This window comes from Cydia fagiglandana, chromosome 1 (genome assembly GCF_963556715.1).
Source record: "Cydia fagiglandana chromosome 1, ilCydFagi1.1, whole genome shotgun sequence".
Taxonomy (NCBI): Eukaryota; Metazoa; Arthropoda; class Insecta; order Lepidoptera; family Tortricidae; genus Cydia; species Cydia fagiglandana.
Genome location: NC_085932.1, coordinates 2220157 through 2433819, shown reverse-complemented (window position 1 = coordinate 2433819; position 213663 = coordinate 2220157). Strand labels below are relative to the sequence as shown.

The window sequence follows — 213663 nt, the reverse complement described above, 5'->3', positions numbered from 1 at the left end:
GAATGGTGCCAATGTGATACCAAAAATGAATTCAACACCCCCGATTTATACGAAAATGATACCAAACACGGCCTAGCAGCTTCACTAATGTAGATATCAAGATAAAATTGAAAGCTCTAAATAAACTTTCAAGAGCGGATATCTCAAAAACTATTCAAGATATCGAAAAACTTGACTGAATAAAACTTGTAACAAATTTTATCAGCTTTTGGTTTGTCTCAGTAGTCATGTCGCTAAGACGCAAATTTTCCAAGATATTAGAGAAAAACCGAAAAATGAGACCTTCTTTCCCCCCTCTCCCCCCCAGCACCGGGGCTACGGCCGGGGACTTTTGATATGTTCACCTCCTAACTAGTCCAAACAAAGTTACGGAGTCAAAAATTGTGTTCCTAGCATTTCCCTCTATAACTTCTTATTTCTTGGCCTAAGTATAGTATACATAATTCCAAAACTTTTTTTAGCCACTGTGTATAGGTACTTATAAAAGTTTTTGTTGATAAAAATAGTGTGTAAACATTTTCTATTTGCTACGTAACGACACGACGAGAGCGTAACTTCGATTATATGGGAGCGGCTTTTTGGCGGAGAGTCCGTAAGACTTAACATAACAAAAATATTTAAAAAAAATTCCACCTAGTCCAGACCTTGCATTAAAATTAAAAGCTCCAAGATCGGAGGCACTCCGTATAAGGCTTTTGCTTACGCTTGTGTTCGTAAATACTTGAAACAACAGGTTTGAGCCACGAGGGTAAAAAATAAATACATGAATAAACAACCAACTGCATTTTCCTTGATAATTATCGTCAGTATCGGCTTGCAACCAGTTTTGCATAATTGGTTGGGCCAAGGGTTTCTTTAGTTTTCTGTTTCCAAAAATAGTTATTTATGATAAGTGCGGAAATGAGGAAATTACCTATTCGCACGTGTATCGTACAACGGTTTACAGTACATTGGCCCTTTAAACTTTTTACATATGCACGAAAAGTGCTTAAATAACTATTTTATAACAAGGTACCTGAAAAGGTAGTTTTTATCAAACTATTAGAAGATTTATTTATTTATTTAAAACTAAGGTAGGTACGTTGATGATTTTCACTGATAAAATATTGAATAGCGTTAATTTGGATTTGATTACGTTTTACAGTACTAAATGTTCCTCCCGTTGGGATGGTAAAATATTGCAATTTGTTTAACCCACGTGCCTTGCAACCCTCGCAACCCTCAAGATTCCACTTTTCGAACCGCTCGTGGTTCAATTTTGTAATCATTCGCTTGCTCGGGTATCCTTGTAAAATAAATACCTAAATTACCTAATCCTATTAGTAATTTAAAACATGATTAGGTAAACATAATACATTTTCGATCTAAGTAATAACTTTAACACAAAGTTCCGAAAATAATCATTGCATTTTCTTTCTGATCACATCTGATGAATCATCGTGCACATATGCACATATAAATTTTTGTTACAAAAAAATGCCCGTGGTCGTTTCTCAAAAAGTTGGCACCGCCACCTGTAAATAGGTTTATGTTAGAACTTTTTTTTCATTATGTATTTTTTTTATATATAAAATTTTAACACATATTTAGAGAGACTTTTTACACAGAGGCCTAATACTTTGAAAAAGATTTAATAAATATTGATTACAAAAAAAAATATTGTAACTACGTTTATCCGTTAACCTGCCGTGTCCCAACGCGAGGTACTGATGTTCCGAGCTATGAAAACCACACAAATGATTAACTTAATTTAACGTTATTACCGTATTTTATTAACATATATCCTTAACTTTTAAAGTATTATTATAGCATAACAATATTATACATATATTTTAAGTTATTCGGCTTCAAAGTTTGTCCAAGGCAATTCTTAACAGTCACCTGGCGCGTCACGTTCACGACGATTGTATAACCCCCACCGCACCTATCCCGTCTCACTCCGCACGAGCCGAAGCCGTCACTCATCAGCTATCACCTGGTAGGACGAAGACGTGGTTATTGTGCTTCGCAAATAAAACACAAACGATAAAGTATCGGAAATTGGAGTTTGTAATGGGTAAGTACTCTTTATCCTGGCGTCGATATCTTGCTAATTATGTAACCTATAGCATTACTATCAAGATATGTAACGTAAACAATAGTTTAGTTTTATATGCCTAAATATGGAGTTCATCAAGCTAATACATTTTGTGTATTCGCGATATAACTGCCATTTTCCCCATCACCTGCATATCGTCCACCTGGCTAAAACTGCCAGGTGGATGAGATTTTGCGGCAGGTTAATGTCACTGATACCACAACTAATACTCGTAACTATATAATTATATAGCGGTTATATCGCTTTTGTGTGTTAATTTAGGAATAAAAACTATCCTGTCCGTTAAAGCTGCATATTATTGAAATTTGTGCACTTTTGTCTTAAGTCTCGTTAACCTGTCCAAAAAAGTCAGGTGAACGATGCAATGGCAGGTGAATGAAGCGTCATTCACCTGCCATATGACAGGTGATCGATAACTATTTAAAATCCACGTTACATATACTCAAACTAGATTTGTGACGTCCCACGGGAAAAGGTACCTTATGAGGGTTTTTAGTTTTAGACATATATTAAAATGTTTTGTAAAAAGGTGAAAACATGCTCATTTTGTTTATTGTGTGATGAGATGACGGGCGAGAGAGAGAGGTATGGATGAAAAGAAAAAGACATGCTGCGTCGACCCCAAATGGATGGGGCAAGGGCAAGCGAATGATGATGATAATCTGAAAACTTAATGCTTAACTTTTGTTTACCTGACCGATTTAGAAATTTTTTTTTCATTGTATGTATATGCATACAGATTGGTCCCGTTTTTGTCAAAACCCAGTTCTGATGATGGGATCCATGAAGAATCGAGGGAACTCCTCAAATCTTAAAGGCATATATATAGTGATTTTTGTGTTTTTATTTACAAATCAAGCTTATACATTCACAAAAGTGACATTTGATGAAGTGGAACTGCTGATAAAGATCAGAACGGAACTCTTCAACGACGCATAGTTCACGTTTGGCGATTTGTCCTCTTCGTTATGTTTGTTAAGCAAGTTAAGTTTTTAAGCCACATTTTTGTCAATCTCGAGTTCTGATGATGGGATCCATGAGGAATCGAGGGAACTCCTCAAATCTTAAAGGCATGCGTATAGTGACTTTTGGATTTTCATCAGAAAATCAAGCATTTTCATTAAAAACTGTCGCATTTGATGAAGTGGAACTGCTGATGATAATCAGAACAGAACTCTTCAACAACGCATAGTACACGTTTGGCGATTAAGATTTCGACTTGGATTGGGACTGGGGCTGTTTTGGTCATCCAACACGTCTTGATGAGCACTTGGAAAAGTGGTACCCATGATAGAGCTGATGCTGAACCCTCGCAGTACCTAGTGGAACTCAGGTTTGGTGCAACATAGACACACGCTGTTTTGGTCATTCGATACGTCTTGATGAGCACTTGGGAGAGCAGTACCCAAGATAGATCTGATGATGAACCCTCGCAGTACCTACTGGAACTCAGGTTTGATGCAACATAGAGACATGCTGTTTTGGTCATTCGACACGTCTTGATGAGCACTTGGAAGAGCAGTACCCAAGATAGAGCTGATGCTGAACCCTCGCAGTACCTAGTGGAACTCAGGTTTGGTGCAACATAGACACACGCTGTTTTGGTCATTCGATACGTCTTGATGAGCACTTGGGAGAGCAGTACCCAAGATAGATCTGATGATGAACCCACGCAGTACCTACTGGAACTCAGGTTTGATGCAACATAGAGACATGCTGTTTCGGTCATTCGACACGTCTTGATGAGGACTTGGGAGACCAGTACCCAAGATAGAGCTGATGATGAACCCTCGCAGTACTTACTGGAACTCAGGTTTGATGCAACATAGACACATGCTGTTTTGGTCATTCGACACATCTTGATGAGCACTTGGGAGAGCAGTACCCAAGATAGAGCTGATGCTGAACCCTCGCAGCACCTAGTGGAACTCAGGTTTGGTGCAACATAGACACTGGGGCATGTTGCACCAAACCTGAGTTCCACTAGGTACTGCGAGGGTTCAGCATCAGCTCTATCTTGGGTACCACTTTTCCAAGTGCTCATCAAGACGTGTGGGATGACTAAAACAGCGTGTGTCTATGTTGCACCAAACCTGAGTTCCACTAGGTGCTGCGAGGGTTCAGCATCAGCTCTATCTTGGGTACTGCCCTCCCAAGTCCTCATCAAGACGTGTCGATTGACCAAAACAGCGTGTGTCTATGTTGCATCAAACCTGAGTTCCAGTAGGTACTGCGAGGGTTCAGCATCAGCTCTATCTTTGGTACTGCACTTCCAAGTGCTCATCAAGACGTGTTGGATGACCAAAACAGCGTGTGTCTATGTTGCACCAAACCTGAGTTCTACTAGGTACTGCCAGGGTGAATATACAGCAAGATTGAATGTTTACTTGTTCACAGAAACTTGTTGTTAAATTAGGAATCGAATCGAAGGTGAAGTGGGTAAGAATTCAAAATTTTAATCATCGTGGTGGACAATAAGGTCCCTTTTTATCGAAGATGACACATTTTTCGATTATTTTTAGAAGGCATTGAAAATGATGTGGTGGACAGGTGGATGACACTTATTACAGGTGAAAGATAACAAGAAACCAGGTTAACGGCAACGGACACAGGTTAATGACGCCTCTTGATAACCTGTCAATATTTTCATTGGAATTTGTACTTATTTCTCGATAACCTGCTTCTACTATCGATAACCTGGAGACAAAATATCTTTCACCTGTCCTTGATATCATTCACCTGAATTTCAAACGCCTATATCTTCTAAACTAATTGAAGGAATTGCTTCCCTTCCACATTTTCTAATAGTTTAAGTTGCCTTTTAAGGATCCCAATAAAATAAAATGCAAAAATGCAAAATTTTTGAAAAACGTAAACGTTAACCTGGCGGTGCCAACTTTTTGAGAAACGACCCCGTGCTAAAAAATGCCCTTGCAAGGACAAACTTTGAACTTGTTTTTATTTTGTGACTAAACCTTATTTTATTCGTAAAAGCTATGTGTATGCCAAGTTAATTGCATTCTGCCGGATGGGACCATCCATCCATATTAAATCGAGCTAAGGATCCGCACTACCTATTTAATAACTTGAAGTTTTTATTTTTTATGTATTTGTTTTTCCATTACTATGTGTTTATGTTTTCCTATTGAAGAGTTCCTTTTGTTATCTTCCGAGTACATCATCAGATCAGCTCCATGTTAGCATAATATTGCAATATCATCAGATATACGGAGGTATGCTAAATTAATATGTATACTTACCTATGTACAAATATACGCGGTGAAGCCAAAATAAAACCCCCTTATTCATAAACGTCTAACTAACGTTGACAAGCCGATGATAATCGTTTTTCCCTTTTCGACGTATTGGTAAGACGGAATGGGACAAACGATTATTATCGGCTGGTCAACTTTAGTAGACGTTTATGAATAAGGGGTTAAAGTGTATAAAAACTGCTTCCAATCAAAATTCAATTTATTCAGCCGTCAAAACCTCATCAACTTTCACATCACTGATATCAACAGGTATCTCAGGGTATATCTGCTGGTCAAACCCCACGGCTAGCACGTAGAGGTCGCGGTCTGCGTGTCGCTCGCGCAGCGCGGTGAGGTACCGGTCGTAGTAACCGCCGCCGTGCCCGCAGCGCCAGCCGTCGCGCGTGAATGCGGCCCCGGGGGCTATTACTAGGTCTAATCCTGAAAGGGGAAATAGTTATTTGTTTTATAAGGGGGCAAAGTTGGCAAGGCAAAGGGGGCAAGGGGACAACTTTTGCCACCGAGTGAGCCATGCCCATACCATCGCCCATGGACACTTTATAACACACAAATTTCTTGGTTTGCTATTTAATTTCTGTAGGAGTGGTCTGTAAAAATAATCTGTATTACATGTTATAAATAACATCGGCAACACAACTTCTCGTGATACCGTCAATCGAACTGTCATTTTTAGGGTTCCGTACCCAAAGGGTAAAACGGGACCCTATTACTAAGACTTCGCTGTCCGTCTGTCTGTCACCAGGCTGTATCTCACGAACCGTGATAGCTAGACAGTTGAAATTTTCACAGATGACGGCAACAGAAATACTGTTGCCGCTATAACAACAAATACTAAAAACAGAATAAAATAAAGATTTAAGTGGGGCTCCCCATACAGCAAACGTGATTTTTGACCAAAGTTAATCAACGTCGGGCGTGGTCAGTACTTAGATGGGTGACCGTTTTCTTTTTGCATTTTTTTCCGTTTTTTATCTTTATGGTACGGAACCCTTCGTGCGCGAGTCCGACTCGCACTTGCCCGGTTTTTTTGTACTTATACAAGAAAAACCGAGCTTAAGAGTCACGCGAACTTGTCAAGCCTATCTCCTACACTACACAACCATACCTATCTCCTCCGTCTCCATTTTCAAGCAGTAGGTAGGTACACATAAACTAGAGAGGGAGTAGAATTTTTGTATATAAAATTAGGCGGCGGTATGAACCTTCGCGTGACTCTTAATAAGCATATATAGTAGTGGACCCTGTAATGGACGTGGAACCAGTAATGGGACAAAAAACCACAATTCCTCTAAAATAAGTATCTAAAAGTAGTTTATAAACACTGGACATATTTTTATCATAAATAAGAGTCCTAGAGCTGTTTATGTTTCAATTTTTATTAAATTCGGTTATTTTTTAAGAAATGTGCGTCAACCCAAAAGTTGCCGTGTCACTGAAAAAAAATACGACTACGAATTCTTAACAACTTCGCTAAGAGAGGTGAGTTAATTTATTAAATTTTAATTAATTAATACTTGATGAAAACTAGAATGTGTTTTCTTAATTGCATTTACCATGAGATAAGGTATACAACACACTATGTTGTGACTCCACAGATGTAAAAAAAATAGTGGTATTTGGCCCAATCCCATTATAGGAGCTGTAAAACTGCATACCTCCTATGATGGGACAATTTACATGATGATGCTTGCCATGCCATAATTTCATGTTTAAACAATACAGAAGTAAAATGTAGTTACAAAATATGTCAATCAGGAGGTATTCTCGGACTTCATATAAATTAATATCGTTTTCCAAACTTTTATTTAACTTGCCCTGTTAGTTAGTGTGGGTCAAATCTTGGTAGCTGAATTTTAGCCACTTTTCGATTTCCGATTCAGTTAAAATTTTGTGTAAGTACGTAATTAAGTATGCAAATCGGATAATAATGCAACGACTTGGCGGGGGCACTGCCGTGCCCCCCGATATTATGATAACATGGACCTGATCTGATGATGGAGACAGGAGGTGGCCATGTGAACTTTATCGCAATAAACCCTAACTAATTGTGTTTGGGTATATTAGAATTGTCTCGATCGATCTAATACAATAATAATTGGCTGTGGAAAGAAAAATACATTCAGCGATAAAAGCTTATACCAAAAATTGATTTTTTTGCCATAACTTATTCCCCATTTCAATATTTTATACTGATAGAGCAATGTCCATTATAGGGGGCCCATTACTGGATCCACGTCCATTACCGGGGGCCCATTACTGGAGCTTTGGTGTCCATGACTGGAGAAAAAAGACATAGTTTTAATTTGTTAAGTATGTGGAAACTCATTGCAGTATCTTTGATACAACACGCCTAAAACATGAAAGACGGATAGGACTTTCATCTTTTAACACGATAAGCGGTAGACCATTTACATTTATCAGGGAAATATCATAAATACTCCAAATTTCCTCTTAAATGTCCCATGACTGGTGCTGTTACTATACATACATATTATTATATCTTACCATTCTCCGCCTGCCAAGCGTGGCGATTATAGCATTCACCCCCCAAAAAATGGGGAGGCCTATGTTCAGCAGTGGACGTTTTATGGCTGAGATGATGATGATGATGATTCTCCATAGCATCTTCCCTATTCGCATTATTCCTATGCTGCTTAATCTTCCAACACTTCCAAGTCTTCCAACTAGTCAACCATGAGCTCCAAATCCCCTGGCAGAACTGTCAACGTCATCTGTCCCCAATAATACTGCAGTACTAAAGCTAAGTCATATTTAAGTCTAATAAAGTATATTTTACCGTTCTCCATAGCATCCTCTCTATCCGCATCCTTCCTATGCTGCTTAATCTTCCAACTAGTCTCAACCATGAGCTCCAAATCCCCTGGCAGAACCCTCAACATTCTCATCTGTCCCCGTGAGTACTGCGGCACAAATGCTGCATCTCCTCGCGCCAGAATGTCGTTGAGGATCGGTTCGGTTGGGACTTCGGTCGGCAGACTCAGGAATAGGGATATTCTTTTTGCTGATTTGTATTTTGGGTGTGCGAATATCTGAAATTAATAGAAGTGGACGAAGTTATAGGTATGTACTTTGAGAATTAATGAAAGCTGGCAGACTAACATATTTATTATTTAACGGATATTTTCAGAGAATATACCTACATGCAGAAATACTTAAATAAATATGAAATAAAGTCTGTCTTAAACATGTTGGTATCTAATAATGACGGTTATTTAAAGTAATAATTACAATAGAATCCTATAATGATTGATGAACTATGCCTTAACTATAAGTTCTAAGGCTGTAAGTAGGGTTGCCAGATGGTCGGGATTTGGCGGGATTCTCCCGATTTTCAGCATGTGTTCCCGATTCCCGACAAAGTGTAAACTGTCCCGAAAAACAGCTTCACGTTATAAAACAATAATTTCAAGTTCCAAACTGTCGTCGAGCGAGCGAGCTGACGTAGTGCCAATAATGTAAAAGATCGTTGTTTTTAATACAATTATTTTAATTTGAATGTTTTTTTTTCCGACTTAAGTCCCAAAATCCCGAAAAATTGATATTGTTTCCCGATAATAGTGCCTTTCGATCTGGCAACCCTAGCTGTAAGGGAATGGTATGCCATTCAATTTTCCATGATCCATGCCTGTTCCAAGCAATAATTATTTACCTCTAGCTCTAAGGTAGGTTTGTTAGGAATATTTACTATTATACCTATGTTAATACGTTTTGTGATCATTAATTCTCATTCAGACACGTTAGGTACTTAATAACACATTCACTAATAAACTATGCAACAAAAACAGATATCAAATCACTCACTCACTTTGCTCAAAATGATTTCCGACTGCCGATCCCGGTCCTCATCCGTCATCGCCGCGAGTCGCGCATCCACATCCAGGCGGAGTTCGGCTTTCAACAGGTTCGGTTTTACTTTTTTATCACTCATTGTTCAATATTTTGTTTCTTGATCACTAAAAGTAAAGAAAACGAAAGCCTCGCTTGCGCTTTCTACAGCCAAAATAATCATGTATCAAGTAATGAAAAGTTGCAAAATGTGTAAGATATGGTGTCAAAACGAAAATGTTTAACGTTAATTCTATTTGTATAATTCAATTTAGACGTCCGAACAGTTCCAGTATACGCGTTTTATGAATAAAACTAATTTGTTATTAGATAACTTTAATAAAAGTAAAATCAAGTAAATCACACTTAAGACTTAACAACTACTTACTTGTTGATGCAATATGTAAGTAGGTACTTACATTTTGAACGATAAAGCAAAGCGGGGTTATCTAAGACCGTGTTAAGATCAAATGTCCTACTTATCGTACTGTTAAAGACTAGACTACATAAATCAGTTAAAATAGCTAATTGGCCGACAAATGTCAGTTTCATCTCATTGCTCGTCGAAAATCACAGGCGTTAAATTACTTTAAAAAAAAACTTAATACTCCGTTGGTTCAGCGACCCAAAAGAGACTTGGCATCCGACACAAGACAGCGCCACTTTTCTTGGTCCTGTGCTACCTTTCGCCAGTTGTTGACTGGAAGTTCGCGCAGATCCGCCCGCCTCCACCATGACGCCCCAGTGATACCTGGGGCGTCCGACAGGACGTCCACTTGCTGGGCGGCCCAGGTACGCTCATTTCACATTGGGAACTTTATCCAATCTCTCAAGAAAAAAAATCGACAAGACTTTTCGGGATTAATACCTAACTAGACCATTGTCTCGCTGGCTAGAATAATATCTTATCCCAGTAAGTAGGTAATACCTAACCGCTTATGAACTCATTTACAAATATGTCGCTGATTAAGGAAATTAACGTCATTTTTATAAGAATGTAAACTATTAAATGAAATATGAATCGATTAAGTATAGGTATAGTGCTGTATTGTGCCTGTCGAACATAGAGACGTTTATCCTCACGAGGATGGAAACATATAGCGTAAGTCTATAGCTAATTGTCATAGAATTAGCACAGTGTAAACATGGGATTATCGAAGGTACTGTATGTTAACGATGTCGCCAAGAAGAGAGCTTTCAGACATTTCAGATTATAAATCATTTACTTAAGTAACTTACAATACAATACAATACTCTTTATTGCACACCTCACATACACGTAGTAACTTAAATGTGGTTCTAGGTGTAAACGTCTTTTAAACCTAGATACCAAATGGTAGAGACATCAAATTGTACGGAGATGCCAAGTCATTGTTCCCCAGCTACCAAACGAGCGGTAAGTAATTGTCACACAGACAACCGATAAATGAGTGAATTGCAAAAAAAACGTAATTAAGCGTAGTTAAGAAGCTAAATGCCGATGACAGGGTCGAGTGGAGAAAACGAGGGGAGGCCTTTGCCCAGCAGTGGGACACCAAAGTAGGCTAGAGAAAAAAAAAGAAGAAGCTGAAGTAGTATTAGTATTAAGTTAATTAATTCAATTGTGTTACGAACATTAACTATGTAAAAGTTATTTTATTGTAGGTACCTAATTATTTATTTCATACACATAAAAGTAGGTATATAGCATACGCTAACACACTTTCATGCATATAACTTAAAAAGAAATGGCTTAGCTAGCTGTCGTAACACGGTGGAATTAATTAACTTTTCCCTAATTGCAGGCAATTTTTTTGCAATTCACTCAAAATGCGCGGAAAATATCTTAGTGTGAGTAGTGTGAAAGGGTTTTAAAACAATAAGTAGATAAGATTTTATCACCCAGCCGAGTATATAATTGTTCCTGCAAGATAATGATAACAGCAGATTACATCCATCCATGCATCAGTTCCAAAGTATCGTACACACCTATAGTTCGTTTTTTTAGCATTAGAAAGAAGGTAAGCGATTTTGACATGTCTTTTAATAGAAAAACGCTTTTTAAAAATCAGTAACTGATGTTACTTATGTTATGAAAGCAGAAGAATATAAATGATCATATTAGATTCATACATAATTAGGACTTATTTTTAGAACGTGCATTTCAATTAAAAGACATCAAGATTGTTTACCTTTTTTCTAATGCTATAAAAAAACGAACTACAGTAATTTTAATTGTTTCTGCGGTAAACCTCTAGATATGGTTCTGATTGGTGGAAAATAGGTTATTGTTGCTCTCGAGTGTAAACTTGTTTATTGTTTGTGTGTATAGTCCAATTACAGTAGTAGTTAAGTCAAGTAAGTACTTAAGATAACATTTTTAATTGAAAAGTGCATCCAATCGTAATACAAGCATAAAAAGCAAATGACTGGATTTTTTTTATAATTATTACTTTTTAACAAAAAATAATACTTAGGTAGGTACATATTTTTAAAACAATGTTTTAAAATAATTGTCCCAGTTTCTGTCTGTGTCATTATTCATCAGGTTTATGGACCTCTTACGTTTGATTTCATTGACAAAAGTTGTCTTCGGCACCGCGCACTACTCCCAAATGGCCCAGATATAGAAATATAAATATAAGTTTCCAGACGAGTGAAATATTTTTAATTATTTACAGTAACTTACCCGAGGCCGAACGGTGACAAACGGGATCCCATTTCTAAGGCCTCGCTGTCCGTCCGTCTGTAAGTAGCCTCTATCTCACGAAACGTAATCCTTAAAAAAACTATATTCAAATTTGACTAACTGAGAACGGTACGATATTTTTTTTTTTAAGTATCATACTAAGTGTAAATCACGTAATCTTTTTCAGCCTATTTACCAAGAGCCTTGATACGGCAATAAAAATGCATTGGAGGTCAATATGTTGCCCAGTATGTACTCCGTCGGCTCCAGCCTCGAAAAGAACATCGCAGTAAGTAATTCCATAATACACCCAAGAAATTAGAAAGGAATCAAAAAATATATACCGCACCGCGTATATATTATTAAAACTTGCGACGGAAGATTTAAAGATTGCGCGGGTTTTTAGGGTTCCGTACCCAAAGGGTAAAACGGGACCCTATTACTAAAGTAGCTAACACACTATCGCACCGCACCAAGGTCATTGAGGGAAGCACCCATAAGTAAGAGGAAGAAAGCGATATCTCTTTCTCCCTCTTACTTATGGGTACGTCCCTAAATGACCTTGGTGCGGTGCGATAGTGTGTTAGCTACTTTAGACTTCGCTGTCCGTCTTAGACGATATAACCAACGGAGACGCCATGTCTAAAATTTTCGGTACAAAATAATCTGCCGTTTTTTGCGGGGGAGGGGCACATCAAATGTATAGGTACGTCATGTCAGATAAACGTCAGTCCATACATATGGTTGACATGTGGTTGACCATTGGCCGCCTATTTTCGACAGAGGGGAACGCCTGTTAATGGCGGCTCCATTGTTAATTACTCCGAGCTGTCCGTCCGTACCCCGATGTAACCGTTTTTTTTTCGAAATTTTTATTACATATTTATATTTTATATCTAATGTCCAAGCCAAATTGAAATTTTAATTCTAGCACTAAAGATCACCTAGTAATACCGTGGACGGACAGACAGACAGACATGGCGAAACTATAAGGGTCCCTAGTAGACCACGGAACCCTAAAAATAGCCCATCATGTCTAAAGGCCACTTTATTATCGATTCCCAACCGTCAAACCACGCGCATGTCATTTACGCGCCTCGCGACAGCCACAACAAAAATAATACACAGCTGATCAGTTTGGCACCAAACCAAAAACCTATAAAAGCATAAATAACTATTTTTAACTCCGTCACTCCTTAGTTGAATCGGGTCAGTGTCAATTTCAGGGTGGTGGAAATGGCGGTGGTGAAAACGCAGTACGGAGTGCTGCAAGGCTGCGTGTGTGATGGCACGGAAGGGGGCTATGTTGCGTTCAAGGGCATCCCATACGCTAAGCCGCCAGTTGGAGATCTCAGATTCAAGGTGAAGTTACATTACAACGCTATAAACATACTACATTATACGTTTTTAACAAAATTGTACCGGTCATGTGAGTTTGTTCCATTTTTACGTTTTTTTTAGGTTAAGTTACCTAGTTACATACTAAAGTCCATTATAGTTGTTCTTGTATGACTGCTCTGCTTAGACATGTTGTGTGATGCAATGAATGTGTGATGTTTCAACAACTTTATATAAATAGCTTGACTAAAGTTTGAGTCATTATTTGTGTAGGTTTCGATCTATTTTGAAAACCTGGATTTATTGTACATACAGGGTGTCCCAGAATTCGACGTCAAGCCGTAAACGGATGATAGACCAAAGTCATAACAGTTATCATAAAAATACAAAAAAAAATCCAACTCATGTTCTTTAAAAATTATGGCCACTTTAAAAATTCACTAAAAAATCCACACCCTGTAATTATTCAAGATTACACAATAATAAAAAAATTAGAATAAATTATGGAATTTGTAGTAACAAGAGTTAAAGAACCATTACAGGGTGTGGATTATTAGTGAATTTTTAAAGTGACCATAATTTTTAAAAAACATGAGTTGGATTTTTTTTTTGTATTTTTATGATAACTGTTATGACTTGGTCTATCATCCGTTTACGGCTTGACGTCGAATTCTGGGACACCCTGTATATATTGGTCTTTAAATGGCATACCAAGGATGTATGTGCAGGTACTACCTACATATGGCTTAAAAATGCTTATAGGTACTTACCTGATATTACGCTTACCAAAATGCATGTCGATAGCTACTGAGGATTATTTTAGTTTACATGACCTTACTGCATGGCTAAGCACGACCATAATCCTAATTGGCATTGCTAGAGGGACGAATGCTTTATGTCAGATATATAGGTACAGCGATCATGCTACCGCTCTAATACCTACCTATCTACCTTATACAACCTGTCGGCGAAAAGGTTCCAAAATTATCAAGCTTTCTACAAAGAAAGAAATCAGAAAATTCTAACAAAACTTCTTTCAGTAACATTTTTCATCTTTTTGGAAACTTTCTGCAGCTTGCACCTTGAAAGATAGTAAATCTAATAGAAACTCTTCCAGGCTCCCGAACCACCGGAGCCGTGGGAGGGTATCCGCGACGCAACACAACACGGCCCCGTCTGCCCGCAATACAACGAGCGCCTGGACCGCATCGACCTCGGCAGCGAGGACTGCCTCTACCTCAACGTCTACTCCAGGACCCTCACGCCCCCCCACCCCATCCCCGTCATGGTCTGGATCCACGGCGGCGGCTTCTACACCGGATCGGGAAACTCCGACTTCTACGGGCCCGACTTCTTCATGGCACAAGATGTTATACTCGTCACTTTTAACTACAGACTAGAGGTTCTAGGGTTTCTATGCTTGGAAAGTGAAGAGGTCCCTGGCAATGCTGGTCTTAAAGACCAGGTAGCAGCTTTAAAATGGGTGAAGCAAAATATTGCCGCTTTCGGCGGTGATCCGAACAACGTAACGATATTCGGATGCAGCGCGGGAGCGGCCTCTACATCCTTACATTTAGTATCTAAAATGAGTCAAGGGTTATTCAATAAAGCTATTTGCCAAAGCGGCGTGTGCTTGAACGAATGGGGCTACACTTTATACGGCCGGAAAAGGGCGTTCCAGTTAGGAAAGCGACTAGGCCTAGAAACAGATAACCCGCAAGAATTATTAGAATTTTTAAGAACTGTACCTGCTTCGTCTTTAATTAGTATACAATTGCCGTTTATAGAATCAGGATTAAGTGACATCGCTGATGGTATTCTGTTCGGTCCCGTGATTGAAAAGTCTGAACTCAACGTAGAAAAGTTTATAACAGATCTCCCTCCGGACTTGGTAAAATACGGGAAAATAGCTAATGTCCCAGTCATAGTTGGTTACACATCTGGAGAAGGTATAGAAATAGCTAGAAAATTACCGACTTTGATGCCGTTTTTACCCGTGCCTGGAGCAGTTGTCCCACGAGAATTGAAACTAAAATGGGAGACTGATAAAATACATGCAGCAGATAAGAGAATTAGGAAAATATACTTCGATGGGAATGAAATAACACCAGAAATGTTGCAGGAGGTAGCTAATCTCGAAACGGATAGAATGTTTTCGTACAACATACGTAGATATGCTCGGTATCACTGCTTGTATAACACAGAGCCGGTGTATTTGTACAAGTTCACACCAGAGACTGAAAGGAACTATACGAAGAAGCTTTATAAGATGGAGAGCGTGAAAGGCGTGTGCCATTCAGAGGACCTGCACTATTTATTCCATGTGACATGTTTGGACATACCGTTGACGGACGAGTCGAGGGGGGTTATACGACAAGTAGTAAAACTATGGACGAACTTTGCTAAAACGGGGTAAGCGTCTCCGACAGCTCCAGTTTAAAATACAACGGTCAATATAGTCGCCATCAGATAAATCGTAGCGGTCAAGGCGCTCACAAATATCTGAACACGCCTCTATTGTCAAGGCGCTAGAGTGCGTTAGTAGTTATTAGTATCTTGCTTGCGTATGTAGCCTATGTAGGTTAGGTTAAGCGCTTCACACACCTAACATAATTTAGTAAAATTGATGTTTCTACCGTGTCTTACGTCCTTGTACTCAGTTACTAAATTAAGTAAAATGTATGAAGCGCTTCCGGTTAGTATTTTAAATTTTTTATGCAGTTCGTTTATGTACCGTTTATTTTTCAGGAAACCCACAACGGATAATTTCGCAGAATGGAAACCATTCTTCGAAACGGAACGCAATTGCTGTATTATCGCTCCCAAACTCAGCTGTGTCCAAGATGTAGACGGGGAGCATATGAAATTCTGGGACGACATCTATGGAGAAGCCGAGATAAAAAGACTGTAACTTAATATCACACAAAATCTGTCACTCAGACGCCATGTCACCAAAGTGTAAAAACTGAAGTTGAACTTTATGCATATGCACGTAGGTCTATGTTGCTCTGTGGTCTGTGACGGATTAATCAGTCTTCGGCCTTGGACCTACGGTGCGGATATATTCGTCATTGGCGTCAAAAATTTTAAACGCATAAAGGAATAGGAAATTCAAAAAATAAAAATTAAGGAATGAATACTTATACTTATTATTAAATGTCACAATTTCTTACACAAGTATAAACTATCTTAGTTAGACTGCAACACCGCACTGTGACAGAGAAGACTTAATAAAATAAAAGATAAAATAAGGTAAGATTATTATTCTTTGTGCAATATTGCAGTATGCACATCAGTTAACCACTGCTTCGAAGACTCTTGCAATATCATTCATTAGCTTCGTTATTTTGCTTGACGTTGTACTCAACTCATCTATAGATATTTGGAAAAAAACACATTGTCTGCCTTGAGACTTCGTGGCTTATTTGCCACGGCTCACTTGGGCAACTTAATCTCAACAAGCAATAGTTTTTTTTTTTACGAAAGCAACTGCCAATCTGACCTTCCAATTCAGAAAGGAAACTAGGCCCTATTGGGATGGGTCCTGTTTCTTCATGATTTTTTTTCACCGAATAGCGAGTACATTAAATTCCAAGAAAGTTACTGGTACAAGTCAGGGCTCTGTGGGCATCTCAACACCAAACAAAGTAATCAAACTATTGATACCTGATTTTCACAATACCAAAGACACTTCACCCAATGAACTAAAAAATTCTTCAAATTATGGTTTTAGGAATTCGAGGCCACCAGTGCCCTGTTTATCAAAAGCTTGTAACTTGTAATACACGTGGAAGTCCCTTTCTAACAAAAGCTGTCAAAAAGGGACTTCCCCTTGTATTACAAGTTACAAGCTTTTGATAAATAGGGCACAGATATTATTCAAATTGAATTTTTTATTTGACAGAATTATTAAACACATTTTCCGCATCTACCTAAACCTGGATCCTTTGACTGCCCCTTGCACTCGGTGGAATGGTATCGGTATGCCACGTTTTCACGACGGTAAATGGTAGGAAAGATAAGACAAAGTGTTAAAGGAATGTTTCTTTTATAACGCCTTCCGCTCTGCATTTAGATATTTCCACAGACAAAACATCCTCCAGACTTAGCATAGTCGCGCTACCCCCTCTGCCACACATACGGTAATTTTACTCCATGTTCGAGTCGAAAGATCTTTGTGTGACGTTCGTGTCTTTCAACGGACCAATCACGGCACGGGACTTCGCTCACCTCGTCCCGCGCACCCCCGCATTTTTCGCATCATCGGTTGCATGAAATAATTGCTCTAAACTCGGTCTAGAGGATTCCTAGTCTATGGATATTTCTTATCTCACCGAACGCTGAAAAATACCGACATTACCTTTTGTCTCACTTTCATCGGGGTCGCGGGGTCGTTTTTATCAACCAATTTCTCAATGACACGTTTCGCAGCCAATTAAAAAAGTATCCGACAGAAGATACTTTCACAGTTACTCGGTCACAAACACTCGCACTAAATCGGGTCGACAGGTGATGGCAACTTAACACGGGTGATGTCTCAGTTCGTTGAGCTGCGGGCGGGGTGGGGGTGGGGGTGGTGGTGTCTCCGGGTGGCCGGGGCGGCGGTGGAGGCGGTGGAGGCGGAGGGGTCAGTAGCGGCCGGCGCGGGAGTTGCGCGGCGCGTCGCGGCGGGCGGCGCCGGCGCCGCGCTCGCGGCTGCGGGAGCGGCGCGGCCGGCGCTCGCGCGGCGAGCGGCTGCGCGACCGCCGCCCGCCCTTGCGGCGCGAGTATAGGTATCTGGAAAAAAGACAAGTCGATTGTAATGATGTGATAAACTTTCGGGACTCATTTGTAAGAAAATGAGACGTCTATCCCCCTTAGTCATAAACACGCTACAAACCTCAATTAGCTAATAATCGTTTGACTTTATGTGTCTGTCATTTTGACTTATGTGTTTGTAAGAAAGGGATACAACATAATTTAAATAAGCCTGTTAAATTTTATGAATATGTATATGTATAGGTTTAGGGTATATGTATAGTGCCAGATACAGCCTGTGTGTACTTATCAGAGCTCGGATAGGGTGAGATGTCAGCATATTTCGCTTTTGCACACGCAAGGCTCCAGTACGGTGTGATTCTGTGGGGGGCCAGCACTGATGCCAATCAACTATTCCTGATGCAGAAGAAATGTATTCGCATACTTACCAACACGCACATACCAGACAGTTGTCGACCGCACTTCGCTGCATTAAACATTCTCACGCTGCCCTCTATATATATTATGGAAGCGGCACTCTTTGTTAGGAACAATTCCCATCTTTTCACTAAAAAAGTTGTTAACTCGCAAAGAAGGCAAAATTCTAAAATTGAAATACAACTACCCCCAACAAAATTAGAAATGTTTAAAAAAGGCCCTTACTATCGATGCATACTTGTAGCAAACAAACTACCCGAAAAAATTATAAACGAAATTGAAGACAACGTTTTCAAAAGGGAACTAAAAAAATTGCTTCTAAAAAAATGCTATTATTCCATAGACGAGTACCTGAATGATGAATCTTTGCCTAAATAAAATAATAATAATTTAAATTAAATATACCTACCTATAATATTGTATAATGAATAAATGATAAATTGATGAAATAAATATATTTAATGCTAATTTATTAATAAATGATGAATTGAATTAAATGTCCTTGATACTAATTTATTAATGATACTATGGGAGTGTATTTAAAAACAAATTAATAATAATAAATCAATGGTACCTATCAAAAATAAATAATGTATAAGTGTAATAACATAAGTACAGTACCGGTCAAAAGTTTAAGTTCACTCTGCGAAATAAGGTTATCATATGTAATTATGCTCAAATATAGAATATGTTTTGAATTTCAAACGTTTAATTGTTTCCACGACTACCAAATAACAATAAAAATACCTCTTGGAGGAATCGTTTTATGTTATTCGGAAAATTTGATCCATTTAATATTTTTGTTCCGTATTTCCTATGAGATTTCGTGAAGTTAGAAATCATTTAAAATGGGTCGCAAAGCCGATTTTAGTGTCGAAACTCGTGCTGTTATTGTAACTCTGTCAAATGAGGGCTACACGACGCGGAAAATCGCTGAAAAAATGAAGGTTTCTCAAACCGCTGTCGTGAGTACTTTGAAACGAAAACAAAAAACCGGTCTTAATTGCAGTCGATCTCGATCAGGTAGGCCAAAAGTCACGTCTAAAAGCGAAGACCAATTTATTTGCGTGCAGAGCAAACGCCAACGTACTCTAACTGCTCCAGAAATTTGCGAAGAACTCAACGCCACCCGAGAACAGCGAGTATCGGTTTCGACAGTGCAACGGCGTCTGCGAAACTATGGTCTAAAAGGTCGTATTGCTGCCAAAAAACCCTTGTTACGTAGTCAGAATAAAGTTAAGAGGTTGAAATGGGCCCAGAAACACAAAAACTGGACGTCTGAACAGTGGTCTAAAGTTTTATTTTCTGACGAATCGAAGTTTGAAATTTTTGGAGGGAGACGTCGTCAATATGTTCGACGACAAGTAGGCGAACGAATGATAAAGCAATGCGTGATGCCAACAGTGAAGCACGGTGGAGGATCAGTTATGGTCTGGGGATGCTTTGCGGGTGATAAAGTTGGTGATCTCGTGAGAGTCAATGGCATAATGGATAAGAAAATGTATCATAACATTTTGCAACGTCACGCTTTTCCATCTGGAAAACGGATTGTAGGCAGAGGTTTTGTTTTCCAACAAGACAACGATCCCAAGCATACGTCGAAGTTGTGCAAAAACTACATTTCATCCAAAGAGAACCAAAAAGAATTAAAATATATGGATTGGCCTCCTCAATCGCCCGACCTCAATCCGATTGAGTTGTTATGGGATGAATTGGACAGGAGTGTGAGAAAAATGCGGCCAACTAATAAAGAACAGCTTTGGGAATACCTATACATTTGTTGGAATAAAATTTCGACATCAACACTGCAAAAACTAATTACGCGAATGCCGAAAGTGTGTATGGCAGCATTGAAAGCAAAAGGCGGATATTTTGAAGAGTCTAAAGTTGGCAAAAACTGATCTTTTTTATTTAATTGTGGTTTTAAATTAGAGAATTACCTTTAATTTATTATGTAATAAAAGATTATTAAATACTTTTATTAGTACATTGTGTTATAGCTTCATTTAACCGAATTTACAGAGTGAACTTAAACTTTTGACCGGTACTGTATAAAATAATAAATATTAGCTTTTAATCTTATGTTGAACATAAGCATCAAAATGCGTTTAAATATTTTAATTTTAATTATGTACACATGTGCCTGCACTGTACGTCCTAGTTCTAGTTTAGTTTTAAGAAACATTTGCTGTGCCCTAACAGGGTTCATGTGTGAACTTACCCTAATGTAATATCTGTCTTGTACCACATGATTATTATGCAATAAATTATGAATTATGAATTATGAGCTATTTGCCTTATAATTTGACATGTCTTATGTCATATATAAGGCAAATAGCTCACCCTATCCGAGCTCTGGTACTTATAAACGATTTTTTCAAGTGACGTAGTTGCACGTTATATTTTCCTACTATACTCTGCCTTTATGCCTTTTTAAAGCGACCGCGTGTTTGCCTCGCGGAAGTATAATATATTAACTAGAGGCCCCTCGACTCACCTCCTGAGTTCCCTAGAGATAGGCTTAAGATGCATAAAGTTGCAGAAGCCGGAGCGGGTGCACTCGCCCATCTCGTACTGGCGACAGCAAGCCTCGCGGAAGTCCGTGACGGGGGACAGCTCCGCGTAGACGGGCCGGCCGCCGAACCAGCGGTTGTTGAGGTCGTTCACGGCCTTCTCCGCGTCTTCTTCGCGACGAAACTGCAAAATCATATAAATTATTGTAAGCGACAAAGCACTGCCAGCCAGCCTCACACTACAGATGACTGTACAAAAGTACAGTCAACTATAAAATATGGGTTTAGACAACTTACTCGAAAATATGTCACATAGTTGTTAATTCACTGACATGAGTTATGGGACATATTTTTGAGATGATTTGTACACCCATATTTTTACATAGTCAGTAGTCATTGAGGTTATACTTGGGAATGGTTGAACAAGCTCTTAATTCTTAATTAGGCATATTTTAAACAATGTCATTTGCCATTTTTGTGATAAAATCATTAAAAATGAGAAATCCCTTCTTCTTTTTTTCAGATTCTAATTATATATTTGCATTACATTCACAGGCAAATTCAGTAATACAGGGTATATACAATTAATGTTTACATCGTGACATTCAATGAATTTCAATGTCTGTTGTCAAAGAGTCTCCATGCCAGTAAAATAAATTAGTATAAGGCCAAATAAAATGTTGTCAGTGTATATTTAATACTCACTTTAATATAAACATTCCCGACTAGGTGATCTCCCAGATTGTCACAAACATTCATTTCCTCAATCTCTCCATATTTGTCTTCGCACTCTACAAACACATCTTCAAAGAAATTGTCGTAGTGCTCCTGCATCTCCTCATCGGACACATTTGCTACAACCACTGTAACAGAACAAGAAAAATATATCATATTGTTTTGAATTGGATAGGATAGGACATACTATTTGAAAAGGATATAAATAATGTGACTATCGCTTTAGTTTGGAAACCGTGTACACAAGGTAGGTTCGAGCTGGAGCGAGGCCAGAAGGGTTTAGAGCCTAAGATAGGAAGGCTTGGAGCATGTTTATGAAAGTGGGACTTTTTGCTTCGTAACAACACACATGTTTTCCTTCAGGAAGATATTAGTAGCAAAAAGCAAGTAATACTCTATTCTCACTAGTTCTAAGAAACTGCAACAAGCAGGGGATGGAGCCCAAACCTTTTGTATGAAAGTTGCTTGAGTAAACCACTCCATTATTGAAATGTGGTATAGGCAGTTATAACACTGGATTGAATCACATGTTGCTCTGATATGCAAGCTGGATGTCACTATAATATGCGCATAGTGTTGTCTCGCTCAAAGATCGGAGCTCAATACGCTCATGTTAAACAAATGCAAAATCAAACATGAGCAGCATTAGAGCATGTTGCTTATTACCTTGGAAGCTCAATAATATGCTGCAAGCCCTGTTGGACATGCTTAAGTTTAAACAATATTACTTACAATGGCTGCCATCGGCAGACTTAGCAGAGTTTTGAGGATTTACATAAAGGTTTTGCAGCAACACTGTTTGTGAGAATGTTGGCTTGTTATGAATCCGAGAGCACCTGTCTCCATGACGACACGCTCCAATTTTGAAATAAAAGGAGCAGTTGACCCTGTAACATAAAGATTTATGGTTATTTTATGATAGCAACCAAAGCCAAATGAGGTAAAAACTACAAACAAACAGTCCAAACATTTAGTTTTAAAAAAAGAAACTGTATAGTTATATCCTGAAAATTAACTGGAAACCGTACTTATAAAGTATAAGCGTACTTATAAGTACCCAACTAATCAAACAATTATACATGTAAAATTAGAAAGTTCTAGTTGATAGGTTTTTTATTTTCTATGAATCTTGGAATGTTTTATAGAACTGAGAAAATGATGATATTTATGCTTTGTTTGGCTATGTGTTATCATGAACTATCCGCATTATAGATCATACTGTTACAAAAGATCCTGTTTGACGATAACTGAAGATTCAACGTAGGCTTTCAGGTGTTCATGATGAAAATTAAGTTAGATCATAACCTCTACGCATCGTAATAATAAAAATTACTTAGAGGCAGTAGACATTTAGATTACAAACACAAAAACTTACTTGTCTTTTTCTGTGCCAAAGATAGCAGCTAGATACTCGGCCATGGTATTAAAACGCCGTTGATGACGAGTGTAATGCTTTGGCTCAGCTTGCTCTGCTTGTCAAGAACGATGCACAACAAAATTACCATGAAACGGTATAATAGTTATAGTTCTTCTTATATCACTTTGCTTATATTGACCTGCTGAACAAACCGCCGTACCTTATCGTGCTGAAAAGACAAAACTAATAATGTTTCGCTCAACAAAAAAGAACATTAGCGGTAATCGTGCCGCTGTCCGCCATTGTGGCATTTCACAGATAAGAAATAAAAAGCTGTCGGTGAATGGTCGGTGATGGAGCATAGATAATATAGATTTGCAAGAATTTTGCAGGAAATTTCATGATTGCCAACATTAGAACTCTAATGGGCTCTACAGACTTCACCAATTATCGATACATTGCCGACTACTCAGTTGCAACGAATTCAAATGATCGATTAAATGCCGCAATGTATCAGTAATCGCGGTGACAAAATGTGAAAACAATAAATTCATTTAAATTTTTATTAATGTTTTATTTGCAGCTAATTATATATAAATAAATACAATGATTTGGTTAACTTGTATAAAATCAAAATTTGTTTATTCTATACCCATATGAGTATTGCAACATTTACAAACCCTATTTCCGATTTTTTTCCTCTTGCTTGCTCTTCCTTGACTTCCTTCTGTCACGCTGCGTGAGTCGTGTTGTCTCGTCGCCGTCGCGCTGTGCGGTTTTCGTGGGCGCTACACAATGTTGTAATCGACCATACAACACCTTCAACATTCTTTAAATTTTAGAACAGAAATATATACATCACCCGCTAACGTGTTGTGCAGCTAATAGTTGATAAATAACGGTCGCCGTTTTGGCAGTTATCACATGTGTTGAGTGTAAAAAAAGTTAAACATCCAGTGCGAGAGTAATTTTCTGATAAGTTTTATATGAACGGCCGTTAGATTTCTCGTTGCAAATCTATGGGAGATAACTGGTTCTACGCTCACGTAATAAGTGACAATGTCTCTCGAGTCTCCGCTTGACAGATTTTGCGGCTCCAAGTTTTGGGTAAGTCCTTATTTATTTTGGTAATCGCGTTTGTTCGAAATATTTTTAATGTATACTTTCAACTACCGACAGTAAGTTAATGGAAACATTGGCATGAATTTTAACTTTCATAAAAAAAATATTACAAGATGTTTATAATGTTTCTGCATAACGATTCTGAGCGAAATAATACAACTGTGAACTAGTTACATATTTGTATTTGTTCTGATTAAGAGCGTTAAAATAGTCTTATGAAGGTGGTAAATAATTTAGTAGATAGGTAGGTAGGTACTTATCTTGAATGTACTACCTATTGTGCAAAACTTGACTTCAATTGGTGCAAAACATACCTACATCATAACATACCAAGGATCCATCCCTTTTAGTAACAGAGAAGCTGAAAACACAATCATCCCATGGAAAATTGTGTTGCTTAATTTCAAATTCAAATCCATTCATCCTAAGAGGGTTCTTAGGAGATATCTACTCTATTTCCTGTACATGATATCAAAATCGCTAAATCTGACAGTTGACTTTGAAGTTAAGCGACCCAATTGTGTATGCTTTAGGGCCACTTGCACCGGTCACAAACCCGGGGTTAACTGGTAAATCCTGTATTTGCCATGGTTAGTGGAACCAACCCCGGGTTAGTGGAATAGTGCAAGTGATGCTTAGAATGTTTAACTTTTCATCTAATGTGTGTATAGAGCACAAAAAATTGTTCAGACCCAACATTTGATCAGGATCCTTATCCTACATGGACAAGAGGTTAATGATGAATGTAATGCATAATTGTTTCCATCATATTTTGTCGGAAAACTTCGTATTTGTCATGCTACTTCAATCAACCGCAGTACTTTTTGTATATTCCACCACCACCAGTACCAAATTCATATTTTTCCGTGAAAATACAAAGGAAAATACCTAATTATGGACTAGATCTGTTGTCACTTACTTCAGTTGTATGTGGGTAAGTTTTTTTTTAACCAAAAATGTGTGAGAAAGGTATTATTGTCCAAAGTCATGCTTAAAAAAATAATTTACTCAAATATGAATACAATTGGAAATCAAGAAGTTTTGATTATATAATTTAATGACAAGTTTAAGATAAGTTGGAATAGGTACTAGTAATACATAAAAATTAAAATTGACATGTATATTTTATTGCCCTATTGTAAATGAGCCATTAAGGATAGCATTCATTGGCTCACTTCATTTTTCGTATGCAATGTGTTAAGTGTAGATCTTAATTAGAAATAAGATTATGAATTGTGTTACCTTTAGTTTGTGATTTGTACAGCTTCCTCTTGTTGTCCAATAAAGAGTATTGGAGTATTGATTCCTGGTACAAAGAAAGAGTGACCAGGGAATGCCTGGGTCCAATTGATTTACCAGTACTTGCACACCCTAAGAATGACTTGTAATTATTTAAACTAGATGAAGAACTACCATGATTCATGATGATGTTATTAAGCAAAAATCAGCCTTATTTACAACCAGTATCTTCTTAATTAGTTTTACTATTAATAAATTGGTACATTATGTCTTGATATTAACCCATATGTAAACAATATTAAAATTCAATAAATAAATAATAAGGTCACGTAACATTTAAGTGATATACATTACTTTGATGAAATGATAAATAAATTAATGGCAGTAAAAAAATCAGTATACCTGACGTCGGTTTTAATTAAATACATTCAATAGACATCACTTCTTGAAAGGATGTGAGAGCCCACCTCGAAATCGAAATTTCGTTACCTGCCTGTCTATTTCTCGATTTCGAATATGCACGAATGATAGAGAGGCAGATAACGAAAACTGTACAGGTATAGGTATTCACGGTAGGCCGTCTGTATACTGTATAGGCGCAGTACTCGCATATGAAAGTCTTCTTCCTCGCGTCGTCCCGGCATTTTGCCACGGCTCATAGTAGCCTGGGGTCCGCTTGGCAACTAATCCCAAAAATTGGCGTAGGCACTAGTTTTTAAGAAAGCGACATGCCATATGACCTTAAAACCCAGATCGTAAACTAGACCTTATTGGGATTAGTCCGGTTTCCTCGCGATGTTTTTCTTCACTGAAAAGCAACTGGTAAATATCAAATGATATTTCGTACATAGGTAAGTTCTGAAAAACTCATTGGTACGAGGGGTTTGAACCCGTGACCTCCAGATTGAAAGTCGCACGCTCTTACCGCTAGGCCACCAGCGGTCTACTCACAATATGAAAGTGTTTTTCTTAATGTCAAAGTAAATTAAGTCAATGACACATGTTGGCATAGTCATTACCTAATACATAATATACACGGTGTAACATGACGAAACCGAATAATTTCAACAGCGTATTCCTGATCATATTTAGAGACAAAAATGTCCTATAAACTTTTTTGAAATTCGCCTATAGTCCGTTTTTTTTAGCATTAAAAAGAACTTCGGAGAAGTTCGCTTGTGGTTCTAAATCTGGCACTTTTAGCGGTAACAATTTGAAGTAAATTATATGTATTGACCATGCTACATTATATAATTCAATAATTATTAACAATTAACGAGCCTGATAAAAACTGTACGCTTCCTTCTGCCGAGTTCTTTCTAATGCTAAAAGAAACAAACTATAGTTTCAGAGATAACTTTAAAAAAAGCAAGTTTTTATTGTTACATAGTGTAAAAGGCCTTTTTGATGGCGATGTTGGTGCTATGGGACGTAGTCTAAATATCCTTATTGATAGATGTCAAAAAGTGACAAGTAACACTTTGCAAAAAGTAGGTTTTACGAAAAAAAAATTAAAAAACAATTTTAAGTGACAAGTTTACCAATAACATTTATTTTTTATGTACACACAAAAAAATGGAAAAACAAAACAAAATTATTTTTTTAGCGAAATTGACCTAAACTCATATTACATTATTTCCTTCTTTTGACCTCAGAAATGCGTGGTTAAAATTATTCGGTTTCCTCATGTTACATCCTGTATATGGAGCTGTAGGTACATTATGCCGTAAGTAGGTTATTGAACTTACTCGTATTGACCGCTAACCAACCGCCAAAGTTCGAGAATTAGTTGCCACAAAACGTAAGGTAACAAAAGGTACCTTGCCTTCTATAGGTACTCATATTAATACTTTAGAGGAGAACTATATATTATGATGAACAAAAACATAATTTTCCAAATCGGTTTACACACGAAGTCCTGAGGGAACAAATAAGTATACAATAATTTTTAAGAAAAAAAAAACCGACTTCTATGGGGGCCGGTGAAAGATTATTGTAGGTAGATGGTACACTATGTAGAAAAGGAGGTAAAACCACCCACTTTTCTACTAGCATTTCGCTTCTGTAAGGGTCGTAGTTCTAGCCTAACCTAACCCACTTCTCTGATAGCAGTTCGGTTCTGTGAGGATCGCAGTTCAAACCTAACCTAACCCACTTAACGGCGCATGCGGTGCGGTGTACGGGGGTTTAAACGGGAGGGGCTAGTAAGATTGGCATCATCATACTTATATACTTACACATTTTATGGTAGGTAATCATAGTGGTTTATTTAGTTAAGGTATCATAGTGGTTTTCCGGGTCAAGGTCCGGGTCCGAGTCCGGGTCTGAGTCCGAGTCCGAGTCCGGGTCCGAGCCCGGGTTCGAGTCCAGGTCCGGGTCCGGGTCCAAACCGGATCCGGGTATGAGTCCGGTTCTGGGTCCGAGTCCGGGACCCAGTCCAAGTCAAAATCGAAATTCGTAATCACCAAATGTGTACTATGCGTTGTTGAAGAGTTCTATTCTGGTCATCATCAGCAGTTCCATTTCATCAAATGCGACAGTTTTTAATGTAAATGCTTGATTTTATGATGAAAATACAAAAAAATCTATGCGTATGCCTTTAATATTTGAGGAGTTCCCTCGATTCCTTATGGATCCCATCATCAGAACTCGAGCTTGACAAAAATGTGGCTTAAAAACTTAACTTGCTTAACAAACATAACGAAGAGGAAAAATCGCCAAACGTGAACTATGCGTCGTTGAAGAGTTCTGTTCTGATCATCATCAGCAGTTCCACTTCATCAAATGCGACAGTTTTTAATGAAAATGCTTAATTTTCTGATGTAAATACAAAAATCTCTATACGCATGCCTTTAATATTTGAGGAGTTCCCTCGATTCCTTATGGATCCCATCATCAGAACTCGAGCTTGACAAAAATGTGCATTAAAAACTTAACTTGCTTAACAAACATAACGAAGAGGAAAAATCTCGAAACGTGAACTATGCGTCGTTGAAGAGTTCTGTTCTGATCATCATCAGCAGTTCCACTGCATCAAATGCGACAGTTTTTAATGAAAATGCTTAATTTTCTGATGTAAATACAAAAATCTCTATACGCATGCCTTTAATATTTGAGGAGTTCCCTCGATTCCTTATGGATCCCATCATCAGAACTCGAGCTTGACAAAAATGTGCATTAAAAACTTAACTTGCTTAACAAACATAACGAAGAGGAAAAATCTCGAAACGTGAACTATGCGTTGTTGAAGAGTTCTGTTCTGATCATCATCAGCAGTTCCACTGCATCAAATGCGACAGTTTTTAATGAAAATGCTTAAAAATTTTCTGATGTAAATACAAAAATCTCTATACGCATGCCTTTAATATTTGAGGAGTTCTCTCGATTCCTCATGGATCCCATCATCAGAACTCGAGCTTGACAAATATGTGCATTAAAAACTGAACTTGCTTAACAAACATAACGAAGAGGACAAATCGCCAACCGTGAACTATGCGTCGTTGAGGAGTTCCGTTCTGATCATCATCAGCAGTTCCACTTCATCAAATGTCACTCTTTTGGATGTATATGCTTGATTTGATGATAAAAACCCAAAAATCACTATATGTATGCCTTTAAGATTTGAGGAGTTCCCTCGATTCCTCATGGAACCCATCATCAGAATTGGGTTTTGACAGAAACGGGACCAATCTGTATGCATATACATTCAATCAAAAAAATAATTTTTAAAATCGGTCCAGTAATGACGGAGATATGGAGTAACAAACATAAAAAATAAAAAAAATAAAAATAAAAAACATACAACCGAATTGATAACCTCCTCCTTTGGGATTTGGAAGTCGGTTAAAAAGAAAGCAACAGTCAAATATTACACACAATCTATGCCCCTCCCTTTCGCTAGGGCCGCAGAATAAATAATAGTACTAGGTACAGAAGACTCACTCTCTAACAAAACGCGTCTGTTACGATCAGCACAGATATGGCCGCTAGGTGGCGACAGCGCCACGCGCGGCTTATGGTAAACCCCAAAATTGGGGCCGAACAGATGTACTTTTAGCTACCTGTAGCAAAGCGACGAAATCGCGAAGTGAGCCACGCCTGCTAGGGCATGCCGACGCTCTTGCCTATGGTAATTTACGCGTCTTCGTAATTTCTTGTATATATGTACCATAAATAACAATAGGATTACATAATTATACATAACATTATCAACCAATTTCTGACCGGAGTCCCCTTGACCTTTCGTTCTGATGTCATCACGACCATGAATAGGCAAAACCTGTTACTGTGGTATTTTTAATAGTATAGTGGCAACTGGAGTCGAGTTTGATGTTTTAGGAGAGATAAAAACAATATTATAAGTACTAGTCTTTACTTGAAAATTCATCCACGTATAAGTCTTCAAACTGCACTTAATATACTCGCACTAAATAGATAAAATAGACCACCCCCTTAGGGGTCAGATCTTATAAAATTTCAGAATTTCCAATACACTGGAATTGTGCTACTTTTCGCCTTAAGTTTTCGAGACTGCGCTTGAAAGGCAGGCTGGCCTTAGTCTACCGGGATTCCGAATCCCTTTTCTAGTAAGCGGATCCATGATAGTAGCAATAAAGCTTGACTCAAAAGGCCTACATACATACAGATTTTTATCGACGATTCCGATTTTTTTTAACCCTGTAAGGGCACTGCATATTACAATTCATAGTAACTTATTATCTAACTCATAAAGTTTACTGTGACCCATAATTGTTAAAAATATCCGGGTCAGAATATACTAACTAAGAGAAAATATTTTCTCAATAGATAGCAGATCAGGATCTGAACTTGCTTGCATACTTGAATTTACATTTTAACTTCAGTATTGACCTGGCTTTAGGAATAATAAACAAATAAAAATGATCAAATTAGGGATAAAATACCTACATAATGGCTATTGGTACAGTAGACCTCATCTCGTTGCAATAATATTTATTTACGAATTGTAAATTAATTGCGCTAAGGATTATTTAGTATTGACACCGTGGTACATTCAATATATTTCCATCAAGGCTCGGAGAAACGCTCATCATTTTAAAAACATAACCATAATTTAGGACCCATTTACGCGTCGAAAAATGTTCGTTCGGTCTACGGACGTCATTAGGGCATATTTAATCGTTGACATTGGTATAAGGAAAATCCTGTTGTTCGGAACTGGATTATATTTTCAAAATGACGGACGTTGCTTACAATCGTCCACCATTATTTTCCAATTAGGAGTGTTGCTGTTACCACCGACTAATCGCCCCTTCTTTTCCAGGATAGCAACCTAACATGGAATACAGACAACCCAGAGCTCACAGAATGCTTCGAGAAGACCGTCCTCATCTGGGTCCCCTGCATATACCTCTGGCTGGCCGCCTTCCTCGACACATACTACATCATCAACAGCAAGGAACGGAACATCCCATGGAACCCACTCAATATCAGCAAGCTGATAATCACGAGTTTGTTAATAGTGTTGACATTTGTGGACTTGGGGACGACTGTGCATCGGTTCTCGAGGCAGGAAGAGGATGTGTTTAACGTGGATTATTATACGCCTATAGTTAAGATATTGACGTTTGTGAGTATTTTTCTATATTTTTTTATTACTTTAAGGATTTAGAGACCTCCCCCATACTATTTTGAGCGCCGGCGTTCTAGTCAGCGCTATGGAAAATGGTATTCGGAGATGCGCCAGCGTTTGAGTCGAATGGCTCCTATACACGATGGGCCAACGCCGGCCACTCGTAGGGACGCATTTATGCGTTAGAGGGAGCAAGTGATATTGCTATCTCATTCTACCGCATGGCTGCGTCCTTTGGAGTGGCCGGCGTTGGCACATCGTGTAGAGGAGCCAGAACCTGTCGAACAGCAGCCATAGAGTTGCCTATACGCGGACGCATTCTCCGTTTATACATATACATACATATCATATACTCTATATCTATGTCTGTAGGCCTAGTGCCTAGCACATGATTGGCGCGACAGTATCTCGCGGCAAGATAGACTCCGTCCTTTTTTAACTATGCTAGAGGGACGGGCAGTCTATCTCGCCGCGAGATACTGTCGCCCCAATCATGTGCTAGCCCGGCTGATACTCGTTTTCGTTGCTAGAAATGGTAAAGAAATAAGAGCAACCGACCGAAACCGAAGATTTGGTTTTGCTCTAGTTTCAACCGAAACGTGATTAGTATTTGTATACCAAAACAAAACCTGCCGAAACCGAAACCTCGGTCGCACACCACCACACAAATTTCGGCAGTTTTTGGCCGAAACTGAAACTTCCAACGAAACATGTTTATTATGCCGAAACCGAATTGCAACTGTGCATGACGCTGCGTTTTCGGTGCACTGCCCCTTTGGGTGTTATCTAGACTTGAAGCGTGACTTGACGTTACTAGGTAATTGAGCGAACGACCTGAATCTGACCAAGGCTGTTTATTGCTCATTTCTCACTACATACGCCGATTACGCCGTCAGATATATCGGAGCGGCCAAGGTGTTCATAAATATCTGAACATAGCCTATATTATTAAGTCTTTAATGACGATAATAATAGACATGCGTGTTCAGATTGCTACGGTACAGACAGCAACACTCTTAACTGCCCATCAATGGACCTTATGCCTTTCGTTATAAGGTCTACTGAAGGGCAGTTAACATTGTGGGCGATACACGCACTGTATGTGAGCGGCTTTTTGGCGGCGGGTTCGTGAGACTCTTAGGCCCACTTGCACCATTCCACTAACCCGGGGCTAACCGGTTAAACCTGGAGTTATCATGGTTACCAGTACAATTTGACACTAAGTTATCGGTTTAACCGCTTAACCCCGGGTTAGTGGGATGGTGCAAGTGAGCCTTAAAGAATAATCGCTTTGTCATTCTTAATAGATGACAAATACCTAATAGTGTCATCATCTTTCTCAAATGATATTTCGTACATAGTTCAAAAAAACTCATTGGTACGAGCCGGGGTTTGAACCCGCGACCTGCGGATTGAAAGCCGCACGATCTTTCCGCTAGGCCAACAGCGCTTCTGACATGACTAATAATCAGTGTATTTGAACTATATTGTCTCATCTAACTAAAACGCGTGCAAACAAGTTATTATACGTTCGAATCGTTGTTACCGACTTGATACGAACTATTTGCCTAGTTACCTAGTTAGGATATGTCAATGTTGTTAACATCTTCGAATGCTTGTTCTAAACAGAATGACAAGATGACGAAATAGAGATGAAACAATTAAGTACATGTGATGAGTAATGGTGATTTTACAGTATTCACTAGCCAGCAGTTAGGTACTAAAGAAGACTGACAACCCCTATACAACGCCCTGAGAATCGTCAATGTTTTAGATTTAATATTTAATTCATCATCCTTCTTAGGCTGGAGTTTTTATTATGTATATAAAATTTAATATGTATATAAAATAAAATATAAAAACACCTACAACTCATATATAAACTAATCATATAAAACCTAACCTAGGGTGCCCTCAGCAGCGGGGCAGGGCCCAAGCTGCCGGTGGTCAGGGTTGCAGAGAGAGGAACCGACGTACTATACGCGCCGTGTCCAAAATTACCAGCTTCTGCATCTGACCCTTGATCCAACCAGCCAGCGAGAGTTTCTCTAGGTGTTGGTCGAAACTTTCAATATAATTTTTACGCGTTTTACCTATTTGCGTATGAAAACTGCCACCCTACTACTATTTACAATTATACTCACAAAAATAGATTAAAAGCATAATAAATCATTTTGAATCCCTAAGGATCAAAAAAGGAATTTCTAAAAAAGGTTTTAATATGTTAAAATTAGATGGTGCGCTGGATGGTGCCATATTAGAATAAAATGCTTTAATTGTACTTTTATGCATATGACAGCGGCGAGGAAAGTCGGATTTCGAAGTCCTAAATTAGCACATTTTAGAACGTTAGCAGTAGGTGTCAGATTTTATACGTATAAAGCTATAAAATGGAAAGTTATAAAAAAGGCACGCGATATCGAGATTGTCCGTCTTAAATATTTACAAGTCTCTCTCTCAAGCGTTCATAATTTACTCACCAAATGTTGTGCAATATTTTATGAAGTATAGTATTTGTAGGTACTTGATGACTGATGAGATATTCAACCGTGTTGTATTCTGCTACGTGATAGATAACAAACACCTTTTAACTTGTAGATTACAGTTTAAAAACCATCAAACGTTGTCAAACGTCAACTTTTGGTAATCAGAGTTACCGCTAAATGTATCAAGCTCTACAGCGCCCTCTGTATCTTTCGGTATTTAAATTAAAGTAAACAAGATCTACCCTCAAATGGTTCGTTAAGCCAGTTGAGGGTAGATAAAAACATTACATGATCAAATAATGTAGGTAGGTTAAAGGCAGGTCGTTCCGTGACTGATCCAGGTGGTTATGTATTCGGTTGGTTAACCGATAAATGTTATAACTACCCGAAAATTTACAAATTGTTTACTTTTATTTAATTACCTAAAGATACAGATTTTACACATCTTACTCAATCAATGTATCTTTGCTAGAGGTATAATAATATACAAGATAACGGTGTTTAAACATAAACTAAGGGGAAAACAAAATGAAGCCGCGTCCTATTGTTATGTGAGTGGCAATTACCCATGTCGGCCATATTCATAACGCCTAATTAAAGTCGCGGGAGATAAACAACTCTTGAACTTGGCCCGTATTAACGTTCAATACCAATACAGGGTGATTTCTGGGTCGTGATCCAGAACCACTTTTTCTAACTCTGTAAATGATCCACATTATCATATTCATATGGTAGTATTTGATTAAAAGATAATTACTTTAATTATTCTTATTTTTCAAGTAAAATTAATGTTATACTTAAAAAGCGTATGTCAAAAGTCATAGGGTGACCATAATTACTATTATGGTCACCCTATGACTTTTAACAACATCATTAGGCTCATCTTTGGATTCTGTATGATGTCTGGCTCTCTTGCTCCACGATTCGGGGTCGTGACCCTGTATAATGTAATATTTATTATAAAATGAAAAACCGGGCAAGTGCGAGTCGGACTCGCGCACGAAGGGTTCCGTACCATAATGCAAAAAAAAAAAACAAAAAAAAGCAAAAAGAAAACGGTCACCCATCCAAGTACTGACCCCTCCCGACGTTGCTTAACTTTGGTCAAAAATCACGTTTGTTGTATGGGAGCCCCATTTAAATCTTTATTTTATTCTGTTTTTAGTATTTGTTGTTATAGCGGCAACAGAAATACATCATCTGTGAAAATTTCAACTGTCTAGCTATCACGGTTCGTGAGATACAGCCTGGTGACAGACGGACGGACGGACGGACGGACAGCGAACTCTTAGTAATAGGGTCCCGTTTTACCCTTTGGGTACGGAACCCTAAAAACCGACAGTTTATGATTTCAAGGCTAAACTATCAAAACGGTTTTAAAGCTTAAGTTCTATGCTATAGAGATTTGAGAAATAAGTAAGCTTAGAGGACTCCATACCATACACCGTATAAAACATAATCCTCCGACGCGTCTGTCTGTTTGTGTGTATGTATGTTCGCGATAATCCTAAAAACTACGACAACGGATTTTCATGCTGTTTTCATTTATCAATATAGTGATTTTTGAGGAAGGTTAAGGTTTAAGTGTATAATTTGTTAACCCGTGCGAAGCCGGGGCGGGTCTCTAGTAGTTAAAAAAGCGAGCTTTGTGGAAATTTATTCATGATAATATTTGAACTTATCAAGTTGTAACTTAATAATTTATTGTTTATTTATAATAGCAAGTTCATAATTTATTTACTTATAATAAGTTTTACCATACCTCCCATACAACTTAAGGAAGCTATGTCGAAGCCTTCTTATTTCTCCATAGTTCTACTGCTACGGATGGCAGAGGTCAGTTGCTACTTCAGTTTTGGTGATCCGACCCTTGAAAAAGAGAGACCAGAACCAATTGTACCAAACGCAACTCCGCTAGCTAGCTAAATATAAAACACCTAGAAGTGGCGGAGCGTCAAATATCAGTTGGACTAGCTGAAGCCCACATGACTTCCTTTTTAAGGTTTCGTAAGTCCTTATTCAACAATAATATGTAAAGGCTCCTCTTCACGTTGGGCCAACGGCAACGCCAACGAGGGACGCAGCCATGCGGTAGAATGAGATAGCAATATCACTTGCTCCCTCTAACGCACAAATGCGTCCCTCGTTGGCGTTGGTGTTGGCCCAACGTGAAGAGGAGCCTTAAGCGTTTTATGGTCACTTCGCCAAAGCGCACACGATCAATATCGAATCAAAATAAGGCATCTTGTTCCAGTTGTTCCCTAGCTAAACGCGGCACGTCTACGATCTTTATTGAATGTAACACAACGATTATCGACCGTTGTATTTTTTTTAATAGCCTATATTGTGTCCCACTGCTGGGCAAAGGCCTCCCCTGTCTTTCGCCACTCGTCACGGCTTTGTGCATGCTCCCGCCAGTCGCCACAAAATGAGTCCAGATCGTTTCGCCATCTAATTTTTGGTCTGCCTCTGCCTCGGGTGATCTGTGGTGCCCATTACCGACGATTACTCGACCGTTGTATTACACTCTTTAATAGTACTGTATAATGACACCTTTGACTGACCAACGGTGGACCTTATCTCGTTGCAACAAAAGCCACAAACAGTGAAAAAAACCTAAGTGGCACGAGTATGTACTCTACAACGTAGGGCCGGGGCTACAAATTCAAAGTACGCATTCCTAACATTCCTTAGATCACAATTATTAGGCGTATAACGCTTATTGCCTATTTTATTATTAACTACACCGTGAAGCTGAGATGCCTAGTGGAGTGTGCTCAGGCCATAAAAAGGTCAACTACGGCGTTCACTGAATAAGAGATTTCCTTTGGCAGAATCAGTCTTTGTGTTCCTAAAATGATTTTAAGAAGTGGAGCCACCCAGATTTTTGATGCAGGTGGGGGGGTGGGGGGGTTTTAACGGTCGGTGACGTCTGAGGTTAATATTTTTTTAAGTATAGGTTCTATGTCAAGTTTAGTATCATTTTCAACTAAATCAAAGATGTTAGCGTTCCCATCAGACGGCTCGTTTGCTGACAATTACATAAAAAAAAAGATGTAGACATAGATTTCATCTAAATTGGTTCAGCCGTTATTGAATCTCCATACAATCTTACACCTTCATTTTCACTTATGAGAGATTTTTTTTGAATAAAACTATCCTATATGTTCTTCCCCGGAACTCAAAATCTAAATCGGTTCAGCGGTTATTGGATCCCCATACAAATTTCCACCTCCCTTTTCACACCCTTAAGGGATGATTTTTGAGATTAAAAGTATGCTATGTTATTCCCTGGGATGGGACTCAAACTATCTCTGTACCAAATTTTAACTAAATTGGTTATTGGTTGGTATTGGTTGGTTGGCAGTTTAGGCGTGAAGTAGAAAAAAAAAAGTATATTTTCATATTTTATGTGTTTTTACTTCGGAACGGTATCATTATGATATCATAAATGAATTCGGCATCCCTGATTTATATGAAAACGATACCAAACTTGACTTAGTAGCTTAAATGACATAGATATCAAGATCAAGTTGAGACCCCCCCCCCTAAAATTTCCATCAAAAATCTCGGTGGCTCCACTTCTTAAATCCATCCTTGGGTCCTAAGGACCGGATCTGCCAAAGGAAATCTCTTGTTCACGCAACGCCGTATTGTAGGCCCAGCACCTCCCGCTATAGGGTGCCTACTCAACAAATGGGCCTATTTTTATTCTGTTGTAAAAAAAATCCGATTGGTTCCGCGCGGTCATCAAAAACCGATTGACTCGTTTCGCATCAGTTGCCAAGCCACCACAACGGTACTTATTGTGACACAGATCTTAATACAAGAGATGTGTCACCGCAGTTTAAGACAAAAGGGAACGACCGCCTCGAAACCGATTTTCCATACAAACGTGTTCCCCATTTTCTTCTCTGGATAATAACATTATTGAAAATATTTTTTACACAATTTGATGTATTTTTAGTGTTCCGTACAAAACTTTGTTTACGGAACACTTATGGGATCACTTCGGTCTTGCAAATCAGTTAAATACGCTTTTCTCAGAGACCGTTTGACAAAGATACCTAAAATTTGGAACAGTTATAGCAATTACCACCACTCATATTGTGAATAAGTCAAAACTGCTCATTTCTTATTAAAGGGGGAAATTTAGGGGGTTGAGAGGGGTAGGCTGAAACTTTTTTCATTTGTAAGAATCGTGTGGGGTACCATTAGAAAGCTTGCAGAAAATTGAGTCGATGGACTGATTTTGACTTCATTTTAGACTGCAATAGTTTCGTCAAAAAATGCATTTAAAGTTGTAAGTTTTCATACAAAAATTTTCACCTCTGTCCTGGCGATTTTCGCGAAAACTATAGCTAACAGGCAGCTGACCAGTCAATACCCAACTTAAAGAAGCATGGAGACGGCGGGAAAATTATCAGCTTAACTTTATCTTTATTAGTTTTTCAACTGCAGCTTGACCTTTGGTTGCTTAGGGCTAGCTAACTGATGCTTACACTGGTCAATTCATATTAGGCGAGAAACATCCTTAGTTAAAACTTTGGCATTGAAATTTATGACTTATGTCTTTGACATAAAGTTTAATTCTGCTTGCTTATTTTTGTTGGATATTTAATTTTATCTTAATAGCCTACTATAAGTATGAGAGAGATCTACAAAATACGACCTTATTATATTGCAAATAAGTTTCAATTTCGAACGGGCTTTCCAAGCAATGGACTAGCATCTCAAAAATCTGAAAAATTCAAATTAAGAATTCCGTTCTTGACTGTCGTTGTGTTTTTTTTTCCACAATAGGACACATAGAGTTAGTAAGGCGTATAGAGATAATAAAGTCATTTAATATTTATGAACAGCTTTGGCCTCATGTATAGATTTTATTGAGAGTATCTGATTCGTCGAAACAATATACACAATATTCCTTTTCATTAAGTACCATTACATTTCTGTATTAATTGTATAATTATAATATCTATTAATTATATTCAGTACTTATGTATATTTTTGAACGGATCGGTGAGCAACAAGATTCAGGGCTATAACCGCGAAAATAGAAGTTCGCAAATTGCGAGCATTTTTCTCTGTCACTCTAATTACGCCTTCATTGGAGTAAAAGAGAAAGATCCCCGCAAATTGCGAATTTCGGTTTACGCGGTAGCCCCTCAGTCCTGTTACGAGAAAATAATATTTAATTAAATAATTTTGGAAGACATTAATAAATAGTACCTATATGACAGTTAAATATCGCAGTTTTTTAGAAACAAAGGTAAAATTGACGAAATATTTAAAGTAAGCCGATCTTGTTTTTTAGCAGTTCTAAATAATATTAAAGTCTATATATATGGCATAGAACTAGAAACAAAATCAAATAAAAAATAATAATGAGTTCTAAATTCAAATTGAAGGAGTTATGTTACATTTTAAGGTATTATAGGCCAAGCGCGCACCACGATATAAATTTTTGCGACACGATTTTAGAATCGCGCTGTAATATATCGCAGAAAATTCACTGCGCGCACTGCGATGAAAATGAAAAAGTCGACCAGTCGCTTGTCATGCAACGTGTCTTTAATATGCGATTGCTGTATGACTGGTGATCCCCGTCTATTTCCATAATTAAATGGTCAACATCTAGCGTCTCATTTTGAGACTCCATTGGAGGTGCAGGTGCCGAGATGTTGGGGTTTGGAGAGCGAAATGCCGACTGAGGTCCGGCCGGGGTGCGATTTTATTATCATAGTGCGCGCGGGGCCATACAACTCCGCATGCTGCAATTCACTTTGCGACAATCGCGTCGCGAACAATTGCGGAAAAATGTGACAAATCACAATTTAAAAATCGCTGCGATTTTTTTGTCGCATATGCGCGCACTAACATATAAACACATACGTTGCATTTCTGCGACAAAATTATCGCAGGACAAAAAATCGTGGTGCGCGCTTGGCCTTACTCTAAATTATTATAATACATCAAGCATTCGCGAGATGCTCGACTTCGGTATTCAAACACAAATCAATAGTACAAGAATCTAACTAAATGCAAAGGCCGAAGGAGCGATTCGAAGATCCGAAGCGTCCGACAGACGCGCGCCTCCCGTAACTTTTCCAAGTATTTTTAAGTACAAGTGTCTAAGTCGCAAAATCCAAAGGCTGAAGTCGCATTGGGCCGAAAGTCCGAAGCATCCAGGAGGTCAGTTCTAAACACAGGTAATTAATACAAGTGTCTAAATGCGAAGGCCGGAGGCCGAGCTCCGCGTAGGGCCGAAGGCCCGACGCCTGCAAGATGTCAGTGGTTAAACACAGAACTGACAGCCTGGACGCTTCGGGCCTTCGGCCCTACGCGGAGCTCGGCCTTCGGCCTTCGCATTTAGATACTTATACTATTGTTCTGTAGGAAGAGGCTGGAGGCTTTCGAGATGTGGTGCTGGCGTCGAATGGCAAAGATCAGTTGCACTGAAAAGAAAACTAACGAAGAGGTTTTACGCATAGTAGGAGAGAGGAGGAGTTTGTTAAGAACTATAGACAATAGAAGAGGAAGGATGCTTGGGCACCTGATACGACACGACGAATTCATCAAAAATATCATAGAAGGGAAAGTTGAAGCAAACAGGAAGAGGGGAAGGCCAAGGAGAGCGTACATGGATCAAATAAAGGAAAAGATCAACGTCGTGTCGTATCGGGCTGTCAAAGAGAAGGCGGAGGACCGCCAAACATGGAAATTGCTCCACCGACAAGAGTGGCTCTTAAATATATGATGATGATGACTATTGTTCTGTGTTTAAGTACTAACATCCTGGACGCTTCGGGCCTTCGGCCCTACGCGGAGCTCGGCCTTCGGCTTTCGCATTTAGACACTTGTACTATTGTTCTGTGTTAAAGCACTGACATCCTGGACGCTTCGGGCCTTCGGGCTACGCGGAGGTCGGCCTTTGGCCTTCACATTTAGACACTTGTACTATTGCTCTGTGCTAAAGCGATGACATTTTGCTAAAGCTCGGCCTTCGGCCTTCGCACTTAGACACTTTGTACTATTGTTCTGTGTGTGTAGTTGAATACGGTACCCTAAAAACAGGCAAACAACCTCTGTAAAATGTAACGATGCGAGCGGTACGGCTACCATCAGTTTGGCATTGACATAAACGCTACCGTGGGCGTGAACGTAATTTACTTTCTATGCATCTCACTCGTACTGACATATTAGTGCGAAAGAGATATACCTATAGGAAGTAAATTACGTTCACGATATCGTTTATGTCAATGCCAAACTGATGGTAGCCGTACGGAACACTAAATGCCTCGAGCTATCTCGGACTTGGCCAAATTATTATCATAGCTATGGATCATAGCACGATATATGATATCATAGCACGGACATTGACATATTTTCCATAAAGTCAATATCCAGGTAAGAAAATGAGGACTGCATTTGAATGGAGAATCGATCGTCCCCATGACTCTTAACTTCCGAAATGCTGTCACTTGACATAGTGTAAGTAGTAAGTATAAGTATAGTCGCACCAAACAAAGTCTGTAGCGGATTTGATAGCCCACGCAGTGTAAGTGTTATGTATACGTCATAATTTCATAGAAGTTTGACGTTTAAAATGACACTTGCACTGCGTGGGCTATCAAAATCGCTGCAGACTTTTTACGGTCTGATTTATAGTAAAGGACTGATAGCCGTGCGGGTTGCAAACCCGGAGGTCATAGTTCGATACCCCACTCGGGCGATTGATTAAAATGACTACGGTACGATATCATTTGATAAGTATAAACACGCATCTATAAATCTCATCGTAACCGAAGGGTTAAAACCCTTCGGTTATAGGTAAGTACTGTACTTTTAAATTTCTAGCTAAACGCGTAGGCACATTTAATCGGTTGCAATATATTCGCTGCAAGCAACAAAATAGGTAACTATCAAAGTGAGTAAGTGAGTGATCTTATCACTTGGTCGCAATGAGACAATGTACGTACAAAAATATGAGAATTACCATGGCTGTGTTAAACCTCGCAAACGGTGAATCCAGTAGGTAGGTAATTACGTAAATTAAATGATCACGTTTAGAATGGCTGAAACAAGAAAAGATTTCATAATATTTTTTATTGTTATTCAGGACCTTTATAGGTACGTTCTACATATCGGGCAATATCGGCCCTATCAAGTCTGCTTCTTATGTTGCATAATATTTGATATGCTATATTCCCTTCATCGTATACTAAATTAGTGTCCACAATGAATTGGTCATCAGTGGCGAGGCGCACATAAAACTGTGGCAAAACAATTCAAGAAAAAGTTGATGTTTACTGAAATTGATTAGCAGTAGGTACACTTTTACTGCTTACATGGGTAAGCCATGTAAGGACATGGCATAATAATTGCGTTTAAATTCCATCAATCTGTTGCAGTTTCCATGCGCTGCTATTCTGTATTAAAATAGGTACTGTACTATTAACTTATTCTGTGGTTTGGCACAATGGCTACTGTTCGGTAACCCCGGCCTTTACCGAGGTTTCCAATTCAATAGGGCAGTGACTCGTCACGCCAGCGTATCGTACCGATCGCCGAACGAGCGAGTTTTATTCGCACAAACCAGTACCGTTAACATGACCTTTCATTGTTGCCAACTTAGCAATAAAGTGCTAAATTTAGCATTTTTTGAAGGTACTTAGGTCTCATCTCAATTGGCAACTTTTATATAAATTTTAGCACCCAACTTATTAAACACTAAGGCGACATCGAATATTGTAATGACGTTCATTCGATATATATATTAAACAAGCTTCAAATAGATTTCGAATGTTAGATTCGGTATTTTTCGATGATATCCAGAGTGCCTAGCCAAGATGCCAATCGTACGCGCTGTTGCGAACGATACGGTAATTTCTCTCTATCACTAACACGACCGAATGTATGAAACAGACAATTTTTTTTCGTGATTACGGCATCAAGTCCCACAACTCCCATATTAAAAGTTGTCCAGTATTGAGGTCTGTCATGGGCCCCTCTCCTCCAATTCGGGCCCGCTACCATTTTAAGTCCGTCCTCCCAACTTATTCTAGAGATATTAAAGAATAGTTAATTAAATCTAAATGAGAATCAAAAATTTTAAATAAACATATTGTTACATTTTTTACATCCATGACTCAGAAACGCCTAATCATGCTCATCACACAAATAAACTTTTGCCCCTCCACTATTATAATATAAGTAAACATTCAAGTAATTATATCGCCAGGTTGTTTATAAAATTATAAAAAAAACTACAAGTGACGTCACGCTCTCTGGTGCCTTGGTTAAAAACTTGTCAGTTTGACCGCAGGCGCAAGTAAGCGGATCTCTAACGGCCTTGACTTGACTACTAAAATAATTGCTATAAAGTATAAACAAATAATTTTCATTCTTTTAAATAGGGAGTATTACTGCAATGTTATGCCGCCAGAGTGCAGCACTAGTACACCTAGTAAACCATAGAGTAACTTATATGTTTTTGACAAGTTTTCACTATGACATTGATGCATCAAGGCGGTTTGTTTACAGATGCAACAAGCACAAACCAGAACTTGCATGTAATTTTCATTACATTATTATACCTATTTAGGTAAATTTCGGTATCTGATCAAACTTTTGCAGTTTACTTTATTAGTCGGCAATGTAACGTAAATTGCATGCTATTTCTTACTAGTCTACGCCTCGCTTAAAAATAGTTTTTTTTTATAACTGATAAAATTATTTGTTCCAGAGTTTATCAGCAACACTACTATACTACAACCGAAAATACGGCATGCGAGCATCAGGGGTCCTATTCTTCTTCTGGCTATTCCTAGTGATAGCCGGCATCCCCCAGCTGCGGTCTGAAATCATCCTTCACAACCAGAAGAGAGACGACGAGAACGTGCAATATGCGTTCGTCAGTTATTGCCTGTACTACATGTTGGCGGTAGTCATGTTTCTACTCAACTGCTTTGCCGACTTAGCGCCTAGAGATACGCCGTACAAATATGAAAAGGTAAATATTTAAATGCTACTAACATAATACTTCGTACCAGATAACATTAAACTCTAGAAGATGACAGATTCAGAGACTAAACGTTTTCTGTTAAGGTGTAAGGATTATTCCCACTAGTTACCATTACCACCAAGTTGTTATCTGTGGTAACTACTGGGAATCTTTTCCCCACCCTTTACCACTGGTAATTGTTCCATCTAAGGTTCTAAGCTAATTTGGTTGTCAATATTAAAGTCCGTGACTGTGGTGTATAGCGAACAACTTCAAATTCGATACAACGTAAACGTGTAGAAGCAAATTGTGGACAGTGAGAGTAATGACACCCGTCATCGAGCGTTGTTGGCCTCGGCCTCTTTAGGTGTTTTATACGGAAACTTTCTTTATGCATATATTGTTGGCTTGCAATTAGAATATACACTTCCGTCACTTTATATTATATTTTTTAATAAGAATATTGTATTGTTTATATACTTAAGTCGCTGAAATGGGTGGAAATATTTTCTTCTTCGTTATTTTATTTAGAACTAGATTTGGAGTTGATAATCGAAAAATGTTAGGTACTTATTGAATGTCATCCTATAAATTGCACTTTAAATAACCATTTTTAATTCTGACTTATTTAATCTACTGAATAGAGAATACAGTATAAAATACTTCCACCGTAACAACCATTGGAAAACTTATTTTCATCACACTTGCTCGAAAAAGATCTTATTTAATACTAAAGAACAAAGGCCTATATTTTTCTTTTGGATGGAATTGACACTGTATAATTATACAGACATGTTCACAAGAGATTCAATGTCGCTGATGAAATGAATGTCACCTTAACATTGTCACCTTTTCATTAAATTTTGTAAACAACTGTACTTTATCGTCTGACAAAACAAACTGCATAATCCTTTGTTTTACACTACCCCAACACTACAATCTGTTAAAAAATAACTGACAAAGCGAGGGCCGATATAGGTCGAGGAGAAAATGTGCATTTATGCTCGAGTTATACTTTGCTTTTCACTTCGATTGCGAGAATAATATACAGATTTTTTATTTATTTAGTCTGAAACTACGAGTAGTAACAGTCATATATTCTCATTTATTCTATTCTCAATAAACTATGGGTATTTAACAACAACCACTGTACTATACTTTTTTCAATAAATTATTTGTATTTGTATATAAACATATTCAATATGCCATAAGAAGCAACAACGGAAAATCAACAAAAATGCCTGGAATTTCATAATACTGAATTATACTGAAGTAGGTAAGTACTAAGTAGTTAATAAAAATACTAGTCAAACTAATGTAAAACCCTGAATATTGAGGAATACGACGCAAGGAGGAGGAATATAAATATAATTATTAAACACGCATATATCGATGACAAGGAAAATCCTAGACTGCGATCGCTTTACTAATAAGTTTTGAGTCAAAAGTTTTGAGTCAAGTAACTGTGGCAACGAAATATTCAACGTGTTCGATATTTATAAACTTGTATTCAGTTAGACCAAGATAAGTCTGCAACGATTTTGATAGCACACGCAGTACAATAGTTATTTTAAACGTCAAACTTCTATGAAATTATACCGTATAAAAAACACTTCCTGCTCCCCGTGTGCTATCAAAATCGTTGCAGACTTATCTTAGTCTAACACTAACTTTAACGGCTTCTACATCAGCATTTTACACTTAAATTTGTTCGCCCAGAACCAATGCCCCGAGAGCGCATCAGGGTTCCCCAGCCGACTGACCTTCAGCTGGTTCGACCCGCTGGCCCTCACCGGGTTCCGCAGGAGCCTGACCGAGAGCGACCTCTGGGCGCTCAACCCGTCGGACTCCTCCAAGGAGGTCGTGCCCAAGTTTGACAAGTTCTGGGAAAGGTCGCTCAGGAAACAGGAGGTGTAAGTATATTGGGATCATTTTGTAGTCTGGCCGCTTTTTTTTTCAGGGTCATTATGTCGATGAGCTTTTTTAGGGTTCCGTACCCAAATGGTAAAAACGGGACGCTATTACGAAGACTCCAGTGTCCGTCTCTCTGTCTGTCACCAGGCTGTATCTCATGAACCGCGAGACAGTTGAAATTTTCATAGGTGATGAATTTCTGTTGCCGCTATAACAACAAATAGTAAAAACAGAATAGAATAAATAATTAAGTTATTAAATAAAACAAACTTGTTTTTTTTTGCCGTTATGTACAAACACCTGCAATAATATGTTACTCTTTGAAGGCCGCAAAAATATATAACACGCTTTTATGGCACTACAAATAAGATCGTGTCAGATATTTTTGCGATCTTCGTAGTGCGACATATTATTGCAGGTGACTACATTCAAACTGTCGCCAGCTCTAGAGCTCACGTTACAACATTGCTTACAGTTCCAGCGAAACGCGAGCGACGTACAGCAAAACATCGGCCAGTGTCAACTTCAAGCCAGAAAGTGAAAGAAAACCCGCGTCCATATTACCTGCCATCTGTCTCGCCTTTGGTCCGCAATTCTTGTTCGGAACAACGCTGAAATTAGCCAATGATCTGTTGATGTTCGTGTCCCCACAGTTGCTCAAGTAAGTATTTTATTTAAAGTATTGTAAAATGAAAAGAAGCTCCACGTTAATTGTTGGCATAGTCTCTGGTTACCAGAGATATGAGATATTATACAGGGCGTTTGGTACATCGTTTGCCAAATTAAAACGGCAGATAGGTTGAGTCATTTGCTATCTTCTCAGGCCTAGACATTTTTAATTTGGTGCACAATTTTTTTTTTCACTTCTATGCCAGTTTTTCGTAAATTTCAAATTTTTACTTTCGTAGTACTTAGTAAAAAAAACCGTGGCCAATTTTGTTTTTCTAGGCCTGAGAAGATAGCAAATGACTCAACCTATCTGCCGTTTTAATTTGGCAAACGATGTGCAAACACCCTGTGTAAGAGTCCGGTAACGGCGGTAACAACACTGCTTCCAAAGTAAACGCTTTGGCGGGGTCGCCATGTAAGGTCGACTTTATAGGCCTTAATGAAAGCTGTTGAGTTAAGTTTATTGATTAAACACGTGTTAATTGTGTCATTTTTTTAATTTAATTTTGAATAGTTAATAAATGCTAAACACTAACTTAGTAATACGCAATTAAATTTGATCTCTTTCCGAAAAACATATAATACGTCGAATAGGGGCGTTTGCCCCTATTGATGATCGTTTGATCATCAACGGCTTGTAAGATTTACTCTTTCCAAAGAAAGTACCTACAAACAGTACAAATATATATATATCTATAATTTCACACGTAAGAAAAGTATTATTAAACTGTTTTTGTTTGTTTTCAGATACCTAATAGCCTTCATAGGAGATAAAGACACACCAGTATGGAAAGGCTACCTCTACGCGGTCGCCCTGCTCTTATGCGCCTCCATACAAACCATGCTCCTCGCGCACTACTTCACGAGAATGTACCTTGTGGGCATGAGAATAAGGACTGCCCTCACTAGCGCCATCTATAGGAAGTCGCTGAGGATGTCCAATGCGGCCAGAAAGGAGTCAACCGTGGGAGAGATTGTCAATTTGATGTCGGTGGACGCGCAAAGGTAAGATATAACATTATTTCACGTACTATAATTATCCGCATAAGGCCCAAGGTCCTAAGTTTTTCTTCAGTTAGTTTAAACTTAATCCATATGCCTATTGTATAGGGAATATTACGCGAAACTCTGCGTAGGCGGCGCCGCTACCACTATCTGTCACAATCTGGGGGTCTACCGCGAAACCTAACTCTAACCTCTCCATCACTCTTGCATATTCGAGCGATAAAGAGGCAGATAACATAAATTTCGATTTTCGCGTTTCCCGGTAGGCCCTTGTTAACAAACCGCCTTGATGCATCAATGTCATATTTTATTGTCTGTGAAAACTTGCCAAAACAGCAGTTTAAAGGCACAGTATGTATAAGTTAGTCTATGAGTTTACTAGAGGCGGTAGTGCTGCACTCTGGCGGCAGAACATTGCAGTAATATCCCCTATTGGATTGGAACAGAGTTGCATTTCTTTTGAATCGTAAAATTTCCAAACAAATAAAAATCCACTGTATTCCCTGCGCTATAGGTTCAAATTACAGTGGCAAATTTTGGATTTTTCATTTGTGTGACTGGGCCTTAAGTAGGAAGTTAGAGGCTTACAATAAAACGGTTTAACTCACATATTTTTAGTTATTAAAGTTGCGCGACATGTTTCACCCTTTTGCCTATATTCACACTTGCATGGACGTTGCAAGAGTAAAAGAGATAGTCGGTCACTTTGATTAGTAGATATGGTGTGATAGTAAAAAGATAACTTGATGAAAATAGTTCAAGGCCGTCCACATTGACAATTTGGTTTCTATGGAAGCGCGGGGAAGATAAGATAATCTCGATATCTATTAAAATTAGACCGAGATAAGTCTGCAACGATTTTAATAGCATACGCAGTGCAAGTGTTATTTATACGTTATAATAGATGTTTGACGTTTAAAATAACAAACTGCGTATATGCTTCTTAGTTCAACACTACTACTCTACCTCGAATACGAGTATTCGACACTGACTCATATTACTTTCAAAACTTTCCTAAACACTCAGACTACAGTATTTTTTGTATAGAACCTTATTAACTCTCATGAACCCTCCGCCATAAAGCCGCTCTCATACAATCGAAGTTACGCTCTTATTTTCAAAAATTCTAATACAAATAAAAAGGATGGGCAAAACTTTTGTATGTATAACGTTCGGAGGGTACATTTTTTATCGAGATTTATGGGTTGGTCCCATAGTAAAAATTGCTCAGTATAATCCCAAAACCTCCCTGGCAACGGGAATGCATATTGGCCACACTGTATATCTATCGATATATTTATTCAGGTATCTTAGACAACAATAATATTTAATTAAGAGTGTTTCCTTACTATCGGAATTCAAACAAAAACTGTAAAACAAGTATAAGTAAAGATAATATGAGTATTACTCAAACTAAACAAGCAGTTCCGTGAACCGACGTCCTTGTAATAATTATCCGAACGCAACGTAAACGCAGACATGTATCCAAACATACGATGATCACTTACGTGAAAGATAAATGAGTCGCTTAACTTCAAACTCGGGTAAATCCATCTGTCAGATTATGCGATTTTGGTATTAATAAAACGTAATGGGTAGATATTTGCTGAGAGGGTCCAATGGATTTACCCGAGTTTGAAGTTAAGCGACACAAATGCCGCTAATAACAGAGGGGCTACCGCGAAAACCGAAATTCACAAATTGCGGGGATCTTTCTCTTTTACTCCAATGAAGGCGTAATTAGAGTGACAGAGAAAAATGCCCGCAATTTGCGAACTTCGATTTTCGCGGTTATAGCTGTTACCTGTCTTTCAGCCGTATTCAAATAATGAGATACGTCAAATAAGTACTAGACATTGAAACGATATGGATTGGATATGTCAATGTCAAACAAGTGTCAAAATTAACGTTTTTGTTTGAAGAAAAGTGAAAGTCGAATACTAAGTCGGCTGTATGTGTCTAAATGAAAATAAAGAGTTAATACACTATTTTTTATGTTTGTACGTTTATAGGCTTCCGTACCCAAAGGGTAAAAACGGAACCCTATTATATATAAGACTTCACTGTTCGTCTGTTTATCACCAGGCCGTATCTCATGAACCGTAATAGCAGATGAAATTTTCACAGATGATGTATTTCTGTTATCGCTATAACAACAAATGCTAAAAACAGAATGAAATAAATATTTAAGTGGGGCTCGCATACGACAAACGTGATTATTTGCCGTTTTTTTGCGTAATGGTACGGACGGAACCCTTCGTGTGCGACTCCGACTCGCACTTGGCCGGTTTTCATATCCTTTTCTGTATGTTGTGGCTTTAAATAAATGTATCGTGTTTCCTACTTTTTAATAAATAGTGAATTTTTATGGTTCCGTACCCAAAGGGTAAAACGGGACCCTATTACTAAGACTTCGCTGTCCGTCCGTCCGTCTGTCACCAGGCTGTATCTCACGAACCGTGATAGCTAGACAGTTGAAATTTTCACAGATGATGTATTTCTGTTGCCGCTATAACAACAAATACTAAAAACAGAATAAAATAAAGATTTAAATGGGGCTCCCATACAACAAACGTGATTTTTGACCAAAGTTAAGCAACGTCGGGAGTGGTCAGTACTTGGATGGGTGACCGTTTTTTTTTTGCTTTTTTGTTTTTTGTTTTTTTTGCATTATGGTACGGAACCCTTCGTGCGCGAGTCCGACTCGCACTTGCCCGGTTTTTTTGAGTATACAAAACACAAACTACCCAGGTTTTCCACGCCCCGTGCGGTGTCATCGTTTTAGGTTCCCTAACCAAACACTCCGCCCATATCTAATCAAGTCACATCTACCTCGATTATGTGAGTGTAGGTGATTTTGTAAATACCTGTTTTCGCGTTTTCCGGGTTGGCCTTATAGTAATAATGATTCACTATGTTCACCATTCAATGTATTGTCAGACGTAACAAAATTATCCTGTTATGTGTTTACCAAAAATGTGTTGAATAAAACTGGTAAATTTATAAAAAATACATAGACTACTGTCAGCAGCCTCTGTTTTGTGAGTTTAAAAGCGCGCGAGTGATCGCAACGCATGGTGCTTTTTATAGTAGTTTATGTGACTGTACATAATGAAGGGCATTAAACACGAGTGTGGGTTTAAGAAACGAACGAAGTGAGTGCGTGTCAAATGTGACACTGACACAACTGATGTTCAAACAAAAACGTCACGTTTGACACTGACACAACTAATCGATATCGTTTCTAGATCTATTTATTGACGTATCTTAAAGTTCGAATCGGGCAGATACCACGATAAAAGCATGACCATTGTATTCCTACAGATCGTAAACATACACTCAACTTAAGCGGTTGCGCTCTTTCAAAAGAATTATGGGAGCGCCAATCTGTGATGACCGTGAGTCGTACATGCTCCATCTAATAGCTAGTGATCTGTATACTTCACCATAACTGTTTGTGTGTTATTACTTGGTCGCTGTGGCAACTCGTTTTAGAATTTCACACACATTATGAATATTGTAGGCCGTCACCTAGTCATTGGACGATTAAGTGACATAATGACCGGAACATGACGATATGTGTAAAGTCCCTTTCATAAATAGAACTCGTTTTGTTGTGCAATAGCACTTTTTGGTTATTAATAATAATAACGAAAGGTTAGCTTGTCAATGTGTCACCACTAGAACTTAAAATTTAAATCGTCGATGAACTTTGGTCGCAGATTTTGACCATACCTCGTAACGTACTTACCAATGATTTACTTGGAACTTATTGGGTACTAGACTAGAGTTAGACCAAGAATAGTCTGCAACGATTTTCATAGCAGACGCAGTGCAAGTGTTATTTTAAACGTCAAAATTCTATGAAATTGTGACGTATAAATAACACTTGCACTACGTGTGCTATAAAATCGCTGCAGACTTTTCATGGTCTGACTCTACCAATGTTCTACTTGGAATTTATCGGGTATAGAATGAATATGGAGGGATGTAAGAGGAAACCCAAGGCAAAGGTGGATGAATTGTGTGGGAGATGACATAAAAAGAAAGGTGAATAACGAGATGATGAATGACTGAGAGGTATGGAGGAAAAAAACATGCTGCCCCGACCCCAAATGAAAGGGGAAAAGGGAAGCGAATGTGTTATTCCATAATTAATCATTCGGTCCATTCGCCTCTTCATTTTGATCAATTTAGCCCAGTCACGTTATGCATTTGATAAGTTCGCTTATCAGACTATTGTGATAAGAAAATTACTCGTACATAAATGACAGTGATTGATAAGCGGCGAATCGCGTAATGTCAATAAATAGCTGAAGTAACTATAGTAGTTAGCAAATAATGAAATACTCAAAACAACAAACTAACTGTTCTACACCACACATCTGACAACTACAGTTCGCATACAGTGAACAATTAAATCGGATTGCTATACTTTCCTTAGTTCAAGATAAATAATAATACTACGTCACAGAATAAATAATAGTACTAGGTACAGAAGATTCACTCTCTAATGCTCTAGTTTCCTAGGATAGCGGTGCCGTCATATAGCGGCCGTCTCCATACAAATACTATGACATCCATATTTAACCGTATTATTGAGTATGGAGACGGCCACTATATGGCGGCACCGCTATCCTAGGAAAACCGATCTTAACAAAACGCGTCTGTTACGATTAGAACAGATACGCCCGCTAGGTGGCGACAGCGCCAAAATCGGTGTGGGACGGATGTACATACTTGTAGCTTGTACCTGTGCAAAGCGACGAAATCGCGGAGTGAGCCACGCATGACTATGTATAGAATTTTCTCTGTCTAACGTAACTGATGTTTGACAACGAATTGTCACGAATCTTATTACCCCTCTCTAAGTTTTTCTGCCAACAAACTGTTCTGCAGTTTGGCAGATAAGTGCAATAATTACACTGTATTTTTTGTTTGGATTAAATAAATTAAAAAAAAAAGTAATTGATATAATCTGGCGTTGCTTTCCTGTTCCGCCAAATAAAAACGTCCTAGTCAATCCAATGAGTGCTAATTCGTTATACTTCGTGCGTATTGCATGCAATCAATTTTAACACCCTCCCGCTGGAAAAATATATACGCCACCAGAAGCATCATTTCGAGGTATACCTCCACACTCTAAATTCAAACTCACCAAACTCGAATTGCTACTCAGTCTCGGTTACGTCCGAGAATCTCGGGATATTTTGGCTGAGACTTGAGACTCGATGTTTGCCCGAGACCGAGATTCAGATCTCTGAACTTATTTATATGCGATATGGGCGTGCCTAATGCCTCTACCAAATTTCACTATCTTTTATCATGAACGTGTCAATTTCCTTCCATTACAGATTCCTAGAACTGACAGCATACCTTAACATGATCTGGTCAGCGCCGCTCCAGATCGCCCTGGCGCTCTACTTTCTATGGGGCATCCTCGGGCCGTCGGTGCTCGCCGGGCTGGCGGTGATGATCGTGCTGATCCCCGTCAACGGCGTCATCGCCAACAGAGTCAAGAGTCTGCAGATCAAGCAGATGAAATATAAAGACGAGAGGGTCAAGCTCATGAACGAGGTGCTCAACGGGATCAAGGTAAGTAAGGAGTAGATTAGTTCTTTTCTATTATTTATAAGGTCTTACTTACAGTCCGCCATCTTTTGTTTACGTCATAGCAAGGTAAGTTGGGCAGTCAATGAAAAAGTCAAGTTTTTAGGAGTGATTTATTAACTTTATTAATTTACTTTTTTTTTCTTTTCAGGTTTTAAAAATGTACGCGTGGGAGCTCAGCTTTCAGGACCAAATCCTTAAAATAAGAAACAAGGAGATGCACGTGCTCAAACAAACGGCGTACTTGAATTCGGCGACGTCCTTCATATGGTCTTGCGCTCCTTTCCTGGTGAGTCATTATATATATGTATTAATAAGCCTTTAATATTTCCCACCTGATTTTGAACATTATTTGAAAGTGATAGAGTTCAATTCTGCATAATTTCTGGAACTGGAGTAATGCTTCACACAACCTGGAGTAATGCTTCATAAAGGGTTTAGAATACTTTAGAAGTGTTTGGGCGACCACTAGCTGGCGCGGTTGCATTTCGGAGATCTCTCCATTTAGAATGTTTCGTCGTGAGGTGAAGCCTTGAATGCGAAGCTACTAGTCTGGGTTCGAATCTCGGTAAGAACAAATCTTCAGATGATTTACAAGAATGTCGGGTTCAGAATGTTGTAAGTAAGTATTTATTGTATGGGACGTGGGTAGACATGTGTAGTTTCCACCATTATTTAAACAATTTAGTTTCAATAAGACAGAGCGATTCGAGATGATCGAACGAATTCAAATCATTTACATTATCGAAATTCTCGTATGTTAAGTAATTAAAATCATGAATGAGCCGCATTGACAATGAATTTTTTTAATTTTCCAATAATTCATTTGAAAATATTGCCCTATAATTCTTGGCATATTAAAATATCTTGTCTTGTCTATATTACCCATTGCAATAACACTTATTATTGTGTCATCGTTATCAACGTATTATGTCAATAAAAAATCTGTATTGGTTTTTAATAATACTGATAAATATTATCTCTTGCCGATTTACACATGTTTATCGGTCATTACAATAGGATTATACATTTTCACTGATTTATAATTTATTGTGACATCATGTTTGATAGTAATCTTCGAGTTATTCAATTTTTCAAGCATCTTATTTTCTTTTATTTATTTAGTTAGTCATTTTTATTACGAGTTAACTAGAATTACGTGAATTTTACCGATACTTTTTTTTTTGCTAGGATAATCTGTTTTTTTTTTTCAGGTATCGTAACTTGTTTCGAAAATACCGGTATTCCAAATAAACCGGTAATATCTATTGATTCGTCTGTTAACATCAAATAAGAATACCGGTATTTTTGGACCAGTTACTAAAATCAAATTCACACAGAAATATATTATTATTATTTACTAGGTACCTATCAAGACCAAATTGACCAGAAATGACACTGACTTAACCGATACCGAAAATTTTTACTCTTCAATAAGTACTAGTACCCATACTGTTTCAAAGGTTTATGTAATTTATCATTATTTTAAATGCCAAATTAAATAAAAAAGAAATAAACATACACTGCCAACTACAAACTGTATATGTTAGTTATCATGTAATCTAGCGGTCGGCAACAAGCGGCTCGCGTGCCTCCCTGGCTATTTTGAATGTATAAATGTTGTCAAACAACGATGTCTGATAAAGTCACACATATTAACAAATGTGCGGGTGCGGCCCGCGTCAACTTCCTTAACTACGATGTGGCCCTTGGCTGCTAAAAGGTTGCCGACCGCTGATGTAATCTATCTACACAGAGTGACACATAAACAAATGTTTCTGTTCAAGGTGACCTTCCTCACTTTCTTTACGTATGTGATTAGCGACCCCACACACAACCTGACGGCAGAAAAGATATTCGTCTCGATGTCCCTATTTTTCATGATCCACCTGCCGTTAGGGCTGCTGCCCCTCATCGTGGTCTCAGTCATCGAGGTGACCTTGAAACCTGTACCACTAGCAGCACGTGACCGGCGGCTATGGTTCTTGTATACATAAACTAACAATCCATGCAATGCCATTGTAATCGGATGGTGAGAGTGGCTGGCTCTTTCTGTAATACTTCTTGAATGGCCGGGCATAGACAAATTAATGCTAAGCTGTGTAAATGAAAGATATTGTATCTGCTATGAGGTGAAGCTGTATGACCTTGAACATTATGCGTTAACTAGGTTTTAAAGCGCTTACGTTTGGCAAGCCAGTAGTATTTTTACTACCCGTCTTTTTCTCACAGTATTAATTAGAGAGTGCGGGTAATACATTATATACTGTCGCGCCGCTCCTGTGCTAGTCCTAAAGTTTCTTTAAACGTTGTTCATCGCCATGTACTTTAATTGTCAAATTGGTGGATACAATATTTTGGTTTACTATAATGCGTCATAGTGTGCATTTGTCTATAGATGGAAACAGCTCTACAAATCGTGGTTAAAAAAAAGTAAGCTCGCGGTCGGCTTACAGTCCAGTTATGTAACTTATGTAGGTCCTAAAGTATGAAGCGACGGATTTTTTATACTTCCCATAATAGATAGTGATGGCCAAATCGACCAAATATATCGTAACACATCTTTGTTTCTATGGTAATAAGTAATAATTCCGTACACGACGGGGAGTAGTTGATAACTCGAGATATTTCGGTAAAAAAGCCAATTTTACGGCATATGAATTTTAATTTCCCGATAAGTACTGAATAAAACATAATTAATTAATAATTATGTATCGCAACTTAGGTAATTAAAAAAGACCAAACTAAAATAATACGTATTTTTCGAAATATAGAGAAGTCTGTTTAAGAAAATCCGTAACCTCATACTTTATGACCTTATTCCTAACCGGTTTCGTAAAATGGTGTCGTAGGTGTCCCTGATGTCGTTCGGGTGCTATGTACTGGTAAATGACACCGAGGTGCTGGACTCTAAGAAGGCTTTCGTAGCGCTGTCTCTTTTCAACATCCTACGTTTCCCACTATCTATGCTGCCTAACGTTATATCCAATATCGTACAAGTAAGTTATATATTATTACATTTATGTGTTGTCTTACAAATTAGGATCGGCAAGGCTCGGATACCGGTCAAATTTTATGACCTTTATTTTAACTTCGGTTTCGTTCCAAACCCATTGTTTGTCAAGCGGTTCTGGAAGAGTTTTATATAGTGTTTTTTATAAACCGGTTTTGAACGATTAAAAGTGGGTATAAACTATGAAAGCCATTTGAAAAGGGCTGCAAAGATTTTATTTTACCCCACCCACTCCCCCCTACTTTTCAAACAAACCGGTTAATTTTGGTGCGGATATTATCCTCTAGTATTCCACGGTTCTAATACTAGTACAAACTACTCGTACTTCCAATAAAATTTGAACCATTATTAAATGGAACAGCGTCGCTTTTCTTTTGTTTCGGTTTATTACAAAACGAAACAATTGAAGTCTATTTTCTAATACAGTTGGTTCAAATTTGACTGCCAAATTTTATTGTATGGTGGGCTAGGTAGAGGATAAAGTTCTTAAACGTTCGCATTCTTATGAAAAGTTCGGGGTGAAACCGAAATAAACCGGTATATTTAAAACCGGTTCCGAGCCTTGGTAATTGATCTTATCGTCATATTCATATTATATGGTTGAATTTGAAATTATAATAGGTAAATAAAACTCTTAGGTATTTTCTATATTTATTTATATAAGACGATACGATCAAGGGTGTTTTTAGTGTGAATGATCCAAAAGAGCATGTAGTTAGATTATTTAAATAAATTAATTAGAAATGAATTAGTAGGTACAGTTTAAGAAGGAGGATTCTACTGAAGATAGTAAGTGTCATAGTTTAGTTTGTCTGAATAATATGACCATCAATGATTTAATTATTTCGTATTTATTTATTTTTGTTAGAACAAAGAAAAAAATGTTAGTTTGGTTTTTTGACAACACTTACCCCACTGCAATGCTTTACCAAGGCATCTTTCTTGCTGTTGCTACAGTGAAAAGTGCTTCTAGTTTAGTGGAAATATTTGCCATTTTCAAAATTACCCCGCTTTCGAAGTTACCACAATGCACCTTAAATGCGGTTGTGGTACACATCAAGAATCACACGGCTACCGCACTCATCATCTTCAGAAATCATCCTTCTTCAGCTGTACCCAGAACATGTCACTACAATAATACCATATTTTTCGTGACTAACACGGCTTTTGGCTTTTAGCTTTGGCTACTACACTTTTAGTACAAACATGGATTTTAACCTTAAAAAACTATTAAGTACTTACTAGGTACAGTCGCCATCGGAGAAAGGTAGTCACAAATATCTAAACAAAGCCTGTACTCTCAAGATTAATGTGCGTGTTCAGATATTTTTGGGCACCTTGGCCGCTCCAATATATCTGATAGCGACTGTACCTATATGTATTTGTGTAGGTACCTTAAGTACTAACCCCAACCTTAACCAATCTGAATTTTCCTATTGCTATTCTTGCGCCATTTTTTAAAAGTAAAATTTGAAAAATGTATATCCATGTTTGTCTTTAAACAATGGTTTTATGTAAACAACTTACGTTAAAACTAAACTAAAGTGTTAAAGTAATCTTGTTCTCTAAAACTAGTTTAATGCTTTTTGCATGAGCTTGTAATGTGTGAAATTAATAGAACTTCCTAAGCAATGAATATTAATTATACATTAATGTTTTAGACTTCAGTGGGTATAAAGCGATTGAACAAATTCATGAACTGTGACGAGTTAGACATGAATTCCGTTGAACACGATCCCAAAGAACGTAAGTTGCATTCTATTATCTTTAAATTTTTTATTTTTAAATTTTAGACGTTAAAGCTAGAACGTAAATGTAAAGGCATTTATGATCCAACTTTAGATTGAACATAGTTAAAATATAGAGTACCTGTACTTGGTCAAGCAAATCTTGTCAGTAGAAAAAGGCGCGCAATTCAAATTTTCTATGGGACCATAACCCTTCGCGCCTACATTTTTTAATTTTGCCGCCTTTTTCTACTAATAAGATTTGCTTGACCAACTATATTTATGATTTTATGATAAATAATAGAGGCTGGCTTAATTTGATGTCCGCGTTGCAATCACATTTTTTATACATGTACAGTCACCACACGGGATTGTTATGCCATTTATGGTTCTTGCTAAATTGGAAATTCTATAGCGTAAGTATTGAACAACCAATTTAGCCAGGACCCTAAATGGCGCAACAATCGCTGAGCGTGATAGTACAAACTAATAAATCCTATGGAGCAAGCAATAGGGTAGGTTAGGGCATTTGCATTTAACTTGCACTTTAAAGCGCGGCTTAAGTCGTGTTCCAGTAACCGTTACATTCCTGACAAAATGTATGGGATTTGATATTGGCCGTCAGTTTTGTAACGATTGCTAACGGGCCGTTAAAGGTGCACAGATAGTGAAAATGCCCGCCCGGTACACTTTTGATGATGAGATTTTTGCCAGTGATTAAGCGTTAGAAACTTTGTATCCCTATTATTATTTGACCATAGTTATGCAGAAAACGACCAACTCAATTTTTTTATCAATGCAGAAAGCGACCAACGCTACTGAGTTAGGGTCACTTTGACAAAATTAAAAAGTTGGTCGCTTTCTACAGAACTACGGTCATTTATGAACTCATTTTTGGAGCAACAACATGAATATATTTACAATTTCAGCGAACCCCTTGGTAATGGAAAACGGAAACTTCTCCTGGGGTGACAAGGACGCAGAACTCACCCTAAAGAACATCAACCTGACAGTACCGAAGGGTCACTTAGTGGCCGTGGTTGGAGCTGTGGGGTCAGGCAAGAGCTCCCTGCTGTCGGCGTTCTTGGGAGAGATGAATAAGATCTCTGGACGGGTTAACACTAATGGTATGTGATACTACTCCTAGAACATCACTCATTGAATATATAGCACCCCTGCATACAAATACGTGTAACTAATAATCACGTTACATCCTACAGGTAGCATAGCATACGTGCCGCAACAAGCCTGGATCCAAAACGCAACGCTCCAAGACAACATTCTATTCGGCAAGCCACTAGCGCAGCAAAAGTACAGCGACGTCATAGGCATGTGCGCGCTCAAGCCGGACTTCGACATGCTGCCCGGCGGCGACCAGACCGAGATCGGCGAGAAGGGTGAGTGTTAGCTACCCGACGCAAAAAGAGGGATATTAAAGGTAGATAAGAGATCTTTATTTGCATACCATAGTACAGATGTTATATACATGGACCCTGGAAAGGGTGTAGCAAAAATTGGTGGTTAAAAATTTCATAGTATTGGTTATTATTACTACTGACTTATGCTTAGGTTTACTTAGGTTAGATACCTACTAGCAAGAGTTGCGTTCTCGCGCGCAACTCCATACATCTAGCGCGACTTCAAGTATGCAACGCAACTCATGCTAGACTGCCAGGTGTATCTATTCTGTGTGTCCATATGTGGCATCATTGGCTGCAAACAGATGAATCATTGAAGTATTTTTTAATCGAAAGTTGTGTTATCAAGATGTTTCTTTTCTATGTTTGGTGTAAATATGTCTGGAATTTTTAGTCTTTAATTTATAGTCAAACCTTCAAACTGTTGATAGCCTTCTGATAATCTAGCGACTTATTTTCAGGTATAAACTTATCCGGCGGCCAAAAGCAGCGCGTGTCACTCGCGCGAGCCGTATATTACGACGCGGACACGTACTTCCTGGACGACCCCCTCAGCGCTGTCGACTCCCACGTCGGGAAACACATCTTCGACAAGGTACCATCGCCCACACTGTCATAAATCAAATTACACAGACAGGGGTCCGCTGTTGGAGAGAAGATTAAAACTCGAAAAAGAAATGACAGTTAGATTGGCCAGTCATCCTGCTATTGTACCTACCAATTTTGTACTAACAGATTGATCGGATAAATTGAGCCATTCGAACAATCACTTTATTACATCTCGTTTGGCCTGCTATGTTACGAATGAATAGGGAATATTACGTAAAACTCTGCCTACAGGGCATCACAATCATATGGCCTACCGTGAAACACGACAATCGAAAGTTCGGTTTCTGCCACTCTATCTCACTTGCCTATTCGATCGATAGAGGCAGATAACGAAATTTCCATTTTCGCGTTTCGATCGATAAACTACTAAATTACTACTATACTAAATGTATAAGTTACTCTACGGTTTAGTATGTGCACTAGTGCTGCACTCTGGTGGCAGAACTTCTTCTTTTACCTAGCGTCATCCCGGCCTTTGCCAGGGTCCGTTCTCCAGGGCAGAACATTGCAGTAATACTTCCCATTAGAAGAAAACATCAACAACTATGTCAATAAAGTACAACCATGACAAATATTATATTATTCTTTTAAGCTCAAGTTTTTCTGGAAACTGTTCTAAAAATGTATTCTTTTTTCAGGTTCTCGGCCCTAACGGTTTACTAAAAAACAAAACCCGCCTATGGGTCACCCACAACGTGTCGTACTTGGCTCAAACCGACCTGGTGGTGGTCCTGAAGGAGGGAGAGATCTCGGAGGTGGGCAGCTACCAGCAGCTCCTGGAGAAGAAGGGGGCCTTCGCGGAGTTCCTGATCCATCATCTCAGCGACACGGAGAGGACGTCGCCTGAAGGTATTGCATACTATTTATGTTATCACTTGGCTCAAACCGACCTGGTGGAGGTCCTGAAGGAGGGAGAGATCTCGGAGGTGGGCAGCTACCAGCAGCTCCTGGAGAAGAAGGGGGCCTTGACGGAGTTCCTGAAACATCATCTCAGCGACACAGAGAGGAGGTCGCCTGAAGGTATTTCATACTATATTATGTTATCACTTGGCTCAAACCGACCTGGTGGAGGTCCTGAAGGAGGGAGAGATCTCGGAGGTGGGCAGCTACCAGCAGCTCCTGGAGAAGAAGGGGGCCTTCGCGGAGTTCCTGATCCATCATCTTAGCGACACAGAGAGGACGTCGCCTGAAGGTATGTTACCACTTGGCTCAAACCGACCTGGTGGTGGTCCTGAAGGAGGGAGAGATCTCGGAGGTGGGCAGCTACCAGCAGCTCCTGGAGAAGAAGGGGGCCTTCGCGGAGTTCCTGATCCATCATCTTAGCGACACAGAGAGGACGTCGCCTGAAGGTATGTTACCACTTGGCTCAAACCGACCTGGTGGTGGTCCTGAAGGAGGGAGAGATCTCGGAGGTGGGCAGCTACCAGCAGCTCCTGGAGAAGAAGGGGGCCTTCGCGGAGTTCCTGATCCATCATCTTAGCGACACAGAGAGGACGTCGCCTGAAGGTATGTTACCACTTGGCTCAAACCGACCTGTTGGTGGTCCTGAAGGAGGGAGAGATCTCGGAGGTGGGCAGCTACCAGCAGCTCCTGGAGAAGAAGGGGGCCTTCGCGGAGTTCCTGATCCATCATCTTAGCGACACAGAGAGGACGTCGCCTGAAGGTATGTTACCACTTGGCTCAAACCGACCTGGTGGTGGTCCTGAAGGAGGGAGAGATCTCGGAGGTGGGCAGCTACCAGCAGCTCCTGGAGAAGAAGGGGGCCTTCGCGGAGTTCCTGATCCATCATCTTAGCGACACAGAGAGGACGTCGCCTGAAGGTATGTTACCACTTGGCTCAAACCGACCTGGTGGTGGTCCTGAAGGAGGGAGAGATCTCGGAGGTGGGCAGCTACCAGCAGCTCCTGGAGAAGAAGGGGGCCTTCGCGGAGTTCCTGATCCATCATTTTAGCGACACAGAGAGGACGTCGCCTGAAGGTATGTTACCACTTGGCTCAAACCGACCTGGTGGTGGTCCTGAAGGAGGGAGAGATCTCGGAGGTGGGCAGCTACCAGCAGCTCCTGGAGAAGAAGGGGGCCTTCGCGGAGTTCCTGATCCATCATCTTAGCGACACAGAGAGGACGTCGCCTGAAGGTATGTTACCACTTGGCTCAAACCGACCTGGTGGTGGTCCTGAAGGAGGGAGAGATCTCGGAGGTGGGCAGCTACCAGCAGCTCCTGGAGAAGAAGGGGGCCTTCGCGGAGTTCCTGATCCATCATCTTAGCGACACGGAGAGGACGTCGCCTGAAGGTATTGTTATTAGAATTTTATGTTATTAATTTATTATGAACGCATTGCGCAGACCGTTAGGAACTAAAACTAACGTCAATTAAATCTTATTTATTAATACCCATTGATTAAGATCATCATCATCTTCCTCGCGCTATCTCGGCATTTTTGCCACGGGTCATGGAAGTCTCGGGTCCGCTTGACAACTAATCCCAAGAATTGGCGTAGGCATCAGTTTTTACGAAAGCGACAGCCATCTCACCTTCCAACCTTAAGGGTAAACTAGGCCTTATCGGGATTAGTCCGGTTTCCTCACGATGTTTTCCTATACCGAAAAGCAACTGTTAAATATCAAATGATATTTCGAACATAACATTCGAAAAACTCATTACTTCTAATATATATGTAGAAACTACGATACTACAGCGTTCTAACAGTGTCCTTTATTTTCAGAACTGGACGAGATCAAAGACGTGCTTCAGAACAAACTTGGCACTGAATTCAAGGACAAACTGCAGAGAGCCCGTTCTCTCTCAGAAAGCGCATCGGAATCTGAACAGGCTACAGGCATGTACCATTTATTGTCCCATTGACACTGTGCGTTAGGGTCGTATTCCACCTGTCCAATTTCTTTATCCAATGTGTATTTTGTACCACATTTTGCTTTAATGAGAGATTGAGGCGCACTCATCATAGAGAATACATGGTAAAAAGTTAGTAAGCTTGAAATCAAGGCCGTTTTGCGTTTGATCGAGCGCAATGTATGAACGGCTTTTATGTGCCGCTCGCCGTGCCACGCCGCTTGCGTTCAGTCCGCGGCCTTATATTAGGCGCTATATGGGCGTCACCACTCACAAGGTTACTCAGTGGCGGATTTGCCTTAATTGACATTAGAGGCGGCAGTAAGGTAGCAGTTCTATATGATAGGTGCTGAGAAAGGGGCCGCTAGTAGTACTACAGAGCCCGGGGTCAGGACGGCCAACACTGCAATTCCGCCACTGAGGTTACTACAATACTGAACTACATCTCTTATACATATATTAACTTATTTTCTAGGAGACCGCGCGGGCAGCGTGAAGAGAAAAACACCGGAAGCGACACCTGCGGAATTGAAGGAAAAGAACAAACTCATCGAATCGGAGAAAACGGAAACTGGCAGTGTAAATACCTACTCTATACAGATTTAGTGCATAATTATTGGTATAGTAATATGTAAATGACACTATAATTCAGTGCATAGTTACTCAGATTTATTATTGGAGGAAAAAAGTTTCCACTACTTGATGTTATACTACTTATCTGTCAAAACGGACTGATAAGCTTTTTTTTACATTAGGTACTTGTAGTCCAATGTATACATACGCTAAGTCGAACTGGCCGCGTAGCCAAGATGCCAATCGCTCACGCTCCGTAGCGACCGAACCGCAACTGTCACTGTCGCACTAATATGGAAGAGTGATAGAGACATAAAACTTTTCGTTGTCGAAGCGATAGCGATTGTAACCTTGGCTAGGCCGGCAGAGCAGATTATTTAATCTTCTGACTGTGTGTGTTGCCAGGTAAAATGGAGCGTATACAAGCACTACCTGATGAACGTGGGCGTGCTGGCGTCCGTGGTGACCGTGCTCATGAACCTGATCCTGCAGGTGTTCCAGGTGGGCTCCAACTACTGGCTCGCCGTCTGGTCCGACGACCGCGACATGGTCAGTACTACCTCATACTGTACTACAGTTGTTGCCAGGTAACATGGAGCGTGTACAAGCACTACCTGATGACCGTGGGCGTGTTGATATCCGTGGTAGCCGTGCTGAATCCGCCGCGAAAGTTCACGACAAAATAGGTCAAAATGCGCACCTGAAACCGAAATGTAGGTATAGTTCCGCCGGCCGAATAATCTGCGGACGGATACCGAAAATTCGGCCCATAGTCAAGCCAAACATTCGGTATCCGGCCAAAGAACCCGTTGCATCTCTAATGAGTATGTATACGTGCCTTTGCAAAATAAATGAAATGAAATAATTGTCGATATAAGGCACCTATCTAATATAATTATTTCGTTCAGATCGTGAACGGCACGGTGGACAAAGAGAAGCGCGACCTGTACCTCGGCGTGTATGGCGGGCTCGGCGTCGGGCAAGGTAAGCTATACTATAATAAGCAATAACTATACATACACCAAACTAACCTCATCATAGGCCGCAACTAACAATCACCATGTTTCTACTAAAGTAAGGACGCCGACCACGAAGTATTCCGTACATTCACCGGCCTGTTTCTATCTATAGCACGAGCGTAATTGTGCCATTTTCAACCAATGGGGTGCTTATTGTCGGTTGTCAATATGGCGATATTTCCATATAACTTCAATTTGAAATCAACCTTATCGACAATCGACAATGTGGTTCTGCCGGCCTAGCCAAGGTTACAATCGCTATCGCTTCGACAACGAAACGCTTTGTGTCTCTCTGTCACTCTTCCATATTAGTCCGACAGTGACAGTTGCGTTTCGATCGCTACGGAGCGTAAGCGATTGGCATTTTGGCTACGCGGCCTGAAAACGTCACAATTATATCGTCAGGTGACAAGCAAAACTCACTAATTACTACCACAAGTTAATAGCCATAGTGAACCATATTAATACCTGAATAAGGTTGATTTTTGTTTAATATTTTTATAGTAATTAGTGAGTTTTGCTTATCTGACGATATTGCTGCCCCGTGCATCATGTCGGCGGTCAATGACACTGTGCGAGCAGGACAGCAAGATAATTAAGCGATTGCGATAGAGATATTAACAGGCGGATCAATGTACGGAATTCGTCGTGCTTAGGGTCCTTAATTTACATCAGGGTCAAACCATGAAAAGGTAACGCGAGCCACGATTTCATTCTGTTTTCTACAAGCTTTTATTTAACTTGCAATGTTTGTATGTATGTTCAACCTACACCCACGTCTTATTCGATTGAGCTGAAACTTCACACTTATATGTAAGTTGGGTGACAATCCAATATAATAGTCTCGATGAATGTTAGTGGTCTGTTGAAAGAAAAGTACAGTCAGCGATAAAAGCTTGTGGCAAAAACGAACTTTTCTTAAACAAAACTTAATGACACAAGTGTAATTATGTTTAGGGAATAAAAAAAGTCATTTATCTGAATAAGTTACCGCTTAAATTTGAATAAAAGGAACATTCAATGAAATAGTGACTTGCGACTTGTCGCGGAATGACCCCTCAAGGTTCTGGAATGGTTTCATTAAATGATATAAACACGCTAAGCAGAACGCAGATGGCGCTTTTGCGTTATGTTTCCAGTTCAGTATGTTATACTGCCGGCGTATTAGGGATGGCTTTATCCATCTTTATCCACGTGATAAAATGACTGTCACTTTTGAACACCGTAGGATAGAAAGTGACGGACACCGTTTTATTACGCTGTCACGTAGACAAGAACGACTATCATATCCGTACTGGTTTACATACTACAAGAGGGGTATTTAACCATTTTTTAGGCTGAACTGTATAAAAATGTGACTTATGTAGTCTAGTCGTGTAACGGAAAACCTATAACTTGCACAGCGACTCTTAGTTTTAATCAACAAGAATGGAATATCTATAATATTTACGTGGTAAATTTTTAGGGTAATTATTTTTAGATAAACGAATAAAAAAGAAATAAATACGAGTTTATATAATAGTTTTAGCCTTTATTTTTAAGGGGTTTTTATATTTCAGGGTGGGACACTACTTTTCTTTCTTTGATAAGACATGCTGATGAAACTTACAATTCAAAACTTATTATTTATTTTATGCTGCAGAACTCATTTTTATTTTATATTTTACTGATAAAAACAAAGAAAGAAATAAACAAACATAATAAAACTTAAAACTCTATAGATAAAAAATTTGCCCCAGATCGCCGTCAAAATAGTGGCCAGCCCTCTATTTATTGTATTTTTTTTTGTTGAACAGATGGGTTAGAATAGAAAGCTAGCTTGTCATATACGTGGTTGTAATATTTGATGTTTAACACTACATTTTTAATACAAAGCTTTTTACTAATTTTTAATCAAAATAAATAATTATTTCTCATAAAAGCAAATGACAAATTGACTAACTTACTTTTACTATACTATATACTATACACGAAAATATCATTATCTATAAACTTAATCAGTAACCTAGTTTCTAGTTTACTAACATATTAGGTATCATTACTTCTAATACTTCTTTCTAACTATCAACTTCATGTTTTGTAAATAATGAGCTATTTAACTACCGATCTAAATTTTCTTACATTCATTGGGACAATATTGGCGTCATATACTTATATGTAACTAAATTCTTCTCATTTTATGATGTAATAATATGTACTAAATTTATTAATTCAAAATAATGAATACATTCTTTACCTCGCATCTTCGTGATATAATAACGTCTTCTAGAAAAACATTTTCTATTCTACCATTTTATTTTTATGGGCTTATTTAACTCCCATGTGTAGGTACTTAGGTAATGAGACAATGCATGATAAAATTCATTCACTGATCTGCGGTCACATCATATACCTCAATGTGCATGCAAACACAAAAAAGGTTGAATAGTAAGGTCTACCTCTTTAGTATCTTTTCTTTTTTCTTTATTACAAGCCTTTTCAATGTCTACTTTTATATGAACTGCATGATAATATCTTCTATAGCGAATATTTCTACCAACTGCTTTCTAAATTTACTCTCTTCCATTTTTTTTTATAATTATTATAGTTATTTATATTATGATTACTAGTAAAATTATGTGAAGGAAAATTCAAACCAGTAGAACAATGTAGTGTATATTTAATAAAAAATAGGATCCTAGTTAATTACATAGAAAATAACATACAAAAATTATTGGGTCGAGCAGAACTTAATTAATTTTTAGTTAAATGCACATTTACAGTAAATATGTAACATATTCTTAAGACTGTAAGTATTTCTTTCTTGGAGTCAACTAGATTTTGAGAACCAACTGGAGATATCCCAAGAAGATTCTGCTCAACTTTTTAGGGCCCGCTTTGTGTAACTGTGTAAAAAAACATACACAATACACATGTATCTACAATTCTACAAATTTTAAATCTACAAAACACAAACACAAAATTAAAATTGTTCTAGTTTTATACACGTATTTTTTGAGCCACGAGTATATTGAAAAAACTATTCAATTACATCATTCGTCATTTATTGTGCTAACATTTGTAAAAGATGACATACGTATAACATTTTGTGCTTTTACGAAATTTGAAACTTTATTATAATAAGATTTTTAGAACATTTGTGAGAGCAAATCAAAAGTTAATAGGCTGGTGTTGAATTACCTAGTGATCTTTATCTACAGAATTTACCCTTTTTCTTACCATCAAAGGTGTCGTTAACTTTCATAGTTTCGTATAGAAAAAAAAAATCACTTAACTAATAACCAAGGTCGAGATTTTATACGCTAACTTAAGTCGGGCCGGATCAGTTCCGGTCGCCAGCTGCAACTTAATGTTAATTATATTCTTCTCGAAATGTGTATAAATTGATTGCTGGGAATTAGTTAATAGAGTGTCACAGGTTAAACACAGACTAGCTCCAACGTACGCAACTTTAGACTCTAATAAACTGATAAGTGCCCCGTATAGAGGTTGCTCCCGGGCCTGTAAGGTACCTAATAAGTCGACAAGCGGCCCGTATCGTAACTGGGGGCCTCTAGAACGCTGGTTGTTGGGCAGTGATGTCGGTGTCGGTGTCCTCGCTGGCGCTGTACCTGGGCACGCTGGCGGCGGCGCGCGCGCTGCACTGCGGGCTCCTCGCCGGCGTGCTGCGCGCGCCCACCATCGGCTTCTTCGACTGCACGCCCACAGGCCGCGTGCTCAACCGGTTCAGCAAGGACGTGGACGTGCTCGACAACGTGCTGCCCATGACGCTGCGAGGGTGGACATCATGCTTCTTTGCGGTACTGCCGTCTGACGGTTATGTCGCGAACCCGCGCGATAGGGATGATGATGCTGTTCTTACTTTATGATAAAGAAAAGTTAATTTTAAGGTGTACTATTTAGGTACACCACCTTTTTAGGTGGCTTTTAAATAATCTACTGTAACCTGTTAAACAAGCGGGGCCTCTGCATTTATTACAACTTACAGGCGTATTATTAAACGGCTTCAACTTTTCTCTTCCGGCGAATGTTGATACCGATACTAGTGTCTAAATGTGACATTCGTAAGCGGTAAGTGCGACGCAGTCTTGGTAGCAGTCGATCCTGATGATGGACACAAATTGCACTAGAAACTACGCACATACAAACATTATTAATTCGTGAATTTAACTATAACTGTAAAATAATAACAAAAGACATAAAACAAAGCGTAAATTTTTCACTTTTTACAATAACAATGTCTTGATTACAGAGACAAATCATAAATAAAAGTTAAACCACGTTTAAGAAAGTGATAGATTTTTCTACACAATCCTTGAAAAACGATTTGTTTATAGCATTTTATATTAAAGTACTTCTGGACTCATCATCCCTATTGTGGTCTGCGATGACAAATAGTCCTTGGACGGAAACCAGAATAATTGAAGTTGTAGTACTAAAATATTATCATTTATCACTCAATATGCGTAAATACTGGTTAAAATCGTGGAATTATATTGGGATCAGTTTATACAATGTATACAAAATAGGACTTCAATTTTCTTTAAACGCGTTTTTATTTAGGTGCGTATCCTTTTTCCAACGCTCTTTCCTTTAAAACCGTAGTGCCGCCTTATTAGCCTTGGCTTCAGTGGTAGACGTAGAGCATGCAGTAATGCATATAGATGTCACGCCTCCCCTTGCACTCCATACGCTCACCCGAAGTAAATAATGTATTCATTATCGTTAGGCCGTGTAGGGAAAGGTTTAAGCGTGAATGATTGTTACAGCCTTCACCTCGTTTTTCACGGATTTGATACCGTCGTTGGCGTGCCTGAAGGCGGCCATGTTCGTGCACGGGAGCTTGTTGGACAATGTGCTAAAGGCCCCGTTGCAATTCTTCGAGGTGACCCCGCTGGGCAGGATCCTCGCGCGGTTCTCGAAAGATGTCGACGTGGTGGACCAGTCGCTACCGATGGAGACCACCGACGTTTTGTATTGCATGTTTGAGGTAAACTTTACATTTACCTCCGCTTTTGGGTGTAGACATACCGTGTACGGTGATGATATTATTTTATTTTATTGATTAAAAACATGCGTAACGTTTATTCAATTATTTATAATGTTATATTATAAACTACAAAATGTATAAGTAGCTTCGTGACCGCACTCATTGTCTTTCCGTGCTATGATAATAATGTATACAATTAGTGAAATGGTACGGAAAGGCAAAGGGTCGGGCGCGTTACTTGTATGTAACAAATAAATATATAAAAAATAAAAAAATCTTGCTCGTGGATATAATAGTCACGTTTAAATTAATATAAGGGATTTAACCACCGGTGGACGGGCAGCAGCGTCCCTCAAATTCGGTGTAAGTACTCGACTGCGATCGCCAACCCGCCTGCCAAGCGTGGCGATTATGGCATTCACCCCCCAAAAAAGGGGGAGGCCTATGTTCAGCAGTGGACGTCTTATGGCTGAGATGATGATGATGAAGGGATTTAATTAACAACTTTGCTCGTTTGTAAAATAGATTGTTACCGTCAGTACTTTTTTAGCGCTGGTCATTTTTTTGTTTGAATAATTATATATTTGTTTAATAATACCATTATATTGTTTTGAAGCATAGTCAGTTTTGAGATAAACTCATTATGTCAATGTAAAACAGTTCGAATGATAGACAAAGTATCTAAGAAAATGTTATTTATTAATATGTCTTTATTGTTATCTCGGAAAACCGCAGATTATATGCGTATAATACATACATATATCTCAGGGATATGTTTATTCTTATACAAATGGTGGATGGATGGACGATGTTTGTTATGTTCGCTTCTTGTTATTTTATTTATGTTTGTTTATGGGAACTTGTGCTAAAATACCCCACAGCACAATGTGTCAATGCCAAGCAATTTTAACCCGTTGAACGTCACACTTATCGTCTACGGCGCGTCGACTTGAACCCTATCGGAATGCACGAATGTTGATATTGGATTGTATCGCACGCGTCAGTAAAAGGGTTAGGGGAGTGAGGGGGGGGGGGCGTCTAGATTGCACGACCACGACACGAAGCCCGCTGTCGCCTTTCACTAATGTTGCTAATATATTCAAAGCTTTAAGTTAATATGGGGACATTTTATAAACTGATCCCAATTTCCTCACTAACTATGAAGTATAATTGTTTATATATAGATTGATGCTATAAATAATACTTACTAGTATCAACGCACTGACATTTCATCATACCAAAAATATATTTTGGTTTCTTTCTTCATGGATAACCGCAAACCAATATTGTCAATGGGTTTGCGAGATAACTGGTGATAGATATATCACAGAAAACTAACTGTTAAGAGGATACACTTCTGCCGCTTCTCCATACAAACGTAGTCCCCATTATCCTCTCTAGATGTTGACATTATGGAAAATGTTTTAACACATTTTGATGTATATTCACCCTTGCTATGCACAGTGCTATGCAGATACCTAAGGCATTTGAACATTCCCAACTCTCCCAATTTTACTTAAAACGACCCTACTGTTAATGGTAACCACCTAAAGTTAGAAACTCCTCCAAATCAGTCAGCTTCCAAAATCAGGTTCAGTTAAGCTTACCAACCAGCGGCTAGAAATGTTCTTTTAGATTTAGATGTTAATAATAGATATGCATAATTTAGTCGCTGATTAGGGACTAGTCGGCCTAACCAAAATGACATTCGCTTGCGCTTCGTCATCGAATCGCTTTGTGTGACTTCCATATTGTGACCGTGACAGTTACGTTTCATTCGATGCGGAGCGTTAGCGATTGGCATGTTGTCTACGAAGCCTGGTCTTCCAGTTTACACTATCGGTTACTTTTTCTAAGTGACACTTAAAACAACCGCTAATCATACTTTTAAACCAGGTCCTTGGAACGTTATTCGTCATCAGCGTATCCACGCCCATCTTCTTGGTCGTTATCATTCCCGTGGGCGTCCTGTACTACGTCATTCAGAGGTTCTACGTGGCTACGTCGCGGCAGCTGAAGCGACTAGAATCCGTGTCGCGGTCGCCGATATACTCGCACTTCGGTGAGAGCATTACGGGCGCGACCACTATACGCGCTTATGGAGTCACGCAGAGGTAAGGAACTTATCGTTGGTTTAAATTTGTCGACGAGATCCAAAGCCTACGCGACGGCGCAACGGCGACGTGATGCAAAGGCTACGCGACGGCGTGATGGCTGAAGCGACTTGAAACCGTGTCGCGGTCACCTATATCGCACTTCAGTGAGAGTATTACGTGCGCGACCACTATACGCGCTTATGGAGTCACGCAGAGGTGAGAAACTTAATCATTCGCCCTTGCTTTTGAGTACATACAAATGATACAAAGGTTCTACTTGTCAGCGACCATACCTGATTCCGTGTCTCGCACTTTGGAGAGAGTATTGCGGGGGCGATCACTAGGCGCTCATGGAATCACGCAAAGGTAAGGATTTATTTCCACATGGTAGAAAACAACAAACAAGTTTTTGGTGGCTTTTGTCGCTGACTGTATTTTTCCGCCACCGGGAGCGATCTCTAGCACACTGCAGTCACCGACTCGCAGTGTACTTACCACAAGTTTATATTTAATCCTAACTTGCGTCTTGTTTTCATTTAGATTCGAGGAGGAGTCGGAACGCGGCGTCGACCACAACCAGTCCTGCTACTACCCGAGCTGCATCGCCAACCGCTGGCTTGCGGTGCGGCTCGAGATGATCGGCAACCTCATCATCTTCTGCGCCGCGCTGTTCGCCGTGCTCGGCAGGGAGGACGTCGACCCTGGCGTCGTCGGCCTCTCCGTCAGCTACGCTCTGCAGGTACCACAGGAGCTGGCTCGAGATGATCGGCAACCTTATCATCTTCTGCGCCCTGCTGTTTTTACAACAGCAACAGGCAAAATATGCAGATGCCCATAGCTTGATAACCTTGATATGGTCTGATGGCACGACATGAAAGTACTAAAAACTCACAACGGGTCAGCTGTAACTGACCTGATCAATGATCATCTGTGATGCACCAATCTCATTAGACGTGTGCGCCGCATCGGCGCGCCGCCGCAGCCGAGCCTCTTTGCCACGCCGCCGCCGACAAATAATCTTCAATGTTATTTACTACTCAAACTTGGTATTTGGATATTTTTGTATCAATATTTGTGTTGAACTTTTTTCAAATATACATAAATGTTTACTAAATTATACATTTGTATAAACTCATTGACACACCTGTTACACTACTCGGTATACTCGGTAGTCAGTATAAATGATGTTAAATGTTTTATTCACAGATCACTCAAACTCTTAACTGGTTGGTGAGGATGACATCTGAAGTGGAAACGAATATCGTCGCAGTAGAAAGGATAAAGGAATACGCTGAAACGCAGCAGGTTTGACTCTTTTTTGTCTCTTCGAGATTATTTCGTTTTGAACTTTTGACTTTTAGTTATTGAAACCCAATTACTTTAATTTATATAATTATTCTTTATAGTTTACCTATGTAACAATTGATTTGCTTTCTAAGACTTTGCCATTATCATTCATTTCTCAACAAGTGTTATTCTGCGAATCAAAGGGTTAGGGATAAACATCTACGAGATGAATTAGGAGATTTGGTGAACGAAAGAAAAGATGCCTCTGCGAAAAGTTATTTATATGCGCGGTTGCATGAAGTAATACGGAGTGCAGCGTGCTTGCGTTGCGCAAGACATCGTACGACCTGAGTGGCGAGATTGTAGCGGGCCATCGGTGGAGCTTTTTGATTGATAGATGTGGGTTGCGCTCTGGCCGCTCACATACCACATACGTTCGTGTTTGCTTAATATACACGCCGTATACCCGCCCTCCCCGTTGCACGCCTCGCTCGAATGTATAATCGCTTCATACACTCATTATATGATATTTCGGCGGTTCCGTGGAAAACTGCCGAATCTTACACCAGAGCAGGTGACGCCGCAATAGAAAACTGCGTCCCGAAAATATTTTTTTAGTATTTAAGATTTTTATTATTGTATATATGTTAGTGTGTAAGGCATGTATTTGTGGGCCTTAGTTGCCTGAAAATAAATGCTTCGATTGATTACGTGTGTCGTAACAGGAAGCGGTGTGGACGGTGGAGAAGGGGCCGGGCTCGACGTGGCCGGAGACGGGCGCGCTGCAGCTGGAGGGGCTCACGCTCGGCTACCGCGCCGGCGAGCCCGCGCTGCGCGGCGTCACCTGCGCCGTCGCGCCGAGGGACAAGCTGGGCATCGTGGGGAGAACAGGCGCCGGCAAGTCCACGCTCACGCTCGGCCTCTTCAGGTACTTACCCGCTCGTCTCAGGAAATATACAGACTGTTACTGACCATCGGGCTTTAAATCCAGGGCCCGATTCTACTCTCTAAATTGAGCTACTTTTATTATGGCACCGACCCCGAAATCCCGAAATTTTTTTTTACTTTTTCATACATTTTGGCTGATCAGATGTTGACGTTTTCTATGGAAAAGCCAAAAACTTTCCCCGATTTTAGGGTTGGTCCCATAGTAGAAGTAGCTCAGTTTAACGAGTAAAATCAAGCCCTGGAATTAAAGCCACATACTGTATCGGAGTCCCCTACGAGAGAACTGAGATCGGATAGGAATCAAAGGTCAAAGTGTATTAAAAGCAAACCTCGCGACCGTAGGCCCGACGGTACAAACAACATCTAAGATAATTTCGTGCTTCGAATTTGACAGGTAAACGAGATAGCGCTGTACAGCTCCATAAATATTGCGGTAACAATCCAGTGACCGCTAAACATATGACGCAGTACAACGCCATCTGTTTTAGATGGCAAACTAAGGGGCGCGTTTTTTTCTTAGACTTTACCTCTCTATTACAATCAATTCTCTTTGACAATATAAATGTTTGTTTGAAAGAAAGACAAAACAGTGAACTAATAGCTTTATAAAACACCATCCTGTACGATAGAAACTTGCAACCATGTAAATACAAAACACTTTCGATTTCACAAGAACTATGGTGTTGTCAGGTATAATATTTCCAACTTATCTGATTCCAATTCTTTCTCAGAATGTAAACTTAAATTCTTGGTCGGTCCTCACAAATAAATAGTCGCTTAACTTCATACTTGGGTAAATCTATCTGTCAGAAAAAGCGAATTTGGTATTAAGAAAAGGTAATAGGGTAGATATTTGCTGAGAGGGTTGAATGTATTTACCTAATAACCTACCTATCCTGTTCTATGAGGTACCTAATTGTATCATCTATACCACATGTTTTTGCACCGCCTACATCTGCTTTGCCCAAAGGTTGACTGGTAGAGAATGCCTTATGCCATTAAGTTCGCCTTTTGTACAGTGTGTTTTCTTATGTGCAATAAAGATTAAATAAATAAATAAATAAATGGATTTACCCGAGTTTGAAATTAAGCGACACAAACAAAAGTGCATTTATCCGTACAGAATCGTAGAGGCCATAAGCGGGCGCATCCTAATCGACGGCATCGACATCTCGACGATCGGGCTGCACCAGCTGCGCTCGCGCATCACCATCATCCCGCAGGACCCCGTGCTGTTCTCGGGCACGCTGCGCATGAACCTGGACCCCTTCGACGCCTACTCCGACGACGACATCTGGCGGTCGCTAGAGCACGCTCACCTCAAGAACTTCGTCCAAGGTTTGTATTTGAACACGATGACAATGGTCTGGAATACAGCAATCACAGTATTAGGTAAGTATCAGTGGCGGCACGTCCATAAAAGCCGATTCCCACCGGCTTGCCTGTTTTTGGACGTTTGAGCAGAGTTGTAAAGGAAATATGTAAGCCAAATTAGCCCCGGCTTGCCTATGGATATGTTTTACGCGCCGCCACTGGTAAGTATCGTACTAAAATACTAACATAAGACAGAATATCGTCTTCTAAGCATTACATGGCGACCCTGCCTGTACTAGACCAAAGAACGGTACTAACTGCAGTACGCGCGTCTCAAGAACTTCGTCCAAGGTAGTTAGTAATAGGTTGTAGATTACTGTAACAGCATGTGAAGATAAGAAGTCGCAGCAACTCGACCGTATTTGGGACATGATACTTCCTTTTAGGCATCACTCGACCATGACTACACCTCTTTTTATCAAAATACTGCAATTCGCTTTCTTGTCATAGATTATATACTTAATACACAACTAAAGAATTCGCTTGTCTTGTTTGTGGAGCGTAGGCCGAGAAAATTATACTGGGCATACTTTCCCTTATACCCTTCTTGGCCTTAGTATTACAACTCCAAAAATGGGCATAGTATAGTTTTTTTTTGTAAATGAATTGGTTTGGCAGACTATAAATGACTGTTTTTGCCTGTAGGTCTATCAGCAGGCCTCCGCCACGAGATATCCGAGGGCGGTGAGAACCTTTCCGTGGGCCAGCGGCAGCTCGTCTGCCTGGCGCGGGCCTTGCTGCGCAAGACGCCGCTCCTGGTCCTGGACGAGGCCACCGCGGCCGTGGACCTGGAGACCGACGAGCTCATACAGGTGAGGTAGAGGTAGAGGTGGTATAGGTGAGCTACTCCCCGTGGCCCAGCGGCAGCTCGTCTGCCTGGCGCGGGCCTTGCTGCGAAAGCGACTGCCATCTGACCTTCCAACCCATAGGGGAAACTGGGCCTTATTCTTGTAATGAATATTTCCCTATATAGGTTAAAACAGAACATAATTTGCATGCCTCGATTATTGGCGAAATGTGCTGAACTCGCAAAATTGCATGTTAACACCAAATTTCTGTACCTACCACATTTCTAGCAAATAAATTTCTATTTCTATTTGTAATGTTTGTTCAGAAAACGATCCGTTCGGAGTTCGCGTCGTGCACGGTGCTGACGATCGCGCACCGGCTCAACACGATCATGGACTCGACGCGCGTGATGGTGCTGGACAAGGGGCAGCTGGTGGAGTACGCGCCGCCCGACCAGCTGCTGCAGGACAGGAACTCCGTCTTCTACGGCATGGCCAAGGACGCCGGCCTCGTCAGTTAGGCCACACTTTACTAACTATTCAAACTATATCAAATATCCATCATCTTATGGTCCTTCTAACATTAACATATATTTAAGAACGGGCCTTACGAGCAATAAGAATGGGGCCAGCACAGAGGTGTCGCGAACAGGAATTCGTCCCAATCATGCAGTCTAACGCCACAACGCGATTGGTTGACGAGTTCACATCACGCGCGCGATTGGTCGCAAGTAGTTGCGTTAGACTGCACGATGGGCTCGACTTCGTGAGTGACACCGCTGAACTAGCACCATGCTTAGTGCCCGTCCTTAGATAGGTATATGTCAATGCTTTCTACAGTTTTACTTCACCAGAAATCGCTTGCCGAGAGTATATATATGTTGAAGGTATGTTCAAAAATAGACTGTTATGCAGTACACTTCAACATATAGCAGCACCATAGGATAGATATGTTGAAATCGATCTCCCATGATCCTCCATTTAAGTTTGTGATCTGTAGGGCCTTTGGGCCAAAGCGCTCATAACATACACTTGTACATATCTAGTGCATAATTATTTTCCATCGTATTTTCACGGAAACGTACGAACGTGTCTTGCTATTTCAAAAAATACTGAGGTTGACTGAAATAGCATGAAAAATACGATCGTTTCCGAGAAAATACGATGGAAAACAATTATTATGCACTACATCTGTATGTACAGTTTATCCTTGGGTGTAAGGTTAATCCTATCATAGTATTATCATCACAAGAAATGCAATGTAAAGATCGACGTAGATCTCAATGCCCCGGCAAAGCAATACACGATGCTATTTGTCGCTCGTCTACGGTACAGATGTAGTGCATAATTGTTTACATCGTATTTTCTCGGAAACGTTCGTATTTGTCATGTTACTTCAGTCAGCCTCAGTACTTTTTGTACCGAGACCGACTGAAATAGCAAGACGCGTTCGTGCGTTTCCATGAAAATACGATCGAAAATAATTACGCACTATAGTTCGTTTTTTTTAGCATTAGAAAGAACTCCACAGAAGTAAGCATACAGTTTTTATCAGGCTCTTTAATTGTTAATAATTATTGAATTATCTAATGTAGCATGGTCAAATACATATAATTTATTTCAAATTATTACCGCTAAAAGTGCCGGATATGGAACCACAAGCTTACTTCTACGAAGTTCTTTCTAATGCTAAAAAAAACGAACTATACGTCTGTATTTAATTTTATTAGTGGTACCTGCGTTACAGTATCTTGTCAGATACGATCCCTAGCGCCCAGTCGGAGTGCAACTTAGTGCTAGTGCTGGATATGTATATCATATGTGTGTGATGGTCAAAAATCTATTGTGTTGGATAGAGCAGAATAAATGGTTGTCGAAAAAAATGCAGCTAATTATGACTAAAAATTCGGTCATAATCGTTATACACAGGCAGGAATTTATTGGTTACGTCGCGGTAAAGATCCAGTGAACAATAATACATAGTTTAAAAATCAATGTTAATATTTTTTTCCAGTGACATTAATAACTTTGGACAACAACAAACTTAAACGATGTTTGTAACATCTGTAGTTACAATTCGAATGTCGTAGCCATGAAGCATTCATAATGATAAACTTCGTTATGTTAACAGTATAAATAATAGTAGGTATACAGTTCCCTCCAACGATACTAAATTGCACGACGATTTGGTGTTAAAATGTGACGTTCCGCGTATAAACGTGCCTTATGGCGGCCGGCGCTTACGTCCGTAACAGCGCATTATCATTGGAGCGTCGTTAATAACGGCGTTTGGTACCTTTATCCGTGTAACGTCACAAATGATTAAAATAGTATAATTAAATTATAATAATAATTTACTCTGGTGCAAAGGGTTACTAAACGAATCTATAACTGCGATGTATTTTTACGTCACCCTTTTCGCCAGGGAAGGGCAATTTCAGTTCGCTTATGAATTTTATTATGCATAAGAAGCCTTAAACTGAAATTGTAAATATGTATAATAAGTACTTAAATTACATAAGTACTTAACAATTAATTTCATTTTTATTTGTGACATGTTAAAACATATACGTTTTACAGTAATTTTATATTCAATTTTATGAACATGAGGTTTTGAAGTTATTACATTTTAAAACTCCTTGGATATCACGGGCCTATAATCCCGGTTTTTTGATAGGCTTGCGTGGGGACACAGATCCAACACGTAGAGGCCCCTTATTACATTTTAAAACTTATTAAGTATCTGTGTTGTTATATTTTCCCCCCACACTGCCTTCTAAATTGAGAATGTTAGGATTTTTATGAAAGTGTCTCGAATTTATTATTTCCTAGTTAATATATACATAAAACAAAAAAGATCTATTAAAATAATTTTCATTGTTGTATGGTAGCTATATAATTTCTTTATTATCTGAAAGACATTTAAGTTTTAATATTTTTAATATTGCAATAATTAGTGAGGCAATATTTCAAATTGTGATTTTGGATACTTAACATAAATATTCTTAATTTTATACCGTCACAATATATGTGTTAAAGTGTACTTACATTGTTTTAAAAGCACAGTGCTTTGAACAAATTATTATTAGTTATAACAATATAAATACAGAGACACTGTACAATTAGGCATTTATTATATACCCAATTTCATTTTAACTTTATATTGAAACTTGTTCGCAGATATACGTATTGTAAAATTTGTATAAAAATGTAGTAAATAACTTGTTGTTATATGTTAAAGGTCCATGTATGGACTCCATTGTAATATGCAGAAGGTTCAAGATAATATAGGCCATGGGAAGCAATACCTCAGAGAGAATACTATACGATAATAGTGCTAAGCAGAGATTTGCAACCAGTGAATGAATATTTTATGTATCTAGTAGAGCCTCCAGGTGTATATATGTAATATTCTGAGTGTACGGCCAAGGAATTTAATTTCAGGACCATTTCGTATCTTGTCACAATGACAATAGTATGAGGTATAGCGACTTTCATATTGATTGTCAATGTGACAAGGTACGAAATGGTACTGATATTAAATTCTTTGACTGTACTTACAGTCGGAAACATAGTTATACCACAGACAACTAAACTAGACAAGACAAGTGAGAATTAGTGGCGATGTATGAGAATTGTTACTTGACGAGTAAAAATATCGCACACCACAAAAAATAGGAAAAATAGATAACCGGTATTAAGGGGGTAGCCGACGTAGAATTTGTAATGACAAAGTGTGGTCATGTCATCAATAATGTAAAATTTCTGTGAAAATATGTGACGTTCCACGGGTTCCAAAGATACCTTATGGCGGTTGTACACCGCATTAGTACTGAAGCGTCATTAATAATAGCGTAAGCACCAATCTCCATAAGATATCTTTATCCGTGGAACGTCTCATATTGACGTTTATAATGACACTCTTACTTTGTTCTGTCTATGTCGGTGCAAAGTTAGCTTTGACAGAATCTAGAGCCGCGATTCGATACCGTATATATTATTATGAGTAATTTCATTGTTATTCCTTCTAAATGTACAGTTACATACTGTAGTAGGTACTTAGAAGTAGCAAATATATATAATCGCCTGCGCTCGCGGTGTTCCTGAAGAAAAAAATGCCTTAACCCTTGCAACCGGGCGGCTACCTGGCTACCTGCAAGGCGTTCAAACGAGTATCGCCCTAAGCGAGCGCAGGCGATTGTACTTTGACGTATTGAATTCTCGTCTCAGTCTAGTTGTCTGTGGTTAAGGCCAGAGCATACCGGCTGCGTGTGCGTAGATGTACTGTGCGCGTGTCGTCTCTCATAAGAATCTGTTTATTAGAACACGCACGTGCACCTGTGCGCACATGCAGCCGATCTGCACAGGTCTTTATCCTCGACCATCATAGTTCCGCGTGCGTGGAACAGAAATACAACAGTATTGTATAGGATAGTTTGTAAGGAGATGTATGTTGCACGGCATTTTAATTAAACAGAATACAGTGATTTCATTATTAGTGGTATACCTATGTGTACTTGGCCTTTCTAATTCATAAGTAGGTACTTAAATTGCATTCGAGAAAGATATTTTTATAAAATAAGTAGATATCTTCTTGCTAAATAATATTCTACAATATTAAGTTGCCACTTTTAAATAAGTACTAACCTATTTGTATTGTCTTTTGTTTGAAGGCATTTTATGAACTATTGCTAAACTGCCAAGTTTTAGTTCATGGTATATCAGGGGTTCCCAAACTGCGCCGCGGCGCCCACCATACTCCAAAGGGTGGAATAGCCTAGCCTAGTTAGGGCGCCGAGATAAAATTAAAACTTGCAAGTACGCCGCAGGCCCAATGAGATTGGGAACCCCTGGTATATAATAATGCCTTGTATTATTGCAAAAACGACTTTAAATTATAGTTTAAAAAATATTACGATCAGATCCAAAACAGCTTAAGACGCAACCTAAAATGATACAGGTGCATAGATTTACTCAATCAACTTGCCTTCTTAATTTTAAGTGTGTTTTTCACGTTTTAATTTGAAGTATTTTGCGTCAGTTTGGTGCCAGAGGACTCCTTTCTTGAACGTTTTGTAGATTTAGTTCCATAATTATTGTAAGTTTGGTTTTCATGTTGAATGCACAGAAAAGTAGGTACACAAATATAAAAATGTTTTTTATTAAGTGACGTGGCATTTTTATAAAACTGAGTTTATAATTATTGTTGTAATTATTAATTTCTGTCGAATTACAATGGTTCCCTTTATAATAAAATTATTTGTAATAAATTCTGTGTTTTGTTAACTAAGTACCTACCTAGTTATCGCCCAATACCAATAACCCTCAATTTACGATTATGCGCAGTTATCCCACAAGTCCTCTTGCTCGGACTGACTGAAAGACAAATAAGTCTTCCGAGACAAAAATGCTAATAAAATTGTTTGCACTACAACCCACCCGCGCATGTAGGTTCTCCCTCTAGTCTTGCTGCAGATTGCCAGCATGAAGCATACGACGTCCTCAACCAGCTCGCCCGGCTCATACAACTAATATGGCTCCTCTACACGATGGGCCAACGCCGGCCACTCCAAGGGACGCAGCCATGCGGTAGAATGAGATAGCAATATCACTTGCTCCCTCTAACGCATAAATGCGTCCCTTGGAGTGGCCGCCGTTGGCCCATCGTGTAGAGATGGCGATAGTAATATGATCAGCTCTCCCTCTAACGGATTACTGCGACCTTTAGAATAGAAAAAGTGGCCTGCGTTGCGCTGACCCAACATGTATAGGTTAACCTTTTAGCACAATTATGTATGATCTGTTCGTCTAAGGGCGCAGCACGGTTCCATTTTTATCGACTATCACTAGACTATGCGCGTGAATCGCGGGCGAAGCCGCGAACGCGAGTGTGGAGTCGATTTCGCTGTCTGCGAAAATCGACGCCACACTCACGTTCGCGGCTTCGCGCCGCGATTCGCGCACGAGTGTGGAGGAGGCTTTAGAACGTGACAGGCATGGTGACAAGCGATAAAAAGGTTACCGTGCTATGCCGCCTGGTCTAAATGAATTTATATTATATTTTTGTGCTAATAAATATTTATTATTCTTAAGACAGTGTACGTGCTGCGTGAAATAATGTCAAGCCCCCTCCAGACTATGCGCGTGAATCGCGGGCGAAGCCGCGAACGCGAGTATGGAGTCGATTTCGCTGTCTGCGAAAATCGACGCCACACTCGCGTTCGCGGCTTCGCGCCGCGATTCGCGCACGAGTGTGGAGGAGGCTTCAGAATGAAGCCTACCGTTCAAATCATACTACTATTGAAGGGGTGAAAATTGTACATAACAAGATTTGGTGCGCTTTTAAAACGGTCTCAAATAACATTATTTGTAGGAAACAGTTGGCTTTATTCTAGTTCTGTCAGTCGTCATGTTGTTTTTAGGTTACATTTTGTTTTATCAGTCCAGCCAGTGTTTATTCAACATTATTATTTAAAATTGCAAGCAATTCATCGGAGTAAAACTATGGAATCCTTGTTTGCTACAGAGCCTTTGGATGACTTTAAATCGGTACGTATTCACTTCAGACGCGAAATGTTTACTTGTTTAGTGCCCGTAAAGTTTTTGTTTACGAGTGATTTAATTTTCCTACGACATAAATAGGGAGTACGCTGAAATTATTTTTAATTTCATTCAGGTGTCACGAGAAATATTCAATCACTTATGTGGGAATAACGAAAACTTAACAACTATCAACAATACCATTACAGCAGCTACACAAGAATTTAAACAATTAATCATGGAATGTAATTTTGATCTGGACGAAGTTGCAGCAGTGATTAAAATGAAATGCTGGGACCAAGAGAAAATCGAACATTTCTTAACCTTGTTACAAGGAAGAAGAATAGATTTGTTGTATACATTACTCACACACAATAACAGCCGTCATGGTGAATCTTTAACAAACTTCAACTGGGTTTTGAAGTTAGTGCTTGGCAGCAGTGAACTAAAGTCAATGAAGTATCCACTTGTGCAGTTGATGCTACACACAGAAACTCCTCAAGGCAACAAGGGGCAGAGAATGTATGAGTTAAATAAAGAAACACTGTCCAAGTTTATCAATGTTTTAGAGAATGTGGAATAAAATTAATAAGTATAATATCATGTGTTTGTAGATTACCTTGCTCACTGTGCAGCACGCTGCAAAATTGCAAAGGCACATTATGATTAATTGAATCATAAAGTGGTCATGTATTTTTGCAGCTGGGTGTACAAAAGGGTCGAGTTCCCATGCATGCATGTAGGGTTGCCATACGTCAGGATTTTTGACCCTTTATCCAGATTGTGGCCGGACTTGGCAAGTGTCCGCATTTTTAGGAATGATCTTATAAAAAAAATGTTTACGTGATATACTGCGTAACGAATGTGATGCGGCGCGAACAAGGGTCGTGCGCGCGCGGGGAGGGGGCTACAGGGTCGGGCGGAGGGAAAGGTAGATCCACGATACAGTACACCACAGAGAGCAGCGCGCCGCCGGGGTTACGTTCAAGCTACGCCAAATCTCTGTTACAAGAAATGTCCAGATTTTTAGGGTGATGTCAGGACATTTAATTTTTCCATATGGCAACCCTATATGCATGGGAAGTGGGAACTTTACACAACCTTTGTATTTTATTCCCATAAGTATTCCAGTTTCCTCACAATGTTTTCTGTTGGAACCAAAAAACCAAAAAACTTATAGTAGGCAAATCATTCTTTGGGGTGTATTCCCATTTGTCCCCGCCTCGTGTATGGTAACGGTCCAGTGGTGGTGATTTATTCTTCTTCAGTCAGTCCCTCAATACATCATGTTATTCTGTTGAAAGACCACATTCCTCGCCTGATGATTTATATGCAGCGCCTATTTCCATCTCTGCCCGGCGGAGACATGGGAATTCACCTTGTTTAAAGAATAATCCTTAAACCACGTCCAAGACCACCGGTGGACGGGCAGCAGCGTCCCTCAAATTCGGTGTACTCGACTGCGATCGCCAACCCGCCTGCCAAGCGTGGCGATTATGGCATTCACCCCCCATCATGAAGGGGGAGGCCTTTGTTCAGCAGTGGACGTCTTATGGCTGAGATGATGATGATGAAAGAAAAATAACCCAGTCTACGTTCATGTAGGTACTTTTGAGATTATTGAATATTATAGTATTTTATACAATCGTGATATAATAGAGAGCTTTTCAGTCGAGTACCGTGTTTAGGCAACGAAGCTTGCTGAGTTGCCTAAGTCAGGTACGAGATTGAAAAGCTTGATTATATCACTATTGTATACAATACTTTTTCTACGAGCCAACAAAAATAATACTTTAAACTAGTAGAATCATACAAACAAACCAAACCAAAAGTGTACACAGCTAAGATACGCAAGCAGCCGCGATACCTTCATCCTGGTACGCGCCCCCGCCGCCGCGCCCGGCGCGTTGGTCAACGACACCTTCTCGTAACTCATGAGGCCCTGGTACTTGCTCCGCGCTAAATTAAATTTTTAAACAGTTGTTTTCTCGATTTTGGCCACCGTAGCCTATGGAGACTAACAAGCAACACTAAGTGGTTTTCGTAGTCTATGGATGTTGCTATTTTAAGGGTATCACATGCGCGTTTCTGACTTATGAACCAATTGTTTCTACTATACAACCTAAAATAAATAATTAATTTGAGCTATGGTTTTGTTTCGTCCTGTTGATCGCGGAGAGCTGTGATTGGTCAATTTCATTATAGTTGACTAAACTGTATCTAAGTTTGGTATAAGAAATCTTTTATGGAAACAACTGAGAATCAATATTCCCACTAGTTACCACCAAAGTGAGAGTTGGTTTAACTAGTGGGAATAAACCTAAAAACCTATGCCAAAACTCGCCCATTCCTTGAGAGACCACACTCCAAAACTACAGAGCTTGTAGTACCATACTGTGATGGATGTACATATTTACTTACTTTGCCGATTTAATTGTTAGGTCATGAAATGAAACATGTATTGATAGTATTAGCTATTACTCTGAACTTAATAAAATTTTAATTGATGTAAAGATCTGTTTTTAACCTTAATAGTATATCAATTCAATAACTATGTATTTATCTCAAATGCTTTGTCTGACATAATATAAATGCTGTATCTTACAGTAAATGGGTGGATCAACTTTTTCTTGCCATATAGTTGTCTTTTGGGTCACTTGTTTTAAGAATATGAACAAAAGAAGAAGGAAATATGCAACAGGATTATAGGTTTATAGCGTACAACAAACAATATATTTTCTGGTTTTATTATTTATTGATTAGAGACATTCACACATCAACATTTAAGTTTAATAAAAATTGGAATATCATAATTATCATACAAGTCGCACATTGCCATTATGAGCAAACAATATTTGAGTTTATAATGATATATTATTAAAATGTAAATATTTCAATAGCTGACACAATTTGACTTGCAATATCAATTCATTAGCATATAAGTTGAAGGAACAAGTTGTTACAGCTCAAAACTAGCGATCGTCTCGCACGTTCCTATAATAACATTATACAAGCATCAATATAAATTATAAAGAAAAAATATATTATGAATGTATAATATATAAACAATTCCATTAGAGTAAACGCCACGAAGGATGAGGGACGGACGCCGCAAGCTGCTAGTAACTACACAATACGTACGGGAGGCCGCAGCGGGCAGCGGTTGGATATGGAATGTCTCACACATTTACTGCTAATATCCAGAGTCTCCTCATCGTGCAATCGTCACTTTCAATTTCGTAAAAAATGTACAAAATTACAAAAATGATTATGAAACCATATGACAAATGGACGCCGTTGCTATTGATAAATCCAATAGTATATTAATTCTATATAGGTATGAGGTGGAAACCGATACACTAGAAGCAGCACTAAGTATTGCACTGCTTTCACTAACTTACATTAATCGACTTCTATTACACGTACTAATCTAAATATTACAGTAATATAATCGTGTATGTCTGTATATGCATAAAAATTGTATAGTTTAATCAAAACTTTGGCCACTGAATATCAAGATTAAAATTTTCAAAAATTTGGCAGCCAATAGGCCGTTTGTGTTAGAAGTCTGGGTGACCGTTAATTTAGCTCCAGGTAGTCGACTACTGATAACGACGCGCCTCGCTCCTCACTAACCTAACTTATCCTTCCCCACTTCATTACAGAGAGCTCACCATCAAACTAAATTTATACACGAGTTTACTAGTTACCAAAATTACCACACTAATGATATAATAAATCAAATTAATTTCGACTTCATTATTTAACAATGTACATTGAATTTATACTCTCGACACGCAATTAACAGTTTTAAAAATAAGTTTAATGAAAAATCGTTTATTCGTATATACATAATAGTAAACCTTTCGAGCTTGCGTAAAATTATAGATGATACTTGTATCATTTTATAGGTATAAAATGTTAAGTGATTCGTTAGAGGAACACCCTTGTTAAACTCGGATGAGTGTTAAGTTTTCGAACTAAATAGCCACAATAGCTGAGATCCGACATCGCGCGCTAGCGAGACGTCACCTGCGTGCTGTCGCTGCGCCTGCGCTGGCTGCGGTACGAGCATGTGTCTCTTGATATGATAGTTCAGAGCATGGTCGCGTTTTTATCGCCTGTTCTATCAAGTATGTAAGTGCGAAAGTGATACATGACACTACAGGCGATAAAAACGCGACCATGGTACCGACGCTGGGGTTGACAAACTTAAGAGGTAACCGTAGCAGTGCCAGTTTCTTAATCACAAATTAATATAGTAGATTAGGTCGGTTATTACAACTTTTTGGGACACCCAAAGAGCCGCCGTTCGCCGACCCCTGCTAATCCGCTAATAGCTGCTACACCATTCCACGATTGGATGTTAATTTCGATGTTAAAGCTTGAAGAGACATATTTGTAGTTTTAGTTCACCCGGTTAGTAAAATTGAGCAATTGGAATGTAGCAATAGTGCAGCACGTTAGTCAGAGTGGCACGTTAACTACTGTACTTTAATTTACCGCCATTATTTTTGCTTTAAATTAGACTAAAATATAAATAAGCCGCAGACCGGAAAAGTGAAAATTGCCAGTATTCATTAAACGGCGGTACACATTAGCTTAACGGCTTTTAGTTATCAATGATCTAACAAGTTTCAGATCCAATTTTAAACTAAATTAAAGTACCTATAGAAGGTCGGTTACACGTTTCGCCCCGTCCACCTTCAGAGGTGGGACGGGCGGTGGGTACTCGCACCTTCAACACGGAGCAACAACTCTAAGACAACACCGCCTCTATATTCCGCACCGGCCGTGGCCGTCGCTCCCTCGTGAGTGCGCCGCGAGAGCCGCGACACATAACTAATACCCCTGTAATAATGGCACCAACTTATCGCACCGTATACTGCCTACATAACTTTGTTACCGTATATAATTATAAAACTCGATCCTAGCGAATAAAATGTATATTTTTTTAATTCAGAAGCAAAGCACGCTAAACTTATACTATAATATTCTATATGAAAGGTCACATTTAAAACCGAACGTGAAACGAGCGAACTTAGTTCGACACTCTTTACCACGAAATGGGAATAAATTAAAGGCTTGTTTCTGGGCACGTCCCGCTCGCCTCGCCGCTCTAGTCCGCCACCGCCACCGCGCTCTCCTGCAACAACACCACAGCCTTATATAGTGACGCCGACACACTACCACAACACGAGGGAGTTCAACCATCAAGCCTCGAATCCACTATCGAGGCTCAACTCACGATACAAACGTCGTGCAAATATCAAACATGTATCAATCACCGACTAGACTCATCATTGCAATTATCAGCTGACTCTCGTACGTACGTCAACATTCTTTAAGGCTGGCCTTGATATATTCCCAATTTCCTACTTTGTCTCCGCCCCTTAAGCTCGAACCCAGGAAAAATTAAGAAAAACAATCCCATTTATCTCTGCTGAGAACAAAATGGTATATCTCTATATATATCATCTCATCCTATATACTAGTAACACTTTAAATTTAAACCCTCGCGTTTTGTGCGCATTTTTAGTAATTCGAACGGGTCTAATGCGATACAATTTTTTTTTCTATCTTGTCGACATTTTAGCTCGTCTTACCACGAAAAACGAAAATAGACATTTCTGTATTGCCTCCATAAGCAAGAGCGATAGAGGGGCAGATAGCGAAATTTCCATTTTCGTCTTTTGCGGTAGGCCCTTTGAAACGGCGTGTCGGATAAGTTATAACATGGAATGATATCGCGCCAGACCCGTTCTAATCACTAAATAAATAGTTTTATCGTCCCCTAATTCCCGTCTCGAGCGAACGAACACTATCATTGCAATGAGAATTCACCAATTAGCAATGAGAGATTATTTACCGTTTCGGTCTTCAGTTCTGGGATGGTCGGGATCTCTGGTATCAAGTCTGCGATCTTGTCCGCGATGGGCAGGGGCTCCTACAATCACACCGATACTATTCATTATAATTCTTGGGATTTTATTCAACCACTAGCTGGTTTAGTTACCAGTGTCGCTGAACAACCTCAAAAAATACTACTTCAAATATAATTATGTATTTAGTGGAGAGCTAGATATATTTATTTTCTAGGCTTTTCAACACTAGCTGAGCATGAAATTATCAGAATTGCATATTTACTATAATAGTTCTAGCGATGCACTCAGACGGTTGAAGATAGTTCGATTACGGCATAGTTAAAGGATTGGATGCGTACATTTTTACTTAACCGTTTGATCACGAAAGGCATCAACTGACGCGTGCGACTTCAGTTAATTTTCAACCTTCGTGCATTCCGATAAGGTTCACGATAACGCGCCAGTCAAAGGGAACAAGATAATCCGAAACTAAGCTACCTTACCAACCGTCTGAGTTGAGCGGTATTAAGAATATATATTTATTTATGCACGCCATGCCATTTCACACTCTACCTATTTAAATTTAACAGTGTCATGTCATGGCCTCACTTTGCTACTATTTTAACCGTTCAGCATTAATAAAACTTTATGATTACAGCATTCTCGATAAACTAAATACTAAATATTTACAAGTTATTTTAAGTACATAATATTATTATGGAAACATACACAAAAAGTTAACACAAGTGGTAAGAGCCCGATCATCAGGATGAGGTAGAGGATCAGCAGGGGTCGGGCCCGAGCCGAGACAAACGTACTCATGAACAAGATCGGAGTTTCCATACCATAGTAAGACAGCGAGTAGAAGATCATGATAAATAAGCCTAGAACTATACTGAATACTCATCATTCAAAGGAATTTATAATTTTCCATTTTCCAATGGTGTACTACTGAAGTTTCGGATTCGGCATAAAACTCAGGTTTCGGCTGAAGGTTCGGTTCCGACCGAAACTAGAGCAAAACTGAACCTTCAATTTAATTCAATAATTCATTAATAAAATCGCAATTTAACACATTTTCGGTTTAAGTTTTTAGCAAAAACTCTGGTTCTGGTCGAACACTTTTCCAATGACATCTCTAGTAAGAACGTTTAAAACTTACGTGTCAAAATGATCTAATGGGGCATTCCACGAGACTGTCGCTTACATAACGCTTTTGCCTTGTATGGCAGCTACCTCAACAAAATACGTGAATCTCGAAAATATACTGCCAATTTGTTAGCCAAGTCATGAAATATTACCTGACCCAATATCGCTTACTCAGCATTTCCAGAAGTATTAGAAGAATTGCGTTATGTAAGCGACAGTCTCGTGGAATGCCCCTAAATAAGTAAATAAAATGTGACGAATTATATGATAACATAATCGTAATGTCAACCTGTACTCGTACATTTCGATAACGCCTTACGGTGAAAACTCCGATCTCTACTGATGAACATGGTTTTAATCGATTAGCCATTCCACACTAAATACTTCCAAACGTTATTTCAGAAGCGACATAAGAGTGAGCTACAAATGTGGCATGCCGAAGTATTAGGTGTTAATGTCGGGAGTCAATCGCAAGCGGGGGGCGGGAAGTGGGGGGACGGCGGCTTCGGGCGGGGCGAGTCGAGCGCGATCCGAGTCTTCCTGTTATTGACGGTCGACGCATGCTGGCGGATATGCACATGAAACTAAAAACTGTTAACGGGGCGCCAAACGGTCCTTAGGAAAACTAGTCCACTACAAGATCAAGGTCCGACGGTATTCACCTGGTCTGTGGCGGCGGCCGGCTCGGCGGGCGGCGGCGGCAGCGCCTCGGAGCCCGACGTCGGCGACGGCGAGCGCGCCGCCGGCTCCGACGGGAGCGACTCCGGGTCGGCGTTCCCGTTGCACTCGATCTTGTCAACTATGTTCCCGAGCGCGTCTACTTTTTTGTTCTTTAATTTTTTCAGTCCGGTCTCGTCGGCGATGTCGTTGGCCTCCGCGTCGAGCGCGTGGTTGTTTGTGACGTTGTCCTCTGGGAGGGCGTCCGTGTCGGGGGCGGGTTTGATGTCGTCGCTCCGGAGAGAGAAGTCGTCCTCGGGCGGCGGCGGGGGGAGCTCCTCGCTGGAGTCGGGGACGTCGGAGGGAGCCTCCGAGTGCTGGTTGTCGGTGTCCGAGCACGGGTCGACGGGCGCCACGTTGTCGCCGTTCACATCCTCCGCTCCCGGGCTTTGCGTGTCTATTGAGTCGTTTCCGTTCATGATCGGTACTGGGGCATCTTCGACACTCGGTGGGTCTACAATTTTATTCTCCAGTTCGGGCTCCGCTTTGGGGATTTCGACAATTTCAACTGTTTCTACGTGCGTTTTAATATTTTCCTCGACTTTCTGTTCGCTCGTTAACGTCTCCTCCGTTTTGATTACCTCGGGTTCGTGTTTAACTATTTCGGGAGTGTGATCAACAATTTCGCTACCGGGGTGAGCCTCACCGTTTTCCGCTTCGCTCGTGGTCACCGGGGCCGGGGCGATTTCGCCGGTTTCCTTCAAGGGAGGGGAAATTTGAGTTACATCTAAATTAGTGATATCAGTGTGTCGCGTTTCAGAACTAGTTTCGTCTACTCTGTCAGCTGCGGCGGCGGGGGTGGCGGGCGGAGTCGAGATTGCGTTTCGAGCGGTGTTAGCGAGCGAAGCTTCGATCAATTCGGGGGCCATGGTGGTGGCGGCGAAGGACGCCACCGACGAGGGGGGAGGGTTTGCGGGGAGTGGTGGAGGCGTGGGCTCTATCAAAAGCACTCGTGCGGCACAAACCTCTGTTTTGACAGGAATTTCAGGGGCCGGGGCGGGCTCCGGCGCCGGCGCGGGCGCCGCGGGTGCGCTCTCCTCCACGACGGGCGCCTCGGGCGCCTCCGGCTCGGGCTCGTCTAGCGAGAGGCCGTTCACCGGCAGCTGCTCGGGCGTCGTGTCGACGGCGGCCGGCGCGGGGGGGGGCGGGCTCGGCGGGCGCGGCGGTGGCAGGCGCGGCGGGCGGGTCGGCCGCGAGCTCGGCCGCGGGGGAGGAGGGGGTGCTGCTGCCGTTGGTCATGGGCTCGGTGACGGGCGTCTCGGGGGTCTTCTCCTCCTTCGCTTCGGCGTTGGTCGGCGCGACTTCCGCGGTTTTGTTCTCGACGGATTCGGGGGTAGCTTCGGCCGCCTAGAAAAGAAACGCCCTCCCTTTAGTCACGATTAAACACTTGTAAGACGACATCTAGACGAAAAGCCTAGCGAAATGATAAAAAATTAATTGATATACAGAACACTTGCACATATTTGTTGAATTTAAAAGATGAATTATCATTTAAGGCGTTTCGTAACATCTCTTTTCCTGCATATTTGTGTACATAGGCTGGTTTTGCACAACAATCACACTACGCCGGGTACCTTATCATCGGCCATGCTGCTAGGTACTGTGTCGATCTGATCCCGGAGAAATCCCTGCTACGACTGAAGGGAGCCCATAGTGCGCATTACAATTTATACTGCTATTTTTTGTAACGGTAGATTGGCGCTCATTTTTAGATAAGTAGTTACCCTTCAATGCTCTCGATCGAAGACATATTACGTTTCATGTAGGGCTGCCACTAGCAGCGCAGGAATTGTTTTACGCCAAGACCATACCAAAATGCAATAGTCTGACAAATAACGACATTAAACCTTACTTGAAATCCACTGTTGCTATACAGTTTAGAAATACGAATAACATAAATCCTACTAACTGCAACACTGTTTGTTACCTCTTCACGCTTAAACCGCTCAACATATTTAGATAAAATTTGGCATGGAGTTAGTTTGAGACCCGGGTAAGGGCATAGGATTGTTTATTTTTACTAATCATCATCATCAACTCCACGGAGACCGAAGTCGCGTGCAGAAGATATTAACGTATACATGAGTACAAAAGTTTTGTTGTTCCTTTTTAATTTCAACGTAAACGATGACGTACCGAGATGTCTTGGGGTTTTAGTGTGACTAACAGCGCTATATGATGGAGTTGTACATATTTTTTATACTAATTAGGGCTGCATGAATCACGAGTTATCACAACATTGCATGCGCTAAAAAGGGTAATTAAAACGGATTAGTTTCCGTACGCAATATATTTTTAACCCGGGATGTAAACAATAACCGGCCAATATAAACGAACACGTATTGAAGAGTTCGCGGAATTAATAATATTATTGCCGATAATTAGCGGTAAAACAATGTGCAATGCGATAAAATCGTAATAAATCGTATAGCTTTTCCTCCAATAAAATTTTAAATATTTTTCCACTTTCTACAGTTGGAACGATGATAAAGGTATAATTGATAATCGCTGTCGTCAGTCAGTCAATGAAGTTGACGTAGACTTTAGGGGAAAATTACAGTTGCATGCACATAACATGTGACAATTTCTATTTCAAAAGCGATATCTTGAAGAAGCAAATAAAGTAATGCATTTTAAAGTGTGTTGAGTGCAACCGCAGTGGTTGCGGCGAATATAAAACGATACCGGTCGACAAGGTCGTCTTTGTTTACTGAAGTAGAAAGACACGCCTCGTATACCGCACAATAGATGTATCTATCCTAGCCGCTAATCTCTGTTCGACACTAGATGAAGTTTGTCCCCAGAGGGGAGAAATGGGACAAAACATTCCCATCTGTTATCACTAGGCAGGAATGGGACGAAAGGAACATTTACCAAATACTGAAAAGTCGGCCACATTACATTTATGAAATAATAGACATCATCTTATGTTGATATTTATAAAAACGGCTATTGTCTCCTAAACCAATGGTCAAGCTGAGGACAAATGAAATTAATTTATCTCTTCTCTACCGAGTGTGATTTCTTCCTCGTTGTGTGCTCGAATACTTCGTTTTTTTTTAGCATTAGAAATTAGGTAAACAATCTTGAAGTGTCTTAAATTGAAAAACACATTTTAAAAATAAGTTACGGCAAATATGTAACAATTATGAATCTAATACGATCATTTATATTCTTCTGCTTTCATAATTAATAGTTATTGATTTTTAAAAAGCGTTTTTCAATTAAAAGACATGCCTAGATCGCTTACCTTCTTTCAAGTTCTTTCTAATGCTAAAAAACACGAACTACTTATAGTAAGAAATGGGAATTACTTCATTCCATTCGTTCTTCCCAGATACTCAAGGGTAGACAAAAATTTAGTGGTGTCTTCACCCTACTACTTTATAAGCACTAGCTCATTAAATAGTATAAATCAAGACGTATATTTTTACGACGTGGAATCTAGTGGGAGACGATCAAAGATCCCTGGTCCATCTACCTTGACGTTGAGACGTTTGGCAGTTCGTCCTATTGCCATAAATAAACGATGATTGCGTAGGAAACGATTATTGAGATTAATACCCGTCAAAACTACTCACGCATGTTTAATTGAGGCTTCGTTTTACTTGGCGCTGTTATTGATACCTACTGACATTGATACTGACAGCAGCAGAAGCAGTAACGCGGGCTAGGCGGTCAAAATGATCTATACAAGAATTTACTCCCTATACACACCAAGGTAATTTGTGTTTAAAAAGTTTATAATGCCGCGCCTGCTTAGAAACTTCTGTTGTTGACTGTACCCACGGGTTGATGTTTTTTTTCCTGCAAACTTTGGACTTTATATGTCATTTATACTAATGAGTCAATAGTCCTAATGCGGTTTTTCTTGAACAGTAAACATTTCAGATTTGTTGTTAAATAAACCATGCCCAAATGGATAAACAAATCATTACAATATTAATGAGATGTAATTATGCGATCGATAACGACGAGTGATTACATTAAAAGAACATGTGAAATTAAAAAAACTATGAATGCTAAAAACACATTACACCCTTTTTTTACAGTCGTATACAAAAAGAGAAAGTGGTTTGTGGCCTTTATCTGCCTATTCCTTGTTTTTCCAAGATACTAATTGACAGTTAGAGATATGTATTTTAGTACAATTGGTATGAAATTAAGATGGTATCGTTTTGGGTCGTCCCATTCGTTTTTCGTCAAGTTCTTAAATTAGTCCTATTCTGCTTTCGTCACTCATTCTACATTGAAAGTCACCGACGTTTGTGACGAATGTAGTATGAGTGACGAAAGCAGAATAGGACTAATTTAAGAACATGACGAAAAACGAATGGGACGACCCAAGACGATACCATTAAGATACATGCGTCTTCTTCTTCCTCGCGTTATCCCGGCATTCTGCCACGGCTCATGGGAGCCTGGGGTCCGCTTGACAACTAATCCCATGATTTGACGTAGGCACCAGTTTTACGAAAGCGACTGCCATCTGACCTTCCAACCCAGAGGGTAAACTAGGCCTTAAGGACTGTATCGTTTATTATAAATACAACTTTACTTAGCCGTTTTTTCTGGTATTATGTTTTTATTAAAAAATTACACATATAGTTTAATTAGTGCTTTAATAATAAGTAACATTTCGTCCTGGGAGATCACGTAAAGCATATGGTTTGGACAATATTTACCCAATCCTCCCGAGTAACTACAACGATTTCGGACAAATACTACAAGAAAATTTACGGTTTGCGAACAAGATAAGTATTACACAAAAAAAATCGTACTATGTAAACAGCAATTACATATGATTCGTAAAGCGAAACATCTGGGCATAGTCTAATCATTTCTTTTAGTTGGAAAAAAAGTTTTGGATCTGTGCTTGGTGGCCTTTTTGAAAATATGGCATGTTACTTACGACAACCCCGACTTTGGTATACAATATAACCATCATGGAGCGTTTCTATCGACCTGTTCTAGCCATGGTTCAACGCCATGAATGTCCGTTAGGCTTTGGATTTCGGTAGATTCTTTTAGCTGTTTCCGTCATTTCCCTGGCGTCAGAAATTGACGGGAATCCAAAATGTTGCATAAAAAGTCGTTTTCATGTAAAGATAAAATACACCACATTTATTCTGTGGATGTTCAATTGAGCAATCATGAAAAGGACACTTCGATGGCATATTTTGGCAGCATATTAACCTTTTGTGTCTTTAAATCGTACTAAGGAATCGGTGAAATAGTCTCAAATTAAGCTCGATAGGCTTGTCCGAATTACATTTGCTAGAAGGTATTAAAATCATCATAAAGTCCCTAAAATAAAATAAATGTAAAACATTCTTATATCAGATATGTCTTAAAAATACCCCCAGATTATACCTTAAGAACATAGTAATACAAAATAATACACACGTCAACAGTTAGACCAGGTTTTATCTGTATTTATAATAAACGATACAGTCCTTATTGGGATTAGTCCGGTTTCCTCACGATGTTTTCCTTCACCGAAAAGCGTCTGGTAAATATCAAATGATATTTCGTACATAAGTTCCGAAAAACTCATTGGTACGAGCCGGGGTTTGAACCCGCGACCTCCAGATTGCAAGTCGCACGCTCTTACCGCTAGGCCACCAGCGCTTCCATGCGTAATAGGTAAAATTAGCCAATCGAACTGTTCATTTTAGTATAAACGCACAGCATATCGAGTTTTGTTAACATTGTACTCAAGGAAAAAAATAAATGGAAATTGTTTATTTAGAATGATTGTAAATAGAGTGGAGGCCGATATGTGACAGGAGGGAAAACGCCGGAGCATTAATTAAATGACACGGTTATCATAACGCTGGCAATAAAGCAGATAGCAACAATTAATACGTAGCAATAGAGGCCGAGGAGCAACGACCGGAGGGTACAGGGCCGCAGTCACCGCGGACTGAGCGGTCACCGCAGCGCCAAGTGCTAACCTGTATATTGTGAGCTCCAAATCCGTAAAACGATAATGTACCTCGTATTTTTTAGAATTATAAAGAACTTCAAGTAAGCTATAGGTCAGGAACTGAATACTCATCACTGATGAGTCATCAGCTTTCGGTTTGTCTAAGTAGTCATGTCACTAAGACGCAAAGGTTCCAAGATGTAAGTGAAGAACCGAAAAATGAGACCTTCTTACACCCTGCTACCCCGCAGCACCGGGCTACGGCTGGGGACTTTTGATATGTTCACCTCCTAACTAGTTCAAACAAAGTTACGGAGTCAAAAATTGTGTTCCTAGCATTTCCCTCAATACCTTCTTATTGCTTGGCCTACTAGCTCTACACCCACGTGGCAAATGGCAGAGCAAGGAAGTCTCCATAAACGTCAAACCTTTGAAAATATGACTTTTCAAGTACCCATTACCTGTATGCCATAATACTCGTTATTACCTAGCTCTTTCTCAGAGCAGGATCACGAGTAGGTTCATCAGCTCTGCGTGAGATCTCGCTTATTCTGGCTCACTCTAGTCGACACGTTTGCAAGCGATGGGAGTGACGGCGATAGATCAAAGCGAGACAACGCAGAATCGGCGTCCGAAACGAGCGGAACCATGAGCCGGTGCTTTCCATCCATATTTTAGGTAGGTAGGTATAACTTATACCAGAAGTACCTAATTTGCAATACAAGGTTCAAGGGGACTAATCAGTAAATTTTCTAGCAACATTTTTCATGAAGCCTTTTAAGACCCGGAAGTTTATTTCGTTCAACTGTGCAAAACTATCAGTATCAACGAAAGTGTGGCCCCACGAATGGAAGGGCGGAAGCGTACACGTACCGCTCGCGAAACACTTTTTACCGCGGCTTAATTCTAGCCTAACGGGACGGCCGCCGGTGACTCACCGCGCCATACAACGTGGATCATGGTGTTTGACTATGGTAATGATTTTCCGCTCCAAAACCCAAGAGCTGTTGATGGTGTTACATAGAAATGTACGAGGGTTTGCTGGTTCTGTCGGATTTTAATAATTTATGTCTGTATATTGAGGTAAGAAACTACTAGATAATCGATATAAATTAACACGCAACACTATTCAAGGAAGATTATACTATTACAATGATAAAAATTGCACGAATGGAAGTGATCGGGAATATCCGGATAGTGATAAAACGCCAACGAAAAATATTGTTTTCTAGTTATTTATTTTTATGCGTAGAGGTGATGATATACTATATAGAGTTATCGAGAGACGAGATACTTAAGACCCTCCGCCAACTATAAGATGACTAATTAAAAAGTCACCTCTTCAAGCAAATTCCACCAAGTGTAGAGGGTGACGATGAATCAAGAGTAAGTTTCCATAATAAACAGAGATGCAAAACCCAGTGGTCTTAAATGTACAGAAATGAAGAACTCATAAATTAAGACAAAATAAGTAACTTATTACGCTTCTAACGGTTGTTTTTAAGGAAACTTCGATTTCGGTAGCATTGATTTACGTTTGCTCTTATCAAGTTTTGAAGAAATGGTAATGAATGGTAAAAGCCAAATTTATCATTTATATTAGTTATTTCCAAGTATATAGTACTCTTATTCTATAAAAATTGGTAAGAAATCATTTCAAGTGGCATCATTGTAAGAGTTGGTTTGTCATTTCGTCTGTAAGGGGATATGACATTAGTGACAAACATATGAATATTAATAGTTTACAAAAATACATTGCGATTTGCGAACGGTGGTCGGGTGGCAAGTATAATTTGCATCAGCAATAAATAACGGCAGATAGCATCGGCCGAGACTGTCATACTGGTACCTCCGCTATCGGCGGTTGAACGCCCCGTCTTGCCACTTGGCACCGATTACTGACTCCGCATATCCAATAATAACACAACTTAGGAGCATAGGGGAGCGACTACCTACTGCAAAAACTGATCCCTTCGGTTTGGTTTTGGCCCTTTGGTTTTATGATGGATTGAAGGACGTGCCCAGCGGCATTATGTTCGCAGTCAGACAGAAACACAACACCGAATACATTCGAAATGATATGATTTTAAAGCAACTTTACCGTTTTAACGGTCTTCTAGCCCAGTCGGTTCGGTAATGACCTTACCTACTAAGCGCCACTTGCACCATTCCACTAACCCGGAGTTAACCGGTTAAACCGTTAACCCGGTGTCAACTTGTACTGGTAACCATGGTAAATGCAGGTTTAACCGGTTAACCCCGTGTTAGTGGGATGGTGCAAGTGGCCCTAAGCTAACTTATAGCCAAGCCCTACAGGAGAACAGCTGGTCTGACCTACAAAAACATTTTTGTCCAAACAAACGCATTCGGTCGTTCAAAAATACATTGAAATTTGTGATTTCCTAAGATGCCTAGTGTTTGTTCTGAGTTGGAAGAACCGTAAGTAGGTTAGGATCAGTTTAAGGAACAAAGCCACAAGCTCCGGTCGTTTATTAATTGCTCACACAGCACTCGTTCGTAAATTGTTTGTCTAATTGGTTTTAATAAAGTTCTTTGTTTCCTTTGGAACAATGCGACGGGCTATGTCTGGGTTCGCTGACTTCGCTGCCTAATACCCCGGCTGGGCGGTAGACCGTTGCTAACATTTATTCAATACAACTAAATGTAGGTAACTTTTTTCACTTTCACGGTCGTGGAATATTCAAAATGCTTCAAGTGTATTTTATTAAAAGGCACAATGAGACATATTTAGACGTAACGAGACTGGCAGATATTGTTAGAATATGCACCGATGACAAAGACAACACCTTTTTTCGCCCTGTGTCGCAGTTATTATATTATAAAATCATAATGATCAGTGAGCCCCAATTGAATGTACGAGGTAATCTATTATCTGTAATCTTATCTGTATATTTGGTGTTTTATATTTGGTGTTTTATATATTTCTAAATTAAATTTATATCGATAGATCTAACTACATTGCGCTATTTTATTTTAGGAAGGATAATAATAATAGGAAGAATAATTTTACATAAACTTTGCCTTAGATAATACTTACTAATAACTATGTCTCATACTCCTGATTCGCTATTGTGTAAATTAGTAAGCTTTAATTGTAAATCTTTAAAACGTTCGATTGAGGGCGTAAGATCTCTGTGTTCAGAGGCGGATATAGTAGCATTGCAGGAGACCTGGTTGCTACAACACGACCTCCCACTACTTGGTTCTGTACACAGTGACTTTGCGTTCACGGGAACCTCTGGCGTAGACACCGAGGCAGAACTACTAACGGGACGACCGCATGGGGGTGTCGCTATCCTATGGAGAAAGAGTGTGTTCTCGGACGTCACCGTTCTCAAATGTGATAATGTACGGCTGTCGGCCATCAAAATAGTATTGAATAATAAATCTATATTAATATTTTGTGTCTATATGCCTGTCAATTTAATTGAGAACTTAGCAATATTTACGGAATGCTTAGGGGAAATAAATGCCATTATGGAAGAGAATGCAGATACGGAAAGTGTTTATGTGCTTGGTGACTTTAACGCGCATCCGAAAGAACTATTTTATAATGAGTTAATTCAATTTTGTGCTGATCAAAACTGGTACTGTATTGACGTAGAAAGGCTGGGCGTGTCGTCAGGTACATACACTTTCGTGAGTGAAGCGCATGGTTGTAGTAGGTGGTTGGATCATTCCCAACTAGCAAAATCACGCTAACAACAGTCTCTAGACTACAATTTTGTCGCTCTTATATTGATTTTATATCATCGTATAAGCCCGGGTTTGGGCACAAAGCATAAGCGTATTTATTTTAATATCGTTCTAATATCAGTCTAATTGAATGTTGTTTGCATTCACAGTAATCTTTTTCAAAACTATATTAAGCTGCTTTAGGCTAATATCGCTTTTACGTAAGTATCTTGTAAGCCTACATAGGCTTATATTGGTCGAACGTAAGTATCTTGTAAGCCTACATAGGCTTATATTGGTCGAACGTAAGTATCTTGTAAGCCTACATAGGCTTATATTGGTCGAACGTTAGAATCTTGTAAGCCTAAATAAGCTTATTTTGGTTTGAAACATTCTATTTGTGAAGTATAAATATACGGGTGAAATTAACTGCAACGTGACAAAAACAATATTAGTGTAAGTGTTTATCAAACTTTTTATGAATTATGTTTAAATATAATAACGTGCTGTTTATCATCGTTTGTTTATGTTTCAGGGTAAGTATTCACATGGGAAAATATTATTTATTGTAAAGTAGACCCTGTTTTACACTTCAAACTTTATGCGCCTACTCAAATATGGTATTTGAATATTTTTATAATTATTTTATTTCTTTATTTTGTATTGATAGTCAGCCATTGATGTAGGTGCATTTTTCAAGCGCACTATTAGAGTATTTTAAGCATTCTGAATACAAATGATGTGGCCATGTTGAATTACTTATACTAACAATAGTGTTCCCAAAAACGATTTAAGATCAAACCATCTGATATTGATCTTCTCTATTGTTATATAAGTGTCTTGATCTTATATCACTCTAATATCTTACTAAAGTGCTGCTGTTGATCTTATTATAGCTTTAGTAAGATCAGAAAAGTACGTACTTACAGTGTTCTTATGCTATGTTAATATTAGTCTTACATTCTTACAATAGCATTTAGAAATCTAATATAAAATCAAATGAACTAAGAGAATGAGGATATAAGACCAGGTACTCTCAAGTTCAATGAGACTTCGTAAATGTTGTTGTAAGAGCAAGAGGCTTATAACAGTATTATGCTATGTTGATATTAGTCTTACATTCTTATAATAGCATTTAGAAAGTCTAATATAAGATCAAATGAACTAAGAGAATGTGGATATAAGACCAGGTACTCTCAAGTTCAATGAGACTTCGTAAATGTTGTTGTAAAAGCAAGAGGCTTATAATAGTATTATGCTATGTTGATATTAGTCTTACATTCTTATAATAGCATTTATAAAGTCTAATATAAGATCAAATGAACTTAGAGAATGTGGATATAAGACCACGTACTCTCAAGTTCAATGAGACTTCGTAAATGTTGTTGTAAGAGCAAGAGGCTTATAATAGTATTATGCTATGTTGATATTAGCCTTACATTCTTATAATAGCATTTAGAAAGTCTAATATAAGATCAAATGAACTTAGAGAATGTGGATATAAGACCAAGTACTCTCAAGTTCAATGAGACTTAGTAAATGTTATTGTAAGAGCGAGAGGCTCATAATAGTATTATGCCATGTTGATATTAGTCTTACATTCTTATAATAGCATTTAGAAAGTCTATTATAAGATCAAATGAACTTAGAAAATGTGGATATAAGACCAGGTACTCTCAAGTTCAATGAGACTTAGTAAATGTTATTGTAAAAGCGAGAGGCTTATAATGGTATTATAAAATGCTCTTATATACATATATAAGACTAGGTAATAAGACTAAACTTACTAAAGTGCGTATTAGCTTGTCTAAGACGAATATAAGAGCGATGACAAGTTCAAAACAAAAATAAGAGCGCTATAAGCTCACTACTCTTATAAAGTGCGCAATCTGAGACTTTTTTGCTAGTTGGGATTGCATCGTCACGGGATCTGCTCGGGACACCGTATTAAATGTATGGGTAAAGCAGGACGTGTACTGGTCCGACCACCTGCCGCTAGTCATTGAGTGTGATGTGGGTCATGTGCATATTAAAAATAATATAACGCAAGAGCCACTACATAGCGGTGTAATCTGGGGGGAGAGGCAAGATGCTCAGGTTGAAATGTACCATAAACTTTGTCATGAAAAACTAAAGGGGTTGCATTTCCCCCCTGAGTTGGCGTTATGCGCGAACAGGGCGTGTCGTACATTAGAACATAGATTAGTTTTGGACAAAATGTATAATGAAATAATTGATATATTAATAAAAGCAGCCGAACAGTCGAGTAAGAAAAAGAAATGTAAGAAAAAGAGAGGATATATTGCAGGGTGGAGTAGACACGTATCTTGTGCTCACAGGGAGGCTCGGCAAACGTTTTTAAGGTGGGTTGAGGCTGGGAGGCCGTCCTCAGGACCTGTCTACGAAGGCATGTGTCGGAGTAGGCGGGTCTTTAAGTCCAAGCTTAAATGGTGTCAGGACAGGCAAGAGCAGGTAAAAAGGGACATTCTCGCTATGAACCATGCTGCGAAGGACTTTAAAGGCTTCTGGAAGAATACCAAGAAACTCAACGTAGTGCCCGGAGTCCCTGTGAGCATCGGAGGCGTAGTCGATTCCAGGGACATAGCCAACAACTTCAGGGAGGTGTTCACTGTAAAGTCACCTCTTGCAAATGGCCAGGAGGCGGGGATTTTCGATGGTGAGACCATTGTGGGAGACAGTACCATTAAATTCTCTGCCAAAGATGTGGCAGGAGCCATAAAGGCCATGCAGCGCGGTAAGTCTCCGGGGCACGATGGTCTCAGCATTGAACACCTCAAATATGCTGGAGTTCATCTTCCTCGAGTGTTGGCTATGTTCTTTACGTTATGTCTGCAACATGCGTATCTGCCGGATCGTCTAATGAGAACGGTGGTTGTGCCCATTATCAAGAACAGAACGGGCGACGTGTCCGACATCACAAACTATAGGCCTATATCTTTAGCTACTGTAACCTCAAAGGTACTCGATAGCCTGCTTAATGAACAGCTTAAAAAACACGTCAAGCTGCATGACGCACAATTTGGTTTTCGAGCTGGATTATCCACGGAAACGGCAATTGTGTGTCTTAAGCGGACTATCGGATACTATAAGGACAGAAAAACACCGGTCTACGCCTGCTTCTTGGACTTGTCCAAGGCTTTTGACCTGGTTGCTTACCACCTACTGTGGGAAAAGCTAAGCCGTACTACCGTGCCAGTAGAATGTATTACCCTTTTAAAATATTGGTATGGCAACCAGGTCAACCAGGTGAGATGGGTGAACACCATGTCCGATGAGTATAGGCTTGGGTGTGGTGTCAGACAGGGGGGGTTGTCGTCGCCGATTCTGTTCAACCTTTATGTAAACCAGTTGATCGAGGAGCTCAGCAGCACGCATGTAGGATGTCATATTGACGGTGTCAGCATCAATAACATTAGCTATGCTGATGACATGGTGCTGCTGGGGCCCTCAATCAATGCAATTAGGCAACTGGTTAATAAATGTGAGAACTATGCCGAACAACATGGCCTGAGATACAACTCAAAAAAGAGTGAAGTTATGATATTCAAATCGAATAAATATAACCCTACAGTTGTACCTCCGGTAGTGTTGGGTGGCGTTCCACTAAAAGTAGCGGACCAGTTTAAATATCTGGGGCACATGGTCACGCCGGACTTGCGAGATGATGCGGATATAGAGAGGGAGAGGAGGGCCTTGTCTGTGCGAGGTAACATGATTGCTCGCAGGTTCGCTCAGTGTACGAAGGAAGTAAAAATAACATTATTTAGGGCTTATTGCCAAACCTTCTACACTGGCAGCCTGTGGGTGAGTCATACACAACGCACATACAATGCGCTCAGGGTACAGTACAATAACATATTCAGGATGCTGATGAAGCTGCCGCGACGCTGTAGTGCGTCAGGTATGTTCGCAGAGGCGCGCACTGATGGCTTCCACGCCGTCAGAAGGAAGAGAGTAGCGTCTCTGCTGAACAGAGTGCGCGGCAGCTCCAACACCATCCTGAGCATGTTCGCTGAGCGCTTGGACTGCCCCATGACAAAGCACTGGGTAGAAATCATCACTGGCCAGACAAAGTGATGATTTTTACCCAGTGTCGCTAATAATGTGTAATTTGTATTGTATGTTGTTTGTTATTTGTAAATGTTTGTAGCGTACTTAGTTTGTAAATGTATTTAATTTAATTATATTTAATTATTTTTTGTGAATGTAATATGGGTCCTGGTAACCTGAAATAAATGATTTTTATTTATTTTATTTATTTATAATTGTTAACATGACTTGAAAGATATATCTTGTGAGTTTTCGTCTGATTGTAATCCGATATGATGTAGATATGTATAACTTAGAAGAGATTAATTTGTGACGCCTATTCGCGTCACAAACTCAGTCGTGCATGACGAAAAAGCAGTCACGGGCCTCGAATGGGTTAAACTACGTTTAAGTTTTTAGTTAGGCATGACAATGTTGAATAAGTGAAGAACAGAGTAATAAAATATGTACAAGTAAAAGACCACCAATTTACCTACTCAGCAGTTCGTTGTCTACAATATCGTCTCTAACGGAATCCTCGCTATGCAAAACAGGATTCAATAGTGGTATTATGAAAATATGCGCGACAGATGATCCGCGCCACGACGTGCTTAATACCAACATTCTTAAACATCGATGGACCTTATTGTCTTTACGATAAGGTTTACATAAAGTCAGTTACGACGATGGTAAGATTTAGTAAACATGCAACCGGAGAGCGGTCGCGTTTCTTCGCCGGTAGTCTTTTGTTCGTTCGCTAACGCCCATAACGCTTACACGCATAACATCAACAAGCTTGGCCAGTGTTTTAATCGGACATTGTATGCAGCCTGCTAATGGGTTTGAGTAGCTAACGAATATACCGTAGTTTCCTTGAGGATAGTGGATTTCTTCATGCAATCTCCCCGTGGATGTCATCACCCATGTGGAAAATACATCATTTCGTACAACTTCACACAATAATTTATATTTTAGATTTTAATTACAAAAACGTTAAGCGTCTTAAAGAGCCAGCTATACTTTTTACATAGTGTATGAGTGATGGCGTAATATGCCAGAATTAAAGTACCTACTTTACATCGTACAGATGTAGTGCATAATCTTTTGTCATCGTATCTTCTCGGAAACGTTCGCATTTGTCATGCTACTTCAGTCAACCTCAGTATTTTTTGTACTCCGTGAAAATACGACGACAAAAGCTTAATACAATACATCTGTATCAGTAACGGTACGTCAAAAATATTTGTAGTATGTATTTTCTTCGTGAGCTGGAGTAAAAGTAACGGGCTAAAAAATAAGCAAGCTGGCGAAATATTGGTGCCTCGTCGTTTGTTTCGTCGATCATCAATATAGGTACATACATAGAAATAAAGTGCAATATAAGGATTCTAAAGGCAAAAATGTCATCCTGGATCACTTATGTAGGTACATGTAATATATTCGCAGTGGTTTGTCGACCCTCTAAGATTCCTCGGCCGAGCCAGCCGCAGCCGCCCACACGGTGCTGATTTTATGTTGCACTTTGAAAACACGTTTTCTAGTCCGGCGGCCCGGTGATACCGGATTTTTGAGATTTCGTATATGCATAGTGTGCAATGCGTACTGATGTCTTTAAGGGATCTTCGACATTCAATTGACATAATAAAATCGATCAGGAAGTACACATTTTAACTACGTATAAACTTTAATAGACGTCATACACGAAGGAAAGGCCTCCAGTCCGGTAAATAAAAGCAAATTAAAATATTGAGTAAAACTATAAAATTTACTCCTTTTCAGTGTGTATGTTTTATTTAAAAGTTTAATGATAACATTTTGAAACATCGATAAATTAAAGAAAATAAAAGCTACTACAAAAAGAAGTATGGCAAAAACAAATTCAATAAATTTTATTTGCAGTTTTACGCAAGTGATAGGGAAATATATAAAACACGTTTTAAGTTTGTCACTAATGAAACATAAGCATTTACATATATCTCAGGACTGGCCTTACGGGCAATAAGAATGGGGCATAAATGGGGCCAGTTCAGAGGTTTGACACCGCGCGATTGGTTAACGAGTTCGCATCACGCGCACAATTAGTCGCAACTAGTTGCGTTAGACTTCATGATTGGCTCGAATTCGTGAGTGACACCGCTGAACTAGTACCATTTCTAGTACCCGAAAGGCCCGTGCTGAAATATACATCATTGCATTGAGCATAAGCCAATAAAAAACGCGTGTTTTAATTTTCTACAACCATTCTGAATCGTGTTGTACGAATTCTAACTATGTTGATCATCAATCAAGATTACAACAGTAAGCATCGTAAAAGTATAACGTAGTATTTCTATTTCGGTAAAAACGGTACAGTTTAATTTGGCAAAGCGTTGCGGGAGAGTCTAATGACCGCACACCATTTATGATTCGCGAATGCGAGTAAATGCGCCAAACGCGGTATTTTACTATCGGCTTGCGTTGGCGTCGACACGTGATAATGTTTTTGTTTACATATGTATGTTAAAAAACTAGAACACGTTTTATGTACACATTAAACGTTCACAAATTTCACTGTTAGATATCTACGACGATTTTTAATCTCTACTAGTATACTAAAGGGGCCCACTGATTAACAGTCCGCCGGACGATATCGGCCTGTTAGTTAGAACAAAATTTTGACAGTTCCGAACAACTGACAGGCCGATACCGTCCGGCGGACTGTTAATCAGTGGACCCCTTTATACGCGAAAGTAACTGACTGTCTGTACCAATTTAGATGTAATTTGGTATGGATAGTTTAGGTTTAGAAATTATTATTCTGCACAGCGTAGTCGCGGGGGAAGTTACTATATATTAAGTTAAATAACCAAGGATACATTTTGATTACTTAACGGTGTATCACTTTTAAATACTAACGGATCACTTTAAACATTCCTATGTAGGTACTTGTACATGTACAGTCATCTGTAATGTAATAATATGTTACTCTTCCAAGGCCGCAAAAATATGTGACACGCTCTTATGGCTCTACAAGTAAGATCGTGTCAGATATTTTCGCGGTCTTCGTTGGTTAATATATTATTGCAGGTGACTGTACTGTACTGACTTCCCCATCCCCTATCCTATTATATGATTAATTGATTTTAAATGATGAATAAAGCAATTTATCACTTATACGAGTATAATCATTTAATGGTTCAATAGCCAATATTCAGGCATTCTAATGCGGCTCAATTATTGATTAAAACGATTAAGCTATTATATTCCAATCGAAAAAATCGACCCCTATTGGGTCATAACCCATCAAAACCCGTACAAAATTCTTATTAAAAGTTTAGGACACTACAGGTTCACCTCCTGTATTTATGATGTTTATGATAAAGGACCCTGACCGAATTTTGAGTCGTCATTTTGCAGTTTTTTTCTGCTCTATAGAGTAATCCTCAGTCATCGGTTATAATCCAAATATCTTCTCCGCTCCGCATGCTATTGGTTTATTCCCGCACGTTTCCTCTTATCTCAGCCTCAGTGGAAAGGCAGCCTTGTAGGCTATGTCAATCCCACTATCCAAATTTCACCAAAATCGTAGTTCATCCCGGAAAAGGAAACAGACAAACACATCCGATTTTATAATGTATCCATTAACAAATTAAAATGGCTTAGCCTCCACCATGGTTATTGGTTATTTAAATGGTCTTTATGACGCTTAGAATAATGGTTATTCAGTCCATTATAAGACAGTGTACAGTTTGACGTCGACACTATCGCATGTAGTTAGTCCTCAATGAACTAAGAGTTGATATATTCCTCACGCATTAAACTGAAACCAGTACAAATATAACCCCGGTCCTGGTACAGAATTGTAAATTATTTAATTATTGTCACCAAAAGGAGCATTCCACGGGCTGTCCCGTACAAACACATTTTATTTCCTGTGTTGCGATTTTTTTTTCGGCATTTAAAGCAGGCGATGATTTTTCTGTGCCTATTTTGACCATTTGTTATAGAAAAGGAAACTCTTATATCTGCAAATCTTCAGAAAATTCGCGTTTGTACGGGACAAACGGTTTTTTGCAAAATTTGAATCCGAACAACTGACAGGCTGACATCGTCCGACGAACTGGTAATCTGTGGGCCCCTCACCAGTGGCGATGGAGGCGGATGGTATGTATGCGTTTGCGACTGCGCCGGTAATTGCGCCGCGCGATGTCGTTGACAATGCCTCACGTTTGGCCGCGCGGATATGGGTAGCACCTCTTTGAATTATAATGCGCGCTGAGCGCCGATTCGAGTGCAATGCACTACGACGCAATACCAGTGAAATCGGCTCACTTTGCTGGGGAATTTGGTGTGTAGCGACCAGTTTTTATTGTTGTTGAGTGTATGTCATAGAAACCGGTGGTTTCTAGGCGGCGAGGCAAGGTCGGAAGGAAGCAGTTTGATTGATTATCTCCCGTATAAACGATATTACTATTAAATACCTAGTTAATTTGAAGATAAGCTTTTCCAAAATTAATAACCCTAGTTAGGAAATTGCTTAATTTGACAGAATTAACGAAAACGGAAGTCATATCCTGTACCGGCTGTAATATAACTAAAAAATTTAACCATCGCTGGTGGAAAGATAAGTCGGGCCCTGGAGGGAACTACCTTAAATCCTTAAGCTGGCTCATTTTACTTAAAGGAGACATTCCTTTATTTTTTAAAAGAAACAAAACTGCATTCAAATTATTTTTCTTTTTTTCTTCAATTTGGCTTGTCTAAAAAAATCATAAGTACTAAATATTAGATTTTATGGATATTTTGTACGACAGACGAGTGTAAGACCTAATGTTTCTTGGAGAAATGTTATCATTAACATTAAAGGCTTGGCCACACACAGAGCGCGACGCAGCGCCGCGTCCGCGCCGCGTCCACGCCGCGCGACCGCGGCACATGCTAACAGGTTACCGACGTCAAACAGACTGCGTCCCGCCGGTATCACGCCCCGCTTCTGTCGCGCCCCGCGCCGCGCGGCCCCTTGCGTCCGCGCGGCGCGTGCGCAGCGCTGCGCCGAGCGAACGCGGCGGCCCGCCGCGTCCCGCAAGGTCACATCAGTAGGATCGGACGTTAGGCAGCGAGCGGTGCGCCGCGTTCCCGCGCGGCCGCGCCGCGTTCACGCGCGCCTTGAGGGCGTGTTGAGAGCGTGAGGCCGGCGCGATCGGCGCGCGCCCTGTTTGACCAGGCATCGCGTCGGCATCACGCGGCGCGGACGCGGCGCTGCGTCGCGCTCTGTGTGTGGCCAAGCCTTAACTGTATCGACTTGTAAAATAAAATTGCGAGTTTTTATTTTTTGGAATTTTTAGTCGGTTCGAGTCCCGGGCGAAGCAAGAGAGTTTTGGAAAATCTTTGAATGCAGTTGTTTCTTTTTAAAAATAAAGGAATATCTCCTTTAAGTAAAATGAGCCAGCTTAAGGATTTAAGGTAGTTTCCCTCCAGGGCCCGACTTATCTTTCCACCCTGTATAATAGATAGAGGGGCGCTCCACGGGAATGCCGCTTACGAAATGCGTTTTGCTTTGTATGGCAGTTACCTCCATCAAATGCGTAAAGCTCAAGAAAATGTGCCAATTTGTAAGTCAAGTCATGAAATATATTACCAGACCAAATATCGCAACTTCAGAAGTATTAGAAGAATGGCATTTTGTAAGCGACATTCTCATGGAAGCTCCTGTATCACAAATCCTTTACCCACATCCCAACTAAATCGATCAATCCATAATGGATATTAAAATGAAAATATTATATTATGCATATACCGTCTCAGTTTCATCGCGAATCAAGAATCAAAGATGGAGGCTTTACGCTTCATCAGCTATATTAAGTAAGCTATTTATTTAATTATTCTTCATATCCTGTACTACAGCGCATTTCCGTTACTATTAGTCTATTAATTAGTGATAATTAATTTATGATATGATTGAATTAATTATTTCTCACCGCGTCTAGGTTACTGTCGTTGTAGGTAAGGTAACTGTCATAAGTATAGATCCGTACACGGCGGGAAGAAGTTGATAACTCGAGATATTCTACTGAAGAAGTTTGAACTTAAAATAAACTTACATAAGGTTCAAATTTCTTCAATTTTTACCCGCCAGATATAACTTCTTCCCGCCGTGTACGGAGATAATCTGATGATGTAGTATTGTTGAATTGTCTCGGAGTATTAGTTGCACGTGGAAAGTAAAGTACAGTCAGCGATAAAAGCTTGGTATCAAAAATTAAATTTTTGCCAAAACTTACATGTATCTGCGATGTAAAACATAAGTTGCAAGGCGGATTAGAAACAGCTTAAATCGCGCCTCATTGTCTGCCGGCATCTTATTGTATCCACTAATGAGACCTTGAGTTAAACAGCGAAACTTGGCAAAACCGATCAATTTTGTAATGATGATGTTGCTAAATAGATAAACGAATCCAAACGTCGTTTTCCTAGTTTTTACTGAACGGCAAACAATCATGACCCTATTGTCAAATTTGGGTTTTTTACTCAACTAACAAGGGGGTAATATTCTTGGAATGTTGTTTCTCTGGCTCTATATAGGTACTTAGGGGACTCGCAATTTGAGAATAAGCAAATGAAAACCAAAGATAAATGAATACAATATTATAACAACGGGTGACATCGGCTGCATTTTGACTAGTATCTGACCGAAACCGGATTTTTTACCGAAACGGAAACTAGAGCGAAACCTATCGAAACCGTAACTTGGGTCGCATGCTACCGAAAATATAATTTCGGCGCGGACGAAAGGTACGGCAGTTTTTTTTTATTTGTAAAACCTCGCATTAAGTGTTTCGAGCGTTTTATGTGGCAACTTACCCACTAAACTATAAACCGGCCCAGTGCACAGCGGTATCAACACTATCAACATTCAATAGATAAAAAATGACTTATCAAATGCAACTTTCTCTCGTGTATTGTGTTAGATGAGGGATCAAAGAGGTCTCGGCGGTGATCCGTCGGGGCACAGTTAGTCTCGGGGCCGAGCTCCGCCCTCCTACACTCACGGACTTCAATTATTAAGCTTTGGTTTATATATCGCTTTACATTGGATATATCATAGCGTATTACAACCAAATTAGCTTGAACCCTAAATGACTTACCCCCCCCCTTATTAATACAACTTAGCAACGTCTAACAAACCTCTGTTGAATTTTGTCTCATTTTAACAAACACAAATGTCAAAATGTCGGATAGGAACAAACGATTATCAACGGTTTGTTAGATTTGAATTTAACAAACGTCTATGACTAACACCATTATCAATTTAAGTCCGTGACCGTACCATCGCGAACATTGAATTCCAAGGTCGTCTATTCATCCTTATCGCTCTTGCATTGTGCGAGGGAGTGAGACAAATAGATCTTCGAATTTGGATAGCCCCCGACGAGTATATTGTGCACATGTGATGGTTTCACATAGCGCGCGAATTTCACATGCGGGTCACTGGCCTGGTGCGATCTAAAATATAGATCCTAATGTGTATTGTTACGCGTACACGTGTGTACTTATTACGGTGGCCCCGTTTTCGTATGGCGCGTTGTTCCAATTGGTCAAAGAGACTGACGAACAGACGAGCATGAACCTAAGTTAGCTAAGCATTTCACTATTCTATCCAGTACAAAGGCTTTCTTAAAGAAATCGTAACTCCTACATTTTTTATATCATTCCTAGTCCTAATACTCCTAATTACGAGTTCTAGAAATATCCTATAGAGCAAAATACGTCGCATTTTGTCACAAACTGACACCTAGACGTGTCATACTAAAGTCGCGCTTTAAAGTAGTTTCATATTAAATACATATATTTAAAATGAAAACGCCTAATAGGAACAACATACATAGTCCGACAAGAAAATGTAGAAATAAAAAAGTGGAATATTGTCGCTAGTGTCGTCCCGTTTTCTTAGATTAATTTGAAAGGGATGACACTACAGTATTGCCATTTTTTTTATTTCTACACTTTCTTGTCGGTACCTAAGTACCAACTGGTTCGCGTATGTTGGACTCTGCGCTCAACAAATAGAATAATACATCATGAAAGTAGGCTAAGTAATGCCAGTGATATATCTGCCAGTCGCCCATAATGAAGGCGAGAAATTTTACGGCTCAGAAGACTAGAATCGTCTGCTGAATACTAATAATAACTGATATAGTGAGACATATTGCATTAGAAAGTGGTTACGGTAACAGCATCATTAAAGAGATGGAGTTTACATTTGTCGAAAACGCATGATTGGCACGCACGATCTATGAAGGTCACACATCTCTATTTTTTTTGTATTGTAATTTTATATTTCATTGTAGAAGTGCGCATCTTGAAGATTAAGTACATTAATGTATTGTAAGTAGGTAGATAAACTATCATTACCTACTGAGTTATGTACTTTCAAAACGTTTACTTTAAGTGACCTTTTCGTCGTCATAAGAATAAAAAGGCCTCTTATTTTTATTTAGATATGGCCTGTAAGAAATACTGCTTGGCTTAGTGATATTGTTCTCAATATAATCTTAAGCCGTATTTCTACTTGTTTTTAAACAGTTTTCGACAACTGCTCTAATGATATCGATGCCCTTGACACTCTTGACAATATTATAGGGGCTAGAGAAGATAATAAAATGAAAGTTTACTTTGCAACGTTTTCAAACTAAATTCGCCCTAATCTACACCAACACACACACAGCGTGTGTCATTCCAAATCTGGAGCAGAGCCCAACTGGGTACTGGGTGAGTACCTTACAGAAAACAGCAGCCAAATAACACTAGACCCTACTCATAGTGTTGTGTTCCTGCCGGTGAGTAAGGTTGCCAGAACTCAATGAGAGTGCGAAGTGGGGTCGGCAATGCGCATTTATACCTCTGGAGTTAGCGTCTATAGGCTCCGGAGACTGCTTACCATCAGGCAGGCCGTATGCTTGTTTGCCACCGACGTAGCATAAAAAAACCAAACAAGGCACATTTTGCCTAAAACACTTATTGTTAGAAACCGACAGTAAAACAAGGGGGACTTACCTCTTCCGGCACTTTCTCTGGCTCGCCATTCGTTTTGGGCTCCTCTTCCTTGGATTTCTTCTCCTGCTTTGGCTTATCTTTTCTGCTAAAACTGATGGACCTCAGTGACCATTTTTTCTTGACCTGCCAGAAAAAACAACGTTCGATTATAGCAAGTAGTAAAATATATTTGGCAAACTATTGTCAATTATGTACGACATGTAAATGATGCATTCATGATTATTGCTGGCATCATCAATAGAGTATTTGACTTAAGTCAAATCTGTTTCTTTTTTTAAACTGTCAAAACGATTTGTTACTATGGAATTTATATGATACTATGTAGCATGTGACGTCACGATCAAATTACCTGCTCTTTAGTTTTATACGGGTTTAAAATAGAAATTGTTTCTAAAAATAACTGTTGTCTTTGTCTACGTTTCTCTATTAATCTTTTGGTGCTTTATTTCTTGCATGGTGTGGTGTAAAATAATTTATTTTAAATACAGTCAAATACCCTATCGGATGGACTTCCTAAATTCATATCCTAATTAATATTACATGTGAAAGTTTGGGTATTTCTTAGTGAATGACGCAAAAACAACGGATTCGGTCAAAATCTAGCATAGATACATATTCAAGCGATAGAGGCAGATAACAAACTTTCGGTCATCGATTTTCACGTAAACCCTAAGTACAAACACCGAAAGTTGTAGTCTGGCAAACATAATTTGTCAGTCGTTGAGAACCAAGAATATAGTACTCATCCCTTATGTTTGTGTAACACAAGCCAATATGACTCTCTCTGTTTGAAATGAGACAGTCCTGTGTGCAAGGCGTCTCCAAACTTTTGGGGGGTGTCTGGCTGCTGCTGTTAGGGCTAAACCCGTGGAGCCTAGCTCCCGCGGGCCACTAGCTTTGGGTGTCGGCGGGCCGGATTGGGACGCGTCGCGGCCGGGGTTTGGAAACCCCTGGTATACTGTATGCAACCTTACCTTTTCTTTCTTAGGTTTCTTGCCGTCCTCGGGCGTGGGCACGGATTCCCCGTCCTCCTTGGGCTCGCTGTCTCCGTTCGTCACGGGTGTGGGTTCCTTCTCTCCGTTCTGTTCCTCCTTGCCTTCCTTCTCTGTTGTTGCGTCCTTTTCGTTCTCAGGGGTCCCGCTGTCGAGCTGTTTCTCTTTGTCCTAAAATGGAACAGCAATGTTTTTATGAATTGTCTTTGTCTATATAGTTTCTTATTTCAGGGGACAACGGAATAGAAATGTGTTCAAGATGAAATGTGTGCATGATCGGTTTTTTTAATAGGACTGCGTTATGGAATAACGAACTAAGTAGTTCGTTATTCCATAACGCAGTCCAATAAATGCTAATTGAAGCAAAACCATTTTTTTAAATAATTTATTTAACGGATCATTCATGAGAATCCACTGGCAACGCAACATGGTAACAAAGCATTTGGCGTAGAAAAAACATGATCAACGTCGGTGAACCTATCCGGCTCAGTCGTCTGCGAGCTATGATCCCACAGATAGACAAATACACACGGTAAAATAATTATACCATACCTCTTTTTGCGTGGGGAGGAGGGATAGTCATTAACAACTAAGTTATATTAATAATAACGACCATGTATGGCTATAAATAGTAGACTAGACGGTCCTTTAGTACTATGTTCGCATCGACATACGGCGGGTTAAGTGTTGATGTTGCGCGCCGTAGTTAACTAATCGACCGAGCTAACCAGACAACTGGGTGGAGGCCGTACAAAAAAGGACTGTGCCCTGTTCGCAGGCCGCCGCCTATCAATATCATGACCTTTATAGTCTTACAGCTCTTAGTTATTTTAGGTTTTAATAAATAAATCTTTTACGGCAAATTACGTAAAACCTAAAAATATAAATAGGCCAAATGACGGATTTGGCCGCATTAGCGTGACGAGATTTTTAAGGCAATGTAAAGTATACAAAAACATTTCGGATTCGTCTGACATTCCTTTACAAGCTTGCAAACATTCTCACAAAATGGTTAATATGCTTCAGATGTAAACGATCCGATTGATCCGCAATCATTGTTTTCTAAATACGAGTACAAGTTTAAAATTGTTTCTTTCGTCTAATTTAATCAATATGACATGCAGGTTCTTTGTTAACCTAATATCTACTGCTAAAAACGCACTAAACGCAGCACTTTATAACTGACCGCGACGATATATTTGCAATAATATTGTTTCCGAACTGTCAGTTACCAGTGTGAAAGATGGTAATAAACTCCAACGGGTCAGGAACAAAATATATTTGACCACGAACACGATAGCATAAGAATGCATCTTTCATATCATCAGATAAGGCCAGGGTCCGAGCCGAGCACGCGGCTTATCTACACGGGAAGCGTGGGCGATGTCTGCGAGTTAGGACAGATAGCATTTCTTTTGCATGACACTGCCTTTTAGAATGGTGTTTATATGGTCTATGGTCTTATGATTATGACGCGTATGGTATGTTAATGTAGCACGTGACGTTACTCTTATTAGTGCGGTTAAATGTAATATTATTAAAATCATGTGTTGCATACATAATTAACTACTTTAATATAACTAGAATTACTATAAGCATGATTGTAGTTTGAAGCAGCGGGGTCCTTAATCTAAAAATACTAATTGTGGCTTTCCATCAGAGAAGGGTCCATGTGTTTCATGTGTAATAAGTAATAAGAACCTTTCTATTAGAATTACGGTTCGAATTTCAGATAAAAAGGACCTTATTACACTTGAAGCATAAGGACCCTTTTGTGATTGGAAGCCACAATTAACATAGGTATTTTCGACAGACCTAACCACATACAGATTTATGGCGTATGTGGTTAGGTTAGTCGATTTGTGATAGAAAGGGACCAGATTTAACACATTTTTTCGGTTCGACCTAGACAAGGCAACGTACGGGAAGGGTAATTGAAAATACTTTTTGAAATATTTTACCACCATGTTGTTCTGATTAGAGATTCAATGCCATATTTCAGTTTTATATTAAGTACTTCTGATCTTAGAGCTAAGGCGAAGGTATAAAAGGTTCCCTGTTAATGACGGGCCCCTAAAGATGACGTAAACATGTTAACTCTATGTTATTGTTGTAGCCGCGAGGGGTGCGTGTCCATCACCGGGCGCATCGGAGCGTGTATCCGAACGCCACTTATTCCGAGCGGTGGCCATTACCCAAATCTCTCCACACGCACGGCTCGCACCGAAATGGTAACGATTATTCAGCTTATTTACACATTGATAGAGCTAACGCGCTATCTGCAGTCAATTTCAAGGCCGACGCCTTCCGTGCAGCGTATAATCCTTACAAAATATTGATGCCAATGACCTGGTGTGTGATTGAAACAGACAATGCTATGCCATCTCGCTTCTTATAGGGACGTTTACACCGGTTTGACATTGTTGACATTGCCACACCTTGTTGCAAATGCCATGCAGAGTATATTGGTCCGACTCTAATCCCCTTATTCATAAAATTTAGCATGTTAGCAACCTCTGTTAAATTTTGTCTATTTCTAACAAACATAAATGTCAAAATGACGGAGAGACAAATAACTATCAACGGTTTCTTAGATTTGCCAAACGTTTATGAACGAATAAAGCCATAAGTCTCTATGGGGTGGCAGCAGCCACCACTATAAGTATTTAAAGTCAGTTCTGCAGTCCGCTCTTTATCTGTGGTTACTGCATTGATATAAAGCAAATGTTTGTACTAGCAGTCGTCACTAATTGTGTGAATAAGTCGAGTGACAATAAAAGGAAATGATAGTTAACGAGGGTCGGTGGGTATTGCCTACTAGAAAATGATGTCACTTTCAACACAACATCATTGCTAATTCCTAGAACCATAAGTGAATCATAATCATAAGACTGTCAAAGAGCAAAAAGACTTCTAGCTTATAATTCTTATCTCTGCACACATGCACTTGCACAGTCGGAGATAGTTGACCCGCCTGGATACGAAGTTTGTATGTTTGTTGGTATAAGTGCGGACTGTATGTGTTTGTCTGACGACTTGACCGAGAATTCGCTGTGTAACCTCAGCCTGGCTGGCAGGCAGCTGCCGTCATAAATAGAGCACATCCCAGTGAAGTCAGTGAAGGCATTAAGTCCGCCATTTGTACCTTCATGTATTGTGCACTAAAGATTCATCATCATCATCATCATCTCAGCCATAAGACGTCCACTGCTGAACATAGGCCTCCCCCACAATAAAGATATAATAAAGAAAATAAAGATTAAAATAAATAAATAAATCTGTCCTTTATCTTTCCAGGAACAATACATTGCATACCTACAGCATGTGTAAGTAGTATTATTGACGAACTATAAGTTATTTGTCTAAGCGATTAAGGTTCGTGCCCAACCGGCAGCGATCGTCGAGTACCTAGGATGAGCAACATTTTCATCGCATCGATTCTTTAAGAATAAGTCCTTACCAACAGCTTGAACTGTCAGCGATCAAAGTTTAATATATGTATCTTCTATGCACGGGATCTAACATGTACACGTCCGTGTATTGGGTAAGATAATGTTCTCTTTTTCGTCTGCCTCACTAAACTTTTCTGAAATCCACATTACCCTTGACTGGTACTTTGCTGCGTATATCCACCGCCCGCTTTCTTGCTCGCTCTCCAGATGGTGTGCAGTGCAGTACTCACTGAAATCTCCAGCAGGGGCTGTATGTGAGCTTCGCCGTAGAGCTGCGTCTTAATGTCAGCGTCGGCGAGCGGCTACATGCCTCCGCCGCCGCCACTTCGCCGACGTTCTCTGCTTCCTAGTGTCCGCCGACCCCTATCATCACAGGTTGGCGTGCAATACTCACCGAGATCTCGAGCGGGGGCTGTATGTGCGCGTCGCCGTTGAGCTGCGGTTTGATGTCGGCGTCGGCGTCGGCGAGCTGCTCGACGCGGCCCTCGCCGCCGGCGCCCGCCGCCGCCACCTCACCGGCGTTCTCGGCTTCCTTGCCGCTTATGTCCACCGACCGCTTACTCTGCTTTGCTCCCATGTTGACTTCTGTCCTGTTGGGATAATTATACACTGAGTAACGAGACATTTTACAAAGATCTAAGCATGAACCATCATAGTCTTAGCCCTGTTGTAATTTCTCAACAGGTGCAACAAGGGTCAATAGCTGGTCAGTTTATTATAAATAAGAAATTGAAAACAACATAGGTACCTACTTTAGGCATAAAAAAAATGATTTGCAGTTACATAATATTTCACTTATTTTCTTAAGCTTGACAAAGCATGGCATGAAACTGAGTAGTGATTTTACATAAGCTATCTAAGTTAATTTCGTCACCGACAATCAAAACAAACAGAAGTACCTAGCTAATTATATTATTATTGCATTAAAAGTGCACAAAGCACTTTATCAGCGTGAGAAATTGTCACGTCTTTTATAATGTGAAAATAACTTTCACAATAAACGCAGTTTCTGGTAGCAAGCAAAATGCCAGGCACGAAGTGATTTAAGAAGCATTTCACAGGTAACGCGTGTGTTTATTTCACTTGTAATACACGATGGAGATATGTCGATCTCATTGTAATCCGTTACTAAATACAGTAAATACAGGAATTAAGGAATGCTCTAAACTAAAGGCTTTCTACAGACTTCGCAACAAATCGCATGTGATTTAAGATAATTTATGACTTATTTATAATTTATTAGGTGTAAGGAATGAGGTTGGCAACTGTCCAAGGTTTATATAGATGGCGCCAGCATAAAGTTTTACCTGTCTCTAGTTTTGGTCTGTGAGATTTGGCTTAAAGAGCATCCAGGCCATAAAAAATACATGAATTTGATACTATTCATAGGATTGACAGGTAAAACAGGACCATTTAATTTATCGATCAAATGCCGCAATGTAACGCAAATCGCATGTGATTATATTATCGGTGAGATTTTTACTTTTTTAGGGTTCCGTACCCAAAGGGTAAAAACGGGACCCTATTACTAAGACTCCACTGTCCGTCTGTCACCAGGCTATATCTCATGAACCGTGATAGCTAGACGGTTGAAATTTTCACAAATGATGTATTTCTGTTGCTGCTATAACAACAAATACTAAAACCAAAATAAAATAAATATTTAAGTGGGGCTCCCATACAACAAAAGTGAATTTTTTTTTGCCGTTGTTTGCGTAACGGTACGGAACCCTTCGTGCGCGAGTCCGACTCGCACTTGTCCGGTTTTTTTAGGCCTTAAGCTGCTAACAATGCGTGCGTGGTTTCCCATTGACATTTGGAGTTTTCTATAAATAGGGTAGCCAGGTACGAGACGTTTTGGAATAAACAGGCAGTGGGTCACGGTGTTGGGCCGCGCTGCGAACGGAAATAGTCAATGCAGTTAACATTGCTTCAGTTATTTCGGGTGCATTCACAATAGCTCTATTGAGTTAAATTTGTGTCGTGTTAAACAAAATTAATGTATCAAATACATGGGAATAAAAGTTTTTTTCTTATTTTAGCGTTTTCAACAGTTCTTGAATTAGAAGCAGCCTAATTAATGTATGTATGTTTTTTACCCGCTGAAGTAGTGAACTTTTAATTAGGCACATATATTTATAAAAGACAACAAATTTGAATGTTGGAGGTTTCGCTGTCGGTGTCGTATAAGCTATATTTTTTAATATTTTTTTAACATAATTTTATTTCTTTTATACTTTTTACAAAAGTAATAGAACACTCGACTTCTTACAAAACTTTTTTTTAATGGGGTTGATTTACTACATTATAAAAAATTAACTATAACTGACACAATAACTTTTAAATTACATATAGACATATAAAAAATACAAAAAGAAAATAGGCACGTCAAATAATACCTTATATCGCGATGACTCACAACTAGAATACCGTATACACGCACTGATCAGTCACTCACACACGGACACTATATCAAAACACGCGGTCGATTCGACTAAGCCGGCGTCTGGCTCGACGTTAAAATTGATACTAAGAGTAGCGAAGGGAGTACACTGTTCTCAGTTCAGTTATCGTATACATTGTTCATTACGGTCCGAATTCCTGACGCATCGTGTGTGTTTATCATTCATTAGTTTACTCGAAACAGAAATAGCCCCCTCATTAGTCACGCAGGGCTCTGCCCTTATCGCTGCGAAATAAGTACATAATGCATTCTGTAAACAAACAATGAGGCTTTTTCTTGATTTACAATTTTACCCTGTCTTTGTTAGTGGTGTAGTCGTCTAGTATTCTGTTTCTTACATCCCTGAAAACTATCATCATCATCATCATTTCAGCCTATATACGTCCCACTGCTGAGCACAGGCCTCCTCCCATGCGCGAGAGGGCTTGGGCTATAGTCCCCACGCTAGCCCAATGCGGATTGGGGACTTCACAAACTGTACATGAACTGAAAACTACATTTGTAAAAAATAACTTAAATTTGTACGGAACCCTCGATGGGAGGACTCGTACTTGTCCGGTTTTTTGCAAATGTTGAGACTTATGCAGAATTGAGCATTACTTATTTAAATTTGATATTGGACATAATTAATAAGGTTTAAAAATCTAAGTACCTATAGTCCTAAAAGATGGCTACTGCAAAGATCTTCGTTTATCAGCACTACATACGTATTTAAACAAACCATTTGTACACGGTTTGATCTGATTGCCCATTTCGCCACTTTCCAACGGCCGTGTAAAATCAAGCAAGTACTACCTACATAGGTCTCCCGTTATTAGGCTTTTATTAAAGGAAAATAAAAGAACTACAATCAAATAGGTACAAACACATATCCCTGCCCAAAGTTATTTGAAAGACACATAAAAAACATCTAAACGCACGACCAACAGCCAACAGCGTGCACAAGTACTCAAAGTATCTAAGACTATAATTATTATGATTATAATAGCGTACTCATAACAATCCGACGTTACTGGCACGTCTACGTTCGAGCCAAGTTCGAAATTCGAAATTGGTCCACGCATCGAGGTGATTGACCCGATTTGTGCCCCACTACTACTACGTTAGTTTTTTCGAAGCAGTCAACCTGAACTTATTGTCGTTGGTGGTACAATGGGAGGCACTTAGCCGGGCCCGATTTAAATAAGATCCGCCGTGGCGACTGCGGTGACCTTGACTCCCGCTGGTGTTCAAGGTTAACCGGTGAGGAGGAACGTGCTGTATAAATTTAAGAGACACCGTGTATGTACTTGTTTGTCGGGCGAAAATGAGCATAGGTATGTATAATGTAGGTTCTACTAACATACCTATTCAGAATGACATAGAATTAACTCGTAACTCGTAAGTATTTTTTCTGTGAAGCAGTCACTCTATCGTAAAATTTTATAACGAAGGAGTAGAAGCAATACAATAAAGGTAAATTGAATTTATCAGATGCATACCTAATATACCTACGGACCTACCTAGGTACCTCGAGATACCTAATCTCTATTTCAAAATCACACACGTCAGTTTACTTTATATTACAGTAGAGTTCATAAATATGTATACATTTCTTCACCTCAATTCATTGCAAGAAGGAGAAAAAATGTATATATATTTATGAACTCGATTGTACTTCTGAATATTATTGTACCATCACGCCCCGCGATTGTTGCGCCATTTAGGGTCCTAGCTAAATTGGATGTCCGATTTAGCAAGAACCCTACTCGTAAATGGCATAAAAATCCCGTGTGGCGAATGTACCTACCCAGTGCCGGATTTAGACATTTGCTGCCCGTAGGCTATGTCGATTTTACCGCCCCTATCCGCCTCGCTTATAGGTTTTCTAGCTCGTATCTGATATTGAGAGCACTCTATCCTGAGTTTCGGCATGGGGTCGGAACAATTTAGTGAGATTCAATACCACAAAGACACAAGGATCGCACGAACCATGCCAAACTTACAATGTAGTCAGAATAGTCAGATGGGTCACAAAAAATGTAGGTACGTAAACGGAAACGCGAGCGCAGCGAGCGCGAAATTTTTTCGAGAAAATAGTAGGTACAGTCAAGGAATTTAAATTCCGACCCATTTCGTACTTTGTCACAGTGACAACCGTATGAGGTCTCTAGCGGCTTTCATATTGATTGTCACTGTGACAAAGTACGAAATGGGTCGGAATTTAAATTCCTTGACTGTACCTACATTTTTAGGGTTCCGTACTTCAAAACGAAAAAAACGGAACCCATGTAGGATCACTTTGTTGTCTGTCCGGCCATCTGTCTGTCTCAATATAAAGGGTTTTGACATGACAGAGGGCGGCAAAATCGACAAATAATGCTTGTTTGTAAGAATGCTTTACAAATAAATAGGGGAGCGGCAAAATCGTGGTCGACCCTATCTGAACAGCAAATAAAATATTTTTTTTACCCAAATTTGCCGCCCCCTAAAATCTGCCGCCCTAGGCTTCAGCCTACCCAGCCTAGTGGTAAATCCGGCACTGTACCTACCAAATTTAGTCGGGTAAAAGTGAGTTACGAGGTTGTACAAGGATCTAATCCAGTTCATTCTAATAAAAGCTTAGTTAGATGAGGTAGGCGGGGTAACTAGTAGCTAGTGTCGCTATGAATAGGAACTTTAAGCACTATACTCGTTTTCATGAGAACGTGGTTCGCGGTAGGCCCCCGGAGGACTCTAGACTTACCACTATAGGTACCTACACTCTACAGGTTTGCTTGATTAGCCAGCTAAGCTTACGCCTAGGTACAGTACAGATACAGACTACAGTTGAACATGCCAGTGGTAATGTAAGTGGAAAATCGATAGTGTCCAGTTGCGGAATGAAACCGCAAGTAACACTGCACCCGGCATGGGGAAACGACACATCAGTTTGAACACGTATAGTAACTAACTACCGCAGTAGCACTAAAGTTGGGTATATAAATTACATAGTACCTATTGTACTTTTTTTGGCATTGGGTTAGTACTGTCTGCTATAAAATATATCATTCATTAATTTTATCATTGCTTTGTGTGTAAAAAAGTATCTTATGATTATTATATTATTTCAACACATCCCTGTAAGGGCACTGCAATAGATATAGAGGTCCGACTATAGAAATTGGTATTGTTATTTCTGTAAGATGAACATGACATGCTTCAGATTCAGATTGGTCAAGTAAGTTTAGGTACAGTCAGCAGCAGTTGCTATGCGGGCGAGGTGTTCAAAATTATCTTGACACGCTCTTATTCATTTATCAATAAAGTCGCGTCAAGATCATTTTCAACACCTGGCCCGCTTAGCAACTTCTGTTGCAGACTTCTGTGGAGACTTGTTAATAATCCCTTCCTCGGAGACCTAGATAGATAGATTAGGTACTCATATCTCGCTTAATCAAACAATTCAATCAGTATTTGCGTTACTAATGAGTGGACAAGCCGGGATTGCGATTACATACTGTCCAGAATTTACATAAATTTCGATAAACTTGTTGTCAAGATACTTAAGGTGACAGTCCATTTCCAACGACAGCTGCATTACTGTTCATTTTACTATGGAAATTGACAATGACAGCGACGCGTTCAGTACCGGTAGTGCAGCTGCGGTTAGAAATGGAATGTTACCATTACGAGAGCGTTAGTTACCTATCGCAGATATAATACTCGTGTCCGTCCGAAATTTCGGTTTCTGCATAAAAATGTCTCGGCTGAAGGTCCAGCTTCGGCCGAAACTAGCGCAAAACAGAACCTGGGTTTCGGCAAACAATCCGGTTTCGGTCGGACACTTATAGCCAGTTCCATCCGGTGAAGGAAGACGTCGAAGGAAACCAGACTATGTACCTATTGTAGTCCTAATTCCTAAAAGGTCTAGTTACATCTAGTGGTTGGATTGGAAGGTGTGGAGGTGAGGAGTTGAGGATTGAGGAGCAGGAGTAAGTATAGTAGATATTTTAGCAGCTAACAGTGTCTACATTATAACCTATACCTAATATGCAGCTACTTCGCAATAGGTATGGACAGGATCACTAGCTTAATTTCCAAGGAGATATTATAAGACATGATATCTGTTAAGTTTACTTTACAGTAAGAAAGTGTAAGTTTTCTTTCTGTCACCCTTCATTACAGTAACCTTACGTCGTACGGGCAGGCAGCAATAAAATCTTTATTGGATCACAATGGGTGATTCAATAGCTCTTTTGATAAATCAAGCTACAAGGTATTGCGGTATTAGTCATACACTTCTACGAACAGTTAGTGCAAGAGTACTACATATTTATAATACACAATTGGCTTCCACCTACATGGGGACAGAGGGCCTGCAGCGAAAATCGAAATTTCGTTATCTGCCTCTTTATCACTTTTACATAGGTACTCGAGCGGAAGAGAGGCAAATAGACGAAAGAACGCAAGAAATATTTTGGGAGAATCCTACACAGATCGACCTGACCTTGTCCCAAACTATGCAAACCTTGCACTAAGGAGTACTACTAGTACTAGGCGAAAAAATAGTTCGCGGTAGGCCCTCTGATCAGAAAAAAACGATCGTCCAGTTACTGTTTTGATTTTAAAAAACTTGCCAATTGCGAGTCGGACTCACGCTCGAAGGGTTCCGTACCACCTACGCGAAAAACGGCAGAAAAATCATGTTTGTTGTATGGGAGCCCCACTTTAACATTTATTATATTCTGTTTTTAGTATTTGTTGTTATAGCTGCAACAGTAATACATCATCTGTGAAAATTTCAACTGTCTAGCTATCACGGTTCCTGAGATACAGCGGTGACAGACGAACAGCGGAGTATTAGTAATAAGGTCCCGTTTATACCCTTTGGGTACGGAATCCTAAAAAAAAACACTCTTAGTTCTTGCATAAGTAAATTTCGAGGGTAAAGTAGGTACTTAGTTAATACTATTTTTGAGTTTTCTACGGCATGTGCTCGAAAGTAAAATAAATCCTGTCGTACATCCTAATTAGGGAATGCAATCTCGATCTCGCAATTTCGAGATCTCGCGAGATCTCGCACCAATCTTCGAGATTCAATCTCGCTGACCGTTAATTTCGATTTTTGTAATCTTATCTTGGTCGAGATCTCGATTAATATTTTCGAGATCTTGAACGAGATTGAAAGATTAATTCGTGTGAATTACTTTGTTTAAAGTAATCTTTTTGACGTAAGATTCATGTTGTTACGGCAGTGTTATTGTGTGCGAGCGGCTTTAGCTGACGATAAAAGCGCTGTGGCAACTTCTGTGCGGAATGTCAAATTAGAGCTATATTTATTTCATGTTTTATTAAAATAAAAGTTTTTTTTAATTTAATGCTGATTTAATTTGTTCTTTTTATTTTGAAAATATAACATGACGTACCCTAAACAAGTAGAATCCTTAGAGATTTTTGATCAAAATAACACATTTTTAGTTATTTTGTCAAATTTCAATCTCGAAAGTCAGACGGTCGAGATCTCGAAACACCCAATCTCGATTCAGAATTTACGTGCGAGATCTCTAATCGCCAATCTTGGTGCGAGATTGCATTCCCTAATCCTAATCCCTGCCCCTATAGCATGTTAACGGCGCCGCTACGGCACCACATGTTCAAACTTTATTTGTAATTAAATGATGTAGGTAATATGTGCGCAAATAAAGATACCTCCCTACCCTGAATATGTACGGTGTACGTCTACATAACACATAACGTATAATCTGAGAAACTTGATTATAAACAATCGTTCTAATCTAGCTTTCCTAGTATTGTTAGCCTTATCAGCAGAAAGTACTAAATCGTTTTGGAACGTACTTTCATTAGTAAATTTAGAAAAACACCTACAGGGCTACATTAGGACATTGCTTTCTATTGGAATACTTACATTCTCCGCGAGAACGAAGCCTTGGAAATGTTTCAAGTTAGTTATAAGTATACAAATCCCCTTTTCTAAAATGACTATTTATGTTATTAGTTCGGGCTTATTGCGTATTTTAAGACAAATAAGCTATGGAACGCAAATAAGGATTACTCATGACATGAATGCATACGATACAACACCCTTGTTTCACTAACTTGCATGTCGCCCTAAACAACTGGCAGGCTGGCAGGGTGATTCATCGTGCGACAAAGAACGGATTTCCCAGAAACCAACATAATTCAAGATATTACTAACAACTACAATAATGATTTAGAAACAAATAGTTCAACAATATTACTTTACCTTAGTGCTGTTTAGTGAGCAGTTTTTAATCGACGGTTAAATCTGCCGTCACCACAGTTCTCATTTCTTTTGTCCTCGATTTGAATTATTAGTCGAGGTGATAACAGTGTGTTTAAAAGTTATTTCATTTAATGAAAACCTCATATTTTAGGATCAATACAGATCGCGTGACAAAATGTAGTTTAGGGGACAGGATGAAACAGAAAATTCAAATGTACTTTTACCGAACTCAAAATTAATTTACACAGCCGGCATTTTGCAGAAACGTTAGAATATTTTAACACTATAACTAAAACCATGACAAAGACTAGAATTCAAATTGAACTTACCACCTGGACTTTCAATCTTTATTTTATTAACAAGGAATTTACACCACAATTTCAGAAATTTGTTAACATAAAGCACTCACAGACAGCCCGACACAATATGGCGGCAGGACGAAATCCCCACCTCCAGCAAATTCAAAATTGAAACTAATTTTTGATTGGTTGCTTTCACCAAGACGCTTCAAGGCTACCAACCCGCAGGTTTTTTTACCTATAGACAATTGAACAAGCTCTACATTAATTAACCCTCTATATTCTCTCTGGATATGGCGCCAAGTATTTGAAATTACTATACTTGGTCAAGCAAATCTTGTCAGTAGAAAAAGGCGGCAAATTTAAAAAAGTAGGCGCGTAGGATTATCGTCTCATAGAAAATATGAATTTCGCGCCTTTTTCTACTGACAAGATTTGCTTGACCAAGTATAATACTGTACTCTAGAGTTAGGCCAAGCGCGCACCACGATTTTAATTTTTGTGACGCGATTTTAGAATCGCGCTGTAATTTATAGCAGAAAATTCACTGCGCGCACTGCGATGAAAAGTCGACGATTTGTTCATTCTCGACATGGATTTCGGTGTCGGAAGCCGGTGTTGCTCGAAGCGTACCAGTCACTTGTCGTGAAACAATATGCAATCGCTGTATGACTTTGAGTATTTATACCACAAAGGTGATCTCCTTCTATTTCTATAATTAAACGGTCAACATCTGTGGCCTATTTTATAAAGCTACAAGTTACAATTTACAAGCGGAAGTCTCTTTCTAACCCTATGTGTTAGAACGAGACTTTCGCTTGTAAATTGTAACTTGTAGCTTTATAAAATAGGCCACTGGCGTCTCATCTTGTCACTCCATAGCAGGTTCCGATATGTTGACGCTTGGAGAGCGAAATGCCGACTGAGGTCCGGGGTGCGATTTTATTATCGCAGTGCGCGCGGGGCCATACAACTCCGTATGCTGCAATTCACTTTGCGACAATCGCGTTGCGAGCAGTCGCGGAAAAATGTGACAAATCACAATTTTAAAATCGCTGCGATTTTTTTGTCGCATATGCGCGCATTGCCATATAAACACATACGTTACATTTCTGCGACTAAATTATCGCGCGACAAAAAGTCGTGGTGCGCGCTTGGCCTTAGACCAAGATAAGTCTGCAATCTGCAACGATATTCATAATGATAGCACACGCGCTGCAAGTCAAAGAGTATATAATATATAGCTGGTCAAGCAAATCTTGTCAGTAAAAAAAGGCGCGAAATTCAAATTTTCTATGTGACGATATCCCTTCTCGCCTACATTTTTCAAATTTGCCGCCTTATACTAACAAGATTTGCTTGACCAGCTATAGTAAGTATATTGTGCAAATGCTGTTTTAAATGTCAAACTTCTATTAAATAACACTGGCAGCACTGCGTATGCTATTATTAAAATCGTTGCAGACTTTTTTGGTCTAACTCTAGATTTCTGTATTTGAAGTAAATTTTAAAAATTTAAAGAAGCTAACTAAGGTTGAAAAAATCTTTATTATTTCAAAAAGAAAATTTTACTTCTCATTTGCAAGATGTAAACCATGCTCTTAGGCCAAGCGAGCACCACGACTTTTTGTCGCAGAAATGTAACGTATGTGTTTATATGGCAGTGCGTTCATATGCGACAAAAAAAACGCAGCGATTTTAAAATTGTGATTTGTCACATTTTTCCGCGATTGCTCGCGACGCGATTGTCGCAAAGTGAATTGCAGCATACGGAGTTGTATGGCCCCACGCGCACTGCGATAATAAAATCGCACACCGGACCTCAGTCGGCATTTCGCTCTCCAAGCGTCAACATATCGGAACCTGCTTCTCCAATGGAGTCACAAGATGAGACGCTAGATGTTGACCGTTTAATTATAGAAATAGAAGAGATCACCTTTGTGGTATAAGGCCAAGCGCGCACCACGACTTTTTGTCGCGCGATAATTTAGTCGCAGATATGTAACATGTGTTTATATTGCAGTGCGCGCATGTGCGACAAAAAAATCGCAGCGATTTTAAAATTGTGATTTGTCACATTTTTCCGCGATTGTCGCAAAGTGAATTGCAGCATACGGAGTTGTATGGCCCCGCGCGCACTGCGATAATAAAATCGCACCCCGGACCTCAGTCGGCATTTCGCTCTCGAAGCGTCAACATATCGGAACCTGCTTCTCCAATGGAGTCACAAGATGAGACGCTAGATGTTGACCGTTTAATTATAGAAATAGAAGGAAATCACCTTTGTGGTATAAATACTCAAAGTCATACAGCGATTGCATATTGTTTCACGACAAGCGACTGGTACGAAATCCATGTCGAGAATGAACAAATAGTCGACTTCTCATCGCAGTGCGCGCAGTGAATTTTCTGCGATAAATTACAGCGCGATTCTAAAATCGTGTCGCAAAAATTAAAATCGTGGTGCTCGCTTGGCCTTATTTTATTTTTTCACTCATCTTTATACGCAAATATTTAAGCTGGCAACATTATGCTAAAATTACAAATGGCGTGTGCATCGATGTCGCGTTGCCCTTGATTCTCCGATAATTACTGTTTTTAAAAAGTAGTTACTTGATACTTTCAAAAAACCGACTTATTTAGATCTGTTCTAGTGCCAGAAGTGCTGTAAACCGTGATTTGTGGAGTGTTTCAAATGGTGCCGTGAAATATTTGTGTAGCGTCACCTGACCAAGCTCATTGTCATTTCCCGCCATTGTGGACCCTCTGTAAAATTATTTCGACTTTCTTCTATTACCAAGTGCAGTGTTCATGAAGAATTCTTAAAACATTAATCTAGCGAACTAAAGTGATGTCATTACACGGTAATGATGTCTGCTTGCTAGAAGTAGAGGACTATAACTTGTACGAAGAGGAGGCATCGAATCACGCTTTTGCCAGGTATGGAAGCCCGGCGTGGTCGCCGAATTGTTGTTTAACTAAGCCTATAATGAGTTGTAAAGTGTACATTTTGCCATATTATACTTTGACTTGGCCCTAAAAAACATTTTCAAGTGTCGTATAGTATTATAGTGACCATATGACGCCTCCCGCCCGTGTCGTGCCGGTTGTAGTCAGCTGTTGGGCCGCCATGTTAGGTCGGTAAAATAGGCGTAGTATGTGCCCCTACCTAGCTACTGCACTAATAACGTACTATCGAACACATGTACGATTAAGCGTAAAGTCATTCATGTTTTTGTATGAAATGTAAAGATGCTCCAAAATTATTAAAAAAAAAATGTTATCAACATTCCAGTGGTGTTATTGTTGATAAACTGGCCAACATGAAATAATTTGAACATCATTTTTAGGTTGTAATCATGGCTTGGTGATAGTCAGTTTAAAATCTACTGCACTGTCCTTAATTCAAAAGTATGATAATATACATTGATAACTGTATATTACCTCAATTTTTTACTCAAATTATGAGATAAATTTGATGTTTCATAAGAAAGTGGTCCATATTTGTGAAGAATGTTGGACATAATTTGGATATACCTTTATGAACCTGTTAAAAGTTATCATCTGAATGTTTGCAAACAGGTGCTAATACATTGGTTATACATTACATGTTTTTACACAATACTCTACTTAATACATTAATTTTATTATTATCAGCATTGTGATACAGTGAGGAAATGCCGCCAGCATCCTTGGTACAATGCCTCAAGGGCCTATTTTAGATTTCAGCTAGTTATTAATTTCTTTTAGTAATACCACTGTATATATCTTATTATATATGATTTTCCTGACAAAATGTATATTGGTAAGCCCAAAATAATATTTTGACTGTAATTTAATGTAATAAGAAATGCAATGGGCCCCACAATTGGTAAAAACAGACAAAACAATTTTATAAAAAGTCAATTATGAAATGCAAGAAACTTCTAAAGTAGAAAAAAGTAAATACCTATAAACTCATCCTTATTATGTCGCCAGTATAGCAGCCAACCTATGATCAACACAGGTACTTATACAGGTAGACAGTATAACATTACTTACTATATATTTTACTCATACTTTTTGTGATAGAGAGGCAGATAACGAAACTTTAATTTTCGGATTTCACGGTAGGCCCTCTGCTTTGTGAGATACAGGCATTCTTTTCTTTCAGTTGATGTCACTGATAATAGATAGTTTTAGTCTACAGATATGTGCCAAATATGTTGACTATTAGTAATTATAAACTTAAATTTGATTACAGAAGTGAAAAGCATTCGGTGTCAGGTGGTAGGACAATGGAGGCGGAAAAACGCATCCGACGGGAGATTGCAAACAGCAATGAACGCAGACGCATGCAGAGTATCAACGCAGGCTTTCAGGCTCTGCGGACTCTCCTGCCCAGGCATGAAGGAGAGAAACTCAGCAAGGTATGGTTTGCACTTATGTATTTTATTAGAATTGTTAAGTAAAATCCAAAGTTGTGAGTGTACAAGTGTAAATCAATTTAAAAATAGACTGGACAAACTATCTAAATCTAAACAGTGAAACTGTGCTAAGTGAATTATGATTTAGACGTACCAGCAACGTACGCGACGTACGACCGACGATGTACCTGTCTAAAAAGAAATAACTAATAATAATAGATTTTTAAATGGTCTTTTTCTTTATGGATCATTAGGAGTGAAATGATTTTTGTATTTTTCAGGCCGCCATTTTACAACAAACTGCAGAGTATATCTACTCACTGGAACAGGAGAAGACCAGACTTCTGTCACAAAATTGCCAGCTGAAGCGGCTACTGAACCAACACGAGGGCGGCGAGATCCCTCTCAAGAAGAGAAAAAGCGAAATAATCTCCCACATGGCGCCCACCACGATCATCCCCGACTCCACCGACGACAGCGTCACCAACTCGCGGTCGCCCGAGCCCGTCGCCGTCATCAACATCGGCGGCGCCAAGAAGGACGCCGAGGGCGCCGAGCTGCGCGTGCAGCTGGAGCGCGAGCGGCGGCTGCGGCGCCTGCTGGAGGAGCGCCTGCACGCCGTGGAGGCGCGGCTCTACCCCGAGCCCGGCCCGGAGCCCGCGCCGGCCGAGGCCGACTGCAAGCTGGAGACGGAGGAGGCGGAGGCCGCGGTGCCGGTGCCGGCGCCGCCCGCCGAGGCGCCGCTGCTGGAGGCGGCCATCAAGGCGGAGCCGCGCGTGGAGGTGGAGGTGCTGCCCGACGCCGCGCCCGAGGCGGCGCGCCTCTACCACCTGGCCAGCACCTCGCGCCAGAACCTCGAGACCATCGTGGAGGCCATCCGCCACCTCGAGGGCGACCACCTGTTCGGCGACGCGGGCGACGCGCCGCTGGCGCTCACCAAGAAGCCGGCGGCGGCGGTGCCGGCGGCGCCGCCGCAGCGACCCGGCGTCATCGTGGTGAAGCACTCGTGATCGCGCTGAGCGCGGCCGAGGGCGAGTATTTTCGCTTTTGCTCTTTGAGCGTCCGTGACCCTCCTCGAATGTAGTTTTAAAGTATTAGTTGTTTAGTTGTCTTTTCCAAAGTGACGAATCGATAAGTCTGCGTCTTGTTTTTTTTACGCGTCGGAGTCGGGCCGCGAGCGTCGGGGCCGGGAGCGAACGTTGGCGCTGTGCTTAGTTTAGTCTCAAATGTAATTTAATGTTATTTCGTTACTCCGGCTTAATCTAATTGATGACAAAAGATCGAGGGATTGACTGATTCGGTTAAGGTATTGGAAGGATGACCGTCGCGACGGTCCTAGTGAGGTGAGATAGGTAACGGGTGGGTGATGTAACATAGGGTTTGTGATAATTTTATAATGATTACCTACAGAGTCTGGTTCGATAGGAAACTACCACCGCGAAAGCAATAACGCTGAGTAATCGATGATGGTGTTACTGAGAGGTTGTTCGAAATGATACAGCAATATTTTGCATTCTTAATATTTTACAAGCATTTTTAGCAATATAAGATAACCTACTATATAATGTATCACATTTGACTCTCTGTGTAGCTAAGAGTGGCGTCTTATTGCCGCATTTTGTACTAATATAGTATTATCAATATCAATTCATCATATAATATTCTAAGATATGTTTTATATAATACATGTTTCCTTAAATCTGATGTGACGTGATTATGATTGACTTCTAAATTATGAATATGTATTGTGTATAATTGATAATAGTAATCGACTTAGTCTTTACTGACTTAGCCAAAAATTGTATATCCAGTGTCTCATTTTCTATGCTTTTTACAATCTCCCAGTGCTCGGTTCACCCTCGAAATTATAGCCATTATTTACTAATGATGACAGTTGTCAAAAATAAAATACAGATAGTATAGATAGTATTGATAGTATCCGAAATTAGAGCATTCCATGTAGTTTCACACGTATCTAAGAATCAATCTACATGTAAAACATAGATTGGAGAATGAGTTATTATGTATTGTATTAAAATGAATAGCATAATTCGGTAAATACAATTAAAATAATCAATCATGGGCACCGTTGTAAAGTAAATGACCTGCTTCGTTGATGGCAGCCATGCGGCGTCTGCTGGCAAGTCCGCTAACGCTCGGAAAGTGGCATTTCAAGGAAACCAATTTAAACAAACGTCGTTTGTGCCGTTTCCTCCATTGCCATTGTTATGTTTTTAGCTGAATTATAGGTAGTCAATAAATTGAAGTTTAGACAAAAGGTCGATTTCTATAGTTAAATAGATAACTTAGCACAGAATACTGGGCTTAGAAATGTCGCTCGTTTTAAAAAATGTAACAGGAATTGGCGATAAGCAGGCACTCCAACAATTGATGATCTAATCATGTATTAAATAAATAACATTAGTATATATGTTCTGTTACTATTTGTACTCTTATTAAGCCGTAGAGTGCGGGCCCGGTGAGCTCGCGTTAGCTAATGATCATAGACTATTATCGTTTGCTTCAGTGTGCTGACATTTTGTTAAAGACGTAACGTACAGTGCTTTAGGTTAACGCTTTCCCTTGTAAGTTCTTAGAATGTATGTTATTTTAGTTCGACTCAGCAACAGAGTGGATCCGTGTCGACAGTGTCGAGATCCTCCAGGGTCGTATTTTTTTTAAGACTGATCACTTGTTCATTATTAAGTTCTGTAAATTGTGCCACCATATTGGTAGTGAGCCGTGTTAGTGTGAGTGTGTAACGAATGTGTCGCTCGCGAGTAACCCGGCGGCGTCGTAGATCTTGTACTTCAAATTTTTTGTGTAAGTGATAATTAGTTAAGTGAATACGCGCCGAAGTTTTGTAAACGCCTTGATTTTATAAGATCTTTACCCTGCTGGGTTCCAATGCGCGCGTGACATGAGCACGTAGTTGTTAAATTATGTCCGATATTGACATGAATCGTAACTACAGCTTGCGAAGAAGCGGTCTGTAATTTATAAGTATACAATAATGTGTATATTAAGATGTAACATTTTACTTTGCATGTTACTCATTTCTCTAAGCAGTTAGGAGCGGTAAATGATCTACCTGAATGCAATCTAACTGCAGCCGGCATGGAGGTTGCAAGAGGAGAGCCTCTGGTGTATGTTCTTGCTCTGTTTCTGAGTCCGTAGTTGTAAGATTTGTCTGCCTACCGCCTTTACATGTCAGTATAGGATAAAACGTAACTTGTAACATAACGGACTCGGTTATACTATTACTATTAGAGTAGTCAAAATAGTAGTAAGAGATTTTAAGTCAAAGAAAACAAGTTGAATTGTTTAAATGTGTTATTATTTATGTCTTAAAGTATTAAAATGGTTATTTCTTATTAATTAGTTGGTAAATGATATTTGTCTGTATATTCACTCATGCTTGTTTGTCACAGATCTGAAACCAATAAAACATGAGACACTTTCAGTAATATTTAAATAAAAGTTTTGTTTGTGGTGTCAAGTGATTGAAATTCATGTATATTAGTTTATGAGACAAGTGGTTAAGTGAAGACTGATAGTAATTTGATAATTAACAGAACCCTGTAATGTGGTGTTATGACGATGTGACATAAATATAAACCAGTAAAATTAGCCAATAACTGTTTACATAGCTGTAGTTCTGCTGAAAGTGACTGAAGCTTATTTGTATTTAAGATAAGTTTTGTCTAGTGTTGTGATGTTGTCAAAAACGTTGTCCATTTTATATGAGAAATATTCTCAGCTAGAAGTTGAATCCTTGTATACTAAAAGGTTGTTTACGCGCTTCGGCTGGAGTCGCGCGTCTATGAGCTGCGGTTTCCGCTTAAAATCAGGCGAACCGTAAGCTAGGTTGCCACAGCGGTGTAATAAAAAGAAAAGAGAATGTTCTTTAGAACGTCATAACACTAGTGAGGTTGTATTCTGCAAAACTACAGGCGCATTATCTGTGCATGACCCATATTTAGATACTTATATCTAGTCTAAGGTAGGTTCATAGGTTTAAGATCACATTCTCCAGTTAAGTGAAGTAATCAAGGTAGTGTTGACCACTTACACCGGTCACTGGTGATGGTGCCCTGTTTTATTGGTTTTACGACTTATTCGTTGTGAATATTTCCATTTTCTACACTCTATCGTATTCTAACTGATTATAATATGTACTAGTTTTATATGGAGGTTAGTAACTGTGTGTAGCTCTATTTACTGAAATATAGGCGTTCATAATCATAGGGTCGATGGAACACACAAACTAGTTTAGTTAAGGTTTGCCGGCGTAATTAAATTTTGTTCTCTGCCGCATAATACGCAGGAAGCTATACAAAATTAGCTTTGTACCATCAAAAATTGCATTTATTGATAGTAAGTTTATTTTGTTTCAATATCTAGGTTAGATTTGTTTTTCGTCTAGCTTAGATTCAAATTTTAGTCTACTGTTAGCGGAAGGGCATGATCGCAAATGATTCTCATTGATATTAATTATCGCTGCTATGTAATTTACTTTTAATTCCAATTGACGTCAAAAATATTACCTATAATAAATTGTTTTCTCATAAATAGATCTTATTTGGCAAGTTATGGGTGGTCGAATCAGTCTCCGGTTGACGCCGCCCTACGCTCCTTACAGCGTCACAAAAGTAAGACAACATTTCAGAACATGAGGATGTACGCAGCGTATGGCGTCAACCCGGAGATCAAGGCTTATTTTTTGTGAGTATCAACTGCGATGTACTGATCAAGTAGTAGTACAGTCAGCAGCAGAAGTTGCTAAGCGGGCCAGGTGTTCAAAATAATCTTGACGCGACTTTATTGTTAAGAGAATAAGAACGTGTCAAGGTCATTTTGAACACCTCGCCCGCGTAACAACTACTGCTGTTGACTGTACTAGGTCAGAAACAAACCCTCTCGCTAGCACGCTCATGTTCCTATAGTAGGCACATATTGCAACGTCTTTTATAATTCATTAATTAAGATGATGATAAAGTGTAGAAAATAATGCATGGGCGTTTCCTTTTTGATATGAAATCGATAAAGTATATTTCCTCTGATTTTAATTGTACCACATTTGACCTATATTTACGAATATTTATAAAACATTGATAAACATGTGTTTTATTTTAAATCCTGTATAGGGTTGAAATTATCTGAGATGAACCGAATTTATATAAACTTTCATTCTATTTTAAGTCTTAATGGTTAAATAATAAGGACGTGATTTGATCTGGTTCCGTTGTAAGGTTTGTTTCAGATAATTTCCACCAGAATAAAGGATACCTATCATTAAATTTGAAAATCCCCTACAAATAACACCGCCATCTGGTGAGTCGGAATTGTTGGTGTAAAACCAACCCTTTAATGAAAACCGCAGTCAAAATAGGTTCATTCTTTCATTAGTGGATAAAAATAAATTTCACCACACCAACCCAAAGCAAATATTAAATGTATAATATTAAACAAAATCAATCCAAATCAAATCTAAATGAATGTTATTAAATATTTATCATCCAAAATCATCATTTAAAAGTCAATTCTACCAGCAAACATAAGTAAACAACTCAAAATTTACATTTGATTGTTTTGCCTCACATGTGAATAAAATGCAACTTTGCTATCAGTTTTTGAAGTGCAAAGTAAGCCTTTCCGAGCTGGTGTGGTGAAAAATAAATTAACAATTGGAAATACTCCGGAGACTAGAGATGCAACGGATAGTTGTTTGGCCGGATACCGGATACCGGATATTCGGCCTGACCATCGGCCGGATATCCGGTATCCGGCCGCCGAATATTCGGCCAGAGGAACTATACCTACATTTCGGATTTTCAGGTGCGCATTCTGATGGTTTGACCTGTTTCCTAGTAAACGTTCGCGCGGACTCATTTCTAGGTTCGAAATGAATGCGCGTGCAAGTCAATGGAATTATTAAATTGTTTTAAAATAATAAACAAGTACGATTATGATCGTGTCTGTTTCATAAATCCAATTTGTTTACTCCGAAATCAAGCAATGTTACTATCCGGTATCCGGCCGGATAGTAGGTTACTATCCGGTATCCGGCCGGATAGTAAATTAATGGCCGGATACCGGATAGTAACCGGATATCCGGTGCATCTCTACCGGAGACATAAGTCAACCTACTCCATTTTTAGACTAAGAAATTTCCTGTGCCGTAGGAGTGCAAAGGTGTACAAGCTGCGTTTGACTTGCGTGTGTATCTATCGGCGGCCGATCGTAAGATCGGGCATATCGTGAAACGTAAAAATCTTTGACTCGTTTTCTGAGTCGACGGAGCCCCGCTACGCGGGGCTCCTATTTCTGGGCAGTTTGCCCTTCGGGCATCTGAAGCAACCTAACGAGCCTATCCTACCTATATATTGGTTTAATGTGACTATCGTCAAAACATTACGATCGGCCGCCGATATGTCGAACCAAACGCGCCTCGATATGTCGAGTTATTATATGTTTGTTAAAAGACCTCGCTAATGGGAAGAAAAGTACTTACGCTACGAGTCCAAAATTGTTAGCACCTCATGCCTCCTGAGTTTCTGGCTACGCTCAAGATTCTAAATTAGAATTTCACTTGCTCGGGATTCTAAATCGGCACTCGTAGCAAAATACCAAACTGCAATAATCTTGTTATACATTGTTGACGAAATACATGTATATAATAATTCGACATATGGTTACGTACATACAAGACTTCGAGAGGTTGGTGCAAAGCAAGTTATTTATATTTCGTCAACCACGCAAATTACGAATACTAAGTAGTTGGATTTTTAGGATTATAGAAAAAAACATTCGCGCTCGTTCAAAAAAAGTGCGTTAGTGGAAGGAAGTAGTAAATATAATTTATAGTATTTATACTCCAGTTGCCCCGCGTCTGCGGCTCGAAAGGTCGTGTTGTGTCGGAGCTGCATCATGAAATATGAAGTTTTAAATGTTTCGTGAACGTTGACGATTTTAACTTGCTTCGCTAAACAATACGCAGTTTTTTCTGTCGTTGATTTACTACATTTATTTGGATATTGGTGAGTTGATTAAAAATCTGAAGTCGATCTAATTGTACTGTACCTACATAAGCTTACATATTTTTATTCTCAATGCAAATAAAGTTCGTTACTTAATAAGTAGGTACTTACATTTATACAGTTTTGATCTGCAGACTAAGTATAAAAAGTTAACCGTTATTTTTTTTGCATATTATTACCAGCTGTAGGTAGGTAGGTAATTATGTACATAATTCAACTATGTTCTCGCAATAAAAAATATTGATTGATTGATTGATAGGTGTACAGTCAGCAGCAGAAGTCGCTATACACTCCAGGTGCTCAAAGAGAGGTAAACGTTTAAACTGTCAAAAAGTTGTTGGCTGTCATAGTAGTATTTACTTGTGAGCGCTTAACGTGTCACAAATATCTTAACAGTCGCTATTCATTAATTTCTACACTTACAACAAGTCATTGATACCTTAGCTGTCAAAAAACCAATGGTATCTAAGCGGTCAACGTGTCAAATATGTCTGAACAATATGGAAAAATAGACTTTAAAGCAAACAAGTATGGTCGAATATTGAATGAAAGATAGCCATGCTAATTTCAGGTAAAGCGTTTTGACAATCATCGAAAGCAGTACAGTCTTGTCATCACATACATCTATCTCACGTTTTATCCTTCAACCATTTGACAGGAGCCTCTCGGTCAACTTACTGCAAACTATTTCTTTTAACAGAATCGTCAAAAAAAAATAATAATAATAAATTGATTTTATTTCAGGCAAGCACCCATATAAAAAACACAAAAATTACCGATAAAATTTAAAATGTAAAATGACAAAAGTGTAAAAGAAAAAACAAGTTAAAAGTACAAAATCTGTTAAAACCAAAATTTAAAAATTACAATTTAAAATAAAATAAAATACAACTATTTCCGGTTCGCATCTTGATGCAGAGACAGCCAAAACCTACATATTGGACTGTTCAGATCCTCACTAATTATGGCAAGGATACAGTTCTCAGAGCTGCGCAGCCTACTCCAAAAGGACGCCACTCTGGACCGAATTACGGCAAAGAAATCGGGGACACGAGCCTCCGCAAACATACTCGACGCACTACACCACCTTGGCAACTTCATCAGGATTCTGAAGGCGTCGTTATATTGAACCCTTAAGGTGTTAATTGCTTTCCTGGTGAAGTTGGTCCAAAGTTGCCCCGTGTAAAAGCTTTGACAGTATGCTCTAAAGAGCGTCACTTTGACCTCGTCGGAGCATCCGCCAAACCTGCGCGCGAGCATGTTGCACCTCACTGATAAGGCTCTTCTCTCTCGCTCGATGTCTTTGTCGTCCTTCAGGTTTTCGGTTAGGATATGTCCGAGGTATTTAAACTGCTGCACCCTTCGAACAGGTACTCCGTTTAAAAATACGTCAAGTATCCTCTCCGGACCCTTTCCCGCCTTAAATACAAGGTATTCAGTTTTAGTACTGTTATACTTCATTCCGTGAGAAGTCGCATATTTCTCACAGTAATGAAGCAACCTCCTGAGGCCCTCAGCCGAGGGGCTGAGGAGCACCATGTCATCCGCATAGCTTAAACTATTAACGCAGACGCCACCTATGTGACATCCGACTCTGGTGCTCCTCAGCCCCACAATCAGGTCATTCACGTAAAGGTTGAAAAGGTCCGGAGAGGTTATTCCCCCCTGGCGAACACCGCATTCTAACCTATACTCGTTAGAAGTCGCTTCGCCCCATTTTACATAGTTCGTTTGGTTCTCGTACCAGTATCTCAACAGATTGGTGACCTCTGTAGGAACTGTAGTGTTCCTAAGCTTACTCCACAGTAAGTTATAATTGACCAAGTCAAAAGCCTTACTAAGGTCGAGAAAACATGCGTACACTGATGTTTCTCGTGTAGTGTAGTAGTTGACCGTGTGCTTTAGGCTCATGATGACTGAATCCGTTGAGAGACCAGGACGAAAACCAAACTGAGCGTCATCTATAATACACCCCTCCTGAATCAAAGGTTGCAGCAGCCGCTCAAGCACCTTACCGACCACAGTACCTAGAGATATTGGACGATAATTGCTGGCAAATCCCAGGTTGCCGGTTTTGTTTTTAACAATAGGCACTACAACCGTCCTCATAAGTGCATCCGGTAAGAAATTATACCGAATACACATATTAAACAGGTTGCATAGCCTAGTAGTAATCCACGGTCCTGCATGGAGAATGTGCTCAATACTTAGACCGTCGTATCCTGGTGACTTGCCCTTGGTCATCGCTTTTAAGACGCTAATAATGTATGTCAAAACGAATGACACACAGCGAAAGCTAACTGAAGCGGAATTTAGAGCCAATTGTCAAGGCACGTTGTGGTCTCAGTAACAGGCGTTTGCTTTTCAAAGCAGAGACCGCGGGTTCAAATCTCAGTCGTACGCACCTAGAGATTACAGCTTTTTATTTTTTTGGGTTTCATATCTATTATTAAGTTCATAATTTGTGTCTTTTGATTTTATGCTATATAATTTTTGAAGCTATGTCACTGTAGCGTATGTACGACTTTCTATCAGAACGTTGTACATAATAGGTTTGAACTCGCAGTGGGCGTTACTTAGATTACTCATGTGCGGAAAAAAGCGGCCAAGTGCGAGTCGGACTCGCCCATGAAGGGTTCCATAGCAGCAAGCAACAATAAAATTGCGGTTTACGATTTATGACGTATTAAAAAAAACTACTTACTAGATCTCGTTCAAACCAATTTTCGGTGGAAGTTTGCATAGTAATTTACATCATATATTTTTTTTAGTTTTATCATTCTCTTATTTTAGAAATTACAGGGAAGGACACACATTTTACCACTTTGGAAGTGTCTCTCGCGCAAACTATTCAGTTTAGAAAAAAAATATATTAGAAACCTCAATATCATTTTTGAAGACCTATCTATAGATACCCCACACGTCCTATACGTGATGATGAAAAAAAATTTTGAGTTTCAGTTGTAAGTATGGGGAACCCCCAAAATTTATTGTTTTTTTTTTCTATTTTTGTGTGAAACTCTTAAAGCGGTTCACAGAATACATCTACTTACCAAGTTTCAACAGTATAGTTCTTATAGTTTCGGAAAAAAGTGGCTGTGACATACGGACGGACAGATAGACAGGCAGACATGAGGGACATAAGGGTTCCGTTTTTTTGCTATTTGGCTACGGAACCCTAAAAATGGTGGTCTCTTCGAAAACTTACTAAATTAAATTAAAGGATATGAAAACAATGCATTTTATTAATTTCAGACATCTTATTTCAAAGTATTTTTTTTTTTATTATTATGAAGGGGCTTACTCATGGCCACAGACTAGCCGAGGCGTAGACGTGGCCTACGATGGACCTACAGAATCGATATTAAATAGAAATAGTCTTAGTTTTATTTTTCAAAACGTTCGGGGTTCGATTCCCGAGCTGAGTACACAATTTTAAATGTATGAATGCAGTTTTTCGTGTTACTAAAATCGATGACATGGTTCCTAACTAAGAAGAGATCGGTGTATATCTTATAGTGTCAGATTTTCCCATACTGGCCGATCTAAATGGGCCACCCTGTATAGTATATTTTAGTACAATAAGCGGGCTAAATAAATATATTAACATATATAATATGCTCTACGGTTTGGAAGAACAGCCGCATATGACAGTTAAAATAAAAAACCGATCATACTCGTAGAACCTACTTATTTATTGTCTAAGTTTGACACTTAACGATAAAATACTTCTTTAAGAAAGGAGGTGTCAATTCATAGCTGCGACAGTATTTATTTTAAAGTTAAACAGATAAAATGTTGATGCTTAGTTACCATTGAAATAACAACTGCTTAGCAACTGGTGGCACCCTGGCTGCTGACGTACGTGATTTGCAGTGCGTGTAGGTATTAATGACAGCAGCTTGAATTTGAGCGCTTAGTTACCACTGACATAATTCTAACCGTTATTGTCATTGTGATTAAATAAGGGTGTATGTGTTAAAGAAAAACTCAGAAGTTAAGGTATATGTGACGAACTGAAAGCCTAAGTGAAAATGACAACTAAGATGTCCTTATTTTTGTGACGATTGAAGTGTATATGTTTTCTTGGACAGCTTGCCCGCTCAGGTATATCTGCTGCTGACTGTACTTAGGTGTAAGACAAATTGTATGTCATAATTATCCAGATTCTAATACATAATTATCCAGAGGCTAATGGGGACTACGTTTGTATGGAGAAGCGCGAGCCGTCCTCCACTTTCCTCTTAATAAAATTAGCTTCGGACTAACGTACCTACTAGTTTACCACAAATTGGTAACGTTAGCAAAAAAGGCTTTCGTTAAAATATAATGTTTGCGTTATACAGTAACGTTAGCAAAAAAGGCTTTCGTTAAAAATATAATGTTTGCGTTATACAGGGTGGCTAAAAAATAATTGCATTCCCGTTGCCAGTGAGGGTTCGGAACTATACTGAGCAACTATGGGACCAACCCAGACATCGAGAAAATTTTTTTTGGCTGTTTCGTACATTTTGGTTGGTCCCTTTACTAAGGGAGGATACATATTTTTAACGTCATTGGTCTCATAGTAAATGTTGCTCAGTATTATCCCAAAACCTCCCTGGCAACACGAATGCAGTGATTTTTTAAGCCACCGTGTATACCTATTTTTTGTTTACAGTCTGTGGAAATTCAATGCTCATGCGGCTCATGCGCAATGTATGTGTATCATTAACGAAATGAGTTATTATTTACCTACTTTTGCACTATTATTGATCGCATGATGGTGTTTACCTTGTACGGTACCCGGGTTGAATACAATACGGTGTATCATCACATGCATCTCAATGCCAAATTGCATAACTGCTCTGTAGGCTGTAGCTGTGTAGGTCACAATTTTTCTGTGCTTCTTGCCGGTCCCATATTGGGATAGCCTCTTACAATTTAGGAGGTATATATTCATACATTTTGGTTGGTCCATTTTCTATGGAGGGTAAATTATTTTTTCGCGTTTTCGGGTTTGGTCTCATAGTAAAAGTCGCTCAGTATAATCCCAAAACCTCCCTGGCAACAGGAATGCAGTTATTTTTTAGCCACCGCGTATACAGGCACGCTCCGTGATTGTTTTGTTGAGCCATTAAGGGTTCTAGCTAAATTGGACATCCCATAGCGTAAGTATATTGTACGACCAATTTAGCTAGGACCCTAAATGGTTTGGACCTTTGTCAAATAGGTAGTAATAATAATTAACCGTACCTACACTCAGCCGCAAAAGTGCATGGCCAGTTTATGAATGAATTTTATTCAAAGTGTCCATTCAATTTTGCAGCTTGCTGTCTTGTTTTAAAGATGGGTGGATGCTTTCAGAACAAAATGGATTCGAGATCTCATGCCTTCTTGTTTCTGATGTTTATTAGCGTCGCCATCTCTGACAATGAGGGAAACACAACGGAACCGAGGTATGTAATAAATCAAATTTAATATGGACGCAAATAAAAATAAGTACTTATTCAATATTTTTTTAAATACGATAAAATAGACCGAGCAGAAGTTTTATATGAAAAACATCCTCTAAATTCTTTTTATCACAATTTCTAGCATTGGTTATCTAGGTCCTAGGTCTTCACTAAAACCTTTGGATTAATCTTTATAAATTTTATCAGTTAGTTAAACACTTATATAGTTAATTATATGCCAAAATTCCAAGGACATGTCCTTTTAACTGCCTCTGAATTAGCGCACAAGCACAACCTCGACTTAATAGATATATGTAGGTAGTCAAATTACGCCAAAATTAGCATACCTGCCTAGTATATTCTACCTATCTACAGCAGTTGTGTAATGGATGCGTTTATATACGGGCTGTCCCGTACAAACGCATTTTTATTTCCTGTGTTGCGACTTTCTTCAGCGTTTAAAGCAGGCGATTATTTTTCTGTGCATTTTTTTGACCATTTGTCATAGAAAAGGAAACTCTTATACAAATGGTAGACAATTTCATGGAATGCTCCAATGTGTAGCTCTGCAGGCACATTGTGATAATTTGAAAATTAAAAAATAATTTAAAATTTTTGAGCAAAGTAAGTACTTAGTTACATTTAACGTCAGTATAATTAACTAAAACATTCCAGGGTCACGGAACATCCACATAATCAAGAACAGTTATCCAACACAATCAATGAGTTCGGTTTCAAATTGCTGACGGAGGAGATGAAACGGAACGCGGACACAAACATAGTCATGTCCCCTACTGGTATCGCAGGTAAGAACCTACCTATCTATAAATAATCATTGACAATATGGGATGGCAAGAGCTTATCCCATTTGCGTCTCTATCGCTCTCAGTAAGTGTAGTAACAGTGCAAGAGCAATAGAGATCATTCAGATGATATACACGGTAGCTAAAACTGCATTCCCGCTGCCAAGGGAGGTTGTGGGCTTATTCTAAGCAACTTTTAGTATGGGACAAAACCCGAAATCGCGAAAAAAAATTACCCCCATAGAAAATGAACTAACCAAAATGCATAAAACAGCCAATTTTTTTTTTCGCGACTTCGTGGTTGGTCCTATAGTAAAAGTTGCTCATTATAATCCCAGAACCTCCCTGGCAACGGGAATGCAGTTCTTTTTCAGCCACCCTGTATAGACGATCTTTTAAATTCGATGTTTGCGGCATCCTAACGGCAAGCATAAAGTATGGTTCGAATAGACATCATAGTTAAGAAACGAATCTCGATGTTACTTATACATGCTTCATGCTTGTATTGTATTAAGCTCTCTGTGTCTCTTATTTTCCCGTTAAAAATGGTGACTCATCTGTGTTTACAAATGACAATGCAAATGCCGCTATGTCCGTCTGTTTTGCTTTTTATGAACATTATAATATATCAACATTATCAACTATCGATCGACCACCGTTCAAAAGCTGCCTATTGTAAAAGACGGGTAACTACGGAATCTTAAACTGAGCATGGCTCGACATACTCTTGGCCTATTTTTTTACATATAGGTAGCTATTAATCAGCTAATTTCCATATTAAACTCTCATATTTCTTTGTAGACGAGAAAAATCTGAAAGTGGCAACCCTATATTTATGTTACGGGATTCAATGGTCACAACTGTTTGTGACTTTTTGCCCACGTAAATTACGAGAAAAAATATTATGTTCTAAGGACTTTGTAGTATTTGACTTGAACTAAAACAAGAAAAAAATGTCTAAAACAAAAAATGGGCAAAGTTGCCTTTTGCGGCATTGTGCGACGCAGTGCCTACATATTATTATATTACTAGTACAGTATACAAGCAAATTATAAAAGCGGCTGAGGCTAAACGCCTCTTCACCCACACCATTATTCTCTTAACGATAAAGTTGTGTTTACTTGAACACCTCGCCCGCTTAGCGACTTTTTTTGCTGGCCGTAGGTACTACGGCATAAGACTGCATGTGTAACATGTGTGTTGCGGTTATTTAAACAAAGGAAATCCCTAACGGTAAACCACAAGACAATAAATTGACTAAATATGTAGGTATGTACCTATACTTATTTATGTTTAATGAATAGAAACGGGCAATTTTAACACAATTTCATTAACTATGCATTAGTAAATACGAGTAATTAGTTCAGGTTCGGTAAAGTAATATATACTTAGTCGCACGAAAATAGAGCACTAATCTTTTACTACCGCACTGAGTAGGTATGAAAAAAATTTTTGTTGCTGCGCTTGTAAATTCCGACATGACATGAGAGGGCCTACCGCGAACTACGTTCGACGACTTCGACGTGTTGCCTCTCTGGCGCACTTGTAAATTCGTACGTAAGTGAGACGGGCAGTCGGGGAGGCAACACGTCGAATGTGGTTCACGGTAGACCTTCTGCTGCGATGTGACGTTCTTTCCTGTTTGACTAAGAAACCGTAAAATAAATTAAAATAATATACATCTAATTTAACGACGCAAAAACCACAGGAATGGGGGTTTTCATAAATTAAGTCATTTCAAATTAGGGGGGGGGGTCTAGACATCGGATAGCAGATGGTAGCATGACGTAGGAGTTAACGGGGTCATTCGAAGCATGATTTTTTGGATGATTTTAGGGGACCCGTCGCCTTATTTTAGGGGTCACAAATCGATGACGTAATTTATGGACAGCCCCAATCCCCCACGCTTGATTTGATAAATATTTTGTAAAACTCTGCGTCAGGTCTCCTCTCGATGGCGCTTCTGGGTAGCGCTGGCAACACATACACGGAGCTGGCAACGGCACTCGGGTTTTCCCAAGGTAAAGTTTTTTTTTGTTTGCAAATGCGGGAATCACTGGCAGATAGTGGTGCGTTCACGATAAGTGAAAATGAAGGCGAGCGAACTTCCGAATGATTTTTTCGTGGGTTTGCGGGTTGGGTCATACACATTTTTTAGTAAACTCGTTCGCGTCTTTCCTGTAGACATCGGAAATTTAAGGGAACCTAAAGTTATAAGTAATTTTTACTCGGCACTTTTACGTGTGGGTTAGGTATATACTTACTTATTTTCAGTAGGAACTTGAGACTCAAATAAGAAAAACCGGGCAAGTGCGAGTCGGGCTCGCGCACGAAGGGTTCCGTACCATAATGCAAAAAAAAAACGAAAAAAAAGCAAAAAAAAAACGGTCACCCATCCAAGTACTGACCACTCCCGACGTTGCTTAACTTTGGTCAAAAATCACGTTTGTTGTATGGGAGACCCATTTAAATCTTTATTTATTGTGTGTTTCCTGGTTGCCCTGAAAACCAGCGCCATGACTAAGTATCTTAGTCATCGGCATATGCTGAGTGGCATCCATTTTGGTGTTAGAATATATTAGAATAAGATGTATTATAAGTAGGTTAAGTTTTATGTTTTACACCAAATAAAGTATTTCTATTCTATTCTATTCTATTCTATTTTATTCTGTTTTTAGTATTTGTTGTTATAGCGGCAACAGAAATACATCATCTGTGAAAATTTCAACTGTCTATCACGGTTCGTGAGATACAGCCTGGTGACAGACAGACGGACGGACGGACGGACAGCGAAGTCTTAGTAATAGGGTCCCGTTTTACCCTTTGGGTACGGAACCCTAAAAAAAAACGGGACATCTATGTATTACCTATACTACCTATTACCTACCTATAGAGTACTTAGTTAACTTTGATTGTATTGTCCGCAGAATTGACCTTTTTCTAAAATGTGTTTGACCCGGTTATATTTTATTAGAGTTCGTTTGATGTGTTATATTTTATAAGAGTTCGTTTGATGTGTTATATTTTATAAGAGTTCGTTTGATGGGTTATATTTTATTAGAGTTCATTTGATGTGTTATATTTTATTAGAGTTCATTTGATGGGTTATATTTTATTAGAGTTCGTTTGATGGGTTATATTTTATTAGAGTTCGTTTGATGGGTTATATTTTATTAGAGTTCGTTTGATGGGTTATATTTTATTAGAGTTCGTTTGATGGGTTTATTTTTTATTAGAGTTCATTTGATGTGTTATATTTTATTAGAGTTCATTTGATGGGTTATATTTTATTAGAGTTCGTTTGATGGGTTATATTTTATTAGAGTTCGTTTGATGGGTTATATTTTATTAGAGTTCGTTTGATGGGTTATATTTTATTAGAGTTCGTTTGATGGGTTATATTTTATTAGAGTTCGTTTGATGGGTTATATTTTATTAGAGTTCGTTTGATGGGTTATATTTTATTAGAGTTCGTTTGATGTGTTATATTTTATTAGAGTTCATTTGATGGGTTATATTTTATTAGAGTTCGTTTGATGGGTTATATTTTATTAGAGTTCGTTTGATGGGTTATATTTTATTAGAGTTCGTTTGATGGGTTATATTTTATTAGAGTTCGTTTGATGGGTTATATTTTATTAGAGTTCATTTGATGGGTTATATTTTAGTTCATTTGATGGGTTATATTTTATTAGAGTTCGTTTGATGGGTTATATTTTATTAGAGTTCGTTTGATGTGTTATATTTTATTAGAGTTCATTTGATGGGTTATATTTTATTAGAGTTCGTTTGATGGGTTATATTTTATTAGAGTTCATTTGATGGGTTATATTTTATTAGAGTTCATTTGATGGGTTATATTTTATTAGAGTTCATTTGATGGGTTATATTTTATTAGAGTTCATTTGATGGGTTATATTTTATTAGAGTTCGTTTGATGGGTTATATTTTATAAGAGTTCGTTTGATGTGTTATATTTTATTAGAGTTCATTTGATGGGTTATATTTTATTAGAGTTCATTTGATGGGTTATATTTTATAAGAGTTCGTTTGATGGGTTATATTTTATTAGAGTTCATTTGATGGGTTATATTTTATTAGAGTTCGTCTAAAAGCTAACAGTAAGGAACACAAAATGGCAAAAAAAATGCTGATGGTGGATTGGTGGATAATGCGTTCGCTTTACATAGGTAACGTAAACAAAGCAGTATATATAGAAGACATTGATCGGCCTTAAATATGTAGTTTGTTTGATGTGGACGCACCATCACCAAGGATAGGAAGTGCTTACCACAGACCACTGTTCGCGTTACTTCATATTTTAAGCGTAAAAATAACGCTTGTATTTATGGCTTATGGAACTTACTGTTTATAGGTAAAATACCTATATATATAAAAACATAAACACTCATTAATAGCTTCGTTTGAGCGGCTTCGTTTCTTCTTCGTTCTAGCTAAGTACTTTTAAAATTGTAATGATTTTGTACCAGGACAAGTTAAGTTTTTCGTTTGATATGACAAAAAACGCATATACATAATACATATATGTAAGTAGGTACGTATCTATAACTTTAACAATAATTTCAACTTTCTTGCCTTAAAACAAAAAGCTATTATGAATAGAATAAGTTTTTTGTGCCTAGATGTTGAATTTTATCGGACCTCTGTCCTCTACCAAATTTTGGAACTTCGTAAACTATATTTATAAGGCGTCACGACATCGTAGGGGGTCATTGATTAGGGATCCGCCCTGGTCCACGAGCGGGATATCGCTATAATGCATGCACTAGCACAGACTAAATAATAGTACTAGGTACATAAGACTCTCTCTAACAAAACGCGTCTGTTACGATCAGCACTGATATGGCCGTTAGGTGGCGACAGCGCCACGCGCGGCTTATGGCTTTCCCCAAAATTGGGGTGGAACGGATGTACTTTTAGCTACCTGTAGCCTGTAGCAAAGCGACGTAATCGCGGAGTGAGCCACGCCTGGCACTAGCTGTCACTGTTTCGCTTACACACCGGAGCGGCATGCAAATTGGCATCAGTGTGTTGTGTGTTAACCGCGTATTAATACCTACCAGATATTCTCCGAAACCGCGCGCACCACGAACGGTTCGGCTCGCTACTGCATCTCCTGAGTAACTCTACTACATACGCGGACGCCATATTGGTCGCGCCGCGTACACGCATCCGACCGCTGTACAGAGAGTTCCTACAACGCGTGTACCAAGGCGACGCGCGCGCTGTGGAGTTTACCAACGCGCCGTTGGCTAGAGACACCGTCAATGAGTAAGTTCATCATTATAATAGAAATTAAACTGTCGTGAGTATATACTAACATATCAACCCAACCGGTTATCTCATCGCGCGCGCAACGCACGACACAGCGTGCAGCAGTACGCGGCGCGCCGCGCTGCCATCGCGAACGCTATTACTTCATATGCACTGTTAGTAGTGTTAGTGCTTGAAAATGCAGACCTATTAGGCTCTCCGAAACATAATGTTGCATGAGTGACTAAATCTACGTGCTGTAATTTTTAGGTTTAAGTTCATTACAGGACACCTAAGCAGTGCCGTTTTACCACACAAGGTAAGGAGGCTCTGTGGCTCTGAGCCAAAGAGTATAATAAGTATGCTCTGAGCACCGGACCTTGTGTGGTAAAACGGCACTGCTCTGACTCATAATGATCTTTTCGTGCTGTAATAGCCTGTGTTCATCTAGAGCATTTTTGAAAATATTTTTTTAATTTTACTTCATAACCTACTCCCAAAATTTATTCATGAACTAATTAATTCATTAAGCGTCCATGCAATTTCGCAGCTCGTTGTACCTACAAGTCGTAAGAGACTCCATTCTAAAGTTTCTGATTTTTAGCACGGCAGCGCAAAATTTGGTGGTGCTTTGTATTAGCTAAAGTGATCTGTGGCACCGTGACAATGCGTGTCTGTTGCCTGTCACTGGCTTAACTGCCTCCTTTTCAGGTAGTTGACCTTCGCAATTACCATATTAGTCAGTTATTTATAGAATATGTATATGTAGTTTGAAAAGGCTAGGTACAATGGACTACGATCAAAAGTAATGAAAATGGAACGGGTCACTGTGTGTTTAAAATTCTATACAAATACGCCATTGTTTTGTGGGCATCGCCACCGCGAGGAAAATATTAAGTAGCTAAGTAGCTGATGTAAAACATTGCAAATCTAATCCAAATGATTTATGTTTTAAATATATCCATAATCATCGTTCAACAGTTATTCTACCAAGCTCAGATGAAGACAAACTTTATTCTAAGCTTTTCAAAGAAGAAAATATCGTGAGACTTTCCGAGGTGTAGTATTGTAAAAATGTAATTTCAGTCAAATGATACATTTCAGATGGATCAAAAACCACACAAAAGGGAAAATAGAAGAATTTCTGAAAGAACCGCTCCCAGTCGAGACGAAGGTTGTGTTGCTGAGCGCCCTCTACTTCAGCGGACAATGGATGAGTCCATTCTTGCCAGAACACACGAGGAAGTAAGTAAACACAGTGTAGGAACACGGTAAGAAACAGATACTTTACTTACAGATAGCTATTACTTTAATATGCTACTCCCTCCATGGCCTTATCGTGATATAGCGCTACGTTGTTAGGTAAGCCCTCGTATGCCGGAACGAGGAAACTTATTAGAAAAAAATAATCCAGGTATACGAAGAGATGAGTCATTGACACCGAGATCAAAACATTACAACTTTATTCTTTCAACTTATTAAATGACAGAAAAACTGAACTATTAGCGTATAAATGAGCCAAACAAAGCTGGCATCAGACTGGCTAAAGTTGACCTCAAGTGCGGCTAGAAGTTGTTGATGTCAACTTTGGCCAGTCTTTCTCCGGATCCACGAAGACATTCGGTTTCGAAACGAACCAAAAAAAGTTTAGTTAAATCAATGACTCAACGAGCGGCGTTTGTCATAATTTAGTACTTATAGGTAAAAAGCATTATTAATCCTATCCTCGAACGTTTTACAGGATGGCGTTCAAAACTCCCACAGGCGACGTTATGGCCGACATGATGTTGAATTTCGGACAGTTCCAATACACATATTCTGCTGAAGATGGTAACTTTTTTGAAGATGGTATCTTTATACAATTTAGTCGTTGTCGCAAACTGATACACAAAGGATTGCCGAAGGCTTTTACTGCTTTTACGAAGCTGTAACTGCTGTAATCTGAACGATTCGTTCAAACTCTGGCTCATAATTAGTTTCTCGGGACTTATGGACGAAGTACCATCATTTCATAAGTATTTACTTACTAGGTATAGTTCAGTAACTTCAGTATTCAGTAGTACGTACATATGAAGGCAGTAAATAATAATAAATAAATAAATATTATAAGGACATTCTTACACAAATTGACCAAGTCCCACGGTAAGCTCAAGAAGGCAATAAATTACTGAATACTGAATATTTCCCAAAACTGTGTAATCCCAAGGAAACCTCAATATATCTGCGTAATTATAATATTCTCATATATTTTCAGGCGTACAAATGATAGCTTTACCCTACAAAGACAACACAACCACGATGTACGTGTTGAAACCACTCAAAAAGCTTGCCCTACCAGAGCTCATGAATCGCCTGAACTACTCCAGAATCGACCAGCTCATCTCCAAGATGATTTATGACAGAGCGGTCATCAGATTCCCAAAAATGGATCTTAAGAACTCAATCCATTTAGAAGACAGCCTTAAATCTATAGGGCTAAGTGCGATGTTCTCTCCAACTGCGAATTTCGCTCTTATGATAGATACGGATAGAGATAATTCTAACGAGGAGTTGTTGACGAGGATCATTTTTGAGGATAAGTCCCAGCATATAAAAGATGCGGTGAACGGTTTGCCGAATCCGGGGGTGCATGTGGACACGGTGCTGCATGAAGTTAGGATCACTATAGATGGTAAGTGCCTAGGAGACATTCTTATTACTATATGTATAGTCTGCACACTATCTGCGAAAGTGATCTGTGTACGGTTGAATCTCTTAAGCCCCGTGGGAACTATTCATCATTTAAACTTGGAGTGCCCTCTAAGTTCTCTGAGCTAGTGCTGTCAGCTAATAACTGGGCCCAAGGAATATGTGTTAAATATTGGCGACAGAACTTTCGATCGGGCCGGGGGAAAAGCCGCGTCAGCGGCGCGCCCCCGGCATAAAAAACTTTTATGTTATTACCAAAATGTTCGGGGATTACGATCTAAGACTGACATGTTTGTTAAAAATGTTACCATTTGTAAGTTTGACATCATTGGCCTTACTGAAACCTTCTTGACAAGCTCCGTGCGCGACGGTGAGCTCTTCCCCAGTGGGTGGCGCGTGGCGCGACGAGACCGCGCGGGCGACGCTGGCTGGGGCGGGGTGCTGCTGGCCGCACGCGAGCGCTACTCAATACGTGTCCTTCATGACATTGATGGGCTTACCGCAGATATGGAGTTGTTATTTGCAACAATTACTTATAAGGATTTGAAATTTTTGTGTTGTGTCGTATATCTACCTCCAAGCTATAATGCTGAGCAGTATACGAATGTCATGACATGTATTGAAAATGCTGTATGTACCTATCCTGACTTATGTTTCTTATTGTTTGGCGATTTTAATCTAAATTCATGTTCGTCTAATGTAAAAACTGACTTTGATATTTTTTGTGACTTCTGTAAATTGACTCAGTATAATAATGTTTTTAACGACCACGGGGGCATGTTAGATCTCGTGCTGAGTGATTTAGATGGGAAACGGCTGTCGGTATATGCCTGTTCTGAAGAAATGCTAGTCCCGATGGACGCTTACCACCCACCCCTTGCGATTTTGGTGACATTTCCATGCGGCCTGCCTCCGCCGTCTGTGCCGCCGCGCCCACGCGCCACTTCTTGCCCTGACTGGAACTGGCGTAAGGCCGACTTCGAAATGCTTTATTCGGCCCTGCCCGCTATTGATTGGACCGATCTCCTAGCAGCTACTGACGTCGACTGCGCTACTGAAATCCTGTATGCCAAACTTTACTCTTGCATTAATCAATTTGTTCCTCTAAAAAGCCGCTCTAATAACCATTCTAAATACGTATACCCAAAATGGTTCACAGGGGAAATTATACGTTATATTAAATTAAAATACTTTCACTTGAAACGCTTTAGGCAGGAGGGCAAAGACTTCAACAGACATATGTTCAAATATTATAGATCACAAGTGAAATATTTAATTGATGAAGCATATAAACTTTACATTTAAAATCTACAATGCAGTATTGTTAACTGTCCGGGAAGGTTCTGGGATTATGTTAAAGACAAAAAAAGGGAACGACAACACAGTAATGAATCATTCTATGTCGATGGAAATGTGGTAAGTGGTCAGGGCGCTGCGGATGCCTTCGCTAATTATTTCAGCTCAGTATTTCAGCAGGATAGGCCGAGCCTGGACGCGGCGGCCGCGGCGCGTGGGGCATACATTTCTGGTGACTCCAGGTCAGTTTCCATTCCCTTCGTCTCTGAGTCTGATTTTAGGGCGGCTATTCGCAACCTTAAACCCCGCTCTTCGGGCGGGCCGGATGGTATCCCAGTATTTCTGGCCAAAGATTGTGCTGATACCTTGATTACACCTCTGTTGCACATATATAATCTCTCACTCAATCACTCCGCCTATCCAAATCGCTGGAAAACTTCTAGGGTGACACCGGTTCCTAAGGATGGTAACAATACAGATATAACCTCTTTTAGGCCTATAGCTGTTCTTCCTGTGTTTGGTAAAATATTTGAAATCATGCTTAACCGCCAAATAAGTCTACAGGTGGCTAATCGCTTGCATCCCAGTCAGCACGGCTTCCGTAAGTCGCGATCTACAGTCACGAATCTCGTTGCCCTCGCTGACTATGTCTGCAAAGAGATGGATGAAGGGCACCAGGTCGATGCTGCATATTTCGACTTCAGAAAGGCATTCGACCTGGTCGACAACGACGTCTTGCTGAGCAAGCTGGCGCTAGCGGGCTTCACACCAAAGCTATTAGATTTCTTTGCTAATTACATGAGTGGCAGGCAGCAGTACGTCAGGGTGGGCGGCTTCGAGTCTAATGACTACTGTACGCTGTCTGGTGTGAGTCAGGGCAGTACCCTGGGGCCCACTCTTTTTCTCCTTATGATAAATGACTTGCCGGACACAATCAGTGCTGCTAAATGTCTTCTTTTCGCTGATGACCTGAAGCTGTTCCTAGGCATTCGTAGTATTAGCGACAGCGCAGAGTTGCAAGCTGATATTGATGCTGCTGCCAGGTGGAGTGAGAGGAATCGACTTCCCTTTAACGTAAAAAAGTGTAAGGCGATCACTTTCTCGCGCAAACGTTCTGCTCTTCAAACTGGGTACAGCTTAGCGGGTTCCTCCTTGGAGAAAGTTAGCGAAATTCGAGACCTGGGTTTAATATTAGATAGTAAATTTGACTTCCATTCGCATATCAATAGTATTTGCAAGCAGGTCAGTAAAACCTTAGGATTTGTTATGAGAATATCCAAGCAATTTCACGTTGGAGTGGCTAAGGTTCTCTATAACGCATACGTGCGCAGTAAGTTGGAATATGGTGCGGTTGTCTGGGATCCATATGAGGACAAGTATTCCCTAATGCTTGAAAAAATACAACGAAAATTTGCACGTTGGTTGTATAAAAAAGCCTATGGATATTACCCTTACCTCTACCCTTCCATCTTTGTCTCGGGGATGGTTGGGCTAGACACGCTCGCATTGAGGCGGAAGTTGTTGCTTCTGGTGCACTATCTCTCAATCATTCACCACCAAGTTGATAGCCCAGAGGTGTTAGAGAAGATAGGGTTGTTGGTTCCTAGGAGGATACCGCGGGATGTGGACGGGGCGGTCGCGCCGCGTCGCCGGCCGTGTGTGTTGCTGCGGCCGTCCGCTCGCACATGTTACGCGAGGCACGCACCTACCACGCGTGCTTTATCATTTCTACATATAATGCTCACTCAACACGTTGACGCTGACATGTTCGCCGATCGTTTAGCAAACTTGTGCAAAACTGCTAGACAATTTTTAAATTTTCATACTGCATGACATTGCTGGTAACATGTATTGTAATCTGTTTTGACATTTAATTTACTTTATTTTTATTGTTTTACCCTATTTCTGATTTTAATTTCTTGTTTTCTTAGAGTGTACGTAAAATTATAATTTTAATTTGTATGACATTTTTATGTGCATGTTTTTATATTTTTGTATGTTTTTAATTGTTACTATTTTGACAATGTATCTGTTTTTCTAGCGTGTAAGTGATTTGGTCTATAACTGTAAGCTTACATTGTGTTCAATAAATAAAATAAAAATAAATAGTACATATGATCATGGAATTCATTCAAGAATCAAAACAAAGGTCTCGGTCAAAGTAAAGTTATAGGTAAAAGACGAGCCTGACTTTTACTTACAACTTTTTTTTCCTTCAATCAAATGCATTGAGTCCCAGTCCCAGTCTCATAATAAGTGTACGAATATTAGAAATTTGATCCATACAAAAGCAAGATCAATTGGCACCATTAAAAAGTAACTGAGCCTGTTGTCATACGCCAGCTTTCACTAGCAAATACATGTACCTATGTGAGCAATAAATAATTCCATGGCAATTTTAATGCAATAATGCGATTAGTGACAATAATAAGTACCTGACAATGGCAAAAGTAGACCATATGTCACTATCACAATGTAGTGGTTTTACGCATCCTGTTACAAGATAAACGTATAACCTTGCTCATTTAAAATGAATTTGATAAAAAATGGTTGTGATTCATTTGTTGAGGCACGTGTAGACTATGTGGCTCCCATAATTTTGATATAATTTAACAAACAAGCCATATACGACTGATATTTATTTTAAATATCTTTTTAAAGTGTCTCATAACTTTGTGACCTAAAACAATCTCCAATAGTATTACTGCAATGTTCTGCCGCCAGAGTGCAGCACTAATTTGTTTAGTAAAACATAGAGTAACTTATACATACTAGGCCATAAAAGTTGTTTTTTGACAAGTTTTCACTATGATATTGATGCACCAAGGCGGTTTGTTTACAGGTGGCCTACCGCGAAACGCAAAAATCGAGATTTTTTTTATCTGCCTCTCTATCAATCGCATAAGCAAGAGTGATATAATAGAGGCAGAAACCGAACTTTCGATTGTCGTGTTTCACGGTAACTAGGCCATGTGATTGACCTAGTGACGCATGATGTGTCATTGATGATGTCAATGAGGTTTGTTTACTGTATGTGCTAGTGGTGCCACCTACGCAGAACTTTGCCTAATATTCCCTATTTCTTTCCGTCCAGAATACGGCACGGAGGCGGTGGCGGCCTCTGGCGGGTTCCTGTCTCGCACGGCGGAGCAGTTCTACGTGGACTCCCCCTTCTACATGTTCATCAGAGACGAGAGCACCAAGCTAGTCACCTTCAGCGCTGCCATCTTTAATCCTACTCTATCTTAGAGGATAACCAAACGGAGACGCCATGTCTGTCATTTTCGGTACAAAATAATCTGCCGATTTTTGTGTAGGAGGGGCACGTCAAATGTATACGGAACGTAAAAATAGCCATGTCAGATAAATGTCAGCCCATACTATGTGTATGACCATTGGCCGCCTATTTTCGAAAGAAGGGAACGCCTGTTAATACCAACTCCGTTTGACTGTCAATTAGAAAAAAACACGCACTCGAACGCCTTGACAATAGAGGCGTGTTTAGATATTTGTGAGCACCTTGCCGGATACGGTATATCTGATGGCGATATACGTACTTAAGTTTTAAACAGGGATTTAGCTTTAAGGAGTTAAAATCTGTTTTATACTGATTATAAATGTTTATTCTGATAAAAAGCTTTTTAATTTTACAACTATACTATACAACATAATGCTAATCTAATAATATGCGTATTGAACATTTGTATCTAGAGTGTCTACCTTTCTCTACTCTACCTCTACTAGGTACTCTAGGTAGGTTACCTCTGTTAAATTAATAATGATCAGTAGTTCATACATGAGAGCAGTGGCGGATTTGCAGTCTTTGCCGCCCTAGGCCCCAAGCCTTGTAGCCGCCCCTTTCTCAGCATCAGCACCCATCATATTGACTACATTTACATCAGGCAACGAAAAGATATATTATAGAGGGAAATGCATGGTTGGGACACATCTTTTACTTAGTAACTTTTTTGGACTCGTTAATAGGAGGTGAACATATCAAAAATAGGGGGGCTTTGGTTTAAATGTCACATTTTTCGGTTTTTCGCTTATTATATCTCACAAATTATACGTCCTTGTGACATGATCATAGGAACATAGGTTTTACGAAAAAAATAAGCAAATATTTATTCATTTTAAGTGACAGTTTTACCAATAACACTGACTTTTTATGTACCTACAAAAACATTCAAAAAATCTAAAAAAGAAATATAAGAAAAACATTTTTTTTTTGCCTATTTTCTTTTGAATAACTGCTAAACAATTTATCCTAAAATTATAAAAAAAAATATTTAAGATTCTTACAATGAGCTCTTTGATTTGATATGTAACACGATATAGTTTGAAAAACTTTATTTTGAAATTTTCTCATTTACCACCCAAAAATGACCTCCATATTTAAAATTAATTTATTTACGTTACACGTCCATCGGGTTATTGGGTTACAAACTTACATATATTATGTGTGCCAAATTTCAACTTAATTGTTGTCCAGCAGTTTCGGAGAAAATAGGCTGTGACAGACGGACAGCCAGACGCACGAGTATAAGGGTTCCGTTTTTTCCTTTTGAGGTAAGGAACCCTATAAACGGGGAAAAAGCAGGGAACAAGGCGCGAAGGCGTCAACAATATGCGAAATCGACGCCACACTCGCGTTCCGGGCTTCGCGCACAAGTGTGGAGGGCCCTCCAGATATCGTAAAAATTGTAGCTTGTAGCAAATTTAGCCAACTTTCATTTTGTATAATGATCAATTGATCATGTCGTTAGAACGCATAGTTTCCGAGATATAAGCGAAAAACTGAAAAATGTGACCTTCAAACCTCTCTCTTCCCCCGGCTCAAGGGCTATGGCCGGGGACTTTTGATATGTTCACCTCCTAGATAGTCCAAATAAAGTTAGGTACAAAGTCAAAAATTGTGTTTCAAGCATTTCCCTCTATAGGTACCTATTTATGAGAATTCGTTGCCTGGCCTAATTTTGAGTTATTTTTTGTTATCATCAGCGAATTTTTTGTCAGAATTTGCCGCCCCTAATATCTCGCCGCCCTAGGCCCGGGCCTACTGTGCCTTATGGGAAATCCGCCACTGCATGAGAGCATAAACAAACTCAAAATAAGGTATATTCGGATAATTACGAATGTCAAAAACCGTTGGAAAATTCCGAAAACGGACTCTTATTATGATGGGATTTTGGATCATTTTCATCTGATTTTCGGAATTATCCGACATACGAAATTACCCGAATACACCTTAAAGTTATTTTTATAAATGTAAATAATTTCATTAGGTATACTATTGCTACCAGTTGCGACTTAGTTCCATATTTCAAAAACTTTATTATAGTTAATCAAATTCTTCTATACTTATTAAGTTAATTATAGATACAGTACATTCTGCTTCAATCATGTGTTTTGCAGGTTTCATCACTTTCGCAAAAAATGAAGCATTCAAGCAGCTTCATCATTAAAAAAAAAACTCATAAAATCCAGACATTAGCATTTAAACCACCTTCAAGAACCAGGGAATGGATCTGATTTAATATTACATACATTACCTCGCGGGGGAGATATCGTAGTGCCACTATTGTGCCAGGCCTCTAGGGAATGGAAGGCCCCGATAGTGCGAAGACTTTTCATTTGCCCGATTACTAAAGCCTGACCGAGGTTTCAGTTTCGGCATAAAAATCATGTTACGGCCGAAGGTTTGGTTTCAGTCACAAGTGTCACAACTAAGGGCCCCCCCACATCTGGCGTCTTTCGAACGTCGGCGTCTGTCGCGCCCAGCGCTATGGAAAATGACGTCGCTGCGCAGTTGCGTCGACGCTGCGTCGACGTTGCGTCGACGTCGGCCATAGAATTGTAGACGCCGACGCTCGAAAGACGCCAGATGTGGGGGAGGCCTAAAGTGAACCCAAACCATTGGTTTTGGTATCCGCAAAAAATCAAGGTTCAGTGAGACACTACTGATTACCTTTACATACTGGATAGTTAAATTATTATTTGGAGCCTCTGCCGGGCAAAGGCCTCCCCCGCCAATTTCTCCACAAATCTCTGTCCAGTGCTATGTCTGGCCACTCTTTTAAGAAGGAGTCCAGTTTCTCCCACAATCGTTGGCGGGGTCTGCCAGATCCCCGATTTGAGTTTTCTGGCTCCCACTCTGAAGTGATTTAGCCCCACAACTCATTTGTATAGTTAAAACTAAATAAAAACTTATTAAATCCTAAATAAATAAATTTCATAGCTTTATCTGTTGCTCCGGAGTCTCTCTATCCTGTCATGCAGGGTCTGTTTCCACTGGTCCTCGGTGACACTCTGCGCCCAGTCGGGGATGGAAGCCTGGGGTAGAGCAAAGTTTGCCATTGCTGACATTACCTGTAATTACAATAACATCTTAATAATAGAATTCAATATGGGATACGGATTAACCTTTTTTCTGCATATGATAAGGATTGTGACCAAATTGTTTGTAAATTTATTAGCATTCTGTTAAACAATTTCAGATTTGAACCCACAAATTTTGACCACCACACATATGAAAGGTAAGCAGAGGCGGATTATAGTCTTATTGCTAAAGGGCAATTTTTATGATGGAGCATTAATTAACTTTAACACATTCACTGCCAGCGACCTGTTATACTTTGTTTTTTTTAGCATTAGAAATTAGGTAAATAATCTTGATGTGTCTTTTAATTGAAAAACACATTTTAAAAATAAGATACGGCAAATATGTAACTATTATGATATTTATGATACAATAATTTATATTCTTCTGCTTTCATAAGTAATAGTTATTGATTTTTAAAAAGCGTTTTTCAATTAAATGACGTGCCAAGATTGCTTACCTTCTTTCAAGTTCTTTCTAATGCTAAAAAAAACGAACTATAGGGAGATAGTTTCTACATAACTTTATCGTTTCCAGTTATGAGTTTTGATGTATAAAATATTGATGGGTGCTCCTGTAATGTGGCTATTGCAGAGTTTTAGGGCTAAAGCTTGAAAGAATATTAGGTATGAATGAAGTTATAAAACATGCAAAAAATATTGCAAACTGCTTCTCTTGAAACTTAGCTACATAATATTGCATTATGTTACCTGTTGTGCTCTCTCATTGTCCATTTGAATGGGGTCGACCGGACGAGGCGCGCTCCACACTTCTCTGGTCAGCACATTCTCCATGGGCTCAATGGCAGGGACCTCATTTGTGGGTGCTTGTTGGGTATCCATATTCTGTAACAGTACAGAAAAAAATAGCACTCACAATGAAAAAAAAACAGCAAAGTGAAGCAAATGAACATCACAGTAAAGTTGTGACCACACCTGTGTCTCGTCGTCACTGTTTTCGTGGTCGGAATGCATAGCTTCAGGTCCCTGTGGTAATGGTTCGTAGCCGAAATATTCGTTTTCTTCATCGCTTTCTTCTGCATTGTTACCATTCATCATGAGATCGTGTCGAGGGGGAGGCGTGAGTTCATGCGGCGAATTGTCGGGAGGATCGGGGCCGTCGCACACCATTGTCAACTTGATACGACTCGCTGCGTAAGGTTGTATCTGTGTAGAATTTGAAAATGCAAAAAACGCAAGTGGTATGGTGTTAAATTCTTAAATTTGATGCAGCAGAATGTGCACCAAATCTCCAAACGACAGCAGCACGAACCATATTGACAGTTGCCAAGTTTGACGTAAGGCAGCAATATTTTACTAATAAAAATCAAGGGGCATAAAATCATAGAACTCTTGCGATTACTGCAGCGGTTTCTAAACTACCTCAAACATCTTTAATGACATTTGGTATATTGACATTTCAAATTTTCAATCTTTAGTTTTCACTTCTATAACAACATCGAGATAATCGAGTCCTTTATTTACAGAAAAAATTAAAAAATATTTGTTTATGTTCTACACCGTTGTTTTTTTGTTTACCGGAGTGTTAGTGATGGCTTGGAGGAGTCATGGTATAAATAACGCTGATTTGGTGCGCAATCTTAGAGGTAAAATCGCTTTCGCAATCTTATAAGTAAATTGGACTTAAATTATCTTCTTCCTATATTAGTTCAATGATAATCAGTAGTAATCATAGCATCAGAATTATTAAATTTCATAATTCTTAAAGTTTGGCTTCATAACAATAATTAGAATAAAGAACATTAAAACTGAGTGTGTGTGGCAAATGATGACGATTTTTTTGCACAACTTTTATCGAAATTCATAAAATATAGTTTCGTAATTCAAACTTATTGAGTTTTATATACTTACGATAACCAGAATAAATTCCTTTCGTATGAGCCATACACTGTTATATAAACACGTGTGGAATTTCTAAGATTGTTTTGTTTATTACAGCAAATGGCATTATTAAATCTGATGCAGTGGCTAATGCTATGAACTCTGTGGATCGCAAGAACTACTGTCCCTATGCTCCGTACCATGACTCTCCGCAGTCCATTGGTTACTCGGCCACCATCAGCGCTCCACACATGGTCTGTCTATTATACTTAAAGCCAGATTAGCCGTAAATGCAAATTAAACCCCTCAGTTCTCACTTGCTATTGGATCAGCGTATAATCAAAAATAAAAACTTCAAGATTGTTTTTAGTAGTAAATTTAAATCCGTGGGAGTTCAGGGGTAAAGCAATGGTTTTGACTAGGGACCTTTGTACATCCAGGAATTTAACCCTTTACCAGGCTAAGGGATATATATTTCCCACATACAGCACTTCAAACATGTGTTCTATTTTACTGACATTTGATTGTCATTTTTGGAATGTCAGCCTAGTAAAGGGTTAAGGGTCTACACTACATTTACACAAAGGTCTCTACTTGGCTTAATCTGGTCTAGAAAACATTTGATCAAATTAGGATTATCGTAATTTTTTTTTTAAACTTATGCTTTCTTGCAGCACGCCCATGCACTTGAAAGGCTTAAAAACCAATTGATTCCTGGTGAAAAAGCCTTAGACGTTGGCTCTGGCTCTGGATACTTGACTGCTTGTATGGCGTTCATGGTTGGAGAGACTGGCCGAGTCATAGGCATAGACCATATTCCCGAGCTCGTTCAACTAGCTACAAAAAATATTAAGAAAGATAATCCTGCCTTGTTGACTTCTGAGCGTATCAAACTAATTGGTTAGTAAACATTAATGTTATGATTGTTATGTAATACACATGTTTTGATAATTTGATATTACAAAGAGGTAAATTAATAAAGATTCATATGTGTAAGTATATATGTATTTTTAGCATTAGGCGCTTAGCACACTGTATCCAATTCATACGTCCATTGTTTATAAATTTTCTTCTATTCTTTTCTATTTATATTAAATATCATTGTTCGCATTCACACTTGAAGAGACTGTGACGGTTGTAAGTGAAGTTGTTTTGTTTTGTAGCCGGGGATGGGAGAGTTGGCTACGAAGCTGAAGCCCCATACAACGCTATCCATGTCGGCGCCGCGGCACCCACACTTCCACAAGCTGTAACTATATATATTTTTATCATCACTTTCTTGTATGCAATCTTAATTCCTACTTCTACAAAACCAGTCTGGATTTTTTTTATTGGAAAAAGTATGCATATGACCACTATCTCACCTGGTGGTCAACTGGCCAGGTGTTCAAAATGATCTATTCTGTTAAAATGCTTCTTACTACACTTACCTTAGTATTGTAAAAAAATGTGTAAGGGCGATCTGTAGCGCCCGAAGTAGAGACTCGTGCCTGCCATTGTTCAAGGAATTACAAATACTAACGGTCCCCTCTTTATATGTATATGAAATCTGTCTTTATGTGAAAAAAAATCTACACAAGTTTAATATACAAAAAAGCAATCCGAGAATAACGTCCAAACTCCATGGCTTTAACTTGTGCTATCCCATTGATCACAAAACAGCTTACTTTAGAAAGAGTGTGTTTTATATGTCTGTTCACACATTTAACCACTTGCCTAATGAAATTAAAATACTTGAACAACCTGAATTTGGATGTAAACTTTATAAATGGTGCCTAGAAAAATCTTACTATAAAATAAGTGACCACTTTATGTCTTCGAACAATAATTAGTACGAATAGTAATATTTATTAATTTACTCATTGACATAGTACCAATCATTTTATTCGTATCACATGTAATGACACGATATTTGTATAAGTATTTAGCTGTAAGGTTAGTTTTAGTATCAACATTGTACTCCGCATCGCGGTTGATTGTGATGATTCTACCTTAATAATTTTAAAATCATTGTAACTCACAATATGACAATAAAGATTCAATTTCAATTATTTCTAGAAGGAATTAAGTCCGCCTTTTGTTTTTTTTTTATTTATATTAGCGCAATTAAAAACTAAATTAAAAAATAAATAATTTGTTTATCAATTTCCAGTTAATAGATCAATTGAAGCCAGGAGGTAGACTCATAGTTCCAGTCGGGCCGGAGGGCGGAGAGCAACATTTGACACAGGTAATAAAGTAAAACAGTCTGTACGTTTAAGTTGCTTAAACTCACAAAAAAGGGTAAACTTGATAAACGTATAGTATCTTGCAATCGGTTTTTTTAAGATTATAAAAGGATAGGATAGTATAATGTAGAAAGGTACCTAGTACTACCTAGTAGTAGTACTGTTAATGATTGTTTACCCTCACTCTCAATTAAATTTGCACTTTTAAGGCTACATTGTATAGTATATTTTGGGTCACTCACGTTTTAACGCGATGACTGCTCGACATGTTCTTCATAATAATTTGATAATAACAACTAAATAACGTGAGTGACTTGTTAAAAAAAATAGAGTGAGTCTCACGGTCAAAATTACACCAGTTTTTATCTGTCACGTAGGTGGACAAGGCAGCGGACGGGTCACACACGGTCAAAAAGCTGATGAGCGTCATCTACGTGCCTCTGACCGACAAGGAGCGGCAGCACCGTGAGTGACCGACATACTTACTCGTGGCCGGCGCACTGTTCTGCCTGGCTCTGATATGCTGGTATAAGGATCTCTTGCGAAAACTCTGGCGACTTTTAAAGTAGGGCGTATATCGTGTATATATGTTCCATATCGCAATAATTTTGTATGATATAATAGTATTTAATTTCACTCCTGGAGAAAATGATGACGGATATTTTTAAGAGATAATATTTAACTTTTGCATTAAAATCACCATACTGTAGTAATATTATAAGGAACGATAGAAGCAGCAGCACCGTGAGTGACCGACGTACATCATACTGTGAGTGACTGGCGCTGTCGTTTGTGACCGGCCTATGTCGCAAGCTCTGTTCTTCGTGGTGTCTGTCTTTCGGGTTGTGTAGGTCTTCAGTCAGCTCATCAGCTGCATATTTGCATAAGTAGCTAGGCAAGCCAGGTGTTCAGAATTATCTAATTAATGCTGTTATTCTCTTTACAATGAAGTTGTGTATATCATTTTGATCACCTTGCCTGCTTTGCTACCTTTGACGTTACTGTGTACCTATTATTCATTCACAATTCCTAATACATATGATGTTTACTAGTGCTATATAAATGAATCTTGGTATTGGTACCTAAGCCTAAGTTTGTAACAGAAATAAGTATTTTCTTTTATTGGAATAAGAGTATTTATATAATTAATATATTTACATTTTTCTATACATATTATAAAACAAAGGTGTATTGTATGTTGCATATAATAGCACATATTGCCTACCTAGGTACAAGTGGAAGTCCCTTTCTAACAAAAGCTGCCAAAAAGGGACTTTCACTTGTATTACAAGTTACAAGGTTTTGATAAACAGGGCACTGATGTAGGGACTAGTTATACCTATATTTATAGCCCTCAGAATAGTGCGCTGGTCACACAAAAAGTTAGTTTTTAAGTATTTCTATGGAAATGACCGAATTAAAAAATTCTCATCAAGAGTTTATTGTAAAAAAATAAGGGGAGATTTATCTGCTTAATTATCCAGGTTGTATTTTTTTTTATAAAGAACATCATTTGTAATGATTATATTATATATTTAACCATTTTGAATGTTAACGAATAAACTTAAACAGCAGGTGGGCAGCCGTTTCGATAGTTCTGATTTGCCACAACCCAAATGAAAAAGGTAAAGCTAGTACAAAAACCGTACCTATTTATTCATTAGTTTTTTTTTATTAAAATTTATTTCGTAGTTAACACATTGACTGCCAGGAGACTTTTCTGTTCATGGGCGCTTTTCGCTTAAGCCCTTGATAAGGCATGACTGTCAGAAAATTATGTAAAATTAAACCCTATCATATTGAAACATAGTTCAAAATCATGTGGGAAATATATTCCCTCTGTCTCTGTCAAATGCCAACCAGTGGTACCTACGGCTAATGTAGAATAAAGTAAAAATGAGAAAATTTACTGTGTCGGCGATTGTTGTTGCGATTGCGACAATTTCATTGTTTAGTTAGTATGGCTTATCTATAGTAATAATAACTTCAATGGTACCCTTGTTTTAGGTACTTGGCGTTAAATTCTGAAACTAAGAAGTGCACTGCCTTCGTTCCTACCGAACCTATGACCTGTCTATCCTCCTTGGACCCTGCGTACAAATTCTTGTACTTAATTCACAATCTATTTTGATTTCAACTTTTAATTTACTAAGTGCCACTTGGACCATTTCACTAACTGGTTAACCCCGGGTTAGTGGGATGGTGCGAGTGTTTCGAATTCAAAAACTAGTGGGTCTCAGGGGGCTATGTATCTGACTGAGCTTTATATAAAATGTATAAGGTGCTTTAGGGCCACTTCGAAAGGGGGGGTGAATTTAAAAATCGATAATATCTAAACTAGATGCACTTCCACTGTTGCAAGAGTAGGCAAAATGCCTTGATAATCGTTGCAGTGCAATTTCCAAAATTAAGTACCCCATTGTCGAAGTTAAACCAAAGCATCTTAATTTAAATAAAATACAATATATGTATAAATTTGATTTATTCCTTATAAATTATTGTACCTATAGCTCAAAAATAAATTATGAATCCTTCATACAAGTTTTTTTAGTTTTACTCCTGAACAGTTTCCCTGTGAATTTCTTCTTGCCGGTCTGTTTTTCGTCTTTGCCGGCGTCCGAAGGCGTCGCCTTGATATGCAACACTGAGTATAATGTTTCTGCTTCGTTTTTGTTTTCAATCACCTCTGCCAGTTGTTCCTGGAATAGAAGAAAGTAAAAAAAAGGTTAAAGCGTAACCCAACAACAGGCTTTTCATAAAAAAAATCACAAAAATCGATTAAAAATGTGCCACAAATGCGCATTAAGCAAAATTGGCCCACTAATTTTTAAAACGATTGGTTTACACGATACAAATTGCTAACATAAATATCATACATTAACTCAAAGCTGTCCCGTCTAAGTGGGAAATACGTCACGTTGGGATTGCCTTCTTATGAAGCGATACACTGTAATCCGTCAAACACCACGCCACAGAATAAATAATAGTACTAAGTACAGAAGACTCACTCTCTAACAAAACGCGTCTGTTACGATCAGCACAGATATGGCCGCTAGGTGGCGACAGCGCCACGCGCGGCTTATGGCAAACCCCAAAATTGGGGCCGAACGGATGTACTTTTAGCTACCTGTAGCAAAGCGACGAAATCGCGGAGTGAGACGCCTGACCACGCCTATTTCATATATACCCATAACGTGCCGGGACAACCCTTTACAATGACAATGTATACCTTGTCTAGTGTGATCAGGTGGTCCAGTGACCGCCCCTTGTTCATGATCCGCGCTAAGTTCTTGCTAGTGACCCCGGGCAGTTTCTGCACGAAGTCGTGAACCAGGACGTTGTAGCGCTCGTAGTTGACGTCGTCCGCGGTGTTGTCGCCGCCGAACGCGATGGCTTCAGACACGGACGGGTTCTTTTTGCCTTGCTGAAAAATTAGAGTTTAGATTTCAAACAAAGTTGATTGAAACAAGGGTCACTTTAACACAATAAATTAAACAAAATTGTAAACTACATTACTATCTAAAATTAAAAACTAAAACTAAATTCAACAAGGGTTGAATAAAGATACGCTTTTGGGGAAATTTAATTTTTGATACAAGCTTTTATCGCTGAATGCAGTGGCGTAACCATAGAGTTATATATTTGACAGAGGGAATGTCACTGAAGACAAACTGTGACACTGCAATGGCGGACGGTTTGAAGGTGTGCGTGTAGACGAGTGATACCATGTAACACAAATTCTCCCCTAATGGGGATACAAATATTTTCATTATCGTCTTTGTTTTTAAATATTAAAAAATAGGTCAGTTTTACGTTAGACAAAAAAAAAGTGTGTACCTAACTGATTTTATAGGTCTTGAAAATGCGCATTGTTGCACAATTACTTTGTGCAAATATTATTACCTAATGATATTTAACTTGTAACATATCTGGATTTAAACAAAAAATAAATATAAGGTAAATGTACTAGTGCTCGACATGTTAATGCCCGCATCGAGCACCATGAGTATGTTTACCTTACATAACAATAGTACATTATTCTCGAGGCTCGGAAGTAGCTACTTGCAGGCTGAGGATTCGTTTTAAACGGACGACCTTGGGAGTCCGTTTAATTGAATCCGAAGCCAGCAAGTAGCCTTCCAGCCGAGTCATATATAGTGCTTTTCTCAAAAATGGTGCAAGAAATATAAATATCGTAGAAATATTTTACAAAAGCAACATTCTTACGTATATATTTTCACAGAACAAAGCCCTTGCCGCCTTTTTTTTTTATAAAAAAATAGAAGTGTATTTTTCTGCCGAAAATACGCCAACCTATTTGAGACAGCTAAATAGTCGCGGTACTAATCATCTGTTTGGCTGTTTAATGGGCCTGTGCCTTCATTTGATATGGCCATTTCAACTTTTAAAAAGTTTGGAACTCGACAAATAATGGAATTTGTATGCAACATTGCAGTCCTAAAATCGAGACTGCAATGTTTTTAACTTTTTAATTTTTGACTGACCATAAACTCCGCGCTTCGCGACCTATTTTTTAGATGGCAAAGTCGACTTTGCCGTCCATTTTTGAGAAAATAAACTTTAACTATCAAACATAATTCGCTCTTAAGCGATAAGACCGCCTGTTGTTACCTCTACTGTCTTTGTTTATGTTATTGTCCATTTATTGTAAACTACGTGTATGTGAGGTGTGCAATAAAGAGTATTGTATTGTATTGTATTGTATAATTCATGTAAACGTCCTTAATCTCCTTATTATCGGGAAATTACCATACCGACCTAGTTTGAAGTGCAAAATCAATAATTTAGCTATTTACCTAAATATCCTAAATGATCTCTTATATACCTACATAATGCTTTAATAAGAAGGGCGTCAATTACCCTACTTTCGGGAAATTACCCTATTCAACTTACTGGTCACACCCCTGTTTCGCATTTATAAACAATGAAATATGGAGATTTTATGTACTATACCTTGATAATTGGTCAAATTAGCTATGAAAAGTTATTCCGTCACTTTTTTTCTTTCGATCGGTACAATTCTTGCAGGATTTAACTACGCATGCCGGCATATTTTACATTTTTCTTGGACAAATTTACTTCACTGACGTTTCGATCCGTCTGACGGCAGATTGGTGGATGAGGGCATTGAGATAACTGTCAATGTGTGTGTGTCACGCGTAAATACTAGGAAATTGGTGGATGATGGAATCACAGTTTTTGTCTTAGCAAAACTACGTCCGTAGTATTCTAGGTCCATGGGCGTAACTAGGGGGGGGTTGGAGGGGGCACGTGCCCCGGGCGCCGTCCAACGGGGGGGCGCCAAAATGCACAAGACCTTTCGTTAGGAGGGAGGGGGGGGCGCAAATTCGGTGCCTGCCCCGGGCGCCATATCCTCTAGCTACGCCTCTGGCTGAATGTACTTTTCTTTCCACAGGCAACTAATTAATACTCATCGAGACAATTCTAAAAACCCCAAATAGAATTGGTTTGCGTTGTTGCGTAGAGTTCCCATGATCACCTCGTCTCCATCATCAGATCAGCTCCATGTCATCAATCATCATAATATCCGATTTACATACGTATGCAAAATTTCAGCTTGGGCATAAATAAATGCTTTTGTATGGCTATATACAGATCGCATTTTCCAAACGATTCTCGTGAAATAGTATGAGTAGGTTTCCAAACGATTCTCGTGAAATAGTATGAGTAGGTTCAATAATTATAATGTCGTGGACTGATTTGTCGATTTAGTTTAAGGAAATTTCTCAAAATGGCGGAGTTATGGAGGTTGACCGACTCGTGTATTTAACTCTTTGAACGCCGCGCCTATCGTGCGCGGCGTGTCATCGTGTATCTTGTCGAAATGCAGGAAGATTGAGGGCGTTTTCAGAAATAAATATTGAAAACCTGAATCTTTCACATCTGGACGTTCTTGGGCTCATTCTACTCAGAATCGACAGCATTTTCCATCCCACCATTAAAAAAAATGTCCCAAAATGTCCATTACGTCACGTTTCTATGTTCATTACGTCAAAAAATTTCACTTGTATGTGCGTGACGTAGTGGAATGTACAATGTTCATACAAATTTTTGGGACATTTTTTTTTTATATTTTTTTATTTTATTATCGAATTGAATATGCTAGTGATTCTGAGTTGAAAGAACCCAAAAACACCGAGATCTGTGAGAATCGGGTTTTCGATATTTATTTCTGAAAACGCCCTGATTTTTTTTTTTTTTTTATTATGCATGGGTTTACTCATGGCCACAGACTAGCCGAGGCGTAGACGTGGCCTACGATGGAGCGAGCTCGCCCAGAAGGTGCCTGTTCACTCTTGATTTGAAGGTTGCCGGGTTATAAGAGCACGGAAATATAGACGCCGGCAAGGAATTCCATTCCTTGGCAGTGCGCATAAGGAAAGTAGAAGCAAAGCGCTTAGTGCGAATTGGCGGAATATCTACCAAGTAAGGATGGAAACCGGCCGTGCGTCTAAAAGTCCGATGGTAGAATGGGGACGGTGGAATGAGCTCGTGTAGCTCTTGAGCACACTCCCCGAAGTGCAACCTGTAGAATACCGACAGGCTGGCGACTTTCCGCCGATGGGCCAAAGTTTGAAGCTTAGCCGTTAGCTTCTTGTCGCCAATCATCCTCCTGGCTCTGCGCTCCACTGAGTCCAAAGCGGCGAGTTGGTATTTAGCTGAGCCATCCCACAGGTGGCTGCAATACTCCATACACGACCGGACTTGAGCTTTGTAAAGTGTTAGAAGCTGTCCAGGTGTGATATTGGGCTGTAGCCGCGCGCGTTAGTTGACGTCTTTGCTGGTCAAGGGTTTAAATGGTGTTTTAGTTAAAATAACCTTGAGTTCGTGGAAGAGGTCGGCGGTGGCGTAGGGCGAGGGCGACCACACGAGCTTGAGCCGCGGGAAGTGGATGGTGAGCAGCTGCAGTTTCTGCTGGATGTCCGCGCCTGACATGTCACTGGAACCCACGAAGTGACCCTACGACAGACATAGCATACACCGTAAGATGTAAATAAGAAAACCTGGATAACTTTTTTTGTGAAATAAAAAAAAACATAGGTGATACGTAACCTTTTCGTCGCCGTGTTAAACACAAAAGCTGTCACTCGGACGCCACGTCACGCGTCACCAGTGACAAAACTAAAATTGAACTTTATGCATATGCAAGTAGGTCTATGTTGCTCTGTGGTTTGTGACCGATTAATCGGTCTTTGGCGTTGAACCTGCGGTGTGGATATATTCGGTCATTGGCGTCCAAAAGGTTAAAGTTTGACTAGGTACACAACCATTGAAATTTTGATTTGGGGTCATTTTTAGGAGGATAAGTCCAAATGTTTTATGAATACCGTTTACCACTCAAAAACGCTTTCTATTTGTAATAAGGTGCACAAGGAATCGAACCAGCGTCCCCCGCAACCGCGGCAGGTGCCTAAATACTTGAAATGACAATTTAATTTTTTTCATAAAAATTATTTGTTTGTTTCCTAATATCTCAATTTTTGTAATTATTTCTGATTTACACGAGGACCTACCTGTAGATTAAAGGGCTTATTCTGATCAAACTCTATCAGTAAAACGGGGCGCGCGTAACAGCGGCACATGTGCGTTGCCTGCGTGTACAGTCGCCCCGAGTTCAGCGAGCCGATCAGGTCGGAGATGGACTTGCGCTCCACGCACGTGTCTGGGGTTAGGATGTAGTCACCGATCTGAAAAAAATGTGCCGTCAACCGGGGTGAATAGGGATAAGACCTGAAATGAGATTTACCCGTCAATTTCTTAATAACTACCCACAGAAATTACTACCTACCTACGTACATTAGACACCTCATTAAAGACTTATGATGAAAAGACTAATGATTAAACTCTCAGTAGTCCTTTAATCATTAGTCTATTAAGCTAAGAATAAATTTAAATGTGGAAAAATTACTGTCTTCGGTAAGACTTTACAATTTTTAATTCTTTTAAATTTACTCTAAGCATCGTTCTCAGACGTTTCTGCTTGTTAAAAATTAAAGTTAAAGTTTGGCAAGTAGGTAAAAATCAACTCACAGTGATGATGACGGGCTCGACACCATTTGATGAAGCATTGATCAAATTATGACATGTTAACCTTTTACCAGGCTGACATTTCAGAAATGACAATCGAATGTCAGTCTTACTCATCGAAAATAGAACACATATGTGACGTTCCACGGAAAAAGGTACCTTATGGCGGCTGGCGCTGTAATAGGCGGAGCGCCGGGGTGGAAAGGGGCGATTCAGCAAACACAGTATACCGGTTAATAGATGTAATACCTTCCAGCTTCTACACTCTCTAATCCTCCAATACTTGTTATACTAACATTATATATACTTATTCTACGTGATCGAAGAGGAAATCCCTTATCGAGTGGAGGCGCAAGATCTACATTAATTGTGCTGATCACTCAATATGCACAGACGTGCCAATATGAGTGTCTGCCTATCGCACCTCCCCTGAAAAGGTAGGGGGTTCCCTCCCCTGAAAAGAAGACTATTGGTGAAACCACTTTACTCTATTCTTATGTACTAAATAATCTGTATTATTTTTAATTACCTTTAAATTTGACCCTATCATTTATTTTATTTAATATGGTCCTAAATATAGGTCATTTAATTTATTGTAACATTCATTCTTAACTAATACTAAATCACCTATCTTAAAATTAACAATGTTTGACTTATAATATAATATTTTATATGTTTGATTAAAAAAAAACTATTTCTAACACAAACATTGCATTTCACAATTAACATTTCACATTTCAAAGTTATTTATCCAAGTACAACTAATCTAAAAATTCCTTCTCAAAAGATGTTGTAGCTGTGATAGGTAGCTGTAATTATAAAAATATTATCTCGCATTTGTCTACTGCTAACTTCTGTTTATGAGAATCTATACATCGTTTTATATAATGTAGTTTTTCCCATAATACTCGTACTTCTAGATACCGTCAATCCGTTTAGTACTACCAGCATGTCCACTAGTTAGTAACAATAATAATCCTTTAGTATAACTTCAATCATTTCCCGATCGGTAATTTTCGTTAACAACGAAATAATTCATACATAACCTAGGTAATTCATCTTGTCCCGCGCGAAAACCCTTACTTAATTCACCTCGTAACATACTTTTTATTTGAGCTCATTTTTAATATATAACAACTCTACTACATTTAACCTTTTCCACAATGAGCCATAACCCTAATGTCTGCATTGGGACCTTCCCATAACATAATCAAGTCTCGTAACGATACGTCTAAGCGTGCCTTCGTTCATGGAGAATCTTGATTTATATAAATTGTAGAGTTCACACCAACACCATTATCAGTATCATTTTTACCGGTTCGCTATTAACTACGCATCTTCCATCAATCTCGTCATTATTTACTCGCGCAAATTATTAATTCTGTATCTTCCTGTATCCTATTTATGATATCTACTACTCTAGGCTGGCCAAGCTTTAAAGACGTAGTACCAGAGTGTCGTGTCCAGTTTATTTGTTTAAGTATAATCCGTTAGAATCCTAAACTAGCAACTCTTAACTCATATCTGATAAATTCCTTATTTGAACAAGTTACCACTACGTGATTACTAGTATTATAAGACCACATATTTACATAATCTTCGTTAGACACGAAAAAAAAACAAATTAATTACGTTTGTCATCTAAGTCACGTGCTGAATAACATTGACATTACACTATCCATCTTACCTACAGCAACTGTTTGATTTCTGCCTACTCGCGCAAATACACCCGTCCTCGACCTTGCTGATTCGCACTAATCGTACCGCGATTATAGTTTGAGTGTGCAAAAATAAATTCGTTACAATCATTTTCAGAATGCAAAGAAAGAGACGTCTTTAATAAAAATCGGTAATTATCCGACCATACTATTACCTATCCTGAATCTCCAAGAGTAAATACTCAAATCTTTCTACCGTTTTAAATGCGACTTTTTAAAATCCACAGCTGCAACTTCTTTACAACAATCTTTAACTAATAAATTCACTTATCTCCTGTCATTAACTTATTCCTACTTTTAAAACACGTATTATTTCTAATAAATCCATAAAGTTAACTAAGTAGAAAAAATAATTCACACGGATAAAAAAAAATACAAAACACGCAAAATACCCTTAAAAATTTCCACCTTGCTCGACGCGACGCTCCCAGCACCCGGCAGCAATGCGTAACCAGACCCAGATGCGTAGCCGACGACATACATCTCGGACCTCCGTCAAATCCAAACCCGCCGAAGCCAATGGAGCGATGTTGATACCGGCCACGGTCACTATTACGACCACATTCTTCAGTTTATGAACTCTCATTTTGGTACTGTTGATTACCAATTAACAAGACAAATCACTGGATAAGTTCGACGCCGCCGCCTCGTCCTCAAAGTCCTCTTCACTGTCGTCGTCCATGATGATCTTATACCCGCAGTATCCTCACGCAAAGTCCTCACGTGTCACGGTCGCCATGTAATAGGCGGAGCGCCGGGGTGGAAAGGGGCGATTCAGCAAACACAGTATACCGGTTAATAGATGTAATACCTTCCAGCTTCTACACTCTCTAATCCTCCAATACTTGTTATACTAACATTATATATACTTATTCTACGTGATCGAAGAGGAAATCCCTTATCGAGTGGAGGCGCAAGATCTACATTAATTGTGCTGATCACTCAATATGCACAGACGTGCCAATATGAGTGTCTGCCTATCGCAGCGCTTACGTCGCATAGCGCCGTGATAATATTGAAGCGGCGTTTATAATAGCGTAAGCGCCAACCGCCATAAGGTATCTTTACCTGTTGGACGTCACATATTTACCTAAGTGCCTTATGTGGGAAATATATATCCCATAGCCAGATAAAGGGTTAAGCTGTTTTGTGAGGCCGGTTTGTCGTTTATATACGTATTCAATATAATGAATGTAGAAGTGAACAGGTACTTACAGTGATGGTGACGGGCTCGACGTGGATGCCCTTCCGGTGGAGCAGCGCCGGCAGGTCGGAGCGGAACTCGCGCATGTCCACTATCACCATCGGCTTCTCTCTCGGCTGTTGCCCGCCTGCAACACATTATTTCATTTTTAACACCACACTAAGTATCAAAATAATATGAGTGCCGTATCGCTTCGGGGCGGTCTATCGTCCTACACTACCAAAACGTAATATCTAAAATATCAGTGACATTAAATTTGAACCTTAAAACTATGATGATAGCGGTTGTTTTTCAATATGAATGTTGTACTGGCACGTGCTAACTGGGTAGCTAGCGGCTTTGCGATAATAGAGACTTTGTTTGAAAGATTAAGGCTTGAAGCGAAAAATTCACCTGAGAAGAGCCGTACTATAGGTACCTACACTGCTAGAACGCCATAAACCTAAGATTGCAAAAACATGTACTCAATATCTTAGATAGATGTAGATATGAAGTAGAACAATAATAACAGTACGCGAAATTTAGTTAGTGAGTGAGTTAGTCAGTCTACCCAATATTTATTTATTTATTTATTTTAAACTTTATTGCACATACAAAAAGTACAACAGGCGGACTTAATGCCGGTATAGGCATTCTCTACCAGTCAACCATAGGGCGAAACATGGACATGTGGGTGCAGTGAGAAATAAACAGAAAAAAAAATCTGTAGATTCATTTTTACCCGAGCGTTAGCGAATGTCCGGCTGTTCTCTTCAGATCGTATTAGTCAAGTTGGTTCTTGTGAAATTTTGTGAGCAGGTTCGGTAAGTTAGATAGATTAGTCTCGGTATACAATAAAAAAAAAACATATGCATGTAAAATTACCAGCTTTTCTCGTATCTACCGCATCTTCTTCTTCTTCAATATTCATGTTGAAGTATTCATCTGTCTTGCCGTCTTGATATGAGGGCACCACCATAACCTGACAAGCATATGAAAATACTTAAAGCACCCTTTTATTTCTTGAATCTTACTTTTTTCGTATTGAATTTTATTATATATTATACATTATTCAAGAAGTTGTAATCACGGGGTACAGGTGAAGGCAATAAGGACCTTTTTATCAGAATTTCTATTAGAATTTCAGATGGAAACATCCTTATTGCACTGGAAGCATAAGGACCCTCCTGCTGTGATGCAAAGCCAAATTAAGTCAACAGGTCACTAAATTTTCAATTTAATTATAATTGTAACTAAGTAAGCGTGTAATAAAATCTTTAAATCAGTATGTAAAATGCAGGGTGAAATTTTAACCACCAGCCATCATACTCTGCGTAGTGACTTTATAGGTCATACTAAATAACTTTTATGCCGGAATCGCGAAAAACATTTGGCTGTCCCATAGAAAGCGCTCCAACTTACACTTTTAGCTTGAATGAGCAGCTCGAAGGCCTGTTTCTCTCTCTTCAGCGAGGTAAGATACGCCTGCTCCTCCACAGTTTTATCGTGTATCACAAAATACACCTTACACCGAGGTTCGCCTTCAGCCTTTAAATCATGATTATTTGATTATGCAGTCATCTTATACTTATACAAAAAAGTGGAAAGTTAAATCATGGGCAAAATTAAAAATAAATAAATAAAGAATATATGAATAGAAGATAAGTATTCACAGTATGTATTATAATTTATAATATAAACAGGCAAAATAATAACTCCGCAAAAACTAATGCATATTTATTAGGTAAGGTAATCATCATCTCAGCCATAAGACATCCACTGCTGAACATAGGCCTCCCCCTTTGGGTAAGGTAATACTGTTGTTATATATTAATACACATATCCTAGAGTAACATACAAAATTTACCAGGCTGACAGTTCAAAAGTTACAATCGAAAGTGAGTCACACACCGAAAATTCACATTTTTCAAGGGCCGTAAGTGGGAAATATATATCCCTTAGCCTGGTAAAGGGTTAAGAAAACAAGATACCTTCCTCGCCTCGAAGAGTTCAATCTGGCGCACCGCGGCCACGTCGCTGTGGTACAGGATGACGTATTCAGGCCGGAGCGACTCCAGCGCCTGCTCCAGCGAGAAATGGTTGCCGTTCTCTTTGAACGTTCTGATGCAGATAATCGGCTTTTAATAAGTCATAATATATGACAATGTTAGCTTGTAATAGTATAATATAACAATGAATACCTTCCTCGCCTCGAAGAGTTCAATCTGGCGCACCGCGGCCACGTCGCTGTGGTACAGGATGATGTATGCAGGCCGGAGCGACTCCAGCGCCTGCTCCAGCGAGAAATGGTTGCCGTTCTCTTTGAACGTTCGGATGCAGATGACCGGCTTTTCGGTCTCGAGTTGTGTTATGTCTAAATTGTCTATCTAGAAATACAGAACAGATGATAATTTTCGGCTTTAGATAGGTAGGTTATGTTTGTCTTGATAATGGCAAGCTGACATAGACTCGTCCTGCCCAAGCCATTTTTAAGCCATTGAAATTTAAACCAAAATTATTTGGAAAATAGAGTTTGTTTTCCTTTGGTTTACGTTTTAAGTAAAAACAGAAATTTCATTGTAACCTCAACGAATCCAGGCTTTTTATTCATAACTTGCTAAAAATGGAATATGTCCTTTAAAAATCACATTCGGCAGGCAGTCCGAGGGTATATCATACCTGTGAAATAGGCTCGAACATGCTCTCATCCTTCGACGTTTTGTTATCACTCTGCGTTGCCAGTTGCGTCAAAGTTAACACATAATTCGTTCTATCGCAATCTTCTATCTCTTCCTCTTCAAGCTTATTAATATCGCCAGTCTCTTCTGCTACCGGTTCTTTTTTTATATCACTAGCTATAGTATTTATGTCTTTGTACTTAGAAGCTAGAGTAGTTACATTTAAATCTCTCCTAAACGCGGTGTAGAAGAGATATTTATTAGCGCCCATGGTTAGGAAGTTGTTCAGTTGGCTACAAGTCCTGCTGTCTTGGCAGAGTATTAGTATTTTTGTACTGTTTAGACTCCCTTTGTTTTTCTTTTTGACTTCTTCGGGAATTTCTTCTAGTAGTAAATCGCTAAGGACTTTCCATTTCGGTAAATGTTCGGGATCGAATTCTGGAAAGGGTAAAGTGAGAATTAAATTCTGGAATTAGTGAAAACTAGAAGTGGTAATATTACGCCATCTTGTGAAATAATTCAATAGTGTATGGGTTTGCCCGTACAAAATAATGGGACTAAAACTTTATTATGGAATTTTAGAATTAGTACAAACCAGACATATGCAACTTCGTATAAGATGAATAAAGTCTAAGGAAAAAACGTGCCTCGGAAATCAAGAAAAAGTCATTCTCGGATAGATGCCGCATAAACCTTTAGCCTATCCTCGATTAGATGGCGTGACGACACCGTTTCATATTTAACAATTTTAACACGTAGATAGCAGTGAATGAACATGGATCAAAATGATATAAAAATAATAAAATCATTTATCCATATAAAAGTATACATTTTTTTGATAATTTTATACGTTTTCATTTTGAGTTTTAGTCGTTTGTCGTTAGATGGCGGTAAATGTACTGTGACTCTTACAAAATTTACAATGACAGGAATAGATAGTATAGAGGGGATACTATCTATTCTTTTTGGTACAAACTTTCAATTTTATCTCATGCTCATGCTACTTACATGAAAGATTTTTGACCAAAAGTATACTATGTATAATTGTGTACAGCGTCATCTATCGGCTAATCGGCTAACTAATATTCGCGACCTAATGGTATGTAACTGTATGTTGGTTTTTCAGGGATAATTCTTTATCATGGTAACCGATTCTTACCATTTTTGTGGTTATAAACCCTCGACTTGGCCAACCTGAAGAGTTGTTCCGCCGAGTCTAAGAGAATCCATCCCGAGTTCACTTTGGCATATTCCGGGGTCCTGTATTTGCTCACTAGGGCGTAAAAAGAGACGGAGTCGTCGTGGATCAGGTTGCTGAAATAATAAATAAATGAAAAATTTATGGGAGTGCCTTTTTCTATCTGTATCGAAAAAATAGGTACAAAATGAAGAGACCACGGGAAAAGTTAATAGAATATAATTTTTTAAATAATCTGCAATATTTTACGATGTAAACATATAGGTCATCATCTTCATCATCATCATCATCAGCCTACTCTCGTCCACTGCTGGACATATGCCTCTCCTATTGCACGCCATTGAGGACGATTTGCGGCAACTCTGATCTAGCTCTTGCCAGCCGCCTTACGAAGGTCATCGCTCCATCTAGTCTGAGGGCGTCCTACGCTACGCTTGCCGATGCGTGGTCTCCACTCGAGAACTCGTCTACCCCAACGGTTATCGGTTCTACGGCTAATATGACCGGCCAACTGCCACTTCAGCTCGCTAATCCGGTGGGCTATGTCGACGACTTTAGTTCTCTGACGGATGACTTCATTTCGAATACGATCCCTCAGAGAGACTCCAAGCATAGCCCTTTCCATAGCTCGCTGAGCGACTTTGAATTTATGGACCAGTCCTACCGTGAGTGTCCACGTTTCGGCTCCGTATGTCATCACGGGTAGGACGCACTGATTGAAAACTTTTGTCTTCAGACACTGTGGGATTGACGACGTGAAGACTCGACGCAGCTTCCCATATGCTGCCCAGCCCAGCTGTATCCTTCTATTCGACTCTTTCTCCAAGTTGTTCCTTCCTAACTGCAGTATTTGCCCGAGGTAGACGTATTCCTGCACAACCTCGAGAACAGCCCCTTGTACTGCAATAGGTCCCGGAGCAACACGTTCGTTGAACATAACTTTCGTTTTGTCCAAATTCATCCAGAGACCTATGCGTTGAGAAGAATCAGCTAGACCGGTCAGCGTATGCTCTAAACCTTGCAACGTCTCAGCCATTATAACGATGTCGTCGGCAAATCGCAAGTGTGAGATGTATTCGCCATTAATGTTAATACCATGTTCCTTCCAGTCAAGCGTTATAAACATATCCTCCAATGCATTTGTGAACAATTTGGGGGAAATCACATCCCCTTGTCTCACACCTCGATGCATGGGGATAGGCTTAATCTGCTGGTTTTGGACTTGGACGGTCATATAGGTCATACTGAACAACTTTTCTCAAGGGACCAACCCCGTAGTCGCGAAAAAAAAATTTACTCCCGTATAAAACACATAATCAAGATTAACTCCCAAAATATTGCAGGTTATTAGAAATCAACCTGTAGAATCTAGAATTCTAGACGAAAAACGATGCGTTTATTAACAGGCCTTAAGTTAACAGGCCTGTAGAACGCTGAATACTTATATGAACTCACATGATCATGCTCCTAAGCACCTTGAGGTCTTGCACGTACTCCTTGACCCTCGTGCTGAGCTGGTGCCACACGCAGTCCAGCTGCGACTGGAGGATTTTGTGGAACTTCTTTGAAATGCAGTTCTCAGTCGTGATTTCCTAGTACATATTATATTACACATGTAGTGCATAATTATTTTCCACTAGCTTTTGCCCGCGACTTCGTCTGCGTGGAATTAGTAGGTACCAGCAGCTAGAGTACCTAAGTACAGCGTCTGGATAAAATCTAATAGCAATTCGAGCATAATATGCTTTTGTTTACACCAATTAATAGGCACTTCATTAATTTTCTCATTTCCACCCTCTTTAGGGATGGCTTCTGACATAAAACCTATCCTATGTCCTTCCTCGGGACTTAAACTATCTCTGTGCCAAATTTAAACTAAATCCGTTCAGCAGTTTGAGCGTGAAGAGGTAACAGACAGACAGACACACTTTCGCATTTATAATATAATATATAATAATTATAATATAAATTAATAATAATATAAGTATGGATCTTATTTTCACGGAAACTTACGAACGTGTCTTGCTATTTCAGTCAGTCTCGGTACGAAAAGTACTGAGGTTGCTTGAAGTGGCATAGCATGACAAATACGAATGTAGCCGAGAAAATACGATGGAAAACAATTATGCACTACATCTGTAGTTTGTATTAGATGTGTGATACACTTTCCTACTTTTAACAAAACCAATTTATGTGTACACCGCCATCTACTTTAGCGGTCACGGCTACTAGAAACGTCTTAATAGTCTTCGTTCGTTTGTTTCTTACAAATTTTGATAGATAATTCTGGACGTTAAATGAGGTTGTGGCGTCTGAGGCGCGAAATCCTAATAACTTTAGCGATTATAAGTTAATTGGCTCAATTTAAACTCAATACCTGCATGTCTAGAGTCCTATTGACGCTCTTAAGTTGTTTTACGGTGTAGTTCATGATGTCCAACAGGCACGTTTGAATGTGGTTCACGTTGGAAGAGAGCGGTACATGCAGCTCTACTACCTCTGCCTGTCGTTTCTTGAGGCATTTTATGATGGTGCCGTGAAATCTGGAATAAATTATATTTTATTTATATGTTTTGTCTATATTTGGACTTTGGAAAGCGAGTCCGACTCGCACTTGATTGGTTGGTTTTTTCCTGGCTATTGTTCCTTGACTATTTAAGCAAGATGGTGGCCAAATTCACGTCTATCTTATCTTATTAAGAGCTAAGAACATGGGCGTCGCCAAGGGGAAAACTAAATGTATGGCCATATGAACTGCCCCCCACCCATCAGCTGGCAACTCCCTTGGCTAAGAAGCAGTGTTTAAAATGAAATTTTTATGCAAACATGTACTTTAAAATTTTGATTTGTAAGTTCCATTTATTTTTGAGATACTAGAAATACCTTTTAATATAAAATATATATAAATATATACCTGGGCCATAAAAATAATTCCGTCACGAAAACAGCTCGCATCACCTTCTCCACTTGGTGGTATCCGAAAGTGAATGAAATTGGTGAACTGGAGAATGCCTTCACAAAACCTGTCTGGAGAAAAGAATACATATTCACTCATTCATTTCAGCTTCTTTATCGTGTATTGTTCTTAAAAAAAATAATTAAAAAAAAAACATAATTTAAAATGTCCCTAAGATGGCTGAAATAAAAAGATGTGGATGAATTTTATCTTTCTTTTTAAGTTAATCTTGTTTTAAGCAGAAATGTCTGCAAATGATACCACAATGCTTAGAAATAAAGAAAAAAAAAAGTTTAGGCTCCTGTTAGGGCTTAGACGCATGAAGGATATGGTCGAAATATTCACTGTCAATGGGTAAGTCTTGGTGATTCAGTTGGTAGAGTGGTGGGCTGGTATCCCGGAGTCGAAAGTTCGAATCTCGCGTAAGACACTGAATTTTTCTACTTTTCATTATTTTTCTAATACTAATTAAAGCCTGATATGACATATGATTACAAGTACACCTTACCTTATTATGTTGCCTATAGAGCCTCAAAGCGAACGCCTCCTGACAGGATTCGAGCACAGTATGCGCTCGTAACACTATGATCCCCGTGATCTTAGCCACAGGCACCCGCTGCTTTAACAAGTCAACCACCAATATGCGGGTTGAGACAAACTGGACTCCGCCTTCTAGGTACACCTTTTCCCTAGTAATAATAATTGTTAATGGGATTATTTTACTTCGATATTTAAAAATTATGTGGACTGTATTCAAACGAAATACGAGACGAGATACGAAATGATATACCGTGGAACTTAGGACAGGCTAGGTCAATTGGTAAAAGCACTCACCTTGCTGAGCTGTAGATGACGGTGCAGCTCTCGGTGGAGGCTGGCGCAGGCTTCTCAGACCTTCGGCTCGTCTAGACTTACCTCGAATCCGAGTTACCTGGACCAGCGTGGACACCGAAACGGAGCAGGAGCAGTGCTTCTTCAACTGATTAGCCTTCCACAATGAGTACACACAGTTTACAGACGAAATTGAATCTTTTAGATGAACCGAGACGATAATATTCGAAAATAATAACTAGCGCAGCGAGATGCGCCCGACATGTTACATTTGCGATACGAGAAGGGAAGGGAGTATAGTTTTTTTTTTTTTTTAAGTTTGAACGATAATGTTGCCAGGCGAAATTATTTTAAGACTACAATCCTTAACATTTTCCGCCCACCAAAATACAACGTATTTTCCACAAGTTTGTACTGTTATTGTCAACTGAGGATAAAATAGAATCGATATGGCTCAGGGTTTATTTTCCTATTACTATATATTTTTTACTTTAATCTAAATCTACGATAAAATTAATACTTATGACTATATGATAGTGAATTAACACTAGTTTTGTAAAGGTAAGGGACACAGTTTAACTATCGGACGTTTAAGTTCGCCCGATTCTGTGCGAACTGTGACAACTCGACAAATCCCGTCACTTCCTGGATGGAGTTGTACCACCCGGCCAATTTTCCACTTCATGGGGCTACATTGCTCATTGACAATGAGCACGAGCGTCCCGACGACAATGTTTTTCTGACCATCGAACCATTTGTGGCGTTGCTGCAATGTGTGCAAATATTCGAGGTGCCACTTGCGCCAGAAATCTTGATGGATCTTTTGTAATAATTTCCATCTCTGAAGTGGACCTAATTTCGCATCTACCATGTTGCTTTCAGGCAATATGGTGAGCGGCTCCAAAGTAAGGAAATGTCCGGGGGTCAAAACTGACAGGTCGTTTGGGTCCGAGCTGACAGGGGACAAAGGCCGTGAGTTCAGCATCGCCTCAATTTGGGTCAAAATGGTATAGAATTCCTCAAATGTAAGGCGCTGAGAGCTCACGACGCGAGCGAGATGTGTCTTTACTGACTTTACACCAGCCTCGGCTAACCCCGAGAAATGTGGGCTGCCGGGCGGGTTAAAAACGAAATTTATTTGTTCTGCACGTGAAGCCTTGGCCATGAATTCTTGGAGCATATTGGATGCGCCAATAAAGTTTCTACCCTGATCCGAGATCAGCCTAGAGCACCGACCGCGGCGCGAAATGAAACGGCGCAGAGCTGCGAGATATGCCTCTGTGGTGAGCTCTGAGGCCAGCTCAAGATGTACTGCTTTGGTGGCAGTGCATACGAAAACGCAAATATACGATTTAAATGTGCGTAGACCACGGCCCCGGGCCAAACAAGTATCAAAGGGACCAGCGTAATCTACTGCCGCTGACGAAAATGGTTTAATTTGATTAATTCGAAACGATGGTAAGTTGCCCATTATTGGAGGAGATGCCACTTTAGGCCGAGCGCGAAAGCACTTCATACAAGATGAAATAACCGAGTTTATAGCCCTTCTTGCCGATAGAACCCAGAATTCTTGGGCTAATAAATTTTGCAATGTTTGCAATCCAGGGTGCATAAACCGGTGATGGTAATCCTCAATGATCAACGTAGTCAACCTGTGATCACGAGGCAATAATAGTGGATGTTTCACATCGAACGACAGGTCTCCTTTAGAAAGGCGACCGCCCACCCTTAGCATTCCACGCTCATCCACAAACGGCGCCAATTTCCGCATGGGCTTCGATAGAGAGTGGGGTGACTTATCTGTCAACAAGCACCGCAATTCTGAAGCGAAAGCTCGCTCCTGGACATGTTTCACGAGAAAGTGAAGAACTTTCGTAATTTCTTCAGACGACAGGTTCGGATCTGTGATTTTCGACAATGATTTTTGCAAGTTATGCATGAACCGAAAACAATAAGCGAAAATACGCAATATGCGTTGTAAAGACGAGAATCTGCTTAAGATGTTGTCAATCAACGATATATTAGAGTCTGTGAACAAACTATAGATTTTTTGCTCGTTCGAAGCGGCTTGATCAGAAAGGATCTCAGATTGCGGCCAAGATTCTTGAGGATTAGACAGCCAAGTAGGCCCCGCCCACCATAGCGTATTCTGGATTAAATCAGCAGGTAACAAACCGCGGGAGCCGCAATCCGCTGGATTATCCGAACCAGACACGTGGTGCCAATTTTCAGGGGGGACGTTCTCTTGTATGTGCGCAACCCTATTAGCCACAAAAGTTTTCCACTTTGATGGACACGAACGAATCCAAGTCAGCGCGACAGTAGAATCTGACCAAGCGTGGATATCATCAAAAGTGTGAAAATCTTTGAGAGCTTCTGCAAACGAGACAATCAAATCTGACAACAAGACAGCAGATAACAGCTCACATCTCGGGATAGAACATTTACGAAGTGGGGCCACTTTCGTTTTAGCGCAACAAAGACGCACGACAACGGATCCGTCATTTTGAACGACACGACAATAAATGACAGCACAGTAACCCTTCTCCGAGGCGTCACAGTACCCGTGAAGCTGTAACGATACGAAAGATACAATTATTCTACGGGGAATGGACAACGAGCTCATTTCCGCCAATTGCGATTTGAATTTGCGCCATTCTTGAGCGATAGCGATAGGAACCTCGCTGTCCCAGTCGACACCAGAAACCCATAGAAGTTGTATTAAATATTTTGCGAAAAATACGACAGGCGATAATAGACCCAGAGGATCAAAAATACGAGCGATGTCCGAGAGGATCGATCGCTTCGTACAACGACAATCATTCAAGGAGGTCTTGAATGTGAAAGTATCTTCCTTGGGAAGCCACGACAAACCGAGAATTTTTAACGATAACGATAAATCATGGACGTTTTCGACATTGTGAAGTTGATCTTCAAACGACAAGGGAGGATCAACTTCCACCATGTGACCACAACTAAGGTAGTCATCCATGAAATTGACATAATCTGTCCGAAACTGAGGATTCAATTTGAATTTCCTCTCTAAATTTAAGAGACGCTTGAGAGCTATCTCACGAGAATTTGAAAACCTGGGTTTATCCTGAGGGTCGACATAAGTTAATGGTACTACCATCCTACCCTCGGGAGTGCGACAATATGAAGTTTCCATTTGGTTTTCACACGACATTTCTGATTTCGACAAAACGATATTTTTGGGAGGATCTACACTTTCCAGTTCCCAGAAGCGCTTGATATTATTGTCTAATGATAGACTCGACACGAGATAGCACCTCTGAGTATCACTTTCTGAACCTTTATGACAACGAGAACGAGAAGTGTTAACGTTTATAGGGCACTCACCCATCACCAACCAGCCGAAAACAGTGCGGACAGCTATGGGCTCATCTGCGTTGCCCTTGACAACGCCAGATTGTAGTGCAGCAGCGAAAAGGTTGACGTTAACCAACATGTCTATAGGTCCAGATTTGTGGAAAGACGGATCAGCAAGATCTAAATCCTTCAGATGCCTCCAAGAAGACACATTCAGTGGTTCTGGTGGCATATCATGGCAGATCTTGGGAAGCACGAACGCTTCAAACGAAAATTTGCATGAGGAGTCCCCATTCGAAGGAACTATCTCACAATCGACAATTCCAAAAGTGTCCGTCGACGACAGACCTACACCGTTCACCGTTGGTGAATTATCTCTAATTGGTATTCCAAGTTTTTGAGCGCACTTCAATGTTACAAAGTTACAAGCCGAGGCATTGTCCATCAGCATTCGAATTGGTACAAAATTATTAAATTTATTTTTTATCAGCACGATAGCTGTCGAGAACAAACTTGGTGCATTTGCATTATGCACAGCCAATGCCACTTGGGTTGGCGGAGCTGTTGGTTCCAACTCCTTATCTTTTTCGAAATGCAATAATGTGTGGTGTCTGCGCTTGCAGATGCCACAAGTCACCGATGATTTACAATTTTTAACCGAGTGTGATGGCCTACAACAAAGTATGCAAAGTCTCCTCTCCTTAACCTGAGCAAACCTTTCCAATGGCTGCAGTTCCAAAAATTTAGTACAGTTATCCAATTTGTGTCCCGGTGCGGAACACATAGCACAGTTGCTCACTGGCGGCACAAGGAGAGCAGGCTTAGCCTTATTCGACACTGGCTTACTATACACTGGTTTACTAGATAATGTTAACGACTTACCAACGCTGTTCTCTAATGCCTGGCTCCGCTTTTCAATAAACGAAATTAATTCCTCATAACTGGGAATTTCTGTGTTTGATTCAAGTTGCAACTCAAAAGCTTCCTTACTACTAACATCTAATTTTGACCAAAGTGCATGAAATAACATAAAGTTCCTGTCAGGCAGTTGATACTTTGATAAAATTTCTAAGTTTTCCTTAAAGGTTCGACAAACTCTAATTAATTCCGATGCAGTCTTGGACTTCGCCGCCTCACAGTTTAATATTTTTTCATAAAATATACTGGCAATCACCCTTTTTTTCTCAAAATGTAATTTTAGTGTGTTATAGGCCATTAAATAATTTTCATCACATAATGGGTAATTTTTAATTAAGTCGAAAGCATGGCCGGTAACACTCGACAACAAATAGTGCAGTTTTTCTACTGCCGGGATATTTTTACTGTGAATCAGCGAGTCAAAGATCTGGATGAACGACACCCAATTCTCAATTTTCGAATCGAAAGGAACTATATTAATTTTAGGTAATTTAACACTCGAACTTGAACCGCAACTGTCACTTTTATTTAACACTTCAGGTTTTATTTCCGCTAAACGTATTTTTATGGATTTTACCATTTGTTCGAACTGTGATGATATTTCTAATTCACTTGACCTATCACCAGCTGGAATCGCCGAAAGCAATTCAATTTGAAAGGCATGAAATTCACTTTCAAGTTTAATTACATCTTGTAAACAATAACCTTGCAGATCGGAACTCTTTATATACTCCATCCGCACAAACGCATAATCCCGACCTACACGGCTCTTGTCGAAACTTTCGGACGAATCCCCACCAAGTGTCATGTTTATTTTGTAAAAATATGTATATTGAATCACTAAAACAACAACAAAACTATTTGATTCGATAACAATGATAGGTTATGATTTTCAATTGACAACTTGTCAAAAATGACAGCTAAAAGTTGCGTTCAGAAACGTAATTAATTCGACACACAATTTTAGTCTATGAACTAAACGCTCGATAGTTTAACTAACGGAAAAACGCCCAAGCCAAGTGTTTCAATCTTACCCTCCAATGTTTTTATGATTTTACAATGAACAATTTATTGACGAAAATTGATATTTAAAGCGAAAATAACCACGGTCACCTTACAAGTTATCCGGATCGTGGGACCAAAAAATGTTAATGGGATTATTTTACTTCGATATTTAAAAATTATGTGGACTGTATTCAAACGAAATACGAGACGAGATACGAAATGATATACCGTGGAACTTAGGACAGGCTAGGTCAATTGGTAAAAGCACTCACCTTGCTGAGCTGTAGATGACGGTGCAGCTCTCGGTGGAGGCTGGCGCAGGCTTCTCAGACCTTCGGCTCGTCTAGACTTACCTCGAATCCGAGTTACCTGGACCAGCGTGGACACCGAAACGGAGCAGGAGCAGTGCTTCTTCAACTGATTAGCCTTCCACAATGAGTACACACAGTTTACAGACGAAATTGAATCTTTTAGATGAACCGAGACGATAATATTCGAAAATAATAACTAGCGCAGCGAGATGCGCCCGACATGTTACATTTGCGATACGAGAAGGGAAGGGAGTATAGTTTTTTTTTTTTTTTAAGTTTGAACGATAATGTTGCCAGGCGAAATTATTTTAAGACTACAATCCTTAACATAATAAATAATCAAGTAACCATAATGTTAAGGACTAAATGCTATTGAGTTGAGGCTATAGAGCTGTGATACCTACAATTATTAAAATTCACTGATATATTTCTGACCTGGCTGACAACAGAATAAGGAAGCACTATCTTAAATATCAAATACCTATGAAAATATGTAAGATGTTTATACTATAATAATTAGGATTGTTCATTTTTTTTAGACCCCCATTTTTATTTTATTTTCTGAAAATATAGGTTAATTTAAGATACCAATTTGAATGATTTAGTAATTCGTGGCTCGGTTGAATATTTATAATTTATTGAAAATATGAGATACGACTTCTCGTAAATTACATGTCGTCGGCTGATTAGGATAATGCACAAGCAACAACAAGCATTAAAAAAATAGTTGTCATTGTCAATTGATTGTAATGTCACCTGTCGACAATGTCAGTGTCACGTGTTTCTATAAATAACAATCGTCTGGAATGGAAAACTCGTTTATTTTGAATCATTAATTTCAAAATACCTACGCTATAAATTTGAGAAAGCTGATTCCAGAAATCTGCCTAAGTTATATAATATAACTTAGTTTTATTGGAGTATGTATCCATATAGCATCCAACTCCAACCAAAACTTGGCTGAAATCAAGGGAGCAAAAATACAAATGTAAGTTACCTACATCATATATATTTTAACTGATTCGATTTGTAAGAAGATTGGATTCATAAAATCGTTACAAGCGTCCATTGCTAAAGGTAGCTTAGCACCCAGTGGGTGCTTTCTACCGGCTTGTCGCCATTGTTTGGATATTGTACTACATACTTATACTACTATATTAGGAACATGCCAATTTTGCTAATTACATCCTATTATTTCAGGTCATCGTGATTCCTATTTAGATACAGCTGTGAGATATGTAACTGCACTTGGGCCCAGAAGAAAGTTGAGCATTTTGTATTGAAACGAACGTCATATTAATTATTAATCGTCGTAATACTTTACGACCGTAAATAATGCCTGGGAACAGAGTAAATAACAAACCATACACTTCTCTTCTGGATGGTCAACAAGAAGCCATCATTGTCAGATGCTCGTGCAGAACATGATAAACATACATTTAATGTAAAGTTACTATTTTTTTTGGAAACATATTTAACATATTTCCCAAATTAATAAAAAAGTAGGTAAACAAAAACATGTTTTATTATTCACAACTCTTTATTAAGTCTTGTCCACCATGATATCAGCAGCTTGAACTGCAACATGTACCTGGAAATTAGAAATTATATCTTTTTAAAGCAGTTTCAGGCTGAATTTTGAGTATGGCTATGTATTCTTGTATATTCCTTCTTTCTAGTAGGCACCATCTCTGTTTAACGGTTTGCCTTTAGATACTCTGGCTACATTACCACAGAAAATAAATAGATACCACGACCCTACCAATAAAGTGAGCTTTTAAATACTTAATTGTAGTAAATTAATATTAATTTTATACTTACATCGACGTGATTCTCACAGCAATACTGTGTGTAACACGTGAAGTAGGTAGGTATTCCAAGTTTAATTCACGGCACCATCTTTCACGTCGTAGGTCTTCGTGGATTCGAACTATTATTTTTGTGAATCATTCCCACGCATAGGAACAAGGTTTTTGATATATTATTAAGCAATGAAATCTACTGTTTAGGTATTAATTATAAATCAAATTGTAACAAACAAGCGCAGCGGTTTAACTGAAAAATTTTGTTATGACAATCGATGACAATGATAACTTTGACAATACGTGAGTGACGGATTTATTTACTATGGTTCGATAACTTTTATTATGCAATGACTTTACATTCAGCCCAGGAGAAGGTCAAACTAAGGTCATAAGGATATTTGTTGAAATATCTTCAATCCTCAATTATTATATCGCAGCAAATGTCGGAAACTGTTTAAAAACCTTATATCTCGAAATGGTTTTCGAAATAGAACATTTGAAAAAAAATGAACAATCCTAATTAAAAGCTGCTTAATCAAAAGTCAAAATACCTTTCAGTACCCAGATTTGGTAAAGGTTTCAAGTTGAATTTCTCTGTGAAATACTTTTCTTCATGATCGCTGCTGTTAATAACTAAAACTAAGTTGGCCGGGTCCTTGTAAACCCATAATAAATTTGAAATTATTCCATTATAATTTAGTCCTCTGAAAAACAAAATTTTCCACATTAATAATACTTTAGGTCAAAATAGCCACTAGCTGGCATCCCCAGGGTGGTTGAGGCAGAGGCGACCGAGAAAGATGGCGGGACCACTTGGATGCATTCTGGCTGACTACTAGGATCAGTGGGATTGGCGAAATCTTGCTCAGCACAGGGAGGATTGGAAAGGGAGAGGGTACGCCTTTGCCCAGCAGTGGGACACACACATAGGTTAATAAAAAAAAATACTTTGATTTGAACATGAAAATAAACATTGCATGCAGAAAAGGATTACTTACTTGGCTAATATAAGAAGTGCATCTTTCTCAAAGACATCAATAAAAATTTGCTTTTCAAATTCAAGTAATTTAAACTTTGTTTCAATTTGTGGTAGTGTAGAATCATCTTCTTCATTAGTTGATGTTGCTTCCATTGTCTGAGTTCACGTGTAATAATTTTACGATTGTTGGCTTATGGTGCCGGTTTAATTTGTTTATCAAGTAGGCACCTAAAAAATATGATTTTATTGTTCACTATACTTATTCTGCTTTCACAGAGGTAGAGGCTTTACTTTAAAATATAACTTTTATTACTAACATCAAACATACAGAATTAATTGCTTTATTATTATTTCGTACATCGTTTTATTTATAATAACGTAGAAAAGTAAAAATCACAATGTTATTTGAATTTCAATGGAGTTTGGAGTTTGAGCGATTGAATTGAATGACAATTGGGAGCTATATTTTTCTGTTTACTGTATTATTTTTAAATATTTAAATCAAGGTCCCAACGTTTTCTGTTCTCTTTGACGGCGCAGCAACTAGTATTATTTCTCTCTACACGCTCTTTTAAAAATGCCGTTTGTCAAAAAAGGACAATCATACTGTTGACAAGATAGACTTCAAATCAAAGTGTTGCTTTATTTGGTAGGTCCAGGTTGTGTATGTGTGCGTAAAACCGTATATGTGTGCTCTTTTAGGGATGTGAAAAATCGATTTTAATCATGTTATATATCGATAAACGCTACACAGCGGAACGAAATAGCGATTAATTGAAGCTTCAATATCTTCGTTAAACATAAACACAATTGAAATGCTAATGGATAATGAATATATATCATAATGTAATAAAATAATTCAATTATTGCGGAACACCTATTTTAGTAGGTATTTATGTATTTTAATTAAATATCTGAACTTTCCCTTGGTTCCCTTTTGGGGCGTGACTATAAAATTGTGATCTGATAACCACAATAAATAATAAAAGCGTTTTTGTTCATTTTAGGTATCGTTAAAACTTTGAAGTAAAATTAAAATTGCAAGAAATGTCGATAGTTTATCGATATGACTTTATCGACATGGCTACAGCAAGGTGGGCCTCATTGTTAATCGTACACTCATGGACTTATAAGATGGACTGCACTGTCACTTTTTTTGCCATACTAAATTGAACTTTATCACCGAGCTAGAAAGACGTTCGTACCAGACTAGAAAAAACGGTCCACTTGAGATAGCAAAGGTGGGTCGCGGTGTCTCACTCGCACGTGTTGCCAATGTTAAAAATATACCATTGTGGTAGTATTTATATCAATATACTACTCAAATTAAATAACTTGTTATATTATTTAAATGCTATATTCAGAGTAAGGTTCTGATATCTTTTAAGAAATTTGTAAATAAGTATGATGTCAATATTATTAACTGATTTAACCAAGCATGTGGACAACAAAAAAAAACATTAATTTTGGTGTGGTAGACATTGTAGAAACTTTGAATGTTAATTGGTATCCCTATCGTCATGACATGTTATCAAAACACGTGAATGCAAAATTTCCTAAAAATGGTGAAAATATGTTGCGTTAAAGGTTGTGGGAGTGAAAGAATTTCTAATTGTGGAATATTGTTTCACCAGGAAGCCACAATTATTACATTTTGCGATAAAAATACAAGACAACATTGTCAAACTCATTAGGGTGACTATGATGTCGGCACGATGAGAATCAGTGTTACACAATTTTTATTAGGTACTTAAGTAAGTTTATATAAATAGGTATGTATTTATTTCGGCATGTTTAAATTGGTGAAATGAGAGCCAATACAGAATAAATAATTACCAAAATTGAAATCCAAAGTCCTTAAACATTACAGACACATTTATGCATTGTTATAATAATAATAAACACATTGATAATAAAAGAAAAATAGAACTTTATCGTAATTTACTGACTTTTGGGACGATACCAGAAACGTTACTGGGAATTTACCCTCTTTGGAAAATTTACTAAGAACGGCACATCACTAATTTCTTTACATTTCACGACTCTTCTCTTTTCGCACAGGGCCCAGTTTTATAAAGTTACAAGTTACAGGTTACAAGAGTACAGGCTACAGGCACCTGTAATGCACTGTGAACGGCTACAGGTGTTTTATAAATACACATAAATAATTACAGTTGTAAAGAACCACGGTCAATCTCGATTACATGTGAAATCTACAGGTGTGAAGGACATCACTATTTTAAAAAAAACGTGTGTCATAAGCCCCCTCCAGACTATGTGCGTGAATCGCGGCGCGACGTCGCGGAGCGAACATATCGCGAAGTTGACGTAAAGCCCCCTCCAGACTATGTGCGTGAATCGCGGCGCGACGTCGCGGAGCGAACATATCGCGAAGTTGACGTAAGACTCCACACTCGCACACTTCACGGCGATTTGGCAGTTTGGTTTGCGGCAATATGGCGGAAAAGCATCAGCTGATCGAGTTTAACTGTTAGTTATCTATGGCATCATACGTGATTTAGCTGTTTTTCCATTTTGTTTTATTGTAAAACCGTAAAATATAGCTGCTTAATATAATATAATCATAATATAATTCATATTTATCTTGCCACTGAGGAGCCAAAATATTGTGTAATGTGGAGTCTTGCAAGTTCGCGCTACGCGTCTCCTTTGACGCGGGCCGAAATACCGACAAAAAACGGAGAACAAGGCGCGAAGGCGTGAACAATCTGCGAAATCGACGCCACACTTGCGTTCGCGGCAAGGGCCCAACCTTTTCTGTTCTCTTTCAAGGCGCAGCAACTAGTATCATTTCTCTCTCCTCGCTCTTTTAAAAATGCCGTTTGTCAAAAAAGGACAACCATAACAGTTGACAAGGTGGACTTCAAATCAAGTGTTGCCTTTCTTGATGCGCCCAGCACCTCTAGCACAACTGGCCGCGACAGGCGTGAGAAGTGACAGATCGGCGCGACTTGGCGGCTTGTCGCGTGTTGGCAGCACAACTCACGCGCGAGAGCCGCGACAAACTCGCGATCAGGTGTCACTGTCAGAAAATGACAACGATCGCGACTTTGAACTAAAATCCGTAGCACAACTGCCTATTTTGAGACAAAATATTCTCTCGTCTTTATGTCAATCCGCGAGTCGAAGTCTACGCGACTTTATAACGCGACTCGCTCTCGCGGGTGGTTTGCTTGTACTTTTTTAACTAAACTCATGATAATTATAACTTAAAAACAAGTTTCATATATTATGTAATAATATAATTTGTATAATTACTTATTGCCCTAAGGAATAAGGAAGTATGGAACAATCACTAAATGCGTTTTACGCACTCTTATATTGATTATGCACGGTGATACCTACAAGTACCACAACACACCCATCACAACTTTAATTTCAAACAGCTAGTTTGTAGGTACTCAATTAAGTAATTAGGTACATATGTAGGATTTTTAAATTTCAATTCAGGTTCGTAAGTTTGTAAAAGTAATCCTAAGACTTCCTTACACAAAACTTTCATCAACCTATAGTCCGTTTTTTTTAGCATTAGAAAGAACTTCGCAGAAGTAAGCTTGTGGTTCCAAATCCGGCACTTTTAGCGGTAATCATTTGAAGTAAATTATATGTATTGACTATGCTACATAAGATAATTCTATAATTATTAACAATTAAAGAGCCTGACAAAAACTGCACGCTTGCTTCTGTGGAGTTCTTTCTAATGCTAAAAAAAACGAACTATAACAACGGAGCCCGCTTGCTTGTACATAAATGAAGCCGATGAGGTGGGTAGGTACAAATGTTCAAAACAAACTATCCAACTTATTAAGTAAGCCATAGTCTTAGTAGTAATATTTAGGATCACGGTTAGATGTCTAATTTCAACAATCTCTTACTATTTAGGTACCGTTTGGAACCTTCCTCGACCTCAACAAAACATACCTACATGTGGCCTGTGCCCGCTGTATCGTACTGTAACAGAATGATGTAATACGTGGCTATAACAGGATCATGTCCGGCTCAAAATCATGCTTTGTATGAAATATTATCAGTCATCACCCACTAAACCATTCCGTCCCCTGCCAACACCATACCGTGACGTGATTGGACCGAGCCGACCAACAATATTTTGAAGGAGTTATTATGCTCATGTCATAGTCTGCGTAGGTAGCATAGGTACGGTTATCATATGGTCTACCATATTGAAACTCCTCTAGATCAAACCCGTGTTCTAGATGTTTCACTTCATGTTTGACAGGGCCTGATACGATCATGCTATGATACGTTGCTGTCAGCATTAGGTATGAAGTGGGCCTTGGGGAGCTAATTAATCATGGCTTCTAGGAGTTCTAGGTACTTACCTACCTACTTTATTTTTGTTTCTTTTCAGGTAAAAATACAGGAGAGAAAAAAAAACAATATTTAAATTAATAGTATATTGCTTTGCCTTATATATTCTTGCAATATTCGACTTCTTATTATTAAACCTAATATGTATATATTAACATCTAGAACCACTATAGAGAAATTGTAAGAATCTTCTTTATTACCCTTGAAAAGTATTTTCTCTCTTCCTTTTTCTTCGACATGCGGCGTAGGACAATAAAATATCACCCTGGAAAGAAAATTGGTTTATAAACAAGACAATAAAATATGGTCATGACTTCATCGAGGACTATGAAATAAGCTCCTCATATCAATTTGTCAAGTCATAAACAGTTAGGTACACAGTACACACACATGCCATCCATTATTGGCACAAGAAAAACTATATGAAACTTATTTGAGAGTTACTGTGGCAGCTTAGATAGGTACGCCATAACCATTAGGGTTATTATTAATAGTTCACTTCGTCGGTGGTGTTCTTAAAGCTAAAGCGCTTCTCACATCTTAGTTAATTTAGAAAAGGGGACAGCTCCGCGTTTGAAACCTACAAGCTTGCCTAGTGTGTTTCTTTTCCTGAATCTCCACTTCGGGTCCCGTTGGCACGTTCCTGTTAATAATATTTTCCTTTGGGTGCTGGGATATCAATCGTGTCTAGGATAATGCTGAACTTATTCTGAAAAAAAAAGCACTATTTACAACAGGAATATGAGAACAAACCCAATAATAGCAATTCCATTATTATAGTTACTTACAAAAATATTTTATTTAAAAGGTTTATTAAACAGAAATTTTTAAACAATATATATTTTAAGGAATATTATCAATATTAATTATATAAGGCTCTATTACTTACCTTTTTTTATATTTTTTCCCGTAATTAAATGTTGACAAAATTTGAAAGTTCCTTGACTTTGACAGGTAAACTTAACCATCGACAAAAAACTAGATTTTTTACCACCAAAGAACGAATGATTTAGCGCATCCCTGGTTTCCGATTCAGTGTTGCCACTTGCTAATATCGATTTGTTTAGACTTTGATTTCGCCGGGTAACACTGACGAGTCGCGCCGCGACTTTGAGTTCTCTACGCGGCTGTTGCAGTCGCGGGTACAAGTTATGCTACGGAAATCGACAGATTTGACAGCCGCGGGAATGGCGACTCGAGTCGCGGTCTAAGTCGCGGATGCAAGATGTGCTAGAGGTGCTGGCTGTGTATGTGTGCGTATAAGCGTATATGTGTGCTTTCATTGTGCTCTTTTAGGGATGTGAAAAGTCGATTTTAATCATGTTATATATCGATAAACGCTACACAGCGGAACGAAATAGCGATTAATTGAAGCTTCAATATCTTCGTTAAACATAAACATAATTGAAATGCTAATGGATAATGAATATATTATAATATAATAATATAATTCAATTATTGCGGAACACCTATTTTAGGAGGTATTTATGTATTTTAATTAAATATCTGAACTTTGCCTTGGTTCCCTGCTGGGGCGTGACTATAAAATTGTGATCTGATAACCACAATAAAGAATAAAAGCGTTTTTGGTCATTTTAGGTATCGTTAAGCCTTTGAAGTTAAATTAAAATTGCAAGAAATGTCGATAGTTTATCGATATGACTTTATCGACATGGCTACAGCAACGTGGGCCGCATTGTTAATCGTACACTAAACAAAAGTGGCAACAGTGACAGCTCGCTGAGACTACGTCTTTATATATTATAAGTCTATGGTTCGCGGCTTCGCCCGCGATTCACGCGCATAGTCTGGAGGGGGCTTTTGGCATCCGTAAGTTAGGCCTGGGCCCAGTTTTATAAAGTTACAAGTTACAAGTTTACAGGCGTTTACTGGCAACACTTGCTCCGTTTTTTACAATTTGCGTTTTATAAAAGTACTGTGTTACAATTTTACAGGTTACAGGTACAAGTGCCTGTAGCTCAACCATAGACGAAAATACGGGAGTTTTATAGTTTTAAACTCATAATCGAACAAGCGTTTTATAAAAATATTGTAAATTACAAGTGTAGATTGGTACACTTGTAACAAAAACTTACATACGTCTTGAGTCCTGTAACAGCACAACTGGGCCCAGTTTTATAAAGTTACAAGTTACAGGTTACAAGAGTACAGGCTACAGGCACCTGTAATACACTGTGAACGGCTACAGGTGTTTTATAAATACACATAAATAATTACAGTTGTAAAGAACCACGGTCAATCTCGATTACATGTGAAATCTACAGGTGTGAAGGACATCACTATTTAAAAAAAAAACGTGTGTCATAGATACTCGGTTCTCTACTAAATTATGTTTTTGTTTGCTGTAAAATATAAAGCAGCTAACACACCATCGCACCGCACCAAGGTCATTGTGCAACGCACGCATAAGTATGAGCGAGAAAGCGATATTTCTTTCTCGCTCTTACTTATCGGTGCGTCGCACAATGACCTGGGTGACCTGGGTGGGACGCACCGATAAGTAAGAGCGAGAAAGAAATATCGCTTTCTCGCTCATACTTATGCGTGCGTTGCACAATGACCTTGGTGCGGTGCGATGGTGTGTTATGGCTTTTAATTACTGGAAAAATGGCCAGAAATGAAGGAAAAATCGAGTGGTTGAGAGCGGCGTTCCATGCCAAGGATATACTTTTTGGGCCGTTTTCAGATTCAGATTAAGTTAGATTTAATGAAATATTTACGTAATAAGTAAATAACATGTAAATAAGTACTCTTTCACATTCTTACATTAAAATGTATCGTTTCGGTAGCGGCTCAAAGATAAATAGATAAATACGGTGTGTATCGAAAATTATGAATAGTACACTTTACCATAATGTGAATGCACTATACTTAAATAAAGAGACGAATGCTAATAAATCAACGACAAATATCGGCAATAATCCCTTTCCATTTCCTAGTAGATAAAATAAAACGAATCGTCAATAAAATAAATATCAAACATATTGTCACTTTATTTCCTATTTACTATATATTTCAGATACATTAACAAAAACTGATAAGGTCAGTGCATGGAAAAGTATGCATGCCCTGGCACAATCGTTGGCGTTGGTGCTTAACAATAAAGAGTAAAGTTTAAAATCTCTCAGAAAACGAGTCTACAAGTAACTGCTGTTGTGCTGTTACAGGACTCAAGACGTATGTAAGTTTTTGTTACAAGTGTAGTAATCTACACTTGTAATTTACAATATTTTTATAAAACGCTTGTTCGATTATGAGTTTAAAACTATAAAACTCCCGTATTTTCGTCTATGGTTGAGCTACAGGCACTTGTACCTGTAACCTGTAAAATTGTAACACAGTACTTTTATAAAACGCAAATTGTAAAAAACGGAGCAAGTGTTGCCAGTAAACGCCTGTAAACTTGTAACTTGTAACTTTATAAAACTGGGCCCAGCAGTTACTTGTAGACTCGTTTTCTGAAGCCCCCTCCAGACTATGCGCGTGAATCGCGGGCGAAGCCGCGAACGCAAGTGTGGCGTCGATTTCGCAGATTGTTCACGCCTTCGCGCCTTGTTCTCCGTTTTTTGTCGGTATTTCGGCCCGCGTCAAAGGAGACGCGAAGCGCGAACTTGCAAGACTCCACATTACACAATATTTTGGCTCCTCAGTGGCAAGATAAATATGAATTATATTATGATTATATTATATTAAGCAGCTATATTTTACGGTTTTACAATAAAACAAAATGGAAAAACAGCTAAATCACGTATGATGCCATAGATAACTAACAGTTAAACTCGATCAGCTGATGCTTTTCCGCCATATTGCCGCAAACCAAACTGCGAAATCGCCGTGAAGTGTGCGAGTGTGGAGTCTTAAGCCCCCTCCAGACTATGCGCGTGAATCGCGGGCGAAGCCGCGAACGCAAGTGTGGCGTCGATTTCGCAGATTGTTCACGCCTTCGCGCCTTGTTCTCCGTTTTTTGTCGGTATTTCGGCCCGCGTCAAAGGAGACGCGAAGCGCGAACTTGCAAGACTCCACATTACACAATATTTTGGCTCCTCAGTGGCAAGATAAATATGAATTATATTATGATTATATTATATTAAGCAGCTATATTTTACGGTTTTACAATAAAACAAAATGGAAAAACAGCTAAATCACGTATGATGCCATAGATAACTAACAGTTAAACTCGATCAGCTGATGCTTTTCCGCCATATTGCCGCAAACCAAACTGCGAAATCGCCGTGAAGTGTGCGAGTGTGGAGTCTTACGTCAACTTCGCGATATGTTCGCTCCGCGACGTCGCGCCGCGATTCACGCACATAGTCTGGAGGGGGCTTTACGTCAACTTCGCGATATGTTCGCTCCGCGACGTCGCGCCGCGATTCACGCACATAGTCTGGAGGGGGCTTATGACACACGTTTTTTTTAAAATAGTGATGTCCTTCACACCTGTAGATTTCACATGTAATCGAGATTGACCGTGGTTCTTTACAACTGTAATTATTTATGTGTATTTATAAAACACCTGTAGCCGTTCACAGTGCATTACAGGTGCCTGTAGCCTGTACTCTTGTAACCTGTAACTTGTAACTTTATAAAACTGGGCCCAGATTGGTACACTTGTAATCTACAATATTTTTATAAAACGCTTGTTCGATTATGAATTTAAAACTATAAAACTCCCGTATTTTCGTCTATGGTTGAGCTACAGGCACTTGTACCTGTAACCTGTAAAATTGTAACACAGTACTTTTATAAAACGCAAATTGTAAAAAACGGAGCAAGTGTTGCCAGTAAACGCCTGTAAACTTGTAACTTGTAACTTTATAAAACTGGGCCCAGGTGGCCTAGCACCGTGAACACCGAAGTTCGCAAATTACGGGCATCTTTCTCTTTTACTCCTATAAAGGAGTAATTACAGTAACAGAGAAAGATGCTCGCAATTTGCAAACTTTGATGTCTATGGTCCAGTGACAAGCGTCCTAGTTAAAAACGATAGCAAGCGGGCGTAGCGGACCCACGCGACCCTCAGGCAGTTACGAATATGCCCTAAGACCGAGTAGGCCCGGGCCTAGGGCGGCCAGATATTTTGGGCGGCAGTCTATATGTGGTATTATCTATGAAAAGGGACCTTATTGTCGATGGCGCTTACGACAAAGACTTCGATGAATAAAATACGTAGTAGGTTGAAATTGGACATTCTGGCCAATTTCGGTTCGCTCAGTCCCAATTTAGCAATTAAGATTTTGTGAATACTGGAACATTAAATTTAGCTGTCTATCCACTGCGCAGGTCAATTTATGTTATGTGACGCTGATGAACTGATCAGTGATCAGTCATGTTGTGTTTGAATACAAATCGGGTTCAAAGGTCCTTTTTTATAGTTTTTTATAAATAACTCGTAAACCGTGGCCTGTAGTAAAAAATGTTCTTATACATAAGTAATCTACATAAAATTCTCTACATTAAATATTCTATACACTTTTTCGCTAGGATCAATATTTAAAAAAATATTTAAGGGAGAAAGTTAATTATTAATATTTTTAATTGTTAATATTTATATTATAAAAATATTTTACATAAGTAATCTACATAAAGTTTTCTTCATTAAATATTGTATACAGTTTTTCACTAGGATCAATATTTAAAGGAGAAAGTAAATCAATTGTTAATATTTTTTGTAAATAACTCGTAAATGGTGGCTTGTACAAAAAAATCTTATACATAAGTAATCTACATAAAATTTACTACATTAAATAGTCTATATACTTTTTACCTAGGATCAATATTTAAAAAAATATTTAAGGGAAAATGTAAATGGAGAAGTGCACTGAGTTGGCCGTTTTATCCCAGGCGATGCCGCTTGGCACGATTGTTCCTTGGATCATACTTTATTGATATAATGTCTAAAGGATATTAACTCTTTGCTTCCACCCAAAAAGGGAGAGGGGAAATGCGATTCCGGCGGTACAATGCGGTCTGTTTCTACCTACCTGTAGCTGTCAGGTCAAGTTTGGTATCATTTTCGTATAAACCAAGGACAAGGAATTCATTTTGAAATAATCGTTTTACTTTTTCATACCCATAAATAATCAAATACCTATTTCAAATACATTGAAAAAGTGTCACTTTAAACTAGTCGTTCATACATTCGCACGGCGGTAGTAGATCCCATACAAATGGGACTATGGCCAAGGTTAAAGAAAACAGGCAAGTGCGAGTCGGACTCGCGTACGAAGGGTTCCGTACCATAATGCAAAAAAAAAGCAAAAAAAACGGTCACCCATCCAAGTACTGACCACTCCCGACGTTGCTTAACTTTGGTCAAAAATCACGTTTGTTGTATGGGAGCCCCATTTAAATCTTTATTTTATTCTGTTTTTAGTATTTGTTGTTATAGCGGCAACAGAAATACATCATCTGTGAAAATTTCAACTGTCTAGCTATCACGGTTCGTGAAATACAGCCTGGTGACAGACGGACGGACGGACGGACAGACGGACGGACGGACGGACAGCGAAGTCTTAGTAATAGGGTCCCGTTTTACCCTTTGGGTACGGAACCCTAAAAATGCTAGACGAAGTATAAAAAATGACATGCTATAGTTTATTAATCAGTTTCCTATTTAAGTTATAAATTTTACCAAGGGAATAAGTTGAATAGCCTGCGCATGTGCCTGCGTGCGCGCTCGGCCTCCCGCTAGCAGCGTATAAAGTATAAACAGGCGCACGCAGCCTTCGACACAGAATAATTAATAGTACTACCGTACATAAAGGAAACTTCTTACAAAAACGAAGTTTGACAGCGGTTCAGGTTCGAATGATGCTGTCTCTTTCTAATATATAGCACTATCTGTTTCGGCTATTTAGGGTTGTCAAAAACCAAGTGATTATCTTATCTGTGGTTGTGCGCGCAAAAGGAAGTCAAGTGGTGCCAACCCTAATAATTGCTCGGAGCAATTCTAAGCCAAGCGGAGCCGAGTTTGACCGAAGTCAAGATTTCGCACACCTGACTTCGACAAGTTTTATACTATCAATTTTATTCCTAAAATTGCCAATTAAAATTTGGATAAAGAGAGTGACCTTTGTAACTGTAAGGAGTTATTCCCAAGTTGACCCTGTAAGAATAAGGTAGGGTACATGTAGGCAATCAAATAATTATATACATTTTAAAAGAAATATTGAGTACAATGGAACCAACATCTATAATTTTTAAGTAATGACATTAAAAATTTATTTGATTAATGACTTTAAAAATTTCTGGAAGCGAACTAATAAATTGAGACCGAGGGCGGGCTTCCCTGTGAGTGTAGAGGGTGTTAGCGAGCCTAAGGAGATAGCTGATTTGTTTCAGAAGCATTTCAAGGTTGAGTCTCCCTTGGGGCCCTGCGGGGGCCCACCTCCAACGAGGTGTGTGCCTTCGGGGCCTCTGGTGAGAATTACAGCTAAGGAGGTGGCATCGGTGATGAAGAACATGACGCGAGGGAAGTCGCCAGGACACCACTCCCTTAGCATTGAGCACCTGCAGCATGCAGGGGTACACTTACCTAGAGTACTCGCCATGTTCCTCAACTTCTGTGTCAGCCATACTTATATACCGAGCGACATGATGAGAACCGAACCGTGGTAGTACCAATTATTAAAAACCGTACAGGAGACACCTCGGACATTAAAAATTACAGGCCCATTTCGTTGGCTACGATAGCAAAGGTGTTGGACAGTGTGCTTGACAGTTGGAAAAACACACGGTGCTTTATGACGCACAATTTGGATTTCGGCCGGGCTTATCCACCGAGACGGCAGTCCTTTGTCTTAAGCACACTGTCCGATACTACTCAGGCACGAAAAAACCAGTTTTGGCGTGTTTTCTTGATCTCTCGAAAGCCTTCGTTCTGGTGTCCTATAACAGACTTTGGCAAAAACTGTACGAGGAGACGTCTTTACCCGGGGAATTGGTGGAATTGTTCAGGTTTTGGTACGGCCACCAAACCAATGTCGTTAAGTGGGCGGGTTCGCTATCCGATGAGTATAGGTTGGATTGCGGGGTCAGGCAGGGGGGGGCTTGCGTCGCCCAGACTCTTCAGCCTATATGTCAATCGGCTGATCGAGGAGCTTAGCAACACTATGGTCGGATGTTCAATAGATGGAACGTTCGTAAATAACATCAGTTACGCGGACGACATGGTGTTGCTAAGCCCATCGATCGACGCCCTTAGGACGCTAGTAGGTATTTGTGAGCGGTATGCGGAGGCCCCGGGTCTCAAGTACAATGTCTCTAAAATCGAGCTGCTAGTTTTCAGAGGAAGAATAATCCAATTAAATGACCAAATGTTACCTCCAGTGAGACTGAATGGCACTCCTCTTAAAGTAGTAAGAGAATTTAAGTACTTGGGACACTGGGTAACCGCATCGCTAAAAGATGACGTAGATGGGAAAGAGAGCGTAGGGTGCTGACAGTAAGAAGCAATATGTTGATTCGTAGGTTCGCAAGGTGCACTAGCAATAAAATCACCCTTTTTAAGGCGTACTGCCAGTCATTTTACACGTGCAGCCTATGGATCAACTTTACTCAAAAAACTTACAGCGCCCTACGCGTCCAATATAATAACGCTTTTATGATGCTGTTGGGGCTGCCGCGCTATTGCAGCGCTAGCGGTATGTTCGCGGAGACGCGCACCGACGGCTTCCACGCCATCATGCGCAAGCGGGTGGCGTCGCTGGTGCGGCGCGTACGCGGCAGCGCCAACAGTCTCCTAGCCACTGTAGCAGACAGGATAGATGGCGCTTTCTGGGAGTATTGTAGTGATGGGTAGGACATCAATTTAAAATGAGTTTGTATGAGTACCTCATTTTCTAAAATGAGGTGTTACAATGTCTTACTTCAAATGAGGTGAGGTACTAGCATATTTTCAGCGTCGACTATTCCATTAACTCCAACGGCGACAAAAATATTTAATGTATATACATATTTATGTATTCATCACTTCCTTTATAAATAAATAAGTAGTAATATTTAATTGGAGTGCAATCCTGGAGGTTAAGAATAGAACTTTTAGGAGAAAGATAATTTTAGGATCAAACTAAGAACATAAAGTACCTAACTTAATTTGCTGCTTTTATGAAACTTGTTCTAATGTAGCTCTTTTTTATTGTTAGATTGTTTAGACCTCCTCCTTGCTACTTGATATAATTTTAAGTATAATAATCACTAGCGACCCGCCCCGGCTTCGCACGGGTTAGCAAATTATACACCTAAACCTTCCTCAAGAATCACTCTTTTGATAGGTGAAAACCACATGAAAATCCGTCCAGTAGTTTTTAAGTTTATCGCGAACATACAAACAAACCCACAAACAGACAGACGCGGCGGGGGACTTTGTTTTATAATATGTAGTGATATATTTCATAAGTACCTATTAACCATAAAACTACCACAATTTTTAACAATCTAAGGAGAACAAATTGAATGTTTTCACAATCATTATTATATAGAAGTGACTAACTTACCACCTATAATTTAACAGTAATATCATCAATATGATAATAAACATAAACAAAGCACCATTCCGCCGCACCGTCTACATTTACACTTCATTTTTTCATGCAAAAGGCACCAAGGAAGATCCGCGGGTATATTTACTGGCGAAAACTATGTCCATATTTTGTTACCAGCAGTTATTATCTCGGGAGAAGAAGTAGAACGTGTATCGGAGGCACGCAATCTGGGATTACTAATGGATGAGTCATTACGTTTCGAGGGGCATATTGCGGAAATTACAAGAACCGCATTTTATAGACTCAAAATACTCTATCGAATTCGGAATTTCCTCAGCGTCGATCTGCGAATCAAACTTTGTAATTCATTAGTACTTTCTAAATTTGACTATGCGGACGTAGTATATGGCCCACGTTTACTAGCTCGCACTGACCGTATAGTACAGAGAGTGCAGAATGCATGTGCTCGTTATTGTTTCGGAATTCCGCCACGAGAGCATGTGACACCTTATTTAAACTCAGCAGGTATTCTCAAAATGACATTTCGTAGAGAGCTGCACCTATCATCTTTGTTGTTTGGAGTCTTTAAAATCTCAGAGCCAGAGTATCTGTTCGAAAAGTTCAAATGGCGCGCAAGTAGGTCGAGCTTGTATGGCATCAGATCGGTTTGTAACGAATTGGTATTACCACGTCACCGTACTGCTGCATTTCGAGGTAGCTTCAAATATACAGCAACGAAATGCTGGAATAATATACCTCCACCTCTCAAAAACTTAAACACAGTAAGTAGTTTTAAATTGCAGATTAAACAACGTCTTATAGCAATACAAAACACGCTACCTCCTGGTACTAGAGCGCGCCGTCATATCTAAAATAATGATATATTTATGCACCATATGTCTTATGTCTTTATTTATTTATTTATTTTTACCTTTATTAATTATATTTACACTCATAATCTATCTTATAAGATCATATAATTCCTTCCATATTATTATTCTTTATTTTCTATTCAATTCTACTTACACCATAGGTACTAGCAATTATTCTGTCCAAATTCTAATACTTGTCGTTTACTTACACTCATAGGTACATATTTAACATAACTTTAAGCCATTTAGTTTCCGACTAACAGAAGCAAGGGATAATGTATCAAGGGTCTGCCTGAAAACCAGCGTTGTAGTTAATACGCTGCAATATTATGCTGAGGCAAGCTCCTATTTAACACTCATGAATATTTCTCCCTTAGATGTGCAACTCAATTTCTTAGTTTTTAAGTGTAAATTTAAGATTTATCTGTAAAATGTGTTACATTATTTGTTAACTCTGTCATTTCATGTGATGTTGAATAAAATTGTTCTATGTCTATGTCTTTGTTATGATTATAAGAATTATTACTAGGTATTAGGTATTAGAGAACTAAAATTAGCTCTTAGGTAGTGAAGAACGAAGTACGGACAAAATAAATATAAATATGTCATAATCATAACTTACTGACTGACGAACTGACGTTCGAAGTCGTTTACAAAGAATGTTAATAAAAAGTATTGCAAATTCAAATCGGTATAATATACATCTACATGTTTATTTTACCTATGCAAATTATACTTACTTTTTATTTAATAAACTTGAAACTTATTGAAATTATCATAAATTGTGTACGCTACCGTATTATATTTCAATAATATTTTAGTCACTTAAAGGATTTTTGTTTCTAACCAAGCTTCGTAAATGCCCGCCTGGTATACAGAGGGCGTACTGCGAACCAAGTTCGTCATGTTGCCTGCCTGTCACACTTACGTACGAATTTACAAGTGCGACAGAGAAGCAACACGTCGAAATTCGTTTTGAATACTGATTCCTCGCGCCATTTTGACACGTAAGTTAGGATCAAAAAGGCGTAAGATGTATGAAAGCTTGCAGCGCTTACGCTTGTTGTCTTTCGTGTTTAATTTTTAACGTATTTTCGGTGGTGACGCGAGGCGATATTGAAGTACGGCGCGTGTCTGTCTCACTCCCTCTTTGGGTATTTCTAATTCATTGTTTAATTTTGAGGTGTTCATGTCACAACGCCTCGGTGAGCGGTACAAACTCAACGCTTTTCTCGGTGGACCTTTTGTCGTTGCAATAAGGTTTGTAGTTCGGCAGTTGACAGTGTGGACCATTACGTCCATTACTCGTTTCTTCATTTGTGTTTTGAGTGTCGGCGAGCGGTGAGCACCTCGAGCGCCTCGCGCGATCCAAGGACTCTTTTGCGAGGTTGTGAGGAGCGTATGAGTTTTCAGGGTCGCGAGTGAAATTGAAAGGATAAGAGTTTTTTGAAATTTGAAGTGTGTGAATGATTTGTGTGGCAAGAGGTGTTTGTGATGCGCGCGAGTAAATGAGTAAAATGAATAGAGGTGTGATGTAAGACATTTTTGCGGTATGAAGTACTGCGACAAATTAACAAAATGAGCGGTACAAATGAGGTGCCTCACGAGTGAGCGACTCAACACTAGAGTATTGGAGTAGCCTAAATGTCTATTAAATCTAAATAAAGTACATAACATAGGTAGTCACTAACATAGGTTAAGAGTAATAATAAGCTACTAATATATTACGGAAATTTAATTTCTGATATAAATAATTTCATTTCATTTAATTAAGCAGTTCAATAATTTAAATGAATTCACAAAAAGGCTAAAATGTTATTTATTAAACAGACCTTATTACTCCTTGCAGGAATATTTAGTAGTCAATTTATGTTAAAATGTCCTATAATATTTATTTATGTATTGAGTATAATTTACTTTCTCCCTTAAATATTGAAGGTAGCGAAAAAGTTTATAGAATGTTTAATGTAGAAAATTGTATGTAGATTACTTATGTATCGGAACATTTTTTGCTACAGGCTACCGTTTACGAGTTATTAAAAAAAACAATAAAAAGGGACCTTTAAACTCGATGACTGATCAGTTTATCAGCGTTACATAACATAAATTCTGTGCCTCCAGTGTAAAAGGGTTAAACTCGAGTTTGTCCAAATTACAAATTTTGCCAGTACAAGGTTTATTTCATGAAATTACACCTTTTGGGCTGACACCCACGGCCCTACGACTTCTAATTGCTGAGATATCGATTGTGCAAAAGGGTTAAAGTTTGCCAAAAATCTTAACCATTATGTTCAAAACGATTTATTTTTATATAATCTCAGTGAAAAAATTGGTACTTAAGAATCGTGTTACGAAGGATGGTTAAAGTAAAGTTTAATCTTAGTGAATAAACTACATTTCAAGAAACATTCGGTGTAAAGAAATCAAAATTCACTTACATCTATTTCAACTACCTAGCCTAGTACGTGAATGACGGTAAAACTTAAAGGACATCATGATGTGTAAAGGTGTATAAATAATTTACTTTGACCGTTTTTCACCATCTAGTTTCGCTAAATTGAGTTAACGATTATGGTTAATGTGCATTAGATTCCTTTCCATATAATTTTTTTTAGTTGGTCAATGTTGTGCAAAACGGTGGAAGTCAAATATCAAAAAGAAAGTCCTGTAGAATAAAAGACATCTAAAAGGCTGATATGAAATAATTGTGCAACAAAAACAAAAAAAAACATAGATGGGGAACTAAGAAAAACAAGTACAACTGCCCTGTTGTCAGTACAACACTACTAAGTACAGTACAACATTACAACAGTACAACATTACTCTGTTGAAATTGTGAATGGTTCAGTAACCATTCACAATTTCAACAAATAAATTAAATATACAGTGAAACCTGGATAAGTGAGATCTCAAGGGACGAGCAAATTTGTCTCACTTAAAGAGGTTTCCCACTTACCCAGGCTCCCAGTTAGCCAGGTACAAATAAATTTCTGTCTCATTTACAGAGGGTTCCATTAATAGAGGTGAGAATAGAGTATATATCAGTTATAGAGGTGGTTATTAAGGTAATTAGTAATTAGGTATCTTTAAAAATAAATAAGGTAAAAATAATCCTTGTCCCTAAATATTTTTTAAGTCTGTTTAAATATTTCTTTGAATTTATTTTGAATGATTCTCCAAAGGATAGATATTTCAACATTAAATTAAATTTGATAGAAGTCCGTATCAATTGCGTATTAGAAATTCAATAAATGAAAATTTATTTTTTCGTGTTACTTATCAAGATTTCAGCTTTCGTTTCGATTAGAGGATTTTATAGACTAAGAGTTAGTAAGAATAGGTACGGAAATAAATCAATAAAGTACAAGTTAGAGGGGTCATAGATTGACGTTATCTCAGATACAGAGGTAATTCGTATAAAATTCTAAAAAAACAATTATGAAAATGTAATCTTATAAATATAGTCTCAGTAAAAGAGGTAAAATACACTCTCTGTCTCAGTTATAGAGGTAAATGTGACTATAAAATCACAACAACAAATCCCAGTTATAGAGGTTCGTTTTATCTCAGTTACAGAGGTAATTCAGTGCTAAAGTGTCGGGACCGCACCATGAGTCCCAGCTATAGAGGTTTCTCACTTATCCAGGTCCCACTTAACCAGGTTTCACTGTATTAAGTCACGCTTTAATTACATTAATATTATTCTTTTTGCTTTGTTTTTTTTTTTACCATCAATCTAAATAAAAACAATATTTAGTTCGCAAAATGGTTCCTTTACACAATACAAAAGTTCAAAAAGATTTTAGCAACAATAGAGAAAGTGCAGTTTAACCTTTTCACACATTCATTATTTTTGTGAAAAGGGATATAAGTTGTTTTTGAAAGCCAATATTTCCGTTACTTTCACATAAGTCAGGTTAATTTAAATGACAAATTATAATTCATGACTTAAACTGTCTAAACCAAAAACAAAAACCTAATTTTTTTAGAAACAATACAGAGAAAACACGATTTGAAACGTTTTTCGGCCATACTGAAAAATTTAATTTTTTGAGTTTAACCCTTTTACACTGGAGGCACAGAATTTACCTCCACAATGGATAGACAAGAAAATTGAATGTTCCAGTATTCACAGAAACTTAATTGCTAAATTGGGACCGAGCGAACCGAAATGAGCCAGAATGTTCAATTTAAACCTACTACGTATTTTATTCATCGAAGTTATAGTCGTAAGCGCCATCGACAATAAGGTCCCTTTTCATAGATAATACCACATATGATGGGTGCTGAGAAAGGGGGGGCGGCTAGAGCTTGCTATGTAGGGCTTGGGGCCTAAGGCGGCAAAGACTGTATGTAATTCCTCCACTGTCCTGAGAGCCTACCCCGTTGCGTCTTTGTCGCACTTGTAAATTCGTACGTAAGTGTGACAGAGAGGCAACACGTCGAACATGGTTCACAATAGACCCTCTGGTTCTGTCAGCATATTTGTCTCTCTATCTCTCTCACTCATACCTGTGTTCTTGACAGACGTTACGGCGGACCACCTTCCTGACGATCGACCATGTTCGTGATCCAGTACCTACGCCTACTAGTAACAGCTTTTCTTTTTCACTTGGTCCCTCAATACTGAGGATCGTGACATCATATCCTTCCGTTGAAGACCAGGTTCCTCCATAGGGTTCTCTTCCTCGCCAAGCGCATGGCCTCGTGCAGTTTTAATTGCATAGGTGCGTTATGTGAACACACCATTTAGAACAACTAAATTAAGTACCTAAGGTTGTGTGAAGCGTTTTACAGAAGAGAAAAAACTATATCCATCCCTTTTTAGGCGAAAAGACAGTATGATTTCTATTACTAATATAACTATGTACGATTAAGGAAAGATCCTGGTCAAACTATATATTTAAATGTTATCCTAATATCCCACATACATAAGACGTATGGTCACCCTAATTAGAAAGAGATACAACGGCCCACCTTGACTATCTCATGTGGACACACTTTTTGGCCAATGTCCGCCATCCAGTTAATCTCTACGTCCGTGCGTACACTAAAGTTGCTAACACACTATCGCACCGCACCAAGGTCATTGTGGGACGCACCCATAAGTAAAAGGGAGAAAGCGATATCTCTTTCTCCCTCTTACTTATGGGTGCGTCCCACAATGACCTTGGTGCGGTGCGATAGTGTGTTAGCAACTTAAACAAAAGTGGCAACAGTGACAGCTCGCTTGAAGGTATCTCTATATATTATTATATCTATGATTTAATCGTTTACTCCTTGCATCACGCAGTTTTCTTTATAGCTTGAACAGTTTTAATACAGTCTGGGCTATAGAGTCTGTGCGGAAAGAGAAGAGTCGTGGGATTTGAGGGCGCGCCAGTGCTATTTTATGGTTTTTGCTATGCTGACAACACTGGTCACGTGATTATAGTACGACACTAAAGGTCATGATACTTGAATCCCTTTTGTTCCAGTTTTTTACCACGGCTTACTAAACGGAGCCTGGTGGTGGTGTCGGCTCATCAACTCAATCCCCTGATTTAGCGCAGGCACTAGTTTTCTTTTTAAAACACACTTGTTTTTATGTCTCAGATACTAAAAAGTGACAGTGCGATTGACAAAAGTGCTAAAACTAGTTAAGAATCTGCCCAATACAATTGTAATTTTAGTACCAAACCAGATAGAGTCTCATTTATGTACTGCCTAATCTGTGCAGTCCAACAGTTATTAAAACCGGGTAGATCGGGTAGAAATTCGTCACACAAATTTCTAGGTTTTTTGACCCCTCCCCCCCTCCTTGTCACACTTGGTCACATTTTGCAAATCCCTCCCCACCTTGTGTGACGTCACATTTAGGCAATTTTGTTTTCAACGAAATCGGCAATACTAACTCGGCTTTATTTTTTGTATAAAAAAATATTTCATTATGTGGTGCACAATAAAGAATATATTATTATTATTATTTGTTTGTCCTTTCCATATCTCGGGACCATGGGGTCCCGGACCTTTGGGAGGCGTGCGTGGGGCCGAAGCCAACAGCGCAGAGGCCCTTTAAGACAGTTTACTTTAAAAGCAAGGGATACACATGGCAGATACTATCCCCGAGCGCACAATATGATACATCCGGAGATGGTCTCCGCCAGGTGCAAAGACTATTGCAGTGCAGCACTTTTGTGCTGCGATGGGAACTAAGGTCATGGGCTATTGATATGCAAGTTGGATGGACTGGATAATGGGTTATGGGAGGAGACTAGCGGACACCTGCCGTGACAATCAGTCTCAAAGTTGTGTAAGACAGGTGGTGACTCGCCTACTCATTTAGTGGGCCCTACAACGGCCGCACGCACAGTGCGACAATAGGGCAACACTTCGGAGCGGCTGTAAGGTTGTCGAGAGGTGAGTCTGCGGTAGCCAGATCCCGGTGATCCGTTCAGCAGGCCGCCGGCGTTATGACATTTTACACTTCCAACCTGGAGCATAGGTCCCGCTCTTGCGACTCCACTCTGGCCGGCCAATCAAGGCAAGCACAGAGGCGGGGGCCAGATGACAGGGCCCTCTGGAATAGGGGTCCGCGGTGTCGCCACAAGCTGCCCCCGCGGGGTTATTATTATTATTATTATATTTTTTGTAAAAGAAATATTAGTAATTTTATAACGCAAAACCAATTAGGAACGAAAATTACCTACCTACTTCCAAAAACCTCATTATTTAAATGTACAGCGATAAAATATATATATAAATTAATTTTCGGTTACTGATGAATATTGATGAAGTTAAAGTGACGTCACAATGTTTTTGACTCCCCCCTCCCCTATGCCACAACATGTCACATTTTCTTGACCCCCTTCCACCCCTAAACGTGTGACGTAATTAATGGATGGCCCCTAAGTAGGTAGGCCTTATTGGGATATGTCCGGTTCTCTCATCTCACGATATTTTACTTCACCGAAAAGTCACTGCTAAATATGAAATATAATTTCGTAACTAACAGAACCTACAAACAAAGAAATATTTTATTAGAAAAAGTTTTATTCTTTGTAATCGAAGTCTGAATTAAAATATTCAATGTCACTTATGTTTGAGCTAGCTTCAGAACAACCAGGGACACTCATAGAACTATCTTCATCTGAACTGGATGTGCTTGAATCCGGCACGTAGATTACGAATTCTTGCATATGACCTACTTAGCGGTCTTTTATTCGAGATACCGTAGGTACTTTTACGCAATCCTGAAAAAAAAAATTACATATAAATATGCATAAAATGGCAAGTATCAAGACTATTTGTCAGTTATTTTAAAGACCATGAATGACCTGCATATTTATGAAAATTAATATATTTTGAATGAATATACTTACCGATTATGTACCGGAGACAAGTTACTTAGGGGGCTTATTAAATAGGTAATTATTTAATGTTAAATACAACATCAATACCCGCGAATAGCGGAAACACGTTCCGCGACTTTTTGTAAGTCGATAGTCGGCTTTTAGCCGTTTTCTTCCCGCTGACAAAACCGAACAATGTTAAATATAATTTTCCTTGTGGTTTTATGTACGCTTTTATCGTGTTTTGTAAATATTTTATACATAAAACTTGCGGTTTTTGTTAATAAATATACAATGACAGAAGTTTGTTTACTTTTTACATGACAAGGTGTCAAAGGTTTGATTGCCATATAAAATTTAAAATGTTAGTTCCCGTTTCTGCCACGACTCTTCTCTTTCCGCACAGACTCTAACCGCGAAAATCGAAGTTCGCAAATTGCGGGCATTTTTCTCTGTCACTCTAATTACGCCTTGATTGGAGTAAAAGAGAAAAATCCCCGCAATTTGCGAATTTCGGTTTTCGCGGTAGCCCCTCTGTACTGCTATTTTCGTCAGTAGAAAAAGGGCGGCAAATTTAAAAACTATGGGTGCAAAGTGTGCAAAGGGACTGTAATTAAAATTATTTTCTGGCACATAAAGCCCCCTCCAGACTATGTGCGTGAATCGCGGGCGAAGCCGCGAACGCGAGTGTGGAGTCGATTTCGCTGTCTGCGAAAATCGACGCCACACTTGCGTTCGCGGCTTCGCGCCGCGATTCGCGCACGAGTGTGGAGGGGGCTTAAGATTTTTTAATTAAAAATATTAAATAAAACAAAATATAGACGGTCAAGCAAATCTTGTCAGTAGAAAAAGGCGCGAAATTCAAATTTTCTATGAGATGATATCCCTTCGCGCCTACAATTTTCAAATTTGCCGCCTTTTTCTACTGACAAGATCTGCTTGACCAAGTATAATATAATGTTTCTAAAGCCCCCTCCAGACTATGCGCGTGAATCGCGGGCTTCGCGCCGGGCGATTCGCGCACGAGTGTGGAGGAGGCTTAAAAAAATATTCAACGATCGATATCAAGGCCCCTACGTTTATTGTTCTATTTGACGGCGCAGCAACTAGTATCATTTCTCTCTCCTCGCTCTTTTAAAATGCCATTTGTCAAAAAAGGACAACCATACTGCTGACAAGGTGAACTTCAAATCAAGTGTTGCCTTTTTTGATGCATCCAGGCTGTGAATGTGTGCGTAAAAGCGTGTATGTGTGTTCTTTTAGGGATGTGAAAAGTCGATTTTAATCATGTTATATATCGATAAACGCTACACAGCGGAACGAAATAGCTATTAATTGAAGCTTCAATATCTTCGTTAAACATATACATCATTGAAATGCTAATGAATAATAAATATATTAGAATATAATAAAATATTTCAATTATTGCGGAACACATATCTTAGTAGGTATTTATGTATC

At 39.1% G+C, this 213663-nt stretch overlaps 11 protein-coding genes across 14 annotated transcripts; 6 read left to right on the top strand and 5 right to left on the bottom strand.

Moving 5' to 3' along the window:
* Positions 1-5558: 5558 nt before the first annotated feature.
* Positions 5559-9416, bottom strand: LOC134670189 (5-formyltetrahydrofolate cyclo-ligase-like). The gene is made up of 3 exons (XM_063527889.1): positions 9200-9416; positions 8171-8423; positions 5559-5793 (listed from the first exon to the last, which is right to left on the bottom strand). The coding sequence occupies exons 1-3, from the start codon at positions 9320-9322 to the stop codon at positions 5573-5575; spliced, it is 597 nt and encodes a 198-aa protein (XP_063383959.1). The 5' UTR covers positions 9323-9416; the 3' UTR covers positions 5559-5572.
* Positions 9417-12068: 2652 nt separating this feature from the next.
* On the top strand, positions 12069-17790 carry LOC134673233 (juvenile hormone esterase-like). Its single transcript, XM_063531223.1, has 5 exons — positions 12069-12176; positions 13114-13249; positions 14343-15637; positions 15974-16974; positions 17098-17790. Exons 1-4 carry the CDS (start codon positions 12109-12111, stop codon positions 16134-16136), a joined length of 1662 nt encoding a protein of 553 aa, XP_063387293.1. The 5' UTR covers positions 12069-12108; the 3' UTR covers positions 16137-16974; positions 17098-17790.
* Positions 17791-17853: 63 nt separating this feature from the next.
* On the bottom strand, positions 17854-23315 carry LOC134670179 (splicing factor U2af 38 kDa subunit). Its single transcript, XM_063527879.1, has 5 exons — positions 23024-23315; positions 22381-22535; positions 21619-21776; positions 20898-21097; positions 17854-18001 (listed from the first exon to the last, which is right to left on the bottom strand). The coding sequence occupies exons 1-5, from the start codon at positions 23065-23067 to the stop codon at positions 17854-17856; spliced, it is 705 nt and encodes a 234-aa protein (XP_063383949.1). The 5' UTR covers positions 23068-23315.
* Positions 23316-23681: 366 nt separating this feature from the next.
* On the top strand, positions 23682-80630 carry LOC134674862 (multidrug resistance-associated protein 1). Of its 3 annotated transcripts, none has more exons than XM_063533107.1 (26): positions 23682-24112; positions 30669-30974; positions 43212-43478; positions 45189-45382; positions 45859-46044; positions 46800-47057; positions 52412-52652; positions 52819-52956; positions 54455-54601; positions 57342-57426; positions 58337-58534; positions 58628-58804; positions 59287-59420; positions 60073-60283; positions 62158-62271; positions 62761-62864; positions 63264-63407; positions 63767-63842; positions 67454-67677; positions 70764-70981; positions 71504-71702; positions 72170-72268; positions 72976-73178; positions 74322-74536; positions 75218-75384; positions 75687-80630. In XM_063533107.1, the coding sequence occupies exons 1-26, from the start codon at positions 24065-24067 to the stop codon at positions 75879-75881; spliced, it is 4548 nt and encodes a 1515-aa protein (XP_063389177.1). In that variant the 5' UTR covers positions 23682-24064; the 3' UTR covers positions 75882-80630. The 3 variants fall into 3 exon arrangements, with proteins under 3 accessions (XP_063389177.1, XP_063389229.1, XP_063389118.1); XM_063533159.1 differs by lacking the exons at positions 54455-54601; positions 67454-67677 and adding exons at positions 55520-55666; positions 68647-68867 and having other exon boundaries at positions 23683-24112; XM_063533048.1 differs by lacking the exon at positions 54455-54601 and adding an exon at positions 55520-55666 and having other exon boundaries at positions 23683-24112.
* A 1118-nt stretch (positions 80631-81748) lies between these two features.
* On the top strand, positions 81749-82498 carry LOC134670172 (uncharacterized). Its single transcript, XM_063527867.1, has 2 exons — positions 81749-81909; positions 82037-82498. Exons 1-2 carry the CDS (start codon positions 81865-81867, stop codon positions 82481-82483), a joined length of 492 nt encoding a protein of 163 aa, XP_063383937.1. The 5' UTR covers positions 81749-81864; the 3' UTR covers positions 82484-82498.
* A 2137-nt stretch (positions 82499-84635) lies between these two features.
* LOC134673138 (A-kinase anchor protein 200-like) lies at positions 84636-125957 on the bottom strand. The gene is given in 8 exon segments (XM_063531118.1): positions 84636-87046; positions 87770-87847; positions 90596-90760; positions 90762-90977; positions 112339-112461; positions 113313-113501; positions 117177-117372; positions 125802-125957. Coding segments are annotated over 7 exon segments (981 nt in total). The 5' UTR covers positions 117360-117372; positions 125802-125957; the 3' UTR covers positions 84636-87019.
* Positions 125958-128319: 2362 nt separating this feature from the next.
* On the top strand, positions 128320-135296 carry LOC134673038 (transcription factor AP-4). The gene is made up of 3 exons (XM_063531010.1): positions 128320-128711; positions 130015-130180; positions 130459-135296. The coding sequence occupies exons 1-3, from the start codon at positions 128623-128625 to the stop codon at positions 131185-131187; spliced, it is 984 nt and encodes a 327-aa protein (XP_063387080.1). The 5' UTR covers positions 128320-128622; the 3' UTR covers positions 131188-135296.
* Positions 135297-137067: 1771 nt separating this feature from the next.
* On the top strand, positions 137068-157277 carry LOC134674618 (serine protease inhibitor 28Dc-like). Of its 2 annotated transcripts, none has more exons than XM_063532841.1 (9): positions 137068-137217; positions 142564-142655; positions 143328-143458; positions 145399-145476; positions 148540-148747; positions 149834-149974; positions 150471-150559; positions 150984-151400; positions 155808-157277. In XM_063532841.1, exons 2-9 carry the CDS (start codon positions 142570-142572, stop codon positions 155960-155962), a joined length of 1305 nt encoding a protein of 434 aa, XP_063388911.1. In that variant the 5' UTR covers positions 137068-137217; positions 142564-142569; the 3' UTR covers positions 155963-157277. The 2 variants fall into 2 exon arrangements, with proteins under 2 accessions (XP_063388911.1, XP_063388841.1); XM_063532771.1 differs by having other exon boundaries at positions 142526-142655.
* Positions 157278-158609: 1332 nt separating this feature from the next.
* Positions 158610-160338, bottom strand: LOC134670161 (male-enhanced antigen 1). The gene is made up of 3 exons (XM_063527856.1): positions 160028-160338; positions 159803-159937; positions 158610-159082 (listed from the first exon to the last, which is right to left on the bottom strand). Exons 1-3 carry the CDS (start codon positions 160220-160222, stop codon positions 158954-158956), a joined length of 459 nt encoding a protein of 152 aa, XP_063383926.1. The 5' UTR covers positions 160223-160338; the 3' UTR covers positions 158610-158953.
* Positions 160339-160544: 206 nt separating this feature from the next.
* Positions 160545-165591, top strand: LOC134674782 (protein-L-isoaspartate(D-aspartate) O-methyltransferase). The gene is made up of 7 exons (XM_063532954.1): positions 160545-160698; positions 161051-161187; positions 161608-161833; positions 162097-162182; positions 163086-163163; positions 163539-163626; positions 165169-165591. The coding sequence occupies exons 1-7, from the start codon at positions 160602-160604 to the stop codon at positions 165180-165182; spliced, it is 726 nt and encodes a 241-aa protein (XP_063389024.1). The 5' UTR covers positions 160545-160601; the 3' UTR covers positions 165183-165591.
* A 35-nt stretch (positions 165592-165626) lies between these two features.
* On the bottom strand, positions 165627-190384 carry LOC134675156 (DNA repair endonuclease XPF). The gene is made up of 16 exons (XM_063533369.1): positions 190163-190384; positions 189716-189868; positions 181473-181653; positions 180923-181035; positions 180386-180551; positions 179464-179600; positions 177970-178124; positions 176812-177248; positions 176334-176519; positions 175555-175680; positions 175018-175114; positions 174165-174280; positions 170718-170891; positions 170023-170163; positions 166391-166585; positions 165627-165860 (listed from the first exon to the last, which is right to left on the bottom strand). The coding sequence occupies exons 1-16, from the start codon at positions 190294-190296 to the stop codon at positions 165684-165686; spliced, it is 2688 nt and encodes an 895-aa protein (XP_063389439.1). The 5' UTR covers positions 190297-190384; the 3' UTR covers positions 165627-165683.
* Positions 190385-213663: the final 23279 nt, after the last annotated feature.

Excerpts from the sequence above, each read along its gene's own strand:
- LOC134670189 (XM_063527889.1), bottom strand. The coding sequence starts at position 9,322 with ATGAGTGATAAAAAAGTAAAACCGAACCTGTTGAAAGCCGAACTCCGC. Across the intron at positions 8,424-9,199 it reads CGGAAATCATTTTGAGCAAA|ATATTCGCACACCCAAAATA; the intron begins GTGAGTGAGTGA and ends TATTAATTTCAG. Across the intron at positions 5,794-8,170 it reads AGAGGATGCTATGGAGAACG|GATTAGACCTAGTAATAGCC; the intron begins GTAAAATATACT and ends TTCCCCTTTCAG.
- LOC134673233 (XM_063531223.1), top strand. The coding sequence starts at position 12,109 with ATGCATTGGAGGTCAATATGTTGCCCAGTATGTACTCCGTCGGCTCCA. Across the intron at positions 12,177-13,113 it reads GCCTCGAAAAGAACATCGCA|GGTGGTGGAAATGGCGGTGG; the intron begins GTAAGTAATTCC and ends TGTCAATTTCAG. Across the intron at positions 15,638-15,973 it reads ACGAACTTTGCTAAAACGGG|GAAACCCACAACGGATAATT; the intron begins GTAAGCGTCTCC and ends TTTATTTTTCAG.
- LOC134670179 (XM_063527879.1), bottom strand. The coding sequence starts at position 23,067 with ATGGCCGAGTATCTAGCTGCTATCTTTGGCACAGAAAAAGACAA. Across the intron at positions 22,536-23,023 it reads TTTGGCACAGAAAAAGACAA|GGTCAACTGCTCCTTTTATT; the intron begins GTAAGTTTTTGT and ends TTTATGTTACAG. Across the intron at positions 18,002-20,897 it reads ATCTCTAGGGAACTCAGGAG|ATACCTATACTCGCGCCGCA; the intron begins GTGAGTCGAGGG and ends TCTTTTTTCCAG.
- LOC134674862 (XM_063533107.1), top strand. The coding sequence starts at position 24,065 with ATGTCTCTCGAGTCTCCGCTTGACAGATTTTGCGGCTCCAAGTTTTGG. Across the intron at positions 60,284-62,157 it reads GGAGAGGACGTCGCCTGAAG|AACTGGACGAGATCAAAGAC; the intron begins GTATTGCATACT and ends CTTTATTTTCAG. Across the intron at positions 72,269-72,975 it reads AATACGCTGAAACGCAGCAG|GAAGCGGTGTGGACGGTGGA; the intron begins GTTTGACTCTTT and ends GTGTCGTAACAG.
- LOC134670172 (XM_063527867.1), top strand. The coding sequence starts at position 81,865 with ATGGAATCCTTGTTTGCTACAGAGCCTTTGGATGACTTTAAATCG. Across the intron at positions 81,910-82,036 it reads CTTTGGATGACTTTAAATCG|GTGTCACGAGAAATATTCAA; the intron begins GTACGTATTCAC and ends AATTTCATTCAG.
- LOC134673038 (XM_063531010.1), top strand. The coding sequence starts at position 128,623 with ATGTCATTACACGGTAATGATGTCTGCTTGCTAGAAGTAGAGGACTAT. Across the intron at positions 128,712-130,014 it reads TCGAATCACGCTTTTGCCAG|AAGTGAAAAGCATTCGGTGT; the intron begins GTATGGAAGCCC and ends ATTTGATTACAG. Across the intron at positions 130,181-130,458 it reads AAGGAGAGAAACTCAGCAAG|GCCGCCATTTTACAACAAAC; the intron begins GTATGGTTTGCA and ends TGTATTTTTCAG.
- LOC134674618 (XM_063532771.1), top strand. The coding sequence starts at position 142,546 with ATGGGTGGATGCTTTCAGAACAAAATGGATTCGAGATCTCATGCCTTC. Across the intron at positions 149,975-150,470 it reads TTGCCAGAACACACGAGGAA|GATGGCGTTCAAAACTCCCA; the intron begins GTAAGTAAACAC and ends AACGTTTTACAG. Across the intron at positions 151,401-155,807 it reads AGTTAGGATCACTATAGATG|AATACGGCACGGAGGCGGTG; the intron begins GTAAGTGCCTAG and ends CTTTCCGTCCAG.
- LOC134670161 (XM_063527856.1), bottom strand. The coding sequence starts at position 160,222 with ATGGTGTGCGACGGCCCCGATCCTCCCGACAATTCGCCGCATGAACTC. Across the intron at positions 159,938-160,027 it reads ACAGTGACGACGAGACACAG|AATATGGATACCCAACAAGC; the intron begins GTGTGGTCACAA and ends GTACTGTTACAG. Across the intron at positions 159,083-159,802 it reads ACAATGAGAGAGCACAACAG|GTAATGTCAGCAATGGCAAA; the intron begins GTAACATAATGC and ends TTGTAATTACAG.
- LOC134674782 (XM_063532954.1), top strand. The coding sequence starts at position 160,602 with ATGTTCTACACCGTTGTTTTTTTGTTTACCGGAGTGTTAGTGATGGCT. Across the intron at positions 161,834-162,096 it reads TGAGCGTATCAAACTAATTG|CCGGGGATGGGAGAGTTGGC; the intron begins GTTAGTAAACAT and ends TTTGTTTTGTAG. Across the intron at positions 163,164-163,538 it reads GAGAGCAACATTTGACACAG|GTGGACAAGGCAGCGGACGG; the intron begins GTAATAAAGTAA and ends TCTGTCACGTAG.
- LOC134675156 (XM_063533369.1), bottom strand. The coding sequence starts at position 190,296 with ATGGAAGCAACATCAACTAATGAAGAAGATGATTCTACACTACCACAA. Across the intron at positions 178,125-179,463 it reads GTGCTTAGGAGCATGATCAT|CAACCTGATCCACGACGACT; the intron begins GTGAGTTCATAT and ends TTATTATTTCAG. Across the intron at positions 176,520-176,811 it reads TGTTCGAGCCTATTTCACAG|ATAGACAATTTAGACATAAC; the intron begins GTATGATATACC and ends CTGTATTTCTAG.